This window comes from Sorex fumeus, unplaced genomic scaffold (genome assembly GCF_029834395.1).
Source record: "Sorex fumeus unplaced genomic scaffold, SorFum_2.1 ptg000042l, whole genome shotgun sequence".
Classification (NCBI taxonomy): domain Eukaryota; kingdom Metazoa; phylum Chordata; class Mammalia; order Eulipotyphla; family Soricidae; genus Sorex; species Sorex fumeus.
The window spans coordinates 7,543,332-7,830,872 of NW_026606099.1; the positions used below are offsets into that span (position 1 = coordinate 7,543,332).

At 48.5% G+C, this 287,541-nt stretch overlaps 3 protein-coding genes and 1 non-coding gene across 4 annotated transcripts; 2 read left to right on the forward strand and 2 right to left on the reverse strand.

Annotated features, from left to right (window-relative positions):
- The first annotated feature begins 13,169 nt into the window (after positions 1-13,169).
- On the forward strand, positions 13,170-13,275 carry LOC130029375 (U6 spliceosomal RNA). Its single transcript, XR_008793328.1, has one exon. It is a non-coding gene; the product is annotated as a U6 spliceosomal RNA (small nuclear RNA).
- Positions 13,276-57,338: 44,063 nt separating this feature from the next.
- SCN8A (sodium voltage-gated channel alpha subunit 8) lies at positions 57,339-210,115 on the forward strand. The gene is made up of 26 exons (XM_056120276.1): positions 57,339-57,661; positions 86,043-86,160; positions 88,845-88,935; positions 89,772-89,900; positions 91,716-91,807; positions 105,847-106,068; positions 107,814-107,877; positions 109,766-109,907; positions 116,584-116,790; positions 117,749-118,042; positions 129,240-129,602; positions 144,945-145,077; positions 154,287-154,525; positions 162,603-162,776; positions 167,402-167,758; positions 173,623-174,093; positions 175,023-175,140; positions 175,734-175,888; positions 177,868-178,041; positions 183,736-183,858; positions 189,558-189,842; positions 193,576-193,629; positions 195,431-195,568; positions 196,721-196,825; positions 203,905-204,175; positions 208,968-210,115. The coding sequence occupies exons 1-26, from the start codon at positions 57,386-57,388 to the stop codon at positions 210,113-210,115; spliced, it is 5,943 nt and encodes a 1,980-aa protein (XP_055976251.1). The 5' UTR covers positions 57,339-57,385.
- A 6,296-nt stretch (positions 210,116-216,411) lies between these two features.
- On the reverse strand, positions 216,412-217,654 carry TMDD1 (transmembrane and death domain 1). The gene is made up of 2 exons (XM_056119994.1): positions 217,624-217,654; positions 216,412-217,355 (listed from the first exon to the last, which is right to left on the reverse strand). The coding sequence occupies exons 1-2, from the start codon at positions 217,652-217,654 to the stop codon at positions 216,412-216,414; spliced, it is 975 nt and encodes a 324-aa protein (XP_055975969.1).
- A 4,774-nt stretch (positions 217,655-222,428) lies between these two features.
- Positions 222,429-249,646, reverse strand: FIGNL2 (fidgetin like 2). The gene is given in 3 exon segments (XM_056120216.1): positions 222,429-223,735; positions 223,737-224,313; positions 249,447-249,646. Coding segments are annotated over 2 exon segments (1,863 nt in total). The 5' UTR covers positions 224,303-224,313; positions 249,447-249,646; the 3' UTR covers positions 222,429-222,438.
- Positions 249,647-287,541: the final 37,895 nt, after the last annotated feature.

Sequence of the window (287,541 nt, forward strand, 5' to 3'; positions counted from 1 at the left end):
CCCCAGCACCAGGAGTGATCCCTGATTGCAGAGCCTTGAGCATTACCAGGTGTGGCCCCAAAAGTTTTTTCCTTCTAAAAGTTGTAGATATTTACATTTTAGATGAGATCTGTGATCAATTTGACTTATTTTTGTCTAAGGTATGAAAGTTTGAGAATTGGTAACAAGATCATTTTCCAATCAATATGATATATCTTCTTTTTGAGTTTGTTTTTTGGACTACAGTGGGCTGTGCTCAGGGCTTGCTCCCGGCTCTGTATTCAGGGACCACTCCTGGCAGGCTGGGGATCATATAGGGTGCTGGGGATTGAACCCAGCATCAGCCGCGTGCAAGGCAAGCCCCCTACCTGCTTTACACCCTACCCGCTTTGCACCAGCCCCTGAATTTTATTTATTTATTTATTTATTTATTTTTGCATTTTGGGTCACACCTGGCGATGCACAGGGATAACTCCTGGCTCTGCACTCAGGAGTTACTACTGGCGGTGCTCGGACCATATGGGATGCTGGGAATCGAACACCGGGTTGGCCGTGTGCAAGGCAAACGCCCTACCCGCTGTGCTCTCTCTCCAGCCCCTAGCCCCTGAATTTTAAAAAGTTACCCAAGCACTGTGATGTACAGTACTGTAATGATAGGATTTCATCCATCCTGCGTTCCAACACCACGTCCTCTGCCAGTGTCTGCTCCCTTCCCCCTGTTTGCTTTCCTGGTAAGCTCATTCTGTCGAAAAGACAATCTAGTTTTTTGAGGGGGGAGGTGTGGGCCACACCCAGCGGTGCTCAGGGTTCACTCCTAATTCTGTGCTCAGGGATCACTCCTGACAGGGCTTTAATCCATGTGGTGCTGTGGATTAAAGGTGGTTGACTGTGGAAGGCGAACATGTTACTACCTATTATACTCTCCAGCCCCTGATACATTTTTTAAAATGTTTTTTTGTTTTGTTTTGTTTTATTTATGTAGGAGTACCGCTGTTTATTCAGCCACTGATTAGCTGATTGAATTGGGCATGAACTCCACCTTACTCTTTTTTTTCATAATTTATTTAGTTTTTTTCTTCTTATATTTATTTATTGAATCACTGTAGGAAAAGTTACTAAGCTTTCAGGTTTAAGTCTCGGTCATACAATGATCAAACACCTTTCCCTTCACAGGTACTCATTTTCGTCCAAAAGTTAGGTATGTGGGAGACACACCCACAAACCACCTCCGGCTCAGCTATATAATTGGAGGCATGGCCTTTCCGGTTCCTGCTTGACAGCCGTGATCCCAGAGACTCAGAAACGAATCTCGGAACCCAAAGGCTTTTGGCAGAGGGGTTATATTGGGGTTTTTTAAAAATGTTTAAAGTTGTGTCTTATAACTTTGATAAGCTCACCTTTGAGTTTTAGGAGCATATCATAGGGTTGCTTGTTTGCTTCTAGACGTTTGTATGTGGACAATATGTCATCTTTGAAAAGTGATAGTTTTATTTTCTTCATTCTAAGCTAAATACATGCCAAATTTCTTCTTCTTCTCTATCTTCCTCTCGACTTGGAGTGGGATATTGAATGGGAGTGCCGAGAGTGACGGTCACGCTTCTTTTCGTGTTAAGGTGAAAACATTTAGGCTTCCACCATTAACTGTGATGGTGGCTGTTTGATCTCGTAGAGGTTTTGTCTCAGGCTGAGTAAGTTCCCTTCTATTCCTAGTTTGCTGAGATTTTTTAATCAGGAACGGATAATGAGTTTTGTGAAATTTTTTTTGTGTGTAACTGATATAAAATTAACTTTCTTTGGTTTGATAATATGTGTTACATGATTAGTTTTCAAATACTGGACCAACCTTGCATTCTTAAGATAAAGACCACTTACTTATAATGTTTATTTTAAATTGTTGAAAATCATTTGCTGTTATTTTTCCAGGAGTTTTGCGTCCACGTTCGTGAAGATTTTAGTCTTTGTTTTGGTTCTTTTTCTTGTGTTGTTCTTGACTACTCTTGTCACCAGAAAGATGATCTTAGAAGTTGAAGCATGACCTATCTGATTTCTTCTTTAGTGTTTGGTAGAGTCCTTCAGCAAACCCACCTGGGCCTAGTTTTTTGGTGACTGGTTTTTGTCTGTGAATTTTTTTTCTGCAAATTATATAATTTTTTGCTGAAAATTTTATGTACAATATAATTCCTTAATTATATAGTGTAATTCAGATTGTTCTTGTACTTTTTGCCTTTTTCTTTTTTGGGGGGGGGTCATATCCTGTGATGACACTGCGCTCAGGGGTCTCTTCATTTGTTTAGGTGCCAGGGACGGAACCCAGGTTGGCTGTGTGCAAAGCAAACACCCTACCAGCTGTAATATTGCTCCGGCTCTTCTTTCTTTTGTTTTTGCTCTATGCCAGCGATCCAATCCAGGCCCTCAAACATACAAGGCAGACACACTACCATCGAGTTACATCCCTGGCCCAGAATGTTTCTTATTATGTAAAATTGGTCCTCTTCATCCAAGGTGTTCAAGTTATGCATGTCTGTTTGTTCGTACCTTATTATCGTTTTTAAATCTCTGGGAGCTAGGAGGAACTGCAGGGGTGGAGGCACCTGCCTTTCGTAAGCGGACTCCGGCTTCATCCCTGGGTCTTTGCCCCCGGTGCCATGAGTTGCACCCCTCCCAGTCCCTGAGACCACTGACCTTGGCCTGGAGCCCCTAGCACTGCTGGGGCGGTCTGGGCAACCCCCCGCACCGCAGCAGCACTGCCGCATGCCTCTCTGATGGAACCACCTGCCAGATGGATGAGAATTGCTGGGAGGGGCCCTGGGCTCCTGAGCACTGCTTGGGGGGCCCCTCTCCACATCAGGGAAAATCAGGTCTGCAGGGCTATCGTGCTAACCCTTCTTCTGGCATCGATATTTTGTATATTTGTGCCTTTTCTCTTTGTTTGGCTAACTTACCGATTTTTTTTTCCCACCTTCTCCAAAGAACCCAGCTTTTGATTTTATTGACTTTCTAATTTTCCGTTTAATTGGCTTTATCATCTTCGTTTTCTTCTGTTTGAGTTAATTATTTTTCCCCTTTTTTCTTAAAGATAAGAAGATTCAGCCAGTTAGGTTCTCATATAAACCTTGAATATGACGTGTGAAGCCTTGAACTTGATCCCTGGCGCTGCTCCTCCCACTCCCTGCCCCCCAGCCCCCCAGAGAAAAGGCTTCCAGCGCTCCCGGTTCCTTCTAACCCCTGGCATAGTTGCAGCTCACACATTTTGGCATGTTGGCAACAGTATTTTTGAGGTCGCATTGGTTTCTAAGTATAATGGCTGATATTTTTTAGGGGGGCGCTTCCAAGCAGTCCTAGGGACGGGCCCCAGGGGCATCTTCTGCCCAACAGTGCCTGGTCTTTGCGATGATGGCCCGTGATGCGCTGCTCGTCTTCAGTGGTGCTTGCAGGGTACCGGGGCAGCTCTGGGAGGGCATCGTCCACATGGGACTGAGTCTGGGGTCTTGTGTGTGCACAGGAGATGCTCTGACCTCTCAGCTATGTCCCGGGCCCTTCAGTGCTTTTTCATTTCAGGAGGAGCGCTGACCAGCCAGCACCTCACCACAGTGCCCTTAGCCTCCACGCTGCCTGGAGGACCCTTTCCACCCGCTTCCCCCTGCCCACCCCGCCTCCGCCCTCTCCCCGCCCTGGCAGTTCTTCCTCAGTCTGAGCAGACAGGGTTTGCTTTCCCTGGACTTGGTCTGTTCCCTGCTTTATTTCCTTTGGGGGAGGGTGACTCCCACACAGTGCTCAGAGGTTCTGGGAGCCACTCCCGGCTCCCAGCTTTGTGGGCCCTGATGATTCGGTGCTTGGTCCTGATGACCCTGGAGTCGGGGAGGCATCGTGCTAGGCTCAAACCTTGGGACTCACACCTTGCACCTTTTGGCTCTGGCCCAAGCCCTGACTCAGCATCATGCCCTCTGGATCCATCCATGTTGTAATGAAATGCCAGATTTCTTCATTTCTTATAACTGAATAGCATTCTACCATTGTTTAAAAAAAAATTTTGAGCATTGCTGGGATATACCAAGAGCTGCTTTTTTCATTCATCTTTTGCTGGGTGCTTGGGTTGTTCCCAGATCTTGGCCGCTGTGAGGAGTGCTGCAGTGAACACACATAGGTGCATGAATGTCTTTTTTTTTTTTTAATTAAGTCTTTTTGTGTTCTTGGGGTAGATGCCTCAGACTGGAATTGCTGGATCATATGGAAGTTCCATTTCTAATGATTTGGGCTCTCTGGACTATTTCCCATAGAGGCTGAGCTGGTTTGCTTTCTGACCAGCAGTGAAAGAGGCCTCCTCTCTCCACACCCAGCACTCAGCATTCCGAACCTCATTGAAAGAGGCTGTCGTCACGGGTGTGAGGTGACTTCTCTTCAGTCCTTTTGTTTTTCATCTTCCTGAGTATCAGAGACAAGGACCATTTTTACAGGTGCCTCTTGGCCCAGAAGTGTTCTTTGGAGAAGAATCTGCTCAGCTCTTTGCTTTTTTTTTTTTTTGGATAAGTTTGTTTGTTGGTAAGTTTCTGTGAGTGCTTTTATATTTCTTGGATATTAGCTTTTTGTCAGAGGGGTGTGTGTGTGTGTGTGTGTGTGTGTGTGTGTGTGTGTGTGTGCGTGTGTTTATACATAGATGTATTTATCTTATTCAGTAGGATGTGTTTTTGTTCCAGTGATAGCATCTTTCCCATTGAGAAGCTTTTTGGTTTGATGTAGTCTCCTTTATTATTTTGGCTTTTGTTTTATTCGTCACTAGAGTTTTAGAGGTCTCTTTGCGGACACCTCTGAAGCCAGTGTCATGGATTGTTTTGCCAGTGGAAAAAATGTTTCTTTCTCCATTTTATGTTCTCAGCTCTTTTGTCTTTAACTCATAAATAAAACTGACAGATTTTTATATAAGTTTATAATTATATTTGTAAATATACATTTCAGGAGGGACACTGATCACCCAACACCCTCCACTAAAGTGCCCGTAGCCTCCACCACTGCCCTTATATATAACTATATTTATAAATATTTATATTTAAATAAAGCTCTTTATTTCCGAGACTCTCCTCCAGTACATTATTTAGAATTATATTATTTCAAATGTTCGGAGTGCCGGGGAAAAAATATCATCCTTTATTTGATTGATATCTTACTTCCATATGTCAGAGGACATTCTTTGCTTTAATTTTTGGGGTTTTTTTTTGTTTTTTGTTTCATTTTGGGTCACACCCGGCGATGCTCAGGGGTTCCTCCTGGCTCTGCACTCAGGAATTCCTCCTGGCAGTGCTCAGGGGACCATATGGGATGCTGGGAATCGAACCCGGGTCGGCCGCGTGCAAGGCAAAAGCCCCACCCGCTGTGCTATCGCTCCAGCCCTAACTTTTGTACTCTTAAATTTGTGAAGTTCTTTTTATTCTTTCCAGTGAGCCCAGAGTGGGCCTGTCTGGATCTCCTTGCTGTAGGTGATGGCTTTTGTGTGTTTGAAGAAGTGCGTTAGCCACAGCGCTGTGTTCCAAGGCCTTCTCCCTTGCCCGCCTTCCTCTGCTCCCCTTTTCTACCTTCTCTCCCTCCTTCCTCCTCTTTCTTCCTTTTCCTCCTCCTCTCTGTCCTCCTCCTTTATCTCCACCTCTTCTTCCTCCTCTTCCTGCTCCTCCTCCTCTTCCTGCTCCTCCTCCTCTTCCCCTTCTCCTCCTTCTCCTTTCTCCTCCTTTCTTTTTAATGACCAAGTATTATATAGTCTGTCTTGATGGATGTCCTTGTGCGCTTGAGAAGGATGTGTGATCTCAATGGACTAGTATTCAGCTACTAAAAAAGACTAGGTCAGGACTCTGTTGACGACCTGGGTGAACCTTGAGGTGATTCAGCTTGGCAGAATAAGTCAGGAAATGAAAGATAGCCATTGGATCGTTTCCCCCCTATGTGGAATATAAACAACGGAAGGGAAGGAAATTTCCAAAATGACAACAACAAAACCCAGAGACAAGAGTCTCATTCTGCAAACTCTGGAGGTTCTCGGAGGAAAGGGGGAGGGTGGTGGGAGGCGTGGGCAGAAGGGGCGTTTTCGGAGTGTGATGGCACTAGGACTGGGGGGATGCAGTGAATCTTCCACGCATACTGAGGTGTGAAGCTGGACTCCGGAAATTCAATCGCATTGTAGATCACTGTCCGGGCAATAAAATTGGACTCAAAAGCAACGAGGAAAGCATGTGTTTTCTGCAGCTCTTAGGTGGGATGTTTTTTAAGTGAGTTATATCCGGCTGTTAATAGTATTGCAGAGTTCCTCTAGGTCTTTGCTTTTCCCCTACTCTTGAGGGGGACAGGCTGCCAAACAGTGCCCCGGGTGCCAGGGAACCGCTTCTGAGATTCTCGGCCAGACGTGTGGCCCCCGCGGGTTCATGCTTGGACCTTGGCCGTGCGCTGCTTCTCAGATCCCGGAGTGCTGGCCGTGCTCAGGAGGCCACGCGGGGCTGCGGTTGAGTTTGAGGCCTCGCGCATGCCTGCGTTTCCTTCCCTTCCCACTCTTTGAGGTATCTCCTTTCCTTTCTTTGGAAAAAAGATAAATAATTATTTAGAGTATAAGTGAGTTGCAGTTTTTTTAATTTTCCATTTCCCCCCTTAGTTCTATTAATTTTTGCTTTATGTGTTCTGAGAGTCGTGCATTAAGCACATACATTTAGGGTGATTTTGTGTGTGTGCGTTCATGCATGCGTGTGTGTGTGTGTGTGAATTGACCTTGTTTTAATTGCTATTCTTGTTTTAATTATTATTGAGTATTCCTTTTTATTCCTGGTAATTTCTTATTTTAATGTCTACTCTGCTATTAATATAGCCACTATACTTTTCTTTGATTCTTATTTTCATGCTAGTGTATATCTTTCTTTCCTTACAAGCTTTTTTTCTGTTTTGAAATTATTTGAGACTCATTCACGAGAGTTGCAAAATAACGCAGTGTTCATACATGCCCTTCACCTTGCTTCCTTTCATATCACCATATAATATTATATAGCCACAGTACATTGATTAAAGCCAAGCAATTAACATTTGTCCAGTGAACTGTTAAATCAGGTACTGAATTTTCTTTGGATTTCACCAGATTTTCTGCTAATATTCTTTTCTATTCACGATTCAGTCTAAGCTGCCTTATTACATTTAGCATTCATTATTTTTAACCTATATCCACTGTTGTTTTCAGTGTGTTCATGGTGTTAAAATTTATGCCTGCTATTTTATTGTTTTCTTTTATTCCTTCTGTTTTCTGTTTCTTTGTTTCCCTTTGCTTTCTATGACTATTTGAATTTTTTAAAAAGTCAAAAAATTTTGGGTCTGGAGTGATAGCACAGCAGGTAGGGCATTTGCCTTGCACGCAGCCTACCCACGTTCAGTTCCCAGCATCCCATATGGTCCCCCGAGTACCGCCAGGAGTAATTCCTGAGTGCATGAGTCAGGAATAACGCTGGGTGTGACGCAAAACGCCCAAAAAAAAAAAGTTAAAAAATTCTCTTTTGGTTTTTTTATTTTACTGTTTGTTTTTGCAGTGCCATGGGTTGAACCCAGGGCCCACACACGAAGGGCGAATAATTGTTCTAATGATGAGCCACATCCCAGCCTGTCTGCTGGGTTTTCATAAACCTCGCTAGTATATATATGGACTATAGCATATATTATTAAATATTTAGTTAGAATTAATGTTTACCACTTCAAGTGGAATGTGAAAATTTGAGTAATGAAAGGTTACTTCCTTTTATGTGTTTTATTATGTGGCTAACATCAAAATATATTAAAAAGCTCATCAGATAATGTTGGTAAATTGTGCTTTCAGTCGTCATTCATATTTTAAAGAACTTAAGAGGCGCAAAGTAGGTCTGGAGCAGTTTCACAGTGGGTAATGAGCTTGCCTTGCGCATGACCAACCCAGGTTCGATCTCTGGCCCACCATGTGGTCCCCTGAGCCCAAAGTGACTCCTGAGCACAAAGTTGGGCGTAAGTCCTGAGCGCCACGAGACGCGTCCCACCCCCACGTGAGGAGGAAAATAGTCCCTGCATTAGCTCAGGTATTCATTATTTCTATTTTTCATTCTGCAAGTCTAAGCTTCCTTATAGAGTATTCTTTCAGCATTTCTTTTCCCATTCCTGCTAAGATGAATTATCTTGGCTTTCTTCCTCTGGAAATTTAGTTCATTGTTATTTTTGAGGATTTTTCCCTGGATATAGATTACTGGGTGGGTGTGTTTCCCAGCACTTAAAAATCCTGTTCCGCTGCCCCTTCTCTGGTGGTTTCTGGTGAGACAGCCAAAGGTATTGGATTATTGTTTCTCTGTAATTTTTTTCTGACTGCTTTTTTTTTTGTCTTCACTGAAAAAGGATTCAAGTTTCCTATTTACTGTGTTTCTTGAATCTGCAGTTTTTGTCCTTTATATAAATTTGAGTACTGTATAGGTATTCAGAATTTTTTCTATTCCATGTATTTTTCTTTCTTAATAGACCTTTGATGATATAGGTATTTGTATATTTTTGGTCTTGCTCAGTAGGTGCTTTAGACTCCTTTTTCTCTTTTTTTTTTCTCTTTGGGTCACACCCGGCGATGCACAGCGGTTCCTCCTGGCTCTGCACTCAGGAGTTACTCCTGGCGGTGCTCAGGGGACCACCTGGGATGCTGGGAATCGAACCTGGGTTGCCCGCATGCAAGGCAAACGCCCAACCCGCTGTGCTATCTCTCCAGCCCCTAGACTCCTTTTTCATGTGGAACTGTTTTCTCTTATTTAGCTTGGATAATTTTTGTGGATAGTTCTTGAGCTTCACTGACTCCGTTGATTCTTTTTTTTTCCTTTTTTTTGCTTTTTGGGTCACATCCGGCGATGCACAGGGGTTACTCCTGGCTCTGCACTCAAGGGACCATACGGGATGCTGGGAATTGAACCCGGGTCGGCTTCATGCAAGGCAGACGCCCTACCCACTGTGCTGTCGCTCCAGCCCCTCCATTGACTCTTGCTGTCTTTCATGCTCCTTTGCTGGTTTTGTTTGTTTGTTTTTGTTGTGGGGGTTCCCCCATGTGGTTCACTGAGGTCTGTTCTCTATCATATCCTTACTCATACAACCATGTACAATAAAGAGTGCCAGTCTTACTATCTGCTGTCTTAACAGTGGAACAAAACCCCTACAACTCCAATGATCCTTTCTTTATCTTTTTACCACCCCTAGATCAGCACTTACGATGTGAAAAAGTTGCATCTAAGAAATATTGATAGTGAGGTATTCGATGTTATGGAACTGTCATTTAGGGTTTTGGTGTGTGACTTATAGCATTTGAAATAAGGCTTTCTTAGAAAATCGGAGATGGATTGTCCTAATAACAGTTATTTTTTAAAAAAATTTTTTAAAAAAATTTTATTTTTTAATGAATCACCGTGAGATACAGTGACTTACAAGATACAGGTGACTTACAAGCTTTCATGCTCACATTTTAGTCATACAATGATCGAGTACCCATCCCTCCACCAGTGCCCGTTCTCCAACACCAATGATCCCAGTAGCCCTCCCACATCCCCCTCCCATTCCCCACCTCCCCCCACCTCTGTGGCAGGCAGATTCCCTTTTACTTGCTCTCTCCTTTAGGGTGTTGTGGTCTACAATGCAGGTATTAAGTGGTGATCATGTTCGGTCTGTAGTCTACTCTCAGTACACATCTCCCATCCTGAGTGGGTCCTCCAAGCATCCTTTACTTGGTGGTCCCTTTTTTTTTTTAACTGAACTGCCTTTTCTCCCAGCATGTAAGGCCGGTTTCCGGGCTGTGAATCAGTCCTCCTGGTACTCATCTCTACTATACTTGGGTGTAAATCTCCCATACTGTTACTTTATGTTCCACAAATGAGTCAATCTTCCTATGTCTGTCCCTTTCTTTCTGACTCATTTCACTTAGCATGATACTCTCCATGTTAATCCACTTACGTGCAAATTTTGTAACTTCCATCTTTTCTAACAGCTGCATAGTATTCCATTCTAATAACTGTTCCTGCGACATCAGAAACCAGAATCAGATCTGTGAACGGGCTAAAAAATTGTTCATATTTTCTTGGACTTGGTTGTATTAATGTTCGCTTTTACTAATTACAAATAAAGTTAGCTATAAAACTAATCTTTAAAAAAAGACTTTTAAAGGGAATAATTTGTTCTTTCCAAACAGGGACTTTATAATAGTAAGTTTAATGATGTAATAAAGTTAATTACTGATACTAAAACCAGCTTGGGTGATTTCAAATAGTCATCCTGTTCATTTTCTTGTGATTTAACCTTTTGTTATTTGAAAAAAATAGGATGCAGATATATTAATTTTTAAGAGAAACACAGTGTTGTAGAAAACACAAAACAAAGAACATTTGTCTTTGAAGGGTCACACCTGGAAGGAGGGAATGACTTAGCCTGGTGTCAGTGACGCAAACTTACTCGAAGATCCTGAGGATGCCCTCACGGTGCGCACTGGGTCTCTTCCCATCGGAGAGGAATGCAGTAAAGGAAAGATGGTCAGGACACCTTCAAGGCTTAAATTCTGCATTCTTTTTTCTCACCACAGATTTTTTGTGATTTAGCACAGAGGGTAGGGTGTTTGCCTTCCACACAGCCGACCTTGCCGACCCGGGTTCGATTCCTCCACCCCTCTCGGAGAGCCCGGCAAGCTACCGAGAGTATCTCGCCCGCATGGCAAAGCCTGGCAAGCTCCTCATGACGAATTTGATAATGCCAAACATAGTAACAACAAGTCTCAAAATGGAGACGTTACTGGGCCCACTCGAGCTAAACAGTGAGCAACGGGAGGACAGTGATAGTGACGGTTTAGCACATAAAGCAAATTAAATAAGTCTGACCCTTGCCAATCACAAACTTGACTTTTTTCGGTGAGTCTAGAAATTCCCTTTTGGGGAGTGCCCTGCCTCAGAGGCAGAGTGGGATGGGGGTGATGGGGGTTGGGAGGGATACTGGGATCAGTGGTGGTGGAGAATGGGCACTGGTGGAGGGATGGGTACTCGATCATTGTATACCTGAAACCCAAGCACAAAACCTTGTAAGTCCACAACTATACTTCATGGTGTTTCACTAATAAAAATTTAAAAAGGGAGAAAAAAGAAATTCCCTTTTGAATTTGAATTTCCTGAATTTCGAATTAGAGATCCAAGTTTATGTCATCAGTTATATACAGCTAATGCATTTTCAGAATTTCAAATCATTACCATAAAAAAGTGCAGTTTCTAAAATTTAGGACTACAAAGGGCGCTTTATTGAGCCCCAATGAGATAGTGAACTCTGAAAAAACACATAATAGTCTGGGCAGGTGCCCAGTATTGCTGATGCTCTCTCCTGTCCCGTCAGAGCCAGAGCAGGTCAGCGGTGCTATTACGCTATCAGTTCATGGACACAGAATCTTCTGGAATAATTCAGTGTGGACATAAAAATAGTGGGGGGTAATTCAGTCTTCTTGAGTCTGATGTCAGTGGCAATAATAAATAAGAAGGAAGGAGCAGGATTTCAGTCACAGCTCTACGTCTTTCAAAAGCAAGCCAGGATTCAGATCAGACAAAGGAAGGACCCCAAGAGAGACCAGAGCTGTGCTCGGCAGGCGCCAGGGCCAGGGCAGCCCAGTGCTCTCAGCTGGACACACAGAACAGTTTTCATCAAAAGTCAAACACCCGGGGCCAGAGAGATAGTACAGCAGGTAGGACATTTGCCTTGCATGCGGCTGACCTGGGTCTGAGCTCCAGCACCTGCCCTTCGGTCCACCAAGCACCACCAGGAGTGATCCCTGAAGTCAGAGCCAGGAGTAACTTACCTCTCAACGTCACTAGTTGTGGCAAAAAAAGAAAGGAAAAGGAAAAAGGAAAAATAAAATTGCTCCTATTGTGTGATTCATTTATATCATCGTGGACTACTTATTTATTTTACATTTCAGGTAAAAATGCCAAACCTTGCGCTTTATTTTGTTGCTTAAGTTGTTCCTGTTCTGGCTACTTTTCCACACTGACTTCTGTGTCCCTTTGAAGTTCTTTCATCCTTTTGCTATTTGAGCACTTCTTACTTTCTAGAACTCGATGATGTCCTGGCTCATCCTGTCCTGTCCCTGCCCTAGTTCTAGAATTAGCCATTTTCCTGAGGAGCCCTGGTTCTTTTCACGGAAGAAACCAAGATGTAGGCATTTGACCCAGCAGGTCAAGTTATCCGTGACTTTAATCCAGTATCAGAATCTCTTCGGTCTCTCACCTTGTACATGTACTTACTTATCTACGATTTTCTTACTGATAATGAGGAATTAGACTCTCCATCACACTAGGTGGTAGCTTTACCGATTTTTTCCAATCCTGAATATGTAAGCAGGCTCAGATATGTTCATCCAGGCATCAGGGATGTATGTCAGCAGTAGAGCACACATCTTGAATGTATGAGACCCTGGGTTCAAAAACACACAGATTTGTGCATGCGTGTGTACACACACATACACACAGTATTAGAGATAGAAGTATTAAGCTCTACTTTTGAGAGCAACACTTAAATGTAAATCCAACTCGAGTGTTAATATATAATGTTTTAGGTACAGTTCCTTGTCATTTAGCTTTTTAGTTTTCAGTCGAAGCATTTTCTAAGATTACGAAGGCCCCCTACCCTTTCAGTGAGTTTATTATGTCACATTCCTAATGATCCTTTGCCATAATTTGAATTTTATCTTGAGATCCCCTGACATCCTGTTAAAAGCTTTTTTTTTTTTCATTTTCATACACTGGGCAGGGAGATAGCTCAAAGAGCTGAAGCACATGCTTGCATGTGCAAAGTCCCTGATCCCCACCCCTGTTCTCCCACCCATCACCACTGGCGCTAGCAGTCCCACTTTCAGGACCCTGGCACCAAACTGCCAGTCCACATAGCCAGCCACAAGTATCTCTGTATCGCTGGGAAGGCACTGCTCCCCGTTTTTATGCATTCAAGTTCACTCTAGCGAGCCTTGGCTTTGAAAAACATGTAGTCATATTTCTGCCTCCTAGTAATATGTAAGACAGTTCACTTTCCCCCAGAATTCTCCTCTGCATCCCCCTGTAGTCAGCAGCCTTCTACTGCACTGTCTGTTCAATTTTCTGTACCTGTCATTTTGTCTTTTCCAGAGTGCTATGTGATTGGAATCAAAAGCAGACTTGCAGTTAAATATACTAAAATTCGGCAGCACATATACTAAAATTGAAACGATACAGAGAAGATTAGCATGGCCCCTGCACAGTTAAAAAAGTGCATTTAAAATTCAGCTAGATTGGGGCCAGAGAGATAGTATAGCCCAAGTCGCCTTGCGTGGAACCACTGACTTTGATCGCCAGCACCTCATATGGTTCCCCCAAGCATTGCAGGGGTGACCTTGGGCACTAGGAATAAACCCTGAACATAGTCCAGCGTGATTCCAAAATGAAACAAGCAAAAATTCAGTGATGTTACTGTGTATGCACCAAGAGTATGTTCCTTCTATGGCTATAGCACAATTTATCCGTTCACTCGTAGAAAGAAGGTGCCTGCTCCCAGTTGCTGCCTTAAATGCTTGTTTACAAGTTTTTGTGTGGACTTGGTTTTCAGATCCCTTGGGCGTGAGCTGAAAAAAGCTAGGAATGAATACCTTGGTAATGCCTAGGAGTATGCTTCCTGGGTTTTATAGTGTGGTTTGTATTTAACTTTTAGGAAATTGCCAAACTGTGAGGCATTGGGTGTCATCACCTGATTTCAGATTTTACAGATTTCAGATTTCAGATTTTACAGATTTCAGATTTCAGGTGCGTTTTAGGGGGTGTTTGTTTGTTTGTTTGTTTGTTTTTTGGTCCACACCCAGCGATGATCAGGGGTTATTCCGGCACTGGCACCGTGCTCAGGAATTCTGGCGGTGCTTGAGGGACCCTATGGGATGCCGGGGATCAAGCACAGTTTGGCTGCATGCAAGGCAAATGCCCTACCCAGTGTACTGTCGCTCTGGCCCTGTTTTGTTTTTTTTTTTAAGGGCCAGAGGGGGATAATTCACAACTGGATAGACTCAGACAAAATAAAAGTCAGTTTTTTTTATTGTTGTTTTTGCTCAGGGGTCACTCCTAGAGAAGGTCGGGGAATCACTTGTAATGTTGGGAATTGAACCCAGGTTGACTGCATGCAAGGCAAGTTGCCTTATCTCCAGTACTGTCTCTAACCCCAAAGTCAATAAATTATTTACTTAACTATGTAAAGTTCAGCTCACCTTTCACAGCTGTGTATATGGCATTGTTTTTGTTGTTGTTGAATCTTCATGAGCGAGAGCATCACTAAGTTGTTCCTGATTGCATTTCAGTCACACAATGCACCAACAACCATCCCTCCAGTTTCCTTCCCACCCCTTCAGGCCAGTATGAAACTAATATCCAAGGCCAGGGGAAATGGGCCGGGAAATTGTCAACCCTGCTGTCTTTCAATAGAGCTCTCTACCAGTTGACCAGTTCAGGGCATTGTCATCCAGTTCAGTTCAGTGGTTGGTCAATGTTATGGGAGATGGAGGGGACTTAAGATAGAGGAGGGTCCATTATGACAATATTAGTTGGAAATGATCACACTGGACAAGAACTGATGATAGCATTAAATTCGACAAGCAGGTGATATGAAAGAAGTGCTCATTTCAGCGTTGGAAGGAGTTCATCATCGAATGGGAAGGGAAGGTTTTGTAAGTAGTGGGGTAGGCCAGTATTTACGATTAGACGAGGTTTGGTTCCTGGCAAAATGGTAAGGGCACTTTGCAACTGGTTACTTCCAACAACTTTGATTTTTATTTTTTTTGTTTTTGCTTTTGGGTCACATCCAGTGATACTCAGGGGTTACTCCTGGCTCTGCACTCAGGAGTTACTCCTGGCAGTGTGTGGGGTATCATATGGAATGCCAGGGATTGAACCTGAGTTGGCCACATGCAAAGCAAACGCCCTACCCTCTGTACTATCGCTCCAGTTCCAGGGCCTGGATTTTTTAAAGTGACTTAGTGATAGCATAGGGAATTGAAGATTTTTTGCCATTAAAAGAAGAATTTTTAATTTCTGTTTCCTAAGAGAAGGGAACATCCCACACCACACAGGGCCACAAGGCCATTAAAAAGAGGAAATCAGGGGGGAAACAGTGATGCAGAGTCCCTGTTGGGTTTTGATTAGAAAAGGAAAGGAAGATAAGGAAAATCTGGTTTAAGGTTGACTGGTTTGGCCAGTTCTAGTGGGCTCTAGGGCAAAGAGACAGTTCTTCATAGTCTAGTACTTGACCTTGTATTAATTTAGATCAGGGGAAATATTGGCTTCTTGTGTGGTGAGATGAAGAAGGTGGTCCTGAGTGTGGGCCCTGGAGGGCAGGAGTGGTTAGTTTGGCCTTGTGATTAAAGGTATCAAACAGACAAGTGCCGAATCTGAGCAAACACAGAATGTCAACCCTACTGTCTTTCAATAGAGCTCTCCTGACCAGTTCAGTTCAGTGCATTGTCAACTGTTTTCTTTTGAAACTGAGCTTCAAAAGTCTATGAGATGTCCGTGCTGGAGAGTGGATGGGCACTTGCCTCGCATGTAGCGCCAGCCTGGATTCCATCTCCAGCATCTGTGTGGTCCCCTGAGCGTAGCTAGGACTGATCCCTGAGTGCAGAGCCAGGAGCCCTGAGCACCGCTGGACGTGGCCTCCAAACAAAAATCCTATGAGATGTCTTTGCCCCCGATAAGTTCATGACACATCAAGAGAAAGAAACCCGATTCATTCATTTTCTAGGCAGAGATTTATTCATATTGACCATATGCCAAGCTCGTGCTAGTCTCTGTAGATAACAGGGTTTAATCTAAGGCAGGAAGTTCACAGCCAAAGGAGTACGTCTCCCTCATAAATATTAATATTTAATACTGTTAGATGGGCTGGAGCTATAGCATAGCGTGTAGGACGTTTGCCTTGCACGCAGCCGACCCGGGTTCGATTCTTCCGCCCCCTCTCGGAGAGCCTGGCAAGCTACTGAGTGTATTCCGCCCGCACAGCAGAGCCTGGCAAGCTCCCCGTGACGTATTCGATATGCCAAAAACGGTAACAACAAGTCTCACAATGGACGTTACTGGTTCCTGCTCAAGCAAATCGATGAACAATGGGAGGACGGTGCTACAGTGCCGTGCTAATACTGTTAGCTAATAGAGGAGCGTAGATTATGGACTTGAATTCCCACAGGCTTGAAAAATATAGACCAAACTTGACAGCTTTTCTTGGAAGGATCCGGAACAGATTCTTCAAAAACTCAGAAAGCCTCCATTTAGGTAGTTGCCGACTATTTACCATTGTAAAGCAGTGTAGGGAGTGTACCAGGGTCTTGGTGTAGCTGAGGGAGTAGGGGCTGGGGGACTTGGGGTCTGGAGGAGAAAGGAGCCACTTGGGTGTAGGGTTGGGAGACTCGCTCTAGTCGGTGTTGGTTTGTTATCATGCCCCGCTAGGGCAGAGGGCTGTCTCTTTCTAAACCCAGCTTCCTCGTCTAGAGAATTAGGTTGAAGACCGCCCGCCTCATGCTGTTGTTAAGGATGGAATAAAATGATGAATGCAAGACTTGCAGAACAAAACAGATTAAGGTCTATGACAATGCTTTTCACATAAAAGCCTCGGAAAAAATACTAGGCTTACACATTTATCTTCTCTTTCCTCTTTGTTTTTGATGCTCATTCTATGAGAAGTGGGAGACACCTTGGTCTTATTTTTCTGAACGGTACTTATAATCTCTAGCTGTAATTCAGTCATTGTATGTTCTTATACTTAGTGATTTTCATGGATTAATTAATTAATTAATTGTAAAAAAAGGGCCCTCCCGTTGTTCATCGATTTGCTCGAGCGGGCCCAGTAACGTCTCCATTGGAGACTTTGTTGTTACTGTGTCTGGCATATCGAATACTCTCGGTAGCTTGCCGGGCTCTCCGAGAGGGGCGGAGGAATCGAACTCGGGTCGGCCATGTTGGCTACGTGCAAGGCAAACGCCCTACCCACTGTGCTATCGCTCTAGCCCTAATTAATTAATTAATTTTGCTTTTTGGGTCACACCCGGCAATGCTCAGGGGTTACTCCTGGCTCATGCACTCGGGAATTACTCCTGGCGGTGCTCGGGGGAACCTATGGGATGCTGGGAATCGAACCCGGGTCAGCCATGTTGGCTGTGTGCAAGGCAAACGCCCTACCCGCTGTGCTATCGCTCCAGCCCCTTCCTGGATTTATTTTTGGGCTATTCTTATTTCTGTGCTTGGGGGAACCAAACGTTGCCGGGGACTGAACCCGGGCCTCCCGCATGCAGAGCTTGTGCTCAGGCTGTTGAGCTGATTATTTAAAATAATCACCATATTCCGGCCCATAGTGATCATTTTAAATAAAATAGTCTTGGCATTTCAAGACAGTAGCTGAATGGCATACGTATTTTTTTCTCTTCTAAGAACCTGGGGCGCTTAAGTACATTTGAAGGACTTAATACTTGTTAATTGATATTTGCTGAATATTTAGTACGTGTGAACGAACCTTTGGGGACAGCTTAGTAGGCCTAATATCTGCAAGTGAGCGAGAAGTTGGTAAGCCGTGGACTAGAGTGAATAAAAAGGATGTGATAGAAAGTTGGGGAGATTCGGACATAGACTTGAACAGTACTGCATACTGTAGTTTCAGGTGTTTGGAAACAGAAGCAGAGCAGACCAGATGGAGGATTAGGTGCAGGAACAAGAACAGCATACGAGAAGGTGGAGGCGTTGTAGAGGCCAGGTCGGCGAGATTTCAGCAGTCATTCTTATACTGCTGCTATTTTCTGTGGCCGTCCAGTGTCAGTAGCAAGTGGCCTTCAAACTTGGTTCCGAAGTGAGTCCTTGGAATGGTTGACACTAGCTCTTCGGGGTTGGATTAATTCTTGCTTCTTTAGGGCCAGTCTCGTATCTCAAGCTGCCGATGTCATTATTAATGTAATCCAGGTAGAGGGTGGTGGTGGTTTTTCAAAAGCAGTTTTGTAGCCCAACTAGGTATAGAGGCCAGGAAGCAGCAGTGGCCTTTGCCTGAGATGCACCAGAGTGAGCAAACTTTCCTCCCGGAGGATGAAGGGTCTCCTCACTACGCGGGGACTTTGAAAGGCTACAGTGGCAGTGTGTGAGACTCCACACAGTGGAAGGAGTTGGGTATTAGGGTCAGTTGGCCTGTGTTTGTGGGGAAGAGAGGATGATTGATTCTACTTTAAAACTAGAGTACCCTGGGCCAGAGAGATAGTACACAGGGGGAGCGGGGTGGACACTTGCCTTCGATCCTTGGACCCCATATGGTACCCTGAGCCCTCAGGGAGTGTTCCTTAAGCACAGAGCCAGGAGCAGTAAGCCCTCAATGCTGCATGCTACTCTGTGTAACTCAAATATATATATATATATATCTTTTTGCTCAAGTGGGCCCAGTAACTCCCAAAGACAAAAACAAAAAGTCTCCATCGTGAGACTTGTTGTTACTGTGTTTGGCATATCGAATACGTCACTGGGCCTGCTTGAGCAAATCGATGAACAGTGGGAGGACAGTGCTACAGACAGTGTAGTGCTCCCTTTACCACTGTCACTGTCACTGTCCTCCCGTTGTTCATCAATTTGCTCGAGCGGGCCCAGTAACGTCTCCATTGTGAGACTTGTTGTTACTGAGTTTGGCATATTGAATACGTCACGGGTAGCTTGCCAGGCTTTGCCACGTGGGCGAGATACTTTCGGTAGCTTGCTGGGCTCTCTGAGAGGGGCAGAAGAATCGAACCCGGCTTGGCCAGGCTGGATGGGCGCAAGGCAAACGCCCTACCACTGGCTATTGCTCCTTTACCATATATATGTGTGTATATATATATATACATATATGTATTTTATATATATATATCACGATCACAACCATCCTGTTAATCGTCGATTGCCTCAAGCGGGCCCCAGTAACGTCTCCTTTGTCCTAGCCCTGAGATTTTTTAAAAAAATGCCATATTCAAGGCACTTTCAGAGTTAGGAGAATGAGACCCTTCATTGTTACTGGTATTTGGCATATTGGGTACGCCACGGGGAGTTTGCCAGACTCTGCCGTGTATATATGTGTGTGTATATATATATATACATATATATATATATATGGATACCTTTACTAGTCAGGAGGTAGAGAGAGCAAGTTGACATGTCCTTCATAATCTTCATTATCCTAGTAATATGTAAAGTACTAGTTGAATATTAAGTACTAATCTGGATGATATTTTTACTGATAAGGTGGGCAACACAATGTTAGGCTATTAAGTGCTCTTGAGAATTTCAGTGTAGGATCCGTAAATTCAGATAAATATAAAAGCACGTGACTACCTTCTAATTTGAAACACTGCCGTGCTGGGGCCTGAGCGATAGTACAGCGGGTAGGGCGTTTGCCTTGCATGCGACTGACCCGGGTTCAATCCCCGGCATCCCAGATGGTCTCCCCAGCACTGCCAGGAGTAATTCCTGAGTGCAGAGCCAGGAGTAACCCCTGAGCATCACTGGGTGTGACACAAAAACAAAGAAATAAAATAAAATACTTCCGTGTAGAACAGGGGATTGGATGCTGTTTGCCCTTGAGAACTAGCATAAAGGACCACTAGGTGAAAGTACAGAGGCCGTTTCTGACTGATTTGGGGATATCCTTGCTAGTGCCTGTGTCAGTGCGGTTCTCCATTGACCATGAACGAGGCCGTCAAGCTCATTGCCTCTGGGCGTGTGGAAAGGAAGTGCAGATGGTAGATGGGTGGCAGGGCCGGGAGGCCCCACTACTTGAAAGAGATCATTCTTGTGGAAATAAGCCATTTTGTGAGAATAATTTTGTTGTGTGCTGGGGAATGGAATGGTTTTAGCAGCATCCCAAGTCTGCCACTAGATGCCAGTAGTACTCCCCTCCCCCAAGTGGTGACCCTGAAAACTGTCTCCAGGCATTGCCAGATGTCCCCTAGGGCCAAAATTGTCCCAGCATAAAAATTCTATGCTACGGGATTTAAAAGAACTCTGGTCTTTTAAACTTTTAAAATTTCGTTTTGCAAGTAAATTTTGCAGGATCCTCCTCCTCCTCCTCCTCCTCCATCTCCTCCTCCTCCTCCTCCTCCTCCATCTCCTCCTCCTCCTCCTCCTCCTCCTCCTCCTCCTCCTCCCCCTCCTTTTCCTCCTCTTCCTCCTCCTCCCTCATCCTCCGGCTCCCTTTTGTCCTCCTTCCTTCTTCTTCCTTCTTCTTCCTCCTCCTTCCTTCCTTCTTTCTTCTTTGGTGGTAGTGTTCTGCTACCTTACAACTCAGGGAGACTTTCAGGGATTGGAGGTTTTCAGAATCTTTTGACGATGTTGGTGTGCCTGGCACATGCAGGACAGTCCCAGAAGAGGGCATCCACTTGGAAGAGGGCTTAGAGATGAAGATGAGAAGGTCCTACAGCACGCGGGGGGATGGTGCCTGGAATGAGGAGAGGGGCGATGTGCTTGCCTGACTTGCAGCTGACCCTGATGCCACCCCCAGCACCGCAAAGGGCTCCTCAAGTGAAGATCCAGGGGGAGCCCCTGAGCATCACCAGGTGATGGCCCTCCCCCATCTCCAAATAAAATAAAATAAAACTTGTGGTGAAATAGACAAAATAAAATTTACTCTTTTTCTATCCTCCATTTTGTAGACATCTGTGGCCTTCAGTTCACTCCACTGTTGTGTGATGTAGCCATGGTCCCTCTCCAGAGACTTGGTCACACTGAAACCCTGTAGCCTCTCTGCCTTACTGTGCCCCCCCCCCCCCCGCCCCGGTCCTTTGTGTGCCTCCTATGTGCAAGGGGTCTCTTTACCTCCACATGAACTACTTTCCAGGCCCTCCGCACACTTGAAACAACCACAGACTTTCCATCCTCTGCAATCAGCTGCTGGTAACTACTCTTCTGTTCTCGCTCTATGACTTTGACTAGTCTAGGAATCCGTTTTCTACCTTTGTAAGTATATTGCAGTTGGGTTCATTTCCTTCTTAAGGCTGAACAATGTTCCACTGTATGTAGATACCACATTTCGCTTTTCCATTTACTTTGAGGGGAAGCCTCCTAAGAGTTCAGGGAGCCCTGGGGACTCCTTCTGGTGGTGCTCAGCCAACCTGGACAGCAGTTCAGTGCAAGGTCCCTGAGGTGCCAGGAAGCGTGGGCTACCCCAGTGGTGCTGGAGGCCACCCAGGCTGCACCCACCGATGCCAGGGGACCTTATGGTGCCAGGGATCAGATCTGCCTTGGTGGCATGCAACGCGTTTGTCTTAACCCCTCCACTAACTCCCAGCCCTTGTTTTCCTGCCCACAAACACTTAGGTTGCTCCTACCATCTGGAGAGTGTAAATAATTGTATACCCTCCCTCCCTCCCTTTTAAATCTGGCAAAATAGAAGTGCTCAAGATCCCAGCTTACATCCTGGGAAAGGTCCTGAATTCACACAGAGATGGGGCGGTTACAGATGCTGCTTAACTAAAATGAACATGGTACAAACTCCCCATTCGACGAGCCGCCCATCACAAACCCTGGGCGCATCAGACTCCACACACTAGTGTCCCATTCAGACACCAGTCACTGGCGAGGCCTCAACTGGGAACTCCAAACGCATGATGTTCCTAAAATGAGACTTCCTCAAAAGATGTAAAAATAAAAAGCACCCAGAGCTGTAGCAGGCAGCTATTTCCGCCTTGGAATCCTCCACTACTTCCTCTCTGACCAGTGTAGCTTAAGAAACTTTCTTTACTAACTTTTTTTTTTACAGGTGTCCCGCTAAAAGGGAAACAGCCCTGACCTGCTAAAGCCTCAGGGTCTGGGCTTGAGGGATTTCCACTCTGCTTTCTTTGTAGGTCTCTAAACAGCCTGTGTCTGTCTCTGTCTCTATCATTGTCATATTCATCTATTTCTATGTGTGTATCTCTGTTTCTATCACTATCTCTGTATCTTTGTCTCTGTGTCTCTGTCTTAATCTTTGTCTCCAATGCCGTATTTCTAAGAGGCTTTGATAGGGGCATGTGACCTAATGATAAAGGGTGGTTTATTCCCTCACCCATTTTTTTTTTTTTTTACTATTTGTAGTTTAGGTGACAGGGTTCCAGTAGTATTACTATTTACGGTTTTTATGTGAAGTCACTGCTTCTCACTGCCACAGTGCCCAAACCTTCCACTACTGTCCACCACTGTCCTTGGGTCACTTAGTCCTCCTTTTCCCCCCTTAAAAAAAAATTCCCATTACTTCACTTTTGCTTCTTTGCTGTCTCTCTTCTAGTACTGGTTGTCAGACCAAAGCCAGGGCTAATAGATTTGTCCCCCCTGCCAATTAAAGTCCTTTCTAGGACTGAAAGTTTGCACTCAGTGTTCTCTAAACTATTTTTTGTTATTTCAAAACTAGTAACGCTTTGGAAATTGGGGTTGATTCTAAGATCGCCTGAAGATTTCAGGTTCTTTTGGAGGGCTCTGAAGAGCCCTTCACCCAATCTCTTTCCTTCATTTCCTAAGATAATTGGTTCCCAAACCTTGCCGTCCTTGACTTGTGCGTGGGGTCCCACAGTCCCTTCTTCAAGGGTTTGGATTCATTTGTCATTCAGAAAGACTATTGCTATCCTGAGGGCAAGCTTTAGATACACTTGGTGAATTTTATTGCTTTGTTCCTTTGACTCCTGCTTTTAAACACCCAGGCTCCCTCTCTCTGTGGGAAGGAGTATTTTTGGCTGGCCCTTTTCTGTCTGTGTGGTGCCATCTGTCACAGGGGTCATTGCTCAGAGGCTAGCTTCGTCCCTGCTGGGAGCAGGTGGTCAAAACCAACGACTATTGACGGGGTCAGGTTGGGGCAGCCTTCCAATATGCCCCCAAAGCTGCGTGCACCATTTACCCTTTAGCAGAATAAATGATGACGTGACTTTCCGGCACTAAGAGAGGTAGATGCAGAATTGTAATGAAATTGCTGGTTCCTGCAGCCCTGCCAGGTATTTTCCCTCTATCTCCCTCACCTGCTTCTGGACTACCTGAGTATTAACTGAAGCAACCCGCAGAGTACAAAGACAGCAACATCCATGGACATCATGAGCCGTCTTCATAAGTCAAATCGGAAATACGAGTGGCCAGACTGGAGCGACAGCACAGTGGGTAGGGCATTAGCCCTGCATACAGCCAACCGGGGTTCGATCCCCGGCATCCCGTATGGTCCCCCGAGCCCCAGCAGGAGTAATTCCTGAGTGCAGAGCCTGGACTAACCCCTGAGCAAGCCAAATGTAGTTCAAAAACGAGGAAAAAAAAAACCACCCCAAACCTGAGCATACTAGGGGTGACCTCCAGAACCTCGTAGGAACAGAACAACCCTTTTCATGATCTCAGGCGGTAAAGACCGTGGTGTTCATCTGATTGAAAGAGATGGTGCTTCCAGCCACTCCAGAGTGCGGGCCTGACTCACTGAGAGCTGGCCCAGTGCTGAGTCACCGAGCCGCTTCATTCATTGATCATGTGTTTATGCAGAGCTCGGCTGCAAGGTGGGAGCGAATTACTATTTTCAAACGTTCCTTCCTGAGGTAGCATGGTCCAGAAGTGAGCCGAGAGACAGGATGCTGGAGTTCTATTCTTGGCCCAGCTATGCACCTTCAGCAAGATCTACCCATCTCCTTGTGCCCGCTGCACTGTGTCAGTGTGGAAGGCTCGGCGAGAGGAGCGAGAGCCACCATACTGATCAGAGCAGAATGAAGGAGCTTTTCAAAATAGTTTTTTTTTTCCACCCAAGAGAGATTTTGAGGTAGGGGCCAGAGTGAGAGCACAGTGGAGAAGGCATTTGCCTTGTATGCAGCCAACCTGGGTTCGATCCCTGGCATCCCATATGGCCCCCTGAGCACCACCAGGAGTCATTCCTGAGCGCAGAGCCTGGAGTAACCCCTGAGCATCGCCGGGTGTGACCCAAAAAGTAAAGTAAAGTAAAAGTAAAGGCCCTCCCGTTGATCGTCGATTTGCTCGAGCGGGCCCAGTAACGTCTCCATTGGAGACTTTGTTGTTACTGTGTCTGGCATATCGAATACTCTCGGTAGCTTGCCGGGCTCTCCGAGAGGGGCGGAGGAATCGAACTCGGGTCGGCCATGTTGGCCGCTTGTAAGGCGAACGCCCTACCCGCTGTGCTATCGCTCCAGCCCTCTGTGCTATCGCTCCACCCAAAAAGTAAAAAGTAAAAAAAAAATCATAGATTTGAAGGTAATAGGGCCCCAAACCCTAATCTTCAGGTTTGCCAGGTTTTGTTGACTGACTTAGGTAACTGGGTATAGGTTCCCACTATACCAAGAGGAGTTTCTCCTCCAAAGACAAAGTAGGTATTCTTAGTCTTTCTTTTCTGCCTCTGCTTATTTTTTGTTTGTTTGTTTTTTACGTTTTTTTTCCCTTGGGTGGGGGGCACGCCCAGCTGTGCTCAGGGCTCACTCCTGGCTCTGCACTGACCAGTATCACTCCTGGTGGGCTCACAGGATCATACAGGGTTCTAGGGATTGAATCTGAGTTAGCCACATGCAAGTGCCCTCCCCGTCGTACTATCTCTCTGGACCCCGAGGTCTTGTTCTATTTCAGAACTGCGATGCCTCTTTCCCATGTACTCACTGCATGGTGCTTGGATGTATTCAGGTATCTCAGAGCAGGTAACTGTGTCTTAGTTCTGGGCTTATGCTCTTAGGAGACCATCGTCAGGTGGACTCAGTGATTTCTTTTGGAACCTCCAGAGCTCCTCTCTTGATGTGAGGTTTGCTTAGCTCCCTTTCCTCTTCCTGCTTTATGTCTAACCCTGGACCTAGACATTCACAGGCCTTTCACCTCTGATCTCTGAAGAATGAAGTTGTTGCTTAAAACCTGGGTCTCAGGTACCATCCAGACCTTGGCATCCCGATGTAAAACACCTTTAACTTTACCCACAGAATTATTTTATATCTAATAGGAAATAGTTCAGGAATACAGAGAACCATAGAGAATATTTGAGCATTCACTCAAAACCTTTCTCTTTTTTTCGAATGTAAGAAATCATCATGGGCTCATTCGGGGTCCCAAGGCGCCGGTTTGTGTTCATGCCCCTCCCCCTCCCCCAGCTCTTTTGAACAAACCCTTTTTGTCCGAGGCACATTGCAGAGTACTTAGCTTCCCAGTCGGAGGTCTGCCTTCCCTGACCTATATTCATCACACTCTGTTTCCTCAAGTGCTTTCACAATTCTCTCCTGCCCCTCACTGTGACCTTGGGCAAATTGCTTTCCCTCTCTGAGTGGTATATTTCGCATCTGGAAAATTAGAATAATAGCCGCACCTGCCTTCTCCAGGTTATTTCGAGATTCAAGTGCGGTTATGTATGTGGAAGTAGTTTGTAAAGTTCCTATTCTGTGTGGAACCCGTCATCTGTACAGAGAACCCACAGCGGCGTGTTCAGGCTTGTGAGAGGGTGCGTGGGATATTACCCAGGGAAGGGTGGGTCAGCGTCCCGGGAGCTTCTTCAGAGAAACTACGTATCAACCCTACACTTGTTTGCATATACACGTGTACATATATAGTACACACACACACATAGACACACATCAATTAAAAATTAGTTTTTAAGGAAGAAACTGCTAGGATTTTGATCTCTTTGGAGGGCAGTGTGGGCACATCCCATAGTGCCCAATAGCTGCTCTTGGTGCCATGCTGGGGGTCCCTCAGGGAAGTCTGCACTGTGAGGGTTTAGACCAGAGGCTCTTATATGCTAAGCATGCCCGGTCCGGTCCCTTACCCTTTTTTGTTGTTGTTGTTTGGTTTGTGGGCCACACCTGGCAGTGTTTAGGGCTTATGCTTGACTTTGTGCTCAGGGATCACTCCTGGCAGGGCTTGGGAGACCGAATGTGGTGCCAGGGACTGAACCCGGGTCAGCCACTTTCAAGACATACTGTCTCTCCAAGATCTTGTGTTTCTGTTGTGTCTTGGTTTTGCTTTTGTTTGTTTGTTTCTTTGTTTTGATTTTGGGTCACACCCGGCGATGCTCAGGGCTGACTCCTGGCTCTGCACTCAGCAATCACTCCTGGCGGTGCTCGGGGGACCATATGGGATGCTGGGAATCGAACCTGGGTCGGCCGCATGCAAGGCAAACGCCCTCCCCGCTGTGCTATTGCTCCAGCCCCTTGGTTTTGCTTTTTAACCCCCCCAAATAGCTTCTCTTTTCCCTTCCCTTCCATTTGTAATTGTTGTGGGGCTGCACCCACATTGGTTCCGGAGTCCTCATGTCCGGGTGTTCCTGTGTCCTGCCATGCTGCTCACTGGGGGCCGTGCACTTTTCCTGTGGCACTCACGCGTGTTCTGGTGGTAGTGGTCCCAGGCTGCACTCCTGACTGCGGGATGCACACACTTTAGTTTTGACCCACTCTGGGGGTCGCATAGTCCAGCCACAGTGCTCGCCCATACCCGCCTGGAGTCCTGGAGGTTGATGGGGATCCACTCTGCTCTCCTGCGATCTGGGCACATAAGGGACGGGGCCAGGGGCCTGACTTGCCGCCTCAGTACCCAGTATGACACTGCTTTGCCTCTGAGTCATCCGCAGGCTCCTAACTCTGCTACTGTTTTTTTTTCCAAGGGTGTGGAGGGGCATACCTGGTGGTGCACAGGGCTTACTCCTGCCTTTGTGCTCAGGGACCATCCAGGGTGCTGGGGTCAGCCTCGTGCAAGACAAGCACCTTGCCCGATCTACTATTGCTCCAGCCCCAGACTGCTAGTGATTTTGATACCAAAAGATGCTATTAATGGATGCACTCATGTTCAGGCAGATGATCAGCGATGGTTGGCAGCATGGACAACCAGTTCACTGCTTTTTTTTTCCCCCTTTTGGGTCACACCCGGCAATGCTCAGAGGTTGCTCCTGGCTCTGCACTCAGGAATTACTCCTGGCAGTGCTCGGCGGACCACATGGGATGCTGGGAGTCGAACCCGGGTCAGCCGCGTGCAAGGCAAACACCCTACCCGCTGTGCTATTGCTCCAGCCCCTCCCTACTTATTTAGAAAGAGATTCTCCTGAGCTTGGAGACAGGCTGGATCATATCGAGAAGAAATAAACTTAATTTAAGATTTTATTTTTCTTTCCTGTTCGTCTTGTTCCTAGGATTTTCCATCTTTCACACGTTCACAGGCCATACTTCCTCCTCAGCTAAGGAATCGCTTCTGCCGGAAGTGATTACCACCCCCTCCTGACCATAATTCCTGGCTGTGTGGACCCCCAGATCTCCTCATGCAGGCTGCCGTGCCCTCCTTTGTGGCTGGCAGTAATGTAACTCCAAAGGGTGGGACCACGGACTTTTTTTCTCATTCCTGAATCATTTACCCGAATCAGAGATCCTCAGGCCTTCTTCCTGTTCGAATCCCCAGGGCGCTTGTACAATCCCGTTGTCTTTCTTTTGGATCACACGATTGAGTGTCAGACCACAGCCAGGACTGTTACATCAGCGCATCTGAAGGTGTGACCCAGGCGTAGGCAGTTTTAAAGTCTTTTCTGCCGATTCCAGTGCGCTTACGCTTTTGAGAAGCCATAGGCTAGAGCGGTGTATTCCAAAGTGGGCAGTACTTCCGTTTGGGAGATTGATGGGAGGGGGCAGTAATAGCCATCCCCTACGGCACTTTCTGTTTTTTTCACTTAAAGAAGGTGGATTGGGGGTTTGGGGGAGAATTGAGTGATTTTCTTTTCTTTTCCTCAAATAAATATGCTCAGCCAAATAGTCTGGGAATCCCTGACTTAGATGTCTAATACATAATTCCTCCTCCACCTTCTTCCTTCTTCCTTTGGAAAAGGTAATTCTTGAATAGGGCTAGAGAGAGAGTACAGTAGGTAAAGGCACTTGCCTTGCACATGGCCAGAGCAAATTTGATGGCCTTCCCAAGCCCACCCCCCCCAGGAATGATCCTTGAACTTGAAGCCAGGGGTAAGCCCTGAGCACCGATGTTTGTGGCCCCCAAACCAATAATAATAATAATAATAATAATAACAACCCTTGGATGAACAGTGTCTGCAGAGGTCATGACTGAAGGGTATGTTCTGGAGACGGAGCCACTCATGGGAAACTTCAGGTTTCTTCTCAGAAGCCCCCGAGGGACAGTTAGGGGCAAGGTAGCCTCTGTAGGCCACCAGGAGCAAGTGCATTGCACACAGCAGCCCGATTCAATCTCCCACTGCAAGGGCCTCTGAGCAACATCAGGGGTGACCCCCGAACACTGAGCTGGAATAGCCCTCCGTGCATTGCCAAGTGTGAACCCAGAATCCCTGTAGCCGCAAGTGCCCCCCCTGGCCCCTCGTCAAAGAAGGCAGTTAAACTGAGTAATAGCAAGCCCCAAATTCCCCTTGGAACCTTAAAATGGAGAAATGAAAAATTGGAGTTTTGTTTATGTATTTGGGGGCTTGAGCCACGCCTGGTTGTGCTCAGGCTTACTGCCAGTTTTTTGGTGAAAGAATGGCCCCTGGTGGTGCTCAGGGGAACATAGACGGTGCCTCGAATTGGAACCAGGGTTGGTCTGATGCAAGGTAAGTGCTTAACCCCTGTACTATCTCACAGGCCCACTGTTGGTATTTTAATCAATACAGCTTTCATAGGCTGAGTTACAACCGGTCCTGCTTACGAGGAAATGTCAGACTGTTTGCCCAAACTGTTGATAGTTATCTTCCTGCCTAGATGCGGACGGAGCCCAGGGGCCAGAGGTCTTATGTCTTCCCTCCTGGGGGTGTGGGTGAAGGTGTGACAGTGTCAGCGTAAGGAGCACACTCCGTTACCTTGGCAGTAAATGTCAGTGACCCAATTACCACTCCCTTTTATCACAGAGATCTAAGGGTGTTTGGGAAGATAACGGAAGTTCACTTAAAAAGCTGAATCAAGCCCTGATTCTGTGCGTCTGGAACACCTGAAAACTGCAGGTGCATCGTTTAAGAGCTATTGGAGTCAGCTCCCCTGGATGGCCCCTTTCCTTTCTTACAGTAGAAAATGAGTGTCAGTCATTCACGCAACAGCTGTCCCATTGCTCAGCGTTCCTCCCTGGACAAAGCACACATTAGGCAAGGAAGGCATCCGGAGGCTGCAATGGTTAATTAGCCAGATATTTGCCTTAAGGTGCTTAGAATCAGAAAGGGAAAAGGAGACACAGAAACCTAACGTTATAACTTAGAGTAATATTTTAGCAGTGATATAAAATGATAAAGGAGGGCGGAAATTGCTTTTTTTCTTTGTTTTACGTGTGATGATTAAATGTATTTGGGAGGGCTGGAGCGATAGCACAGCGGGTAGGGCGTTTGCCTTGCACGTGGCCGACCCGGGTTTGATTCCCAGCATCCCATATGGTCCCCTGAGCACCGCCAGGAGCAAATCCTGAGTGCATGAGCCAGGAGTAACCCCTGCGCATTGCCGGGTGGGACCCAAAAAGGAAAAAAAAATGGAGGTTGGAGTGATAGCACTGCGTGTAGGGTATTTGCCTTGCATGCGGCCGATCCGGGTTCGATCCCCAGCATCCCATATGGTCCCCTGAGCACCGCCAGGAATAACTCCTGAGTGCAGAGCCAGGAGGAATCCCTGTGCATCGCCGGGTGTGACCCAAAAAGCAAAAGGAAAAAAAAAGTGTATTTGGGAGATAGGGTGAGGGGAGATGCAGGCGGCCCCCAGCCTGGGGCGCAGTGAGGCGAGAGATGCTCTGGACAGGAGTGGGGGGTATGAACAGCCACCCCAAGGGAGAGTGGGCGAGGCAGTGTGGGGGTGCAGGGGAATGCCCCCGCCCGTGTGGATTCCTCCCAGGCTGGCTGAGCAGTGAGAGCAGAGTGGGAGAGGCTGCTGGGAAGCTCCGTGCAGGGGAGTCGTGGCCATGATGGAGGGGGCAGTCTGGGCCAGGCAGAGCGCAGGTAAACCTGCAGCTGCAGGGTGAGTTGAGGGGAACCAGCCTGTGGAGAGAGGGGGAGCACTTCCCAGGACCTGGGGGGATGACGTCATCTGGACTGTTTTGAAAGGGGGAGTCTACAGCAAGACCTGTGCTCGGATGATACCCCCAACCCGCATGCTTTGTGGTACTCAGAGCGGGCGGTGACGGCTTTGTCGGGCTCGGTCCAGGCTAAAGCCCCGCGGCCTCGCTGGCCCCCGTTGCTCTCAGTTCTCTGCAGTACTCTGCACGCCGGTGCTGGTGGCCTAGAGGAGCCGAGCGCTGGGGATTGCAGGCGACCTGTTTGGAGCGTCTCCCGAAGCATTCGAGGCACCGGCAAAGGTGGAGGAATGGAAAAGTACAGTCGGAGCGAGGAGTGGTTATGAAGCAGAAGAGTCAAGCGGAGAGTGTCTATTAATAGGCCGGAAAGGGCCCCGAGTGCTCTTGAAGGATTTGAAATTTTAATCCAAAGCGCTGGAGAGGGCCAGAGAGAGAGCTCAAGTGGCGGGGAACCGGCTTTAACACGCCCCAGGTCCTGGGCTGAGCCCTTGTCACCGCGTGGCCTCCCGGAGCACTGCCGAGGGCAGCACCTCTGCTCTAGCTGCCCGTGTCCTCCGTCCGATGTGGCGCTGGTGTCTCCTGAGCGCCTGCAGCCCTGGGGTCCCTTAAACGCCTCGGTATAGCCCTGGTGTCCCCAAACACATTGGTTGTGGATGTAGCCCTGGCGGTACCTGAGCTCACACCGAATTGTGAGTCTACACCGTAAGAGCATTTTCACCCACAACACTCTTGGGGTCCCCCTGTAAAAAGCAGTCAAGAGTCTGCAGTTGTGGGTTTTTTTTTTTAATCAAAATAGGGGCCACTTGTGATGGTTCTTGGGCTCACCAGAGCAATGTTGGAGGACAGTATATAGTGCCTGGGGTTAAACCCAGGACCTCACGTACGCCAGGTGTGTGCCTGCCACTGAAGCCATCTCCCTGGTACACTTTTTTTTTTCTTTTTGGGTCACACCTGGTGATACACAGGGGGTTCCTCCTGGCTCTGCACTCAGGAATCACTCCTGGCGGTGCCCGGGGGACCATATGGGATGCTGGGAATCGAACCCGAGTCGACCGCATGCAAGGCAAACGCCCTCCCCGCTGTGCTATCGCTCCAGCCCCCAGTTTATTTTTTCAAACCTTTGTATTGAATCACTGTGTGATAGACCCTTACAAAGCTGTTCGTGATTGGATTTCAGTCATGCAGTATTCCACACCCACCCCTCCACCAGTGTACATTTCAGAGCATTCCTGCTACAGTTTGGATGGTTTTGAACAGAGGGAACCCAGGCCCTGGGACCTAAATTTTTATCCCATTTACCAATTCCAGCCCCCCGCCCCCCCAGTTCAGAATTACTTCACTCCCCTGAGATTGCATGGGTTGTGTGTTTTGAGGTTGTAGCCAATTCATTTGTCATCAGCGAAGTGGTTAAGAGTATTTAAGGCACTGTAATGTTGAACAGTTTTCTGCTTTAACTTCCCTACGGGGCCTTTTGCTAGCGTAAGATCAAGTAAAATTGTCTCATCCATATGTTAAAGGTGGGAAAGGTCTTCCATGTCTTCCTCGTCTTGTTTCCCATTGTAACATTGCTTTCCTGAATGAGAAATCATCGTATGGTACAAAAAGCATGCTGGCATAGCGCACAGAGCCAGTGCTTACGTCTTAGTGACCCCAGCAGGCCTCCAAACCTCCGAGCATGTCGCAGGGTGTCTGCTATCCGGCTGATGGGAGTTAGGAGCGCACTGCAAGCGTGTGCGGATGCGTGTTGCTGGCTTTCCCCGTGGAGATGTGCCATACAGTGCAGGCTTTGCCGGTGGTGTTTAGGGACTTTGCTGAAAGGCCTGTTCATAGTGCACCCCCAGTAGTTAGAGGCAGCGTGTTACCATAGACGCTGGGGTGAAAGCACAGACCGGGTCCCAGCTTATACCTGCCACTTGCAGAGCTTGATAGTTTGGTTTTCAGCTTCCCTGCTTCTGCCTCGTGGTACTATAAAAAGAAAACAGAACAGCCAAAGGAAAATTAAAATTTAATTGGGAAAGACTTGATGAGTGCTATAGGTTTTCACTGGAGGATTTCTTAAAGACATTAAGGAATGTTGTATATTATAGTTCTTCTCTCTTTCCTTTCTTTCTTAAAATTATTTATTTATATGATTAGTGAAAAAATAATTATTTTTAATTATTTATTTATATTATTAGTACAGTTATAGACTTACAAATTTTTGTGCTTGGGTTTCAGTTTTACAATGATCAAGTATCCATCCCTCCACCAGTGCCCATTTTCTACCACCACTGATCCCAGCATCCCTCCCACCCACCCCCATCCCACCCTGCCTCTGTGGCAGGGCATTCCCTTTTGTTCTCTCTCTCCTTTTGGGTCCTGTGGTTTGCAAAAGAGACATCGAGTGGCAATCATGTTTGGTCTATAGTCTACTTTCAGCATGCTTCTCCCATCCTGGGAGGATCCTCCCAACACCCTTTATTTGGTGCTCCCTTCTCTATCTGAGCTCCCTTTTCCCCTAGCGTGTGTGGCTGACCTCCAAGCCATGGAGCAAAATTCCTGGTACTAATCTCGGCCACTCTTGGGTGTTAGTCTCCTGTTTTGTTACTTATGTTCCCTTTCTTTCTTTCTTTCTTTCTTTCTTTCTTTCCTTCCTTCCTTCCTTTCTTTCTTTCTTTCTGTAGGGAGGTGTTGGGGCCACATCCAACAGTGTTCAGGGATCACACCTACTGGTGCTCAGGGGACCATGCGGTGTGAGGTTGAAATGGTTTTGCTGCGTGTAAAGCAAGCCCCATATCCCCTGTCCTGTCTCACTGACTCAGCACTGGATTTCTTTAAAACTAGGCTGCAGCCCCTCCATTAGAGCTGCCCTGTGCCCCCTCCCACCTTCTCCCTTGCTTCCTGTTTCTGAGCTCCCTAGCCTCACTGGCGTAACCGCCCTCTCCAGTTGCACTCACTTCCTCAAAGTTTTCCTTACTGGCAACCTTTTTTTTTTTTTTTTAAGTCAGCTCATGAATTTTTTTACCATTAAATACACGTGCGCACACCCACACCCACGCGTTATGTATATTACAGTGTAGGTGACAGTAGTGTTGAGTTTCTGGTATTAATGCACAAGGTGCTGCCCACTCCCACCACTAAAGTGCTCTTTCCCCGTCTCTCTGTCCACTCCGGCCCACCGGTCCTTCCCTGTCCCTCCTTGCCCCATCGTTAGTTAATCCACAGCTGTGGTTCTGGTGCGCACAGTTGCCGCCCTTAGCCCCACCAGGTGCCCGCACCTTCCACTTCTTTCCCCGGGTTAGTTCCTGGCAGCCTGTTTGCTCCCTGCCCCCCACCACACACAACCTAGCACAGTCAGAACACCGGTGTGCATTTATATCTCAGATTAATGTTTTCGTGTTTGGGGGTAGGCATCTGGAAGAAGGACAGCAGGGCCCAATGGGAGCTCCATTCCGACCTCTGAGAAATCTCCATGTTGTTCATGTTGGCATCTTTATGACTATATAAAGATTTTTTATATCATGATTGCCATTAAGATCTATTATTATTATTATTGTTTAGTTTGGGGCCACACCTGGCGATGCTCAGGAGTAACTCCTGGATCTGCACTGAGAAATCACTCCTGGCAATGCTCAAGGGACCAGAAGGGATGCCAGGGACCGAACTGAGGTTGGCTGCGTGTAAAGCAAATGCCCAGCAAAGGCCCTTCCCACTGTCCTATCACTCCAGCCCCCAAATCTTTTATTACTATTATCATTATGTGAAGAGTTTCCTCCTTTCTCGTCTTATCCATTATCCGACTGTCCCTCGGATGACAGCTGGTCTTAATAGCAATCACCTTTTCTCTGCTTCGGGCATGGATGGAGGGCCATTTAGTACTTGTCCGTGTGTCACTGGCTGTTGGATACAAACAAGCCAGTTAGCTTCTCACTCCTCATCCCTTTTATGTGAAATTGGATCTAGCAGTATTTGCTCCTCTAACCCCATGAGTGAGCATGCGATGAGGTAAAGGATGAGAAAATGTTCTGTAAATGTTAAAGCACTCGACAAATGTGAGGTAGCATTAATGTGTAGCCTCTGCAACCACTTGCGGTTTGTCACTCTGTTAGCTCAATTTCGGAAGATCCCTAACACGTCTGAAATCTTGTTCAGAAAAGACCTATCCGTGCTTCGAATCGTGGATTTTCATGCGAGAGTGTTGGCTGTCATCATTTCCCACCAGTTCAGAGCTAGGCTACAGTTTTATTTTATTTATATTTGCATAACACTCTATTTGCATAACGCATATATGCATAACACACCTGACAGTGCTTAAGGATCACTCCTGGTGTGGCTCATGGGACCATCTGGGGTACTGGAAATAGAACCCAGGTCGGCCTGTGCAAGGCAAACGCCCTACCCACTGTACTTTTCCCCTTCCCTTTCCACGTCTCCTTTTCCTTCCCGTTCTCTCCCGCTCTGTGCTCAGGGACCATACTGGGTGCCAGGAGTCAAACCCAGGTCAGCCACATTGCAAGGCAAGTTGCCCATAGCTGCTGTACCATCCCTGCCCATCCTTGTCCCACACTGTTGCTCCACCCCTGAACTTTTGAGCATTCTTGACAGATGTTCTCTCATCTGCTCTTTCTGATTTCTCTGAGCGAGATGATCCTACCCCCGGGGTAGAAGCTCTCCCTGAGCCCCCCTATCATTCTCGCTCCCCTGCTTGTGGTCACTTTGAGTGCCACAGAAAGTCCCACTTCTTTTCTTGCTTGTAAAATGGAGCTGCCAGTACATGCCTAGCTCCGTAGATTAAAGGTACTGTTTAGAACATGTCTGACAGTATTTTATCATAACCTTCATAGATGCCACAGTTTTGCAAACAGGCCCATAACCACTTTTATCTATTTCTGCATGTCCGTTTCACATGAATATTTGGGGCAGGGGGAGCAGGGCTAGGGTTTGGGCCACACCCTTCAGTGCTCAGGGCTCACTTCTGGCTCTGTGCTCAGGGCGGACTCGTGGAAGGCTCAGGGGACCACATGGGGAGCTGGGGATCCAGCCCTGGCTGGCCACATGCAAGGCGAGTGAGTTACTTGCAACTTGCAAACTGACATACAAACTGACATTACCTGCCCCGCTACTGCTCCAGCCTGCACATAAGCTTTTTAAAGCAAGCGGTGTGGCCTCTTAGTTGTAAACACTGGTACTGAGTTCTGAAGTTGGAAGATTGTCTGTTGTCACTCTGTATGATAGTTTCAGAGCCATCCTGACACTGCATAGAAATGTCTTCCAGAAAGCGACATGCGAGAATAACAGAATAAGACCAACTAGGTCAGTGAAATGTTTGTATTACATATTGACATTTCATATTTCATTGGGAACGACTCCCACTGATTGAAAATTAAAAGGTTAAAAATTGTAATCCAACTTCTAGCATTTGGTACAAGAATCTTTAACATAACTGATAAATAATGATGTAGAAGGATGTATTCTTGTACCTGTTTTCTAAATTCTGTACTTTCATAAACCATGCCTGGTATGTAGTATATAGTCATAGTATATAGTCAATATGTCTTTGTTGAATGAATGTTTACTTCGTCATGGTTTTGACAGAGGGCAACTGAATAGCACTGGAGGTTTTTTCTTTTTCAGTCTTTGTGTGCTCATTCTTTTATTTATTATGTAATTGACAGTAGGTATTAAGTCATACATTATTCTTATTTAAGCATTCTTATGACTTGAATCTTGGTAATTCTTTCAGAGATGCTAACTTTGCTTAGCCTGTCAGCGTCTAGGGCATGCAATGAACTTATTTTTTGTGGAATCATAAAGCTGGGAAGTATCTTAGTAGAAGTAGTGTGAAGGGGAAAACGTGCTGATATGTAGAATAGAGAAATGGTTAAGAGCAAACTGGAACCAAACAACTTGGATTTGAAGCCCACTTGTGTGGTTTTGGGCAAGTTGTTTAACCTTTTTGTATGGCAGTTTTCTCATCACGGTGTCATTGGAAGGAATACATAATTATGTATGAAAGCTCTTTCACCTGTGCTGTACATATTGTAAAAGATTATGTATGTTAACCATCATTATTGATAATATTTTGATCATCATTTATTGAGGTCGACTTCACATTGCCTCACCTTATTTAGCTTGCAAATGAGAAAATGGAGGGTCCGTGATCATTATGCAGTTTGCTGGTTGTAATTAACTATCTAGTAAATTGTAGAGCCAGTTCTATAAATTATTTTACTCGGGCCTCTTCTTTTATGAGTGAAACCAAAGGTTGGGTCAGTGAAGTGATTGATTAGCACCACACAATTGGTCAGTGGCAATATCTAAACTATAATAATATGAGTTTCTCAATCTTGAAAAGAATTGTTTGGGGCTAGAGTGATAGTACAGCGGGTAGGGCGTTTGCCTTGCACGCGGCCGACCCAGGTTCAATTCCCAGCATCCCATAGGGTCCTATGAGCACCGCCAGGAGTGACTCCTGAGTGCAGAGCCAGGAGTAACTCCTGTGCATCACTGGATGTGACCCAAAAAGAAAAAAGAAAAGAAAAGGATTGTTCTTCTCTGGGGGTTGTCCTGGAGATCTTGATCTGAATTTCAACTTAAAAATTCTCTAGCACAGGTAATATTAACTGTTCAGAACTAATACTTAGATTGGAAACTTGAACTTACAGAAGCACTCGGCAAGGAATTTACCAATCTTAGATAACCTCAAAAGCTTCATCATGGTCAAGTGCCATGTTTTGTGAAGACGGGAAAGGTAGGAACAGCTGTAAAATCTTGTGTCTTGTAAACTTTGTACGCTATGAGAAACGTATAGGTATGTGCAGACCAAAGCAATCTCACCTGTGATTCATCAGTGTTATCATAAATCATACTTTCCTCAGTTGTGAAAGATGTTATGAATCCAACAACTATTTTCACTAACTTTCTCTGGTAAGATTGAAATAATATCCAATCCTCAACTGAATTCGGCCAGCATGCCTCTGGCTGGATGTATTTTTTAATATAATAGAGAGTGCATCTTGTTCACATTTGTCTTTTCTATTCTTGGTATATTGATTTCTCTTTACTATATTCTATACAACATTTGGATTTTTTTGGTATCAACTGAAGAATGAATTTTTACAGATACTCTTCATTATCACTCCTGAATATGTCTAGGTACTATTAAAGTATTTCTAAGTATTTAGAAAGCCTACCAAGTATATCCGGGTATTATTTAATACCTGCTAAATATTTTTATAGTTTTCATTCAACAGGACATGAAATGATTTTCAGGAATTATTTTCAGTTTTCTTTTACTTTATGAAGATTGAATGTAATAGAAAAAATCAAACTGGTGATACGCTTGTTATTAAGAGCTTGTACACTCCCTATTATATTACCCTCTGGTGGACTGGAGCGTTAGCATAGCGTGTAGGATGTTTGCCTTGCACGCAGCCGACCCAGGATCGATTCCTCCATCCCTTTTGGAGAGTCCAGCAAGCTACCGAGAGTATCCCACCTGCACAGCAGAGCCTGGCAAGCTACCCGAGGTGTATTCGATATGCCAAAAACAGTGACAACAAGTCTCACAATGGAGACGTTACAGTGCCCGCTCGAGCAAATCGATGAACAACGGGAGGACAGTGCTACAGTGCATTACCCTCTGGTGGAAAACAAATTCTGTATTCATTGTCATGTAGGTGAGCCTCATCTGTAATACCATAGAACTACAGCTTAAAGTCTTTGGGGTTTTGGCCAATAGGAAAACACAAAATCATATATTCATTTAGTGAACCTAAGCTGATTAACTAAATCCAGTTGCAAAGGAAACGGGAAATATGAGACGTGTGGCTTTTTCCCTCAGGTATAATTAGGAGTTTTATAGTTTTTTTAGGGTGAGCAATTATCCCCTTTCTCCAGCTCCAACACTATTTCTTCAAATGCGGGATTTTCCCTATTCCTGCCATGCCCTATACATGCTTAGGGACGGACAGGGAATGGAAGTTGCTCATCCACACTCTAGATTCGGAGAGTCCTGTCCTGTGTACTTTTGCTAAACTAAAATCTTAAAAGCTTCCTAAACATCGTGGTCCTCCCAGGAGTATGAAATGTGTTAATTGACATTTCTTCTACACATGTTAAGCATATGCCCATAGTTTATTTCTCTGGAAAAGATAGAAGCAATTTTGTGGGAAAATAAGGCAGCGTGTGCTCTCCCCAGTCCAGAGTTTCTTCAACTTTTTCCACTTGTTGCCGGAAACAAAGGAATAGTATAGAAACAATCTTTTAACTCTATAATAATTTTATAAGGATTAGCTGGACGAGCAGAAGACACGGGTAAACCTAAGTAAAGCTCCCACGTGTTCCATAGTTTCGTTAACTTGTCTTAAATCTGGTAAGAGCCTCCATTTTCCTGATTTTTTCTTAATAACAAATATAGGCGAATTCCAAGGTGAAATGGAGGGTTCAGTGTGTCCTAATTGCAGCTTTTCCTGCACAGCTATTGGGCAGCGGCAATTTTTTCTTGTGGGAGGGGCTGTTGATCAACCCAGACAGGTGTATCAGAAAGCCAAACTCTTGGGTCTACTCACACGACAGTGACCGCGGGATAGGGGGGATGGATTCCAGGGAGGGTGCGGCCCAAACTGCACCCATTTAATTTCTTTGAGGTGAAGACTGTTCTGCACACGGTTTCCTTTTTTCCATGAGGGCACAACGCTGCCTGGCATGCACTGTTAGCGTTCTCTTAAGCCAGTGGTTTAACTATAGCTGCACGCTCATCAGGAACAACCCTACCCGCCGCTTCAAGAGGACGTGCTAAGAAATCCTGAACCGGCCCATCAGGATCCTGTCTGACTTTAGGTAATTCTTCTGATTTCCTGTTAGAGCAGGGCAGTTTCTTCCATGCTCTGGAAGCAGCCTCCGGTTCAAATTTTTCCTGATCTGAGGGAGCTAATTCTTCATCATCTGACTCCTCGCTTTCCTCCGTCAAGGCTGCCAACTCCATACGTAATGAGTGGTAGGGATTTTCTGGAGCAGTTGGCATTAGTGGCAATGATTCCTTACCACATCCCTCCTGGGAGGGCCCCAAACTGTCCTTTATGACTGACCAAAGTGAAATAGCAAAAATAGGCATTTTGCCAGGCCCCTGAGTTTCTAAATATCCCTGTAGCCTGTCCCCTGCCTGTTTCCATACTTCATAATCAATTGTTAGATATATAGGGAAGGCAGGATATAATACATGTAATTGCTTCGTACTAATTTTAATTCCTCTATCTCTCCAGATAGTTTTCAGCATCTGTACAAAAATTTGCTTACTTGAATGTTGCCCCAAAATTCCCCCCTACTCTCAACAATAACATTTATACATTTTTATAACCGTATCTTAAAATACATTTTTATTTTGTAAAATATACATTTTCATATTGTAAAATATAAATTCCTTACCTTAATCTGCAGCGCTGCCTTCTTTTCTGGCTCACACACCTCTGTACCTCAAGCCCCAGCATTTGGGCGCCACTTGCCGGATCAGCCGACAGTTGAACGGGTCGAGAGGGAAGGTGAGGGTCAAAGAAACTATATACAAGTGGTTGAGGGGGCTGAGTTCTCGTGGAACAGCAGCATTGATCTTTATTTCAGACAACCTCTTATCCATCTCTATCAGGAACTTGGCAGGTGAAATCATCCATTGTGACTGCGAAAATCATATTCCCAAGATCATACATTTCTTAGATCATAACAAGCAGAGGAAGCATAGTATAATGAAAACAATGTTACTTGGATCAGTAACAGGAAATAAAAACAAGGTAGAAATAATAACAGTATACTGAAGAACACTCGAACCCTTCCTGTGTACTTTTCATGATTTACCAAGGTGTTATTTCCTGCAGATGCCACAAAAATCACAATGCATCCATTTCTTCTTATTAACTTCTCTTGCAAAGTGAGGATGATGAAGTATTAACTTCTCTGTAGGTTTGAGTTAGCGACATAACGACTACTCCATGTATTAGAGGTGGCAGGACAGAGAGCTATGCCAAGTGCACTTGGCCCTCTGGGTGAGGCAGCTCCCAGGGCTACGTCCACTTAAGGACCCTGCATAAGCAGCCAGCTCCCTGCAACTTGTGATCCCTTTTCATCCAGATATATATCAATAGGTATGCGATAGGTATACTTACCATAGCACTGGAGCACTGTCCTCCCATTGTTCATCAATTTGCTCAAGCGGGCACCAGTAACGTCTCCATTGTGAGACTTGTTACTGTTTTTGGCATATTGAATACGTCGTGGGGAGCTTGCCAGGCGGAATAATCTGGGTAGCTTGCCAGGTTCCCCAAGAGGGGCAGAGGAATCGAACCCGAGTCAGCTGCATGCAAGGCAAACACCCTACCCGCTATGCTATTGCTTTAGCCCATACTTATAATAAATTTTTAAATACATTTTTATTAAATTTATATTAAAACAAACTTTTTGTGACTCTCACACTCCCTTATGCGACCCCAAGTGGGGTTGTGACCCACACACACTTTGAGGAGCTAGGTCCTAGGCCTGGAGAAATAGTACAGCAGATACTGTTGTCTTGCACGTAATTAGCTCAGGTTCAATCTTCATCACCGTATATGGTCCCTGGAGCCCCCTCAGAAGTGATCTTGAGCACACCCAAGTGTTTCCCAACCCTCTCCCCCCCACACACAAAAAAATAAATAAATGAAGTAGATAAAGGACCATTGTATTGAGGTTGGAGGAAGAGTCCAAGTGAGTGGAGAGGGCAGTCTTGATATTCATAGGAAATTAAAAGGGTAAGATTTAATGTGCAAATTCGGATTGAGGCAAAGAGTCAAGAATCATGCCACAAACTAAAACCCTTTAAATTTCCAAGTAGTGGGCAAGAAAAACCATTTGGATTGTAACTTGTCAGAAGACAAGTGAAGATAATGATAATAGAGGTAGGGCAGTAATCAGAGACTACAAAGGGTTTAATGAATAGGTAGGTTCCACTTTTGGGTAGGGGGAAATTTGGGTCACGTGTGGTGTTGCTCAGGGATTATTCCTGGCTTTGGTGCTCAGGCGTCATTTCTGTTGATGCTCAGGGGACCATATGCATTACCCAGAATCCAACTGGCTTCAGCCTCGTGCGAGGCAAATGTCTTAACTCCTGTTATCTCTCTAGCCTCTGATGAATAGGTAGAAAGAGAAGACTCTTCACCTTGACGAAGAAATGAAAGAAACATAAAACCAGTTAAAGTTAAGAACATTGGTGATAGAGAAAGGTGATAAAATAGAGGAAGAATTTGGACCCAGTGTCTGGAAGGCCAGGGAGGCAGAAGTCTAAGAACCTCTTGACTGGGTTTCTTGATTGAAAGCAGAGAAGGGAAGCCTTGATGGTTGGGGATATATGGACAGACATTTAAAAGCATCTTTCCAGGGGTCAGGGATGTGGCTCACTGGTAGCGTGCATGTCCCATATGTATGAGTCTCTGGGTTCCATACCCAGCTCCATCAAAAAAGGGAAAAAGCATATCCAAACATTCAACTTTGGAAAGTAGACATGGTCCACAAGAACCTCCTAATACTTATTTACTATGTACTGGGGGTTTATTTACCATAGTTAATCTTACCTTGCAGCTTAGATCAGGTCTCTTTGCTGTCCAAGGGTTTCTGCAGAAAAACAGGTGCAAATCAACCCAGAACGACTATCTCAAAAGGGTGAGGGAGACATGGCTTATTAAACATCTGGCAAATAGCTCCACTATGGGAAGCGTTGAAGGGGTCTGAGGCTTAGGAAGAACGAAGCTCAGCAGTGACCTCACAAGGTGGGAAGCCGGTGAGACGGAAACGGCCCCGACCAGGGCTCACCTCCACGGAGACCAGGAGGGGCGTGAAGATCTTGTGGGTGGGAGAGCCAGAATTTGATGTTCTCAGGAGAGGCTTCACACTGCAATTTTTTGTTTCAAATGAGTAAAATTAAATTTGACCAAACTGTTTTGATTTTAATTTCTGGAACTGTGAGATGATTTTCCAAAATGAAGTCTGTAAGTGACAAAGAGGAAAATTGGCAGCCTAGCATCTAGTTGTCACTGGAGGAAGGAGGGGCGCAGCGGGTGGGGACAGTGTAAACTCTCCATCTGGCTGCGTGTCTCTCTTCTCCCGTCATGAGCTGCTCCTCTGGCTAATTCCAAATGTGCTGTGTATCAGCATGCAGAGCTGAGTGACAGTCTTCCCGAATCTAGCCAGTTCTCTTTCTGTTCTTGTTCTTAAGTCTTTCCTTTGAACCTCAGAACCACACATCAAGTGTCTAGTCAGTGTCTCTGTTTGGTTGTCACTGTCACTGTCACTGTCCTCCCGTTGTTCATTGATTTGCTCGAGCAGGCCCAGTAACATTGTGAGGCTTGTTACTGTGTTTGGCATATCGAATACGTCACAGGGAGCTTGCCAGGCTTTGCTGTGCAGGCGAGATACTCTCGGTAGCTTGCCAGGCTCTCTGAGAGGGCAGAGGAATCGAACTTGGGTCAACTGGGTCAGCCTCATGCAAGGCAAAGGCCCTACTCGCTGTGCCATTGCTCCAGTCCCCATTCGGTTGCACCAAAGTGAATCAGACCCTGCATCATCTCAACCTCAGAGTTGCTCATGACACCTTGTTTCCTGTGTCAGTGAATTTTACTGCCTTGCAGCCATTCGCCCAGGAAAAGAGGATCTTCTCTGAGCTGGGCTTCCTTGATTTTTCTTCTACCAGGCCTCCCACTTTCAGTTAGTCGGTCTAGACTGCTACCTCCTCCCTACTGGTTTGGCCTGGTCATTGTTATCCATCTTTGTCTTGGTATTCCTCGTTCTTTCAGATCTTCTTCATCCTCATCTCCCCCGCTACACAAACACATTCAATGGAATAATCTTTCTAAAAAGTAACATTGTCACGTCCCATTTTATTAAAGCACCATGAGTTAGAGTTCCGTGCAGGCGAGATACTCTCGGTAGCTTGCCGGGCTCGGCAAAGCCTGGCAGGCTCCCTGTGACGTATTCAATATGCCAAAACACAGTAACAAGGGTCTCAATGGAGACGTTACTGGGCCCGCTCCAGCAAATCGATGAACAACAGGAGGATCGTGACTGTGACCGTGAGTTAGAGTTATTCATAGTTGGGTTTTTGACATACAATGTTCCATCACCTATCCTGCCACCACTTCCTTCCACCAATGTCCCCAGGTTCTCTCTCCTACCACCCCCCCAACACACACACACTGCCCGCCCCCCCCCACCAGCCCAGTGTGCCATCTTGAAAGTTTGGCTATTAAAGTTTGAGTCTCGTGATTTCCGTGTTGTTGACTCTGGTTTGGAGATTTAGCTCTGTCATTCCTTAACACCACCAATGAAATCACTTTCCACTTAAAAGTCTTAAGTATCTCCTTGTCTTCAGGATGAAATAAAACTTCCTTACCATGATAATTGGCCACCACCTCCCTGCCTGGTATCTGCCTGCCTGCTAAGTAATTTGATGACATCTACTTACATCGAACTGTTGGGTACCTGAGTGATTTGGTCTTTTTCCTGGGGTCTCCTGCAGATATAAGCTACTCTTCCTTCAAAGCTTGCCCGTTTTTCGGCCGTCTTCCATTCTGCCAGCCGTCCTGATGGCTTCGGCTGTCTGTGTCTCCCAGAACCTTGCATGATCTCTCCAAACTGGATTAGGTTCCTTATATGTGTAACTGTAAAAGTGTTATACTTTATTAGATTTTTCTTGCAGTAATTTGCTTGTTTACTTGTCTACCATCTCCAGAAGACTAAAAAGGCCCCAGAAGGGAAGATCTTAATCTGTCTTAGTCAACATTTTAGTTTCAGGAAATGATTTTTTTTTGGGGGGTTTGGTTTATATATGTGTATGTGGTAGCGGTGATGGTGGGGGTGGGGTGCACAGCCAGTGATGCCCAAGGGTTACTTCTGGCTCTGTGCTTAGGAATTACTCCTAGCAGTGCTCAGAGGCCATATGGGGTTCTAGGGATGGAACCCGGGTCAGCCAAGTGCAAGGCTAATGCACTTTTCCATGACTCTGGCCCCAGTATCAGTAAACGTTTTGTGTCCTTTAAAAAAACTGTTCAGTAAAATATGCAAAACATAAAATTTACTTTTTGATTTTTTTAAATATACAATTTAGTATTAAGTGCATTCACATTTTCATGCAACCATTACCACAGTTCCTCTCCAGAACCTTTTCAATATCCAAACTGAAGTTCTGTACCTATTAAACATGCCCCCCTCGCCCTCTGCACCCCTCACCGTTAGTGACCATTTTGCCCCGGACAAAAGTCGTATGCATTCGACTCTTCGAGGCATGTCATGTGAGTGGAATCATACAGTATTGGTTCTTTGGTGCCTGATTTATTTCATTTAGCAAAATGTCTTCAGAGTTCATTCATGTTGGAATGGGTGAGAGATTTTTGTTTTTTTTTTTAAATTCCTTTTGTTGCCGTGGTATCAGGGGTCACATACTTGGTTGCAGTGGTCATTGGGAGTCACACACTTAAAGTGCTCACTAATGTTACGTGGCAAAATGCCCAGGGTCACACTTGTCCCGTTGGGAAATTCGCTGCCAAGGATCACACTCAGTTGTGTGGTGTGAACTGACTCCAGGGATTGAGTCTCACGCATGCAAGGTCAGCGCTCTGCCACTATGCCGCATTATAGTACATTTTGCTCATCCTTGCATTGTGGGTAACACTCCGATGAATATGAATGTTCAAATACCTATTTGAGTTTCTACATCCGGTTCTTTGGATGTGTCTATGAAAGTAGAATTGCTGAATTATATGGCAATTCTCTGTTCAATTTTCGGGGGGAAATCTCTATACATAGCAGCACAAGGGCCCCTACTTCTCATTTTTGCCAACACTCATTTTCTGGTTTTGTTTTCTGAAAACCATCCTAATGAGTATAGAGTGTTATTGCATTTAATTTTGATTTAACATATCTATAGTGATTAGTGATACTAAGCATCTTTTATATGATTTTTGGTCATTTGTGTAGTTGGAAGGAATGGTTATGTAAATTCTTTCCACATTTACAATATCATCGTTTTTGAGTCGTATAAGTATTTTACATATTGAATACATGAGATACATGATTTTAAATATCTTCTTATATTCTGTGAGCTGACTTTTTCTCCCTGTTGAGAGTGCACTTTGATGCATAGATGTCCCAATTTTGATGAAATTGTATATATCTGTGTTTTGTATCTATGTTTTTGGTGCAATATGCAGAAAATTGTTGCCAAATTCAATGCCATGAAATTCGTCCTATTTTCTTAGAAGAGCTGGTGATTTTAGCTTTTATATTTAGATATTTGATTCATTTTTAATTTATTTTTATACCTACTAAAAAGGAACTTTTTAATAATTTTTTTTTTTTGCTTATAGAGATCCACTTTTCCCAGCTCCAAAGAGTTAACTGTCCTTTTTCCCCACTGAATGATACTGCTACTCTGTTTTTTTTATTATTGAATCACCTTGAGGTAGTTATAGACTTACAAACTTCCATGATTATGTTTCAGTCCCACAGTGATCGAGCACCCATCCCTCTACCAGTGCCCATTCTCCACCACTGGTGTTCCCAGTATCCCTCCCATCACCCCCACCCCTCCCCACCCCCTGCTTCTGTGGCAGGCACATTCCCTCTCCTTTTGGGTGTTAAGGTTTGCAGTACAGGTACTAAGAGGCCATCACGTTTGGTCCATAGTCTACTTTCAGCACGCATCTCCCATCCCGAGCAATCCCTCCAGCCATCATTTGCTTAGTGGTCCCTTCTCTATCCCAGCTGCCTTTTCCCCCAGCATGTGAGACCGGCTTCCAAGTCATTCTGTGTCTGTCTTTGTCTTTCTAATTTCACTTAGCATGATACTCTCCATGTCCATCCACTTATATGCAAATTTCGTGATTTCATATTTTCTAACTACATAGCATTCCATTTTGTAGATGTACCAAAGTTTCTTTTACCAGTCTATTCTCATGCACTCTGGTTTTTCCCAGATTCTGGTTGTTGTAAACAGTGCTGCAATGAACATATAAGTGCAGATGTCATTTCTACTGGTTTTTTGTTTTTGCATCTCTGGGATCTATTCCCCTAAGTGGTATTGCTGGGTCATATGGAAGCTCAATTTCTAGTTTTTGGAGAAATGTTCCTTTTGTTTTCCAAAAAGGGTGGACCAGTCGGCATTCCCACCAACAATGAATGAGAGTCCCTTTCTCCCCGCATCCGCACCAGCACTGGTTGCTCTTATTCTTTTTTGATGTGTGATATTGCTGCTCTTAATGGAATCACATAACCATAATTGTGAGGGCTATTTCTAAATTCTCTAACCTATTCATCAGTCTAAATGTCTATCTTTTCACAGTTTCCACGCTAGTTTAGTTATTGTATCATAAGAGTAAATTTACTATTAGAAGCTATATATCCCCAGTTTTTTGGTTTTCCAGTGGTGGGGTGGTGTCACACCTGGTGGTGCCCAGGGCTCTGGACCTTCTCCTGACTCTGTGCTGCCGTGTCACTGCAGGAGGTGCTCAGGGACCGTCTATGGTCCTGGCAGTTTAACTGGAGGCAACTGCTCTCAAGGCGAGCACTTTACCTACTGTATTATGTCTCTAGCCCAATTTGTTCGTTTTCTTTTTTTCGAAGTCTGAGACAAGTTTCTCCTATCATTTGCTATTTGACCTTCCTCGTAACATCTCTTCTCGGTGTCCTCGTCTGTGTGTTTCTGTTAACCCTTCCTCCTAGGTGATTTTCCATCCTTTCATCCCTATTGAAACCTGAGGCCAGTATCAGGTTTCTTTCCCTCTCCTAACTCTTGTCCCTCATTTTAGAGGCATCTTTAGTTGTCCGTGTCCAGGCCACAACTAGCGTCTCAAATCATCTCCTCTCCTAGATGACCAGGAGAAGCAACCCGACCACCCATCGCCCTTAGTCATCGAGTCCGGTTCAGTCTGTCGGAACTCCCAGGTCCGAAAGCTGCTTTTCTCACTCATTTATGTTCAGGGCCTGCTCCCCATTAGAGGGCTGCAGGAAGAGTGGTGGAGAGTTTGGGGCACTGGCTGTGAGTGAAGGTGCAGTTCTGTGAACGTATGAACACTATTGTAGCCTTGTTATCTGAAGTACACAAAAATATTTTTTTAGAACTCTTGGAAGAAGACGTCGAGTTCATAGTGGTGTGCTAAGTCAGGCATCTTTCCCAAGACTGTGGCATAGAGGGAAAGCATCTCATGTGGCAGTGGCAGCTGAGGAATGCGTGTCTCTGCTGCCGTCTTAGGCACACACACACACACACACACACACACACACACACACACACACCTGGATGTGGCACTCAGGAACAGATTCAAGGCCCGGCATCCCTGAGCGAGCCAGGGGGACTCTAGTCAACACCCTCTCTCTTACCTCACTAATAAGCCAGTGGAATGTACAAACGATGCTGGCTCCATACATGGAATACGGCGCAGCTCTAAAAAAAAAAAAATGAACTGCCACACACATGTAGAAGAGACGGATTCCCCGGCAATGACGTTGAGTGAAAGAAGCTGGACTCTCGCTTGTATTTGCATATAGGAAGTTGAAGAACATGGGGAACTAGTCTGTGGTGATAGACATCAGAGCACCTGCGGTGGAGTTGGGTGCTCAGGAGAATGCTCTGGGGTGCTGCAGTTCATCTGTTTCTTGATCTCTGTGGTTGCTAGACTGATGTGCACATATGCATAATATGACCGTTTCGTATGCTTAAGGTTTTTATGCTGTATTATAGTCTAGTCTTCGAAAAAAATAAAAAAAGACCTTGGGCTAGACAGTACAGTGGTTAAGGTGCCTAGGTTGAATCCCCAGCAGTGCACAGTGTCTCCCAGACACCACCAGGAGTCGCCCCTGAGCACAGAGTTAGCCAGGAGTAAGCCCTGAGCACTGCTTGGTGTGGCCCAACCCTGAGTCTTGGGGGGGTTGGGGGGAGGAAGCAAAACAAAACTAGAGTCCCCCTGGCTTGCTCAGGGATGTAGGGCCTTGAATCTGTTCCTGAGTACCACATCCAGGCTCTGTGTGTGTGTGTGTGTGTGTGTGTGTGTGTGTGTGTGTGTGTGATCCCCGGTCATGCAGCAGTGGCAGCAGCAGCAACACAAGACAAAGGGAAGCGAAGGGGGAAAACCTAGGAAATCAAAACAAAAAAAGTTCCAGTATATGGTTTTTACCGGGAAGCCATGGGAAAGAATGGAAACGCAGCAATGCACAGAGGCTTTGAATGTCCATTTCACGAATGGCAGAAGTTTGGACTCTGTCCTCTAGCTCTGATAGGGAGGAAAATGACATCATCGGAGCAGATTTCCAGGGAAATGCTTTGAGATGTGCCGCGTGGACCGAGAATTGGTCCGCGGGTGGGAGGTTGTTGCGGTCGGACGTGAATTGCAGAGACGTGGTTTTCCACGCTGAAGGCAGAAGAATCCACAAGGCTAGTGACTGCTTGCACAGGGACAACACAAGGTCATGAGGCAAAGATGACCGAGCTTCCACGCCGGTGACTGAAAACAAGTCAAAACCTGGTCCCAACAACAGCTAAAGAAAGCCAGGAGGAGGAATCAATTTTGGAAGTAAAATGATGGATGTTTTTAATGCTTGAATTTTAAAGTGCTGACAGGCACTTGTGGGGCTCAGAAGAGCAGTCGGGGCTGGTGAAATCTGAAAATCACCCACGTACAAATTATTTTGAGTACATGAGATCCTCAAAAAAAAAAAAAAGTATGGAAGAGATTGCAGAAGGCCAGTTCTTAGAGAAGAAAAACCGGGTAGAGGAAGGGGTTACAGATGTGGATGGAAACTTGGACCATTTCACATGATTCCTGAAGGAGGGCCAAAGATGTAAAAGGGAAGATAGAGAAAAGGGGAAGGAATGGGGCTGGAGTGATAGCACAACGGGGAGGGCACTTGCCTTGCACACCGCCAACCCAGGTTTAGTCCTGCGCCACATCTGGTTCCCTGATCCCTACCAGGAGTGATGCCCGAGCACAGAGCCAAGAGTAAGCCCCGAGCACCACCGGATGTGGCCCCTCAAAAGAACAAGCACAAGAATCACTTAATCACTTAACTTCCCGTTAGTCGTCGATTTGCTCGAGCGGGCGCCAGTAACGTCTCCATTTGTCCCTGTCGCGTGCTACTGTAGCCCAATGGCATCTGTTCGCTCCGGGAACATGAAGGGCCTCAAACCGATTGTTCATGATCTTGACGAAGAAGTTTGACCATCTGGTAGGTGGGCGGCCACACGGTCTTTTGACATCCCGTGGAATCCAATCAGTAACAGCTCTAGTCCAACGGTCGTCTTTGAATCTCATTACGTGACCAGCCCATCTGATTTTCGACACCTTGGCAAATGAGACAGCGTCCCTGATCCTTGATCGTCGACGGATGTCAGAACTCCGGATTCGTTCTCTCATTTGAGTGAAACGTGATATTCCAAGCATAGCTCTTTCTATTCTTCTTTGGGAGACCTGAATAGCGTTCTCCTCTTGTTTGCGTAGGGCCCAGGTCTCTGAGGCATATGTTAATGCAGGAAGAACAGTGGAATCAAAGAGATGTGCCCGGAGCCGGAGGTTCTTCGTCCTCTTAGCTATTTCTTCGACGTTCTTGAAGGCGTTCCAAGCCGCTCTCTTCCTCCTGCGCAGCTCGGGTGCCAGGTCATTTGTCATGTTGACCTCTCGACCTAGGTAGACATAGCTGTTGCATTCGGAGATGGTCGTTCCATTGAGAGCGAATGGGGCGTCAGGAACAAGGCTGTTTCTCATAAACATTGTCTTCGTAAGATTCAGCTGTAGTCCTACCTTTCCACACTCACGGTCAAAGTCGGCCAGCATTTGTGCCGCTTGGCTGATGTTTGGTGTTATTAAAACAATGTCATCAGCAAAGCGGAGGTGGTGTAGTTGCCGACCATCTATCTTCACTCCCATTCCTTCCCATTCCAGTCGTCGCATGATGTTCTCGAGGGTGGCACTGAAGAGTTTCGGTGAAATGGTATCACCCTGCCGCACCCCTCTCTTGACATCAACGATCACTTCTTTGTAGAATGGTGAGATCCTGGTAGTGAATCCGCAATACAGCTCACGGAGGATCCTGATGTATTGGGCTTGAATGCCCTGATTGGCTAGGGCTTCAATGACCGCTTCCGTCTCAACAGAATCAAAGGCCTTCTTTAAATCAATGAACGTTAAGCAGAGCGGCATCTTGAACTCCCGAGAAACCTCAATGAGCATGGTTATCGTGTGGATATGGTCGATGGTGCTGAATCCTTTGCGGAACCCTGCTTGCTCGCATGGTTGTCCTTCATCTAATGTTCTGCTAATCCTATTCAGGATGACTCGAGTGAACAACTTGTAGATGACAGACAATAGGCAGATCGGGCGATAGTTGCCAATGTCATGGATGTCTCCCTTCTTGAACAGTAGTACGGTCCTGCTGGTTTTCCATTGGGACGGAACCTTGCATTCAGACAGGTAGCGAGTGAAGAGCCGAGCCAGTGTATTGATGAGTACTGACGGCAGGTTCTTCAGGTGTTCAGGTCTGACCTTGTCTGGGCCGGGTGCTGTTTGTTTCTTTACCAACGAAATGGCGTGTCGGATTTCGGAGGGGAGAACGTTGGGAACAACATACCCATCCTGTGGAATTTGGTATGTTGGCAAGTGGACATGGCTATCGAAGAGATTTGAGTAGAAGTCATGGATAATCTTCTCCATTGCCGTTCTGGAGGATGTGATGGATCCATCAGGACGTCGGAGGGCAGTCATCTTGGTCTTATAGTTGGCGAAGGACAGGCGGGCCTTACGAATACTTTTCCCGGCTTCTGCCGCATCTACCAGTACTTCTGCTCTTCTCTCTTTGAGGTCTTCCTTGATCGCATCTCTGCACTGCTTTGCAAGCTCGGACGTTAGCTTGCGGTTGCCTGAGGCATGCGCCAAACCACGCTGGCGAATTAGCTCAAGAGTTTTCGAAGATAGGCGACTTTTTGTGGCTATCTCTCTCTTGGCGTTCCTCGCACATTCATGGAGGTGCTGAACCAGTCAATCGTATTCCTCGTCAATGTTGTCAACAATGGCATCCTCCCATGTTGCCGCAATAGTACCAAAGAGTTCCCAGTTGGTGGTCATTCTGGGAGTTCTCTTTTTGAACTTTGCAGCCCTTTCTCCCCGCTCTGTGAAGTAGAATTTTGCACGAAGGAGACGGTGGTCCGATCCCGTTCGAAATTTTGGGACAACAACGACATCAGTCAGGCAAAACCGTCGATTGAATATGATGTGGTCTATTTCGTTGTGGAATCATCCACCGGGAGACTCCCATGTCCATCGTTTAGATTCTGCCTTCTGGAACTGTGAGTTACCATGGATGGTCTTGGTCGACATGATGAACTCTGACAGTCTCTCACCCTGTTCGTTCCATTCTAGGCCATGGGTCCTGATGTGAAGTTCTTCAGCTGATCTTCTCGGTCCTATCTTGGCATTAAAATCACCCACAATGATCTTGTAGAAGGTGTGGTCTTCTTTATAGAACTTCTCTAGCTCCATGTAGAACTTCTCGATTTCTCTTTCATCATAATGAGGTGTTGGTGCGTAGACAACGAAGATAGAAACTGCAGGCAGTGAGCCACATCTATTCAAATGTAAACGTCCGATTCGGGTTGTTAGGCATTCGAATGAATCAATGCTCTTGGCCAAGTTTGTGTTGACAAGGACACCGACGCCTCCAACACCTCTTTTATTGCATGTTCCGAGGAACAATTCTTCTCCAGTGTCGAAAATGGCATGGTGAAATTCGTGCCTTCTTGTCTCGGTCAGACCAATGATGTCGTACTTGATCATTCGCGCTTGTACCATCAGGTCCTCGATGGATGCATCTGATGCTAGCGTACGTGCATTGAAAGTACAGACGATCATTTTTGTCTTCCTTCGTTGTGGCAGCCTAGGTCGGCCTTGAGATTTTGTCGGCCTCTCCTTTCTCATCCTTCTCAGTGCTGCCATGTCGGTGAAGCCTTCAGGGTCAGGTGAATGAGACCAGTTGTAGTTACTGGTTTTGGCATATCGAATACACAGCGGATAGCTTGCCAGGCTCTTCCGTGCGGGCGGAATACTCTCGGTAGCTTGCCAGTCTTTCCGAGAGGGATAGAGGCTTTTGGGGTGACCTCTAATCACCCTTGTAGGTGTTACCATATTTGAACCCTATCAAATATGGTATGACAATTCCAGAAGATGGGTGTTTAGTGTCTTATGATGTGTCGCGCGGCCGCTTGCGGCCACGCGGGTCCGGAAAGCGTCCTGGAGTGTGGCAACGGCTGGGTAGTGGAAGTAGTGTCGAGAGTGGAAGTCTGCCAGTGGGGTATTTATCTGGGTAGGGTGGGTCTCCTGTGCACAATTCGATCCCTGGGTGGTTGATGGAAGCAGACAGGGCAGGGTAGGGTGGGGCTCCTGATTAGAATCCCTTTGTCACCTGTGGTGGTGGGAGCAAGCAGAGAAGCTCTGTCCCTGGGTCCGCCGAGCCTGGAGTCCAAGGTCTCAGAGAGTTCCGCTTATCTTGTTCTGTGGGTCTTCAGTTGTGCGTGGGTCTCGGCCGGAGCTGCCGTGCGGGTCCGGAAAGCGTCCTGGAGTGTGGCAACGGCTGGGTAGTGGAAGAAGCACAAGAAATAGGGAGGAAATGTGTGGATTCAGCAGAAGCAAGGGTATTGAGGGACGTAGTCTTTGAATCATCGTGACAGAGTTCATGATTGGGTTTCAGCAGTATTCCAATACCCAACCCTTCACCAGAGCACATCTTCTGCCACTAATGTCCCGTTTTCCTCTCTTTCTCTCTCTCTCTCTCTCTCTCTCTCTCTCTCTCTCTCTCTCTCTCTCTCTCTCACACACACACACACACACACACACACACACACTTTCCTTTTAAGCACAGTGGTTTGCATACTGTTACTTAAAGGACTTGATGCCTATCATGCGGTAAAGCCTTTCAGGACTCACTTTGTGTCCAGAGTGATCATTTCCAACTACCGTTGTCATAGTAGTCTCTTCTCTGTCCTAACTGTACTTCACCTCCCCCTATGTGGCAAACTTCCTACCATGGACCAGTCCTCCTGGCCCTTATTTCTACTGTCTTCGGGTATTATTCACATGCCATTTTTTAATATATATTTAGCACAGAGGTAGGGCGTTTGCCTTGCACGCAGCCCACATGGCCAACCCGAGTTCGATTCCTCCGCCCCTCTCGGAGAGCCTGGCAAGCTACCTGTGACGTATTCGTATGCCAAACACAGTAACAACAAAGTCTCCAATGGAGATGTTACTGGGCCCACTTGAGCAAATCGATGAACAACGGGAGGACCGTGACCGTGACCGTGATTCTGCAAATGAGTGCAGTCATGCTGTCGTTCTCCCTCTGATTACTCTCCATGTTCATCCATGTACAAGCACATTTCATGGCTCCGTTTTTCCTGACAGCCGTGTAGTATTCCATTGTGTAGATGTACCATAGTTTCTTTATCCACTCATCTGTTCTCAGGCACTTGGGTTGTTTCCAGATTCTGATTATTGTGAATAGCCAGTGAACATAGGAATACAAATGGCTTTTCTGCATTGCGTGTTTGGGCCATTAGTGAATATTGCCAGGAGTGATATTGCTGGGTTGTATGGAAATTCAGTTTCTAGTCTTTTGAGGAAGGGGGACATAGTTTTGAAGAAGACAAGAGAAGTGGGGTCTAGACTCAGAGGTGGGGGGGTCACGTGTTCAGCTGTGGGTGGCTTTCTCTGCCTGGAACCCTCAGATCACGAGGACTCAACAGCATCTTCACTGACTTTTGTGCTGATCTTTATCCCCTGAGCAGGAACTGAGGGTGACCTGGGTTGAGAATGAATGTGGCTGTGAGAACCAAGGAGTCCGAGATGCTCAGGACTCTCTGTGGGTTCTAGATGATGGTTCTGCACTCAGTGAAAATGATACAGAGCCAAAGCACCAGTTGGGCCATCCCGGCACAGCACAGCTCAGCAAGGATTCCCTGTCCAGACAAGTGGAGCTTGAATGCTTTGGTTCATTTTTAAATTTTTAAACTCTCTTATTTTAGGCAGACTGGAGCGATAGCACAGTGGATAGGGCATTTGCCTTGCACACGGCCAACCAGGCCGACCCGGGTTCGATTCCTCCACCCCTCTCGGAGAGCACGGCAAGCTACCGAGAGTATCTTGCCCGCGCGGCAAAGCCTGGCAAGCTCCCCGTGACGTATTCGATATGCCAAACACAGTAACAACAAGTCTCACGATGGAGACGTTACTGGTCCCGCTCGAGCAAATGGATGAACAACGGGAGGATAGTGCTATAGTACAGTGCTATTTTAAGCAGCATGACTTCTTTCAGAAATAATTCCAGCACCAGAGTACCTGCTTCTCTCCCGTTGTCCCATTGTCCCACCCCCACCCCTCTTCCTCCCACTGACCAGTTCTCAGTTTCTGCTGCCTTGGGGAGTTTGTGATTTCCCTACTATGTTTCTTTATATGAGCATATGAGAGATCGTCCCGTGTCTGTCCCTCTAAGGGCTGACTTCACTCAGTACGATACTCTCCAGGTCGCATCCAGGTAGCAGGAGAATAGAATGATTTCATCTTTCCATATAGCTGAGTAGTATTCCATTGAATAAATGTATTTTAAAAATATTTGAATATAAACATATACAATGAACATATAGATCTCCAACCCTGCTTGGATCGAGGCTGAGCATCCTGCACCCAGATCCACCATCTTCAAATAGGCAGGGCTCACACTCACCAACTGCTCCCCCGGCGCCGTATAATCCCATTAACGGCCAAGACCCAGAGACTATAAAACCCAGCTCCCAGAATGTGGCCGCGCGACATCTTATTAACTCATTCTTTCTTTGGACACCCTGGCAGGCTACCGAATGTAACCTACCCACACGGCAGAGTCTGGCAAACTCCCCGTGGCATACCCAATATGCCAAATACCAGTAACAATGATGGGTCTCATTCTCCTAACCCTGAAAGAGCCTTGAATGTGGCACTTTCTAAAATCTCAGGGCTAGGACGAAGGAGACGTTACTGGTGCCTGCTCGAGGCAATCGACGAACAACAGGATGGTCGTGATATATATATATATATATATATATATATATATATATAGCAGTAGTTTCCCTTTATTCCGAAGTGTCACTAAAGTGTTTTGAATACTGACCATGTTATTTTCTAGGTCTGTAACTAGCTGCGTCAGTTCTCTGTACCTGTTTTCTCATCTGTTAAATGAAGAAACTAATTTTCCCACAATGCCCCAGATGCTGCTCTGGGAGTGACATGAGCTCTGAAAGGCAGGAAGTATGTAAGACATTCCCTGAGACCATGATAAAGCAGTTCTGTTCCCCAGGAGAGGAACTGGTAAAGGCTGGGTTTGCTGGAATGGCTCGCTGAAGAGGGCTGATTTACTGAAGACAGTTCAGAGGTAAACAGGAAGAAAGACAGGAAGGGAGGGGGATTCCAGGTAGGGGGAAGCCCCGTGGATGGCCCGAGATCAGAAAAGTCATTGATGTTTGCCTCTGCTTTTTTTCATGAGCCAGATCTTCTTTTGGGGGCTGGAGTGCGAGTTAGGGTCGGACAAAAAGATGAGGCAGTCGATAACTCGTTAACGTATGAGCTGGGGAGTCCAGGCTCTCTGCTTGTGATTTTTACTCCGACACCATGATGTTTGGCAAGCTGCCCAGTCTCTTCGGCCCCCAGTTTCCCCCTGCATGAGATGAAGTAGACTGGATGTATGAATTCCCTCGCAGCTCTTGAAGCTTTAGATTTCGTGTATGAAAAGGCTTTGCCCCCATTCTCCGTGGAACAGTTTCTCTGACACAGCATGAAGCCAGAGGCTTGGGGCACGCACACTTGGGTTCAGGCCTCTCTGGACCTCGCCGCCCCCACCCCCCGGGGAAACGGGATCTGGGGGGCTCAGCTGTGTACTTGAGAGGAGAGCCCCAGGGATTTCTCTCCCAAATTAGCGTCAACTCGACCGCGGTTCTCTGGAGAAGCCTCGGGTTTATGGATACTTGCCTTGAAGTGGACCCTGAGGACTAGCTAACTAGGAGGGAAACTAGTCTTCAGTCTTAAATTCTCAGATTATCTGGGTGGATCCAGAAGAATGAACGGGAGAAGAGCCCCAGCAGTGCTGGCCACGCTGCCTTTCCTGTTGAAGCACACTGCTGGGGTCCTGGCGTGGCAGTGCCCTGATCTCTTTTTTTGGGGTGGGGGTGGGGGTGGAGGGTGGTTTGGGCCACACCTAGTGATGCTCAGGGCTTACTCCTCGCCCTGCACTCAGGTTCCACTCCTGGCGGGCTCAGGAGACCACAGGGGGTGCCGGGGATCGAACCCGGGTTGGAGGCATGCAAGGCGCACACCCTACCCTTGTACTCACAGACACTCAGCCCCGACCAGCTTATTCTTTGCAGTAGCGATCCCTCCTTTTTCCAGGGTGTATTTAAACAACCCAGGGCTGTTAGATGGGGGCTTTCCATGCTTCCGAATCACAGGCTCCACTGTGGCATGGCTTTGTATTTCCCTTGGAGAAGGGACTCTGGCTTGGGAATCTGTCCTCCCTGCTCCGTCGGTTCCTGGGCTGAACCCCTCTCTGGGCAGTCCTCAGAGCAGGCGCCCTCAGACCCCCCTCCCACAAGGCTCCCTGTCGCCAAGGGGGAGCCATTCGAGCACAGTCTGCCCTCTGCGGAGAGGAAGGTGCCTTGCCTGTGACCTGGAAGGAGTTTGGCCATCAGAGAGAACACGTCGGGTCTTTTCTGCGTGGGAGGGGTTTTTGCAACAGGATGTGATTGGAAACCAGCTTGAAATGGAAAGCCCAAGCAGATGGAAGCTGTTTGACGTACGTGTGGTACCTCCAGAGTTTGGAAGAGTTTTGTCTCTCTAAAATGTAAAGTGTGGCAGTTTGTCCTTGTGTTGTCCTCGAAGGATGACCGTTTCCTTGGGAAGGAAGTTTCCGGGAAAGGCGGCAGCTTACTGGAGTGTGTTGAGTCCAAAGTTAACCTAGGCTCCTGGGCAATGTTCAATACTTCTTCTCCGTGTAGAATGAGGTTCTCTGGGGCCGTGATGTGTGTGTGTGTGTGTGTGTGTGTGTGTGTGTGTGTGTGTGTGTGTGTGTGGTGGTTTGCCAGCAGCGAGTTCAGCCAGGTAAGTGAGAAAGGGCGACTGCCACCTCGTGCCCTCCCGGGAGGGGTCCTTTGCTCCTGAGCATCACTGAGTCCATTCTCCTCACAGATCCACTGACATGAAAAGGAGCCGCACGGTGGGGGAAACTGTTGCAAAGGCCGCGGCTGGGTGGAGAGCGAGCTGGTCTGGTCTGGCCTCTTTCCGGGCAGCGATCGATTAACGCCGTGTCCCTCTTTCTCCCAAAGCTGACCTGTCCCGGCCGCAGCATCACTAACGAAGCTGCTGCAGGATGAGAAGATGGCAGCGCGGCTGCTCGCACCGCCAGGCCCTGATAGTTTCAAGCCTTTCACCCCCGAGTCACTGGCCAACATCGAGAGGCGCATCGCTGAGAGCAAGATCAAGAAGCCCCCGAAGGCCGACGGCAGCCATCGCGAAGACGATGAGGACAGCAAGCCCAAGCCGAACAGTGACTTGGAGGCAGGGAAGAGTTTGCCTTTCATCTACGGGGACATCCCACAAGGCCTGGTTGCGGTTCCCCTGGAGGACTTTGACCCGTACTATTTGACGCAGAAAGTGAGTTGGAGGCGGACGAGGCGGCGTCGAGAGAGCCGTTGAGGAGCTGGGGGCGAAAGAACCGTTGTCTCTTGGCCCAAGTTGGGCTCAGTCGTGCACTCTGTCTCGGGTCTGGTGTATGGGGGATCACTGTGCTCTTGAGTTGCTGCCAAGGGTCATCGTGTGTCTTGACAACTTTCCAACCCCGTGCATAGGACTTCCGAGTTTGGCTCTCAGCCAGCTCGGAAAGGGAACATATGGGTGGGATGAAACAGGTAGACTCCAGGAAAGATGCTGTGGTCAAAGAGGGTACCGCCCCGTAGACGCGCTCTCATCTAGACACATGCCCTCTCTCACATGCCCTAACTTTAAAAATAAAAATAAGAGGCCGGGGATGTGACTCAAGTGGTAGAGTGCATACAAATTTAGGGTTCCATACTGCCAGGAAGTCTCCCAAGTACTGCCAAGAGTGCCCCAGCTGTCCCAGATACCACTGGTGTGGCTTCTATAAAAACAAAAATGAAAATGACATTACATTAGAATATCAAGCGAGCCTACTATTGAACCAGTTAATCCTCCGATCCTGCTTCCCTTTATAGGGACACAAGTTTTGGGATCAAGGATCACACAAGGGGTCGGAGTAATGGTAAAGAGGGTAGGGCATTTGTCTTGTGTGTGACCAGCCCAGATCCAATCTCCAGCACCCCTGAGCACAGAAGTGATTCCTGAGTGCAGAGCCAGGAGTAAACCCCGAACACCACACCACCCAGAGTGGCCAAAAAAAAAGCCAAAAAGGAAAAAAAAGGAAAATAGAAAAGAAAAAGTTGGGGCCCGAGTGACAGTACAGCAGGTAGGACCTTGCACTTGGCAGGCCCTGGTATCCTTTGTGGTTCCCCGAGCTCCCACCAGGAGCGATTCCTCCTTGGTGTGACCCAGAATCCAAAAAGAATTTATGGAAGACAAGTGATTGAAACACCATTAATTCAGCAGTACTAGCTCTTTTGCAGAACTGTGTATCTGTGGGCCAGTGGCCAAAAATTATTCATAAGTAACAATATACTGGGAGTAAGAAGTGTTCACTACCATCATTTACCACATTTTGTCATTCATATTTTTATTGGAGTGATAGCACAGCGGTAGGGCATTTGCCTTGCGAGCAGCCAGTCTGGCCTAGCCGGGTTCGATTCTTCCGCCCCTCTTGGAGAGCCTGGTAAGCTACCCAGAGTATTCAACACGCCAAACACAGTAACAAGAAGTCTCACAATGGAGACGTTACTGGGCCCGCTCGAGCAAATCGATGAACAACAGGAGGACAGTGACAGTGACAGTGATCGCCTTTAAGCAAGTCATTTTGCTTTTCTGGGTCTAAATTTTCTCATCTGAAAATATAAATCAGGGCTGGAGAGATAGTACTGGGGTTAAGGCCCTTGCTTTGCACACAGCCTACCCAAGGTTTGATCTTTGGCATCACATATGGTTCTCTAAGAACCGCTGGTTATAGCTTAAAATATATATATATATGTATATATATATATATGTTTGTTTATTTATTTACTGCCTTTTGTCTGTTTCCTATCACTCAGGCCCCAACTTTTTCTTTTCTATTTTCCGTGTGTGTGTGTGTGTGTGTGTGTGTGTGTGTGTGTGTGTGTGTGCGCAAACAAACAAGCCTGAGAAGTTGGGCGGAATTTCTAAGTTTAAATATCAAGTTCTGGGACCAAGTAGTTTTCAACAGATTGTTACGGATTTGCCCATTTTCACTTATGTCTCTGAAATGCAACTTTCTAACCTGATCTTCGCTGAGTGAGGAGGGGGTGCGGGTTAGAGAGCGTTTCCTCCTGTTGCAGCCATGATCATAGTGGAGGTAAAAAAGAAATACAAGTCATGAATCTTAACGTGTGCCTATTTAGATAAGGTAGGCTAGTTGATAGAACTTTCCAGAAAATACCTTCTGCAAAGTATTATCACTGTATCACTGTCATCCCCTTATTCATCGATTTACTCGAGCGGGCACCAGTAACATCTCCATTCGTCTCAGCCCTGAGATTTTAGCAGCCTCTCCTTACTCATCCTTCCCAATGGTGCTGTATTGGAGGCTCTTCAGGGTCAGGGGAATGAGACCTGTTCATGTGACTGCTTTGGGCATATCGAGTATGCCAAATTCGATATGCCAAATAGGTTGCCAGGCTCTGCCGTGAGAAAAGTGTTATACGTATTCGTATTATACCTATTAGTAAAATAATAGTATTATACATATTAATAAAATTTAGGTTGTGTTACTGTTTACAATACTGGTGCAAAAAATTCCTGCACCTCACCCACTACCAATGTGTCTGTGACCCTTCACCAGGTCCCTATGTCTGTAAACTGGTGCCCCACCCCCACCCCATTTTTTGACTTCGGATCCTCACCCATGTACCAGCTATACTCCTACCTTATTCCTTAGGGGTTGCTCCTGGCAGTTCTCAGGGACCATCTGGTGCCAGGAATCAACCCGGTTCTCCTGCATACAGTGTATACACGTGGCCTATAGAGCTCTCTTGCCTGTCCTAAATTTCCTTTTCTTAGCCCTGACTTCATCACTGTCACTGTCCTGTTGTTCATCGATTTGCTCGAGCGGACCCCGTAACATTGTGAGACATGTTACTGTGTTGGCATATTGAATATGTCACGGGGAGCTTGCCAGGCTCTGCCATGCGGGCGAGATACTCTCGGTAGCTGGCCGGGCTCTCCGAGAAGGGCGGAGGAATTGAACTTGGGTCGGCCGTGTTGGCTGCGTGCAAGGCAAACGCCCTACCGCTGTGCTATCGCTCCAGCCCGACTTAATGTGAAAAATAAACAAATCAATAAAAATGTAGAGCTGTTTATCGTCCAAGCCCAATTTTCCTGGCGTGCTTTTTCCCTGGCTCCCGCCCTATAGAACTGTGGTCTTTGGCCACTGAGCAACAGACTAGGGCCAGCCCGCAGGTGTGAGAAGGTTGGAAACCTCTGGTGTCGGTCTTGGGTGTGTAACTGCCGGCCTACACGCCCAGTCCGTGGGCCGGTTTTCAGGACAGGTGCCCATCAACAGGTGTAAAAAGGCTGAGGTAGCCTCCTAGCAGTGGCCCTGGCTTGGGAGGGGCCCAAAGAAATTGTATTCCTGACCCTGATCTGAATTGCTCCCTGAGTGGACTGAATTTTCATGGTCAGGTGATTGTTTATGATAGAAAGGCTTTTGACCTCACCATAAGGGCAAATGGTTTGTGGAAAGACAGCTTAAAAGTCTGAACTATAAATGTAGAAAAGTTTGTGAAAGCATAGCTCAGCGATTAAACGAACAAACATCCGCAGCATAGATGCTACATTTCAAACGTGTTCATGGTAGTTTTAAGTGAAGGGATTTTCACCTGATTAAAAATAATATGCTTAGAGTTTTCTCACAGGTTTCCACTGGCATTACTGATAGTTCTAAGTAGGCCTTTCTCGAGGCCAAATTAGCAAGATCTCCCCTACAGGGAAGCACACTGGGATTTAACCTACAAATCAAAAAATCCTGAGAGAAGAAATGACTTGAAGAGGACATTCCCTACTATTTGTTTCTCAAAGGCTGCACTAATGATTCTTCTAAAATAGAACTGGTTCTCTTTGATAACTGGAGGTAATTCACTTAACCTCTTCAGATTCTTCTTAAAGGAAGATTATCTCCTGCCCCCCCCCCCCCGCCCCGCCCCACCCCCATTGTTCTAGCCTACCAGCAGGGTGGGATCAAGAAAAATACTCCGGAGAGTCATAAAACCTTCATTTAGATTTTACCTTTGCCCGAATCACTTGACTTTCCTGGAGCTCAATTTCTTTTCTTACAGTAGGTGCGACATAGCTTTTATGTTTTCATAAGTGCATTCGTGCTTATGCCCGTCACCTGTTCTATCTGTGGAAACTAGTTTGTTTCCCTGGTCCTCCATCCTCTGATCTCCATCCCCAGCATCGACAGTGTCTCTGACCTTCAGCATCACCTTTGAAGCTGTAGCTGCTCCTAAGTCCAACCCTGTGGCCTCGTACTTAAGAGTCTTCACTTGTTTCTCCTACACTGGAACTGATTCCTACAGTAGGTCTGAAGCTTAACATAGAATAAGTTATTGACCGGGCAACCTGTGCCCTTTTTATTTATTTTTTTCCCCCATTTTGGAGCCACACCTGGAGATGTTTAAGGGTTGCCCCTGGCTCTGCACTGAGTAGGCCTTTCTCGAGACCAATCACTACTGGCAGTGCTTGGGGACTGTGTGAGATGCTGGAGATTGAATCCGAGCAGCCACGTGCCAGGCAAGCACTGTACTCTCTCTCTAGCCCTACACAATATTTTTTTTACAATTTTATCCATACCTCACTTAAAATGCTTGCTCAAATGAAGAACTCTAAAAGCACATGCACACACACACACACACACACACACAATCTCTCTCTCTCTCTCTCTCTCTCTCTCTCTCTCTCTCTCTGTCAGAAAACTTGCTGAATCTGTTTTCAGGCACTTTCAACATGTGTGCAAAGTTGAGACAGGCTGTTAAAGGCAAGTTTAGGTTTACTGGGTGTGATTTGAAGTATAGCTAATGAGGTACTGCGTGGCCTGCCCATTACACGGAAGTTCAGGTGCTGCTTTCTGTTTTAAATAAAAGCTACATGTTTGAAAACTTTGTTTTGTTGTTAAAAAAAAAGACCCCCCCTTCTCAACAACATAAGAAAATAAAGCGATGTCTTCATTATTTTATTTATTTATTTTAAATGATTTATTTTGTTTTGGGGGCCACACCTGGAGGTGCCTGGGAGTTTCTCCTGGCTCTGCACTCCTGGTGGTGCTCAAGGACCACATACAATGCTGGGGTGAGGCTCAGACCTGGGTTGGCACATGCAAGGCAAGATAGCACCTGCTATACTATCTTTCTGGCCTCTGTTTTCCTTATTTTATTTGCCAGATTAAATGAAGTATATTCTTGCGAGCCAGTAGGAAGTAGATTATTGGCAGGGTGGTGTATTAGTGGTGTCTGGGAGTTCTTTCCATCCTCCAAATATCACCGTCTAGAGGGAAGGAGTTATTTTAAATTAAACGTTCCCAAGTCATGGTTCCCAACACGTTCCCAAGTCATGGTTCCCAGCAGACTCTGAGTTGGGAAATCTTATCTCTGCTTCTAACCACATTTATTACGCCACTTAACGATTCAGAGTCTCCGTTTCCACGTTGTAGAAAATGAAAATCATGCCAATAGTTAGTATTTCAAATATTTTACAGGGTTGTTGTCAAGATCCCTTTGACAACCCCAAATAAAACAAAGCAGCCTCTAGCTCCAACCCTGAGCACTTTCCCCTATAGAATGTAGTAAAACCTGGTATATGGTACTTTTGTTATTTTCTTTTTCATATTTCCTGGAAAGTACCTGCCCTCTATGTAGTAGGTACTCAATTAATATTTGTTGGATTAACTGATCATAAATGGTTTAAAAAAAATAAAAATTCTGGGCTGGAGAGATAGCACAGCGGGTAGGGCGTTTGCCTTGCATGCGGCCAACTCAGGTTCGATTGCCAGCATCCCATATGGATCCCTGAGCACCGCCAGGAGTAATTCCTGAGTGCAGAGCCAGGAGAAACTTATGTGAATCGCCAGGTATGACCCAAAAAGCAAAAAAATAAAATAAAAAATCTGTGCTTTAAGTGCTTTGAATAGGAAAGACGACATTATAGGCTTTCCCCTAATGAAAAAAAAAAAAATCCAGAATGAATTGAGGGAAAGAGACTGTTTACTAATGTGTGACTTTTGCTTTCCCAAGAATTAGTTTACTTTAGAGACTAAGTGAATCAGGAAATAAGCTTACTGATATTTTACATACATCTTTTTGCAGCATACAGGATACCTGTTATTGTCACAGTGTTTTTTGAGGGAACTGGTCAGCTTGGGGCCACACTGGGCATGCTCAGGGACTGCTCCTGGCTCTGTGCTCAGAGCCACATGCGGTGCCAGGCTCAAACCTGTATCAGCTGCATCAAAGCAAGCACTTGAACCCTTGTTTTATCTCTCCAGCCCCTATTGTCACCGATCTTGTAACTCCTTGTATAAACTTAGCTTCATGAGGGATTTCAGAAGAACATGCAACCTCTGCCTCGTGGTAGAATATCTCAGTTTATTGGGAGAGTGTCTAGAGGGTGTTTAACTGTCCTGTTGCTCTCTTGACTATGAGCTGTCTTATGCTCTTTGCATTAACCAGTTGCAAAGCCAGTGAGAAACAAGCATAGGATGTGTGCCAGTTTGGGCTGCTTCGTATAAAATTTGACACATATATTCAAAAAGTACACTTATTATTTCATTTTTGTGGTACTGGGATTAAATCCTGGACCTCACACATGCAAGGCAAGTGGTCTCCCACTGAGCTTCCCTCTTTTTGCCATTTTCGGGGAGGGTGGGGTGGGCTCGACCTAGTGGTGCCCAGTGATTATTCCTAGCTCTGTGCTCAGGAGTGACCCCTGACACCTGGCACTGTTTGGGGGACCAGATATGGTACCAGGGATCAGACACATTTAGCATATGCAAAGCAAAACACCTGACTTCTTTTATCACCTCTCCAATATACCTTAAAAAAAAGTCCTTTTAAAGAAAGAACTTTGTTGGGGCTGGAGTGATAGCACAGTGGGTAGGGTGCTTGCCTTGCACGTGGCCGACCCGGGTTCGATTCCCAGCATCCCATATGGTCCCCCGAGCACCGCCAGGAGTAATTCCTGAGTGCAGAGCCAGGAGTAACCCCTGAGCATCGCTGGGTGTGACCCAAAAAGAAAAAAAAAATAAATTAAAAAAATAAAGAACTTTGTATACAAGATTCTGCATTTTAGAAGTACGTTTTTTTGCCTCTCCAAAATATTGTTCTATCCCCATTGTCAGAATACTAGTATTCCTCCACCCTCTTGCATTGGACCCCCCCCCCTATTTTTTTTAAATTTTTATTAGTGAAACACCATAAGGTGTGCCAGTTGTAGACTTACAAATTTTTGTGCTTGGGTTTCAGTTATACAATGATCCAATACCCATCCCTCCACCAGTGCCCATTCTGCATCATTTACATTTTTTTAAATTTTTGTTAGTGAAACACCATGAGGTACAGTTGTTTGATCATTGTACAATTGAAACTCAACCGCCTCCCCTCTTTAATCCCCCTTGCCCTCTCTCTGGTAACCTCAGTTCTGCAGAATTGCAGGGTTTGATTTTGTTTGTATACTGTATATGGGCGAGGTCATCCAGTGCTCCACTAACTTACTTCACTTCACATGTGCCCCTCTCCGGTTTCATCCTTGTTCTTGCAAAGGGCAAGTTTCATCTCTTCTTACAGCTCACTGGTGTTCTACTACGTGGATAACCCACGTCTTCACTTATTTGCCATTGGACACTTGGGTTGCTTCCGTATCTTGCCTATTGTAAATAGTGCTGGGATGAGCATTGGGAACTGCATCTCTCCTTCCTCATTCATGGTTCTGTGTTCTTTGGAGAGATGCCTATGAGGACAGTTACTGGATTATACAGTAGATTTGTTTTTGTTGTTTGCTGGGGATGGGGACTCAATGAGCTGTGCCAGGCAGGAAGACAGAACCTGTACTCAGTAACTCTTGGGGATCGCAGAGTACCAGGAGTCACAGGACTTCACATTTACTCTACCATTGGGCCACATCCCTGACATCTTTCTCTTGTAGGCCATTCCCACTGAGGGCGTAGCATATAAGATTTGCGTCTCATTTTGACTTGCATTTCCTTATCATAAATAATAATGAGGTGTGTTTGTTTGTTTTTTTTTTCATGAACTTGGTAGCTATCTTTATGTCTTCTTTGGTTCTGTGTCTGTTCAGCATTCCTCTGTGTTCTTTGATGAAGTATTGAGTTCTTTAAGTTCCTTATATGTCCTGGATATTAGCCCTTTCTTCCCCTGCCCCCCCAGCAAATGATGCACACGAATATTTTCTCTAGTTCTATAAGATGTCTCTTCACTGTAATCTTTGTTTGTTTCACTGTGTGTAAGCTGTTAAATTTGGTACAGTTCCATTTGTTTATGTTTGCTTTTTTGCCCTTACTATAATCAAGTCAAATCCCCGACGATCTCTCTAAACCTAGGGTTATGGTGTTCTGACTATGTTTCTTCAACGTATTTTTTGGTTTCGAATCTAATAGTCAAGTCTTCAATTCGTTTTCATTTAACTTTTGTACATGGTAGGAGATAGTGATCCAGTTTCATTCTCTTGTACATGCTGTGTAGTTTGCTCAGCACCATTTAATCAACGCTTTTTATTTATTTATTTTTAAGGGTTTGTTTTTTTTTTAATACTTTGTATTTGTGAGTCACTGTGTTCTCTTATGGGAAACAAAGATTAATAAAGTTCATTCTTTACCCTTAAGTCGCTTTAATTTGGTAAAATGCTTTGGTGGTGGTATTTTTTATGGGGGCAGGGCCAGGGAAGAAAGGACTTTTACTTCATAGGAAGAATAGTCTTTGGATTATGCCTTGGGAATTGTTTTGGAGGAGAGTTGAATTGGGGGGCCATATCTGGTGATGCTCAGGGCTTCCTCCTGGCACTGTGCTCAGGGGATCACTCCCAGCAGTGCTCAGGAGTGATTCCCTCATGTGTGGTGCCAAGGATTCAGACGGGGGCTGGCTGGCCGTGTGCATGGCAAGCTCCTTAACTATCTCTCCAGTCCTTCGTATTTTTCAATTTTAGGGGATCCTCTAATGGTAGGGGTGGCCCAGGAGTCCCAGTGATACTCTACCCAGCAGTGAGGACCTGTCAGGTCAGTGCTTGGACAGGCTCATGCTTGGACCAGTGGTGCTGGGGGACACCAGGGCTATACCGGGAGGTGTGGGGAAGGAGGAGGATAGGAGCTGGGGATCCAGACTCAGAGCCTTCTGTGAGCCTGTCCTTTATGTGCTCTGTCTCTTTGAGCTAAATCCTCAGCCCATTTTAAGGGTCGAGATTTCTCCGTTTATTTTTTCCCTGTGTTGAGGTTACACACAGGTTGTACAGGATCAGACATGGGGTTGCGATGCTCTCCCAGTTTGTTGTGGCATAGAGACTGCACAGCAAAGCTGCTGGCCCTGTTCTTGGGTCCCTGGGACTAGCTCTGGGGATTGAACTCAGGGCTTCACCTGCCTCACGCTTTGTGCCGCTGAGCCAGTCTTGGCTCCCGGCCTCGGGTGTTAAGAGAAGAGGCACAGGTGAAAACATTCTAGAACAAACAGCGTGAACAAAGTCTCAGAGACAAAGGGCATAGGACGGTGTAAGAAAAAGCTGAGTATCCAGTGTGATTGAAATGTGAGGAAATGACTGTGGGGCACAGTGGGAGGCGAGTCTGGGCAAGGAGAATCGGAGCCAAGTCCTGGAGGACTTGCAGTGTCAGTCTCAGAAATTGGGATGTTCCTTGATAAACAGTAGAGAACTACTGGAGGTTCCGGGATGGCGGTCCGGGTAGGCAGTCACAACTAAGCTTCAGGAAGGTGAATTTCTCTGTGGATGGGTGTCAGGGAAAGAGGACTCGGACAGAATTCACTTGCCGCTATAAACTTGTCAGTGGTCGAGTGCACACTTTGCATGATGAGGCCGTGGGTCCATGACATAAAAAGATTGTGTATTGATTTTTCTGTGTCGAGCTAAAAGAAGTCCTTTTGGCTGGAGAATTGGGACAGGAGGCAGTGCATTTGTACATGAGCACCACCAGGAGTGATCCCTAAGCACAGAGCCAGGAGTTCAACGCTGAACACTGCTGGGGATGGCCCGTCTTCACCTCCAAAAGATAACTTTCTGTGAAGACCTTCTGTTAGTAATTCAGGTCTTAAGTATTTATTTGCTTCTCAAAGATTGTACTTTCAGAAGTTGAAGTTACTTGAAAAAACAATTGAAATTTGAAAAAACACGATGATAATGATAAATTCTTAATGATAAAATCTTACATGCTTCAGCGTCTTCAGAAATTGTTATGCTTGCACTTGGAGAGTCCAGATCCAAAGACTATATATATATATATATATATATATATATATATATATACTCAAATATTTGGATCTTAAATACACTTTTAGCAAGTATTAGTTACCTCTAAAAAGACCAATAATGCAGATACTCTGTGTTGTTTGTCATTCCGTTGAGAAAATTGCCAATTTTGGTTTTATTGTTTGTTTTTGTTTTTGAATCATACCTGGTACCCAAGGTTTACTTCTGGCACTGTGTTTGGGGAATCACTCCTGGTAGGAGTGATTCAGTGATTCAGAAGACCATGTGTGGTGCTGAGGATTTGAACCTGGGCTGGTCATGTGCAGTACAAGTACCTTAACCCCTGTACTATTTTTCTGGCTTCCCGGTTTTTGGTTTTTTTTATAGGCAGGAGTTGGATGCATTTTAGCATCAGTATGAGCTGCTTTGGCACCTTTGGGTAAATCCAGGATTTTGTCTAGAAAAGAGCCTTAGGGCTTCTTAAAAACAAAGTTGGGATTCCAAAGTTCAGAGTCATATAGGTTAGAAATGATAAATTTTTACCTGAAATTTAGAATGTGTGTTATTCACTAATTGCCTGAGCCATAAAATTCCCCTGGTTGGTTATTTTAGGAATTAGTCTCTAATGGTTTCACCAGGGTGTGGTTTATGAAATTTTATTCTAATGAAAGTTGATGTATGGAATGGATCTTAATAATGGCCCTTTAAATGTTGAAGAATGTCTCAGGATTGCAATGTATATAGATTGTCTCTTGGTAATAATTAACTATTTTTAGTTCTTTCCGAGTTGAGGAGAGAAAGACATCATTATGCAGAAGTTCCCTAAACTTCATCTACTGCCCCTTTTGCAGAAAAAAATCCTCAGGGCTGGAGTGATAGCACAGCGGGTAGGGCGTTTGCTTTGCACAGGGCCGACCTGGGTTCGATCCCTGGCATCCCATATGATCCCCCAAGCACCGCCAGGAGTAATTCCTGAGTGAGAGCCAGGAGTAACCCCTGAGCATTGCTGGGTGTGACCTCCCCGAAAAAAAAAGAAGAAAAAGGAAAAATCCTCAATGTCTCCTTGGAAATATATCTCTTTTTTTTAGCAAGCAAACTGGAAACACCCCCCAGTTGCACCTGAGGCTACTACCACATATAACCCCCACAATTTTCCCAACGTGCATACACACACACACACACACACACACACACACACACACACACACACCCTGGACAGAGATGGTATTGCCCACTCTCCAGAAACACTCAGGTAAATGAATACTTTTCTTATTAATTGTTTTCAGACTCAAGTTATAAATTCATCACACGTTGTTCTTTATAGATAACCCTGTTTGACACAGTTCAAGATTAGGATTTGCTGCCATTATTGTGATAGATTTTACCAGCCCTGGCTCTAGCAGCAGAATTTTTGCTTGCAGGCCCTGAAAAAGTGCTCCTGTTTCAGAGAATTGAGGCAACATAGTTCGTATTGATCAAGTTTGGATGATGGATTCTTCCAGTTTCAGGGGATGAAGTCTCCCTCCCCGAAACTTGAGCTCGGCCTTGTTGCCGTCTCTGGAAAGTCACTTCGTTATCTCCTTTTCTGTGCTTTCCCTCTTTCCCTCTCGTGTTGGTTCCGTCCCCTCTGCCTCCAAATTTATTCAGAGCCTTTTCCATCCTAATGAAATGTCGCTTGACCTCATAACCCCACTAGTATCCTCTTTCTTCACATGCCATTTTGACTTTTTTTCCCTCCCTTAAGCGTATCTATCGAGCTATCACAATTTATACTATTTTTTAAAAATTTTTATTAGTGAAACACCTTGAGGTACAGTTGTAGACTTACAAATTTTTGTGCTTGGGTTTCAGTTATACAATGATCAAGTACCCATCCCTCCAACAGTGCCCATTTTCCACCACCACGGATCCCAGTATCCCTCTCACCCCCATTTCCCCCCCCATCCCACCCTGCCTCTGTGGCAGGGCATTCCCTTTTGTTCTCCTCCAAACACCCTTTATTTGGTGCTCCCTTCTCTATCTGAGCTACCATTTCCACTAGAATGCCCGGCTGGCCTCTAAGCCATGGAGTAATCCTCCTGGTACTGATCTTGGCTGTTCTTGGGTATTAATCTCCTATTTTGTTACTTTATGTCCCCCAGATGAATGCCATCTTTCTATGTCTGTCCCTCTCTTTCTGACTCATTTCGCTTAGCATGATACTTTCCATGTAGTACCACTTGTATGTAAATTTCATGACTTCATCTTTTCTAACAGCTACATAGTACTCCACTGTGTAGACGTACCAAAGTTTCTTTAACCAGTCATCTGTTCTCGGGCACTCAGGTTTTTTCCAGATTCTGGCTATCTTAAACAGTGCTGCAATGAACAAACAAGTGCAGATGTCACTTCGACCATACATTTTTGCCTCTCTGGGATATATTCCCAGGATATACTACTCTTAATGATTCTTTCATGCATGCATTGTCCCAGTACCATATCCGCTGCCAAAGTGTCTGCATTTTAACCTTTAAGAATAGTCTTTACTCACCGTTACCTCCACCCACTTCTTACCTGGTCGTCTAGTCTTGCATCCTGCTTCTGCATCCTCATCTCTCTACCGAACTTCTCAGGACCGGATCCCCCAGGCTCTCATTTAACCAAACCGAATGAACGTGATTTTCTGTTCTTATCCTCATGACTTTCTGTTTTATGTTTCGATGATTCCTTTTTCTTTTCCTTCCCCTTTCTCTTAAGTGTTAAGACTCCCTGGGTTCATGTTAATTCTCCGTGTTTCTCTCATTTGGCCTCCTCTCCCTGAGTGATCTCAGGCACTCTCATGGTATTCTAGAATCTGTTTCTCCAGCCTAGAACATTCCTTAAATAGTCAACACCTTGCCAAACATCTCCGTCTGGATTTCCCGCAGGTGACTCTGTTCAAAGTTAAATACATTTTCTTCTTTCAAGCCTCTTTCATCTGCTATTTTAGTTGATGACACCACCCACATTCTAGATATCATTATTTTCTTCCCAATTTTCTGCAGTTCTTGAGACTTCGCAGTACTGGGGAGCTCTTGATATAATGTCATACATGTTTACAAGTAATAAGAAAATGTGGCTCAGAACTGTTTACTTACTCAGTTTCCCTCCGTGTAGAGCATGCTAAAGCTAGGTTTCACTCTGCTGAATGCTAAATCGAATCTGTTTAGATTTTGTATCCCTGGTCTTTTTGCCATACTGTTTCTGTCATGTTGTTTCCTTGGAAAAATATTTTTTGTTTTTATTTTCTACTATCATTCTGATAATATTCTTTCACTTTCATTACCTTGATATGAATTTGCTATTTTTTTTTTAAGTTTTAAGCTATATCATCCGTATGGAGTATAAGGAATAGGAAAGATGAAGACTTCAAATGTAATGAATTTTTATGTGGGGAAGAATGGAAAATATAATATGTTTTAATGAGGCACCTAGCATATAGTGGGGTATTTTTGTAAGTTAGTTGATTTCCTGCATTATTTCCTTATGCCTAAGATTTCAGGCTTTCAATATGAATCGTCCAGGTGAGCTTCCATTTTGGTTTTGAGGCCACGCCCAGTGATGCTCAAGGCTTACTGCTGGCTCTGTGCTCAGGGATCACTCCTGGAGGGGCCTGGGGGAGCATATGGGAGGCCAGGAATCGAACTGGGTTGGCTACGTGTAAAGCAAGTGCTTTCACATTGTTTCCAGATCCAGCTAGGTGTTATGTTTTGTACTAAGCCTGAGGACATTGTAGTGGTTAAAAAGATATGCTCCTACCTTTAAGGACCTCAGAGTGCAGGGGAAAATACTGATATTACAAAGAAATGACAAGGACTATATTCCCTGTTCTGTCAAAATAAGCACACAGTGATGTTATTACCCATTGTTAATTCCACAGTGGATCCTTGGATTGTGTCTGTGTAATGAGCAAGCAAGACTCCAACGTCTATGAAGTCACAGTTATTTAGCACATTTAAGAAGGTAGTTTTGGATTCCCTGGCGGACTGTGTCCGGGTCTCATGCCGGTTCCTGCTGGTTTCTGTGTATGTTGCCCTTGATCCTTGCTGTTACCTCACTGGCTCTGTCCCTTGATATCCACCACGGTCCTCCTGGCTGTCTCTGATGCTTTGGTCTGCCTCTGCTTGCTGGTACTTGTTTACTGTCCTTTAGCTGTCTGATTCTCCAGCACGTGCTTCTTTCCCGGCCATCTGTCTAGGTATGAGGAAAGGGTCTAGGAGATGCTGCAGTTCGGGTTGAAGAGAGGGTTTAAGAGGAGTTTCCCTTCCCTTTTCAATGTCATTATTCCCACCCCTTGCCCATTTCCGTTTCTAACTGGCTCTCCCTCATGCTGGGAAGTTTCCACGTGACCCATTAAATTAACTAGATGACCTGGCACCCCCCCCCCCACCACCACCACCACTGTTTTCACTGTAAGGACGACAGAAAGGAAGGATGATGGTGTTCAAGAGTTAAAACAGAGAAAAACTTAATATTTGAGCTCCTTAATATTTTGCCTCTCGGAGAACCATTGTTTCGTAACTGTGTTCAGCCATGTAGAACATGCAGAAGACTGTACTGAAGAGTAGAAAGGCATGAAAGAGCTGGAGCTGTTGACAGTGATGTGAGCAGATGTCACTGGAGCATGGGCAGGGGTTTGGTAAGTCGAGCAAAAGCTGGAGAGGCAGGTGGGATCCTGGTTCTCTGCACCTGGAACAGGTTCATTGTTCTCCTGCTTCTGGATTTCTCGGGTCTGAAGTAGCTTCCTTGGCGTGTTACGAGCCCCAGTAATCTTACATGTGTTTCTAGGGACTCTAGATTCTTAGTTAGGCTTCTGAAGAAGTGTGCTACTGGTTTTTATCAAATATTTGACTGTTAACTAACATGACTATCAGCCCTTCGAGTCTCCTAGACCCCCGTATGTTTGAACCCATAGAGCAGGAGGAACGGCAGCTGTCTGTCTGGGTGACATTTATTGAGTACATACTCTGTGCCAGGCACTGTGTTAGGAGTTTTCATTTTATCCTCATAAACGCCCGATGAAGGATGAAGCAGGCACAAGGCGTCGTTATTTCTGTTTCATCAATAAGAAAATTGAGCAGTAGCCACCGGAATAAGTTGCCTAAGATGATGATCCAGTAAGTAAGGGGACTTGATCTTGAATCCAAGTCTTTGTGGTCGCCAAGCATTGGGCCCCTGCTTCTCTGCTTCTTTTAAGAGAGAGGAAAGCGAAACTAGATTTTGAAATACAAATACAGTGATGACAGGAGCTAGTGGGCTTTATAGAATAACTCTGCACGTTGCTCTGTTCTGCGGCAGCTGCGTTCTGTAATGTGCACTGGTGAAGGGAAGGAGATTGAAGATAAACGCCTAGTGAAGGACAGAGAGTCGGAGCAGACCTTGGGTCAGAGCTGCCCTGCCCTGACCTGTGGAGCAGCGCCCTGCTGGCACACAGCCGGAGCAGGTGGGCGTGAGGAGTGTCAGCTCCCCCCAGTGAGGGGTGGAGGCCATGGCATTGCGAGGTCAGGCCAAATGGGGACACTCCGCAGAAGCGACTGGAAAATGAAGGCACGGTCAGAGGTTGGTGCTGGCTCATCTTCATCCCGCTGAACTTGGGGAAATAGCCACACTTGGTTGCTGTGGTCACTGAGATGCGTGCAGGGTCTTTACTAACGTCTCCATTGAAGACTTTGTTGTTACTGTGTCTGGCATATCGAATACGTCACGGGTAGCTTGCCAGGCTCTGCCGTGCGGGCGAGATACTCTCGGTAGCTTGCCGGGCTCTCCGAGAGGGGCGGAGGAATCGAACCCGAGTTGGCCATGTTGGCCGCGTGCAAGACAAATGCCCTACCACTGTGCTATTGCTCCAGCCCATGCAAATAGTGGCAAAATCTGCATCACATGAAAAGTGAGAATTTAGAATTAATAAATGGTTTGGATGCTTGTTTTTGAATTGTCCTAGAGTATGCAAGAGTGTAGACTTTGGATTGATTGATCGATTCTCATCTTCACCCTTTTTTGGTCCCTACCAAGCAGTACTCAAGGGCCTCCCAGTGATTCTCAACCAATCGGGCAGCAGTTCGGTGCTTATGGGTATGAGAAGGTGGTGCCATGGGGTCTTTGGTGCCAGGATTCACCACAGTCATCCTGCTCAAATGCCCCCAGAACCACACCCTGTGTGCTGGGGTGGTGCCAGGCAAGGACAAGGACCATGTGGTGCGGGGGATTGAATCTGGGTCTAGTGCCATGTAAGGTTAAGACCTGGCCCCTCATTTTCACCTCTTAAAAAAGCTTTGTGGTCTTGGGCAAATTTTTTCACCTTTGCCTTCATTCCATCACCTGTGAAATAGTATAGCCTCGTGGGATTGGTTGGTGAGAATTACTGCACGAAATATCTCAGGGCACCTCTCTGCTTAGTCAGTGCTGAATACTTGCTACATGTCTTCAAATACACTAGTACTCAGACTCATATTCACGGACTAAAAAGAAACTTAGAAATAAACACAGCATCTAGAGGTCTCCTAATTGAGGTGAGGAAAATAAAGATGCTTAGTCTTGGGGGCTGGAGCGATAGCACAGCGGGTAGGGCGTTTGCCTTGCACATGGCTGACCTGGGTTCAATTCCCAGCATCCCATATGGTTCTGTGAGCACCGCCAGGAGTGATTCCTGAGTGCAGAGCCAGGAGTCACCCCTGTGCATCGCTGGCTGTGACCCAAAAGGCAAAAAAAAAAGATGCTTAGTCTCTGATTTAAATAAAAGGCCAACCCCAAGTGAAAAAAATTCATTGCTGTGTCTTTAGTTTACACTCCTGTTCGGTTTTTCTAAAGGCAGCTAAGCACCGACACAGGGACTCTGGAAATCCAGGCGGGCTGTGCCTTTGCTGGAGCCCTTCCTGGGATGTATCTGGATCCAAATCTGTGATTTTACTTGAAGAACCACTGAGCAGACTCTCCCAAGGAAGCCTTCAGGGCTGTTTAGCACAATGAAATTGTTCTGACTGTGCATCGTTCAATTCTAAGCAACTTCCATGTCTGAAGTAGAATATGTTTATGTTCAGTATTACGTTTTCCTTTATTGGGGGCTGGAGCCATTGTATAGTGGGAAGGGCACTTGCCTTGAGCATGACTGACCCGGGTTCAACCCCTGGCATCCTCTATGGTCCTCCAAGCCAGCCAGGAGTAATTGCTGAGTGCAGAGCCAGGAGGAACCCCTGAATACCTCTAAGTATGACCCAACAACAACAACAACAAAACAAAACATTTTCCTTTATTAAAGCAGGAAAAATTGGAAAGGACTTTACTTCTGTGTTCCTAGCTGTTTAGTTACTTCCAAGCAAATGCTAAATTGTTGATTAGAGGACAACGAGTTACTGCTCTCTTTATTGCTGTAACTGTTCCTTGGATCAGCTACGTGTAGATATCATAAATGTATAGACAACTAGAGATATATAATTATGTTATTAGAATATATTTCCTTTTTTGGCTGCAGTGCAGTGGATCAGACCCAGAGACTCACATATCATACATATTTTTTTAATCTAAAAGATTGCTTCCCTGTGCATGCCTATTCTGAAACCATGAGGATTTTCCCTTATAGAAGTTACCAGAATTGGGGCTGGAGCGATAGCACAGCGGGTAGGGCGTTTGCCTTGCACACAGCTGACCCAGGTTTGATTCCCAGCATCCCATATGGTCCCCCGAGTACCACCAGGAGTAATTCCTGAGTGTAGAGCCAGGAGTAACCCCTGTGCATTGTCAGGTGTGATCCAAAAAGAAAAAAATAAAGTTTAAAAAAAATAAAGAAGATATGAGAATTAAAATTTTATAGTTAAATTGAAAAAGTGCTACTGACAGATACAAGTCTAATTGGCAGATTGCCTGAAGTAGAAACAGTATAAAGTTCTGGGTAAATAAGGTGTGTGTGTATGTATTATATAGGTTTAAGTTTCTCAGCAGACTGAATTTAAGGCCAAAGGAGTCAGCTGAAACAAGAGGCTCAGGCAGTTCTCTCAGTCAGGCAGTAAACATCTAGAGTCCAAATTCCAGGAGACTATTATAAATCAGTATCACAGTTAAAACCAGAAAGATTCAAAGGAAATTAGTTCCCAGCTGTCGTCTTACAGATTCGTTCGGTCTCTGAACCCCGAGGTGTTCATTGTAGCCAGACGGTCGTCAGATGGCAGGAGATGCCATTGCCCTAATTGAGGTGCTGACCTCTCAGGAGAGAGAACTCAGCTGCCTTGAGAGTTCTCCACAGCAGGAGAACATGGCATCCACAGCAGGTCAAGAGCTGCCTAGGAGTGCTTCTATCAGTCACCTTCTGTTCTGTCATATCATTCCCCCCTGCATTAAGGACTCTTTTGTAACGCCCTGCCATTTTTATATACCTTTTATTGTTTTATATTGCTTATTTGGTTAAGAAGGATCGAGGGGCTGAGCACATGCTTTGCTTGCAGGAATCCAGGGTTCAATCCCTGGCAATGCATGATTCCCCCAAGCATGGCCAGCCGGAGCCGCGAACTACTCTAGGGTCTGATCTGACCCAAAAACAAAAGAAAAATTAATGCAGTCTCAATTTGAAGTAAGAACGGGAAAATACTAGTAAATGGACTGCACTGAAGTACTGGTGTTACTGTGGGGTCATTGTGTGGATTTGCAGTACGCTGCAAGTTGTTTGACATATGTAGAGAGCCCGGCAAGCTACCGAGAGTATCCCACCCGCACGGCAGAGCCTGGCAAGCTACCGTGGTGTATTCGATATGCCAAAAACAGTAACAACAAGTCTCACCATGGAGACGTTACTGGTGCCTGCTTGAGCAAATGGATGAACAACGGGAGGACAGTGCTACCATGCTACGTACTTACACGTGGTCTTGAACAGTGCCCTTCTTACTGTATACCACCCTTCCGCTCCCCCACAAAGAGAAATTCTCCAAACCCAGAGATAGCAGAGTCCATAAATCTCCATCGTGTGCTCCAGGCTCCACAGCGCTAATTAGAAATGAAAAGGCAGTGCTTTTCCGAAGAGTCGTTTCATGCCGGTGTGACACACGTATTAGTCCTTCGTGGCATAATTCATTGAGAGCCTTTCCACGGCACTTAATGTGCTTTGTGCTGCCACACAGCCCGTGGCTGTTGTTAGACGCTGATATTTCCCCTTGAGCAGTAAACCACAATCCTGTTTCAATTTCCCTTTTAATTCATTTACTGCACAGACTTCTAATTTAAGGCAGATTAGGAAAAAACATTATTGGACTACACGGGCACCGCGTGGTCGTTGTTTAAGGAGTAGTCCTAAGAAGTCTTTAGTGTCTCACTGTCCCTAGGCTTTGAATGATCCGGTGTTGGAACGCAGTGTCGAACAAGAAGTAAATCTCCATTTCTGGATTTTTTACTCCAACAGTCTGGAAAACATTACTAAGACTTATTAAGCCATGTGTATGACTTTTAAATGCTTATGCATGTGTATGTATAGATTTGAAGGTCAGCCCATCACCATTCAACCCTATCCATTCTTGCTCTCGTATTCACTTTTTTTTTGGAGGGGGCAGAGAGGGAGTTGATTTGGGGGCCATACCTGACAGTGCTCAGGGCCAATTCCTGGCTCTGTGCTCAGAGATCACTCCTAGTAGTCCTCGGGGGACATATGGAGTACTGGGAATTGAATTCAGGTTGGCCGAGTGTAAGGCAAATGCCCTGCCCACTGTAGTCTCGCTCCAGCCCCTCGTGCTCACTCTTAAAAGCAGCAAAAAAGAGCATAAACACCAGAAGCCAGAGCAGTGCAAAATAGCCAGGGTTGCAGTTATGCCTCGGAGCTGCACGAGGCAGCACCTTGGACTGTCTCACAAGGGCACAGTGGTGGAGAGTTCTACAGGCTGTAATACAAGAGGATAAATAATCATAGGCTTTCTCTGCAAAAGTATGGTCTGTTGCTTCATCTTGGATGCCTCTGTTTCTTTTCTAAATTGTGAAATCATAGATGTCAGAGCAGGAAAGCCCCTGGACACACCCATTAGGCAGCCTTCTCTCTCTCACAGATGAGGAAAATGAGATCCAGAGAGATGCAGTGACTCACCCGAGCTGTACAACTAGTTAGAGGCTGGGGAAGCAAAATTTAAGTGCTTTTGGTTTGTTTTTTTTTGGAGGGGGGGCGCACCTGGTAGGGCTTGGGGATTACTCCCAGCAAGGTGCTAGGGGCACCAATAGTTCTAGGAGTTTGGTGGGCTGGAATATGAACGTTTGAATGAAAAAAAAATCTTCATTTCTGCTTGATAAAGGATGCGATTATTTTATAAAGTAATATGGAATGTTTTTAATTTTTGTGCAGTGTCCAGTACCCAGATTATTTATGAAACTTCGATATCACCCATAAAATGTTCATTCTTGGTGGGGACTTCCAAAGAATGCCCAGGGAATCTTGGTGCCGTTCCCTACAATATGCGACCAGCCAGGTCGGAGAGTTCAGTTCTAGGGCCCAGCGATGCAGTGTTCTTCAGGGCCAGTGGCTGTCCCTGGTGCTGTTTGGGAGATCATTTGATGCTGGGACTCTAACTCACAGTCTCGCAATGCAGGGTATGCACTCCAGCCCTTTGAGCAATTACCCTGCCATCAAAATGTTCTTAATAAAAGCTTTTATGCTAAGGAAATCAGGTTGGGTTGGGTTGGATTGGGTTGGGTTGGGTTGGGTTGGGTTGGGTTGGGGTCACACCCTGCAGTGCTGAGAGTTTACTTCAGTAATCACTGCAGGAGGTCTATGCAGGAGACTTATGCAGTGCAGAGGATCCAAGCTAGGTCTTCCACATGTGGGACAAGCACCTTGCCACCTGGATTATCTCTCCAGCGCCTAAAACTATAGGTTTTCAGTTCAGTAAAGATGCCTCATTTTCCTCGGTCTCATCTGTACTAATTCCAGAATCCTTGCTACCTTGTCATTTTTCTCCAATGAAGGCCTAAGAGTTTTGATTTCTTAATTTCTTCCTCTTCTTCTTCTTCCGTTTCTCTTCCCCACCTCAGACGCACAAGGATTAGTGTTTGTTCACCAATCCACCGTCATTGATTGGAAGCCAGCAGTCGCACCCTCTGTGGCAGTTCCCAAAGTGGGTCATCCTTCTCAGGAGCAATTGGAGGGCACTTTCCGTTTGTTCATTAAAGAAGCTCAATTTTTTTTCCAGGGAAGCACCAGTGGGTTTTGTTCTGGAGAGGTAGTAATAGGTTCAGTAAGTTTGGGGATCTTTGCGCTGGGCCTGTCTTTCCATCACGGCTAAATGAAAAGGCGAGAGAAATAGCGCAGAGTTCATTACTTTGAGAAATCCTCTGCCTGTCATCTTCCAAAGTAGGTAGGTGCCTTTCTGACTCCGTAGATTTTAGATTCCAGGACAGGGGCCAGTGCTTCTCTTGTTGCTGCCTGGGCTCTTTTTTTTTTCTTCTTCTTTTTTTTATTTTTATTAGACACCATGAGGTACAGTTGCAGACTTACACATTTTTGTGCTTGGGTTTCAGTCATACAATGATCCAGTACCCATCCCTCCACCAGTGCCCATTCATCCATCATTTACATTTTTTAAAAAATTTTTGTTAGTGAAACATCATAAGGTACAGTTGTAGATTTACAAATTTTTGTGCTTGGGTTTCAATTATACAATGATCAAATACCCATCCCTCCACCAGTGCCCATTTCCCACCACCACGGGTCCCAGTACCCCTCCCACCCCCCATCACCCCCATCCCCCCATCCCACCCTGCCTCTGTGGCAGGGCATTCCCTTTTGTTCTCTCTCTCTTATTGGGCTCTTTTTGTACCTACCCGAGGAGCTCAGACTTCTCATTCACCAGAAGACCCTTCCCCATGCCAGTTCCATTCTCTGCCATGCTGCCACTGGCTTACTTCTGTCAGGCAGAGTGGAAACTCTGAAGAGGGGCTGCACTTGGCGTGACACTCTGCTTTGGGCTGCATGACCTTTGATCCGTGATGTCCCTCCCACTCTGAAGCTTTTGTAAATGCGAAAAGGATAATAACCCCTCTTTACCGTATTTATCAGGAGTGACCCTTCTTTACTTCACGAAGCTGAGTGAGAAGGTCATTTTAAAAGACATGGCGTTTCAAGAGAAGGATTTGCTGTAGAATCACAGGATTCAAGTACTTTGGAGTGGGGCTTTCGGGGAGGGCCTGGACTGTTGTTTGGGAAGCCAAAAGACGGAAAAGGCAGAGAAACATGGAAGATCATGACTCAGGCCTTGACCTGAACCGCTTCCTCTTGATTTTAGGACTAGGCTTTCCCTACCAAAACAACATGTACCATACACAGCACAGTATCGAGCCCTGGGGTGGCATTTGGGGACATTTCCAGTATATGTGGCTTAATCCCCACACAGCTTTTTGTTGGTTGGTTTTCTTTTGGAGTCACACCCAGCTTTGCTCAGGCCTTACTCCTGACCCTGTGCTCAGGGGACCATCTGGGGTGCTGGTGCTCAAACCCAGACTGACTATGTACAAGGAAAGCACCCTACCTATTATACTCTCTTTCTTTGGGGAGACTGTGGCATGACTGCCACGTTATGAAAAGAGAGGAGAGTGTAAGAAGGAAGGAATTTTTAAAAAAAAAATTTTTTTTTTGGCTGGAGTGATAGCACAGTGGGTAGGGTGTTTGCCTTGCACGCAGCTGACCCAGGTGCGATTCCCAGCATCCCATATGGTCCCTCAAGCACCACCAGGAGTGATTCCTGAGTGCAGAGCCAGGAGGAGCCCCTGAGCATCACCGGGTGGGACCCAAAAACCAAAAAAATTATAAATAAAATCGGGTTTTGTTTAAAAAAAAAAAGACTACCACTATCAGCCAAGACTGTGTTGGCACCTGAGCTCTGCTGCTCGCTGCCCTCACAGAAGAGAACAGTGAAGGCACAAGCTCCGGGCACAATAAGGAGCTCAGAAAAGGGTTATAATCCATCATGCTAAAAAAGGAAACCAGGGCCCGAAAGATAGTACGGGGCGTAGGCACTTGCCTTGCATGCAGCCAACTCTGGTCTGATCCCTAGCACCACATGGGGTCCGTTGAGCACTGGCAGGCGTGATCCTTGAGTACAGGCCTAGGACGAAGTCCTGAGCACCACTGGGTGTGGCCCGACTCACCTCTGCCACCCCAGTACCCCCAGGTACCCCAATATGAAGTAAACCCGCTGAGATCGTGACTCAGTGGTAAAATACCTGCCTTGCCTTACATGTGTGATACCTGGATTGGATCCTCAGCACCTCCCAAAATAAAGTCGCATGATAGCACAGCCCTGCATATGGCCGACCCAAGTTCAAACCCCGGCACCCCTTACGGTCCTCCAGCACCACTGGGAGTGTTTCCTGAGCACACAGCCAGGAGTAACCCTTAAGAGCACTGTCCAAGTTTGTGAGTCTGTAACTATACTCCACGGTGATTCATTTTTTAAAAAAAAAAAAGAGCACTGTCAGTTGTGGCCCAAAAATGAAAGGAATGGAGGGAGGGAGAGATGGAAGGAAGGACCAGATTATAAAACTCAAAATAAACTTCCCTCTCTGGAAAGGAAGGGATGTGTTTGGAGAAGGGTACAGAGCAAGAATTGGCAAGGTGTCCGTTACTGCTTTGGCTGGATAGACAAATAGATGTTTGTGAGATCAGTTCTCCCTCTTTGTAAGTCATATTCTTCCAAGATCAGATGAAATTAGGAATGTTCAAAGTGATATGATCATAGTCAGAGCTCTTTCTCTTTTGGGTTTTGTTTAATTGAGATACAATTTTTTACTAGAAAACTCACCATTTAGACTTGCACAGTTCGTATAAGCGGAAACTCAATTTGATTCCAGTATGTGGAATTTCTGTTCACTGTATCACTGTCATCCCATTGTTCATCGGTTTTCTAGAGCAGGCACCAGTAACGTCTCCATTCGTCCTAGCCCTGAGATTTTAGCAAGTGCCACATTGGAGGCTCTTTCAGAGTCAGGGGAACGAGACCCATCATTGTTACTGGGTTTTGGCGTATCGAATACACCACGAGGAGCTTACCAGCCTGCTGTGGGGGCAGGATACTCTCGGTAGCCTGCTGGGTTCTCCAAGATTGAGGACTAGACACGAAGAGGTCGCGCAGCTGCAAATGCATCCACGTACTTCTGGGAGCTTGGTTTTATAGTCTCTGGGTCTTAGCCATTGATAGTATTACACGGAGCTGAGGGCAGTTGGTGGGTGTAACGCCTACCTACTGGAAGATGGGGGAGCTGAGTAGAGGAGCCCCAGTCCCGAACCAAGCAGTCTTGGAGATTTCAGCCCCAGGTCCCACACACCTGGGTTCCTCTGCTGGTTCCTTCATCCGTGAGGCTCGTCCAAGCATGTGGAGAGTGGCCTTGAGCTTGACTGTGGCTGGGTTTTGGAGATATTCAGCTGCCAGAGCTCTGCTTGGGGTGAGGAGGGGAACTCAACCCGCGCCCCCCTCCAAGGGGCCGCAGTGGGGACAGCCAGGCGCAGGGGCCGGAGACTCTGCGTTGTTCTCTTCTGGGAGCTTGGCCGTTGATGGGATTAAGTATGATATTAGCAGCGCATTTTCATATACGCTTTTATTAGGTTAAGAAAGTTTCCTTTTGGGGGCTGGAGAGATAGCACAGCGGGTAGGGCATTTGCCTTGCACGTGAACTGCCCGGGTTCGATTCCCAGCATCCCATATGGTCCCCTGAGCACTGCCAGGAGTAACCCCTGTGCATTGCCAGGTGTGACCCAAAAAGAAAAAATAAAAGAAAAAGTTTCCTTCTTCAGAGAGCTTTTCGGGAGTTGAGGTGCTTGCCATGCACACAGCAGATACAGGTTTAATCTCTAGGACCACATATGGTCCCCCAGGCACCTCCAGGCCCTGGGCACAGAACCAGGAGTAAGCCCTGAGCACCACCCATTGGGTGCGGGGAATAAAAAGAGTTCCCGTTTCCTATTTATTAGGTATTTTTGTTGTGAAAGAATGTTGAGTTTTTTCCAAATGCTTTTTCTGCATGTTGAGATTATTGGTTTTTGTCCTTTATTTTAATTTTGCTGTTGCAACATTGATTAATTTTTATATTTATATTTGGATTTCTGGGGTAATTCTGACTTGGTGATGATATATAATCCTTAGTAAAAACACCAGGCATTCTGAAGCTTTTTGTATCTATATTCTTAAGGAATACCAATCTAAAATTTTCTGTTTCTGTGTCGAAGTAAACTGACCTTACAGAAAGAATTGGGAAGTATGCTCTTGTGCTTTGTTTTGGGGAAGAGTTTGTGAAGAATTGATACTAATTTTTCCTTAAATAATTGGTAGGATTCATCAGTAAAACCATCAGGTCCTGGACTTTTCTTTCTGGAGATTCATATTTTTTCAATGTATATTACAGAAGTATTTATAATACAACCTCATTTGATAGCTTTTTAAAAAAACTCTGCTTATATTTTCACAGAAAATCTCTAAAATATATAAGTAGCAAAGAATGTCTTTGGATAATGAGTTGGAACTTTTAGTCTGTTTGGGTTTATTTTTTTAATTTTTTTTTTTTTGCAATATTATGGTTGGGGTCAGGAATGTGACTCAGGGAGGTGGTACAAGCCTAAAACTTTTGTGAGGTCCCGGGTTCAATCCCCAACATGAGGAACAAAATTATTAGCATGTGTCGCTTGATTTATGAAACAAACACACACCTACCCCTAAAATGGCCACCATTTGCCCATTTGCTCTTATATTGAGATGATAGGGCTACGTATCTACCTTTGATCTCTTGGGACCTCTTCTGCTCCTACGTCTCTCTCTGGTTCAAGGCATGCAGCTTCTTATCAGGTATAAAATTCTCATCAGCACTGAATTGCTTACCAGTTTTTTTTTTAACTGTTCCACAGTTACCTGTTACTGTGAGTTTGTACAGAGAATCTCTTTATCTCTTTATCAGAGATAAATGTCTCCTAACTTCTACTGACCCCATTAACTATTAATTCCTTTGTGACCACCCCATGCTCACTTGTCTCTTTCAGTCCCCACTGAAAGGCAAAATTATCCTGCTTCCTTCCCTGTATCATACTTGTTTTTGTTATTGAATTCATTATTTCTCTGCATTTTAATTACTAGCTTGTGGGTAAGGTACTCGTGTTGGTGGCTGAGAACCACCTCCCAGGCAGAGGAACAAGGAGTCTGGGGACTCACGGACAGATGGTGAGAATGGCCCGTTTATTTCAAAGTTGTTAGCATACTTATAGAACGTCTGAGGTGCAGAGGTGGGTCTAGGTATGGAACTGCACTTAGATGTGATTGATCATTTACAGAGGGAAAGCGTTTTGACAGAGGCAATTCTTTGGGGGGGGGCAGGGATTAACTGAAGGAGAGTTAAATTCTGTCTGAGACTATACTGAGAAATTCACTCAGGACGGCAGGGATCCATATTGTTTTTCTCTTTTCCTTGCTGCTAGTATATAAAGGCAATTAACTTTACTTCTTATTAAAATTTGCAGTTATTTGTCTAAACACAGTAAGAGATCTAGATTCCAAAACTTAGTTCTCTGAGCTCCAAGGGCAAGCAAGAGTTAAAAACCAGCTAGGTTTACTATAAATCCCAGACTAGGACCTCAGGATAGTTCAGCTATTCCTACCCCATAGGAATTTTAACTCTTGGGTCATCATGGCTTGTATCAAGACCTTGCTTTATGCTTTCTAGACTGTCCCATCAACATCAGAGTACTGTGCTGCTTGCCCTGGGTCCATCCAGAGGTCCGTTATCTACTCACAGCTTAGGACTGACTCTGTTCAAGTGTCATTTCTTTTTTTTTTTTTTTTTTTTTGCTTTTTGGGTCACACCCGGCGATGCTCAGGGGTTACTCCTGGCTCTGCACTCAGAAATTACTCCTGGTGGTGCTTAGGGGACCATATGGGATGCAGGGAATCGAACCTGGGTCAGCCGCATGCAAGGCAAATGCCCTACCCGCTGTGCTATCACTCCAGCCCTCAAGTGTCATTTCTCACGATACTCAAAGGACCGTTTTTGGTACTGTGAATCAAACAGGGGTTGACCCCATGCAGGGCAAGAGGCTTCACCTCTGTACTATCTTGTATTCAGCTCTACATTCCTGGAGCTTAGTACAATGCTTGCACAGAGTGAATGCTCAAAAGTATTCTTACTGAATTCAACTCATGAGATGCGAAAAAGTATTCTTGGCAGGAATGAGATGAGTGTAAGCAGAGACCAAGACTATGAATTATTATAATAATAATAAACTATTTTGCCAAAACAGAAAGCTTTGTGCTGGGAAAGACGGCTATGTGATTTTGGCAAGACTGATAATAGAGGGGCTGCAGAGATAGTCTTGCACGCAGCCGACCCAGGTTCGATTCCCAGCATCCCATATGGTCCCCTGAGCACTGCCAGGGGTGATTCCTGAGTGCAGAGCCAGGAGGAACCCCTGTGCATCGCAGGGTGTGATCCAGAAAGCAAAAAAAAAAAGACTGATAATAGAGACCCCTACGACCCTTACTTAGATTTGGTTGATAAACAGGAATAAAATGGAGAACCTTCTCGCTACTCCACTAAATTCTCTTCTCAGTCGACTTCCCTGGTCACCTGCTCTACCGAGCCCTGCCCATCCCGACTGCAGTATTTCCTCATCTCCCTTTCCCTGACCTTCTCCATTTTTTTTTTTCACAGAATTGAACACACTCTATCTAATTTACTTATTCGCTCTTTCTTATGTATTGCCTGTCTTCCCCTTCAAATAGGAACTTCCCAGACCAGGGTAGCTTTGTTCACGGATACTTTTTAAGTACTTAGAATACTACCTATCACGTGGTAGGCACTCAGTAAACATTTACTGATGAAATGAATCCTAAATTGCGCCCCAGGCATCTCAGGGTCCAGCTCTAGAGGTCCCCTGAGCATGAGTCAGTTTGACCATGGAGGCCCCCCAAAGACTTCTTAGAGGACCCCTGGGGCCCATGGAGCACCACATCCTCGGGTTCTTGCATTGAACCACAGGTCTAGTAGCTGGGAATTGCCGCAAGGTGCCCCTGGGCATCACTTGGAAGCATCCCCCAAAAGAAAAGAATCCTAAATGAGTAACTTCACTGTTTGGTTCAGATCTTGGCATAGATAATGTAGGCAAAGTTCTAATGGCTTATTTTTAAAATAAATGTTTATTCTTTAACACTGGTGAGTAGTACCAGCTATTTGTAATGCTATCCAGGGCAGGGTAATGAAGAGAGAGAGAGAGAGAGAGAGAGAGAGAGAGAGAGAGAGAGAGAGAGAGAGAGAGAGAGAGCTATTGCCGTAAGATTCCTTGCCTTGAAACCTAATTAGGAAATACAGATTATAAGTACATTTGAATTTGTTTGTTACCTAGAAAAATGTTGCTTCATGTGATGTTAATTCTCATGCTTTGATAACTTCTTTTTTTTTTCTTCCACAGACCTTTGTAGTATTAAACAGAGGGAAAACACTCTTCAGATTTAGTGCCACGCCTGCCTTGTACATTTTAAGTCCTTTTAACCTGATAAGAAGAATAGCTATTAAAATTTTGATACATTCATATCCTTTCCTGCAAATGTGGAGTGCCGTGCCATTGAGTGGCCACTGGAATGTGAGTCTGACTTTTGACAACCGAATTTTTCTTTTCACTTAGGACAGTTGAATTTTTATTAAGAGATTTACCAGCAGTGTTGTTGACTGTCCCACAAGTAAGATGATGTGCGAGTGAACTTTTGCCAAACTCTGAGGTAAACTCCAGCAAATACTTTTTCTTGACAGGAGGCCATCGAAGTGAGGAATTATGCTGGTGATGTTGAGAGGGACAAATTAAGATGGTAACCGTTAACTGAAATTTTATTTTTTAAAGCGTGCAGACGTTAGTAATTTTATCCTGAGGAAGATTATTCAGTCTAATACTAGAGTACTTTGAAAGCTACTTTCTTTAGTTTAAATTGTAGAGTGAATGCTTTCGAAGTCTAGTTTGAGATCTTAGTCCTAGACTCAGTTCCTCCGCGCATGGGGCATTTCTTTTCCTTTCTCTTCAACTTTTCAATGAACTTTTCCGTTTTCTTGAAAAAAAAAATGTCTTGAATATTTTTTTCCTTCAGTTTAGAAAGTATCTGAGATCATTGCACAGATTTAATGGCCTCCTTGTGTGTTGATCCGAATCTTCTGATACTTTTATTCCCCCTAGTGAAAATGAACTTATTCATAGATCTGGATTTTTACAGTTTATTCATATAGGACATAATATGACAGATTATGAAAACCCATGTGATGGATTTAATAACTTCTCATTACGACTGAACTTTCTTAGTTTAATATTTAGTGTTTAGTAATTTGGTTTGACAGTATTTAGTTTATGGGATTGTATTCTCTAAGTTGGATGGGGAAACTGACCATTGTTAACTTAGTAAATAAATCTGCTAAGTTTTGCTAAGATTTTATGATCTCTAAAACCACTGGCTCTGAAATCAGTCATTCACAGGAAACTTAGTTCTGAAATATGTGAGGGTTTATAAGGAATTGGTCAGGAGATGGAGTATTTTTTCTCTTCTGACCAGGCATGTTATTATTCCTTAAAGAAAAACTTAGTTACAGTGAAGGAAAATTAAGCCATGTTTGTTTTTGTTTTTGTTTGTTTTTTTTTTTTTCTGTTTAAAACTCCCCATGATTAGAAGCTGATGATGAATGCCACTAGCAAGGATGATTGAGTTAGCCATAAAAATAATGTCTGACCTCCATGCTTGTTAAAAACGAGAGCCTGAAATTGAATAACTCACCTTGACCTAAAGCAGTTTAATTTTTCTCAGTAGCAAAAAGATAAAGGACTAAGAAGGGCCCCGAATGGCAACATAAAGGTGTGTTATCCATGAACTTTCAGGGGCAACAAGGGAAAATGACTTTTTCCTAGTTCTTACAGGAGTAGCCAGTTCAAAGGCCCTTGAAATCCTCAACCAGCATGCAGACAAATACACCACACACCCACCCTCCACTGTTTTTGCCCCTATCAAGGACAATTCAGTCCGTTGGAGAACTAAGGGGGAAAGTGCACCATTCATTATCTGTAGATTTTAAATAACTTGCTGTAGCACTGTCCTCCCATTGTTCATCGATTTGCTCAAGCAAGCACCAGTAACGTCTCCATTGTGAGACTTGTTGTTACTGTTTTTGGCATATTGAATGCATCACGGGTAGCTTGCCAGGCTCTGCAGGCGGGATACTCTCGGTAGCTTGCTGGGCTCTCTGCGAGGGGCAGAGGAATCGAACCTGGGTCGGCCGCATGCATGGCAAATGCCCTGCCCGCTGTGCTATCACTCCAGCCCAAACAACTTACTATGCAATATAATTAAGAATAATGAGTACTGGAATTGTAGCAATAGTACAGTGGGTAGGGCCTGGCACAAAGCCAACCCAGGTTTGGTCCCTGTCACCACATACAAATCCCCTGAGCCTGCGAGGAATGTTCCCTGAGCACTACAGCTGCGTGGGCCCAAAAACAAAGTTAAAATTTAAAAGAATAGTAAAGATTTCTTTTCTCACTTTATGAGTTCAGACAATGTATTTAGGGGCTGGAGCGATAGCACAGCGGGTAGGGCGTTTGCCTTGCACACGGTTGACCCGGGTTAGATTCCCAGCATCCTATAGGGTCCCCTGAGCACCGCCAGGGGTAATTCCTGAGCACAGAGCCAGGAGTGACCCCTGTGCATTGCCAGGTGTGACCCAAAAAGCAAAAAAATAAAATGTATTTATGGAACTATTCCATAATGAGAGAGGTAAAAGTGGTGAGAGAGTAAAAAAATTTTTTTTGAAGTTGGAGAAAATGTATCCTCCCAGATTCTTTATTATCAGGATTCCTTGAGATGAAATTTGGCTTAGCCACTCAATTTTGAAAATTAATAATTGTGAAACTATATACAGAAATGCACACTTAAAATTTTGTGTGTGGTGAGAATACAACCCATGACCAACCTTATCCGGAGGAATGGAGCCGTAAGGGCCTTTGGGAACAGACTGACTGTCCTGCTCTGCGCGTGCCCAGAGCCCTCCCCACGTGTGGGCTGCCCACGGGTGTCCCGAACAGTCTTCTTGGTCTGCGCACCTTTTCTTCCCTGCCTGGGCTCCTTTTAGTTCAGGTTTAGGTCTCGCGATGCCCAGTGTGAAATGTGAACTGGGTGGGGGGTGCGGACAACAGCAGGGACACTGGCCAGATTTTGCGTGTTTTTCCCTTAACTCTTCTCCACAGTATTTAGCATGATCATCATGTGCACTATTTTGACCAACTGTGTATTCATGACTTTTAGTAACCCTCCTGAGTGGTCGAAGAATGTGGAGTAAGTAGCTCGTTTCTTTATTCCTTCCTTGTCCTCTTTTGTTCGAAAGCGTCCCAGTTGCTGAATTTTGCTTTGCCACCATTGTAAAAAAACATTATTAAAATATATATATATAAAAGACCAATTATCAAGAGACATAAAATACACAGAAACTGTATAAATCCTTAGATAGAAATATGTAGAAAAATAGAAGAATATCTGTTTTAATAATGGTTATTGCCAATTGGCTGTATTTTTGTCCTATTTTTCAAGCTTTTGTACAGTAAATTAAAATATCTTAAAATAAAACACATAACCAGAAAAAAAAAGCCATTATTGCCCACTCTTGATTTCCCAGAGAAGGCCGGGTGGCGGGGGTGGTGGTGGTATGTGAATTTAGGAAGCCCACTCTAGAGTCTCTGAGAATCAGTGCCCTCTACTTTTCTGTTCGGGCTACAACCATTAACCTCTGACCCCAATCGTATATCTGGGCCCTGAGGATGCTGCCTTCTCCAGCACCCCACCACCCCCTCCCCAACCTCCACTTTCCTTGTTTGTGTGTCAGAGAAGTGAAAAGTAGCTCTGTGCCCTCCTCCTGTGGCCCAGAATGTCTTCCAGCAGCTGCTGGTTGTGGCCTGCAAGACCCAGTCCATCTCCCCGAGTTCTTGGTGTGTTCATTTCAGTGAGTCTTGTAGAAAGCGCCCCGTCGTCCCTGTCACACCCTTTCTGCTGTGCTGCCACCCTCTCTGTTGTGTCTGTTGGTCGAAGCCAGACTGCAGGCCAGTGCTGTCTTCAAAAGATTTGTTCCAATTTCCCTCCGTTCAAAACTCGCTCCAAGTTTTCCCTCTCGTTGCCAGGTACACATTCACAGGGATTTATACATTTGAATCACTAGTGAAAATCATTGCAAGAGGCTTCTGCATAGATGGCTTCACCTTCTTACGGGATCCATGGAACTGGCTAGATTTCAGTGTCATCATGATGGCGTAAGTTCTCTGATTTATTTGATTGGGGTTGGAGGTGTGGTTATGTGTGTGTGTGTGTGTGTGTGTGTGTGTGTGTGTGTGTGTGCACGCTTATACTCCTTGGGTGGGTTTTTATCACAGTGTTTAGTAAGAGTTTGTGGGTACAGTGATAGGAGGAATTAGTGGGTAACGATGTGAGGCCAGATGGACTTAGGTCTCGGATTCCACAATGCCTCTTGGCTCGGACAGTGATGGCATCTGAAGAGAACGGGAGCAGAAGCTTACAGCTGGGAGATCAAGTAGGAAGCATTTTCCCATCATCATCATTTCATCATTTGTCCCGCTTGTAGCACTGACCAAGGTTTGCACACTTCGCATTAGGGGGCATCACTGAAGACAAACCTTTAGAGGTGTAAATCTTTGTGGAATATCTCCTTTCCGGATGTCACACGTGACTTTGATGAGTCTTTCCAAGTATTGCAGACTTGAAACACATTTTAGAACAGAGATACCCAAACTATACCCTGAGAAATCATTGATCTGTTTTTAGAGACCAGTGTCACTCCACATGTGTTAGCTACCGTTGGTTTTAATGGTATATCTCTCTGGGAAACTTAATTGAGGGTATAAAAATCAGAGAAGACTTTGTTATTTTTATTTCTAGTTGTATGAAATCAGTCTGGGTTTGGTGGGACCAGGATGTTGTGGGACATGTGTGAATGTGTGTGTGTATGCTCATGCATAAAAGTACATAAAAGATTTCATGCATACTTATGAATTTGGATTTAACTATCAGATATATTTCAGCTGTAAAATGTGATTGAATAATATGCGTTGAACATGAAACTGAAACTTTGGTGTTTATTATAAGAAGACAGTTTCTAAACTTTCCAGCGTTTTGAGTGTACATTGGTGTTCATTCAAAAGTTAAATTCCTTCACCAGGCACAGTGCTGATGATGAAATGGGCACATAGCACAGTATTTTTTTAATCCTATAATCTGGATTTTCCTCAGCCCTGCTTTTGTATGGCACTAGCTAAAACATCATCTCTAGGCATGACTGCAGTGATATACATACAATTCCTGGCTGAGCCATTTTTACCGACATTAAATAATTTTTTTTCCATTGTGAATTAGGAAGTAACTTTGATGAAGACTTGTTTTTATGGAATTTCTGCTTCAGAAATTTGTCTCCTTTCCTAAGAAATTATTTTCAGGCAAGGAATTGTCAGCCTTTGATACGTCATGACTTTCCTTCTTATTTTAAAAAGTAAATGCACTGAATATTCATTTAGGTTAGGGGTCAGCAGCATATGACCAACTGAATAAGAGAGTCATTTCCAGAACCACCTGGGTCTTTCAAATATGTTTTTAATTCTCCTGGACCAGTTGGGGGGAAAATGTGTTTCTTAAATATTACTAATCTTAAACCTTTTTTCAAGGACGACAGTAGATCATAGTTTGTATATAAGACCCTTTCTGTCCCCCGTTCTCAACCCCTCGCCCGGTGGTACCATTACAAGTTAACTTTGGTTTGATTCTGCAGGTATATAACAGAGTTTGTAAACCTAGGCAATGTTTCAGCTCTACGCACTTTCAGGGTACTGAGGGCTTTGAAAACTATTTCGGTAATCCCAGGTAAGATGGCCCGGGGTTGGTGTCAGGTGTTGGGTCAGGGCCCTGAGGTGACGTATTGTACTTTTTATTTTGTTGTGGGTTTTTTGTGTGTGGTTTTTTTTTTTTGGTTCTTTTTCTTTTCTTCTTTTTCTTTTTTGGTGTTCGTGTTTGTGTTTGTGTTTGTCATTTGTGTCTGTGTGTGACCTCCCTTACTACAGATATGTGACAGAGTTTGTGGACCTGGGGAATGTCTCAGCGCTGAGAACATTCAGGGTTCTCCGAGCTTTGAAAACTATCTCTGTAATTCCAGGTGAGAAAATTTAAGCATAAGACCAACTTTTTCATCTCCATACATTCCGCCCCCCACTACCACGGTCAACACAGCTGATATGGCCTCGCAGTTGCATGTGCTTCCCCGCGAGATGTTCTCTGGCCTGGTTCCTTGATGCTTGGGCACTTCGTCTGATAGTGCTTGCCAGGCATGCCGCCCCATTCCATCCATGCTTTGGAAAAGGCACGTGCTTCAGAGTCACTTGGATCTAATAATATCTGAAGAAAATTGTCACCGAGTTCTCTCCTTTTGTCTAAATCATTCGCTTCTGCCTCATGGAATTACAGTAACTGTTAACATTCACCATCATCCCATGGTTTGTGATTTCCAGGTGTTCTATCGCATGACCTGCTGGGGGGATAATGTTCAAAGAATTGTACTTTTACTCTTGCTGAGTTCATGAAATTATTTAATCACAGAACAGACCCATCCACTTAACTAGTTGAGCATTATAGATGGTTTAAGCATTGGAGTTAGACACCTGAATTTTAATGATCACAGTCTATCACATTCTTTTGCTGTCTCTCTCACTGGAGTAAAAGCCAGTAGGCATCTTCTGTAGATACGTTCAGAGACCATTATGTTTATTCTCAAACATAAAGCAATGAAAGTGTTTCAGGTGCTGGTAAAAAGGAAAAACCAAAGGTAAGATAAGATAAAATACATCTAAAAGTATGGGTAAAACTGGGCTGGAGACATAGTATAGCAGGTAGGGCATTTGTGTTGCACACAACTTGACCCAGTTTGATGCCCGACGCCCCCTATAGTCCCCCAGCCCTCTGGGAGTGATTCCTGAGCACGGAGCCCAGACCAAGTCCTGAGCACCACCACGTGTGAGCCCAAAACAAAACCCCCCCAAAATATGGGCAGAACAAAAGGACGGGAACTTGAGAAGGAAAAAAAGGGCAGGGTGAGTGGATGGTTTGAGAAGTAGTTAGTTAACAGTCTATAAATTTTTGCCCTTTTCTTTTTATTCTGGGTTAAGCTAGCATAGTGGTCCTTAATCTTCTGAAGATATTATATCCTTGTGAAAATCAAATGAAAGTTTATATATCCCCCTAAATAAAATCCCCTCTTACTAAAATTTATTTATTTATTTATCACCTAGTTTGCAACAACTTTTCTAAAGTCTAGTCTTGGAATTTTAGTCTGATGGCAAATAGGACTTACTAACTATTGTGGGATTCACTAACTGTTGTGAGGGAGAAGTCAAGTCTCCATTGTTGATGAGCTTTGTTTTCAGGGCTTTTCAGGGAAGACTCCCACAAAGACCAGACTTTGCAGAAGAAACCCTGTACCTGGCCACACCTGGGTGACTCAGAAATAGACCTTTCCCCCCTTTTCAGCATTATCTAAATCAGATTTAGGGAGAAAGACTCACAAAGGTAGAATCCTGGAGAGAGCAGACGAAGAATATGCCTTCCTTGAGGCCCAGAGATGATAACACCCCAGTTTTGGGTATGAGGTGGCCTATAAATTAGGTCCCTATTCAAAATATATGTTGGTATTTTTTAGCAATGATAGCCTATTCCTAATTAAGCAGTAACTGGGTGCCAATTGGAGTTTATCCTTCTTGGCCAAAAATAGAACCCTGGGCCGGAGAGTTTTATAGGAGTTAAGAGGCCTTGCATTCTGCCAACCCTGGTTCAGATCTCCAGCACTACGTATTATCATGATAGCAAGCACTGCCAGGGATCACTCCTGAACACAGAACCAGGAATAGCCCTTGAGAGCCACTGGGTGCGCTCCCTCATGGTCCCTCCCCTGCCAGACAATATGGCCCTGACTTACCAAGGTTCGGTAGGCAGCCGTTTAACAGAAAGCCCGTCTCGTTTTCCCATTGCAGCTCCTCCGTGATGCCCTAATCGTTAGGCAGGCCTTGTCTTATTTCTTCACGTTTCTAAAGCGGCAGATTTTTTCCTTTCATTTTTTCCCCTTTGGTCCCTCCTCCTCTGGCCTCTTTTAAATAGGATCCCATGTTTTCTGTTCACTTCCCCCAGTGTATTCCGCAAGGCATCTGCCTCTTTATGTTCTTGTGATCTCCAAACTTCTCTTCCAGAATAAAATTGCAAAGCTGCATTCTGTTCACTAACTAGGGCAGCAGATGCTCTCCCTGGCCTGGCTCTTGGAGTCTGTCTGTGCTCTGTGGGTAACTTCTGACCGCAGTGGTCCTGCAAGATCATCCTTGACTGACACCACGTTATTTCTCCTTAGGACTTCAACGCCCTGTATTATTTTTCTGTACAAACACACACACACACACACACACACACACACACACACACACTTACACACACACACACACAGTACCTTTCACATAGTAATGCTTCATAAATTTGGAACATTCATTTTCAAGGAGAAACCTAAATTCCCCACCCCTCCAAAAAAGGATTTTTTTAAAAAATCTTAATGTAGGAATACTGCTACTTATTCAGATATTGATTAAGTTGGGTTGAATTGGGCATGAGCTCCACTAAAAAAGGATTTTGTATCAGTAATTAGACATCAGGCCTCGCTTATATTTAAGGCACTGTGATTTACAAAGTTTTTAATAACAGAGTTTCAGGGATTCAGTGTTCCCACTCCAAACCCACCAGTCCGGGTTGCTCCACCAGTGACCCAAGGTTTCCTCCTTCTCCCTACCGCTCTGCCTCTTTAGAAAACTAACTTTTTTTTAACTTATTAAAGTCTGGGTCACGTATCAAGCTTCATATTTTGAAGTAGATGTCTGAAATTCTATTTCCAGGGCATCCCCGGTGGACCTGGCTTTAGGAGGTTAACTGGGGACAATAGAACCAAAAATAAGTGTGAGTGGTATAAATTGATACTTGAATTAATTCAAGTGTGGCTTTTAACCCCACGTCCTTTTTTTCATTCCCCGTTCTACTCACAGCGAGCTCTAGCCCTGCCCCTGCCTCCCTGTCAGCCAGGTCTCCATCCAGGGCCGGAGCGTCAGGATGGGGGCTAATAGGCCTGAGATTGTCTCTTGCTTAGAAATCTTTGTCATTTTTTTTAACCAACATTTTTTTTTGTTAGTGGAACACCATGAGGTACAGTTATAGACTTACAGATTTTTGTGCTTGGGTTTCAGTTATACAATGATCAAGTACCCATCCCTCCACCAGTGCCCATCCTCCACCACCACGGGTCCCAGCATCCCTCCCCCCCCCATCTTTGTCATTTTTACCCCAACACTGTGGAGCTAGTCTACCATTCTCTCTTAGCAAAAAACGTTTTTACAAACCAAGTTTCCTCATAGATTATTTGAAATTGTGGAATTGTTCTCTTGGCCGTCTCTGGTTCCGTTTGATTATAGGTTTGTCTGCTGACGCTGCCTCACACAGAACTGAGCCCCAGCACAGAGCGGACATAGAACCAGCAAGGTGGTTTATGGTCTAAGTCTCAGCCCCCCGGTGAAAGACTGTCCTGCTCTTTTCCTGGCGTCTTGGTGGCGGAGATTCTGAATATGTCCTGGCTGCCAGGAATTTCAAGAAAATTTAGCTTAGGGGGAAACAGAATCCACATTCTGACACTTTTTTTTTTAATTTTTATTAGTGAGACACTTGAGGTACAGTTGTATACTTACAGATTTTGTGCTTGGGTTTCAATTATACAACGATCAAATACCCATCCCTCCACCAGTGCCCATTTCCCACTCTATACTGGATGTGTATTATTCATAGTTTTTCTTTTGCATCAGAGGTGTCAACCTGAAGAACAATACTTGCAACTTGCTGGAGAGGCCAGCTGTAGAAGACTACATTTTCTTTGCCAGAATTTGCCAGACTCAACTTGACATCGACAGGTTTTTCATAGAGAAATTCATATGTCTTATGACTTTGCTTTCCCTTTATTTTACTTGTCCGAGTACAAGTAAAAAAAACTTTTTAGTGACTTTTTCAGAAGTTTCCTCTCTTGCTTTGACCATGTGTTCAACGATAGAACAGAAATCTCAAGGCAGGTGTCTCAGGCTTTTCTTAGAGTAAGCATCTACTGATACAAAAAATAAAGCCAGTCAGGAGGGCCTGGTTTGCCAGTTTTTCATCATTTAAATGACTCTTCCCCAGAGCACTCCTCATCAGCATTGATTTAATATCATTTTGCTCTTTTGATATTGGTTGTGATATTTTGATTATTTGTTTCATATTAAAAAAAAAAAGGGAGGGCTGAAGCGACAGCACAGTGGGTAGGGCATTTGCCTTGCACACGGTCGACCCAGGTTCAATTCCCAGCATCCCATATGTTCCCCCGAGCACTTCCAGGAGTGATTCCTGAGTGCATGAGCCAGGAGTAATTCCTGAGCATTGCCGGGTGTGACCCAAACAGCAAAAAAAAAGAAAAAAAGAAAAAAAAGGAAGTCTTCCCTTTCCTTTTGTATTTCTCCTCCCCCATCCCCCACTTGTTTTTTGGGCCACACCCAGCTGTTCTCAAGACTTTCTCCTGACTCTCTACTCATGAATTTCTCCACGTAGACTCAGATGTGCCAGGGATCCAACCCTGGTTGTCCCCGTGCAAGACAAGCAGCCTACCTACCGTGCGATCTCTCCTGCCTTGTTTATTGTACTTGGCAACTACCACAGTCACACACACTGGGTTGTGGTACTTTTATGTATATGTGAGTCCATCTTGCTCACAGAGGAATCCCACGGTTGGTTGAAATCTTGGATTCTTTCATTTTTCTGAATTTGTTTGTGATGCTTTTTTCTCTTTACCTACACTATTAGAGGAGAAGCAGGGGGGAATGGTGCCTCCTTCTTCTTCCTGCCCCAGTATTCACAGAGAAAACACTCTAGCGCTGTAGCACTGTCCCCCCGTTGTTCATCAATTTGCTCGAGCGGGCACCAGTAATGTCTCACAACAAATTGTGAGACTTGTTGTTACTGTTTTGGGCATATCGAATACCTCACGGGTAGCTTCCCAGGCTTTGCCGTGAGGGCGGGATACTCTCGGTAGCTTGTCTGGCTCTCCGAGAGGGACAGAGGAATCGAACCCGAGTCGGCCGCGTGCAAGGCAAATGCCCTACCCACTGTGCTGTCGCTCCAGCCCACAGAGAAAGCAGTTTCTTTAAATATAAACATTATGAATATGGCCATTTCTTCTGTGTGGTGAAAGGAGACAAGTGTCTAAAACTCCTTTTCGGAGAATGTTTCTTTTTGATGTGCTAATTACCAATCCAATGATTTTATATTTCTCCTTTTTTTCCACATGACATCTTAGGAAGACGAGTTAACTTGGTGTTCCTAAGTTGGGACGCACTGAGGCTCAGGATTCCACTGGCCCTGTGGAAACAGAGCTACTTCGATTCTGCTTCAACTTTGAGATGTAAATCTGGTTTTGAGCGTCTAAATCTGTGGCTCAGAGCCTTTCTCAAATTGCTCTTGGTCTGAAGGTCTGTCAGACCTGTTGTAGTGAGGATCTGCAGCAGGAAGGTTGACCTGATGTGACTTTCCCCCAAGGGACTAGTCTGGGCGCACACCAGGCTTCGGAAATGGGGAAACTGTTCTTTCCCGCGGGTGAGAACTGCCTGTTACTGCTCTTGAGGCCTATTCCAGTGTTCGTTTTGTAGGAGAATTAGCTGACATTTCAAACCAGAGAGATTTTTCAACCCGAGCGAGTCACAGACTTGGAAATACAAATTTACTCTATAAACTGACCATCACCAGGGCATAGATTTTGATCCCAGTATGCATGGCTGATTTCTCTAGACTTAGCACATTAAAAGGCTTTGTTCGTTTGTGCAAGGGCTTGCTGGCCGTCATGAAAGGTGTTAGGAGGTTCAGAGGTGCCTTTGGACAGTGAGGAGTAGAATTCTGGGGCAGTGGCGTCATGTGCTACAAACAGGAGTCAGACAATTAAGTCTGGCCCCTGTCTGGTAGCTGACCTTTTTGTGCATTGGGTCCAGTTGTCTTTTCTAGCTTTGGGTAAGTGTATTAGCTGCTTCTGCTCAGACCCATCCCAAAGCTGGCTAATGTCAGCCTTTTCCAAGAGTTCTTGCTGCCTGATTTGCCCCCACGTGGCTTCTGTTGCACACTCTGTTGTGTAGGAGTCGTGGAAGGAGCATTCTGCTCTGTTTGGGATAACGGGTTTTCAGTCAGTATCTTCCTTGTTCTGGTATGTGGTGGTGTTGAGTCAATAGGAGAAACAAGACTGTGTCTCTGCACTACCTTTGTACTCATTCTTGCACGCATCAAGCCAGGAATTCTGCCAGCACCTTCCCTGTTTCTTTCTTTGTATGATTGATTTCGTTGTGCAGGGATTCAGTGACCGGGGATTGAACCCAGGGCCTCTTATGAACAGGCTTGTACTTTACCTCTGAGCTATATCCCCAGCCTTCTTGCATTCATTGAGCCGTGTCTCTGGTAACAAGGAACACTTGTGTGGTTACATAGGACAGTCACTGTTGGCAAGACTTCAGAGTTTGAGCTTAAGCAGTATACTGGTGATTGGCAGAGGCTGTCACTCAGGAGGCAAAGCGTGTGTCTTGTGAGGCCCTGGGTTTGATCCCCAGCACCACATTTCCCCTTTGCATCGCTGGATCTTACCCCTGTCCCCATCACTGCAGATGTGGCCCCCATAAACACCAATAATGATGGTCACTGTCTCCCATTGTTCATCAGTTTTTTCGAGCGGTCCCAGTAATGTCTCCATCGTGAGACTTTGTTGTTACTGTGTTTTGGCATATTGAATACATCACAGGCGGCTTGCCAGGCTTCACTGTGCGGGCGAAATACCCTTGGTAGCTTGCCGGACTTTCCGAGAGGGGTGGAGGAATCGAACTCGGGTCACCCATGTTGGCTGCATACAAGGCAAACGCCTTACCCGCTGTGCTATCGCTCCAGCCCACCAATAATGATAACAGCAGCAAAAAAAGAAATACATTGATGGTGGATGTCATCTCCATAAATTGGCATTGATGTCTAAAAATATGATTATTCACAGAGAAGAAAGAAATCTTGGTTATGGCCAGTGTATAATGCAATTTTTTTTTGCATTTCCTCACTTATGATCTTTATGTTATCAGAATTCTGATCACTACTAGCCATAAAGGTTTACTTCTCAAGGGGAGTTAATAACTATCATATTCCTTATGATACAGTTTAAATTTAACATTTCTGTGTAGTTTTGTTCCTGTCTTTACCTACATATATTAGCCATCTCACTGTTCTCCTAATTTTCTGCTTAGAAACCAAATGTAAATCTTATAGAGTATACTTTTTCAGATGGCCGTAGTTATTTATTTAATGATAATTTTTGCTTAATTAAGATTTGGTTTTCTGAATCTCTTGAAGTACTAGCAAATAAATATAATTTCTAACTTTGAATTTCTCAAAAACTAGAAGAACTCTTTGCAAAAATTTTATTGAAGTATCAAGCGTCCGATCAGAATCATTGAAGAAAAACATTTTAGGTCTCTGGATTCATATTTGCCAGAATTCCCTACTTCCCAGGAAGTACTTTGTCTTCATCACTTTTCTTTAATATGTTTATTTTTCTTTTTTTTATCCCTAGCATACTACCTTTATTCTTCGATATCTTCCCAATATAAAGACAAAACATAGCTATCACTTAGCTCCCAAGTTTACCGTTCATGTGAAAACATAACCTTTAAAAGGTTAATTTGCTGAAGTACTGTGAACTACAAAGTTATGCGTGATTGAGTTTCAGGGTACAATGTTTCAGCACTAATCCCTTCACAGGTGTCCCATTGTCCCTCCACCATTGTCCCCTCTGCCAGCCTACTTCTCAGGCAGACACTTTTTCCTTTTTCCTTTTGGACACTGTGGTTTGCAGTACTGTCACTGAAAAGGCATCGTGCATGTCACTTTCACTCCTTCCAGCACCCACCCAGTCCTCTTCCAGAGTGACCACTGCCCTCTCTCTGTGTCTTAGCTGCCCCTTCACTGTCCTAACCCCAACCCCCTACTGCCCCTATTGTGGCAAGCTTCCTACTAAGAACTTATTCTCCTGCCCTGCTTCTATGGTCTTTGGGCGTTAGTTATTTCCCGACGATGTTTCTTTGTATCCCACAAACGAGTGGTTTCATTCTGAATCCGACCCACTCCCGCTGACTCACTTCACTCAGGATGATGCTCTCCAGTTCCCTCCATCTATCAGCAAGTTGCATTCCTGCGTCTTCTCTTGTGACTGAGTAGTATTCCATTGTGTATACGCACAGTAGCTTCTTTATCCAGTCATCTGTTCTTGGGCACTCCGTTTTGACTATTTGACTCCAGATTTTGACTAGTGTGGACAGTGCTGCGATGAACCTAGGAGTGCAGATGTCTTTTCTGGATTGTGTTTTGGGTCCCTCATTCCCGGGAGTGGGATAACTGAGTTGTAGGGAAGCTCAACTTACAGTTTTTTGAGGACCTTCCATATTGTCTTCAGGAAGGCTGGACCAGTTGACATTCCCACTAGCAGTGAATGAGGGTCTCTTTATCCCCCACTCCCTGCATCCATGCCAGCACTGGTTGTTGTTGTTTATGACAAGTGCCAGTCTCTTTGGTGTGAGGTGATACCCCATTGTTGTTCTAATTTGCATTTCCCTGATAATGAGTGTTAGAGAGAATTTTTTCACGTGGCTTGGTCATTTGATTTGTATTTGTTTTTTGAGGAAGTTAATTTTCTCTTCTCCCCACTTGTAAAGTTCTACCAGTGCTTTTTATATCTTGCATATTAACCCTTTATCAAATGCGTTGTGGGTGCACAGTTTCTCCCAAGTCTGTGGGCTGTCTTTGTATTCTGGTCTTCCTTTCCTTTGAGGTGAAGAAACTACTTAATTTAATGTCGTCCCATTTGTTCATCTTTGCCTACACTTGCTTGGTTAATAGCATTTCATCCTTAAAGATGCCTCTAGATTCAATGCCATGGATAATTCTACCCACATTTTCCTCTGTGTGCATTATAGATTCAGGTTTGATATTGAGCTTTTTAATCCATTTTGATTTAACTTTTATGCATGGCATTAGAAAGAGTCTAAGTTCATTTTTTTTCCATGCATCTGACCGGTCTTTCCAGTACCACTTGTTGCTCTATTTCATATTTTTTGCTCCTTTATCGAAGATGAATTGACCATATACCTGATAATCTGTCTCTGTATTATCAATTTTATTCTATTGATCTGAAGGTCTATCTTTATTTTAGTACTATGCTGTGTAATCAAAAAATAAATACAAAGTGTGCAGTGGCTCTCTTACCGCCTGCGTTCGGTGGTCTCACGCCGCTTCCCCCACCCCGGGGTGGCTGATGGGGACGAGCAGATGAAGGAGGAAATGAGGGCCAGGCTGATTGGTCTCAATCACAGTTTAATCTCATCTCCATTCTCCTCTGATTCTCCTCCAGATCTTTCCCTTCCCCGATCCCCCTCATCCTCCTCTTGGATCCTTCTTCTTCATTCTTCTCTTTCCTGCTTCTGCCTCCCCCTACCCACTCTTACAGCCTTAGTGAAATCCCAAATCATGAAAAGTTGGGGTAACAGTTACACAGAGGTGTCATCAGACAATCAACAGATGTCAGGTCCTTTCCTCAGGGGAAGCGTCTTCCAGGGCAGATTCTCATCCAGCAAGATGACTGCCTAAGGGCAAAATATGGATGTGTTTCTCCTCTCCTTGGTCCAACAAACATAATAACATTCCTAGTACTAGTCATTTTATATGGACACAGTAAGAGATACATTAAGGCTTATAGGATTGATCTCCTGGGGCCATCTCGCTATAGATCTCAGACTAAAGTGCTCGGGCCAGATTAGTCTTTCCTAACTCTAGCAGGGTCCCAATTCAGTTGTTCCTCTTTGGATCATGACAGAATTTGCCCGTGACCATGCTCTTAACTTAAATAGTTAAGTATTATGGCGCTTTAGCCTGGCCCATTTTGATGCCAGGGTAGTTCACAGCTTGCCCTGGGTCCATCCAGTCCCTTGTCGGGACACTGCTTTGGGGATGCTAGGAACTAAGGGCAACTGAGGCCTAAATCGAGAGAGCAGATGCCCGGGACTGAAAATTGTTTGGAGTCAGTTAACTCCCAAGTTACAAAAGCATAATATTAACTGTCTTCCTGTGTCTGTACAAAAAAGAAAGACATTGCTTCAAAGTAAACTATGCAAAAGGACATAAGAGAAGGGGGAAAGCAACATTTCGTTCACAAATATGAAATCATAGATTTCTGAAGAATCTGACCTTACGAGTTAACAGAGTCTGATGAGGGTAAAAAGGTGATAGAGTCTGATGAGGGTAAAAAGGGGAAGAGAGCACAGAGAAGAGTTTACAGAGAAACACGGAGGGAAGGAAGACCCTCAGGAGCACTGTGATAAACCTAAGCTCCCTGTGGCAAGGGAAACAGGACATGCCAATGTTGCCCTAAAATATTTAGAGCGATATTCCAGTAAACACAGAGGAATGGAGGTGCTCCGGAGCATTGTGATGGGTATTACTCAGTAAACCTAAACTCCTGTGGCAGAGGAGAAAGCACAAACCAGTGTTATCCTACACTATGTTGTTTTATTTACTACCATTTTGTAATGCAGTTTGAAGTTGATGAAAGTGATCCCTCCTATCTTCTTTTTCCCTAGAATTTCTTTGGGTGTTCGGGGAAGTTTATTGTTCCATATGAATTTCATAGGTGTCTGATCTATTTCTTTGAAAAATGTTGTGATTATCGTTGTAGGGACTGCATTGAGTCTGTGCAATGCCTTGGGGAGCATTGACATTTTGATTATGTTAATCCTTCTAGTTCATGATCAGGGGATGCATTTCCATTTCCTCCTGTTCTCTTTTATTTCTTTAATATTTACTTGATATTTCAAAGTTTTCTTTGTGTAGGTCTTTCACCTCTTTAGCTAAGCTGATTCCTAGATACTTGATGTTCTGAGGCACAGTTGTGAATGGGATTGCATTTTTAATATAGCTCTCTTTCACTATTTGAATATAGGAAAGCCATGGACTTTCATGGGTTAATTTTATAGCCTACTACTCTACTATACAAATCTGTTGTTTCTAGGAGATTTATTGTTGTGTCTTTAGGGTTTTCTGAATATAGTATGTCATCCACAAGTAGTGAGACCTTGATTTCTTCGTTTCCTATCTGGATTCCCTTAATATCTTTTTCTTGCCTAATTGCTATGGCAAGTACTTCCAGTACTCTGTTGCATAGAAGTGGTGAGAGTGGGCAACCTTGTCTTAGGCCTAATTTTAGAGGGGAGACTTTTAGTGTTTCCCCATTGAATGTAAGGTTTGCTGTTCACTTTTAGTAAATGGCTTTTACTGTGTTGAGGAAATTTCCTTCAGTTCTCATTTCGTTGAGAGAATTTATCATGATGGGTGCTAGTCACTTGTAGACCTATTCTTTTTCTTATTCACTCTGACTTAGAAAACAATAGAACTCTGTATGTTCAGGAGCTTAGAATTACATTATTAACCCAACAAAGACCTGCCCTAAGCCAGCCAAGTGCAGTGAAGGACCCTGTTGTTCCTCAGCAGTTTACAAAAATAAATTCCATAACACTGAAACAATAAGTTGTATAACACGGAAACATGACACTTGAAACATCTTTGTGGCTACTTCTCTTTTTTTATTACCAATACCTTCTTACCTAGCTGTGTGATTATGATACAATTTCCCAGAGCCTTAAGAATAGAAGATTGATGGGTCTGAACCTGAGCCAGGTATGGAGGTGCCTTGCATAAGGCCAACCGGATTCAATTTGCAGCACCCTCTGTGTCCCTCAAGCCTCTCCTGGAGTGATCCCTGAGCACAGATAGGCCCTGAGCACTGCTAGGTGGGGCCCAAAATCTAAATTAAAGTAAAAGATTGAGATGTCAGCCACCTAATCTCAAATAAGTATCTCTACCCTAGTTTTAAAGATTTCTAGATGAGCTTTCTGCCTTTCTACCCCTGCCCTGTTTACTCCTGTGTCTCTTCATATTCTGTAGATGAGAAAATGAAACTGAGAGGTGCCCTTCAATTCATCCCAAAACCCAGTAGCTCATGTGTCTTCGCCAGGCCAGAACCAGAATTTCTGCTTTTCTGATTCTCTGGCATTATTTTCTCTGCAGCCTAGTGAGGAGAAAAGGAATCAAGTTAGAAATGATTAAATTTCTTTCAGGATATATAGGTGAGAGGGGGAAAGTTTCCATTAATTTACTCTTTTATTAAAAACATATGAGACACCTCCTTTCTGCCAGGTCCTATGCTAGGCGCGTCATCCATTTCCACTAGGAAATTCTATTGAACTGAACTTTGAAAATCCAAGATAAAAGAAGATTCTTGTTTGTAGCACCATCCTACGAGCTGAACCATGCAGTGTCATGATCCTCATCATAGAAGGGCAACTGTGTCTAATAGGAATAGCAGAGAGTGGTTAGTGACAGCCACTGTACTCAGGTATTCAGCATTCAGTATCAGTGAGATTGCTCTTACCGATACTGAACTTTCTCCCTTGCACAAGGCTGACCCGGTGTCCCACGTGATCCCAGACCTCCTCCAGGAGTGAGTCCTGGGCCCAGAGCCAGGAGTAAGCCTTGAGCACTGCTGGGTGCTATCTCTTCTTATATATCCCTTTATATCTCTTTTTATATCTTGTGATAGATGAATCAAAGTGGAAAACAAAAACAAAACATTTTTATGTGGAACATCAGACCCAAATAGTTGAACATTTAAGTAACATTTATGGCATACCAGAGGGGCTGTGATAAGTACTTTATGTAAACTATGCTTTAAAACCAACCAGCCAACCCTGAGATTTCAAGAGACTTGATGTATTATTGTTCAGTCACACAAATGAGTGGTGTGAGGGGGTTAAAATGAGATTATCTACCCAACCTCACACTCCAGGGTTGGGATTGCCTTTGAGTTCCAGTCTGGAGTTTGTGCTTGCAAAGTGGATCAGAGATGAGGCCTGCTCTTCCTGGTGCACCGGCACCCCTCCTCTGTGCTTGGTGCTTTTTGGGGTAGTGAGGGGCATTTCCTGTGGAAGCATGCCAGGACATGCCATATGTAAAGTAAGCTATGAAACAAATATAATGAACCCATAGCCATGTTTTTCTCTCATTTATCAATCACTATATTCACCCCATGCAATTAAGAAATCTACCTGCAGATTTAAATTTGAACCTGTGACTTGTATCGCACTTAATGGGTCAGACTTTTTTTTAATTTTCTTTTAAAGCTAGGACTAGGGAAAAAGATCACTTAATGAGAGCAAGACAGTATGTATGTATGCAGACATATATATGTATGCTTTTAATTTTGGCTTTTAAAATTCTCAGTTATCTTTCCAACTGGAAAAGCTCCTAAATCCCAGATTTTACTGTTTCCTTATTGAAGTATTTACTGCTTCTGGTGAGCTAGGCAGAGTAGATACAGTTGTGAACAACAGGTTTTATAAATAATTCATTGTAACTATGATAAATCCTATAGAACAGGGCTTCTCAAACTTATTCCACTCACAACCCCTTTTCACCTAAGAAATTTTTGTGCATTATCCTCTATGTGAATAAAATATGATGACAAATCATAAAAAAAAAATTTTAAGCTATCTGATATGAGGGCCATGATCTTAGACTATAGAGGCAAGTACACGATACTATTGAAATATGAATAATAAAAGGGGGAGAAGAGTGTGAAGTCAGGTGAGACTTTCTGGAGGAATTGATATTTGGGTCTGGAAGGATGATTAAGAGTTAAGAAGGTAGAACCAAGAACTAGACCATTCCAGGCAGAGGAAACAAGCATGTCTGAAGGTCCTGAGGCAAGCTAGAGTTGGTCTCATCTGGGGAATAGAGATGGGAATCCCCAGGACGAAAGGGGTCACAGGCGAGAGAAGGAACCTTCTTAGCAGCGGGTTAGCCCTGGAAACAATTGGTCCTATCAATGCCTTGTTAATCTAGAAGTGTAACTCATAGCGGGGCCACATGTCAAGGGCGGTACCTGTGGGGGGAGCAGAGTCCAGTGGCTGAGAGGGAGGCTGGGGTGGTGGGGGAAGGCTGTAGGATGACTCTGATCCGGGGGTTTTATCTCCTCAGGCCTGAAGACCATTGTGGGGGCCCTGATCCAGTCGGTGAAGAAGCTGTCGGACGTGATGATCCTGACGGTGTTCTGCCTGAGTGTCTTTGCCTTGATCGGGCTGCAGCTCTTTATGGGCAATCTGCGGAACAAGTGTGTGGTGTGGCCCATAAACTTCAATGAGAGCTATCTGGAAAACGGCACCAAAGGCTTTGATTGGGACGAGTATATCAACAATAAAAGTAGGTGGCTTTCCTTGCCCCGCTTCACATCTCTTGCCCCCTTACCAAAGATTAGATGATCATATGCTTGTGGGGAGTTGGGGGTGGGAGGGATACTGGGACCCACAGTGGTGGAGGATGGGCGCTGGTGGCGGGATGGGTACTCGATCATTGTATAAGTGAAACCCAAGCACCAAAACTTGTAAGTCTACAACTGTACCTCATGGTGTTTCACTAAGAAAAATTTAAAAAAAAAAAAGTAGGTAGCCCCTTTTCTACAAGAGGGAAGTAAAGTCTGTAGTATACACAGTTGGAAGCCACCTCTGGGCTATAAAAAGTAGTTGGAGGGGCCAGAGAGATCATCCAGCAGGTAAGGCTCTTGCCTTGCACACGGTCGATCGACCCAGGTTCGATCCCTGGAATCCCATAATCTGAACAAAAAAAAAAAAGTAGTTGAGGCCAGAAAGGAAGGAAAGCGATCCTGCAAGTAGACGTGTTAGGTTGATCCCTCCCTTCCAGGTAGGATGGTATGCAAAAGCTCTCAAACCTCAGCAATCTCTCCCATCTCTAGTTTTTCGCCCCTTACATTTTAATTTTATTTATTTTGGCTTTGGGGGCCACACCTGGCTCTAGTTGGGACTAACTCCTGGTTCTTTGCTCAGGGATCACTCCTGGCAGTATTCAGGGGACCGTATGGGATGCCAGAGACCAAACCAGGTCCATTGCATGCAGGGCAGCCCCCAAACCATCATGTACTATCGTTCTGGCCCCTTCTCTTGCTTTAAAACCACAAACTTTATAGCTTTCTTATATGTACCCCTAAACTTTTGCTTTGACGATCAGGCTCAGAGACTTGATGAAAATCTTATGTCCAGAATATATATGTTCAGTTCTCGTAGTGCTGCAAAGACTTTAGTGATGTGTCAGGTATAGGGAGGCATCTTTTAATCCTTATGCATTTTTAATAGCTTCACTTTTTTTTATTGAGTCTTGATTAAGCTACATTGAATATCATAGAACTTGTGTAAAATAATTGGGATAAGTTCACAATATTACCAATAGAGAGCAAAAGGGAATGCCCTGCCACAGAGGCAGGGTGGGGTGGGGGGGATGGGGGTGGGAGGGATACTGGGATCCGTGGTGGTGGAGAATGGGCACTGGTGGAGGGATGGGTACTCGATCATTGTATAAGTGAAACTCAAGCACGAAAGTTTGTAAGTCTGCAACTGCACCTCATGGTGTTTCACTAATAAAAAAAAATGTTTTTTTAAAAAGTGTCAATAGTCACTCTTTAGGAAATAAAGGCAGTTAAACCAAATAATAAAACATTGCAAAGATAATTTCAGGGACACATGTAGGAAGCATGCCTTCTAAGTGAAAGCAGGACAAGGTAAATAGCTATCAGTGAGGGTTTCTCATTTATTTTCAGAGAAGTTATGTGGGTATAAAAATGGAGTTTAAAGGGGTAAAGAAGTTAGAATACTCATCTAAACATCTTTGATGCAATCATCAGGACTTGACATATAGATTTGAAGTATAAATGAAAGCAGGTATTCACAAAAAAAAAAGGTTGCATTAAAGGGCCTTATCAGAGTGCTTTCAATTTTTAAATATATATGTATCAAAATAATAGAAAAGAACAGATGTCACTGCTCAGAAAAGATATGGGCTGAAATCAGTAACTTGCTGCTGGGAATACTACAACCTTATTCTCTCCTCTATTTAAATCTGCCCTTTTTTTACTTCCTGCTTCTTCTAACTTCTAGCGAATTTTTACACGGTTCCTGGCATGCTGGAACCTTTACTTTGTGGAAACAGCTCTGATGCTGGGTAAGTAGCTCACCTAATTTTATTTCCTTTGGTGATACTGCATTTCATTCCCATGTTACAGATACTAACTGAGCCTGACTTGCTGGTGAACTTAGATTTTTCTTTCTGTTTGACGAGAAAGTTGAAATTTCCCTAGTAGGTGAATGTTCCTATAGTTCCCAGCCAAAACCCTTGATAGGAAAGGCAAGGATTCGAATCCGTGCCATAAGGTATCTTTCTTGCCTCTTTTGTAGACATCCCTGGTTCCATTTTAATAAACACATGGACACCAGCATGTGTCACAGCGGCTCGCTCTTAAATGTGGTTTAATTAACATGGATTGTAGCACAATTCATAAAATACAGAGAGTAAAGGCACTGGGTCAGCCGAGGGTGACCCAAATAGTCCATTCCCGACAGCACTGGGGGCCAACATATTTTTCCCATTTTGTTTTTTACTGAGGTAAAAATACTTATAACATAAGATTGACTTTCTTTGCTCTATTTAAGAATCCAGTTCAGTAGTAACACACTCACTTTATTGTACAACATTCACTACTATCTGTCTCCAGAATTCCATCTTCCCAAGATTCCCCATCCTGCCCAATACTACTTACTATCAATTCCCATCCTACTTTCTACCTTACAATTTTAACTGCTTGTGGTACTCATTTAAGGAGACTTAGTTAGTCGTTGTCTTTATGTAACTGGCTTGTTTCATTTGAGTTAATGTCTTCAAGGTTTTGCTGTTTTTACCATATGTCTTAACTTAGTTAACTTTTCAGGTCAGAATAATATTCCATTGTATGTACATACCACATTTTATGCATACATTGTCTCTCCGAGGACAGACAGCTGGGGGCATTATTAGCTGTTGTGAAAATGTCACTTTGAGTAAAGGGATAAGAGAAAGAGAGTAAGAGAGAGAGAGAGAGAGAGAGAGAGAGAGAATATAAAACTGGAAGACATTGGCGGTGGGAAATGTACACTGGTGAAGGGATAAGTGGCAAAATAATCTAGAAAATAGATTAAAAAGTTGTGTTCTGTCTCAAAGAATTCATGTATAGATATAATTAGGTAACATACATGAAAGTACTTTGCAATAGAAAGCTATAAAAACATAGGATTCACTGTGTTCTGAAAATTAGTGTTTTAAAATGACCAATATAAGTAGAAGTCCATTTAACTTTGGTATTGAAGTCGATATCACAATTACCTTGATATAATTATCAGGTGAATCACTTAAAAGTAGAACTGTTTTAATCCTGGTTACTGAATGCACGGTTGTTTATTTTATTGCTACAGCGTTAAGAGAACAGAAATGAATAAGAGGGACTTCTAGCCTGTTTTCACCAGGAATAATAGCTATGTTGTTTATATTGTCCATTGGTATGACTCTACGACAGTAAATTCTCAGATTCATCTTTCTTCAGAATCACTTGGCAAACCTACTCAAAATGTGGATTCAAGGATCCCATTTATAAATAGGTCATAGGTAGGGCCGAGGAATCACCATTTTCATAAGAGCAGCACCCAACTGTGCTCAGAGCCAGTTGTGCCTGGGGCCACCAGAGGTACGTCTGCAGTACTGGGGGTGGGAACACACCCTGGCAGGGCGCACAGGACTCGTCCATGCTTGGCCCTGAGTTCTCTCCCTGACCCAGGAGGTAGCACTTGAAGCAGTATTCCTGTTATTCTGAACCTAGACTGCCCCAACAGAGCGCATTTCTTTTAAACATTGGTCTTGTGATTTTTTTATGTATTTCTTCTTTTCCTTCGTTTTTTTTGAACATTTCGTTTTGTTAGACTGACTCTGTATAGTTATTTTTTTTTTAATTTTCAAGATCATGGAGGTGACTCACCACTGATGATTGGGTGGAATTCACTGAAAATTCCCTTTCTCTTTTCAGGCACTGCCCAGAGGGATACCAGTGTATGAAAGCAGGGAGGAACCCCAACTATGGGTACACGAGCTTTGACACTTTCAGCTGGGCTTTCTTGGCACTGTTCCGCCTTATGACCCAGGACTATTGGGAGAACTTGTATCAGTTGGTAAGTAATGCCTTCATTTTGGGTGCTTCCTCTTTTTCTTTGGTGAAGGAATTTGCAAGAAAATATCTGATTTCAGGGATATTGTGTGAAAGTCCTCTTGTCCTCTCGTGAAAACATTTTGCAGGATCTGAAGTGGCCGCTCTAAGAGTGAGTTGGTTTAAGTGAATTCATTTAGCTCTTGTCTCTGGCACAACTGGGTAGGGGTGAAGGGGGGGAGTACCCAGGGATTCACTCATGTGAAACATATGCTCTGTGCACTTTTTGTTGAAGAGGCTTTCCTTGCTCCACGTCATGCACCTAACTACTTTGTCATAAATTAATTGTACATATATTTGAATACCTCTGGGCTCTCATTCTGCTCTATCGGTCTGAAAGTCTGTCTGCCTTTATTCCAGTACCATACAGTTCTGATGATTTTAGTTTTATAGGAAAATTTGAAGACAGGAAAAGTAATGCCCTGAACTTTTTTCTCAGGATTTCTTTGGCTAGTAGTGGAGTTTTAGTACGCCAATATAAATTCTAACAGTATTCTGGTAGTCTTCCGATCTGTCAACATGGACTATGTTTCCACTTCTCTGTATCTTATTTCTTTTAATGATGATTTATTTATATTTTTCAGTAAGTAAGTCAACTCTTCTTTATGATTCCTATATACTTAATTTTGGGACACAATTGTGTGTGTGTGTGTGTGTGTGTGTGTGTAAATTTTTTTTAGTTCTTTTTTAAAAACCAGCATGTAAAAATGCAGCTAATTTTTATAAATTGATTCTTTCCGCCTGCCACATTTTGGTATAGATTTATCTGTAGAAGTGTTTTTTTTTTTTTGTGGAGCGTGTAGGGTTTTCTATATATAATATGTCATATGCAGACAGTGATAGTTTGACTTCTTTTCAAAATACAATCCCCTTAATTTCTTTTTCTAGTTTAATTGCTGTGGTTTGGACTTCCAAGCTATGGGAAATAATAATACAGTGAACATTTCTTGTCATGTGCTTAACTTAGAAGGCTTTCCGATTTTTCTTTTGTTAATATATGGCCTTTGATATATTGAGATAAATTCTCTTCCAACTGAGAATTTTTATTCAGACATAGTATTGAATCTTGTCAAACTTTCTCTGAATCTGTTGATATGATTTTTGTTTTGTTTGGGGTCACACCCAGCTGTGCTCAGGGCTTACTTCTTACTTTGTACTCGGGGATCACTCCTGGTGGGCTCTGGGATCCATATGGGCTGCTGGGAATTGAACCCAGTCGGCCATGTACAAGGCAAACTGTTTTATCACTCTGGCCCCTGTTGATGGAATTTTTATTTTTCCTTTTATTGATGTCATATATCTCATTAATTGATTTGTGTCTGTTGAATCATCCATGCATCCCTAAAATAATTCCCACTTGATTATGCTGTGTGACCTTTTTAATTTATTATTGAGCTCAGGTCTCTAATATTTTGTTGAGTATTTTTGAATCTGTGTTCATCAGGGATATTAACCTATAATTTTCCTAGTTAGTAATGTCTCTGCCTGCTTTTGTACCAGGTAATGGTACAAAATGGCATTATGGAAACTGGAAGAATTCCTGCTGCTTTGACTTTCTCAAAGAGCTTCGGAAAGATGGGTAGTAGGTTCTTGTTGAAGGTTTGAACTCACTGTGAAGTTGGATGATCTGTTCATCCAGTTGCGATTTTCTTTTGATTGCTATTAAGACCAAGCTGTCTTAGTAATAGGTCTGTTCATGTTTTCTACTTCCTCCTGATTCTTGAGTATTGTAAGGTTTTAAAACTTTTATTTTTGTTGTTGTTGTTATTGAGCACGGCACTGCCAGCAGTGCTGAGTTTACTCCTGGCTGTGCACTTGAAGATCACTCCTGATGATCCTCAGGGTTCGAGGGCCCATTTTGGGTGCTGGGGGTCGAACCCAGGTTGGCTGCGTGCGAGGCAAACACCTTGTCTCCTAGCACCCCTTTGGTGTGAATGTTATTCCATTGGATGCTGTCCCATAGATCTCTTGTTTCCTTTGTCTTAATTTCTGTTTCTTTCTTCTCTTCTTTTTTAATGATTTCATGACTTTATCTTTAAGCACACCCATCTGTCCTTCAGCTTTTGTTATTCTATTCCTGAATTCTGTTGTTTTTGCCCTGTTGAGCTCCTTGTTGTCTTTTGTATTTGGCCACAGCAAGTGGCGCTTGGGGTCTACTCCAAGGCTGCTTGGGAGCCCATAAGTTGCCAGAAATCAAACCAGTATCCCGCATGCAAAACATCCACACCTACCCTTTGAATTCCCTCTCCAAACCCCTTGTTTCTATTGCGTTTCTTAGATCAACTACTTTATCCTTCATTTCAGTGACTTCTGATTGAAGTTTTTCGATACTGTATTTTGCCTTGTTGGAGCTGTTTTCTTTTGATTTCCTCAATTCAGTGATCATCCTTATCATTGTCACTTCGAAGACTGCGTCAGGGAGTTTTGCGAACTCTTGTGTAAAACTCTTATGTAATTGGAGTCCTTTCCTGGTTTGTCTCTCTCTCTCTCTCTTTCTCTCTCTCTCTCTCTCTTTCTCTTTCTCTCTTTCTCTTATTGAATCGCTGTGAGATACACAGTTACAAACTTGTTCATGGTTAAGTCTCTGTCATACAGTGTTCCAACACCTATCCCTTCATAAGTGCACATTTCCCACTACTGGGGTCCCCAGTTTCCCTGCCACCCTACCCCTGCAGCCTGCTCTGTCTTTGTCCTCTGCTTCTTCATTATTTCTTGTGCAAGGTGATGCCTGTAGGTGAGGACCCAGTTTTGTGCTTACCTGGGTGTTTAAGGTTCATAGGCACTGATGCCAACTGGAGACTGTGGGTCTGTTTGTGTTGCTCTGGACCATTGCTGGATGTTTTTGGGCAAAAAGGAAGGATCGGGAGAAGAGAGAGAGAGACAGGAGAGAGATGGAAAGAGAGGAGAAAGCACCAGAGGTAGAGGCCCGTGGGGGATTGGGGATGATGGGAGGGAACTGAGGGACACTGGTGCTGAGAAATGTACTTTGGTGTTAGAACACTGTCTGATTGAAATCTAGTCATGAACAGCTTTGTAAGGGTCTGTCTCACAGGGATTCATAAAAAAATATTTTTTAAAGAATTTTGCGGGTATAAACTTCCTGCTTCAGCTGTATCCTTGAGGGCAAGTTGACCAACACTCGATCTCAGAGTTTAGAGTTGCTAGTTCCTGATCGTGGTGTGGTGTTGGTCCCACCAGTGTGAGCTGCAAAAGGCACCTTGTGGCCAGGAACACCCAGGAGCACCTGTAAGTCCCAGTAGACCTGTGACCTACTGCGTCTTTGCATTGGCCAGGATCTGACCGTCTCTGACTTGCCAGGCTCGGACAGACACGACAGTACCCAATGGCCCCGACCCTGAAGTTGGCCAGGCCTGGACTCCAACTGGTTATTCCATGAAGGGCCGAGCATGGGCAGAGCAGGCGGTGGGGCTGCTGCCTTTAGACACTGGATGCCCTTTCTGACTCTCTACATTCAGGCCTTTATTCCTGGGCCTCAGTCAGCTGTGGAGTGAGAGGATGCTGGTTTTGTTTCTTCTGAAACAAGCAGATGTCATTGCTCCTTCCTCAGCTTGGGATGGCTGCAATTTGCTCTCGGGCTATCTTCCTTTTAAAGATGATTCGGAACTTTGTGTCCTGGCTGATTTTTAGGATGTGTGCCTGCAGTCGGGCTTGCTCTGAATTGTGCCAGCCCTGGGTATGTTGCCGGCTTCTGTTCTTGCATCCATATCAGCTTTGTAAGAGAGGTTTTAGGTTCAAGGTTTTGGTTCATCCCTCCCTTAACTGAGGGCAAAGTTCTGAGTCTTAGCAGTTTCTACTCTGCCACACCTGTGTGTGTGTGTGTGTGTGTGTGTGTGTGTGTGTGTGTGTGTGTGTGTTGGATGGGGAGCAGGGAGGAGGCTTCATAGCTTTCAAGTGAGCCTCTGCTTCTTTTTTTTTAAGTGAATCACCATGAGGTGCACTTACAAACTTACTAACTTTCATGTTTCAGTCATACAATAATCATTTACCCATCCCTCCACCGGTGCCCATTCTCCTCCATCGATGTTCCCAATATCCTTACCACCACCCCCACCTCATATCCCCCCCCACCACCCCTGCCTCTGTGGCAGGGCATTGCCTCTGGTTCTCTGTCCTTTTGGGTGTTGTAGTTTGCAATAGACGTGTTGAGTGGCCATCGTGTTTGGTCTATAGTCTACTTTCGGCACGCATCTTTCAACCCGAATGGGTCCTCCCAACATCCTTTACTTGGTGTTCCCTTTTCTGTCTGAGCTGCCTTTTCCCCCAGCATGTGAGGCCGGTTTCCAAGCCGTGCAGCAGACCTCCTGGTCCTTATCTCTACTACCCCTGGGAGTTAATCTCCCATTCTGTTATGAATGATCTCTTGGGTGTGTGGCTGGGCTCTCCATGAGGCCTCCATATGGGATTCTGTGTTTAATTCTAGCTTTGATGTGATCTTGGTGATGTACTCACACCAGGCCAGTCTTCCTCCAAATTGCCCTCCCCCCCACCCCCCCCACCCCCCCCCACCCCCGTCCATTACTTTAGCACTCATTCATATATAATTGCAGAGTCTCACAGCCCTGACAGTCTGCCTGGACTGAGAATTTGTTCCCTATATCTGCTACCTGTTATTTTATTTCCTATTGTTTTTGAGTTGAGGACTTTTTTTTTAAGAAATAGATTAAACACACTATGTTTATATGTCTGTACTATATAGCACTGTAGCACTGTCCTCCCATTGTTCATTGATTTGCTCGCGCGGGCCTAGTAATGTCTCCTTTGTGACACTTGTTACTGTGTTTGGCATATAGAATACGGCACAGGGAGCTTGCCAGGCTTTGCCGTGCAGGCGAGATACTCTCAGTAGCTTGCTGGGCTCTTCGAGAGTGGCGGAGGAATTGAGTCCAGGTCATTCGGGTCAGTCGCATGCAAGGCAAATGCCCTACCCGCTATGCTATCGCTCCAGCCCTACACTATATATTCTAAAGAATTTTTTTATTGTTGGTTGGTTGGTTGGTTTTTGGGCTAGATCCACCTGTGGTCTGAACTTTCCTGGCTCTGTGCTCAGGGATCCCTCCTGGAGGGGACCTTTTGAGATGCCAGTGATCAAATCTAGGTTGGCCATGTGCAGGGCAAGCACCCTACCCACTAAACTCTCTCTCTGGCCCCATAAAGATAGATATCTATCCCAGGTGAGCTTGGACTCTAAATTATCGGCATTTTTCAGATTTGAAACTCATGTGGACTTATTCTGACAGGTTGTGGCTGGTAGAATAACAAGGCTAGTACCATTCCCTTGGGCTGTGTCAGTGACTCTGAGCAAGTCATTTTGTTTTGCTAGTGGTGATAGAGAAGTTCGGGTTGGTGATTGTCAAACATTGGCCGGCCCACCAGACACTGCTTCTGAGTATAAAAAGGCTGAAAAAACTTGTTTAAGTGATGAGTCTTCCCACTTAAAAATTTTATGATAATATTTTGTTTTCTCTTAACCTTGGCATTTGATGATGTCCTTTCATTTTAGACGGGAAAACATGTCCCATTCACGTCTGAAAAAAACCTCTTTAAGGCTAACATCTAACTCAAATCCCCTAGTGAATTCTTAAATTTCTGTTGAACCCTAGAGTTGCCAGTTTGAATATTTCTAATGAAATATTTCTCACTAAAGTAAAAGGCCCTCCCGTTGTTCGTCGATTTGCTCGAGCGGGCCCAATAACGTTTCCATTGGAGACTTTGTTGTTACTGTGTCTGGCATATCGAATACTCTCGGTAGCTTGCTGGGCTCTCCGAGAGGGGCGGAGGAATCGAACTCGGGTCAGCCATGTTGGCTGCGTGCAAGGCAAACAGCCTACAGCTGTGCTATTGCTTTGTGTTAAACAATGTGGTTGAAAGAATAAAAATGAGAATTAAGTAATAGTAGGTCACATTATATAACCCAGACACCCAATGATATTTGTTTGCTTATTGTTAATAAGTAATCTTAGGATCTTTCTTTTGCTTTTCTCCCCAATATCGTCATATATCCTTCTTATCAAACATCCTATTGCAAAAGGATAAGGAAAGGGGTTATCACTCAGGATGGCAACTTCCTGTGACTTGGACCTTATCCAAAGATTGAATTTTTCCGTTAATGCTCTTTGAGAACCAAAATGAAAATAGCTGAAGGTCTTATATTCTTGTTTTAGAATGAACTGACACCCCAGCACTGGCAGGTGTGATCCAACCCCCACCTCCAAAAAATAGAATGAAAAAAGTCAAATATAATTCTTAGCCCCAACATTATTTCTCCTCCTCCTCCTCCTCTTCCTCCTCCTCCTCCTCCTCCTCCTCCTCCTCCTCCTCCTCCTTCCTTCTTCTTCTTTTTCCTCCTTCTTCTTCCTATGAAAAGAGTATCTGGGAATATGTGTAGATAGAAGGGGACATTTTAATTCAAATGAATGGCTGTCACCATTGCCATTTTCTTCTCTTGAGTTGAGATTGGAAAGACCTTTCAGACCTTTCAGTGTTCTGCAGTGGAAGGGGCAGCTCAAGACAGGAGATCCTGTCTTGGTCCAAGGAGAGCCATGCCTCCACAGAGGAAAATTTGCCACCACTTGATTTCATTTGATGCTGATGACTCCGATATTTTTTTTTTGTCTTTACAGACTTTGCGGGCAGCTGGGAAAACATACATGATCTTCTTTGTCTTGGTCATCTTCGTGGGCTCTTTCTATCTGGTGAACTTGATCTTGGCTGTGGTGGCCATGGCCTATGAAGAGCAGAATCAGGCAACCCTGGAGGAGGCAGAGCAGAAGGAAGCTGAGTTCAAAGCCATGTTGGAGCAACTGAAGAAGCAACAAGAAGAGGCACAGGTTGGTGATGCGATCTCTGCAGTGTGCCTTCCTGCCAGACTGCCGTGACTCAGACCCCATCTGATCACCATTCCGTTTGATCTTTTCTGGACACACTGTGAAATCGAAGCCATTAGTATGATTAAAATAATCCAAATAACAACTGCAGATGGTTGATCCAATTATTGCATTTGTCTTACTGGCCGAATTTTTGTCTAAATAATCTTTGGCAGATTTTCTTACCTGTCAAGTGTTCAGTTACTGTGATGTAAGACAGAAGTGGCCAGAGCAATTTATATAGCCTCGCTTTTTGGTTTGAGAAGAAAGCCTCGGATATTCTTTGTGATAACACAAAGCATTGATCACAATTGAAAAGAAGAGAAACATAAATTACTAAAGTAAAAAAAAATTTTTTTTTTGCTTTTTGGTTCACACCCGGCAATGCACAGGGGTTACTCCTGGCTCTGCACTCAGGAATTACCCCTGGCGGTGCTCGGGGGACCATATGGGATGCTGGGGATCGAACCCGGGTCGGCCACGTGCAAGGCAAACTCCCTACTCGCTGTGCTATTGCTCCAGCCCCACTAAAGTAAAATTTGAAGACCAAAACTTACGATTGCACCACACTTTATTGATCCAAAACTTGATTTCCTTATGAAACACACATGTCGTTTTTGTTGTTGAGACCATAGTGTATTATTCTGTTCCTTAGCATTCATTTTGAGTTTCTCTTACAAGGCAATCAAGTTCTCATCTAAGATTCTCAAGAAAATAAATCCCAAAGTCCTCACCACTGGGCTGTTCTGTGCTGCTCACTTAGGGCTGAGCCTGTCCAGGCCCTGGACACCATCTCTCTGGACGATTCAGTTTTTCTTCCTTCTCTTCTCCCAGCTTTCTAAGAGAAAGAACAGAATCTGCACTCACTGCTTGGCCGAGAGTGACTCCAGCTAACTGCTTCTGCTCTGTGTCCCTTCCCTAGGCAGCGGCCATGGCCACCTCCGCAGGAACCGTCTCGGAAGATGCCATCGAGGAAGAAGGTGAAGATGGGGTTGGCTCTCCTCGGAGCTCCTCCGAGCTTTCCAAACTCAGCTCCAAGAGTGCCAAGGAAAGACGCAACCGGAGGAAAAAGAAGAAGCAAAAGGAACTCTCTGAAGGGGAGGAGAAGGGCGATCCCGAGAAGGTGTTCAAGTCTGAGTCGGAGGATGGCATGAGGAGGAAAGGCTTTCGCCTCCCGGACAACAGGATAGGAAGGAAGTTTTCCATCATGAACCAGGTAAGCTTCTTTGCACTGGATCGAATCAGCCTGAGCCGTGTGAGCTTCCTGATCTCTCTGGTGCTCACGTTCCCCTTTGGCGTGACACTCTTCCGTGCTGTGTCCTGCTCAGAGAAAGCGTCATCAGACTCTGAGGATGCCTCAGGCTGCCCTGGCTCCTAGCTTGCAGCCAGGCTAGGGCTGTGCGAGGGCTTGTTGTCGCCCTTGGCACATGGACTTCAGCAATAAAATCTGTGAAGCAGCCCAGAGGAGTTTTCTCCTCTTAGTCCCTAAACACCGGAATTTAGCTAAAGCACCTCTGTTTGAGAATTGTGTTTAATTATAGATTTTTTTAAATTTCTGACATTCTTTAGGACTCCTGTTTTGAGTATAGCAAGTCCTGGTTATTAATTACTTTAAATATAAGATGTTACGCTGATAGCTAGCCTGTGGTAGATTAATTTTACCCCAACTTTGCTTTGAATTTCACCCGACTTGGGGGGGATTTGTCTTTTTCTTTGGGGACCACATCGAGCAGTGCGCAGTGCTGACTCATGGGTCTGTGCTCAGGGATCACACCTGGCAGGGCTCCGGGGGCCATGTGAGATGCCAGGATCAAACCTGGGTAGGCCGTGTGCAAATCAAGTGCCCCTCATGCCATACTATTGCTCTTGCCCCTAATTTCACCCAACTTTAATAAAGAGGGAAATCAAGAAAGAAGGGACGATGACTTACGAATAAACTACCAAGCATTCTGTTACTCAGAATATCACATAATCGATTTTTTGGATTTAAAAGCAAATACCACCAAGTTCCAATTCTTATGCCATTTAATTTCCTCTTTTTGAAAAATACCAGAAGGTTCTCAGAGTTAGAGCAGATTCATTACTGGCTATTGTAGTCTCTCACGTTTCTTCTCTTACCCTTCAGAGATGATTCATTGTCCCCTTCATGCACAAGAACATCCCCATTTGTTCTTGTGCTAGTCCTTCACATTTTATCACAGCAAAATCACTCATTTTCATCTCCATTTTTCTACCCTTGTGTAACCTTAGATCTGACTTATCTATTATTTTAAGAATGACGTCTAAATCACTACCGTCTCATTCCCTCTGGTCTTTCACCGTCTGTCTGATTTTCTGTGATCTGTCAATAGATCACTGTGGAATATACCTCTTCTTACTTAACCTCCAGTAGTTGTAGGGTGCCAGTCAGCCTCAGGGTGCAGGATGCTCAGTCCTGAAAGACAACCAATCATCCAGGGTGCTTACAATATTGTGAAGCAGGCAGATACATTTAAAAATTGTTTATATTTATATAATAACAATCATATTGTTTCATAATTGAGATATTCTGGAGCTTTGGAGGGCAAGATCTTTCCCAGCCTGGAGTCACTGAACGGAGATTTTGGATAAAGTTAATTTATGAACGGAGGCAATTAGCAGGAAGTAGTCAGGTAATGACTGGTAACATTGGGTACATAGGGAAAGTTGCAGTGAGTCAGAAGAAAGGATATTCCGGGGCTGGAGCCATAGCACAGCAGGTAGGGCGTTTGCCTTGCATGCGACCAACCCAGGTTCGATTCCCAGCATCCCATATAGTCCCCCGAGCACCGCCAGGAGTGATTCCTGAGTCCATGAGCTAGGAGTAACCCCTGTGCATTGCTGGGTGTCATCAAAAAAAAAAAAGAAAGGGTATTCCAGGTTTGGAAGAAAAATATATTCCAATTCGAATGATTTGTTGACTGACCCATCTTTTAGACACCCGGGAAGTCTTTTGATTGAACAGGGAGGAGATCATGAGTGGAGAGGTGGTGACTGAACCCCTGAGTCTTGAGGTGTCATTTCATTTCATTTCATTTCATCATCCTGTTATTCGTCGATTGCCTCGAGCAGGCCCCAGTAACGTCTCTTTCATCCTAGCCCTGAGATTATATTCAAGGCTATTTAGGAGAATGAGAACCATCATTGTTACTGGTATTTGGCATATTTGGTACGCCACGGGGAGTTTGCCAGACTCTGCCCTGTGGGCAGGCTACATTCGATAGCCTGCAAGTTTGTCCAAAGTAGTAATGAGACAATAAGATGTCATAAAAAAAAAAGTCCTGATAAGATGTCACTCGGCTGCAAATGCGGCCACGCGGTTCCGGGATCTGGATTTTATAGTCTCTGAGTCTTGGCCGCTGATGGGATTACACGGCGCCAGGGGGCCAGGTGGTGAGTGTGACCCCCGCCTACTGGAATTTGGCGGATCTGGGTGGAAGATGCTCGACTCCAATTCGAGTAGGCTTGGAGGCCTCGGCCCCGGAACCCGCGTGGCTTTGTCCCTCTGCCAGTACCTTCATGTGTGCGGAGAGTGGTCTCAGCATGGTGGTGGCTGGTCCTGGAGGTCTTCGGCTGCCGGAGCCCTGGTCGGGGCGGGGAGGAAAGCTCAACCCGCTCCCCTCCAAGGGGCTCCGGGAAGGAACACCCAGGCGCGGGGGCAGAAGACTGAGGTGTCAAGCAAAAGATATGGCCATTGGGATGCGTGTACATTAAAAGAACGAAAGGAAGAGAATGGCCATTGGAGGTGCTTAGAGAACCGAGGGTTTAATGAAGCCAGGGGAGCAAAAAGGTTAGAAAGGTCAGGGCAATAATTATTGAAATTCAACAGAAATGCTTCAGAATGTAAGTGCTCATTATAGTTGGCACTATTAAGTCAGTAAGGACTTTAAAGACCCCTTTCAGTACAGGGAATATTGAGCGGGGAGAGCGAGAGAAAGAGATGAGTGTGGACTTCTCATTCAAGAGCACATAAAGACCTTGGGTAAGAATCAGCACTGTTGTGGCTGGCCAAGATAGGACAAGAGTCAAGGCGTTTGCTTTGCATGCAGCCGTGCCCAGATTGATTCCCTGGCACTGCCAGGAGTGACCTCTGATCACAGAGCCAGAAGTCAGTCCTGAGCACAGCCAAGTGTGGACCAAAACCCTGCTCCCTCCCAAATCAGCACTGTGGTAATACAGGGTAGAGTGGAAGTAGAAAGTGGAAAAAGGAATAAAACAGAACCTAGTCTTGAACGTTGTGAAAACAGAGATGGTCTCTAGCAGGATTGTGGCACCATGTCCCTTGCCCTAAATGACAGGAAAGTTGGGGGGCACGGAAATGTTGGATAAGTTTATAAATCTAAGGGTAGGAAGTTGAAGAAGTAACATCTCACAGTCACCAGTTTTTAGTAACGTAGGAAATAAATATTAGCACTGTAGCACTGTCCTCCCGTTGTTCATCTATTTGCTCGAACGGGCACCAGTAAAGTCTCTATTGTGAGACATGTTGTTACTGTCCTCACCGGGGCCCCTTGGAGGGGGGCGGGTTGAGTTTCCCTCCCCGCCCCAAGCAGAGCTCCAGCAGCCAAAGGCCTCCAGAACCACCCACCACCATGCTGAGACCACTCTCCACACGCATGAAGGTACCGGCAGAGGAACAAAGGCATGCGGGTCCCAGGGCTGAGATCTCCAAGCCTGCTCAGATCGGGGCTGAACATCCTCCACCTAGATCCTCCAAATTCCAGTAGACAGGGGTCACACCCACCAACTGGCCCCCTTTTGCCGTGTAATCCCATCAACGGCCAAGACCCAGAGACTATAAAACCCAGCTCCCAGAAGCACACAGCCACATTTGCGGCCACACAACATCTTATTATCTCATTCTTACTTTGGACAACCTGGCAGGTTACCAAATGTAGCCTGCCCACACAGCAGAGTCTGGCAAACTCCCCGTGGCATACCCAATATGCCAAATACCAGTAACAATGATGGGTCTCATTCTTCTAACCCTGAAAGGGCCTTGAATATGGCACTTTTTAAAATCTCAGGACTAAAGACTAAGGAGACGTTACTGGGGCCTGCTCGAGGCAATCGATGAACAACAGGATGATCATGATCGTTGTTACTGTGTTTGGCATATCGAATACGCCATGGGGAGCTTGGCAGGCTCTGCTGTGTGGGCGGGATACTCTAGGTAGCTTGCCGGGCTCTCCGAGAGGGATGGAGAAATCAAACCTGGGTCAGCCGCGTCCAAGGCAAACACCCTACCCGCAGTGCTATCACTCCAGCCCAGGAAATAAATATGATTGAAGGTAATTAGAAGTTGAATAGGAAGTTCAAGAAAATGGTTAAGCAGACTGGGAGAGGGAATTCTCCTTTGCAAGAGTGGGTCACTATCCTTCGCTTTCCGTCCCTAGTCAGTCTGCCCCATCCAAGCACCCTGTGCTTTAACGATGGTGAACTATTGGATATTTCTCTCTCTCTGTTGTTTTTTTTGTTACTGTTTTTATTGTTATTACTGCTTGTAGCCACACCTGGCAGTGCACAGGGTTTGCTCCTGGCTCTGTGCTCAGAGATCACTCCTGGCAGTACTGGGGACCCTATGTAGTGCTTGGCGAATCAAGCCTGGGTTGGCCATGGGCAAGGCAAGGACTTTAACCCACGTACTATCTCTCTGACCCCAGATGCTTCCCGTATGTGGTGTTTTCTACTTTCTGGTTTGCTCTAAAAGTCCCTCTCCAAGGTGACCTACTTTCTCATCTTTGAATATATACATAGCACTGTAGCACAGTGCTGTTGTTCATCGATTTGCTCGAGCGGGCACCAATGACGTCTCCATTGTGAGACTTGTTGTTACTGTTTTCGGCATAACGCCACGGGGAGCTTGCCAGGCTCTGCCATGTGGGCAGGATATTCTTGGTAGCTTGCCGGGCCCTCCGAGAGGGACGAAGGAATCGAACCCGGGCCGTGTGCAAGGCAAACACCCTACCCACTGTGCTATCGCTCCAGCCCAAATATATACATATCACACTTACTCTTCCCATCCTTCTCTCAAGAGATCTTCCTGGGCTCACCCATTCCATACCCAATTAGAAGTTATCGTCTCATCTTTCCACTATTTTTTTATGTACCTCTTGGTACTTGTGGTCTCTTATCTTGTCCTCTCGCAGATAAAATTCCAAGAATCAGGGCCTCTTTTGCACAGGGCTAAACATTCAGATGTTAATTGGATAAATAAATAGATTTCTCTAACTCTGATTTAACCCTTTCTGGAACTTCTTTATGGCCTGAACCATGGCTCACCTTCCCTTCACCTTTCTCCTACTCAGCCTCTCTTGTGGAAAAAAATGTGATTGTAGCCTTATCATAACCTGGCCTGTGTCTTGAGCTATAACTGATCTCTTTAATGAATATCTCAGCACTGTTGTCACTGTTCTCCTGAATGGCCTCTGATTAACCTGTCGGCCTTAGTACCGAGGTCCACTGTTCGCTCCTAGCCTCAAAAAATAAAACTGGGCTTATGAAATGCCCCGACGCTCATGAAAATGTTCCCTTTCTCTAATTTCCCCGTCTGAAAAGGAAGTGTCGATTCCTAGAGGTCGTGACATGTTTAGAAGCCCCACACCGAGGCGTAGGCTCGGTCCCGGGTCTTTCCTGCACTTTTTTTCTGATTTGACTAAGGAAACTGAAGCCCAGAGCAGGTAACTCACTAGCCACGGTTATATAACTAGTAGGTATTGCCGTCAGAATGTGAAGCTTGTAACTGAAGAGCTTGTGTTCCCAAACACTCCAGTGTCTATCTACCTTTTCCCACGCGACCTGCACACACGCGGGAATCTCTGCCATCAGCTTTCAGATGAATGATCCGTCGTTTCCTCACAGCGGAGTCAGGTCTACTCAGTTGCCGGCTGCCGGTCTTCTGAGATCATCCGATAGCTCCTGCCCAGCCCTTCCTATGCATGTTTCTCAAATTACGACCGTGTTTTTAGGAATTTGGATATTTTAAATTTTTGATAAAGTTTATCTTATGAAGTATCTAATTCTTTTTCACGTTTTTTTTTTCTTCAATTCCACCACCATTGCACCTTCACACCACCGCCCCATTCTGCCCCTTAGGCAGACACTAGTTTATTGAGCTTATATAGCTGAGCAGAAGTGGTTTGTGGGCGTGACTCCCACATACCTAACTTTTTGCCATTTAATTTCTCGGGAAACTTGGTCCCAAGTTGACGGGGTCCAGCCAGGGGCACAGCGGCAATTTGGGGGTATCAGGAGGCCCGAAGGCACCATCAGACTGCTGATGCACTCACATTGCAGGTACAGGTTGACCTGCTAGGCAGCACTGTATCCCTGTTTTTAAAAAATTTTTGGGTTTTGGGCCACACCCGATAGTGCTCAGGATTTACTCTGTCTCTGTGCTCAGGGATCACTCCTGGCAGAGCTTGGGGGATCATATGGGATACCAGGGATCAAACCTGGGTAAGCCAGGGGCTGGAATGATAGTACAGTGGGTGGGATACTTGCCTTGTACATGACCAGTTCAGGTTCAATGCCCAGCATCCCATATGGTCCCCTGATTCCCACCAGCAATGATCTTTGAGCACAGAGCCAAGAGTAAGCCTTGAGCACTGCCAAGTATGGCCCCAAAATTAATTAATTATTTTTTAATAAGACCTGGATAGACCACATGAGGCAGTGCCCTATCGGTTGGACTATCTCTCCAGTATATTTAATTTTTCTGTGGTAGTAGTTATCAAAGTTTTGAGACTTAGGATGCCTTTATATCCTTAAAAGTTGTCAAGGGGGCTGGAGCAATAGCACAGCAGGTAGAGCGTTTGCCTTGCACGCAGCCAACCCAGGTTCAATTCCCAGCATCCCATATGGTCCCCTGAGCACCTCCAGGGGTAATTCCTGAGTGCAGAGCCAGGAGTAACCCATGTGCTTTGCCAGGTGTGATCCAAAAAGCAAAAAAAAAAAAAAAAAAAAGTTAAGGACATTTTAAGATGTTTATAAACATTCAAAATATATTTACTAATTTATCTTTAAGTAATAGTGATACAGATGTTTAAGCTTCTGCATAAACTTGAAGTAGACAGCAAAGTGGTACCAAAAATTATGTAGATAATACTGATAATCCCCTTATATATTTAATAAGTTATATAGATAAACTATTTTCCAAACCAAAAAATACACATATAAGTAGGAAAAGTGGCATTGTTCACATTTCTCAAATCTCTTTAATTTGATTAGCATACTTGCTCTTACATTCAATTTATTGCAGTTTTTTTTGGTTGAAATATTTGAAGAAAATCTAGTTTAATATAGGAGTCGGAAAACGTATTTCATATTAATGTGAATATTCTTTGATGCTACCCTAAAACTCAACAGTGGTATTTTTTTAATGACTACTTGCAGTAAATCTGAAACTGAAAAAAATTCAGAAATGAGGCAGAGGCCAGCAAAAGAGTACAGTGGGTACAGCACTTACTTTGCATGCGGCCAGCCTGGACTCAGTCCCCAGCACACTGTGTGGTGCCCTGAGCCCCACCAGGCGTGATCCCTAACACAGGGCCAAGAGTAAGCTCCGAGCACTGGAGTGTGTAGCAAACCTCCCTAACCCCTACAAAAAAGACTCATACTTACTGAAAACAGACACACACAGAAAAGCAGGATTGGAGCAGGTAATTCAAGACTTAGAAAACTTTGTATTGGGGGCTGGAGTGATAGGACAGCGGGTAGGGCGTTTGCCTTGCACACGGCCAACCCGGGTTTGATTCCCAGCATCCCATATGGTCCCCCCAAGTACCGCCAGGAGTAATTCCTGAGTGCATGAGCCAGAAGTAACCCCTGTGCATTGCCAGGTGTGACCCAAAAAGCAAAAAAAAAAAAAAAAACCAACTTTGTATTAAGAACCCTGAACTACAGCAGTGTTAATAAAAAACATTGACCTTCAATCTCCACCATTAGTTGAACTAACTACCCATCTCCTTCAGCACTTAACCGGTTGCCTGTGCTCTGTGTGGGGTGACAGGCTTCCTTTTAGACGTCTTTTGGGGAGCCTTCCTTTCCAACTGGAGACCATTTTCATTGAAAATAAACTCACACACCAAGCTAATGATTTCCCTGCCTTAAGTCACTCTAGGGCTAGGTACTGAACAACTAAGTATCACCCCTTTATCCAAGAAACTACCCTAAATTATCCAAATTGTCCGATTCTAAACTTGTCCAAATGTGTCTTCTTACCCCAACACACTCTCTTGCAAAGAAATCAAAATAAAAGCCTCAGGTCATATTTTTTCACCTCTGTCACTTCACCAGTTCCTTTCTATGAGGCCCCACCTAGAGGATGTGCCTTGTGTCCCCCACCACGCCCCTACCTCATTGGGGTAGCAATAAAAATCTTCTTTCCAAAGTAGTCATTTCTATGTGTCACCGGATCCTACCTGACCAAAGCAGAACCACAGGTACACTTCAAGACTCTTCTTAACTACCTCCTGGCCAGCTGCATTATTTTGAGTACTTCTCAAATTATCTGTGGCATAAGTAGAGACCAGAGCTAGTACAGCCAGTAACTGCAGCCAGCCTGGGTTCGATCCCCACCCGGAGCGATCCTGGAATGCAGAGCCTGGGGCATCGCCAAAGGCGGAAACCAAAACAAAAACATCTGTGGCAAAAGGATAGTTTATATTTTCCACAACTGATCATCAACTGATGGTGATGCTAATAATAATAGAAAGTATCATCATAAATTTCTAGAAAAACCATTGCATTCTTAGGTGCTGTAGTTAAGTATAATTGCATGAAAATGTCAGCACCCCCCTTTGGAGTGCCCAGAGCTCCTCCACGCTAGCTGTGCAGCCCTTCCCTTTACCTTACGAGACACTGTGTTCCAGTGTTGTCTGCACACCCCAGCTCTGGACACGTCATTCCTTTACTTCATGGGGTTCACTGTTCTCACTCATATTTCCTAAATAAAAGTCTCGATTTCTATTAGAAAAAAATAAGACTCAGGTAAGACTCAGTGCCCAGGGCAAACATGAGACAATCAACTCAATGCCTGGTGCCACGACATACTAACCCAAATATTGGGACTTTGTATATTATAGGAGGAAACCAGAACCAGAAAGAAGTATTTTGAGTCTAGAACAGAACTGGAGTTCTGGGCAAGAAAAATACACAAATCTGTAAGAAGAGTCAGAGCAGTAGTACATGGATCCCCGGCATCCCATATGGTCCCAGCACTGCCAGGAGTGATCCCTGAGTGCAGAGTCAGGAGTAAGCCCAAAGAACTGCGGGATGTGATTTCCAAAACTTTTTTTTTAAATAAAAAGAAAGCAATTAGTAAGATCCCTGCTCTTACTAATTTGTTTGATCAAACATACTATTTTTAAAAGTTTATTTAGCACTTACAGTGTATGGGCTTTATTGGCCAAGTTCAAGCCCACAAACGTCTTTCACAGTGGAATCATTTTACAGGTAGTTTAAAATCTAAATTTGAAGGCAAGCGATAGCACAGCAGTAGGGCGTTTGCCTTGCATGTGGCCAGCCTGGCTCACTTGGGTTCAATTCCTCCTTCCCTCTCAGAGAGCCTGGCAAGCTGCCGAGAGTATCTCGCCCGCAAAGCCTGGCAAGCTCCCCATGACGTATTCGATATGCCAAACACAGTAACAACAAGTCTCACAATGGAGACATTACTGGGCCCGCTCAAACTTAAAATAATTTTCAATTATTAGAATAATTACTAAATAACTGTTAATTAAAATTATTTGGGGGGGTCAGAGAGATAATACAAGGGGCTAAGGTTTTATATGGCTGACCTGGATTTGGTCCCCAGTGGTCCGTATGGTTCCTTGAGTACCACCAGGAAAGGTTTCAAAACCCCCAAAAAAAACTTTCTATGAATGTTTTGTTTTGATGCTGTATCAAGGATCGAACCCAAACCTGGTACTGCAAGACATGCTCTTTACAACTAAATCACATCCCTGAAATTTTGTATGAGGTCACAGTTGGATAAAAATAAATATTTAAGGTAGCAGGGAGGATTGACTGAGGTCACTATTTTTTCTCATAGAGCAGTTACCCTTAAAATGGGGCACTCAGATGTTTATAGCCAATCTTCTCCCACTTTACAAAAGGAATATTTGGGGTGCCAAAGAACAGAACAACTGAGAATATTAGTATATTCAAGATTTTTTAATGAGACTTAGATGCAGTGTAAAACTTTTTGATTTAATGAGCTAACTTTGTGGTTTCAAAGTTTTAGCAAAGATATATTTAAAGCATGTGATAAATTTAAATCATTTTCATTAAACTAATGTTGGCAATAATGTTTAGAAATTAATGGTATTTTTATTATTTCAACCATTTCTACTGGGTTCAATAATATTGCTTTAAATAATATAGTGGGTAGGGCTTGCTTTGCATGCAATGGACCTCAGTGGTATCCCCAGCATTCTATATGGTCCCTCCAGCCCTAGGAGTGATCCTTGAGCACAGAGCCAGGGTACTGTGTACCGCCAGGTATGACTCCAAAACAAAAATAAATAAATCATAAATAAAAGTAATTTCTGGAACTGGAGAGAGAGTTCAGTAGGTCTGTGTTTGTCTTGCGCATGGCCAACCCGAGTTCAGTCCCGGGCACTCCTTATGGTCCCTTGTGACCCGCAATGAGTGATCCCTGAGCACAGAGCCAGGAGTCAGCCCTGAGCACAGCTCAGTGTGGCCCAAAATCCCCCCTAAAATTAATTCTTATTAGAATAACCCACATAATTATTAGTACATAATAAAGATTTTTATATCCTCAGAAATTTTTAAAAGTGGAATGCTTAGAGCAGCCTCCCATGTGGCCCCCAGAGCACACTCAAGAGTCAGCCCTGAGCACTTGCAGGGTGATCCCCAAAAAGCCAAGAAAGGGAGGGAGGTGGGGAGGAGAAAAGAAAGAAGAGGGGCTGGAGCGAGAGCACAGCGGGGAGGGCGTTTGCCTTGCACGCGTCCGACCCAGGTTCGATTCCCAGCATCCCAGATGGTCCCCCAAGCACCGCCAGGAGTGATTGCTGAGTGCAGAACCAGGAGTCAGCCCCGAGCATCGTCGGGTGTGACCCAAAAAGCAAAAAAAAAAAAAAAAAGAGAAAGAAGAAAGGGAGGAAGGGAGAAAGGAAGGGAGGGCCCAAACTTGAATCACCAAACTTAAAAGGGGCCTGTCTAGGCATGGATGGAGGCGGGTGGTCGGGCAGAGGACCTGGGAGCACGGGGGGAGGACGGAGTGGATGGGGGAAGCAGGTGGTCCTGGGTGTCGCGGGGTGGGATCTCGGGTGGCCGCAGGGGCGGGGCGTGGGGAGGCCCACCTGGCGGAGCGCACCTGCCTTCTCACGCCTCTCTCTCTCCTTCTCTCCCCCCCGCCCCGCCCGCCGCCGCAGTCCCTGCTGAGCATCCCGGGCTCCCCGTTCCTGTCCCGCCACAACAGCCGGAGCAGCATCTTCAGCTTCCGCGGGCCGGGCCGGTTCCGGGACCCGGGCTCGGAGAACGAGTTCGCCGACGACGAGCACAGCACGGTGGAGGAGAGCGAGGGCCGCCGCGACTCGCTCTTCCTCCCGGCCCGCGCCCGCGAGCGCCGCAGCAGCTACAGCGGCTACAGCGGCTACAGCCAGGGCAGCCGCTCCTCGCGCATCTTCCCCAGCCTGCGCCGCAGCGTCAAGCGCAACAGCACCGTGGACTGCAACGGCGTCGTGTCGCTCATCGGAGGCCCCGGCGCGCACATCGGCGGGCGGCTCCTGCCAGAGGTGAAAATAGATAAGGCAGCTCCTGGCCACAGTGTAAGGAGGAGAGGCCCCCCCCCCCGCCCCCGCCCCCGCCCGGACCCGGCGAGGCATGCAGGCGCCCCCCTCCCGGCCCTCGCGCGCTCCGCCCGCTCCCACCCCGCTCTGAGCTCTTCCTTCCTTTCCCCCCCCCCCCATCTTCCCGAGCTCTCGGGGCTCCTCTCTCCTCGCCGATTCTTTCCTTTAAGAAGAAAAACGCCTTGGGAGCGGTAGCCCAGCGGGGAGGGCGTTTGCCTGGCACGCGGCCGACCCGGGTTCGGTTCCGGGCATCCCATAGGGTCCCCCGAGCACCGCCGGGAGTCACTCCTGAGTGCAGAGCCAGGAGGAGCCCCTGAGCATCGCTGGGTGGGACCCAAAAAGGGGGAAAAAAGCCAGAGAGAGGGGCCAGAGTGAGTATGCTGTATAGAGCACGCTGTCGACTGGGGTTCGATTCCGGGCATCCCATAGGGTCCCCCGAGCACCGCCGGGAGTGATTCCTGAGTGCAGAGCCAGGAGGAACCCCTGAGCATCGCTGGGTGGGACCCAAAAAGGAAAAAAAAGCCAGAGGGGCCAGAGTGAGTATGCTGTATAGAGCACACCGTCGACTGGGGTTCGATTCCCAGCATCCCATAGGGTCCCCCGAGCACCGCCAGGAGTGATTCCTGAGTGCAGAGCCAGGAGGAACCCCTGAGCATCGCTGGGTGGGACCCAAAAAGAAAAAAAAAAACAGAGAGAGGGGCCAGAGTGAGTATGCTGTATAGAGCACGCCATCGATTCCAGCATCCTATATGGTCCCCCAAGCAATGCCAGGAGTGATTCCTGAGTGCAAAGCCAGGAGTAACCCCTGAGCATCGCCGGGTGTGACCCCCCAAAAAAAAGAAAAAAGAAAAAAAAACACCTTTCTCTTTCCTTCTGTCTCTGCGAGTCTCTGCCTCTCTCTTGCCCTGTCCCACCCCACCTGCTTGGACTGAATGCCTCTGGCCAGCGGACCCTGCACCCATAGAATGAGAATGGAATCCTGCCACCACCAATAAGAGTCTGAGCGGGTTTGAAACCACCAATCGCTTCTCCCTTTCCTCCCCCTGGGTCTCCTCCCTACCAGCAAAACAGCTTGGAATTTAAACTCTCTCCCATTAAGTAAAAGGATCCGTTGCTTTGGGATCAGTTGGTTTTTTGTTTTTTTTTTTTTTTAAGTCTCCTCTTCAGAGGATGAGATGGGAGTTTTCCAAAGAGGCCAGTGCCTCCCGCGATGTTGAGGAAGGGACGCTCCGAGGAGAGCCAGGCTAAAGGAACCAGGACGGAATGGGAGCTAGACTTCAGGCGGGCTGGAAACGCAAAGAAATGGAAGGAAGCAGGGGAAAGTAGGAGGTTGGGGCAAGAACACATGGTATCTGGGGGAGGAAGGAGAGGGGATGCGAAAGATGAATTTTAAGTGTAATCAAATGTCAGGCTCTGGAGGAGTTGCATTTAATAGCTTCATAAAATCACTTGAGTAGGGGTTTGGATAATGGTTCCCCTCTTTGTGAAAAAGCCATCTCTGAGCATTTCTTTAAGTTCTAAGCTGTTTATGCCCTTTTTCCTTGGCTTCGTGTTCCTAAAGCCTCAACGACCCTAAGCCTTACTCTCTCCGATTCTTTCACTTTCCTCAGCCCCTCCTTGGCTGGTCTGAACTCCTTGAGAGAGCATGTCGGTCCGCCTCATTCTAACACTTCGGTTCTTTCTAACACAGCACCAGGAAAGCCAACCCTTTGATTAGCATGATGCATGTGTGGGGGAAAACCGGACAACCGAGGATGAAATGATTCAGATGTCATAGGATAGATGTGAATTATGTAGGCAGTTAGGATGTGTTTGAGATCTTTTGTTTTCCCCTGCCGTTTTATTTCAAAGAGGACTTTCCACCAGTATGCGTGTATAACTCTTGGCATGTTCCAAATTACTTTCACACGCATTGTTTATATTCTGGATAAAAATTTCTTAGAGTAGACAAAATGGAGATTATTATTCCTGTTTTTGAGATGGGGGCCAGTCTCAATTTGAGCTGCTTGAAGTCCCAGCTTATCCGTGGTAGATACAAAGTCCTAGATTTTCCAGAAATGTCCATCTTCTGGGTTTTGGCCAACTTTAACATCTTCTCCACATAGTCACCTGTTAATTGCTCTTCTAAAGAATCTTTTACTAATTTTTTTTTATGTTTTCTGGTGTCAAGGATCAAAACCAGGGCTTCAAGCATCTGAGGCATATATTCTACCACTCGGCCATATCCCGAGCTCAGTGAATTGTTTAAGATCAACCACAATAGGAACCACTGTAATAACAAGCTGTTTCTCTAGTTAACCCAAAAACATGAGAGTTGGTCAGAATAAACGTTACATGGTTTTATATTTTCCATTTAATTTTTATTTGATTTTTCTTAAATCAGTTCTGTGTCTGGAGATGATTTTTGGCCTCTACAATGAGATAATTATTTGATAATTACAAAAATGTTGAAAACTTAAATTTTGGTATCTTGGCAGTTTAAAAAAAATTTTAAGCCAAAAAAAAAATACTGTGTTCTTTTTTTATTTTTTTTTGAAGAGAGGGTATTGGAAAAGATGCCCAGGAAGAAGAAGCTTGAACTTCAGCATAAGGCCGATGAGCAGGTTCAAGATTCTGTTTTTGTTTTTAAGCAGCTTCAGTTGTACTGAGTGGGAGAGAGATTTGAGAGGCAGTTGAGCAGATGGTTGTGGAATCTAAGTCTTGGCACCACCTTCTTCTGGCCTGCAGAGTACTGGGGATATGGCCACCCAGTAGCCTGTGGGCACTTAGGAAATGCTTCACAGTGATCCCAAACTGATGTTTAGGACCGATGAGGAGTCCCCAGAGCAGGTAACCAGATTCCAAAGTGACAGTAATCTGAAGTAGGCAGGTATCTGTCATTGCCAGGGGCTCCGTACCTGGGGAAAACCACTTTGTTCGAAATTATGAAGAGTGCTTTCTTATTAATCATTGTGTGAAACATCTGGGTTACATGAATAGGCCAAAAGACACAACAAAACCAAACTAAATGTACATGGTCTGTGTGGCATAATATCATATTTATATACAGACAGTCTGCATATGGGGCGGAGGGGAATGAAGATGTCTGGCTAAAACATAACTTTGGAAAAGGAAATTGTTGGTGACATTGATTTCATCCTACTCCTATCAGATTAGACTCAGGGAGAGAGTCCATGACTTGTGAAATGGAGATTGCACCAAGGTCTCCCTGAGGTCAAGATGTCTTAATATTAGTAGCTAAGTAGCACTGTAGCACTGTCCTCCCGTTGTTCATCGATTTGCTCAAGCGGGCACCAGTAACGTCTTCATTGTGAGACTTGTTACTGTGTTTGGCATATTGAATGTGCCACAGGGAGCTTGCCAGGCTCTGCCGTGCGGGCAGGAGACCCTGGGTAGCTTGCCGGGCTCTCTGAGAGGGATGGAGGAATCGAACCCGGGTCGGCCGCGTGCAAGGCAAACGCCCTACCCACTGTGCTATAGCCTTTTCTTAGCTACTTATTTATCTTTACTTATCTTTTTTTATACTTATGCTTTATACTTATACTTTTATTTATCTTTATTTATACTTACTATTTATCTAAGATTTATCTTAGCAGGATACACACATTCATAATAATATATGCAGCTCAGGCCAGATGAGTGATTCCTTTGGGGGCTAGTTGTTGTTGTTAGAACATTTTGGACATGTCTTCAGCAATTTGTCTTCACCTGAACTATGAGACGACTTCCACCTATCTCTGTGTTCACGCTTTTTGCAGTGGTGTGAGAACTTCTGCTGATCCATAAACTGATGTTACACAATATTAATGATTAGACTATACCACAACTGTATTTTTCCTCTAGGCTTAAATATAAAGTCATAATATGCCCTAAGACAAGAAAACATTCGGACATTCCTTCTGTCACTGTCACTGTCCTCCCGTTGTTCATTGATTGGCTCGAGTGGGCCCAGTAACATCTCCATTTTGAGACTTGTTGTTACTGTGTTTGGCATAGCGAATACGTCACGGTAGCTTGCCAGGCTATGCCGTGCGGGCGAGAATTTTGTGTTGGTACACAAAATGTTGTGTTGCTACTCTTGGTAGTTGCTGGGCTCTCCGAGAGGAGCAGAGGAATTGAACCCGGCTCAGCCAGGCTGGTTGTGCACAAGGCAAACGTCCTACCGCTGTGCTATCGCTCCAGCCCAAGACATTCCTTCACTAGGATATTTTTCATTTGGGGGGGGGGGGGTGCACACCCGGTGATGCTCAGGAATTAGTCCTGATGGTATTTGGGGGATCATATGGGATGCCTGAGATCAAACCCTGGTCGGCGCGTGCAAGGCAAACACTTTACTTGCTGTACCATCTCTCCAACCCCCCTCATTGGAATCTTGTCAAAAGATCTTTCACTTCTTTATGAATTCCTAAGTTCTGACTTGAGTGGTGATTACTTGGATAGTTTGGGAATTTTCACTTTTACTTTGTTTTAAAGGCAGAGATTAAAGGGACTTTCTCATCTTTGAACCAGAAAAGTGAGAAACATTATCTTCACACATAAAGGAAGCAGGTGCTACTGACAACACAAAATTCACAGATAATTTAGAAATTGTGTTCACAAATGTAGAAGTATTATCTCATTTTGGGTTTGTTTTTTTTTTAAGCATGATGTCATTTAATGCTCACAAGCCCCTATTGGACTGATTCCACTGAGGAAAAAGCTAGTGTTAGATTAGAAATAAAGCAACTTCTCTAAAACTATACAGTGAGTAAGAGATTTATGGTTTGAATTCAGGCACTCTAACTCCAAGAGCATTAGCCAGATGCTGTTTTAACAAAAGCCCAGATCTTTATTCTCACATGTGATCCTGGGAGATTGATTCAATCCTTTTCATCCTATTTCCTTATATACAGTTTGTTTTTTAAAGTCCTTTGCGATCAGGATTTTGTGAACATTAAATATATATATAATATATAAATAATAACATATGACATTAAATATATATTAAATATATATAATAACATATAAAATGTGAAGCATATTATATCACTCTTTCCTGGCATTAGAAAGCCAGTTTGAGGGCCAATGATAGTACAACAGGTAGGGCATCTGCCTTGCACGCAACCAACCCACGTTTGGTTCCCAGCATCCCATATAGTCCTCTGAGTATCACCGGGTGTGGCCTACCCTCCTCCCCACACTGTCATCCTGTTGTTCATCGATTGCCTCGAGCAGGCCCCAGTAACATCTCCTTCGTCCTAGCCCGGATATTTTAAAAAGTGCCACATTCGGGGCTCTTTCAGGGTCAGGAGAATGAGACCCGTCTTTGTTACTGGTTTTTGGCATATTGAATATGTCACGGGGAGTTTGCCAGACTCTGTCGTGTGGGCAGGATACTTTTGGTAGCCTGCCAGGTTCTCCAGACTAAGAACCAGATAAGATGTCACGAGGCCACAAATGTGGCCGTGCGCTTCTGGGAGCAGGGTTTTATAGTCTCTGGGTCTTGGCCGTTGATGGGATTACACAGTCGGGCAGTTGGTGGGTGTTAATCTAGGAGATTAAGTCAAGGACAAAATCTCATTTGAGTAATCTCCAGATTACTAGGAGATCCACTCAAGGGCAGGATTCCATCTAGGGTGTATTGCTCTCTCCTTTCCTCAGCTAGTAATTAATTTAAACAATCGTAGTAAATTTACTTCTTATTAATATTTCTAGTCATTTTGAATGAACACAGTAAGAGATATATTGAGCTTAAAGGTTGGCTCTTTCTGGGGACACATCTCGCTATATATCCCAGACTATAGTCCTTAGACCAAGTTAGTCTTTCCTAACCCCATAAGAGTCCTTTATTCAGTTACTTCTTTTGGAGTCATGACAGAGTTTGTTCCATGACCATGCTCTTATTATATTTATGGTGCTTAGCTTGTCCCCTGCCCTTTTGATGCCAGGGTAGCTTACCGTTTGCCCTGGGTCCATCCAGTTCCTTCATTGGGACCCTCCCTTTGGGGGTGTTAGGCAGTAAAGGCAACTAAGGCGTAAGTCAAGTAAATATGATGGATGCCCAGGAGTAAATATTACTTGGAGTCAGTTAACTCCCACATTAAAAAAGTATAGCACCAACTGTCTTCCTCTGTCTATACAAAGAGGACATTGCTAAACCATGAAAATGACATAAAGGAAAGAGAAGAGTAATATAGGATTATTAGTGCTTGATGGAATTGGGTATGCCTCAAGGAGCACTGTTGTGGGAGAAACTCAATAAACCTAAGCTCCCTCCGGGAGGAGCACAGACAACCCATTGTTATCCAACACTGTACCTCTAGCCCCTAAATCTCTTGTTGAACAAAACAGAAAACACCCTTCGGTTGCACCTACTGTGCCCAGGGGACCACACGCAATGCCAGGGATCCAACCCAGGTCAGCCACGTGCAAAGCAAGCAAACACCCTGCCCGCTGTACCATTGTTCCAGCCCATTTTAATTTTTAAATAAAGAATATAATTAAGAAAACTCGTGCCCAACTGAAAAATGGGAAAAACAGAAGTTCCCAAGCTTATTTGACATACCACCCACTTGGCTTTGGCAGTGGGTGGTGGGGGTGGACAAAACTCACTATCTTGGAAATCCACCCTCTTGGATGTTTGGTTTTTCAGCCACGCCCAGCGGTGCCTTACTCCTGGCTTTGCACTCAGGGATCACTCCTGGCAGAGCTCAGGACTATTTGTGGTGTCAAGGATATGTTGAAAGCCGCAACATCAGACATTTTTAAGTGTTTTACAGGGTGAATTTTTTGTTATGTTCATTTTAACCTCAAAAAATTTCAGTGGAGGGGCTGGAGAGAGAGCACAGCGAGTAGGGCGTTTGCCGTGCACACAGCTGACCCAGGTTCGATTCCCAGTGTCCCATAGGGTCCCCCGAGCACCACCAGGAGTAACTCCTGAGTGCAGAGTCAGGAGTAACCCCTGTGCATCGCCAGGTGTGACCCAAAAAAAAAAGCAAAAAAAAATTTTCAGTGGAAAATAAAGAAATGATATCCAAGAATCTACTTTCAGTCCCAACTCTCAAAACCTCCCTTAGAGAGGGACTCACCTCTCTCGATATTCCGTTTACTCCAATTTTAACAGATTAGATTTTCTTCCCAGCCCAGATTTATTTTTCTCTAGTTACTGTCATAGCTCCCAGGTAATCTTACCACTTTTAAATAATACTCTTACCATGTGCAGTTTTACTTTGTCATTGTAGACATTTAACAGTAATCAATATATACTTAGTTTTTGTCCCTTAACCCATTTGATCTCATGAGTACTGAGAGACAGCCTGCGAATACAGTGACCAGACCATATATGAAAACAGAAATTCACTCACAACTTTCCCAGGGAAACAAATAACAGTAAATAACAAGGGGATACAATGTACTGTAAATCCAACTTGCAAGAAACCAAATAACTATCTCTAGGAATAGTCAAGGAAACCAAACAGTAACTTTCTGTAACAGGGGCCAGAGCGGTGGTAGAGTGAATAGGGTGTTTGCCTTGATGTAGTGGATATGGTGTTTGCCTTGTACATGGCCAACACCGGTTCAATCCCCAGCATCCCATCGGGTCCCCCGAGCTCATCAGGAGTGATTCCTGAGGGCAGAGTCAGGAATCACTCCTGAGCACCGCTGGGTGTGGACCCCCACCCCCAGAAAAATTTAAAACTTCTGTAATAGTTGCTATTGCCTCAGACTGGCCAAAACTTAATGAAAAACTGACAGCTTCCCCAATTGTTCTTCACTTCCACCTAGCACCAAGCAGGTACAGAGAAATACCTAATCACGGAGGGTATTAATTATCCCAGTGGTTTGCCTGTTTAATGCCAGTGTCTGGCTCTCTCGCGCCCTTTGCTTTTCTGATTTTGTTGATCTTTATGTCCACAAGACAGACAACATTTTTACCTCTTTACACATTCGGCATTGCATAATTAGCATAGGAAATCCAGGGCCTAGTCAGTCTTGCAGTCGTTTTTTTTTTTTCCTAGTAGGTTAAAGGTAAAGGGGTGAGTTTTGTGTTGCATAAGTCACATACCACCCCACCCCTCATCTAAAAGTTACCAAATTGTGCGTGAAAAGGAGATAGGGATGAACCTGTGGAGTGTTGCAAAGGGCTGGCACACATGCTTTTCGGATTGGAGTCTTGCCCTTGATTCCCAGCACCTCTGAGCTCCGAGCACCACGCGGTGTGCTAGACCCCCGTGAAGGAGGATTGGCACCGGGCCCCCTCTCTGCCACAGGCTCTCCTCGAAAGTACCTCTGTACCTTTTCAAGTCAGCCCGAAGTCTTCCTCCAGCAGGCAGTGTTTTCTCCTCGGACCACCACAGATTCTTCCCTTATTGTGAACTCATACAATAGGTAGTTTTTATTTGTTTTTTTTTTTAACAAGATGTTTCAGGTATTCCTATGTTTTGCGTGTCGGTGGCTCTTCCCGTATTATTGATAAGTGAGTGGTGTTTTGTTATAGAAATACACCCCCATTTGCTGATCCATATTTCCCTTGATGGACATTTAAAATTTACCTTTCCCATTTGCAACCTGCCAGGAATGAACTTGCTCACAGCATTCTTGTATGACTTTATAGTGGAATATTTTATTTTATATTAGATTAAAACCTCAGTGAAATTCCTGGGCCTTATGGTAAGTAGACTTTTAAATTTTTAAGAAACTGCCAAGTGGTTCTCCAAAAGAGTCTCACCATTTTTTTTCACCATTTTTTTTTGAACTCCTACGAATAGTGCTTCATAGTTCATTGCTTCACATCCTAACCAACATTTGGTGTTGTTACTCTTGATTTTAACATTTCAGTAGGTATAAAATGTTATGTTTTTAATTTGCATTTCATTATTTAATGATGAGCTTCTTAAATATCTTTTCGTGTGCTCGTTAAATATCTTCTGGAAATTGCTTAATTCAAATCTACCCATTTTGGGGCTGGAGCGATAGCACAGTGGGTAGGGCTTTTGCCTTCCACGCAGCCAACCCAGGTTCAATTCCTCCGCCCCTCTCGGAGAACCCGGCAAGCTACCGAGAGTATCTCACCTGCACGGCAAAACCTGGCAAGCTACCCGTGATGTATTTGATATACCAAAAATAGTAACAAGTCTCACAATTTGTTGTGAGATGTTACTGGTGCCTGCTCGAGCAAATTGATGAACAGCGGGAGGACAGTGCAGTGCAGTGCTACCCATTTTTAACAAAGCTGTTAATCTTTTAATATTAATTTTGTTATGAATACAAGCCCATTATCAGATATAGAATCTTTTTATTTCTATGAAGTGCAATGCAATATATTTTTTTTTCACAATGAGTTTTATATTCTGTCCAAGGAATTTTGGCTGATTCCCAATATTCTGAAGGTATTCACCTATAAGATTTATAGTTTGGCAGGCATAGGATAGCACAGTGGGTAGGGTACCTGTCTTGCACACAGCCAACCTGAGTTCAATCCCCAACATCCCATATGGTCCCCCAGTCCCATCAGGAGTGATCTCTGAGTAAAAAGTCAGGAATAAGCCTAAACAAAGCACTGCTGGATGTGTCCCCCCCAAAAAAAAAATTTATAAGGTCTCTTTTCAACTCACATTAACTTTTGTGTATTTAGATAGCCATCAACCTAGATGGCTATCAAGTTTTTCAATCCTAGTAAGAGACTTTCATTTCTTTGTTAAGTTGACTTGATGTATTGGTCAAAAATCAGTTGATATGAACATGTGAATTTATTTCTAGATTGTCTTAGCACAGAATCTGTTCTTGATTCTATCTGTTGCTTTGATCTGTTTGTTTATGTCAATACTGCATTCAAATTTTATAGCATTAAAAGTCTTGAAATGAAATCATTGAAATTCTTAAAACAATATTTTTTAAATATCTAAATTGTTTTAAATATCTAAATATTAAATCTTTCATAGGTTGTTTTGCAATTATAGATCTTTCTTAAATATTGTTTACCAAGTCCGGCTCCTCTATAAATTTTAGAATAATCTTATCATTTATCATTTAGATCTTTATCATTTAAATCTCATCATAAAAAAACCTAGAATAGGGGCTAGAGCAATAGTGCAGTGGGTAGGCTGCTGGCCCTGCGCTCAGCTGACCCAAATTCTATTCCCATCACTCCATATTGCCCCTCGATCCTGCCAGGATTGACCCCAGAGTGCAGAGCCAGGAGTAAGCCCTGAGCACTACCAGGTGCGGCCCAAAAAACAAACAAACAAAAAATAAAGAAAAAAAATCACAGAAAAAAGCCTAGCATTATGGTGATGACGGACTCTATCAGTTGAGGGGAATGGACAGATTAATTAAGTTACATTGAATGTTCCATACTGTGAAATGATTTAGTTATTTTCTTTTCGAGGGGGCTGGTTTTAACGCCATACCTGGTGGTGCTCAGGGGTTACTCCTGGCTCTGCACTCAGGGATTACTTGTGACAGTGCTCAGGGGATCATACAGGATGTCAGGGATCGAACCCAGGTCGGCTGTGTGCAAAACAAATGCCCTACCCTCTGTACTATGGCTCCGCCCCCTGAAGTGATTACTTCTTCATTTAATTTGTCTTCTTAATCTCTTCTCAAAAATATTGTATACTGTGTGCTGCACATAGTTTACTGGGCTTTCTTTAGATATTTTTTTTTGATACTGTTATGAAAGGGGCTGGAGCGATAGCACAGCAGGTAGGGCGTTTGCCTTGCACGCAGCCAACCTGGGATCGATTCCTCCGCCCCTCTCAGAGAACCCGGCAGGCTACCGAGAGTATGTCACCCACACAGCAAAGCCTGGCAAGCTCCCCGTGACGTATTTGATATGCCAAAAACAGTAACAAGTCTCACAATTTGTTATGAGACATTACTGGTGCCCGCTCGAGCAAATCGATGAACGGGAGGACGGTGCTACTGTTATGAAAGATGTACTTTCCGAGTTTTTATTTTCAATTATTTATGCTAGAATGTAGAAATAACTTTCGATATTTTCTGTTGATCTTATATTTCATCTTGATTTTTCTGGTTGGTTTAGTTTCTTTCTTTTGGGGCCACACCTGACAGTGCTCAGAGCTTACTTCTGACTCTATGCTTAGGGATCACTCCTGGCAGGGCTCAGGGGAATATATGGGTGCTGGGGGTCAAGCCCAAGTCTGCCACATGCAAGGCAAACACCCTGCCCACTGAACTCCCTCTCTAGCCCTCTCTTGACAGCTTAATATTTGGGGTTGATTAGGCATATTTCGAGTTTGGCTGGGGTTGCTTGCCTTTATTTTTGTTTTTGTGTATTTGGGGCCTGAGGGAGGGTACCAAGGGCTATTTCCAGTTAAGTCACTTGGGAGCTCTCTGAGGGTGCTCAAGGAATTGTAGGATGCTGGGGTAAGACCCAGGTCTCTTGTATGTTGGCCATATTCACAATGTCTATGAGACATTTCCCTGGTCCTGTTGTAAATTTTCCGTGCAAAATGGTATTCTTGTGATTAATACCGTAGTCCTTGTACCTTTTATTTATTTTTCTTGTTTTATTGTGCTCTCTAGTACAAAATTGAATAGAAGTGATAAAAGCAAACATTCTTCTTTGCTTCGAGTATTAGAGGAAACGAATTTAGTATTTTACCCAGAAATATGATGCCGCTCTAGGTTGTCATAGATGTTCTTTATCAGACTGAAACTGCTACAGTCTATTCCTGGCCTGCCGAGAAATTTTATTATGCAGAGATGTTGAATTCTGTTAAATGTTCTTTTTCTGCATCTGTGCAGTGATCATATGGTTCGTCTTCTTTATTTTGCTGATGTGATGAATGACACTTTATTCCTAATTTAAAGTAATCTTGCTCTCCCAGGATGAACCATATTGGTCACGATGTATTATCCTTTCTGTTTCTTTCTGAATTCTGTTTGGTCAGATTTTATTAACGATTTTCATCTTTGTAGTACAAAGATATTATTTGCACACAGCACACTTGCACGTTGCATGCTTCTACAGGCTGACCCGGGTTCAATCCCCGGCACCCTATTTGGTGCCCTGAGCACAGCTCGGTGTGGCACAAAATAAGCCAAAATAAATGTATGGAAATAAAAATTTTTTAAATAAAGATTTCGCATCTTTTAATGAGACATACTTGCCCTTTTATTTTTTTTATAATGTTCCATCATATAGAGTATCAGTTACATTAGCTTTATAAGACAAATGGAGAAGTAGAATTCTTGTAAGATTGGTATTATTGTTTTTGTAAATATTTGACAGAAATCGCATGTGAAGCCATCTGGGCCAAGAGCTATCTTGGAAGTCAAGTATTTTTTATTATAATTTTCTTCATTTGGGCTATTTAGATTTTTTATTTCTTCCTCTTTCTCTTTTTTGGCATTTGGGCCACACTTAGTGGTACCTGGAGTCTATAGCTTGGTGCTCAGGAGTCTGAGTATGTGGTTTGAGGGATTATAGCCTGGCCTGCCCCATGCCAAGCATGTTTTCCGGCCCTTTGAGCTCTCTCCTGGCTTTTCCTGTTTCTTCTTTTATCAGTTATGTTTTGATAAGTTTATTCATTGCTTTCCAAATAAAGTGATGAAAAATTATTAACTATGTTCTTATTGTGCAAATAATGTCTATAAGAGTTATAATCATGGTCCCTTTTTCACTCCTAAAGATTTTAGCCTGCGTTTTCTCTTTTTTTCTTGATCACACTTGCCAGGGCAATTATCAGTTTTATTGATCTCTTTAAAGAACTAACATTTTTTATTCTTTATTATTGGTTCACTTATTGATTTATTGGTCTCCACTTGTTATTATTCCTTGCATCTGTCTTACCTAGAGTTTAATTTTTTTTTAATTTTTCTGAAACACCATGAGGTACAGTTGTAGACTTACAAATTTTGGTGCTTGGGTTTCAGTTATACAATGATCGAGTACCCATCCCTCCACAGTGCCCATTCTCCACCACCACTAATCCCAGTATCCCTCCCACCCCCCATCCCCCCCATCCCATCCAGCCTCTGTGGCAGGGCATTCCCCTTTTGTTCTCTCTCTCCTTTTGGGTGCTGTGGTTTGCAAAAGAGGAATTGAGTGGCAATCATGTTCGGTCTATAGTCTACTTTCTACTATCTCCCATCCTGGGCGGATCTTCCCAACACCCTTTATTTGGTGTTCCCTTCACCTAGAGTTTAATTTGAACTTTTTCTAGTTTCTGTAGAAGAAAGAATAGAGCTTTGATTTCATATGTTTCCATTTATTAAATACAAGTATTTTAAAGCTCATAATTTTATCTAATCATTTATCTACATCCTCCAATATTAATGTATTATGTTTTTATTATCATGAAAATACTTTCTATTTTTCTTTGTGATCTTTTAATCAGTAGAATTTTAGAAATCTCATTTGATTTTCAAAGATGTGAGGGCTTTTCTGGATATCTTATTATTACTAATAGGCTTTTTGATAGAACAAGTTATTTTGATCTGTTCTGAATATTTTTACCTGTGTAAAAAAGGTAATATATCCCTAGGGGCCTGAGCGATAGTACAGTTGGGTAGAGAATTTACCTTACATGTGGTTAAGTTAGGTTTGATGCCCAGCATCCCATGTTGTCCCCCAAACCTTACCAGGAATAGTTCATGAACAAAAAGCCAAGAAGCCCTAAGCACCACCAAGTACAGCCCAAAAATTAAAAAAAAAAAAAGAAAAAACAGGAAAAAAATAAGTTAATCATAATCCCAGCTGTTACTTACTTTCATCTTAATTAGAAAGTTTATGGAGGAATTTATCTATTTTCTAGAAATATTAGAAAGTATAAATATTTATGAACTGTTATATATCAGATCATTAAAGAAATTATTAGACATGTTCAAATACTTCTAAATTATTTTTGCAATTTTTTTATTCAAGATAGAAGTTATTTTAGGCCAGAGAGATGACTCAAAGGGATGGAGTGCCTGCTTTGCATGTGGAAGCCCTGAATTCAGTCCTCGGCACTCTGCAACCCACATCAGCACTGCTTAAAGCCATCCTGAGCACCAGTGGATGTTGCCCAAAAACCCAAAAAAAATGTATTTTAGCTTTAGAATAGGTATCACTAAATGATAATCACATGGTTTCATTAGGTATTTTAGACCTCATTTTCATTTATTTTTTAAGATTTTTAAAGTCTAAAAAGTTTAGATCTGATACATCCAGTTTGTCAGAAAATGGTATCCTCTAGTTTAAAACCCTATTAAATGTACTTTCATCCCTTTTTTTTGATGAATCAGTTAATTTGCTCTTCATAAACCCTGTTAGACATTGTGAAAACTATCTACCGGGTATAGTAATAGACTTGCAGAACAGCAACTCAGTAAAAATGTAAGATCATTAAGTAACCAGAAACTTTGTTGTGTGAGTCCTTTCTGTGTGTGTGTTTTTTAAGATGATTTCCATTTTTTAGAATGTGGTCATTTAACCTGATTCATGACCATCAAGCAGGAAATAACCTGATTCATGACCATCAAGCAGGAATTAATAATAAAAAATGCTTCTCAAAGAAATATTCTGCTGACCTGAGGCAATGGTTTTCATTCATTCTTAGATATGCAGATGTTTGTGTAGTAATTCATCCAAGAAATCAGCAGTCCTTTTTCTTTTCCTTTTCTTCTCTAGCTTTGCCAAAGAAACAAAATAAACAAAACCCTAAGGTATACCAGATACCTGAATCAGTGGAACAGTTTGTTGACAACACTGATCAGATAAATACAGAATTCTCTTCTGCACTTAATTCATTGATCCAAACATGGTTAGGGTCCGAAAGACTTTCTCAGACATCACTTTCTTGTCAAGCTAGCTGGGATCATTCTAGTGCTGGTCAAATTGGTGATCCTCCAGGTCTCTTTCCTGAACACTGAGGGATAGGGACTGTGACCTCTTACCTTCACCGTGGAAGCAGCAGCGGGATTTACGTGGATGACACCTTCCCTGTGGAGGGATGCTTTCCTAGGATTCTTGATTTGACGCCACTCCACTAAACCTGATCCGACACCGATGCTTAGTTACACAGAATACAAACGAGGGACAGTAATAACCCTGTTGCAGTTATGCTAGGCCAATAGTGTGCATGGAGTGAAGCATGTCAAAAATATTTTGTATAATAGTCTGATGATATTTTATTTGGTTAGGAATTTGAAAATTGTCAGTTCATTCAAAAAAAGTCAAAATTGTCAAGAAGAGCTAGACATATGATTTATGTGTTTAATTAGATAACAGAACCATACCATACTACTATCTTATAATGGCTTGGAAGAGACTAACTCCGTTTGCCTTTTTTTTTCCTTCAGACCACCACTGAAGTGGAAATTAAGAAGAAAGGCCCTGGATCTCTCCTCGTATCCATGGACCAGCTGGCCTCCTATGGGCGGAAGGACAGGATCAACAGTATATTAAGCGTTGTTACAAATACTCTAGTAGAAGGTACGTACCCAGTGATGTTGGTCCAAATGCTGAGATATCAACATGTGATGCGTAGAAGTGTATCCCTCAGCCCTTCATCTGCCTTTTGCAAAACTTGTCTCGGAGCTGTAGAAGTACTTGTCTGCCAGTTATCAAAACCAGCGTTCCCCAGTTCTTTCCCAAACTGGAATACTGACGAACGGGCCTTTCAGTACTGCTCTCAGACTTGTACATCGTAGGTCGGTAAGAAACATGCATGGAACAAATTTGAGCTCCAATAGCATTTCTCTCCCGGAGTCCATATGACCTTCTAGGTGTCTTCAGGATATCCCAAGGGGGCCCTGTCATGAGACTAGGGGACTGACCATAGGACAGGGCACTGCATGGAGGAAGTAAGGTCAGCAGGGAGCCGCAGTGGAAGACAGATTGAGAAACACTGAGAGTCTCATGGATTCTCTCTAAGGAGTCAGTGGAGTCACTGCAAATCATGAAGAAATATGAGCTGGACTGTAGCGCTAGCACAGCGGGTAGGGTGTTTTCCTTGCACACGGCCAACCCGGGTTCGATCCCCAGCATCCCATGGAGGTCCCCTAAGCACCGCCAGGAGTCATTCCTGAGTGCAGAGCCAGGAGTAAGCCCTGTGCATCTCTGGGTGTGGCCCAAAAAGAAAAAAAAATATGAACTGGGGCCAGGGGGTGTACTTTCCATCAGTGGAGTACTTGCCCAAAATGTGTGAAAGGCCCTGACTTCAGTCCCTGGCACCACAAAGGAAAAAGAAAAACCACAAGGGAAAAAAGAAAGGAATGTAGACAGAAGAACCGGAAGAACCGTTAAGCTAGAAAGGCATGGCTTCTGCCTGGGAACATACCTTCGTCTCCCTTTGGAGCTTCTTCTTCCGCGTTTGGTTTTCCCTGGCAGACAGATGTGTCGTGCATTTCGGTCACACCTCTTGTGCCTCTCTTCAGACACCCCCACGTAGCCATAAATACATTTGACGTGCGAGAGGTAAGCTGAAACCTCTCTTCCTTGGGCACTCTGTGCCGCAAGGAAAGAGCAGCCGCTGTTGAGTCCTGGCTTGTCTGAAGCAGTGTCACCCCCTACCCTCCGTCTCAAGGGGCCCCTCAGGCCACAGCCTAGCTGGCAAAGGGTACCTGAGGGCTGCCCGCCTCACGGTGATTCCTCAAGCAGTTTCCGCTTTCTGCCCAGTGTGGTTTGAACTGCACACTCTTTGAGCTCACTTTGGAGATAAATTCCAGTGAAGAGTGTGTTATTTTTCTCCGAAGATTCTGTACGCATAAGTCTTCATCTGACTCGTGTCAGGGTAGCCGAGTCGTCTCATTATAGACCCAGCTCAGGTTGCTCTCAAGCGGAGAAAATCAAGTCCCTGAGATAGACCAGGAGACTCAGAATGATTCTAGTGTCCTGAGGGCTGTTACTTCTTTGGATCACTTAAGTTCGTGTTACTACTCGCGCTGTGTGTGCTTGAGTGGGTTTGGGGCAAGGGTATCAGTGGTGAAGGAAGACTCCCTGGAAAGAAGCTTTTTTGCAGTATTTCCATTCTTACCTGCGGGCGCGGAGTTAGACCATACCTGCACTTAACATGAGAATGTCAACTGTGAAAGAATATTGAACATTCTGCTTTTCAGCTTCCTGAACAATTTCATTTAGCCAGTGTCTTCCTTGTCTTCCCAGTCTGATTTGGCCCACTACCCCCTTTTCAGAAAATAAATAAATAAATAAATAAAGATTGAGCACCTTCTTGAAAATCTGTCTTTAAGCAAGCTAACAGAAGGTGACCCCCTTCCCCAGTGACATCCCTGAATTTCAGGTCCAGCACCCCGTGGAGGTGATATCCTGTTGCATCCCTTTGGAAATGGTAGTCCTATAGAATATCTCTCAACCTGGTGGCTGATGTTTTGAGATTACAGAGATGTAACTGCCAGCATAAGAATTCCAGGCCAAGAATACCTGCTTAAGAAATATGACTGAGGGCTGGAGCAATAGCGCAGCGGGTAGGGCGTTTGCCTTGCACGCGGCCAAGCCAGGTTCTATTCCCAGCATCCCATATAGTCCCCTGAGCATCACCGGGTGTGACCCAAAAAAAAAAAATAAGAAATGTGACTAAGGGTCCAGGAGCCTCGAGGAGGTCTGGATCCCATCCCTGCCCAACACAGTTCCATGAGCTACCCCCAAGTACTGAACTCCTGAACCCCACTGGGTGTGGGCCAGAAAGAAAAGGAGAGTGAGATTTGGCTGATTTTATTTTTTTTCTTTTTTTTATAATTTTATTTCTTGAATCACCGTGAGAGTAGTTACAAAGCTTTTGGGTTTAAGTCTCGGTCATACAATGAAACACTGTCCCTTCACCAGTGCTCATTTTCCACCACCAGAAACCCCAGTATACCCCCCATCCCACACCCTCCCTCCTACCTGTGGGGCAGATGATTTCCACGTTACTCTCTACTTTGATTACATTCAGTATTTCGACACCAGACCCACCATTATTATTTCGGATTCTACCCCAACACTCAGATCTGCCGAAAAGGTAACAGTAGACAATTTGTGTTCTATTGCTGCTCATGAATAACATATGATGTCACATGGCTGCAGTAGTGGCCGCACGATTTTGAAATTCTGAAATTTTAACACTTAAATCTGGAGGGATTTCTGCTAAAACCTGCTGGGTTCCGAGATGTGTTCCTGAGTCTCTTGGCCATTGAGCAGCTTGATCAGGAGCCAGAGAGGCCGTTCCTGAGCGGCGACTGGGATCTGGTTGGAACAGGGAGAAAAGGGCTGGCTCCACCCCCATCCCGTGAGGGCCCACGTGTCTCCTCACTGCAGACCCAAACCTGACCGTCCAGTGGCCTCTGGAGGATGGCAGCCACTGAGCCACCAGGGGGAACAGAGCAAGGCACGAAACCTACTCCCACCTGGGGTGGCCCAGTGCCTGTAACCTACTGCAGGGACTGGATGCAATTTTTCCAAAAGCCGTTGGGTTTCAAGATTTGTCTCGGAGTCTCTGGGATCATGGCCGTTAAGCAGTTCGATCAGGAACCAAAGAGGCCTTGCCTCCAATTATATAGCTGAGCCAGAGGTGGTTTGTGGGTGTGTCTCCCACATACCTAACTTTTGGCCATTTACTTTCTTGGTAAACTTTGCCCCAGGATTTTAGGGTCTGGCCAAAGGCACAGCAGCAATTTTGGGGTATCTGGAAGTCTGAAGGCGCCATCAGGCTGCTGATGCACTCGCCTCACAGGTACAGATTGACCTGCTGACAGCACCATACCCTCTCTGATTTTATTTTTCACTGGCAGACCAAGACAGAATTTCTCTATGTAGTACTTGGGAAAAACCTGTTCCAGCAGGCATACTTTATCACTGGCAAAGACTTCAGAACACGAGCTGTCGGAGCAATGCAGCACCGAGCACCGAGGCCTGCAGCACCCGGTAGGGTCTGTGCACGGTGGCAGGGCTGAGCCTCACTGGGCTGCTGCTGGGCCCTCTGGAGGCTATTCCAACCTCTGCTGAGTTGCCTGTGGACCACTGGAGTGCTAGTTTTCCCTTTCTTTCCTGTCCTCTTCTTTCTCTTTCTGTCCAGCTATACTCATTCTCCATCCTCTGCCTGCCAGCACAAAGATTTATAAATAAATAAACACAAGGGTAGTTTAGGAGAGAGATGCAGTCAGGTGCAGTTATGTTCCTGAGTGCAGAGCCATTCCAGTTTTTACCCTCTGCATCTAAGTCCCAGTGTTCATAAAGTCGGTGCAATTACTGCTTTTTCCTGCTCAGACATTTCTTTTATCTCTGAACTAGTGTTTGACTCTTTTTGTTATAAAGCGATGAGAAACAAGTCCTATAAGCAAAGCACTGAATGGCTAAAACTGAAGAATATGAGAGCTTTAAAGGACATTAAGAAAGATTCATTCTTGGGGCCGAAGTGATAGTACAGTGGGTAGAGTGCCTAGCACATGGCCAACCCGGGTTTGATTCCCAGCATCCCGTATGGTCCCCGGGGCCCGCCAGGAGTGATTCCTGAGTGCAAGGCCAGGAGTAACCCCTGAGCATTGCTGGGTGTGACCCAAAAAGAAAAAAAGAAAAAGATTTGTCCTTATTTAATCATTGGTTTTTATAGTTCTGAAAGCTAGCATTGAATAAATAATTAGTCCTGCTTCCCAGGAAATTGACATTATTTTAATTATTTATACCAGAGAAGTAGGCTCTTATCTACCTAATGGTTTAGAAACCACAGTGGGGAATTCCTAATTCTGCAAAGAAAAATCCTGTCTCTGCCTCATCCTATCCTACTGCAAACAGGCTCCCCAGGATCCAATAAGCACAGTAGAATTCAGAGTCAGTAGAGCCATAAGCTTTGAGGCTGTTTCAGAGGACTTGGGTGGGATGTAGGTAGAGAGTCGTTAAAAGTCTTACTTTTCCGGGGCTGGAGAGATAGCACAGTGGGTAGGGCGTTTGCCTTGCACATGGCCGACCCAGGTTCGATTCCCAGCATCCCATATGGTCCTCTGAGCACCACCAGGAGTAATTCCTGAGTGCAGAGCCAGGAGTAACCCCTGTGCATCGCTGGGTGTGACCCAAAAAAGAAAAAAAAAAGTCTTACTTTTCCTCAAAGCTGGTAAAGCTGTAAGACAAAAGAAGAAAGCTGGCGGAGTAAGAATGAGGACGAAGGGGCCAGAGAGATAGTACAGTAGGTAGGACGTATCCTGTATGGACCCCGGAATCCCGTATGTTGCCCTGAGCACTGCCAGAGTGATTTCTGAGTGCAGAGCCAGGAGTAACCCCTGAGCATCACCAGGTGTGACCCCACACACACACACAACCCACAAAAAACAGAAACGAGGAAGAGGCTGAAAAGAGCTCGGGATGCTGGGCACATGCATGCCAGAGCCCCAGGTTTGATCCCTGGCATGACCTGCTTCCCCGAACAGCAAGAGTCGCCCAGAAGTAGCCCCGCTCATGCCCCCCTGGCCCACACACACCTCCATGGGAAGTACTAGCGGTATTCTGCATTACTGGTTCGCAGGTAAGACAGTGTCAGGAACTGGCCTCTAGATGAACTAGCTGGATCCATCGTTGCCAAGAGTTCAAACCCAAGGCTATGTGATGTGAGCTCCATGCCTCATTCATTCTGTTGTTCAGCTCACAAGCATCACTCAACAGTCTGGCTATTTTTCACGGTGTCTGCCATTTCTGTGTGACTAAAAGCCCTGGGGGTAGGGACCCTTATTCGTCAACATTTTCCATACTAACCTAGATGCTTAAAGTTTCTGAATTGGAAAGGGCCCCTGTCTTCAGGAACTTCATCACCTCCTTGTGCCACCATGGTGGTGAACTTCTAAGGCCTTCTCTGACATTCCCGAGTCCTCTGATCACCAAGACCTACAGCATCTCCTCAAGAAATGACCAGAAACAAAATCAGAGGAACCCCGTAACCCTTTGGACAGCTCACACCCATATGTTAAACTGTTCCCCTAGATCAAATATTCAGGGGTTCCAGGAATGTGGGGTCAGCAACAGTGTTCCTAGTTGATAAGTTGCTTTATTTTATTTTTTTTTTAATTTTTATTAGTGAAACAACATGAGAAACAGTTGTAGACTTACAAATTTTTGTGCTTGGGTTTCAGTTATACAATGATCAAATATCCATCCCTCCACCAGTGCCCATTCTCCACCACCATGGATCCCAGTATCCCTCCCACCCCCTAAGCCCCCCTCCCACCCTGCCTCTGTGGCAAGGTATTCCCTTTTGTCCTCTCTCTCCTTTCGGGTGCTGTGGTTTGCAAAAGAGGCATTGAGTGGCAGTCATATTCGGTCTAGAGTCTACTTTCAGCATGCATCTCCCATCCTGGGAGGAACCTCCCAACACCCTTTATTTGGTGCTCCCTTCTCTATCAGGGCTGCCTTTTCCCCTACCATGTGCGGCTGGCCTCCACGCCATGGAGTAAACCTCCTGGTACTTATCTCTGCTATTCTTGGGTGCTAATCTCCTATTTTGTTACTTTATGTTCCCCAGATGAATGCAATCTTTCTGTGTCTATCCCTCTCTTTGTGACTCATTTCGCTTAGCATGATACTTTCCATGTAGTACCACTTGTATGTCAATTTCGTGACTTCATCTTTTCTAACAGCTACATAGTACTCCATTGTGTAGATGTACCAAAGTTTCTTTAACCAGCCCTGTTCTCCGGCACTCAGGTTTTTTCCAGATTCTAATAAGTTGCTTTATGATCATCTTATGTGCTTGATTGAGCTGTTCTAGATCCCAAAGCTTTGCGTTGGCTTCTTTTTTATGGAACTGAGAAATACAGGTGAGGAAGATCTAGTGTCCCTTTAGGAATCTCCCAGTGATGGGGGGGTAGGAGTACCCCTTTTCCATGTCTGGGGAAGACTTGGAGCCTGTTCTTTGTAAAACGTTACAATTGTGTCAACTGTCAGAAATGTGAACAGTTTTCTCCTCAACCTCCATGCGCCCGCCCGGTGAGCCGCAGACATTTGGAGAAGAGAGGAGATAAAAAAAGGAACGGAACCAAATTTCCAAATATGTACGATAAGAATTTATGGAAATAAGAGAACCTTTTCGTTTTCTTTTTTGGGGAGGAAAACTAAATTTACCTTGGGAAGGGAGGGAGTTCTGTGTGGAAGAAGCCAAAGCAAATTTTCTTCACAGACTTCCTTTCCCACACAGACTCCCACGTGGCGCTTACTGTGGCCCTTAAATCTGAAAAACCAAGGCAACCATTTTCTTAGCAACCAGGGAGCCAATCAGAAGCCCAGACGAAGCACCCCATCTAAAATAAAGCCATCACCATGGCCACCATCCAGCCGGTTGGGAAAAAAGGGATAGAGATCAATGTGAGGCAGCCATCTTGTTCTGGGTTGGGAAGGTTCTGGGGTTCCCCCCTCTGGTTGATTTGATTTGATTTGATTATTTGATTTGATTTGTCAGCTGCGAGTAGGGGTGGAGTGGGGAATATGATTATGTTCAGCCCCGTAGCACCAATGCCTTGCTTCTAAGGATTATCATGCTGGTGAGTCTACAGTTATCCTTCATAACAGAGCATCCTTCTAGAAGTCGTCCTTATACTTGTCATTCTAGCTTCAGTATTTGGTACATAATTTGAGGAGAATTTTGCTACCCAGGGCCTCATGCCTAGGTTGTTGACTCCCAGCTGAACAGCTCTTGACTTTCAGTTACTTTAAGCATCCTTTAACTTGGTTTAGTAAGCACTCAGAGATAGTTTAGTGATTTCCCCTGTACATCTCGGGAGGTGTATCAGGGAAGAGTTGATTGGATATGCTCCTAATTCATCCCTAGGGGCTTTGAACAGAGCAGTTTCTGTCTTATCTGTCTCACATATTGAGGATCACATAAACATCTTGTTGGGGAAAAAAACAAGGTTCTCTTTAGAAAGTTCCACTTCTAAAGAGAGTGACAAGGACCAGAGATGTAGATCAGTGGTAAAGCACATGTCCTCACATGTGTGAAGACCTGGATTTGAACTCTAGCCACCATAAATAAATTAAAAGAGAGTGACAGACTAAAGAGACAGAGGATAAGACAAGAAGACAGAGAGAGAAGGAAAGAAAGAGGGAAGAGACTGGAACTAGAGATTTAATTCAGTGGGCTGGAGCAGATGTTTTTGCACACAGGAGGCCTGGGTTTGGTCCCTGGCATCTCACAGTCTCTGAGCACTGCCGTGGGTGAGCCCCAAGCTTGAGCCCGGAGTAGCTTCTGCCCTCTGGCTCTGGCGTGAAAAGGAGGAGATAGAAACAGAGAGGAAGAAAACAGGAACGGATGAACGAGAGAGGGAAAGGACGAAATAGGAGGGAGAGGAGAGAGAGCGGAAGGAAAGGAGTGACTGGGGAAAGGAGATAACTTGTGTTCCTAACAGCTGTCTCCGTTCTTTGACTTGCACTTCTTTGGGATCATGAGATATGTTCCGCATGATGGTTTGGTTGAAGATGTATATTCTTCTGGGAAAGATTATGATACATTGTGTATCACTGTATATGTTTAATATATAACATCTATTAAAAATTTACCTACGTGGGGCTGGAGCATTAGCACAGCTGGTAGGGCGTTTGCCTTGCACGCGGCCGACCCGGGTTCAATTCCCAGCATCCCATATGATGGGCAAGCACCGCCAGGAGTGATTCCTGATTGCAGAGCCAGGAGGAACCCCTGAGCATCGACTGGGTATGACCCAGAAAGCAAAAAAAAAAAAAAATTAACTACATGGGGGCTGGAGTGATAGCACAGCAGATAGGGCGTTTGCTTTGCACGCGGCCAACCAGGGTTCGATTCCCAGCATCCCATATGGTCCCCTGAGCACTGCGAGGAGTAATTCCTGAGTGCAGAGTCAGGAGTAACTCCTGTGCATCGCCGGGTATGACCCAAAAAGCAAAAAAAAAAAAAATTTAACTACATGGGGGCGATAGGATGGTGAGTAGGGTGCTTGCCTTGCCTGCGCCAACCTGGGTTTGATCCCCAGCACCCAATGTAGTCCCCCAAGCATGCTAGGAGTAACCCCTCAGTGCAGAGCCAGGAGTAAGCCCTGAGCACCACCAGATATGGCCCCAAAACAACAATAACAAAAAGAATTTAGCTTATGACAGGCTCTGTGCTGTCTGTATAAATCAATTTATTTACTCTATAACCAGTGCATGAGGATTAAGAACCCCACAAGTCCTTTAATCGGTAAGGTAAAATCCAGTTGAAAGATAAATTATAGGAACTGGAGTGATTGTACAGTGGGTAGGGCCCTTACCCACTGCTGACCTGTGTCCAATCCCCAGCATCCCATATGGTCCCCTGAGCCCTCCAGGAGTAAGCATAAAGTATAGCTGAGACGTAGAGGAGTCAAACTTCTCCTGAGATCAGCTTGGGAGAGTTGAAGCCAGTTGAAGCCATCATCAGACCCCAAAGGCCTCGCTCCTAACCGTTATGTTCAGATTCCCCAGGTGACTGGATTGAGTTTTGCCTATAACTTCCTCATTATTAACAGGAAAGTGACCTGGTGGTGCTGACCCAACCTCCTCTCCCCCTTCATGAGATCAGGAAACGGAGAGAAACACTCAAGAAACAGAGACCTCTGGCAACCTTTCCACTCATGTAATATATTGAGAGTGATAGTGAGCCGGAGAGGATTAGCAGCGATTTCTGTCCTTTTTTTCACTGCAATTGAGAGGCTGTCCTTGTTGTCTATCCACTGCAGAGCTGGAAGAGTCCCAGAGAAAGTGTCCACCGTGCTGGTATAAATTTGCCAACACTTTCCTCATCTGGGAGTGTCACCCCTACTGGATAAAACTGAAAGAGATCGTGAACTTGATTGTTATGGATCCGTTCGTGGACTTGGCCATCACCATCTGCATCGTCCTCAACACCCTGTTCATGGCGATGGAGCACCATCCTATGACACCACAGTTCGAACATGTCTTGGCTGTGGGAAATCTGGTAAGAGGGGACCCTCGCCCCTGATTTTATGATGTGAACACGTTTGGCCCGTGGGACATCTCTTTTCTGATCCTGAAAGCTGGAGTTCCGTTGAAAAGAAAGTCGTAGCTCATTGGAAGACAAATGTTTCTGCAGATGCTGCGGCAAACAGCCGCTTCTGCTCACTATGGTGATCCCTTGGCTGTTTTCTCTCTCTGCAGAATTTTGAAGACGTCATTTAGGAGCTCTTGGCAGAAAATCAACCCTGGTGACAGAATGGGTGGCATGGTACAGTGGGTTGGTGTCAGCAGCCTGAGCCAAGGACTTCTGGAATTTTTTCTCATTCTCTGTCTCCCATTGATTTCTGCACTGCTCCAGCAAACCACTTCCCCTGTCACCTTCAGTAGTGACCTCAACAAAATCGGGGTGCTCTGTAGTGCCTTAAATGTCACAGTAAATCTCCCTTCACTGTCCTTTTTAGTATCAGCTGAGAACCCTCTGTGGGAAGTTTTTTGTTCTAGACTTTTCTCTCTCAGTCCAACTTCTGGGCTATCATCCAGTTTCTGCCATTAGTTGATCTGGGCCAAATTTATAATCAGGTTAGCTTAAGTCATATGTTTAGTTGGTTATATGACTTAGAAGATGAATATACAGTTTTCATAATAAGTTGTACGGTATATTCTGAAGTCAAGTAGTTGTGAGGCGGGGATTATTTTTACTTCAGTCCGAAAGTCTACTTCAGTCCGAAAGTCAGGAATTAGACACATATTGATAGTAAAGGATTCTTTGGAAAGAACCTTCTAGGCCATCTGGGCCTCCTTATTCCCTCAGAGCGTCACTGTGAGCTAGTGGTTCCCATTTAATGTGAACATCATCTCTGCTCAGTGGTTTTTTCCACTCCCACACCTTCCCCACTTTTTCTCTTGCACACACATGCAGGCATATACGCAGAGTTTCTACCTAATACATTATTTAAGTGTTACAATATCTTGAGTTCTGATTCTGAAAACACTTGGCAAAAGAGATTTTTTTAGTTTTTCCTTATAGACTCTTGTAGAAAATTCAAGATATTCTATAGTCCTTCCGGGCTCCCAGCTGCAGTATAAATTCCCATATGTAGGGCTGAGTACGCATGAGAGGTTGGCTACAAAGGCAGCATCACCTGCTTTGCAGGCTGGAGCCCAAAACTTGGTCCCTGGCACTGCATTGTCCCTTGTGTACCAAGCTGGGGGTTAGCATGGATCACCACTGCTGTGGCAAAAAAAAAAAAAAATTCCTCATGTGTAGCCAAAAACATATCCATGGTTTTGAAGTTAGTTATTCCCATAAGTTTTCCAGCAAATCTCCTGGCAGGCTTGAGATGTGCCTGAGGGTAGGCTTTCCATGTGACTGACTGGTCCGGAGGTTGGCCAGCAAGCATTATTTTGATATAAATGTATATAATACATCAGAGATTCCATCAAAACACTATTTTATGAGCCACGAATTAAATAATGAGAAATAATAGATTTTATATTTCTTAAAGCTTTGCTTTGATTTTTGTAGAATGAGTCCTTGAATTCCAAGGGATAGTGAGAGACCATTTCACCTACTACTACCAGCATAATTGTCCTCAGACCAAGACAGAAAATGATGTTGTTTTTCTCTTTCTTTGAAATCTGCAAGCCTGGGGTAGAGATCAGCAGTAGATCATTTACCCTGATGTGTGAGGCCCTAGGTTCAATAACTACCACTGCAACACACACACACACACACACACACACACACACACACACACACACACACACACACATGCACAGACTTAAAAGCATAGAAATCTGCAGAGATTTAATCATTCCTAAATTATCTTTGTGAGCAGTTTGACAGTTGCTCAGAACCATCCACTGGTAGTAAGAGGAAAAAAGAGAGAGCAGGTTAGCAGGACTCTCTTAGAAAAAATAAGCAGAGCCACATTCTAAAATAAGAAAGAATTCTGGGGGCAAGAGTTTTCAAGACGGAGTAAATAAATAGTGATGAGGTGGGCCAGTAGACTGGATGTGAACGTGAAGAGAAAGAAATCAGATTGGTGCCTAGGGACAGGGAGACAGCTCAAAGACTGGAGCCTATGTTTGGTTGGATGTGGGAGACCTAGGTTCTGTGTCTAGTACCACATTGTCTCCCAGCAGCTCAGAGGGTAACCCCTGAGCACCAAATCCAGAGTAGCCAAAAAGAAAGGAGCAGAGTACACCGGAGTGCGAGTTTAGTAACTAAGGTAGGGATGATTGAAGAAGTCTTTATTTTGAAGTCCAAACTAAAATAAAGAGTTTCATGTTGAACAGAGTGTCAGCCGTCACTGATGGACTTCAAAATAAAGTTTTGGACTTTATTTGGACTTCAAAATAAAGAGTTTCATGTTGAACACAGTGTCAGCCCTCACTGATGGAAGAGGCCAAATGAGAGGCTGGATATGTGCTAGGAAACTCACATCCCAAGTGCCTTCACAATACCAGATTGCCCAGAACTCAAAGATGCATTTTGTTGCCAGTCTACGCAAGGCTGAGTTAGGCCAAGAGAGCGCCGAACTAGACTAAGTCAGGCAATGTAGCTCTTGGTTCCGGTTTGAGATAGCTTAACTTTGCCAAGCCAGCAGATGTCCAGAAATATTCTATATCTGTAAAATGAGGATAATAGCATATCACCAGGGATTGGGAGGAGAAATTGAAAAGCTGTTTGGAATAGTCAAAGTACAAGTACAAGGGCTGGAGCGATAGCACAGCAGATAGGGCGTTTGCTTTGCACGTGGCCAACCCGGGTTCGATTCCCAGCATCCCTGATGGTCCCCCAAGCACCGCCAGGAGTTATTCCTGAGTGCACGAGCCAGGAATAACCCCTGTGCATCGCCAGATGTGACCCAAAAAGCAAAAAAAAAAAAAAAAAAAAAAAAAAAAAACCCAAAGTACAAGTACAAGTTTTTTGAATAGTAAAAAGTACTCCAGAAGAGCAGTGCTAATGTAATTCAGGATTTTCAAAAGACTTGAGATTTGGATAATGCCTTTGAGTGAACCTTTGAGCAAAAAGAGAATGGAGCGAGGGGGGGGTGACTGACTGGTGTGTAGAGTGTGACCTTGGTTTGAAAGCCAAGCTTTCCCCACAGCCAGACAGTGCAGGGTGTGTTTATCCACATAGAGGCAGAGAGATTTATTTGAGGGGAGATGAGAAGTGCTCCATAAATTTAAGACCCTTTGTCTTCCTCTTCTCCCTTAGGGGAAAAAATGTTAATAATGTAAGAAACCTTAAAGAGGGGCTGGAGAGGTAATACAGTGGGTCAGGCATGTACCTGGCAGCTGGTCTAGCTTCAATATCCAGCACTCCAAAACATAAAAAAAAGGAACCTCTTTTTAATTAGATCATTAAAAATGATCTAATTAAGTTTTTTCACCTTAATGAAGGGGTAGTTCAATTAATCCACCTACCCATGCCCTTGTTTATAGAGAAGCACAGGTAGACTACCTGATTTACTCGACTTTCTGTTTTATTTTGTGGGGAGGCCACACAGCTCTGCTCAGGGATCACTCCTGGCAGATTCAGGGGAGCTGATGGGGTTCCAGGGATCAAACCAGATTCGGCATGTACAAGGCAAACACCTTACCCACTGTACTAGTGCTCTGACCCTTTATACAACTTTTATCATATCACTGCATAAATCAATCTAGTCATTCTCTTCTTTTTTTTCCTTTTGCAACAATTTTAACACAACAATGGATTTATAAGATGGTTTTTGAAACAATGTCAGTCATACAGAAAAGTTTTGACTATAGTTTTTTTATAATTTTGGTTTTTGAGTGACTCCTGGCAGGGTTCAGGGAACAATATTGGGTGCTAGGGATTGAACCCAGGTCAGCCATGTGCAAACCAAGCACCCTACCCACTGTACTGTCACGAGTCCTTCCTCTACAGTATTTTTTAAACTTCTATTTTAAGAGTAAGTTGCTGATGCAGCCTGTCCCCCAAATACATTAGTGTATTTTTTTATGAACAAACCCATTTTGTCAGGATCATACTCTGAAAAGCAGCAAATTGCCATGGTTACATTACAGAAATCTCGTTCTCACACCCATTGAGGTTTCATTCGTAATCCCAATAATGTCCTTTGTAAAAAAAGGAAAATAGTTCTCGCTTGACTATTGCGTTCTGTTACCTCTCTTTAATTTTCTTTGGTCTGGAAGATCTGTTCCTTGATCTTTTTTTTTTTTCTCCTTAATGACCATACCACTTTTGCAGACTAGTATTATCAATTCTGTTACAAAACACAGTTCAAGAGGTATCTGTCAGATTAGTCCCCTGTGAAATTACTTTTTCATTTATATGGGAAATTTTCCCATTATGTTCTAGCAAGTGATATTGATAAGTTAATAGTAAGTAATGAGTGTTTTCAAGAAGGAAGATGCCCTGCTTCTAAGGTGAAATACCCAACTTTCTGATTTCTTATTTAGCTTTTTATTTATTCCTTTACTTATGGCTTTTAGTTTTTTCCAGTAGGTTATACTCTAGTAACTGTCATTTATGTCAATGTTTAAGCCATTTTTAATTCAGCCAATAGGTATCTCTTCAAGCTGGCTTCTGTGTCTTTTTGACATATTGATATTAGTTGTTGCCTGTTATAACAGAATAATAGGATAATTTATGCTTTTACTTTGAGGCCTGAAATCAGTCATTTCTCAAGGGAACCTGTTGCAGGAGAAAATAATGTTTAAAAGTTCAGATCCACTGGAATGCATGTTGAAGTGTTCTAACCCCCGGTCTAGCTCTATGCATTAGCTCACTGAAGAGTCCAATTTATGTGGGCTTTCTTTCTTTTTTTTTTCCCCTTGCTTTTTCTTTGGGTCACACCTGGCAATGCAAAGGGGTTACTCCTGGTTCTCTACTCAGGAATTACTTCCTGGCAGAGCTCAGGGGACCCTATGGGATGCTGGGAATCGAACCTGGGTCGGCCATGTGCAAGGCGAACGCCCTACCTGCTGTGCTATAGTTCCAACCCCGGGCTTTCTTTCTTTTTCTCTTACTGAGTCTAGCTAATTTATTCTTTTAAATAAAAGAATAAATTTATTTTACTCTATCACACAGTGGCAGGGCATTTGTCTTGCATGCAGCCGACTTGGCTGACCTGGGTTCAATTCCTCCTTCCCTCCCAGAGAGCCTGGCAAGCTACTGAGAGTATCTCGCCCGCAGGGCAAAGCCTGGCAAGCTACCATGACATATTCAATATGCCAAACACAGTAACAACAAGTCTCACAATGGAGACATTACTGGGCCCACTCGAGCAAATCGATGAACAACGGGAGGACAGTGCTACAGTGCTATCTTATTTATTCTTTAAAAAAAAAAAACTAGCTCCATGGGTTGCAGTGATAGTATAGCGGGGAAGATGCTTGCCTTGTATGAACATAGCCAACCCGGGTTCAATTCCCAGCATCCCATATGGTTCCCCTGAGCACCACCAGGAGTAATTCTTGATTGAAGAGCCAGGAGTAACATTGTTACTCCTGTACATTGCCGGGTGTGACCCAAAATAAAAACAAACTAACTCCTGTAGCAATAGTACAGCAGATAAGTTCTTGCCTGGTGGCCAACCTGGGTTCAATCCCTGGCACCCCCATATGGCCCCTGAGCCCCACCAGGAGTGACCCTGAGCAACTGCCAGATGTGGCTCCCAAATTTTATTTTTTATTTTTTAATATGTTAAAAAAAAGAAAAAACAACTAGCCCCCAGGATGGAGCAGTAGAACAACAGGTAGGGCAATTGCCTTGCACACAGCCAGCCCAGGTTCAATCCCCGTCACCCCATATGGTCCCCTGAGCCTCCCTGGAATGATCCCTGAGTTCGGGGCCAGGAGTAACCCCTGAACACTATCGAATGTGACCTCAAGACCAAGAAGAAGAAAAAAACTAGTTCCTTGTGCTAGTTTCTGCTTTGGAGTTTATTTGTTGTTTGTTTGTTTGTTTTTCAGTTTCTCAAGCTGTGAGATCAGGTTATTTGAGCTCTTTTGTTTGCTTCCTGGCATGAACATGAGTGCTATGAAGTTTCCCCTTAATGCAACTTCTGCTGTATTCCATAGGTTCTGATAGTTTGTGTCTTCAACTGACTGGTCCTAATTTGCCCAGACTGCCCAAACTGGAAATTGAGGTCACATATGCACAGATAAGTGGTACCTCCTGGTGGCTTGCATTTCTCAGAAACTTACATTTCATTATCACGTGTTTGTTTGTTCGTTTGTTTGTTTTTTCTTGATGTCTCCACTGGGGAAAATATCACAAGATCTGATGCTACTTGTTCCTCCCTCCTCAAGGAGCATCTCACAGTGCAAACTAAAATGGTAATATAGGAATGACATTAAATTTTCTCTTTTCCAAGTTTGAAAAAGAATGTCTTTACACAAGCAATAGTGACAAATTTATTTTTACCCAAATGTCAAATGAGGGCAGCAGCATTCTTTTATTTTCTCCTGGATTTTTTGCTTAGTTTTGAGGGCATACCCGGCAATGCGAAGGGCTCACTCCCACTTCTGCACTCAGGAATCCCTCCTGGTGACACCTGGGTGGCCATATGGGGTTCCGGGAATCAAACCCACATCGGCCACATGCAAGGCAGGCACCTTATCCGCTGTTCTATCTCTCTTGCCCAACAACGTTCCTTTGAAACGCTTGGTTGCAGACCTCTGTCTTAGGCGTTCAGACCGGGCATCTGGAGACTTCATTCCATTGTTGAAAGGCAACACCACAGAACTGTGTCATTGTTGATTTTCTCTTAGTAACCAGAGTTCCTATAGTATAAATATTCCCTGGTCTGTAAATCAGTGCTTATTATTGAACGCTTCCTCTACGCCCACTAAAAATCAATGAGATAGCAGACTCAGTGTCTGCTTTGCATTAAGCAATCATTTCTTGTAAATAATCTTTGATGAGCTTATGCAAGGGTGAAATGTGTGTTAGGAAACGAGTACTTTTCCTGTTTCCCTGACCTTACTTAGAAAGTCGTTCCATCTGTGTAGAGGCTGTTTACTTTGTGATATTAGATTTTGCTTAACTGGATCTCATCAGGGAATATTTTCTTTCAATTGTAGACATCATTAGGAAACAAATGACTCTGTCAAACAGAAAAGTAAGAAACGGGTAACATGAAGAAATGTTATTAAACTCCACATCTAAAGCAGTTACTATATCAGTGATCATATTGGAGAGAAAATCAGAAGGACGCTTCTAACAGAAAGAAAACTGTTTGAGTATATACGTACCAAATAGAATTTTACATGAGCAATAAATAAAAATAGAAATTAGGAAGACTTGTAGACCTAAGCAGAATTGAAATAAATGAAAAAGAAGATACTATATGTGTTCCTTGATTTTATGACTCTATTCCATCTAAGCATTTGAAAAATTTCAGAAATGTAGTATATAAATGTGACTGTGGTTGTCTTTTCCTTTCTATTACATATTTTTAACAAAGTTCCCTGGTTTTTATGACTTAATTTAGAAGCCAGCTGTATGTGTCTAACTTTAATGCATGCATAATATCAAATCTGGAATAGATTTTTGTAGTATAATTATAACACAGTGAGTTTTTTTTTTAATTTTAGACAAGCAGACATTCAAATGATTTCTTATCCTTTATAAATCACCTGCATGGTATTCCTTATTTTTTTTTACATTGTTGGGCCACACCTGGTGATGCTCACAGATTACTCCTAGCTCTGAGCTAAGGAATCACTCCTGGCTGGTGCTCAGAGGACCATATGGAATGTGGGGACCAATCCTAGGTCAGCTGTGTGCAAGGCAAATGCCCTACCCTCTATACTGTCACTCTAACACCTTGTATTCTTAGAAATTTTTTAATTGGTTTTTGTCCCAATGTGAACTCTGGTTCAGGAAACTAAAATGGGAGTATCAGTACATCATACAAGAAGAAATAAGATTTTTCTGCATTGTATGAAGTGGGTATGGGACATTCATGAGATCTTTTAAGCTAATTAGGCTAAGACTGGTTCTGGGAGATGTTGTATTTAATGATAACGATAAAGGCATTCTCTATTATTTCTTTTTCTCTTACTCCCTTCTTCTCTAGGTTTTCACTGGAATTTTCACAGCAGAAATGTTTTTGAAGCTCATAGCCATGGATCCCTACTATTATTTCCAAGAAGGTTGGAACATTTTTGACGGATTTATAGTCTCCCTCAGTTTAATGGAACTGGGTCTAGCAGACGTGGAGGGGCTCTCGGTGCTGCGATCTTTCCGATTGGTATTCCAAATTTCTCCAATTTCTTTTTTTATGTTTTCTATCTTGAAGGAGTCTCGTATAAGTTAGTCTAATAGTTTTTCAAAATTCTTAGCTATCTATCCCCAATTCCAGTTGACTGTTTATTGACTTAGTTGCTAAAATCTGAAAACTTTTCTTTGCATATTAAATACCTCATACAGAAGTTAGTTTCAAAAATAAATCAGCAAATCAATTTTAGGACATCCTGTAAATAAGTAATGGTTAACCACTGAGGAATTCCCATGAGCCATTCTGAGCTGGAACACAGACTGGCTTGTCGCCTGTTTCCTCATCTGCGCATGTCCCGGAAACGGCAAGGACTTCTCCAGGTGCAAGGATGACTTTCTTCATTTCTTCTGTTTTAATGACAGCCCCCTTCCATAAAAATGGAATAAAATAATGTTTCTATAAATTATATGGAAGTTAGTTGTTTAATACTGGCCTTTGTTTTCCAAATTATAAGCTAGGAAGGTTTATTTTCATTAATGAGTTTGAAGATACTAATCTTTAACATTGCTAAAATGACTGAAAGAATACCTAATGATAATTTTCCATACGCATAGGCACAAGTGAGATCCTGATTAAGTCCCTAGAGAAATTGTTTCCTTTCAGTATCCTTAAATGAAGCATCAACTGACTCAGCTGTCTCTTCTCTTGGGAAAAACCTAAAGCCCTTATAACTGAAAGAAGATTTTCAAGATTTTTTTCAACAGGATACTCAGCATATCTAAGAAAGAAAATTAGAATAGGGCATAACTATTTGCGAATAGAAATCTCACTCAATCCGTGTCACTTTCCTTAGGATCCAGCCTGCTATAATCCTTAGGAAAATCACCATCTGGAAGATGAGAGGAGCTATTAAGAGATAGAAGCCACACAATACAAAATTTTTAGATAATAGGAAAACATTTTCTCATAATTTAAGGGCTGTTAAATTTTTATTTGTGTAGTGATAGATAATATATGTACTGTTATTCTTTGGAGAAAATAAAAAGATGCCGGCTTCGCATGAAAATTATTTTTGTGTTGGGGCTGGAGAGATAGCACAGCGGGGAAGGCGCTTGCCTTGCACGCGGCCGACCCGGGTTCGATTCCCAGCATCCCATATGGTCCCCTGAGCACCTCCAGGAGTGATTCCTGAGTGCAGAGCCAGGAGTAACCCCTGTGCATCGTCGGGTGTGACCCAAAAAGCCAAAAAAATATATATTATTTTTGTGTTTTGCTTTTTTGTTTTTGAACCATACCCAGCAAAGTGCTCAAGGCTTACTCCTGGCTCTGTACTCAGGAATCACTCCCATCGGTGCTCAGGGTTGTATCTGGTGCCAGGGATTGAATCCCAACTCATGTGCAAGGCAAGCGCATTATCCACTGTACTGTCTCATCAGCCTGAGTTTTGGGACTTTGAATTAATTTTGGGAGTTTGGAGCCGTACCTGGTGGTGCTCAGAGGTTGCTCCCAGCAGTACTTGGGGAACCAAGTAATGGTGCTGGGGACTGAACCTGCCTCCTGTATGCAAACCAGGCGCTCCAGCCCACTAAGATACTTCTCCCGTCTTTAAAATCTTTTGAGGTGGACTCATATATTATTTTTAATATATTTTTTTAATGTTTTGTGTCACACCTGGCTTGCTAGGGCCTCTACTCCTAGCTCAGTGCTCAGAGATCACTCCTGGCAGGACTTGGAGAACTACAATGAATTGCCAGGGATAAAATCTCTCCTTTCCTGAAATTCTGGGGGGTTTTTTGTTTATGTTTTTGTTTTTTTGCTTTTTGAGTCACACCTGGCAATGCACAGGGGTTCCTCCTGGCTCTGCACTCAGGAGTTACTCCTGGCGGTGCTCAGGGGACCCTATGGGATGCTGGGAATCGAACCCGGGGTGCAAGGCAAACGCCCTACCCGCTGTGCTATCTCTCCAGCCCCTCCTGAAATTCTTAATAAATGAAAAGTCAGTCAGAAAGAGAAAAAAACGCAAGTAACCAAGATATTGCAAACAATACCTAGCAAATCTTGAATGTTCAGATAAAACTTAAGTTTTTATGAGAGAGAAAAGTGTTCAAACTTAGTGCTGTTTTTTAAATTTTTCATTGAATCACTGTGAATTACAAAGTTTTTCATGATTGAGTTTCAGACGTACAATGTTCCAACAGCCACCCCGTCACCAGTGTCCATTTCCCTCTGCCAGTGTCCTGGTGCCATCCCTGCTGCCACCCACCCCCACCTGTGTCTGGCAGGCACTTTCTCTCTTAGGCTCTTTGTTTACAACACTGATACTGATAGGCTACCGTGCATATCTCTTAGATCTCCCCTCAGTGCCCTGTTCTCCAAGGTGTCCACGTCCCCCTCCCATTGTCGTAGTTTCCTGACCTCACCTCCTCCCCCGAATGGTGAGTGTCCTACTGAAAATCAATTCTCATGGGGCTATTTTTCACTAGATTTCCTGTTTTATTATGTGTTAGTTCACAATCACGATCATCCTGTTGTTCGTCCATTGCCTCGAGCAGGCCCCAGTAACATCTCCTTCGTCCTACCCTGAGATTTTAAAAAGTGCCACATTCAAGGCTCTTTTAGGGTTAGGAGAATGAGACCCATCATTGCTACTGGTATTTGGCATATTGGGTACGCCACGGGGAGTTTGCCAGACTCTGCCGTGTAGGCACGTTACATTCGGTAGCCTGCCAGGTTGTCCAAAGTAAGAATGAGATAATAAGATGTCATGCGGCCGCAAATGCGGCCACGCACTTCCAAGAGCTGGGTTTTGTAGTCTCTGGGTCTTGGCCGTTGATGGGATTACACTGTGCCAGGGGTCAGTTGGTGGGTGTGACCCCTGCCTACTGGAAGATGTGTTAGTTACTAACTTAAAATGTGTGATTATTATTTTTTTATTCATGAGCTTTACATTGTAATTAGCCAAGACCTTATGATCATTCAGTAAAAAGTGTAGAAATATTGATAGTACTTCTCTGTGGGAGGGGGAATGTGGGGGCCTGGAGGGGGGACGCCTTTGGCATTGGGCTACACCCAACAGTGCTGAGGGCTTACTCCTGCCTCTGCACTCAGGGATCACTTCTGGCGGGCTCCAGGTCACCACATGCAAGGCAAGCACCGACCCGCTGGACTGTTTCTCCAGCCCATAGTATCAGTACAGTCACTTAAGAAACCTGGGGGCCAGAGAGAGTAGTACAGCAGGTAGACCTCTTGCCTGACACATGGTAGACCTTTGTTCAGTCCCCAACACCCTCAAGGTCCCCTGAGCCTGCCAGGAATGACCCCTGAGTGCAGAGCCAGGAGTAATCCCTGACCACTGCTGCGGGTAGCCCCAAAACAAAAACAAAATGAGAAGTCAAGGGAGCATGCCATAGGTAGTACCGTGCGTAGGGTGGTTAGGGTTTGATCCTGGAACCCCATAACAGTACCCTGAGCCCTCTAGGAGTGATCCCTGAATCAGAAGTCAGGTGTAAGCCCTGAACACCAACAGGTATGGCACTGCAGCACTGTCCTACCATTGTTCATCAATTTGCTTGAGCGGGTCCAGTAACATCTCCATTATGAGACTTGTTGTTACAGTGTTTGGCATATCGAATACATCACGGGGAACTTGCCAGGCTCTGCCGTGCGGGCGAGATACTCTCGGTAGCTTGCCGGGCTCTCCGAGAGGGGCGGAGGAATCAAACCCGAGTCAGCTGGGCTGGCCTCATGCAAGGCAAACGCCCTACCACTGTGCTATATATAGCAGGTATAATCCAAAAAAAAAAATTGTTTTAAGTTAATGACCCAGGTTCAATCCCCAGCATCCCATAGGATCTCCTGAACCTGCCAAGAGTGATCCCTGAGCACTGAGCCAGGAGTAAGACCTGGTAGGACAGTGCTGCAGTGCCATACCTGCTGGGTGACGCCTACCCCTCACCCCAAAAAAACGCTAAGGGTGGTCTCAGAGACACAGTACAGGAAATTAAGGCACTTGTGACAGCTGTGACCCTGATTCAATCCCTGGCATCACCTATGGTCCTCCTGAGCATTGCCAGAGATCACTCCCGAGCACAGAGCCAGGAATTAGCCTCTGAACACTGCAGGGTGTGACTCAGAAACCGAAAATAAATAAATAAGTTGGGGAGGGCGGAGTGATCACTCAGTTGGCTAAACTCTTTGCTTGGGGAAGCTCCAGATTTGGTGAGCACTGGATGAGCACCACCAGGAGCAGCTCCAAAGCACAAAGCCAGGAATAGCCCCTGAGGATAAGTAGGTGTGCCCCCATACAGCCCCCCTGAAAAAAAAGAAGAAGAACAAAGAAAACCTCAAGGGAAAATCAGTAGGAGAGGCCATGTTTATATGTGACTTCTTAAAAAGTAGATCGATTCGAAGACCAATATCGGGGAGTTAACTCAGTACTCTTCGTTCCTGGTTCCAAATGTTTTGCTTGCTTGGAAAGCAGTCCTTTTTCCTTCGTAACTCCTCCATTCCTAGAAAGTCCTGAGAATTTCCCAGTGGTAACCGAGAAATTGAGTTTGATCTTACTCATTTTATTTTAGCTGCATAGTGAAAAAATGGATTGTGTGTGATTTGGTTTTTGTTTAGACTTTTTTTTTTCCCTCCCCCCTCCCCCTCCCCAGCTCCGAGTCTTCAAATTGGCAAAATCCTGGCCTACCCTGAACATGCTGATCAAGATTATCGGAAACTCAGTGGGTGCCCTGGGCAACCTCACCCTGGTGCTGGCCATCATCGTCTTCATCTTTGCCGTGGTGGGGATGCAGCTTTTCGGCAAGAGCTACAAGGAGTGCGTCTGCAAGATCAACCAGGACTGCGTGCTTCCGCGCTGGCACATGAATGACTTTTTCCATTCCTTCCTCATTGTCTTCCGAGTGTTGTGCGGGGAGTGGATCGAGACCATGTGGGACTGCATGGAGGTCGCCGGCCAGGCCATGTGCCTCATTGTCTTCATGATGGTCATGGTCATTGGCAACTTGGTGGTGAGTTCTGACTCACAGATCTTTCTGTTCTCTGCCCTGAACATCTGTTCCTTGGCCCAAATCCTTGTCTGTGTTGGATTTGATTCTTTCTTGGTGTAAGAACTTTAAGTCATAAATTAAGAAGGGGCTGTTTCCAGAGACCTCCTGGACTGGAAGCCCCACAACCTGCCAATCCTTTTGTCATAGTTCAGGACGTCAAATCCTGAAAAGTTAATGACTTATGCCCAAGAGACATCGCCGGTGATGCCAGGGCTCTTACTAGACTTGACATCTGTGCTCTTCATGTTGCTTTTATTTTATTTCTTTTTGTCATGGTCACGGTCCTCCCGTTGTTCATCGATTTGCTCAAGCGGGCCCAGTAACGTCTCCATCATGAGACTTGTTGTTACTGTGTTTGGCATATCGAATACGTCACGGGGAGCTTGCCAGGCTCTGCCGTGCGGGCGCGATACTCTCGGTAGCTTGCCGGGCCCTCCGAGAGGGGCGGAGGAATCGAACTCGGGTTGGCCATGTTGGCCGCTTGTAAGGCAAACTCCGTACCACTGTGCTATCGCTCCAGCCCCATTTCCTTTTGTAGAGATATAAAACTTTTAATTAGTAGTATGAATAATTCTCTAATACATTAAAATTTTTACATGAAATAGATCAATTCGACACACATGTGATTGAGCTAGAGTGAGGAGAGGAGAAAGAACTTTAAAAGTTTAAAGGAGGGCTGGAGAGATAGCACAGCGGGTAGGGCGTTTGCCTTGCACGCGGCTGACCCGGGTTCGACTCCCAGCATCCCATATGGTCCTCTGAGCACCGCCAGGAGTAACTCCTGAGTGCAGAGCCAGGAGTAATCCCTGTGCATCGCCAGGTGTGACCCAAAAAGCCAAAAAAAAAAAAAAAAAAGTTTAAAGGAAAACACAAATAAGCCCATAAAGGTACAATGGTGTGTTTTATCTTCAAAAGGGAATGTTGGTTTTGTGTTAGAAACTATCACTGGTATTAGGATGAGGCCCTTCATTTTACCATTTTCCTTTGAATTTTCAGGGGTGGTTTGGCAGAACAAGAACGCTGTAGCATTAACAAATTGAATAAAAATTAAATACGTGGAAAAATATATAACAATGCTTAAGTATCTGCATTTAATAAGTAAAGGAAAAATCTCTGTTGATGAAAAAAATCACTTGAGTAGACATAGTGCATTCAAAATAAATGAGACGTTAATTCATTATTTACAGAGTATAAAACCCTTAGCAAGCTAGGAAAACAAATCTTTCTTAATCTAAGACAACCATAGGCACCATGAACAAATACCGTGCTTAATGGTAAAGTATCGAGAAGTTTGCCTTGTCTTTTAAAGAAGCTCCTCTAATGGTTCTTGTAAAACTGCCTCAGCTGTGATCTACCTCAGCTGTTGCTCGTCCAGGGAACGCCTTCATTTCTACAAATCTGAACAATAATCTAGCTGGATAGCGTATTCTTGGTGAAGTGTTCATTTTATTGAGGTTTTTCTTCCTCTGTCCCTTCATTCGCTTCTGGCCTGTAGAGACTCCTTTGATAGGACTGCTGAAATTCTTATGTGAGTTCAGTTGTCTGTAAGTCCCTTCTTTGATCTTGTGCTTTCAGTGTTCACTCTCTGTCTTTGACTTTTGTGATTCTGATTACATTGTGTCTTGGAGGTTTCCATTTGGTTCTCTTTTGACTGGCCTCTTGGATCTGGAATCTGGGTGCAAGCATTCCTTAACTCTGGGAAATTCCTGTGATTTCTCTGATTAGTGGTTTATTATCGAATTTGCCTTCCTTTTCCACAAGGACTCCGATGATTCTTATATCACTTCTCTTGATCACACTCCATAGTTCTCTAGCAGGCCGTTCAATTCTTTCCAGGCTTTTCCCGCCCCCCATTTTGTGTTGTTGTCTCGAGGATTTCCTGCTTCTCTTCTTGGAGCTCACTGCACCTTCCCTCAGCTGCGGGTATCTGTGGTGTGATATTGAGTTTTTTGTTGAATCATTTTTTTTTAATTTCACCAACTATGGTACTACTATGGTACTACTCGTCAGTTGTCTCACTCTAGCTGTAATTTTCTCATTTCCACTCTTTCACTTTCCCATGCTTTATTACTTGTGCCATCATTTCTCTGAGCATTAAACATCCTCCTTACGGTGTCTTTATAGTCATTATCTGAGAGGTTAGAGTTGGTTGGTCCTGGTAAGAGACTCCCCTCCGTGCTGTTATCCTCACTCACTGAGCTCCGTGGGCCTCTGTTGATTCCCGCACTGTTTCTGCTGTGCTCTGAGGGAGAATCTTTCTAGTTCCACCTCAAGGAAGCTCTCTGAGGGATTCACCTGGGGATTGTCTTTCCCTTCCCTACTGGCTCTCATCCAGTGATAGGAGTTATACGTGTGCACAGTGGGAGGTGTGATGAGTTGACCTGTCACAAGGCCACCATGGTCCAGGGTTCAAGCAGCAGCAAGTGGAGTAGGGAGCACGGGGGATTGAATGTGTGTCAAGAAAGTCGAATGAACAAGCAGAGGGTCTAAGATGTAGATGGAGCCTGCAGAGGTGGCAGAGGTTGGGTGTGGAGGAGAGGGGACCCAGGTGAAAGAAAGGGCAAGCCGCATCCTGTTCCAAGTGGCCCCAGACACAACAGTCAAGAGGTTAACCTCACCTCAGAGGTTGAATGAGCAGGCAGAGGGTTTGTGCTGTGCATGTGGGCCTGTAGAGGGGCAGAGATCCGATCACATTTTATTTCTTCATCCATTGATGAACACTTAGGTTGTTTCTGTGACCCAGTTATTATACATAATGCTACAATGAAGAGGGGTGTATATGTACTTTTGGATTGTATTCTTGTTTTCTGTTTTGTTTGTTTGTTTTTTTGTTTTAGAACCACACCCAGCAGTACTCAGGGGTTGTTCCTGGCACCATATGTGCATGGGGGGGTGGGGGGGGGGGCAGGGGTTAGGAAATGCCGTGCCAGGATCAAGCCCAGGCCTCTGTCTGCAAAGCACATGCTCAGACCCTTGAGCCATCTCTCTGGCTCGTGTCTTTGTCTTCTATAGATAAATGCCCAGAGTGGAATTGCTGGATCCTTGTTAGTTGCCTTTTTAAATTTTTAGGAGTCTTTGTACTATTTTCTGTAGTGCCTGTGTCAATTCACATCCCCACCTATAGTATCTGAGGGTTCTCTTTTCTCTGACCCTGGCCTCCAGCTATTATTTCTGGTCTTTTTGATAGTAGTTATTCTGACAGGTTTGAGATGATCTCTCATTGTGATTTTTTGTTTGCATTTCCTTGATGGCTGGCAGTAGTGGGTATCTTTTCATTTATCTATATGTCTGGGAGAAATTTTCCATTCATATTCTGTTCTCTCTCTCTCTCTCTCCTTCCCTCTCTCCTCTCTCCCCCCGCCCCAGTACTAATTAAATAGGAAAGGCAAGAGGGAGTGGGTAACCTTGTCTTGTTCCTGATCTTAGAGAAAAGACTATTAGTTTTTCCCCATTGAGGATAATGTTTGCTGTGGGCTTGTAGATTGCTTTGACAATATTGAGGAAAGTTCCTTCAACTCCTATTTTGTTGAGAGTTTCTATTATGAATGTGTGCTGGATCTTGTCAAATGTTTTCTCTGCAATATTGATATGATTATATGGTTTCTATCTTTTCTTTTATTGAGGCAGTGTATTATGTTGATTAACTTGTGAATGTTAAGCCATCCTTGCATGCCCAGAGTGAATCCCACTTGGTTGTGGTGTATGATCTTTTTGATGAGTTGTTGGATTCCATTTTCTAGTATTTTACTGAGCATCTTCGCATCTGTGCTCATCAGGGATGTCAACATGTAGTCTTCTTTTTTGTGGTGTCTCTACTTTTGGTATCAGGATGATGTTCGCCTTCTAGAAACTTAAAGTGTTTCTGTTTCTTCATTCTCCTGGAAAAGCTTCAAGAGGATTGGCAGTAGGTCCTCTTTATAGGTTTGTAAGAATTCTCTAGTGAATTCACCTGGGAGGGGCTTTTGTTTGGGGGGATATTTTTTATTACTGTTCCAATTTCCTCAATAGATTCAGTCCCCAGCATCCCATATGGTCCTCTGAGCATTGCCAGGAGTAATTCCTGTGTGCCGAGCCAGGAGTAACCCCTAAGCATTGCTGGGTATGACCTCAAAAAGCCCTCCTCCCCTGCCCACAAAGTAAATAAATAAATAAATAAAAGAACACTCAAGAGTGTATTAGAGGGGTGGCTCTAGTGTACACCAAAGTTTAATGCCCCGTTTTCAAATTCCACTTAGAGTTGTAGAGCAAGTTGCAGGCAAACTCCAGTGATCCCTGCCAAGCTCATTGATATTAGCAACACTCCCGTCTTCTACCAGACGGAGCCATGCCAGCAGAGGGTTCCTACTCTCCAGCCTCAGAACCACCAAGACCAAACTATTTCCTGTGATTATGAAAATAGATACTGAATTCTTCCTTGAATGCATTCTCCGCCATCCTAAACCCTCTAGTCTTCTCAGTCCTTCCGTGAAGACAACTTCCACCTATGGTGTGTGGTGTGACCAGCATTTTTCAGCCCCGACCTTGCTGCTGCTTCGGTCTCTTATTCTGAGATACCTGGAACCTAATGCTGCCTCTTAGACAACTAATACCAATAATAACCTCCCAGCTCCCAGTCTGCCTTTCACACGTAAGCTAGTAGGAGGGACTTTCTCAAAACACATCATCTGTGACCCAATCCGCAGTGCATCCACGTGAGTAGAATTCAAGTCACTCTCCCTGCCTTTCTCAGCTATAGTATTCTCATTCATCCCCTCTTAATGATCGTAGCCTTTTTCATGATGAAATGATCCACATAGTCTAAATGCATCCGGTTCATTTATCGTTTTCTTTCCTCCCACTCTGTCCATACCATTATAGCCACCTAAATTGTGTGCCATGCTCTTTTTCAGAAGTGTAGCAAAGTAAGGGCCAAGTGTAAAGCAAGAAATGAACACCTCTCCCACTTTTCAGAAGTTTCAATATGAATCATGCCTAATGCTCAGTGTGGTAAAATAGGAAATTTAAATAGGAAGTAATGCTGGCAGACTTGATATCCAAGTGTTTGCATGGCTTAACACTTGACTATATATTACAGAACACAAAAATCCCTGGCACTGTCTTGGTAAGATCATGATCACAACCATCCTGTTGTTCGTCGATTGCCTCGAGCAGGCCCCAGTAACGTCTCCTTCGTCCTAGCCCTGAGATTTTAAAAAGTGCCATATTCAAGGCTCTTTCAGAGTTAGGAGAATGAGACCCATCATTGCTATTGGTATTTGGCATATTGGGTACGCCATGGGGAGTTTGCCAGACTCTACCGTGTGGGCAGGCTACATTCGGTAGCCCGCCAGGTTGTCCAAAGCAAGATATTTTGTTAAAATGTTAGAGAAACTCATTATTAAAAGAAGATGCCATGGAATTATTTCAGTTCTGCCTTCATGATTTGTTGTTTGGAAGTCTGGCTCTCTGGCCTACTTCTTTCCAACACAGTTCCTCCAAGACATTTGCTCGTGCTCTCTGCACTCTTCGATCCTCCCAGTACAGCTTTGCTGATTTCTGATTTTGAACAGTGTGTTTGGGGATATGCATCGATGAGTAGGTAAATCTACGAAAGACCTCAAAAAAAGGTTTTAACTCCCCATCTTAGAACCCAAACTAAACCAAACAGAGTACCCACTTGGTGACACAAGCACATAAAACACCCTGTGGGCCTCACAACACACAGAAGAAATTCTGAAAATGATCATTGAGGCCGGTGGGCTTCTAGCTTGGAACCCTGGGTTGTGGATAATTTGACCTAATGCCATCTTGCATTCACTTTCCTTTGTCTCCCGCGACTGGTACAGGTCCTGAACCTATTTCTGGCCTTGCTTCTGAGCTCCTTCAGTGCAGACAACCTGGCAGCCACAGACGATGATGGGGAGATGAACAACCTGCAGATTTCAGTGATCCGTATCAAGAAGGGTGTAGCTTGGATCAAGCTGAAAGTGCGTGCCTTCATGCAGGCCCACTTCAAGCAGCGCGAAGCCGATGAAGTGAAGCCTTTGGATGAACTCTATGAGAAGAAAGCCAACTGCATTGCCAACCACACTGGCGCAGACATCCACCGAAATGGGGATTTCCAGAAGAATGGCAACGGCACCACCAGCGGCATTGGTAGCAGCGTGGAGAAGTACATCATTGACGAGGACCATATGTCCTTCATCAATAATCCCAATCTGACTGTGCGGGTGCCCATTGCCGTCGGCGAGTCTGACTTTGAGAATGTCAACACTGAAGATGTTACCAGCGAATCAGATCCTGACGGCAGCAAAGATGTAAGGTTCCGGCCTAGAAACCAGCCTTGAGGCAGTGCGAGAGCAAATAGGGCTCTGTCAGTTGGGGTAGCTGTTTGGCCTGTGCGCCTGGCGCACAGATTCTGGAAGGTCCCGACCACTTTGAGAATCAACTTTATCCCATTCTCCTTCATTCGAAGTCTTTCCTAGATGATCTAGAGTTAAGAGATATTCTGGGGGGGCTGGAGAGATAGCACAGCGGGTAGGGCATTTGCCTTGCACGCGGCCGACCCAGGTTCTATTCCCAGCATGCCATATGGTCCCCTGAGCACCACCAGGAGTATCTCCTGAGTGCAGAGCCAGGAGTAACCCCTGTTCATTGACGGGTGTGACCCAAAAAGCAAAAAAAAAAAGAGAGAGAGATTCTGGGATGGATCACTGTTGTTTCTGAATCAGCCAGGTCAGAGGCTGGAATAACTCTTAAGTCCCTGGCCTGCCGTTAATCTGCCTGGCCTCTACTCGGTAACCAGTCTATAGCCCCATTTTATTTAGGGTGACTGTGAATTGTTCTGTTGGAGGAGGGGGCTTCTGATAGTTTACTCAGAAGCTAGTAAAAGCTATTCCCAGCTCAGCCTTTGGGGACACTTCCAGTTGGTGCTCAAGTGAACAAAACAATAACTGGGACTGAGCCTTGTGGTCCTGTGCGCGAAGCCTGGGCTCCAAGTCATTGGACCATCTCCCGGGGCCTACGAGTGAGTTTTTCATAGTGTTCCCCATTCTGACACCACCTCTGAGGGCCCTGTGGTGATTGCTTCCTCATGATGAACTGCTTATGAGTTGGATCGTGGAAGGTCTTCCGAAGGAGAATTGCAGCAGAATTGCAGGTCTTCCATATCAAAATCAGGGCCCTTGATGCAGAATGGATCTGTAGCTTCAGAGTCGCTGAGTCTTTCTGTTGCTTCTCTTTCTAGAAACTAGATGATACTAGCTCCTCTGAAGGGAGTACCATCGATATCAAACCAGAAGTCGAGGAAGTCCCCGTGGAGCAGCCCGAGGAGTACTTGGACCCAGATGCCTGCTTCACCGAAGGTGAAAAGGGGCAGAACGGGACGGGGCCTGGTTGCTGGCCGTGCTCACAGACAGATTTCTGCCAGGGTTGGTGGATAGGGAAGAGGGAACGACTCAGCAACAAGCTTCAAGGACTAGTTTTTGAGATGCCAAAGAGATCACTGCACGGTACTTGCGTTGCACGTGGCCAACCCAGGTTCAATTCCCCAGCACTCCAGTTGGTTTCCTGTGCCCTGCCAGGAGTGATCTCTGAGCACAAAGCTAGGAATAAGCCCTGAGGACTGCTGTGCGTGGCAAAAAAAAAAAATCAGTTCTTGTTTTCAAATTTGTGTTTGCTATCTCTTGGCATCAGCCTAGAAGCTTCCCTTAGAAAGGCCTGTCCTCTCCTAACTGTGCCTACCTCCTGACCGCCCCTCTCGCCTCCCTCCCATGCTTCTTTCTAGAACATCTTCCCGACTCCAGAGGGCCTTGCGGGCAGCGTAGCTTCTGCCCTGCCACCTTCTCCTTCCAGCATGCGGTGGGGCAGCAGCGGGTGGAGCCTGGGGGATGGAGGAGAGGGCAGCTCTGGGGTGGGGGCGTGCTCCCAGTCTGACCTGCCTCTCCCACGGTGCCAGGTTGTGTCCAGCGGTTCAAATGCTGCCAGGTCAACATTGAAGAAGGTCTAGGCAAGTCCTGGTGGATCTTGCGGAAAACCTGCTTCCTCATCGTAGAACACAATTGGTTCGAGACCTTCATCATCTTCATGATTCTTCTCAGCAGCGGTGCCCTGGTGAGATCCGGGGGAGAGTGTGATGAGGGGTTGAGTGGAGAGAGGCTTAGGAGACCTGGTGGGAAGGACTGGATATAAGCCCGGCAGATTCTTGAATAACACAGATGAGCTGTGCATGCAGAGGAAAAGGCCTACGGATGTGCTTTGGGAAGGTATTTTGAGCGTTTGGGATTAAAGTTCACACTTTTCCACAGTGTTACCAGCATCACAACAAATGTGGGAATCCTTTTTATTAGCATGAGAAAACAAATCGCCAGATGCCTCCATTGCATGGTCTGACCCTTTCTAAGCACCTTCCTAAAATGAGCTTCCCTTTCTTGCCCAAAAGCCCAAGTCTCTTATTTACTTTCCATTTGCCCAAGTTAGAAGGAAGGTGGTAATTTCTCCACCCACTCTCCCCTCACATCCTGCCTGAGCATAATTAGAAAATTCGATCTTGGATGCAGAGGTTATTCACGGCCACATGATAACAGATACATACCACTGGTCAGTGAGGCATCAGGGTAGTCCAGCTTTGACATTCCTTCTGCAGCTCTTCAGAACTTAGTCCTTTCAATGCGTGACAAGTGACTTTTCTCCCATTTCCAGCCTTCTTCATGCTTGAGGAATTCTCTCCTCTTGGCACTTGAATATCCGATTTTGCACATCCGAGTGCTCCCAACCCATAGTTCCTCTCAATGAAGAGAGGAGGACCAAGATTTTCTTCACCACCAGGATAGAGAGAAAGTATAGTGGGTAGGGCGTTTGCCTTCCACACTGCCAACCCAGGTTCAATCCCCAGCACCCAGTATGTTCCCCTGAGCATCCCCAGGAGTGATCCCTGAGTGCAGAGCCAGGAGTAACCCCTGAGCATCGCCAGGTATGACCCCAAAACAAACAACAGCAACAGAAAAGATTTTCTTCACCTAATTCTCTCCCATCCTTCTGAGCCTCTGTTCCTTTCTGTCTCGGGGACTGAAAGGAACAAGGATTTTGTCATATAAACATATATCTCTATATATAGCTTTGGCAAGGATGTGAAAAAATTGGAATCCTCATCTACTGCTGATGGGGACATAAAATGGAACAGCCACTTTGGAAAAGAGTTTGGCAGTTCCTAAAAAAATGCTAAGTATAGAATTACCATATGATCCTGGGTGTATACCCTAGAGAAGTGAAGACTTATACACAAGTGTTTGTGGCAGCTTTGTTCACGGCGACCAAAAAAGTAGAAACAACATCAATGTCCATCACCTGGTGACTTGTAAACAGAATTTAGCATAGACACATGAAAAAACATATATGTGTGTCTATATATCCATAAAATATTGATATGTGAGTATTCGTGTAAAGAAATGAAGTGCTAATGTATGTTTTGACATGGGTGAACCTTGAAACTATTATGCTAAGTTAAGCCAGGGCACAAAGGGCACAGAATACGAAATTTCTAGAATGATCGAATCTTTGGAGATAGAAAGTAGGTCAGTGGTTGTGTGGCACAAGGAGAGGGCTGGCGGTTGATCATGAGAGGGTGCGGGTTTATCTGAGGGAGTGGAAATCCTTCCATGGCCATGGGGAATGCACTATTCTGAATATGCTGAAATCTATTGTTTAAATGGGCACATTGGGTGGTGTATGGGCGGGATCTCAGGAAAATAGTTTTAAAAGCCATGTGTATAATTGCCACTCAATGCCTTTTTTGCAAACCAAAAGGAGAGAGAGAACCAAAGGGAATGCCCTGCCACAGAGGCAGAGTGGGATGGGGGGTTGGGGGTTGTCAGGGATACTGGGATCAGTGGTGGTAGAGAATGGGCACTGGTGGAGGATGGGTAGTCGATCATTGTATAACTGAAACCCAAGCACAAAAATTTGTAAGTCTACCAAAAAAATAAACAAAAGCCATGTGTAATGGGCCTAGAATGTCAGAGACAGGACCCCGAGTGTCGCCAGCCTCAGCGTGTCTGCCACAGTCACCACATGCCCTGCGGCCTCTCTCATAGGCCTTCGAGGACATCTACATCGAGCAGAGAAAGACCATCCGAACCATCCTGGAGTACGCTGACAAGGTCTTCACCTACATCTTCATCCTGGAGATGCTACTCAAGTGGACGGCCTATGGCTTCGTCAAGTTCTTCACCAATGCCTGGTGCTGGCTGGACTTCCTCATTGTCGCTGTACGTTTCCTGATTTCTCCTTCCCACCCTGCCTCGCAGGAAAGCCAAAACGGGGATTCTCCTTTCCCTGAGAGTTGGAGTTCCCCCGGGGCCAGCAGGTGGGAGATGTAAGATATAGATGTAGGTGCGGGGAAAGCGCCCAGACCCTGACTTTGGGACGAGGGCACCCAAGGCCCTGCATGTGCTCCAGCCAGTCAGCTCTTGTGCTCTGGATCTGACGGAGGAGATCCCGGGATTGGGCCTGGGAAATGGACTCCCTGGGGCCAGCGCCCCTACATGGGCCCAGATGTAGGCAGGTTTGGATCCCAGCCCAGAGGCTGGCCCCCATTCTGCCAGGAGAAGGGTGAGGGAAGAGGTGGCATCGCCAGGCCAGGGGAGTGCTTCACGTCTTGCACCGGACTCAGCTGGACAAACGGGAAAGAGGCGGCTCACACCGAGACACAGCCCCGCCCTCCCACACAATGCCGTTCCCACGGTCAGGATCAAACGTTCGAAAATCTTTTTCTCTTCAGGTTCCAAGAGCGTCTCGAGGGCTTGCCAGCCATTCCTTCCTGTGCCCTGCTCTCCTCAGGCCGGATGCTCTGCCTTCCTCCTCTCACTGCTCCTCACCCCCCCACCCCCTCCCCAAGCACTCGGTCTTGGTTGGCTCTTCTAACCATGCTAATTGTTTCTCCTGCTGTGAAATGCCTAAAGCTTTCTTTTCTTCCAGGAAAAATCAGCATGTAAAGGAAGGGGTGAACAGAGATATGCAGGACCAGGACCTTTGGAGAACTTGCTTCCTGCTGAGGGTTGAGAGGCGTCAAGGAAGTAGTGTTCTGAGGCTGGGTTGGTACATTGAGAATTACAGGTTCCTTTGGCCCTGTGGCACGCGACCTCTAAGAATACCCTTGGGAGCAGCCTGGGAATCTCTCTCTCCGCCCACAGGAACCCTGCGCTGACCAGCAGTGACACGCTCCTTCCCCACACACTGTCTGCAACCCCCATAATTCACGATTGCTTCCTAGAATTCTCCCTAGGCTCCTCACTCCATTTTGAAAAGCCAGCGCTGGGGACAAGACCTCGAGGAGAAGAGAGGGAGGTCGCCCACCGCACTGGGGCAGGGACAAGCCGGCGTGCAGCCTCCAGGTCACACAGTACAGCGTGACGGCTGCACCTGCCAGCCACAGCTGGGCAACTCGAACTCCAGGAGTTCAAGAATGCAGGTGGTCAGGGCTAGAGCAATAGCACAGCGGGTAGGGCGCTTGCCTTGCACGCGGCCGACCCGGGTTCGAATCCTAGCATCCCATATGGTCCCCTGAGCACCGCCAGGGGTAATTCCTGAGCGCAGAGCCAGGAGTTACCCCTGTGCATTGCCAGGCGTGATCCAAAAAGCAAAAAATAAAAACCAAAAAAAAAAAAAGAATGCAGGTGGGGTGAGGCATTGAGGACTCCAGCCTCTCTGCCAAAGCGAGGATCCTCAGAGCCAGAAGGGACACCTTCAGGGGTCCCAGGAGCTCGTCCTCATCTGCACCTCCCAAGAACTCAGAGACAAGCACTCAGCTCCCCAGGAAGCTGTGCTTTGGCGACTCGTCCCCACCAGGATGTTGCCTTCCACTGTCCACTGTTACCTGGGCCACTCTCCTTTTTTCTCTGGAGTGAGCAACCTCATCATTCTAGACTATTGATTACACCACATTTTCCCAGACCCCGGATAAGCTATAAGAAGCTTTCGTAATCCTGCACGTTGACTTCGCAAGCATTTGTCACTTTTTCGGCTAGGTGGCAGAAAAATAAAAAGCACGAGGCAAGCAATAACTCATAAGTTCCTCTAGCTTCGGGGGTCGCTTGATTCTTTCATTGCTGTGACTCCGAAATGCCAGTAATTTGGAAATAGATCACAGTCCAGTACCGTTCTCTGTGTAGAATTGATGCAGAAGCCCAGCCCCGGTGGAGCTCACGCTAGCCAACAGCCTTCCGGGCTGGTGACCGTGCAGCGTCTGGGAACAGACTCGCCCAGGGGCTGCCCTTCTGTTGCCTTTTTCTTGGGCAGATGGTACATTCTCTCTTCACACATCAAGTGTTTATTGAGCACCCATAAACACGCAGAGGCTCCTGCCAGGTGCTCCGGGGTCCAGGGTAGAGAAGACACAGACCCTTGTCTGGAAGCTTCTGAAGAAATGAGCAATCGGCACAGTCCGCCCTGTTTGAAGCAGTGTGCCAAGTGGAGGCAGCCCCCATCTGTGCCCTGGCAGAACTCAGATGCCACTTTCGAGCTGTGGATGGTGAATAAAGCGTAGGCTAACACCTGCACGGCTGTAACTACCTGTTTTCAGTATCTGTTTGGTGCCCTGAATGTTGTAGATTGCACGGAAGCCATAAATTCGGGTCCTCATTCAGCATTATCACGGGCACTCTCCCCTTCTTATCCCCTGGTGGCATCATGTCTGATCTGTCAATCACCATCCTGTTTGTTTCCCTGGTAACAATGGATGTTCACTTGTGTCCTCCCCACCCCACCCCTAAGCTGCTAAGGCTATTTTTAGAATCATGAGGGTTAATCCAGACGACTCCCACATTCAGCGCTCTCTATTTGTAAGCCATCTAAGTTCATCAGTAGTGACGACTTTCGTTTTGCACACGTCCTCGGCTTGACCTGTAAATGAATTTCGTCATCTTTTCCCCAAGGAAATATGCTCGTCATGGTCAGCTTTTCCGTTCCAGGGATGGGAACTCTCAGAGACCCTCACCTCATCATCCGTTTCAAAATGTTCAGCTTGGTTTTTAAAAGTCACCCAGTACCTCGCCCTTTATTTCGAAGCCTCCAGCCATAGATGGACACTGGATTCTGACTTCTCAACTCCTTTTCCCTTTTCAGGTTTGGTTCTTTCCACGGTGTATACTTTAAGCCTTGTTCTGATTGTGTCCAGAGAGAGCTGAACGCGGCGTCTCAGGGGTCGATGAGAGTCCTCAGTCATTCCTGACTCGGTCAGACAGAACCCTGTCCCGAGACCTTGGCCAGAGCCAGCCGTGAGCAGTGCATTTTCTCAGCAGTGTCTAGAGCTGAACTCTCTGCCCTTCTCCCTGCCTGAGGTCTCTTTGTTAACTGATAAATTACAGTCTGAAAAACTGCAGTCTTCTTGGCCTAGACTGATACTACTGCATTCTTTACTTAGCAGAGTTTCAGAAGCTGAAGCTGACCCAGGGGTATTTTTGAACGCAGGTTGGCATGGGATAGCTTATGTGAGGTAGAGGTCTCACAAAGAATTTAGCATTGTTTGAATATTTGGGGTTAAGAGCTGGCTGCGTTTGGTCATAACTGCAGGCAAAAGATACCTCATTTATGGTTTTGGTTTTGGGCCATGCTCAAGGGTTACTCCTGGTTTTGCACTCGGAAATCACTCTTGGCAGTGCACGGGGGACTATGTGGGATGCCAGGGATCAAACTCAAGTCAGCTGCATGCAGGTCCGACACCCTGCCCGCTGTACTATCTCTCCAGCCCTAAAGACAGCTCCTTATAGATTCTTATTAATCATTATGAAATGGGGGAGGGAAATTATTAATTCGTGCAACTGTATTCTAAATAAGATATCTGAGGCCCTTGTTTTAAACAGGAATTCCTGTATGAGCCATCTTACCCTTGATAGAACATGGGAAACCTAATCGGGCAGTGTTTAGACCCAAATTTGCTTTAGACACCGCCTCGAACCATAGGGAAGATACCCCATGCTGATGGGTTTTGAGTACGTGCATCAGTAAAGGTTCGCACCTCCTTTCAAAATGAAAACATTAGGCCTGCTCTCGGTCATCCTGTTTCTCCCCCTTCCAGTCCTCCTATGTAATTATAAGTGTCTTCATTTTTTAAAAGTTCGCTGCCGTTTAGAAATCCTGAATCAAATAGCAAGAGTTAAGAAATAGAGCTGAGAATGCCAAATGCAGGCTGGAGAGAAGCCAAGAGCCAGCAGGCCCAGGCTCGATCTCTGGCCCTGAGTACCACCTGGAGAGATCGCCGAGCTAGAACGGGCTGTAGCCCCCTCCCACTAGTACTGCCAGCTCCTAAAATACTAACAAGAATAAAACTTAAGATTACAAATTGCTGTTTTCCCCTGTAAGCAGGCTTTAATATATTATCCATTTGGGGGGACGGGGGGCAAGGATGGAACTCACTTGGTAAACACGCACCTTACGTGCCTGAACCTTTGGATTTTATCCCCAGCACAATTGCCCCCCAGCCACCGGTCTGGCCATAGTGGGCCTAGGTAACCACCGGGTCTGACTCCCCTACAGCTGTCTATACGTATCTGTTAACTACCTCTTTCCAGTAGGGGAAAATCCAAGAATTCTTGATGGGAACAACTTAACCTAGCTCAGAATCTATGAGGCAATATAAAAGAAAGGCCACTCTAAGAAACTCAGAACCCAAATATTTGAGGAGTTCATCAACTGAAAGCCTTTTTGGGTCCAGGGTCCCTTTCTTCTCTTTAGGCAGGCGCAGACAGTCCTGGGTGCAGTTGGTATCAGCCTTAAGGGTTCAGTCCGCAGAGTTTGCCTTTGGGAGAGCAGGAAAGCATTTAACTGCAACTTTAGTCCTACACATCTGCAGGCTCTCTCCTAGCCTGGCAGTATCTATTCCTCTCGATTACTGGGTACTGAATCTTTGAGGCTGTTGTTTTCTAAGCTGCCCAGGGAGGTGCTGAGTGTTCTGATTCTGGCCAGAAGCACAGGCCTTTCATCACAGACCAGTGTGATGACATTGGGCAAGTTCTTGTGTCTAGGTCCGTGTCATCCGCTCGGAAATCAAAATATTCTTCCAAAATTCCTTCCAGCTCTTAGTCTGGTCATGAAAGTACCAGAAGACTATTCTGGAAATTGACAGACTGAGGCCAATTCACTTAAATGTTCTGGAGAAGAGTGGAGCTTCTAAGGAAAATCATTTATTCAGTAGTCCAGACCCAGCCAAGTTCTCAGACCCATGAAGAAGTCCTCGTTAGAGTCGAAAGTGAAAGGAGAATTGCTCAAGCGAGTTCTCCTGGGACCAAAATTCTGTCCAGAAGTGTTCTCTTTGGGTTCTTTTCTCCTTGGAAACTGCAGTCAGCTACGGCACTTACTAAACTCGTTTCCTTTGCTACCGTAGTAGCTCATCGAGTTCTCAAGCAGATGGTTTCTTGTCAACCAGGAGTAAGAGAGCTTGTCCCTGTTGGAAAGCCGTGGTGAATGGAGGAGGGGGACACTGGTCTGGAGTGTATGTATTTATCTGTATTCCTTCTCCATAGGTACCATTAAATTTGTCTGGCTTAATTTAATGGCAACTTCTGGGACCTGCAGAGACTATAAAGGGCAAGGGTAAGGTTTTTGTCATCTGTTCGGGCGCCTTCCAAAGGAGCTGCCTCATCCTCTCCCTCTCCCGCTCAGCCTCTTCCCTCTCCGGTTGTGTGTACGTCCCACTGCCTTCTTCCCTGTGTCTTATTCTTCCCGCCTCTCTCAACCACCTTTCCTTCCAGGTCGTTTGAGTCCAGGTTGAAGTAGGCAGCTGGTGTTACCCACTTTTTCTACCCGGGTTGGCGGGGGTCCCCACTCTGTATGCTCAGTGCTAGGGGCTTTATTCTAACACTCTGGAACCTCTGTTTCTTTTCTTTTTTTCTTCTTTTGTTTTTTTGTTTTAATTTTTTTTTTTGTTTTGTTTTGTTTTGTTTTGTTTCTCTTCTGTTTCCGTGTAGGTCTCTTTAGTCAGCCTTATAGCTAATGCCCTGGGCTACTCGGAACTAGGTGCCATAAAGTCCCTTAGGACCCTAAGAGCTTTGAGACCCTTAAGAGCCTTATCACGATTTGAAGGGATGAGGGTAAGATACTAAGAGCAGCTGATCCTTCTGCATGCCAGTGGAAACTGTTGAAGCATGCTAGAACTGATCACCTGGTGGGAAGATCATTCGGACACGAACGCTGTGATGCAGCTGCTGACTTGATCCTCCACTGTCCCCCTGCACCCGCTCAGTGCAGCGGGGAGTCGCATTAAAAAGCTGCCTCCCACGTTAATAGCGGCCCCGCGCCCAACAGTGTGCCGTCGCGGGACATGTGGACATTAGCGCTCCTCATTTGGCCTGGCTTACTGTAGCACTGGGGGCAGCTTTCTGGGCTGTTGACTTAATAGGGAGAATCACCAGGTGCAAAGAAGGGGAATTGCCGCCCCCAGACCCTCAGAAATGTCTAGGCTGCTGGAGGGAGAGTGCTGTGCGCAGGTGTCGGCCTGGCCAGGGCTGTGGCCTTGGAGTCCCCGGGAAGGGGCTTGAAGACAAGGAGGCCCGGAATGGGGGATCGGAGCAGAATTCGGCATAACCCCGGGAGAAGAAATGTTTTTTTTTTGTCCTTGCAGATTCCTCTTTTTTGCACCTTGTTGTTCTCAGCCCAGTCCCGTAAGGACTGGCAGCCTCTGTCTGATAGCAAAGCTTTCCTCCTCACCCCATCCCTCTGCCCACGCTCTGTGGCCCCTAGCCTCACACCGTCAAAGTAACAGCCCGGCTCAATACTAAACGGCTATCAATTAGTTCTGAAATTTCGAGACACCGGCCATTCCTGCTCTGGTGATATTCCACCCAGATCCAAACCGTGCACGGTCTCGCACCCTGCCACCGTAGAAATGAAGCCCCCCCCTTGGGGTGCCTTTTTGCCACCTCTCTTGGTTTCAGTAATGGTGGGTGTGCGTGGGCACGGGTGTGGACACGCACACACACTAGAAAGTCAACTCCCTAAGTCTGTGGACAACAGGCTTTGGTCATTGTGGTTGTCCGGTGGTGATCAGAGAGCTCTGTTATACTTAACCAGACCAAAACAACTCCTTTCTATTCAGATGTTGAATACATGCAGGAGAGCAAACCAGAGGATGTGGTTTTAAATGTGCTGCACATGTCAGAATTCAGGAGTGAAAATTAACCCATCACACTCCACCTGAAGCAGAGTCTGACTGGAGAAACCAGGTTCCTGGACAGTGCTGCTTCACTGGTTCTTCCTCTGTGAGCCCCGGGCACGGGTCTGGAAAGCTCCCACGGTTAGACAGGAAGACAGAAATCTCATTGGGGCCTCGGGGATTTTATCTGAGTTTATCCAGACAAATACTTTTCACACCCATTTGTGTCTCTTCTGTAGCACAGTCATAGTTTGGTTTGCTAAAGGCAGCTTTTTGCAGCCCACCTGTCGCCATCTGGAAAGTCCGCTCCCCGGCAACATACATTGATTTTCATTTTTTAAAAAATAGCAAAATTCGGTCCACAGACAGAGAGACTTCAGAATGTGTGTGGTAAGGCCCTTGTTAGGCTGGGGCTGAGTCTACAGAGAGAAGAAGAGAGGCTCGCCGAGCAATCAGGGCTGTAGGTGGCGTGGGTTGTTGAGAATTTCTGATTGAAAATGCTCTTCTCAAACAGGAGAGACAGTATAGTGGCTAAGGCTCTTGCCTTGCAAGACGAAGACCAAGAAACTTGGACTGACCCAAGTTTCTTCCCCAGCACCTGCCAGAGGTGATCCTGACTCCAAAACCAGGACTAAGCAAGCCCTGAGTCCCACTCAGCATGGCCAAACACAAGGGAGATAAAAAATCAGAAAATGAAACCTCTACATCAGGATTTTGTAAATGCAAAACTTGCACATCTAGAAACAAAGCCAGAATTTCTAAGAGTCAGCTTTCTAGAAAGGACGCTTTGGTAGAGGACTATTTGGCATCAAAGTGTCACTGCACTTGGCTGACTCCAGTCCGCCAACACTGTTGACCGTGGCTGGTTGCAGGAACCCCTCAGCTCGGGCCCCGTTCCCGCCCTGCCATTTCCTAGCTTTTCTGTGGAAGGCCAGCTGCAAGAACAAAACCGACTGAATCTGCCTAAACTCAGAGTAAGCTGCCCCATAATAAGCAGCCTTAGGCACATCTATTTGATCGTTATTTTTCTATGTAGGCATCTGTTTTTCATTCCTTGGTTTTGATTCTTCTGTATCCCAACAATTGAGATATTCCCCTTGGAAGATTTTCAATAAAAATTTGATAAAAAGTGAACACCATCACTGCAGATGGGCTCAACTGTCACTGGGCTGCTCCAGTCAGAGGCGTAGACCTTGTCTTGAGAGAGAGGAAGGGGACATCCGACCCTAGCCTGTCCTGGGACACTGACTTCAGTCTCTTTCTCTCTTCTTCCTCAAACCAAAGACCAGAAAATTGAAACACTCATGCTATTGGCAAAGGAATATTTTTAATGTAGTTCTTTGCTTTTCTCTCCTCCATAGTAATCTTCATTTATATATTTTGCTGTGCTATTAAGTTCCTGAGGGTATATATAGTAATGCTATGAAACGTGCATGCGTTTTTTGTTGGTCGTCAGTCACAAGTTGTCCATTAAAGCCATGTTCCCTCTGCCAGATATTAAAAGCTATTTGACAGATTTCATAGTATTTGATGAGCAGCAAATATGTTCTAGGTGTTACAGAATAAGGGCTGAAAGAATCAGCATCCTTTGGAATCGGTATAAAACTTCCATTGGGGAAAAAAAGTAACTTTTGGCAGATTTCTGGATTCTAGCTTTGAGTATTCCTAGACATCGTTTTAGCAACAGGAATTCATTTCATCATAATAAATGGCAATGTAGAATAGCTTGAGAATTATTCAGGAACATAAAAATCCAATTTACTAAAGGCTAGCCATGGAAACCCGAATTATCATTTATATGTAGTATGAGAGTTCAGAAATAGCATTTATTTCTTGCTCTTTGGTTGCTGAGAGTATCATCCCAATGACAGCTATATATAGTGTTCAGTTAAACAATTCTTGCTTAATACAGCTTATCAGCTAATATTGACAGCGAGGAAGAACTGTTAGTAAATTTATTTAACTCTTGTTTATAGTTTTATTCATAAAATTAAGGTAAGACGTTTTAGGAGTTGATGATTAACAACTAAAAGTACATTTATATCTCAATCAAGAGATAATACAGTGGGTAGAACACTTGGCATGCACACGACTGACTCGGGTTCAATCCCCAGCAGTCCATATGGTTGCCTGAGCACTGCCAGGAATGATATTTGAGCACAGAGTCAGGAGTAAGCCCTGAGCACTGTGAAATGTGGTCCAGAAACCAAAATAAATGTATGTTTATATTTTAAAGGTACATTGATTTTAGTAGATTTTTTTTATTATACACTTCAGAGAATGAGGCCTGGTAAATATTTTTGTATATATCTTTCTGCTAGCAAGATCTGCACATAAAAGTGTGAAGGGGAAGCTGGAGGAATAGCACAGCGGGTAGGGCCGACCCGGGTTCGATTCCCAGCATCCCATATGGTCCCCTGAGCACCGCCAGGAATAACTCCTGAGTGCAGAGCCAGGAGGAACCCCTGTGCATTGCCAGGTGTGACCCAAACAGAAAAAAAAAAAAGTGTGGAGGAATCACTTCATTGATTCTTCCCTGCTATAAATATCAGGCTGTGACCCAGAGATGCTGCAGGACAGGTTAGACTATATAAAAGACAGAAGAATTCTGAGGACATAAGTGCTGAATTGAAATAAAAAGCAACATTTCTAAGTGTCAAGAGTTGGGAGACCTACTTCCGTCTTGCACGTATGTGCTACCCTGGAGGAAGGTCCTAGTCTCATCTAAACTCTGTCCCCTGGACTTGGGCTCGTGAGCCTCCACATATTCGACCTCCTGCCGTTTAAGAAATGATCACTCCATTTGTAGATCTTGCTCCCTCTGCCTATTTCACACATCCCATTGCTTTCTGGTGTTCCCACCCTATGGCAGGCAACTCTCAGAAAAAGGAGATTCAATTCCAATCTAATCACCTGAAATGCTTGATAGCTTTATGAAATAAAAGATCATTCTCCAAGAGATCCTTGGAGATTTTTTCCAATTCCGGATGTTGAGGCTTTCCTTCATCAAATCAATGAAAACTCGAGTTATTTTGTACTAAAGGGCAAGGGTGTTGGATCTCAGGGAGATCTCTTGGTCTGAGAATTAAGAAATAACTGCCTCTCGATCTCCATGTGAATTGGAGAGACGTGAAACTCAGTTTTTAAACTGAGGAAGAGGGACTCCTTCACAGAGTAGCATTGCTTTCTAGCCAACACAGAAGAAAGACACGGGCCTCCTGTTCCAGTGCTCCAGTGAGTGAGATTGCAGTCGAAGGCAGACACAGACGATAAATCCCGAACCCACGTGGGGGTCAGGGTAGAGCCCAGAGCTGTCCCCTGCTGTCCTGCAGTAGTAACCGTGTCCACCCCTTCTGAGCTGTGCTAGGTGGCAGCCAGCCAGTCCAGTACAAGGTGATAGTTGTCACCTCCTTCTAGCAAAGCATTTGGAAATGATGTATGTCCATACCCGTGATGTATTCATATGCCAAACACAGTAGCAACAAGTCTTACAATGTTACGAGCAAATCAATGAACAAAGGGAGGACAGTTACAGTGACAGGATATCCAATGTCTTTCATTTCACGAATCCTCTTGGGCTCCTAGGAAAAGGGGAAAAACGAACTTCCTATCCTGCGGCTGCCTGTTCTGGGCCTCAGCAGCCCTGCTTGAGGTGACGGCCAGGGAGTGAGACTCAAGGCAGAAATGATCAGCAGCCTTGTTTCCGGTCCCACCCCTGAAACTGCGGCAGCCGTGTTGGTCGACGCTCACCACTAGGGTGAGCAGAATCCAAAGTTGAGAGCCCCCCTCCCCGAAACTTCCAAACCTGAGTGGGGGTCCTCAACTGCTGAGCTTGCCGTAGTGAATGATGTTGTAACAGATGTCATTTGGGGGTGTCAGCGGCAGTGATCTGACCCAGAGCTCTCTCCAAACAGAAGCTGTTCCTATTGCACGTGCGCTGTGAAGACTAGGCTCAGGCCCCAGCTGTAAGCTGTAAGGCAGGGGACACTCACTCTTACTCTCACAGTGTGTCAGAGTCAGAGCAAAGGGCTGAAGACTGATGATAGAAAAACACATCTGTCCAGATTTTATTGTATACCGTTTGGTAGAGGGAATATAGCTTTTTTTTTTTCCTTGAGCCTGCAAAGTATGCATGCTCAGCTATTGCCTGAAATAAGATAACCGGCCTTGCATAGTCATGAAAGAGACCTATGTACCATTAACCAATTCACTGCTAACTCCAAAGAGTAGCTCTTGGTGACTTTGAATGCTCATACCTTGTTTTGCAGAGGGGGAATGTACGTTGAAAGGCAAATAGTGAGCTTGAAATCTTTAGATTTTTCCCACGGGGGGCTGTTTTATGAATTGGCAAAGGAAGGAGATTGGACTAAGGGGATCCAGATTAGTGCCTGAGTTAACTTATTGGGCAGGGGAATTGGTGTTCTCTGAAAGAAAAACATTAGTATTCATCAAAATATATTTCACGGATTTAGAAAATGTTGGTCCTCCTTGTGGATCTGTGCATTGACTGATTCCAGGGAACTTAATGTTTCCGGGGTCAGAACAAGCCACGTCTGCCGTATTCCCCTCCTGGAAATCAAAAGCAGTGTGCTGTTCTTCCTTCCTCCCGACATTCAGCAACCTCCCCTTCCAATGCAGGTGGTGGTGAATGCCTTGGTGGGCGCTATCCCCTCCATCATGAATGTGCTGCTGGTGTGTCTCATCTTCTGGCTGATTTTCAGCATCATGGGAGTTAACCTGTTTGCGGGAAAGTACCACTACTGCTTTAACGAGACTTCTGAAATCCGGTTTGAGATTGAGGATGTCAACAATAAAACTGACTGTGAAAAGCTCATGGAAGAGAACAGCACAGAAATCAGATGGAAGAACGTGAAGATCAACTTCGACAACGTTGGGGCCGGATACCTGGCACTGCTCCAAGTGGCACGTATTGTCCTATTTCCAGTTCCTGTGAAATGCAGACAGCAGAAACGTCATGGGATTCCTTCTTCAGAAGGCAGATTCCTTCTTCAGAAGGCAGATTCCTTCTGCCTCCAGAATCACTACTGATCTTTCGTTGTTGTTGTTGTTGGGGGGGGGGGGAGGTGAGGGCAGGGGGTTGGGTTTTGTTTGGGGACCATCCTGGGGATGCTCAGGACTTATTCCAGGCTTTGTGCCCAAGGATCACTCCTGGTGGGCTTGGGGAACTATATGGGATGCCGGGGCTTGAACCCAAGTCAGCCATGTGCAAGGCAAGCGTCCTATTCATTCAACCATCGCACCAGCCTCATTATTGCTCTTTAAGTGCCAAAGAGGACAGTACATTGCCCTAAACATTCCAGGGCAATGCCCCTCCTGATTTTTTTTCTTTTTTGGGGGGGGGCGTCACACTCAGCGATGCTCAGGGGTTACTCCTGGCTCTGCACTCAGGAGTTACTCCTGGCGGTGCTCAGGGGACCATATGGGATGCTGGGAATCGAACCTGGGTTGGCCGCGTGCAAGGCAGACGCCCTACCTGTTGTGCTGTTGCTCCAGCCCCCTGATTTTTCGATTTCTGATTTCTCCAAGACATTGCTCAAGTGACACCTCTCTCTTTCTCTCTGCTCAGAGATGCAGCTTAGCGATAGAGCCCTGAAGCATAATCAGGTGGAAGATAATCATGTCTTTTTCCCAAATATTGCATTCTACTAAGGAGGAAGAGAAAAGGTGTAGGTTCCCCCTTCTCCCCAGAATAGCAGTGTTGTGGCTGAGAAGAGTCGTGCGTGACATGGGTTAACGGCAGAGACATGGTGGGCTGCAGTGCTGCCGCTCACATCATCTCAAGCCCAGAGAAAGGATTCGAGTCCGTTTATCATAAAAATTACTTTAGCTCTACAGTCTTCAAAAATGTCTGGTTTTCCTCTTACTGAGTTTTTGTAATGTTTGGCCAGACAATAAAAAGCTACAAAAACTCGGCGCCTATGCTGCCCAAGCCCAAGTGTGCTTGTGCCCACGCGGCTGAGCACATGTGTCGCCCGCATCTCCCCACTTGAGATGTGAACTTTTATGCTTTCATGTCTAATGCTGGAATGTGTGTAGAGGCTCTCTCCGCCCTTGGAGTATGTTTCTCTCTCTCTCTCTCTCTCTCTCTCTCTCTCTCTCTCTCTCTCTCTCTCTTTCTCTCTCTCTCCCTCTCCCTCTCTCTCTCTCTCCCCTGCCCCTCCATACCTTGAAAAACCCTCCAAATAAAATCTATTTATTTCAAAAAAGAAAGCTACAAAAACTCTAGATTTAGATCTAACTTTGAGCCATACTGATATCTATTGCATAACTAACCTTGGGCCCAAGTGCTCAACCTCTCTGAATAGAGTTCATTATCTGATAAATACAGATAATACCTTGTGTGGTTGTTAGGAGAAGTGTTCTTCGGCCTTTTTACATCAGTAGACCAGCACCAATCCATGGACTGGTAGTTGAAGACGACTGGTTAAGAGAACTCGTGATCCGGAGCTGCGCCCCCAAGTCCCCACTTCTCAGCCTTCATCACCCCCATCCCACTCCCACCACAATCAGTTCTGCCTCTTAACCGAAAAGGAGCAAGAGAGAAGAAAAAAAAAAACTTGTGATAACATTTAAATGTCTTAGTACAGTGTGTAGCCCTGGTTGTGCTTACTGCTTTTTCCCATACTTATGTTGTTACTATAACTGTGTCTACATCATACGGTTGCTGGGACTGTTAAGTAAGATGAGCCATGCAGCTGTTTCAGCCAACACTACATCAGGGCCAGTGAGCGAGTTCAGCAGATAAGGTGCTTACCTTGTGCATGGCCAACCTGGGTTTGATCCCCCAGCACCACATATGGTCCCCCAAGGACCACCAGGAGTGATCTCTGAGCACAATCGAGTGTGACTGACTTTTTTTTTAAATCTCAAATTTTTTTAACTTTTTAATTATAAATATAGATAGATAGATGATAGATAGATAGATAGATAGAGAGAGAGAGAGAGAGAGAGAGAGAGAGAGAGAGATGCGGGCTGGAGCAATAGCACAGCGGGTAGGGCGTTTGCCTTGCACGCAGCCAACATGGCCGACCCAAGTTCGATTCCTCCGCCCCTCTCGGAGAGCCCGGCAAGCTACCGAGAGTATTCGATATGCCAGACACAGTAACAACAAAGTCTCCAGTGGAGACGTTACTGGGCCCGCTCGAGCAAATCGATGATCAACGGGAGGGCCTTTACCTTTATATATATATATATATATATATATATATATATACATATATATATGCAAAGTCATTACTATTTGTTGGTAATAGAAGGCAAAGATAGTTGGTCGGTTAATTGAAAATACAAAAAAAAAAAAAAGAAAACTTCAAAGTTCTTTTTCTATTTGTTTTATCCCAGCTTAGTGAGATACATAAATCTGAATTGGGATAAAAGGCCCTCCCGTTGATCGTCGATTTGCTCGAGCGGGCCCAGTAACGTCTCCATTGGAGACTTTGTTGTTACTGTGTCTGGCATATCGAATACTCTCGGTAGCTTGCCGGGCTCTCCGAGAGGGGCAGAGGAATCGAACTCGGGTCGGCCATGTTGGCTGCGTGCAAGGCAGACGCCCTACCCACTGTGCTATCGCTCCAGCCCTGAATTGGGATAACTAAAATAAAATTTTTAAAAGCTGCATAGCATCCGGCTAGTCAGACACCATATCTTCAGAGTTCCTGCGCTCCTGGGGCATCGGCTGGGTCAAAACTGCCTGTGGCCAGATGCTAAGCATGTGTATGAGTAGGAGGAAACATGTAGTTTTTTTTTTTTAATTTTCAGATAGAATTGACTGTTTAATACCTTCCCTTCCTTTAATCTCTCCTCCATGATGTCTTTTACAAAAACCTTCTCTTTGAAAGCAGACACTGTGGTGGAGGGTGGTGTGTTGTACTATGATGTACAATATTGCTAGTGACCGGGTTTCATGCACACAACCCAGTCACTAGCAATATTGTACATCACAGTGCTTCAATTAAAGTTAAAATGTAAAGTAAGGGCTGGAGCGATAGCACAGCAGGGAGGGCGTTTGCCTTGCACACGGCCGACCCAGGTTCGATCCCTAGCATTCCATAAGGTCCCCTGAGCACCGCCAGAAGTGAGTCCTGAGTGCATTAGCCAGGAGTGACCCCTGTGCATTGCCAGGTGTGACCCAAAAAGCAAATAAAATAAATAAAAATAAAATGTAAATACAAACTTTAACAAATTCTTAATTTGCCTACTGAGATCAGGGTTGTTTTTTTTTTAAGTCCCCAGAATCAAAGGGATGAAAGGCTTTGATAACATAACAGTAGATTGGTGTTTGCCACTTAATAAATGCCTTTTGATTAAATGGGGTTGGGGGAAAATTACTCCTTGATAGAGAATGCACTTCCAAGGACCCTCATTAAATTCCTGCCACTCGTTCGTGCAGACAGGTTTGCCCTCGCATCAGGTAGCCTTCTTGGGCCGCTTTTAAGACCCTTTATAATAGAGTATTGATCCAATCAACCTTTCTTGGCATGACTCTACCAGACTCAGGTGTCATTTTCAGGAACTTAAAAAAACCTGCTTTGGAACTTATATTAACCAATAAAAAATATATGTGACCCCCCCAAGCCTGAGCCCAGCCCCAGCCACCCCCTGCTAGGCACAGCCTAATGACCAACTCTGTTTGCAGGCAACCTTCAAAGGCTGGATGGACATCATGTACGCAGCAGTCGACTCCCGCAAGGTAAGACTGTACCTGTGAACCCACAACCTTCTTAGGTGGTTGGAAAGCAAGCAGCTGGAGGGCGAAGGGGGCAGGGAAGCTTCAATGGGGGAGTACTCGTTCCTGCGTAGAACCGTTGCTGCTCATTTCATTGTGAATCACTCGGCTCCTCTTGGTAAGGCATCACTCTTTTAAGACCGTCTCCAGGTGATTTAAAATAAGTATGGGTCGGCCAGGTGGGAAAAGGTGCCATCCCTCCACTGGTTCCCCCTGGCGGCTCAGTGGCCACCATTTTCCAGAGGCCAGTGGACAGTCAGGTAGGGGCCCGCAGTGATGAGACACGCAGGGCCTCACAGGATCGGGGTGGAGCCGGCCCTTTCCTCCCCTGCCCCAACGAGACCCCGACTCACCACCACAAAAGAGCCCTCCGGCTACTGATCAAGCTGCTTCAGTCATGATCCCAGAGACTCAGAAACAAATCTCAGAACCCAGCGGCTTTTGGCAGAAATCCCTCCAGATTAAATTATTAAAATTCCAGAATTCCAAAATCATAAGTATATAATAACATCATATGCTATATGATCAGCAATAGAAAACAAATTGTCCAATGTTGCCATTTTGGCAGATCCAAGTGTTGGGGTAAAATCCCAAATAATAATGGTGAGTCTGGTGTCGAAATATTGAATATAATCAAAGTAGAGAGAGAGTAATGTGGAAATCATCTACCACACAGGCAGGGGGAGGGTGTGGGATGGGGGCATACTGGGGTTTTTGGTGGTGGAGAATGGGCATTGGTGAAGGGACGGGTGTTTTATCGTTGTATGACTGAGACTTGAACCCGAAAGCTTTGTGACTGCTCTCAAGGTGATTCAATAAATAAATTTATTTAAAAATTAAATAAGTATGGGTTGGGCCAGGAAGAAAGTGCAGGGGCTTAGGGCCGCCGGCCTTGCCAGCATAAGGTTACACCTTCAAATCCCCAGTTCCCCCAAATGCATGAGTGTGATCCCCAGCAATGCATATAGCTTCTGGCTGCACCCTGACGAGGTGTATATAAGCGCCACAAGAAAGTGGGGGAGGTTCGAGCTACGATTGTACAAGCACTCGCTCAGTGTACAGACTTGGGTAGCACTGAGGCTGACTGCATGAGCACTTCAGCATGATGTCCCCAGAGAGCACCACAGCCAGCTGTGTGTGTGACCCCAGTGAAAGGAAGGGACATAAAAAAAATTTTAATTTGGGGCTGGAGCGATAGCACAGCGAGTAGGGCGTTTGCCTTGCACACAGCTGACCCGGGTTTGATTCCCAGCATCCCATATCGTCCCCCGAGCACCGCCAGGAGTAATTCCTGAGTGCAGAGCTAGGAGTAACCCCTGTGCATCGCCGGGTATGACCCAAAAAAGCAAAAAAATTAAAATTAGTTGGGTCCAGAGAAATAGTGCAGAGAGTAAGGTGCTTGCCTTGCATGCAGCTGACTGGCTTTGACCCCCAGTACCCCGAATGGTTCTCCAAACCCTCCAGAAATGACCTCTGTGTACAGAGCCCTTAGCATACCAGGTGTGCCACCTTCTCCCCCCAAAATTTAAGCATGGCTGCATCCCTCTTGTCCCGTGATTTGCATTTTCTCCACAGAGGTCATGGCAGAAATAGAACCTTCCCATAGCAGGATCTGCCAGTGTGGCGGGGACAGGCCTAGGGAGGTCCCCTTCCCATTGTCCCGCAGCTCAGCAGTCACTCAGGGCCGATGCCTTGGCGTGTCAGAATCGCCCCTTTACTCCCGAGGTAGGAGCTGACTCTTCCTTCTCTTCCCTCCCTTTGACAGCCTGATGAGCAGCCCAAGTATGAGGACAACATCTACATGTACATCTACTTTGTCATCTTCATCATCTTCGGCTCCTTCTTCACCCTGAACTTGTTCATTGGTGTCATCATTGATAACTTCAATCAACAAAAGAAAAAGATAGGTCTCCCCCCGCTCATTGCTAGTGACCAGAGGTCACCCCAGACGTGAACAGACTCTCTGTCTCTCAAGGAAAACACCCCTCTTTCTCCAGCCACACATTGGCCCCTGCCAGCTCTTCCTCGGGGGCCGGATTTTAGTGTGTGGTACACCACATTCACGGTCAGCCTTTTCCCCAGACTTGTTGTTACTAGTGTTGGCCTTCCCAGGGGAAGAGAGTGCCGGAGAGCTGCCTCAAGTGATGGAAGAAAAGGAGGAAAGCCAGTGAATAGCTGTAGTGAGGAATACAAATCATCTAGATTTGTCATGGTCCATGTTAATCGCTGGGCACCACCAGTAAATTTGAACTGGTGACAACATCCTTGGAAATGGAGTGTTCGCTTTCTCGATTACCCCAGATGGCCAACAATTTTTCTTAAATAAACATTAATGGGGCCAGAATATTAATAGCGCAGCAAGTTAGACACTTGTCGTGCACCCAGCCAACCCAGAGTATAATCCCTGGCACTACATACCCAGAGTATAATCCCCTGAGCACCACCAGAAATAATCTCTGAGAGCAGAACCAGGAAATTTTGCAAATCAAGCCCTGCAAACTCGTAGGAACTCCCTCAATTGTTTTCCTTGCAGAAGGATTTCTGAACTTCTTGTTTTTGTGTGTTTGTTGATAATATTTTCGCAGTGCCAGAGATCAAACCGAGGTTTCTCACACTCAGGAGGGCAGGCGCTCTCCTGACAAGCCCAGCCCTATAAATTTCTAAACGTCTTTTCTGTCTTGGAAATCCTTTTATTCTGAAATTGTGCCTTTCTTAAAAAATTCCCGAGGAAAGCAGGCAAACATAAATGTCTGAGCCAAAGAGAAGTGCGTGCCTTCAGAATCCTTTCCGGGTCCTTCCTTCCCTGCGGGTCTGTGAGCAGCTCCTCTGCCTCACAATAGCAGAGCTCAGAATTCCCTGCTGGAAATAAAGCCCGGTATCTCTTTGAAGTCGAGTAAGAGCCCTGGTCTTACCTCTGTTTGTCGCTTAGCTGAACTGACCTCTGGAAAGAAAGGGGAATAACTTTGCCCCGGTGCTCAGGGCCCACCCTTAGATCCCAGGTCCTTGGTGCGGGAGAGCTGGTTTTAACAGCTGTTCTCTTTGTTCCCTCCTTTACTTTGGAGGTCAAGACATCTTCATGACTGAAGAACAGAAGAAGTACTACAATGCCATGAAAAAGCTGGGCTCAAAGAAACCACAGAAACCCATTCCCCGCCCTTTGGTGAGTTCGTGGTGAGGGCCGAAGGCAGAGTGAGACCCCACGTGGCCGATGCCTCGGTGGGGTCACAGGTAAGGCAGGAGGGCAAGGGAGGGCTGGCTGCTCTCCAGACCTCCAGCCCAGCCTCCAAAAGATGTGAGGGAAGCAGAGCATCCGGGCTTGCATGACTGACTTCCGTTCGTATGTGACTATTTGAACCTTCCTTGGGCCGCAAGCGAAGTCTAGTCCTCCTTCAGAGCTGTTTTGAGCGGATACAGAAAATTAACTAGTTCTGGGTTCTCTCCCCAGTATGTAAGTCTTTGCAGCCATGTGTCTGGAAGCTCAAATAATGTTTCTGGGTTGCTTGTGGAGCAATATAGTTCAGTAAGGGACCAAAGAGAGGACAGGGGCAGAAGGGCATTTGCCTTCCATGAAGCTAACCCGGGTTCGATCCCTGGCATCCCATGTGTTCCCCCAAGCACCACCAGCAGTGATCTCTGAGAGCAGTGCCAGGAGTATCCTATGAACATCGCCAGGTGTGGCACATACACACACACACACACACACACACACACACACACACACACACACACTCACACACACGAATTGAGGTAAAACCAGAAGAATAGAACTAGAAGAGCGGAGGAGTCGGCCCTGTGGAACTGAGCCCTTGGTAAAACAGATTTGGGGGTGGGGGTTCTGCTTTGGTTTTGTCCTTTGGCTTCAGAGGAAGTGCTCTGGTCCTAAAACCCAGCCATTTACCTATAAAACCCAAAAGCAACCTTTATTTGAATTGTATATCTTTTATTTAAAGTAATCTGTTGGGGCTGGAGTGATAGCACAGCAGGTAGGACGTTTGCCTCGCACGCAGCCGACCTGGGTTCGATTCCCAGCATCCCATATGGGCCCCCGAGCACTGCCAGGAGTGATTCCTGAGTGCAGAGCCAGGAGTAACCCCTGTGCATTGCTAAATAAATAAATAACCTGTTATTTGAAAGCTGACAAAAGCTTTAAAAAAAAAAAAAGAAAGAAAGCTTGAGAGCTGGAGTGATAGCACAGCGGGTAGGGCATTTGCCTTGCACACGGCCCGGCCCGGGTTCGATTCCCAGCATCCCATATGGTCCCCCAAGCACGGCCAGGAGTAATTCCTGAGTGCATGAGCCAGGAGTAACCCCTATGCAACGCTGGGTGTGACTCAAAAAGCAAAAAAAAAAAAGAAAGCTTACCTAAAAATCTAATTTGTAAAAATAAAAATAGAGGGTCAGAGAAGAATAAAGGGATCATCTGCCTTAATCTTGCATATGGCCAACCCTGGGTTCAGTCCCTGGTCCCCTGCGCACAGAACCAGGGGTTGACCCTGCACACAATTGGAGGTGGCCAAGCCTCCCTCCCACACCTCTTTAGAACAGAGTAGAGTTACTCTGCTCCCAGCATAGCAGCCTCTCGAACTTCAAAGGGGAAGAAAACCCAGAGCTTCCACAATAGGTTTAGGACTTTGGAAATAAACACCAAGTGAGATATAGATATAGATATATATAGATCACTTGATACCCCGTTACTCATCGATTTACTCGAGCGGGTGCCAGTAACGTCTCCATTCATCCCTGTTGCGTGCTAGCGTAGCCCAATGGCATCTGCTCGTTCTAGGAACATGCAGAGCCTCAAACTGATCATTCAGGGTCTTGACGAAGAAGTCTGACCATCTTATAGGTGGGCGTCCATGCGATCTTTTGACGTCCCGTGGAATCCAGTCAGTAATAGCTCTAGTCCAGCGGTCATCTGTAAACCTCATTACGTGTCCAGCCCATCTGATTTTTGATGCCTTGGCAAATCAGACAGCGTCCCTGATTCTTGAGCGTTGACGGAGATCGGAACTCCGGATTCTCTCATTTGAGTGAAATGTGATATTCCAAGCATGAGACCTAAATATATATATATATATATGTATATATATGTGTAAAGGTAAGGTAAAGGCCCTCCCGTTGATCGTCGATTTGCTCGAGCGGGCCCAGTAACGTCTCCATTGGAGACTTTGTTGTTACTGTGTCTGGCATCTCGAATACTCTCGGTAGCTTGCCGGGCTCTCCGAGAGGGGCGGAGGAATCGAACTCGGGTCGGCCATGTTGGCCGCTTGTAAGGCGAACGCCCTACCGCTGTGCTATCACTCCAGCCCATATATATGTGTGTATATATATATATATACACATATATATATATATATATATAGGAATACCCTTGAGCTAAAAGAAAAGGTGACATTCTGCAGTTCCCTGCATCTTGGATGGTGCTGGCAGGGGATCATGCAGAGTACAGTGAAGCCAAGGGAGAGGCACAGAGACAAAACTCTCTCACTCGTGTGTTGAGTCAGGGAATGGAAGATCGATGGTAAGAGATCCTGGGAATCCTCTGTGGAAATGCGTTTTGGGGTGGGGATGATTGATGAAGGCCAGGGGCCAGTGCAGGAGGGTGCAGTGCGGGGACACCATGTTCCTATTATAAATCACAGTGCCTAAATTTAAAGAGAAATCGGTTGCTGGAGAATAAGATTGAGGAAAAGGTTTTCTGATGGGGGTCAGAGTTGATGGTCCAGTGGCTAGAGCACTTGGCTTGCACACAGACGGCCACGCTCAGTCCCCGGCATCCCATAGGGTTCCCTGAGCATCACCAGGTACGGCCCAAAAGAGGCCTTATGGTGGCATAATAAATTTTTCCTTTTTCCTTTTCTTTGATGCACCATAATTTATAATACTATTCATGATAGGGTTTCATGCGACACCCTGACCCCTCGCCTTCTACCAAGGTATCCACCTCCCTTCACCATTATTTCAGCATCTCCCCCTTTGACCCCCCTCCACCAGGGTAAGCTCAGTTTTATAGACCTCTTAGTATACGCTTTTATTTATTTACTTATTTATTTTTTGGTTTTGGGATAGCACCCAGCAGTGCTCAGGACTCCGGAATCACTCCTGGCAGGCTAGGGGACTATATCCCATGGCGGGGATCTAACCCAGGTTGGCTGGATGCAAGGCAAACATCCTACCTCTGGCCCCCAGATACGTGCTTTTTTAATAAATGTGTAAGTAGATTTTAAGCAATAAGATCATGTAAAACTCTGAGTAAAAGTAACACTGATGGGGCTGGAGCAATAGTTCAGCAGGTAGGGCGCTTGCCTTGCACACGGCCGGCCAGGGTTTGATCCCCGGCATTCTATGTGGACCCCCCAAGCACTGCCAGGAGTGATCAAGAGTGCAGAGCCAGGAGTAACCCCCGAGCATCTCTGGTGTAATCAGAAAACCCAAAGGAAAAAAATATCCTGTAAATAAGCAACAGTCCGAGTGTTCTTCTAGGTACCTTTCTTGTTTGTTTTGTTTTGAGGGGAGAGTCTTCCAAGCAGTGCTCTTCAGGCTGGAGACTCCTCCCAGCAGTGCTCAGCCAACAGGGTCAAGGACCAGTTGCTGCTGGGACCCTCCAGTGGTGCTCCAGGGGCCATATCTGGCACTGCCAGGGGGCCACACCCAACAAGGTGGGGAGACCATCTGGTGCCAGGTATCCAACCAGGATTGGCCGCATACGAGGCATGAGCCATACTTAAACCCAATACCATCTTTTAGGCACCCTAGGAATTTTTTTTTTTTTTGCTTTTTGGGTCACACCCGGCAATGCACAGGGGTTCCTCCTGGCTCTGCACTCAGGAGTTACTCCTGGCGGTGCTCAGGGGACCATATGGGATGCCGGGAATCGAACCTGGGTCGGCTGCGTGCAAGGCAAACGCCCTACCCGCTGTGCTATCGCTCCAGCCCCTCCCCTAGGAATTTTTTAAAACAAAAATCAGGACGATCTTAAGCAAGTGGATGATATTTGTACTTTGATGTTGGAATGTCCATTTTGATAGAAATGGAACTAAAAGAGTTGAGAGGTTTAGCGAAATTCTGTTCAGTACTTTGCAAGTGGAACTCCAAGCGTTGTTTTCTTCCACATGAAAATGTACCACAGTCAGGAGCACTGGTAAAGGGAAATGAGAGACTGGAAAGAAGGTACAGTGGACAGGGCGCTTGCCTTGCCTTGCATGCAGCCAACCCGGGTTCGATCCCTAGCATCTCATATGGTCCCCCAAGCACCACCAGGAGTGACCCCTGAGCGCAGAGCCAGGCGTGACCCCTGAGCAGGTCCAGGTGTGGTCCACCAGCAAAAGAGGAAATTAGACAGATTGGACAGGTACTGATAGGTAGCTGCACTTAGACCTGAGTGATGGCATCGCATCACATCGACAGAGCTTAAAAGGCGTGGGGGGCAGATCAGCACTGAGTCAGCAAGCCGGGAAAGTCCCTGTGGTAGGTGCTGATGAGGAGGGGATAAGAGAGGAGCAGGTTCAGCTATCAGAGGCTTTTTTAAAAGTAGGGACTTCCCCCTAGTGCTGAGGGGTGCACCCGGAGTCACCCCTAGCATTCCTCTGCCTACCAGAGTCGTCCCAGGGGTCCAAGCTCAAGTGTAGCGACATCTGCTGCTGAGGCCGGTGGCAGTGCAGGGCCAGGGTGCCAGGTGATGCCAGGGTTCTTGGGATCGAACTCATGCATACAGGCATGTACTTGGGACTCATGCCTGTGGGCATGTACCCCAATCCTCTGAGCTACTACCTACCCTAGGAACGACTTGGTGTTCGTTTGGCTTTGATTTGAAGCCTCACTCAGCAGTGCTCAGAGATATGCCTAGCTCAGTGCTCAGGGAACCATACGCAGTGCCAGGAAGTGAACCGAGGTTGCCTGGCAAGGAAATCACCTCGCTCTCTGTATACTGTGTCTTCAGCCCCTGAAAGGCATTTCTAGGCCAGATTAACAGGGATTTTGTTGCAAGGCCCAAGTAGAAATGACTGAAAGGTAATTCGATTTGATTTTCAGGTTTGGTTGGGTTTGGTTTTGAGTTTGGGTTGGGTTTGAGAGGGCTACACCAACGATGCTCAAGGCTTGCTTTTGATGCTGAGCTCAGGTATCACTCCTGACAGTGCTCAGGAATCGAACCTGGGCCGGCTGTGTGCACGCCATGCACCTTACCCGCTGTCTTATGTCTCCGACTTCTGAAATTTTCAAAAGAGGAATGTGACCCACTTATGTTTATGTTTGTAAATCATCACCGTGGCTACTCTGTGGAGACTGCATTGAATAAAGGTGGAGAAGAAAGAAGGGAGAGAGACGAGTTAGGCAGACATAAGTTCAGTTTTGTTTTTTCCTAAGTGGACAGGGGCTGGGGATGTGGCCTTAATGGTAGACCACATGCTGTAGCATGAGTAAGGCTCAGGGCTAATCTCTGGCATTGCATGCACCCCAATACTTCTCGGTCCCCAAGCATCACCAGGTCTGAGCCCCACCAGGCATGGCGCATACAAGAAAACGGGGGGTGGGGGAAGGTGCTGGGATAGTTAACGCACTCCTGGCAGTGCTCAGGAGGCCACATGTGATACCAGACATCAGCCACAGGTTGGCCCTTCCTACTGTATTACCTCTCTGGCTCCACCCACAGCAATTATTAAAAGAGTTATAGTAGAGGTTCGATTTCTGAGCACTGTAAATGAGAATGTGGAAACAATAAATGTCCAAGAAGAAGAAAAAGCCCAGGGGGCAGAGAGTTCATACAGAAGGTGAAGCAGTTGTTTTGCCTGCAGCTGACCCCAGTTCAACCCTTTCGCACCACACAAGAACCTGAAAACAAAACAAAATCAAGAAATCCAAATACAAGATAATACAGGTTAGGTTATAGAGTAGGACCAATAGAAATGGAGTAAAATGGATAAATCCAAGCTGTATTTGGAGGGAAGAATCAACAGGAGGGACTGGAGAGATAGCACAGCGGGTAGGGTGTTGGCCTTGCACACGGCCGACCCGGGTTCGATTCCCAGCATCCCATAGGGTCCCCCCAGCACCGCCAGGAGTGCAGAGCCAGGAGTAACCCCTGTGCATCACCAAATGTGACCCTAAAGCAAAAAAAAAAAAAAAAAAAGAATGAACAGGAGCTCAGGTGTGTTTTTCAGGGGAAGAGCAAATGAGCTATGATGATCCTTCAAGACTGGAGGAATAATTGAGATGAGGGAAGAGCAGTTTGCTGGTAGGGGCAAGGGCCAACTTCTGCTTTTGAGACGTGTGTCATCAGTAGAGATGTCAAGTAAGCGATGCAGGGATGGAGTCAGAGGATAGAAACTGGAGGAGAAAAAAATATGAGAAATTTAGGTACCAGAGAGATAGTACAGCAGGTAAGGCACTTGCCTTGCATGCAGCCGACCCAGGTTCAATCCCCAGCATCCCATCTGGTCTCCTAAACCCTACCAGGAGTGATCCCTGAGCATTGACAGGTGTGCCCCCACCCAAAAAAAGAAAAGAAAAAAGAGCATGAGAAATATAAGAACTTAGACCTTATGTAAGCTATAAAATAGATAAATTCTTCTAGGGAGAAAAGAGGTGGAAAGAAGAGATGAAGAAATTACAGGTAAAAAAAAACTAAAAAGAAGAGCAGGAACGAGAATTTGGTGCAAGTAGGGCATATGCCAACCATATCGCTACTCCTGTTCAATCCCCAGCACCTCATATGGTCCCCAAGCACCACCAGCGGTGAGCTCTGAGCACAGAGCCAGGAGGAAGCCCTGAGTACAAACCTTTCCCCCAAAAGAAAGGAAGGGAACATGAAGTAAGAAGACATCAAGAGGGCTGGAACTATAGCACAGCGGGTAGGGCTTTTGCCTTGAAGCCTGGTCACAGCCAACCAGGGTTTGATCCCCGGCATCCCATATGGTCCCCCCAGCATTGCCAGGAGTAATTTCTGAGTGCAGAGCCAGGAGTAACCCCTGAGCATTGCTGGGTGTAACCCAAAAAGCAAAAAAAAAAAAAAAAAAAAAAAAAGGAAGACATCAAGAGTGTGTGTTGGATGTCACAAATATGAAAGAGAAAGTGACTTTGGAGAGGTGGCGTGGATGCTGGTCTCCGCCGTGCCGTGCTCCCCTGATGAGAGCAGCCAGTGGCGCAGGCCAGTGGTCCAGGGACAAAAGCGCCGAGCACCGCGGCGGCTCCCAGTGGACCTGCCAAGACTCATGAGTCCTACTGTATGTTTCCTGCTTCCAGAACAAAATCCAAGGCATCGTCTTTGATTTTGTCACCCAACAAGCCTTCGACATTGTCATCATGATGCTCATCTGCCTTAACATGGTGACGATGATGGTGGAGACGGACACTCAGAGCAAGCAGATGGAGAACATCCTTTACTGGATCAACTTCGTCTTCGTCATCTTCTTCACCTGCGAGTGCGTGCTCAAGATGTTCGCCTTGAGGCACTACTACTTCACCATTGGCTGGAACATCTTCGACTTCGTGGTCGTCATCCTCTCCATTGTGGGTGAGTGTGGCGGGCGAGGGGGGCGGGGGGGGGGAAGGCGGGGGCGACAGGGGGACCCTCCCTTGCCCTGGAAGGGCAGCACCTCACCCAAGTCTGAAATGCAGGCAGTCCGGTCGTCTGGACCTGCCCGGAACATCAGGTGGTCAGTGAAGTGTCCAGTCAACATTCATGGTCATCTTGGGTTATAAATTTTGTGTTTGTGAGGTGTGTGCGTCTGGGGGGGGGTGGGGGGAAGGAGAAAACAGAGGTGACATTTGGTTCTTGCTCTCCTGGAACTTAACAGGGAAAATAAATCAGAAGTATGGTTATACTCACGGTATAAAATGGAACTGGGGTTTCAGGAAGAGACTGTTGCATGGGATATTAATGAAATAGTATAAGAAAGTCCAGCTGCCTCTGCCGGCAGTCCTCATTGACAGAGTCGCCCACACGCCACATACAGTTTGACAATTTCTTCATTTTTTTTATTCTTTTTTTTTTTTTTGGATGGAAGGTTGGGAGTTGGGACCATACCCAGCAACGCTCAGGGCTGACTCCTAGCTCTGCTCAGGGGTCACTCCTGGCAGGGTTCTGGGGCCAAACAGGGGTTCAGGGATCAAACTCGGGTCATCCGTGTACAAGGCCCGCGCCCTCCCCGCTGTCGTTCTGCAATTCTTCTGGCAGCCCCGGAAGCAGCTATTTCACTGCCTTCACTGGGTAACTCTCTCCACTCAACCGAGTGGTGGCTGAGGCAGAATGCAGGTTATTCATTTGCTTGTTCTCTTGGTTTTTGGGTCACACGTGGCTGTACTCGGGGTTCGTTCCTGACTTTGGGCTCAGGGGCCACTCCTGGTGGGACTCACTGGGGCCGTTCGTGGTGCCGGGGATTGAACCTGGGTCAGCCACGTGCAAGGCAAGTGTCTGACCTGCTGCACTATCGCTCTGGTCCCACAGGTTTGTTTTCAATAAAGACCAAGTGTTCATTTTGCTTCACCCTCCACTTGAGAAAAGGGTGATGTCCTGGCAGGCAGAGGAAATGCGGACCCACCCTTTGCCCTCCCAGAACTTTCCCTTGACTTCCTAAAAGACAGTGTCTCGAATGATGGGACGCTGCCTTGACCCCAGGTAGGATCAAGGATAAGTCAGTCAACCGACTTACACCTAGAGGGAGAGAGTATCTGAGTCCTGCGGACCCGGCCCCAGGAGTCTGGTGACCAGTTGTAGTAACCCAGGTGATGACTGTGGGCACCACGGGCTGCTGGCCTGTGCCATTCTCCAGTTCTGTCCCCCTAAGCAGCATGACCAAAAGTATACGGATGCAAGGAACACTAACCCCTGTCCTCTCCCCAAGACAGGAGTCCCAGGATGAAATGACTGTGAACAGTATTGTCCGATCCCTGTTCAGCACCACGGTGCTTGTGAGCCTCTAGCAGTCTCTAGGTAGTCCTGTGGGAAACAGTTATGCCTAACCTCCATGCACCATCATACCTTTGTTGGACCACAACATCATTTTTCAAGTAACAATAATGATGTGTCCGATTTCCTGAAACAGATTCTATGTCATCGCTGTTCTAAGCACTTTGCCTGCCTTTATGTAATCCTGAACTCCTCGTAACCACCTTCTGAGTACCTCGGGTATGAAGGTACAGAGAGGTAACTGAGTCATGAGCTGGGAAGTGAGCAGGCATGGCTTCAAACCCAGCCCAGGACACAAGACCAGGTTCCTAAACTCCCACAAAATGCACCTACAGGGCTAGATAAGTCAAGGATAAGTCAGCCAACTGACTTATACCTAGAGGGGGAGAGTGTCTGGGTCCTGTGAAAGAAAGACAGACAGACAGACAGACAGACAGACAGACAGACAGACAGAAAGAAAGAAAGAAAGAAAGAAAGAAAGAAAGAAAGAAAGAAAGAAAGAGAAGGGAGGGAGGGAGGAAGGAAGGAAGGAAGGAAGGAAGGAAGGAAGGAAGGAAGGAAGGAAGGAAGGAAGGATACAAGGATACACTTCGAACATGTCTGGCATTATTCACTGATCTGGAATTTTTTCTGCCCATCAACTGTCATTGAGTGGGATGGAAAATCCAAAAGACTAAAACATTCTCTCTATTCTCAGAGGATACTCAAACATTAAAGAGGACAAATTGGGTTATTATTGGTAACTTAATCTTTCTTACATTTCATTTTTTGTTCATAAGTATGTAGGGCGAAAAGCTTTTTTGGTTTTGTCAGTGCTCACCCAAGTAGTGTTCAGGGTTTGTTACTGGCTCTGCACTCAGGATTCACTCCGAGCTGAGTTCAGGAGGACTTATATGGGGTGCTGGAGATTGAACCCGGTTCAGCTATGTGCAAGGCAAGCGCCTTATCCCCTTACCCTCTCCAGCCTTGAAAATATACTTTTTTTTTTGCTTTTTGGGTCATACCCAGTGATGAACAGGGGTTACCTCCTGGCTTTGCACTCAGAAATTACTCCTGGAGGTGCTCAGGGGACCATATGGGATGCTGGGAATCGAACCCGGGTTGGCTGCGTGCAAGGCAAACGCCATACCCACTGTACTATTGCTCCAGCCCCTATACATTTTTAATTAAGAGGATTTGTGGTAAAAAAAAAAAACCTAGAACCTCCTAGAGGACCCCTTAAATGGCATTTCTATAGCCTGAATGTCTGTCTGTTCTGTCTCCCCATCTTCCTGAGGGAACAGTGGAGAGGGTGTTTGCCTTGCACGATGCCATTCTCCAGCATCTCTTATGGTCCCCTGTTCCCCACCAGAAATGATCCCTGGGCTCAGAGCCAGGAGTCAACCCAGGAGCACCTCAGGGTATGGACCAAAACAACAACAACAGAAATCATCCAGGGGCTTGGAGCGATAGTACCAGGGGTTAAGGTGTTTGCCTGGCATGCAGTCTGTCCCAGTTCAATTTCCATCACTACATATGATCCCTCAAGCATAAGAAGAAGTGATGTGGCCTGTTTCTGATCTTTCTGCATCTTTCCCCATCCTGAAAATTAAGGTTCTTTCAGATAAGATTAGCTTTCTGCAAATCATTGTCTCAGTGCATAGAAATCCTTGGAAGACTTTTTGTTTTGCCGTGCTCAGGAATCACTCCTGGTAGGCTCAGGGGGTCCATCTGGTATGCTGGGGCTCAAACCCGGGTTGGCCACGTTCAAAGCAAACACCCTACCTGCTATACTGTCACTCCAGCCCCCATTTTCTTATTTTCTCGAGGGCTTTCCCCCGCCTTAGAAGACCCTGAGGGAAGAAAGTACATCCGTGCCTCATTGTTCTGTGGTTTTTAGGTACTGGTTTTCTGGGTGAGCAGATATCTGGGTGAAAACAAAAAAAAAGACCCACTGATTTATACATTTTCACCTTCTATTTTATGTGCCACAAAATGCCTTGGCTCTGTGTGTGTGTGTGTGTGTGTGTGTGTGTGTGTGTGTGTGTGGTTGGTTGGTTGGTTGGTTGGTTGGTTTTGTGGGTTTGGGTCACATGCAGCGGTGCTCTGGACTTACTTCTGGCTCTCTATTCAGGGGTCACTCCTGGCAGTGCTGGAGAATCATATTGGTGCTGGGGATCGAACCCAGGCCAGCTTTCCTGTCTGTCCAGCCTGATGTCTTAACTACTGATACTAGTTTCTCATTTTGGGCTTTAAAATCTAAATCTAGGCACTCTTGACTTAAAAGCGGCTTTTGCATGGTCCCTGTAGTTCTCTAGGCTGCTTTGAGAGGGTAGGAGCAAGAAACCAGAGATAACTCTTCTAAGCTAGGAAGAAGATACTATGAAAATTAGAAACATTGTGGGATAATTAAGACTTCATCCCAAAGGATGAGATGGTGAATGAGTCAGAGGGTGGCTATGAAATTTTATAGCATTTTGGAAGGAATTGATACACCTTAGAAGAAAAAATAAATATATATATATATATATATATATATATGGACAAAGCATTTTTTAAGGTTTTTTAAGGTTGTCCTGTCAAATGAAAATGTGTTCTTAAAATGGATTATTACCATCCAGCTTTGTGTGTGTGTGTGTTTGGCTGGAGCCTCCCAAGCAGTGCTCCAGGAGGGCTGTCTGTACCCTGGGTCATACAGGCTCAGATGCATGCAAGATACCTTCCCTGATCCCTGTACTTTCTCTCTGACCCCCGTCCAAACTGTCAAAACAAATAATCCAAAGTGAATTTCCACATAGCAAAATTATGAAGACTCCCTAATGTTTGTATCATCTCAGGATTATGGTTGCTTCTGGGGATGAACAGAGGAAGTAAATTTAGTAAGATACTAGTGTTTGTTGGGCTGGAGCGATAGCACAGCGGGTAGGGCGTTTGCCTTGCACGTGGCCAACCTGGGTTCGATTCCTCCGCCCCTCTCGGAGAGCCCGGCAAGCTACCGAGAGTATCTCGCCCACACAGCAAAGCCTGGCAAGCTCCCCGTGGCGTATTTGATATGCCAAAAACAGTAGCAGCAAGTCTCACAATTTGTTGTGAGACGTTACTGGCGCCTGCTTGAGCAACTCGATGAACAACAGGAGGACAGTGCTACAGTGGTACTAGCTTTTGGTCCACAGGTATCTTACGGTTCTCTCTGCTTTTTCACATGCTGGAAACACGGAGGTTTTCTTTTGGGGGGGGTTGGGCTCTGTTTGTTTCTTAGGTTGTTGGTTTGTTGCGGTGGTGGTGGTTGTTGTTTTCATTATGAGAGCTTACTTGGGATAGCAAATGCATTAAGAGTTCCTTGGTGCTGGATGCCAGAGGTAAAGAGAGAAAGGGCATTTCGCAGTCCCACGACATCACCTTCTCTTCTTTCCGTTAGGAATGTTCCTGGCTGATCTGATTGAGAAATACTTTGTTTCCCCAACCCTGTTCCGCGTCATCCGATTGGCCCGAATCGGGCGCATCCTGCGTCTGATCAAAGGTGCCAAAGGGATTCGTACCCTGCTCTTTGCCTTAATGATGTCCTTGCCTGCTCTTTTCAACATCGGCCTTCTGCTCTTCCTGGTCATGTTCATCTTCTCCATCTTCGGCATGTCCAACTTCGCGTACGTGAAGCACGAGGCCGGCATCGACGACATGTTCAACTTCGAGACGTTCGGCAACAGCATGATCTGCCTCTTCCAGATCACCACCTCGGCGGGCTGGGACGGCCTGCTGCTGCCCATCCTCAACCGGCCCCCTGACTGCAGTCTGGATAAGGAGCACCCGGGGAGTGGCTTTAAGGGGGACTGCGGGAACCCCTCGGTGGGCATCTTCTTCTTCGTGAGCTACATCATCATCTCCTTCCTGATTGTGGTGAACATGTACATCGCCATCATCCTGGAGAACTTCAGCGTGGCCACAGAGGAGAGCGCAGATCCTCTGAGTGAGGACGACTTTGAGACCTTCTACGAGATCTGGGAGAAGTTTGACCCCGACGCCACGCAGTTCATCGAGTATTGCAAGCTGGCCGACTTCGCTGATGCCTTGGAACATCCTCTCCGAGTGCCCAAACCCAACACCATCGAGCTCATTGCCATGGACCTACCAATGGTCAGCGGCGACCGCATCCACTGCTTGGACATCCTTTTTGCCTTCACCAAGCGGGTCCTGGGAGACAGTGGGGAGTTGGACATCCTTCGGCAGCAGATGGAGGAGCGGTTCGTGGCATCCAACCCTTCCAAAGTGTCTTACGAGCCAATCACGACCACGTTGCGGCGCAAGCAGGAAGAAGTGTCTGCCGTGGTCCTGCAGCGCGCCTACCGGGGACACTTGGCACGGCGGGGCTTCATTTGCAAAAAGATCACTTCCAAGAAGCTCGAGAACGGAGGCACACACCGGGAGAAGAAAGAGAGCACGCCCTCCACCGCCTCCCTGCCCTCCTACGACAGCGTGACGAAGCCCGAGAAGGAGAAGCAGCAGCGGGCGGAGGAGGGCAAGAGGGAGCGAGCCAAGCGACAGAAAGAGGTGAGAGAGTCCAAGTGTTAGAGGGGAGACCGTGTCGAGGTAAGGCCTGGAAGCGAAAGATTGTTTACAAACTTCCTGACTATTCTCAATGCAGAAGAGTGCGGACCCTGTAACCTGAAGACCTAATACCAAACGTAGGCCGCTTCCCGTGTCACACGGCTGCATCTTGGGCAGTGACCTGCCCAGGGCAGAGGACCCTGCTCCCTGGACACACAGGTTTCCTAATGCTTGGGCAGGTGGTAACTGCATGTTCCACATCAGTCAATGCAACTTAGGACAAAACCAAACAGGATACAAACACAGTGGAGAGGCTGCTGGGACCAGCGTATTTCCGTTGCAGCCAAACGGATTTTATTTATTTATTGATTGATTTTGGTTTCGTTGATTCTCAGACGCAGAAAGCATCACTTAAAAAAAAAAAGTTTGTTTGTTCATGCAAACTGTATTTGCATTCTTACATTAGTTAAGCTAAGCAGCAAAAGGAACACACACACACACACCACACGCACACACGCACACACGCACACACGCGCACACACATTTAGCCCATGTCATTCAGTTGTCAGTTTCTTTGACATAAGCCGCATCTTCTCCACATGGGCTTCGCGTGGTTTGGAGATGGGTGGGGGAGAACAGGCAGGTTTCTTCAGGCTGAGGAGGACTTGCTCAGGCTGATTCCAAACATTGTGCTCGTTCACTGCGTAGAAACGATTTGCATGATGGCATGCTGTGATCAGAAGACATGCATGAGATCCATACACCACAGGACACTAATCCTGTCCCCTGCGCTGGCCAGCCTCTCGACAGGACCCAGCCCTGCACCCTTCACTGTATTTGGAGAAAAAAAACAAAATGGTGAGAGTTCCGTATCTGCTGCGATTCTTTCTGAATTCTTAGAAGTCTTTCATACACCTCCTGGGTAGGGAAACATAACCAACCAATTGAGCGCCACCAACCGCAACAAAAACGACCCCAATCCGACAAGCAGCTGGATCCGTTGTGTGTCTTTGTTTAACAGACATCTCTGACAGACCGTCATCATTGCACATTTTTGAAAGATGAACTATTCAGTGCTGCTCTGTGTCCCGTACGCAGGGAAGCTTCGATTTCGAATGGCTTGTATTAAATAATGTTCACTGTAAAACCAAATCCTAGGGCTAAAAGCAAAAAACAAAAACGACAAAAAAAAAAAAAGTTCATTTGTATCTTGCAATATTTATGATGATTGTTTAGCCTTCATACTAACACTTATTTGGAGTAGAGACAAAATGCTATTCCAAGTAGCATGTTATCTCCGGGGGTAACTTGGGGAACTTACACCTTTCGTTGGGGTTAAAGGGGTGCTGACTTTATTTCGTGTCACGTCGTTCTGCATCATGGCTTTCTCCGGGTGTGGGTCTCTGTGGAGAGGGGTTCAGCTGTTTGGAACTGCCCCCTCTCTCCTCCGGGGAGGCTGTCTCAAGTTCACACACTCCGCGGCTCCCTCCCCTTGCCTGTCACATTTCTCCTCCCAGCAGGCTTGCCCTGCCTCCAGGGCGGGTGAGGCCCGCAGCACTGAGGCTGGGGCTGTGATTTCCTCCGATTCTTAGTAGGCTCGGCACTGCAGGGGTGGGACCTGCCGTCGAACCCGACTCGCCTCTGAGCCAGGCCTGCCTGGTTTCTTGACGGCGCAGGTTCCCACGAGGAGGCGGCCGACTCCCGCGAGGTTCCAGCCCTACCTGACCTCCGCCCCAGCGCCCTCCCTGTCACCGGTTTTGCTGTCTGCTTAGCGATGCCCATTGTCATCCGAGGGTGGCTCGAGGGGCAGTGTCACATCTTCCATTCCTTCTGCTCTAGGGAAGGGTCTCGAGCCCCGGGTTTTCTCACCCGCTGGCTGGATTTCAGAGCCAGGATGCTGCAGTTGAAGTCTGTACCGAGAACGAGGAGAGACTTGACTTGAGCATGTGAACCAAATCCAAGTAAATTCTCCCTCAGTCATACAGTAGAGGGGAAAACAGGTCCCCCCCGCCCCCACCCCCCGATAATCCAACACACCAATCTGCCTTGTAGTAGAAGCACTTGGATGCCCTTCCACAGTCCTCCTGACTAGTTTTGCGTAGAACCGACCACAGCAAGCCAGTGAGCCGAGCTTTCTGTCTTGTCGGACCCTGAGAAGCCGCTTGTCCCGCTCTCGAGAGGCTGCTTCTGCGGGACCACCGTAGAACTTGTGCCCTCTCGCCAGTGCCAGGCCGGGGAGGCATCTCTTTTGCTGACCCCGCTAACTGCTAGGATGAATGTATAATAACATGTACAGGCTACATCGTAAACAGCACAAAACAGAAGCTGATGTGTGTGGTTAGTCTTTTTAAGAGAATTATAAATACTGTAAGATATCATTTTCTTTTATCGGCATGCCTTTTGTAAATACAAATTATTGACTTATTAAATAGGAAATGGCTTCTGGCTTATGCCATTGTCATGTTTATTTTTATTTTTATACTTTCCTTTCTTCTTAGAACTTAGATGCTGTCAGCCAATGTATATCTCCCAACCAGACAGACAGACAAAAAATTTTTTATTGCTAACGGTCTTTTCCAAATCAACAAAAAAAAAATGATAATATATTTTTGTTCCAATGTGCAATAAATTCTAACCACTTCTATGCAAGATTTGGCTAAACTTCATAATTGTTCTTAGGCCTTGAGATGGGCCGCAGAGCTCGCTGTAAGACACCCCTCCGTCCCCCTCCGTGCTCGTGCTAGTGATGTCATCACGCTACTAAAGCAGAATAATCAGATTTTTCTGAGACCCCCCTCCTCCCCCAGCCCCAGCCCCAGCCCAGCAGGCCTCTCCTCAGTACCACACACACACACACACATGCACACGCACACACACGCACACACGCGCGCGTGCACACACGCACACACACCTTGGAATCCGACGCCTCCGCCTGCGTTGTAGAGAAGCCCCCCACGTCCACACCGTCTGCAGTTTTGCGCTGTTCTTTTCACTTCTCCCACCGCCTCCTCCCTCACCCGCCCACCCCGCTCCACACGTCTTTGGTAGTTCCTGACACCATCACCAGCAGTTTACAACCCGCGGTTAACAGGCATTGAACTGAAAACCCAGTGAGGAACACTTCCGGACCTCTTCACTGAGTGGGTAAGTGGCAACGCTTTGCCAAATATTAACGAAGCCAATCCAAAAGCAGCAGCAGCCACAGTATCACTGCACATATATATATAGATATTATAAATATAATATAAATATTTATTTTTTTGTAGCCAGGTCCTCGGTGCAGTATTTATACTCCACGATCCACCTTTAAAAAAAAAAATACAAACAGAAAAAAAAAAAACAAAGGACAAAGCAAAAAGGTGTGCAATGCTGTTTCTTCCCAATACAGAGCCAAAGCCGCTGCGCAGTAGCTGACTCAGTCGTTGGTTTGTGTGGAAACACACCCCCTCTTCTTTCCCAAGCCGCCTGGTGGCTTTGGGTGCCGAGATCCCGTTACCGAAAGCAGAGGGTGAGAGCGAGGGAAACGCACCCCGTCCACCGGAACTGCCCCCCTCCTCTGCAGGAGCCACTGGGGGCGTCCGGTGGGCTGGGGTGGGAGGAGAAACTGACTCCCGCCAGAGCCCCCGCAAGACAGTGCCCAGAGTTCTTTTATTTTTTTTCGCCACAACCAGTGTGAGCCTGTACCGACTCGTCGTGAAGGTCAGTGTCGGAGCAAGTGCACGGTGGCCCCGCGGCTCTCCGCGGCGAGCGGCCCGCGCGCCACTGCTCTCAGCCAACAGGAAACAATAAAAACCACCCTTTTCTCCACCCTGCAAGGGAAGCCTGTCTTGGTGTGTGTTTGTCGCTTGGTGACCCCTATCCTTGAGTCCTGGGAAGGGGCTGGGAATTGGGGTCTTTCGCACGCCGGAGGACAGGAGGGGACCGGAGGCAGAGAAGGCCGAGGGTCGCTTGGCAAGTTCTGGCTGTGAAGTAGAGATCAGAAGGGAAAGTAGGTCCTGACCCCTCCCCACCCACCACTGCATGTGGCATCTCCCCGCTCCAGGCCGAATTAGTTCCTCCACAGCCTCCTGGCAGAGCCCTTGGGGATGGTGTCAGCCAACCCTGGCAGCGTGTTATGAAAATAAACCACCCCAGCGCCCCAAAGCTTGGGCCAGCACAGTGCCCCGCCAGCCTCCGCCCTGCTAGCCAAGGCTGGAGCCTGGCAGCGTCCCCCTGCCAGCTCGGGCTGGCTTCATTCCCGTTCATGCTGGGGAGAGCGGCACCCTGCCTTGCCCTCCCCCTCCCACCTCGGGGACCCCCCGCCCCGCCCCAGGCCCTGTCTCCCAGTCCAGGAAAAATCTCAGGAGGATTTTGAAGTGCCCGCTCTGGTCCGCTCCAGGAGCTCCACCCTGGAGAAAGGTGGCTGGTAGGTCAGTGCCCTCCTCCCGGCCCCAGCCTCCAGGCCTGCTGAGGAGGTGGGTCGCCATGGTTACGACTTTGAGACTTGAGTCCTGGGCATCTTCTGCAACGATGCCTCTTTCTTTTCTCAGATGTTGCCCAAAGTTTTGCAAAAAGCTTCGTTCATTTTCAGGTACCCCCACCCCCTAGAGAATCGGCTGCAACTAGCCAGCCAGGGGGCACATCAGGAGAGTAGAGGAAGTCGGGTCCGGGACGGGCCCAGCGTTCGCATGGGGCTTCGCTCTGTGCCGCCCTGGGTCTCCTCCTCAAGATTTCCTCCCTTTAAGTGCTCCTGAAGCACCCGCCTGCCCCCGCCCCCCACTGCTGTTTGCTGTACATAGAGGCTAAGTGGGGTGGGGTGGGCGGGTGTGCATGTGTGGTGTGTGTGTGCGTGTGTGTGAAGAATGTACATAGGTAAAGGGGAGCGTGGCCCAGTGGTTCCAGAAAAGGGACAGAACTCCTGCGTTCCATCCCCAGCTCGACCGCTGGCTCGCTATGTGGCCTTGGGCAAGTCACTTAACCTCTCTGTGCCTCAGTTTCCCCGTCTGTAAAATGGGGATAATAATACTGACCTACCTCACAGGGGTGTTGTGAGGCTTTAACTACATGTTTTGTAAACTGTTTTGAGATACAGAGGCAAAGGCACTAGGGAAGGGCAAAGTACCATTTGGACTTCAGGAAGAGGAAATGGAACCATAAGTGCTGCTATTCTGAGAGCCATTTGAATCTGCACTGCTCCACCCACCCCCGCTTCTCATCACCAGGACAGCAGGTCGAGAAACCGTCTTTCCTTTCACTTGCTTCTGGGGTTTGTGATGATTCTAGACACTTCCTTTCCTTCCCTTGCTGTTGTATCTCCTTCCCTCGCCCCCTCGACTTGTTCCCTGTTCCGTTGATGCGGAAATGGCAGAAACGCTTGAGAACTGAGAATGTATCCGTGGATTGGAAGTTTCTAGTCTGAAGTTTCAATTTTACTTTGTACTGTACATCTTTTTACTTTAGAATTTGCAATAAAGGGTTACGTCAATCTTGTTTTCAATCTCCTCTTGGACTGGCCTGTCATTCTTCATTGCTTACACCCGACTGAGGCTGGGGTGGGGTGGGGGTGGGGCGGGGATAAGAATCCCACGCTCCTACCCACCTCTGTCCCCTGAAGCAAAGGGGGTGTGAGATCTCCGGCTCGGGGGCCCAGAGCGGCCAGCAGTACCCGCCACCTAGGTGGAGGGGAACGTTAGGGACTCCAGCGGGACCCTGCGGAGGCCTGGCCTGAGTGGGGAGGGCGGCTTGCAAGCACAGTGCCAGGTGGGGGCAGTCCTCTCTAAATGCTGCATCCCACCCCCGGGTCCAAGAGAGCTCCTTGGCCTAGAAAAGCTTCGGGTCCCCATCACGTTTCTCAGCTCATTCCCTCGACTTCGGCCAGCTCTGACCACCTCTGGTCACCACCGGCCCTGAAGCCTCTTGGGTGAAGAGAGGAACCTTCCAGCTGGGTTTTGAAGATAACAGTGAATGTCACTGCTTAGCCCAGAGCGCTCGGCGCCCAGAAACCGGTGCTGTTAGTTAAGGACTCACTGGAGCGCAGGAGTTCCAGTTGGCGAAGGGAGAAGGGGGCGCCCCCCACCCCCAAAAGGTGGGCTCAGAGGACTACGAGGCTCGCGGACGACGATGCTACACCTGTCTCCGCTGTTAGTTTTATTTTGGCTAAGTTCAGGTGTAGTGTCTGTTCTCATCAGTTTATCCCCAAGATGTGGATTTTTTTTCCCTCCCTCGTAGTCCCAGAGAATGGGGAACTGTTCCTGCAAATACATATTTACTTTTTCAGAGTCGAAAACATTTTTTTTTTAAGAGGCAGTCCCAGGTGCGCCCTCCGGCAGGCAGCCGCTGGTTCAGGCGGCGGCGCAGTGCCAGCGCGCTGGCCCCCGCGCGTCCGTCGCGCGGCCCCGACGGCACGCGTCGCTGCGCTCCCGGACGGGGCGCGGTGGGCCGGCGGCGTCCAGGCCGGGGCAGGGCGGCGGCGTCCAGGCCGGGGCTGTCCCCGCGAGCCCGAGCGTGAGCAGGACGAGCAGCGCCGCGGTGCCCAGCGCGCCCAGGAAGCCGGCCAGGAGGCCGAGCGCCAGTGGCCGGGCCCAGCCCAGGGGGCTGCGCGCGTAGGGCGCCTGCGGCCGCCGCTCGATGACCAGCTCCAGCGCGTCCCAGCCCAGCTCGAGGTCCGGGGCGGCGGCGCGGCGGGGCCGGGGGGCCGGGGGCGCGGCGGGGGCGCCCGGGCCGGGCAGGTAGCGCTGCCCGTCGTGGCGCAGCCGCAGCGTCGCCTGCTGGTGCAGGCCCTTGCCCAGCTCCCGGGCCACGTCGGGGCGGCCGCTGCGCCGCAGGGCGCGGGCCACGCGGTCCCACGACAGCGACGGGGCCGCGGCCGCCAGCCACGCGGCCAGCGCCTCCCGGCAACCCGCCGCCGCCTCGGTCGCCGCCGCCCGCCGTCGCCGTCGCCGTCGCCGCCGCCCGGGCCGCTCGGACGCGCGTCCCCGGGAGCGCCACCCGGGCCCCGGCGTTGGGGCGCGGGCCAGGTGGTCCTCGGAAAGCCGGGCCAGCTCGGCCTCCACGTCCGGGTCCGGCGCCTTCAGCAGCGACTGGAAGTGGTCGCACTCCTCCGGGGTCAGCAGCTCGGCCACACGGACGGCCTGGTGGGAGCCCACGGCGTCCACGGCCCTCGCGGGCGCCAGCGCGCAGCCCCACAGCCCCAGCGCCAGGGCCGCGGCCAGCGCCCGAGCCATCGCCAGCGCGCCCAGCGACGCCCCGCGCCGGGCCTGTGGGGGAGGGGTCCGAACGCTCTCGGCTGGGGGAGGGGCGGGCCCCCCTTGACTGGTGGACGGGGAGTAGGACCGCCCAAGACTCACACACCTGGAGGGGTGGAGGGGGTCCCCGTACCACCCAGGAATTGCAGCGGGAGAGCTTCCTAGTAGCCCAGATGGGTGGGACTTAATCCCCCCAAAAAGGAAGACCCTAGACCCTCATTCTGGAAGTCCCGGCTCTCCTGGCCAGGTCACTATCGCTCCAAGGTTCTGGCACCAAGGTTCTGGTTCTTAACTACAGTTAACCCTTACCAGGCGCCGTGGAACACCTGTCCATCATCATCGTCCCCCTTGGCCAAATCCTCCGTTCTCTCACCGACTACCTCCTAAATAGATGTTCACGTGCCTTGGAGCAATAGGGACAGGATTTGGGCCCAAAACCGAAAAAGTGTTGAATTGATACTGCTTTGGGTTTGGAGATCATACCCTCAAGGTTCCCCATGCACATTCAGGGTTTCCCGTGCAAAACACATGCTCAGCCCCTTAAGCCTTGCTCCAAACCAAACTGGGGTATCTTGCTGGTTTCTGTCCATAAGTCTTCTTGCACGCCCAACACACACACACACACTCATCAGGAACACGGACCTCAAACTGCAGCTTCTGCTCCTCCAGGGACTAAGGATATGTTCTCGGTGTGTTTGTTAACGTTTTTTGTTTGCGTGAGGGGCCACACCCAGCCATACTCAGGACTTACTCCTGCCCCCGTGCTCAGGGATCACTCCTAGCCAGCTCCGAGGACCATTGTCGGGTGCCGGGGATCGAACCCAGACCAGCTGTGTGCAAGGTAGGCACCTTACCCTCTGTATTAATCACTTCTGCCCCAAAAGTTTGTTGTCTATTTTTAAATGTTTTGATTTGGGGTGAGAGAGCCCCCCACCCCCATGAGCTGGAGTGATAGCACAGTGATAGGGCATTTGCCTTGCACGTGGCTGGCCCGGCCGAGCCGGGTTCGATTCCTTCGCCCCTCTTGGAGACTCCGGCAAGCCACCGAGAGTATCTCGTCCGCACAGCAAAGCCTGGCAAGCTACCCGTGGCATATTTGATATGCCAAACCCAGTAACAGAAGTCTCACAATGGAGACGTTACTGGGCCCACTCGAGCTAATCGATGAACAACGGGAGGACAGTGCTACAGTGCTTGATTTGGGGTGACACCCAGCAGTGCTTGGGCTCTGTTCCAGGGGAGTCACTTCCAAAGATGCTCAGGGAACCAGGAGGCACCAGGACCAAGCACAGACCAAACAGAACATGCACAGCACATATGTTCTCAAGCCCCCTGAGCCTTCTCCCTGGTCCAGTGTTTTGACGGGTCTTTCATCCTCCATCAGGTTATTTATATAGAAAGGAATGAATTAAAATATTTAACATTGTCATCAATATACCAAATATCATTCTAGGTGTAGCACTGTCCACTGTCCTCCCATTGTTCATCGATCTGCTCAAGCAGGCACCAGTAACGTCTCCATCGTGAGACTTGTTGTTACTGTGTTTGGCATATCGAATACGCCACGGGGAGCTTGCCAGGCTCTGCCATGCAGGTGGGATATTCTCAGTAGCTTGCTGGGCTCTCCAAGAGGGACGAAGGAATTGAACCCGGGTCGGCCGCATGCAAGGCAAACGCTCTACCTGCTGTGCTATCACTCCAGCCCATTCTAAGTGTGACGATATAAAATGCTAAGATATGCCCACCCGCAAGTAGCTTTTATCCAGAGCTGTTTCTGAGCTTTCTCTTCCGTCCACTGTGGGCTCGGCCAGTGCCATCTCTGCACTGCTGCCTCCAGACCAGGTATGAGGTGCCATCTGGCCGTCCACATGAGAGCTGGGGTCACTGAACCCCAGGTAACGCTCAGAAGTCCACACCCACAGAGGGCAATCTACAGGGTCCTGACTTCACTTGCTCTGCCCCACCCCTAGGAGCCTACTGGATGAAGCCTAGGTACAGTGCTCATCCCTGGAACCCTGGGGCACAGGCACAGAGAATTCAAGCCCCTCCTAAATCCACGGTTCTAAAGTCCTCGCTAGTATCCGCTCACAGTTTTTCCAACCAGATATTTCTTCCGAGTTTCTGATGAACTGTCAGAGTGAGCTCAGAGACTGACAGATGGGGGGGAAAATCCCAAGTTAGCATTAAAAGCCTGAAGTTTGGGGCTGATGACTAATACAGGGGGGTTAAGGCACTTGCCTAGTAGACAGCAGATCCCCTGGTTCAATCCCCAGCACTGTCCATGGCCCCCTGCACACCACCAGAGCTCATTCCTGAGCACAGAGCGTGAGTAGTTTCCTGAGTACTGCCAGGTGTGGACCCCAAAAACCGAGGGAGAGGGGCTGGAGAGATAGCACAGCGGGGAGGGCGTTTGCCTTGCACGCGGCCGACCCGGGTTCGATTCCCAGCATCCCATGTGGTCCCCTGAGCACCGCCAGGAGTAACTCCTGAATGCAGAGCCAGGAGTAACCCCTGAGCATCGCCGGGTGTGACCCAAAAAGAAAAAAAATACCGAGGGAGAAAAAAAAACCCTGGAGCTATCTTCACCCCAAAATAGAATACAAGCACCAGCCTAGCTCTAAGACTGCTGTCCAGATGCTGGGCGAATCTGCCCCTCCCACCTCCCCTTCCTCCATTCATTCCTTCATTTGGTCCACTCCTCTCTCCCAACTGACTTCCAGGCTGTGGAAATAAATAATGAAGTTAATGAGTGAGTCAGCTCCATTCTTTGAGCCCAGGAGTGCAAGGGAATTCTCTGTCCAGGGATTCCCAAAGAGGTTCCTCATCCTGTTCCCTCCACGGCAAACCCAGCGAGCAGTGGCTGTGTGGAAGGACCCAAGTCCCACAGTGTTGTTGTTTTTTTTTGGCTCGAGTAATAGAGACCCTTCCCAATCCACACCCATGGCACGCCGAGACCCCGGGAGACACCCCACATTGTGATCCCCCCCAAGAAATCCTCCGGAAAGCACACGTCATTGCTTTAATACTGTGTAATACTTTTTCTTAAAATACAGTCTCTTCTGAGGTAGACAGACCACACGGCAGAGCATCACAAACAGGAGATAAATACGTCCATGTACAACACACAGCAAAATGAGGTAGAAATGGTTACAGCTGGAGAGGACCCCAACCCCAACCTGGCTAGAGGGAGGAGGGGGCCAGCTTATTGAGTCTACCCTCCCCCAATCCCTGCCCCTGGATTCTTTGGTATGCCCCCCCACACACATTGCCAGAGCTGGACCTGCCCTGTCCCTCCCGCCCAGTGCCCATGAGGTAGGTGCTGACAGACTGGGGCAGTCTTCTTGTGCAAGTGCCCCAAGGCCAGTAGAGAAGGTGGTGAGGGCCCTAGGTCTCCATCAGTAAGCGCCCCCCCAAACCCCCAGAGCTGCCTACCTCACGAAGGGAAGACTGGAATCCCAACCCCACTTCCACACCCCCCCAAAAAACAAAAAAAAACATTTCACACCTGAGAGAACCTCCTGGCCCAGGGCCTTTTGCCCACTAGAGCGCTGCCATGAGCCAGCCCCGTGGGGAGGAGCACCCCACAGAGACAGAGGGGGAGGACAGCAGCTTCCGGTGAGGCCCACACACCTTGGCACTGAAATGTTCCCAGAGACTCCCTTCCAGCGGGCAGGGGAGGTGGCAGAGAGCAGGAGCTCCCTGGGGGGACAGGAGGGACAGGAAAGAGGCTGGGAGAGGGCGGAGGAGGGCGAAGGGCCCGCCCCAACCTGCACCCTGACACCTGACCGACAGGTGTGAGGAGAAAACTTCTGAGAAGGAAGGAGCACCGGGCGGGCATCACTGAGCAACCGCCCAGAAGTCAGGGAGCGCTGCCCGCCCCTGCGGACCTAGGGCCTGGAAAATGGAAGGCAGCGCCCCCCAGAAGCTGCCCTGGGACCAGGGTCCCCTCCCAGCAGCCGAGAGCTAAGGTCTCGGTCAGTCTGTGCCCTCCGGGCCCTGGGGTTACACTGTCCCCCTCCTCAGGGACCTCTTGAGATGACCCCTCTTCTGTAGAACCACCTTCTCCCCAGAGCCCTCGGCCTATGTCCTGTTTCTGGGGCAGGAAGGGGAGAGAGAGCTTCACACTCATAAGCAGGGGTGGAGGCCGGGGGGGCGGAGGGACCAAGCCCCAGCCCTCTGCAAGGAAGCTGCAAGGAAGGGGGTTACATTCTGCCTCTCCCCCGGGCGGGGCAAGGGGCCTCCCTCTCCCCATCGCTGCCAGCTCCCGGGGGTCCAGGGTCTTGGGGCGGAAGTGCCGGGAGGGGTGGGGCGGGGAGGGCACAGGAGAGCAGCCAAAGTCGAACATTCTTTCTGAGGTCAGTTTCTTCCTGAGTCGTCAAAAGAAAAAAGGAAAATGGCAAATCCTACACATCTTACAAAAATAAGAGGCCTACCATATTCAACAAGCTCTATTTCTGGGATTTTTCCCTAAAAAAAGAACACAAACAATAAACTTTCTTTGGGCGTTGGTGTTGTTTTTTTTTTTTTTGTTCTTGGTTTTTTTCTTGATTTCCCCCCTCGCCCCAGATCCAATGTTTCAGCTGAGCGGGGGAGGGGGAGGTGGAGGGGACTCCCTATCCCGGTCCCTGAGCCCCCAGCTCACCTGCAAAGGGGCAGACAGTCGTGGAAGGGAGGGGCAGAAGGCAGAGGGGTGCCAGGAGCACGGGGCGGGGGTGAATTGGAGGAGAGGGAGGTGTGGGGCGGGGCGGGGCGGGGCGGCCTGGGGGTGGACAGCGACAAAACCAAGGGACAGCGAATTGGCTGGAGGAGGGGGGCATTCCGCGGCGAGGAGACCAAAGGATTGTGGCGAGAGCGCAGGGAGGAAGGAGTTCCTCTGGCCCCGGGGCGCAAGCCCGTCCCGTCCGTCCGTCCCGGTCTGCCCGTCGGTCCGTCCCGTCGGGGCGGAGGCCGAGGAGGCCGGTTCCCGCCCGCAATAAATAGGAGAAACCTGAGTACACGGCGCATTTGGCATCTCTCTGCCTAGCAGGAGCACTTCCCTTCCCCGAAGGGAGAACCACCGGCAGCCCCTCCCCTCCCCTCCCCGCCCCCCGGGGTCCGAGTCCGTGGGCCCCGCGGGCCGCGGCGTCAGTGTCCGGAGCCGTACATCTTGTCCCACTCCACCAGGGAGTCCAGGTCCTTGGCGGAGGCCCTGGGGCCCACCTGGGCCAGCGCCGCCTCCAGGTCCTTGTAGGCCAGGGGCCGCTGCAGCCGCGGGAGGCCCGCGCCGGCCGCCGCCTGCTGGCACAGCTGCCCCAGCTGCGCCCCGGACAGGCCCTGGGTGCCCTGCACCAGCGCCGCCAGCTCCCGCTCGCTCAGCGCGCAGCCCTGCTGGGCCAGCGCCCGCTGCAGGATCTGGCCGCGCGCGGGGCCGTCGGGCAGGGCCACGTAGAAGCGGAGCGCGAAGCGCCGGCGGGTGGCCTCGTCCAGCGCGGCGGGCCGCGAGGTGGTGCCCACCACCAGCACGCCGTCGGGCCCCGCGCCGCCGCCGCCGCCGCCGTCCAGGCAGGCCAGCAGCGGCGCCTGCAGCACGGCCGCCGCGCCGTCGTCGCGGGCCGCGGGGAAGAGCGCGTCCAGCTCGCTGAGCAGGAGCACGGCGGGCGGGCGGCAGCGCGCGGCGGCGAAGGCGGCCTGGAGCAGGCGCGCGCCCTCGACGGCGCCCGGCGCGGCCAGCGCGGCCCCGCGGAGCCGCAGCAGCGTGGCGCCCAGCTGCGTGGCCAGGCAGCGGCCCAGCAGCGCCTTGCCGGCGCCCCGCGGGCCGAAGAAGAGCACGGCGCGCGGGGGGCGCGGGCCGCCGGGGTAGGCGGGCGGCCGCAGGAGGGGCCACACCAGCTCCTCCTCCAGGGCCGCCTTGAGCGCGCCCTGGCCCGCCACGTCCGCCCACTGCACGGGGGGCCCGCAGTCCAGCATGCGGCTGGCCACCAGCTCCAGGGCGCCCGGGTCCGCCGCGCCCTTGGGCGGCTCCCCCGCCGCGGGCCCCGCGAAGCCCGTCGGGGCGCGCTCGGGGAACTTGTCGAAGGGCTCGAGCGGCGGCGCGCCGCAGGCGGGGGCGCCCAGGCCCTTGAACTTGGCCGCCGGCTCGTCCTTGGGGCCGCCGGGGCCCGGCTCGTAGGCGCACTTGCGGCGGCGGCCGTCGGCGCCCTCGTCGGCCGCCTTGCGCTTCAGCGACGCGCCCGCGGCCTCGGGCAGGCCGTAGGGCGCGGGCGCGGGCGCGGGCGCGGGCAGGGGCGTGGGCGCCGCCAGCCCCGACGGCAGGTAGGGCGCGGGCGGCGCGGCGGGGGCCGGCGGCAGCGCCCCGTAGCCGGGCTGCGCGCCGTAGCCCCCCGCCGGGTAGTTGTAGAGGGGCGCGGGGGCCCCGTAGCCCGGCGGCGGCGGCGGGGGGCGGCGGCGGCGGCGGCGGGGGCGGCAGGAGCGCGGCGCCCGTCTGCGCGCAGTACCCGGGGGTCAGGTACCCGCCGCCGTAGCCCGCCGCGTACTCGGGCGCCGCCGCCGCCGACGGGCCCCCGCACGCATTGCCCGCGTAGAGGGGCTCAGGCAGGCCGCCCGCCAACGCCGGGGAGCCCCCGAGGCCCCCCGAGCCGGCCCCGCTCGTGGGCTTGCTGCCCGGGAGGCCCTCGTGCAGCGCGGCCAGCGGGTAGGGCGGCTCGGGCCCGGGCCACGGCTCGGGGTCCCCCTTGGCGCCGTTGAGGAAGGCCGCGTCGCCGTAGCCGCCCAGGGCAGGGCGCTCGTAGGGCGAGTCCAGGACCCCCGAGTACTTCTCCGCGTAGCGCTTGAGCAGGTTGGAGGCCGTGAGCGCGGAGATGTCGTCGTGGGCCCAAGCGTAGTGGCAGCGCTGGCGGCCCCCGGGGGGCAGCTCCAACTTGTGGGCCGGCGACGGGGTAGTGGAGGAGACGTCCAGGTGCTGCTCTGGCCACTGGCTGAGGGGCTGGGCGTGTTCCGGTGTCCAGTGCATCTTCAACAGAGCTGCGGGCGAGAGGAGAGGCCGGCGTGAGGTCCTGGGGCCTAGGGACCGAGTGACCACCCGCCCGACAGCGCGGACCGGCTGTTTTCCCGGCTCGCTAGGACTGCCCTGGCATCCGGCACTCGCTGTTCGTCCCTGCGACCCGGCTCTCAGAGTTACCTGAAAATACTTTCCTCGGAGGAGTCTGGAAAACGCAGAAGCAACGGCCAAGATGTTCGTCCTGGCCACAACAGCCCTGCCCCCGGGACACCCGACCAAACCCAATGTATCGAAGGGCCAGGCAGGCCTGGGAATGGTCGAGATCAGTGAGGCTTATTCAGCCTGCGGGTCCTGTACACACGGGCTGACCAGTGGGGAGGCTGCCCAGAGGCCTGGCCCTGGGCCCAGCAGCGGGTCCTGGATGCTCTGTTCGGCTCAGCCTTGCCCAGATCAAAGAGCTGCTCAGAGCCTGAGGTCAGAATGCTCCATCGCCCCTAGCACTGGCCGCAAAGAATTCCTTTCCTTGATGCTTGATACCCGTTAGACTCTCTCCAATGACGGCAGCATCCCTGGCTACATCCCTGGCTGCCCCCTTGCTCGGGACAGCTGTGTCCCATGGCAGGTGCTGCCACTTGCCGCCTTCTCAAACTGACACAAGATGCTTTAGGCTGATATGATACCCAGAACACTGGGGAAATTATCGAAGAGGGGCGCCGGAGTGATTGTATAGCGAGATAGTATAGCTTTGCACATGGCCAACCGAGTTTGATCCCCAGCATCCCATCTACTCCCGTGAGCACTGCCAGGAGTAATTCCTGAGTACAGAGACAGGAATAACCCTGGAGCCTCGCTGGGTGTGACTCAAAAAGCCAAAAAAAAAAAAAAAGTATCAAAGAGAGTCACTGTCACTGTCCTCCCATTGTTCATTGATTTGCTCGAGCAGGCCCAATAACGTCTCCATTGTGACACTTGTTACTGTGTTTGGCGTATCAAATACATCACAGCTAGCTTGCCAGGCTTTGCCGTATGGGTGAGATACTCTTGGTAGCTCACTGGGCTCTCCAAGAGGGGCAGAGGAATCGAACCTGGGTCGGCCAGGTCGGCCACGTGTAAGGCAAACGCTCTACCCACTGTGCTATTGCTCCAACCCATCAAAGAGAGTAGGTCACTAATTTGTCTCTGAGCTTCCTAGTAATCAGGCATGAGAAAGAAAAAAAGAAAAGATTTGATCAGGGTAATAGCAGGTAGAGCCTTGCACATGATTGACCCAGGTTTGATTCCAAGCACCCCCTACGGTCTCCAGCACTGGCCAGAAATGATTCCCTGAGCACAGAGCCAAGAGTAAGTCCTGAGCACCACCAGTGTGACTCAAAAACAAAACGCAAGCAAACAAACAAAAGGGCGTTCGCCTTACAAGTGGCCAACATGGCCGACCCGAGTTCGATTCCTCCGCCCCTCTCGGAGAGCCCAGCAAGCTACCGAGAGTATTGGATATGCCAGACACAGTAACAACAAAGTCTCCAATGGAGACGTTACTGGGCCCGCTCGAGCAAATCGACGATCAACGGGAGGGCCTTTACCTTTTACCTTTTAAAGTGAAAGGAAGCAAAATGTCCCTGGCATAGAGATCATGGGATCTGTTCTCGTGGACCTCTGGAAAAGAGTACCAAGAACTGTCATAAACAAGGTTCTCTGAGATATCCAGAAACACATCAGAATCATTCTCTGCTGTTTCTGACACTGTCCCTGGGCAGCAGCGAAGGCTTGAGCCAGTCTGGACAAGGACCTCGTGGGCTCAGGGGCCTGAGAACAGCAGCATCCTGGCGCTCTGACCCAGCGGGTTGGCCAGGAACAGGTGAGATGGCTCCGAGGCCTGAAATGTTTGCTTCACAAGCGTAAGACCCTGAGTTCCATCCCCAGGCCCACATGTCCTCATCACCATCACCACCAGGTGGCGCCTTGGAGACCTTTTACCACTGGTATGGTGATAGTGGCCCAAGCATTGAACCCTCAGGCCCAGGCGCCCAGAGTGCCCAGAATGGCCACTAGACACCTAATTGCTGCTGGGAGACCTTTGAAAAATGAACGAACAGGGGCTGGAGAGATAGCACAGCGGGTAGGGCGTTTGCCTTGCACGCGGCCGACCCGGGTTCGATTCCCAGCATCCCATATGGTCCCCTGAGCACCGCCAGGAGTAACTCCTGAGTGCAGAGCCAGGACTAACCCCTGTGCATCTCTGGGTGTGACCCAAAAAGAAAAAAATAAAATAATTTTTAAAAATAAAAGTGAACGAACAAACAAAAAGGTTAACACAAAGCAAAAAAATCTCAGACTAGGGGCTGGAGAGATAGCACAGCGGGGAGGGCGTTTGCCTTGCACACGGCCGACCCAGGTTCGATTCCCAGCATCCCATATGGTCCCCTGAGCACCGCCAGGAGTAACTCCTGAATGCAGAGCCAGGAGGAACCCCTGTGCATCGCCAGGTGTGACCCAAAAAGCAAAAAAAATAAAAAATCTTAGACTAGGGGGCTGAGGCGCTCCTTGGGTGTTCATGTTTGGAGCACCATCAGGAGCACTCCCAAGGGTAGCTCCTAAGCTCTGCCAAGTATGGTCCCCACCCCCACCCCCAAAAATCTCAGGCCAAATAGTCCCATACATATAGGAGTTTTTGCTGACGATCATTTCTCAAACCTCAACTTTTCATGACAGGCTCACTTTACAGTTTCAATCTTTTTGTTGTTGTTGTTCAATAAATGATGACTGAGCAAATACTAAGTGCTGCTATATTTGGCATGGAGGCTGAAGGATGACTTTAATGTTCAGCCGGGTACTGGGGACAGGCAGGTAACATTCTTTTTTGAAGTAGGGGAGTAGAGATCTGTGTCAGGATTCCGGGCCTAGGCTGAGTGCCATCTCTGGTTAAGAAGACCTCTCCAGGGGCTGGAGCGATAGCACAGTGGGTAGGGGGATTGCCTTGCATGCGGCCGACCCGGGTTCGATTCCCAGCATCCCATATGGTCCCCCGAGCACCGCCAGGAGTGATTCCTGAGTGCAGAGCCAGGAGTAACCCCTGAGCATCGCCAGGTGTGACCCAAAAAGAAAAAAAAAAAAACAAGACGACTTCTCCAGGGGCTGAAGCGATAGCACAGCACGTAGGGCGTTTGCCTTGCATGCGGCCAACTCGGGTTCAATTCCCAGCATCCCAGCATCCCATATGGTCCCCCGAGCACCGCCAGGAGTAATTCCTGAGTACATGAGCCAGGAGTTACCCCTGTGCAACGCCAGGTGTGATCCCTCTCCTCCCCCCACCCAAAAAAAAGACCTCTCAGCGAAGTGGTATCTTCAGTGGTCCTGAAGGGCAAAAAAACAAATCTACCCGACTGACCCAAGCCTTTCCAGAATCTTCACTTTCAGGAAGTCAGCACACAGGCCCTGCTCCTGCCTTCAAGGCGCTTGACTGCCACCTTCTGGAAAACTGTCCTAATGACCACCCATAAATTTCCCACAGGGCTGCTGTGGATTGGCCCTTTGGAAAGGCGAGGGAAGTCCTTACACGGTGTCCTCACTTGCGTGTTCACAGCACTCCCTCTGCTGACCTTACTACCTCCAGTCTCTGAAATAAAGCCACTCACACCCACACTGCCCTAGGAAGGCATCAGCCACAGAAAAAAAGAGAATGCAGGGGGTGGAATGACAGCACAGCAGGTAGGGCGTTTGTCTTGCACGCGGCCCAACCCGGGTTCGATTCCCATCATCCCATATGGTCCCTTGAGCACAGCCAGGAGTAATTCCTGAGTGCATGAACCAGGAGTAAACCCTGTGCATCACTGGGTGTGACCCAAAAAGCAAAAAAAAAAAGAGAGAGAGAGAGAGAGAACACAGAATTCCTTTTTTGGGGGGTGGGGGTGCACTTGGGAGCAGTTCTGGGAATATTCCTGGCCCTAGTGCTCAGGAGTGACCCTGGAGATATTCAGGATACTCAGATACTCAGGAGTCACAGCAAAGGTCTGCTGGGACCTGCAGTTGTAGAAGGAGGCTTGCCTCTCACACTGGAGGGAGACATGGAGGAGGCTGTGTGGGCCACACTGCAGGCAGCCGAGAGCCCGACTGGGGGCGGGCTCACCCCACTGAAACACTCAGCGCAACCAGCCGACCCGGCTTCAATCCCCGGCACTCTACTTGGACCCCTGAGCACTGCCAGGAGTAACTCCTGAGTGCAGAGCCAGGAGTTATATCCCTGAGCCTCACCAGGTGTGGCCCCCCAAAATAAAAACCTAAAAACATTGTGGGAAAGCACGGTCCAGTGGAGGCAGTGTGGAACAGTCAGCAGTGCAGTGAAGAGCCAAGGGGTCCGGGGCCAGAGTGACTGACGGAAGAGTGGATAGAATACTTGCTTTACACACGGCTGGCCCAGCACCCCATGTGGTCCCCCAAGAAGCTGCAGGAGCGATCCCTGAGCGCAGAGCCAACAGTAAGTCTGAGCATCACTGGGTGTGGCCCCAAACTAAAACCAAAGAACCAGGGGCCTAGGGATGGCTGGAAAGGCTGCACACATGCAGGGGGCCAGGCTACAGTTCCTGAAACCACACAGTTCCCCAATCATCACCAGGAGCGACCCCCACCTAGTGCCGGCCACGTGACCCCAAAACCAAACCAGAGCAGGGTGCCAGGAGATAGTTCAAAGAGCACCTGTCCCTTGGTCCAGACACCCACCGGCCCTAGTGGCCTCCAGCTCTGCTGGGCTAGGGTCACACCAGACAGGCCTCAGGCCTCCTGAGCACAGCTTTGGAGATCCCCAAAATAACCACCAAAAACCCAAGCTCAGGGCTGGAGAGAGTACAGTGGACAGGGTGCTTGTCTTCCATGCGACGGACGTGGGGCCAATCCCTGGCCCTCGAGCCCACCAGGAGTAAACGCTGACCACTGCCAGGTGTGTCTCCCTCCCCCACCAAAAGAAAAAAAAAAAGCAGGGGCCCAGACTTGCAGAGAGACTCACAACACGTCATTTCATCCTTGCGCAGGGACAGGGGACCACTGTTCTTTGAAAGATTCCTCCAGCACTGACAGGACCCCCTGATCTTCATCCCATGCCCCAGCACCCTGCAGGGGGCAGAGCTCACAGCAGGCCTAGAGCTGTATCAGGGCTCCATCCTGCTGCACAGATGATGCCCCGGCCACTCATTCGACATCAGAGATGCCACCGAGGGCAGGAGACAGCTCAAAGGGCTGAGCACGCGCTTGCATACAGGATCGGTCCCCAGCCCCGCAGGGTCCACAAGCACCACCAGGTGGGGCCCTTTCTCCTCCCTATCCCACGGTGGAGTGATAGCACAGTGGTAGGGCATTTGCCTTGTGCGCTGCCAGTCTGGCCGAGCCAGGTTCGATTCCTCCGCCCCTCTCAGAGAGCCTGGCAAGCTACTGAGAGTATTCAACATGCCAAACCTAGTAACAACAAGTTTCACAATGGAGATGTTACTGGGCCTGCTCGAGCAAATCGATGAACAACGGGAGGACATGTATTTGACATGTATTTGACCCAGAGCCCGGCAAGCTACCGAGAGTATCTCGCCCGCGCGGCAGAGCCTGGCAAGCTCCCCGTGACGTATTCGAGATGCCAAACACAGTAACAACAAAGTCTTCAATGGAGACGTTACTGGGCCCGCTCGAGCAAATCGACAAACAACGGGAGGGCCTTTACCTTTTACCTTTTTGACCCCATAGTGGGGTAAAAAACGATGAAAAGACTGAGGTGTAGAGAGCGAATACAGGCCCCGTTTACGCAGCAGAACAGGATTCAAACCCCGGCAGGGTGGCTACAGCCACTGCCTTCAGGACAGTGGTGCTCAGGGCTCCTTCCTGGCTCTGCGCTAGGGACCACTGTTGATGGTGCCGGGGTTTGAACCTGGGTAGGCTGCGTGTAAAGTAAGCGTCCGACCTATCATCTTTCTCCGTTCCCTCCCAAGCCAGAGAAGAGACTGAGGCTGCGGCCAGCCTTTACCCACTCTTTCTCTCAAGCCTGTGTGTCCCCTTCAATCTGCAGCTGGATCCCAAGTCGCCCACAGTCCCAGGCCAGAGAATGTTGGTCTCTCACCACCAAACAGTCACACCCCGGCTTCCCTTTCCTGCCAACCTGCCCTCGGACAAGCACCTACACCCCAGGCTGGGCCCTTTTGGGGGAGCAAGGTCAGACTTGCTCTATGAGCTCGAAAGACCACATGGGGTACCTGGAATCGAACCCAGGTCGGCAAAGCAAGCATCCTCCCTGGGCCGTTTTGGGGGAGCAAGGTCAGACTTCCAAGCTGCTCTTCCTCAGTAGACCCCAAGGGCCACGTGGCTCTGCACACAGAGAATACAGACTTCAGACTCCCGGTCATCTGGGAAGGGGCTAGGGCTGGTTCCTGGAGACGAGGAACCCTTCAAGCCCTCCCCTCATGAGGTCCGCCAGGATTAACAGGGAACAGAGGGCAGGGGCAGCCTTTGCATGGGCTGAAATTCAGGGCACAACTTCAATCCTGAACACTGTGCCCAGCACACTGGGCCCTCTTGGAGGCCAGATACTGGGATTGGCAACAAGAAACTTGCATGTGGAGCCCTTAGACACTGTTTCTGGCTTACAGCCCCCCAAACCCTTGAAATTCCCTATAAGAGAATTGCAGGCATCTTTTTTTTTCTTTTTGGTTCACGCCCGGTGATGCACAGGGGTTCCTCCTGGCTCTGCACTCAGGAATCACTCCTGGCAGTGCTTGGGGGACTATATGGGATGCTGGGAATCGAACCCGGGTTGGCCACCTGCAAAGCAAACACCCTATCCTCTGTGCTGTCGCTCCAGCACCAAGAATTGGAAACGGGGCTGGAGCGATAGCACAGCGGGTAGGGCGTTTGCCTTGCACGCGGCCGACCCGGGTTCGATTCCCAGCATCCCATATGGTCCCCTGAGCACCGCCAGAGGCAATTCCTGAGTGCAGAGCCAGGAGGAACCCCTGTGCATCACCGGGTGTGACCCAAAAAGAAAGAAAAAAAAGGTATAGTGGGAATCTTGGGGTTCGTACCAAGTCCCTTTCCTGCACACCTGAGTATAAGTTATTATGAGTGTCCTGGGAGGTCCCTGGAGATGGGGGGGTTCTGAGAAAGTACCCAAGATGTGGAGGTAGGACAGTTGGCACCCCCTTCCCCATTCCATGGGAGAGGAAGAGATTGAAAATGGTGTTGGTTAGGATGAGGCAAGAAACTACGTGGTGGATGGAAGCTTCCACAAAACCCCGGAAGGAGGAAAGTTTCTGAGCTACTCAGCACACAGGGTGTGGGGGTTCAGCGCACCTGGAGAGAGTATGGAGCCCTGCACCCCTTCCGACTGCTCCTGATCCAGGTCAGCTACATTCCTGAGAACAGTGACAAGGGCAGCGAGCAAAGGGACCACTGAGGAAGGTCCCAGCTCCAAGGGTCTATCCGCTGCCCTGCTGATCGACTTGCCTGGCCACTGGCACTTGAGTGGGCAGGGGATCAAGGTCTCGCCCTGTGAGTCTCACACTGCAGGATCGATCAGATGCTACGTCCAGGAGAGTGTGGAGTGGAACCATATGACATGCTACGAGTGTCAGGCACCTACACCCCATCCAGCATCAGAGGAGAGGCAGTGCAGGGGAGGTACAGAGGACAGGCCGCAGACCCCAGGCCACCTCAGCCTGCAGCTACAGTGTGACCACAGTTCCTGCTTCAAGGCCCAGGGGACAGTGGGTGGGGACGAGCCTCAAAGAGCGTCTTGTCTCTCGCTGGGCCTGTTACTGACTTTGACGCAGGCAGTGTCCAGGCCTCCCTCTCGACCCCTAAGTGGACCCTACGGTTCTGTAACCCAGAATCCTGCTGCCAGTGCAGAGCTGGGGGTAAGGAGGCTAGGATAGGGGGCTCCAGGCTGCAGTGGAGAAGGGGGTACCACCCCCCTGGGCAAGCACCTCACTCCTCAGGGCTCCATTTTCTTGGCCTGGGACAAAAGGGTCCGGAGTGGAGAACCCCATTGTCGGCAGGATGGAAATCTCATTAATCTATTCACCCAGGCTCACACAGGCCTTTTGTCCTGGGCTTTTTGTCCACTGCTCACAACGGGTGCCCCAGGGGGCTCTGGCAGCCTGGAAGAGCTTCCAGGACTGTCCCCCCCACACACACCACCACCACCACCACCGCGCCCTGCCCCCAGGCCAGTTCCACCACCCCACGAGAGGAGAAAGGGGTCTTGGGAGGACCAGCCACCCCCTTCAGCCCCTGCTGGACCCCTTGAGTCCTGCCTAGAGGGACTCAGGGAGGCCTCAGGAAGTGTTCAGGGAATGGACACCAAAGAGTCACGAGGGGCTGGAGCCATAGCACAGCGGGTAGGGCGTTTGCCTGCAGGCGGCCCGACCCGGGTTCGATTCCCAACATCCCATAGGGTCCCCCGAGCACCGCCAGGAGTGATTCCTGAATGCATGAACCAGGAGGAACCCCTGTGCATCGCCGGGTGTGACCCAAAAAAGCCAATAAATAAATCAAATATTTAAAAAAAAAAAAGAAATAGCACAATGAGTAGGGCATTTGCCTCACACACAGCCGGCCTGGGCTCCATCCCTGGCATTCCACACGTCCCCCGAGACCCAAAACCAGAGGCAACGCCTGAAGCACACTGGGTGTGGCAAAACAACAAAAACCACACAGAAGGTTGGAGAAGGAAGTACGTGGGGGAGTGTGTGTGTGAGTGCGTGTGTGTGAGTGTGTACGTGTGAGTGTGTGTATGTGTGAGTGTGCATGTGTGTGAGTGAGAGTGAATGTACGTGTGTATGTGTACAAGTGTGTGTGAGTGTATGTGTGTGTGTTTGAGTGTGTGTATTTGTGTATAAGTGTATATTGGCGAGTGAATATGTGTATAAGTGTGTATGTGTGAGTGTGTGAGTGTACGTGTGAGTGTGTGAGTGTGTGTGTATTTGTGTATAAGTATATTGGTGAGTGAATAGGTGTATAAGTGTGTATGTGTGAGTGTGTATGTGAGTGTGTGAGAGTGTGTGTGTTTGGGTGTGTGTATTTGTGTATAAGTGTATATTGGTGAGTGAATGTGTATAAGTGTATATGTGTGAGTGTGTGTGAGTGTATGTGTGAGTGTGTGTGTGAGTGTATTTGTGTATAAGTGTATATTGGTGAGTGAATACGTGTGTAAGTGTGTATGTGTGAGTGTGTGTGAGTGTGTGTGTGTGTGCATGTGTCAGAGAGAAGGGCAAGAGGAAGGAAGAATGAGTTCCGGAAGTTCAGCGAGAGCTGAGGCGTGGGGGTGGGGAGGCGGTGTCAGCACAGCACCTAAAATGGGCGTCTGGACGGAGAGCACTGGGATACTGAGAGCGTGAGCCGGAGGTCCTTGAGAAAAAAAGAGAGGGGGGTGGAAGGGAGCAGGCGCGCAGCCCATCCCTGTCACCACTCAGTCGCAGCCCGCTGGCCCCACAGACAGTAACATGAGCCCGGGGGGGGGGGGGGGTGGCCTCCTTCTGTCCAGTGTCCTTCCCACCTTCCCAGGTGGCAATTCGGAGCTGGGGGCCGTGGGCTGGACAGGGGCGGGGTCCTGGCTTTGTGGGAGAGGGGGACTGGGAATGGGGCGCGGGCCTAGGGCCTAGGGCAGGAATGGTGGGTGCCGCCTGCCTTCCTTGGCTGAGCGGTGTACAGACCCGCTGGTAACTGTGAACATCGCAGGCCCGTTGGTGTGTGAGCCCAAGGGGATCGGGGAAGGGACCAGAGAGAGTCTAGCAGGCAGGTGCCTGCCTCGCATGTGGCCAACCCAGGTTCAGTCCCCGGCATCCCATAGGTTTCCCCCAAGCCCCTGCAGCAGTGACCCCTGAGCATGCCCTGAGCATACTGGGTGTGGCCCAAAAAAAAGAGGAGGGGAGGGGAGGGGAGGGGAGAAAAGGAGGAAGAGGAGGGAGACGCAGGCAGCAGCCTGCCCTTACGGGCACAGCGCAGGGCCCCATCCTGGCCTGCACTAGCAGAAAAGACGCAGCCCAGGGTCATCGGCACAGCCTCCAACTACATCCAACTGGTCCCCGTTCTTTCCTTTTTTTTTCTTTTTGGCTTTTTGGGTCACACCCGGCGATGCCCAAGGGTTCCTCCTGGCTCTGCACTCAGGGATTACCCCTGGCGGTGCTCAGGGGACCCTATGGGATGCTCGAACCCGGGTCGGCCGTGTGCATGGCAAACGCCCTACCCGCTGTGCTATCGCTCCAGCCCCTGTCCCTGTTCTTTTCACCAGAACAAAACTCACGAGCAGTTTAAATATCATTTCTGGGGCTTGGGGGCCTCACCCACAGGTGCTCAGGGCTTACTCCTGGCTCTGCACTCGGGGTCCCTCCTGGCCAGACTAGGGGCACCATCGGGAACCAGGTTTGCAAATCAAGCACACAAAGACACCTGATTTAAGAGTTACCTAGAGAGGGCCCAGGGGAGTGGGATTCAATCCCGAACACCACATCGTCCCCCAAGAGCCACCCGAAGTCCCCTCTGAACACAGAGCCGAGACTAGCCCCTGAGCACTGCCCAGTGTGACTCAGAAACAAAACCAACAAAAACCCTGCCTGGACCTTCCCTGACTCCTCCCCTACCAGCCCTGCCCGGCTCCCGTGATTGGCTGGGGGACCCGGTATGAGGGATCCGTGTACGGGGCACCGCCCCTCCCAGCCACCAATCCTCCGCCTGCACTGCCCATTCCTGGAGTCCATGGACCCTCATCCTCCTTCCTCCTCGGCCTCTTTCCCGCTATCTCTCTTCTCTCTTCATGCTAATTCCCTGCCACCCAGCTTGACCCGGACCCCGGAACCACCAACACACACATCGCGGGCTCTACATCAAACTGTGCTTCCCTGGGGCTGGAGCGCTAGCATAGCGGGTAGGGCGTTTGCCTAGCACGCGGCCGACCCGGGTTCGATTCCCAGCATCCCATAGGGTCCCCTGAGCACCGCCAGGAGTCATTCCTGAGTGCATGAGCCAGGAGGAACCCCTGTGCATCGCCGGGTGTGACCCCAAAAGTAAGGCCCTCCCGTTGATCGTCGATTTGCTCGAGCGGGCCCAGTAACGTCTCCATTGGAGACTTTGTTGTTACTGTGTCTGGCATATCGAATACTCAAATAAACTGTGCTCCCCACAAAATGTCCCCACCTCCCACCCTAGCTGGCCTCACCTGCTTCTGACACCTCTGACACTTCCGGTCCAGTACCTGGTTGTCGTAAGTAGCATCCCCAATCAGATGGCCTGACTTCCCACCCCACCAGCCCCTCAAGCTCCAGGGGCCATTTCTGACATCCCTTTCACGCCCCCCCCTCACCCCCCACCCCCAGAGAGCAAGTCGGGCTGGTCCACAATCAAAATCTCTCCAGTGAAGCCTCCCACCCGGGGACTGCAGCAGACACCCACCGCGCCCGGTTTCTGCCTTGTCCCCCATCCTCTGTGCAGCATGGTGGCGACCCTTGAAAGCGGGTCCGATCACAGAATTCCAGAAGCTCTCAACTCACTGGGGTAACAGCCAGCAGCCTCCATCTCTGACTGAGGGACTGTCGCCCCTCCACCCCTGACTTCCCCTGCGGCCACCCTGGTCTCCCTGCTGTCCCCCCAGCCCTCGCCCGGCTGTGCTCTGTGCCCGCCTTTAAAGCACGCCCTCTTGGGCCCTCTCAAGACCTCCCGACACCTCCCAACATGGCCCTGTCTGTGCCTTGACTGTCTCGTACCAGCAGAAAGTTCCAAAGGTCCCTCCCGCCAGAGCCCCAGCCACTGGGACAGCGCCCTCACGGACTCTGCGCAGGCCCTTCAAGGGGCTGGCGTGGGTTAAGGGCTAGAATCAGGCTCAGCACACGCAGGGCCCAGATCTGACCCCCAGCTAGGTGTAGTCCTGGCGGCCCTCCTGGCACGCTGGCTCTCCTTAGCACCACCAGGAGTCATTTCTGAACGCAGAACCCGGAGTAACCCAGAGTAACCCCTGAGCATTGCTGGGTGTGGCCCAAAACCAAACAAAACAAAGGATGCAGATGCGAAGATCTTGTGTGCAAATAAAGAAAAATCCCAGGTGGACAAAACCTCAGCACACAGGAGCCAGCAGGTGGCAAGAGAGGCCGCAGGGCGGGGCGGAGAGGCCGGGAGAGCTTGGAGATGCCAGCCTGGCCGGCACCCACCCCAGCCCCGGGGCCCCACCTGGCCTTCTTTATTTTTCTAATCTCCCCCTCCCTTCCCCTGCAGTCGGGCCTCTCTGGGAGAGGACAAACGGGGATGGAATTCCCATCAAAGGGCAAGACACATGGGGAAGAGATCAGGGCCCTTGGGAGCCGCCTTCTCAAGGTAGCCGGCCTCCCCCCCACTCCGATCCGAGGGTGGGGGTGGGGGACGGCAGGGGGTGCCCTGGCCCTGGGCTCCTCATATGTCAAATGCCAAACAGCAGGAGGTCAGGCTGTCCAGGCGGCCCCCAGCTGGGCTGTGCGCAGGCGCTGGGGGGGAGGGGAGCCTGCAGAGGTCCCTGCTGGACGGCGGTCAGGGCCACAGACAAGCCGGCCATCTGCTGTGGCCTGAGACACCGGCCGGGGCCCAGCACCCTCCGCAAAGAACCTTCCCAGCGCCCACTGCTGCCCGCCCAGCTTGCTGTCAGAGAAGCGGGCACTGGGAAGCCGGGGTGGCCAACACAGGGGTCTCACGGCCCGCCCACCTCTTTCTCTTCCAGACTGGCACCCCCAAGGGCATCCCAAGGGTGCCTCCGAGTGAGAGCTCCGTGATCTGCTCCTCAGATCCCACGCCCGCCGCCCCCTTGCTACACACAGACCCCGACACCTGACCAGGAGAGGGAGGCCCACCGCAGAGACCACCAAGGCCTTCCCTGGCCCGGGAAGCTATTGCGATCTACACCGCTTCAAACCCATGGTGCAAATGGTAAGTTATTTAAAATAAGAAATCAAAGCACGGGAGTGGGGCTGGAGTGATAGCACAGCGGGGAGGGCTTTTGCCTTGCACGCGGCCGACCCGGGTGCAATTCCCAGCATCCCATTTGATCCCCCGAGCACGGCCAGGAGTCATTCCTGAGTGCATGAACCAGGAGGATCCCTGTGCATCGCTGGGTGTGACCCACAAAAAAAGAAAAAAAAAGCACAGGAGTAACATGAAATCCAATAGAGGTTTCTCTTCCTTTTCGGTTGTTTGGGGGCCACAGCCGGCGATGCTCAGGGATCACTCCTGGCAGTGCTCCAATGACCGTTTGGGATGCCGGGGATTGAACCTGGGTTGGCCGCATGCAAGGCAAGTGCCCTCCCCGCTGCCCTGGCGCTCCGGCCCCTCAGTCTTTTCTCTCTCCTGACCACACTGAGGTCTCTGCTGTCCCCAGGACCTTCTCAGAGGCTACAGCTCTGGCCCCACCAGCACCCGCCCCCCCTCCAAATCTGGGCCTCGCACCTTCCTTCCGTTTCCTCCCGGGCCTGGGGTCCCAGGGAGACTCGGCCTACACTGCTCTCCTCAGGCCCCTCCCATCCCCCTCCCTGCCGCTGATCTGCTGATCTGTCACCTGGTCTTTGGGCCGAGCTTCCTCATCCTCAATCCCAAGGACAGATGGAGGCCCAGTGGGAGAGAATCAGGACACAGCGTGTCCTCTCCTGTGCTGACAGACCCCAGGGGTCACAGCTGTGTCCCCTGAGGCCCGGCTGCTTCCTCGTGTCCAGCCTTGTGTCAGCTTAGCCTGGGTTACAAACGGAGAGGGGAGACTGAGCAGGGATCCGGGGGTGCTGCCTTGTTCCAGCCAACACCCCATCAGCACCCCACCCAGTTTCCTCCCTGGGTGCCACGCGGTCTCCCTGCAGGACTAGAAAAAGCCCTGGCGGTCCCTGAGCACTTGGAGGGGGTTCCAGAGATCCTGGCACCACTGGGTCCCAGCTGTCCCACACTCACGCCTTGCTTGCTGAAGCCCACCAGTGGGGGGGCCCTGTGCGCCACGTGGGCACACCCTGCCCCAAAGCAGCCTCTCAGGTGGGCAGGCCTGCGCCCACCCGTTGGGACACACGCTGAGTTAGCTGATCCCCACAGATGGGACACGAGGGTGTGAGGACAGACAGGGACCCAGGCAGGCAGGGACCCGACCTGTTCTGAGTAAGGGCAGTTCTGAAGGAAGATTCAGTTTCTGCCCAGGGGCCTGAGCCAACGGACACCCCCCAGGACCCTCCTGACTCTCTCTGTCTCTGTCTCTGACTATCTCTGATCCGTCTCTGTCTGTCTGTCTCTCTCTCTCTCTCACACACACACACACACACACACACACACACACACACTCACACTCACACACTCACTCCCAGCTGCTGCCCTGAGCCCCGCCCCTGGTCTCCCCAGCCAATCGCAGTTTCAAAGGGCAAGTCCCACCGCCTGCAGCCCCCAGGGAGTGTATTAGCACATTTGAGCTGCTCGGCCTGCCCCGACAAAGCCTCAGGCCTTGGGAAGAGATTGGGGGGAGGGGGGAAGAGAGGGGGGGAAGGGGGGCGTCCTCCCTCCTCATTCCCGGGGAAAAGCTCTGGCCTAGTTTAAGCATTCTGGGGCACAGAGGAATTTGGGACACCCACCCCCCACCCCCTCCAGCAGTGAAGAAGCGATCCATAAAATCCCCATTTACACACTCACTGATCAAACGGCCCATCAACCTTCCCGGCTCCCAGCCCTCCCCCAACTCTCGCGGGTCTAGGGGAGCCTAGAGCTCAAGCCAGGGCACAGGGTCTCTGTGGATTCTGTTTGTGGACTCGGGCCTGGCTCCCTGCCCCAGAGGGGGCAGCCGCGTCCGTCGTCCGTCGTCCTGTGATGGGATGCCCGGGGGTCCCCGGCGGCTGGGAGGACACCTTTGTCTGCAGCCTCAACCTCTCCCTCCTGCCCGGCCCTGGACTCCAGCCTCCTCCGAGCTGCTAATCACTTTCCCAGCCGCAGCCTCCTCTCCTCCCCACCCCCCTTCCTTTCAGCAGCCCCTTCGGACCCCTGGGAGCCCCCGAACCTCGTCTTCACCCCCACTCTCACCCCCCAGGAGCAAGGGCTGTGTTTCTGCCAGCCTGGAACTCCCCAAGAAAACCCTTTGTCCTCCCCGGTGAGATTCTGTTTGCCACACGTGGGGGGGTGGGGGGGGCCGAGGTCCAGCCCCAGAAAGCCGTTCTGCTCAGCAATCCCGCTCTGGGACGCCAGCAGGACCGGCTCAGTGCCGGCATGCAGCGGCCAGGCTGGGCCTGTCCCTGCCGGCTGCCTGCCAGGGCCCAGGGGCGCAGTCCCGTCGCTGCCAAGGAAGGACTCAGTGCTCCCGGCCTGAGTTGCAGACAGACAGACACGCGGCAAGTCCCGGGCCTGGGGACCAGCAGGAAGGAGGAAGAGTCACTGGGTGGCCACTCTCCAGGGAGCTCCGGGCAGGCCACTCCCCCAGCGGCCACTGCTCGTGAGTCTCCTTCCTTCCACTCCGCGGGACACGCGCCTTCTTCCTGCCTGCCTGCCTGGACATTTGAGGCACGTGGGTTCGACAGGAGTCTGCAGTCCAGGCTGGGCCAGGCCCGGGGGTGCCCATCTGCCGGTCGCAGTGACCCCTGCTGGCTCCCGTGGCTCGGGGACCGCCTGGGTGATGGGTAGCTTCCCTGAGCAGGCTGGGGAGTAGGTCGGCAGGGAATGGGGAGCCTTTCCGAGAGCAGCTAAAGGGGGGCCAGGCCTTGGGACTGGACCCCAGAGAGACCCTCAGGTAGATCAGGTCCAGGAAGGGGTGGGCTTGAACCGACAGGCTCCAAGGAGAGACAGGGCGGCCCGCAACAGCTGTGGGGGTGGCTGGCCTTCCCCGATCCCCAGGCCACCCAAGCTGGCCCAGGCTCCCTAACCAGCCCACCGGACTCTGCCACTGAGCAGCTGACCACGTGGCCCTGAGGTCCTCTCAGCCCACCAGCCGGGCCCAGCGTCCACTTAGCCAGTGTCCACCCTGCGCACCCAGCCTGGCCCAGGGGTCTCTGCTCTGTCCCCTCCCTGCAGGGCCTCTGGCTCTCCCGGGCTCCCACCCATCCATCCAGTGGGTCACTGAGTGCCCACGGCACCCTCAAGTGGCCTCGGCTCTCACACCTCCAACCCCTGCTGGACCCACAACACCACTCCTAGTCTCTGCCCTCCTAAGTCTGGTGCTTGGGCCCTTCGCTCCAGCCCCCACTGGTTGGCCTGGCCCCAGAGGTGGGTCAGTGGTTCTTTCTTTTTTTTTTTTTGTTGGCTTTTTGGGTCACACCCAGCGATGCGCAGGGGTTCCTCCTGGCTTTGCACTCAGGAATGACTCCTGGCAGTGCTTGGGGGACCCTATGGGATGCCGGGGATCAAATCCGGGTCGGCCGCGTGCAAGGCAAACGCCCTACCTGCTGTGCTATCGCTCCAGCCCCTCTTCTACCCCTTCTTGCAGGGGGGTTATACCCAGCGGTGCTGACTGGGGCCAAGGGGATCTACTTACTCCTGGCCAGGCACTCGAGGGATACTCCCAGCAGTGCTCAGGGAAGATTCCAATGCTGGGGATCAAGCCTGCCCCCCTCCAACGCATGCAGACCCTGCATCAGCCCCCCGGGTCTTCCAGTTGGGATCCCAGCCAGCCCAGCCCCACCCACCGCCGCTCTACCACCTCAGCCCACCCTCCGGGTCATACATTCTCCCACTCGAACCCTTCTCCCAGTTTGCAGCCAGGGTGCTCCCAGCCTCCCAGTGCTCCCGTGCAGGTGCTCCGCGGCATGCAGGACATGGGGCTTGCCACTCCCTGCCCTGCTCAGAGAGCCCGGCCTGGACCCTTGGGCCAGCAGGTGCCCCTTCTGCTCCCCTTCCAAACTCGCCAAGTCTCAGCTTTCAGAAAACCACCCCTGGACCAAGTGTCACAGCACAATAATCAGTTCAGGGCCTCTGCGGGGCTGCCAGGTTCCAGGCCTCGGCGATCGCTTCTTTCTTCTTGTTGCTCTATTAGTTTGTTTGTTGGGGAGGGGGGCACACCCAGCTGTGCTCAGAGATTCACCCGGCTCTGTGCTCTGGGACTCACTCCCGGCGGGGCTCAGGGAACCATATGGGGTGACGGGGATCGAACCCGGGTCAGCCACATGCTTTGGCAAGCGCCCTGCCCTCTCTCTCTCTCTCTTTCTCTCTCTCTCTCTCTCTCTCTCTCTCTCTCTCTCTCTCTCTCTCTCTCCCCGGCCCTGTGATTACATCCTCTGAGGATTTTCTCCTCTCTTCTTCTTCCCCGGTTGCTGGGAGCGCCAGAGGAAGCCTGGGCCTCACACACAAGGCAAGTGCTCTACCGTGCCAGCCACACCGTGATCCGGTAATTCCTCTTTTAGAGGAAGTAGGGGCTGTTGGGGACCTTGCCCAAAGTCGTCTATTCATTGCTCAGGGGTCGCTCCAGGTGGCAGTGGGGGTGTCATGCACCCCGAAGAGTGCCGGAGAATCCACCCCGAGGCTCCCACATGCCAGGCAAGTGCTCAGCCTCTTTAGGCTAGGAATTCTTCCTCCTGATGAGTCACTGCCACAAGGTGACCGCAGGTGAGCCCCGCCCTGTGCCCAGCTAGAGCCAATCCTTCGCAGGGACACTCAGCCTCTCCAGGTCCGGGATGGCCTGGCGGAGGAGGCCGTGGCTACTGGCCAGCCCGGGCTCCCTCCTGCAGAGCCCATCTCCACCCTGGCTTTCCTGAGGAAGCCTCTGTCCTGGGCACCGGGCCACACCGCTGAGGGAAGGAAGATGAGGCGGGCTGGCACCGAGTTTCCGGCCTGGGCGCCTCTGGCAGGAGCAAACCTGGACTTGTTCTCCGAAACGCATGATCGGAGTACAGGGGGCCTCTGTGTCACCTACTCTCAGCTGGGAAGAAGGGGACGCGGCTCAACAGGGGAGCAAGTGCCTCACGTGTGTGGGGTCCACGCACCACACACACACACACACACACACCCCAATCCAGGGGCTGGAGCGATCGTTTTGCGGGTAGGGCTTGCACACGGCCGATCCGGATTCGATCCCCGGCATCCTATCTGGTCCCCCCTACGCAGGAGTAATTCCTGAGTGCAGCACCAGGAACAAAACCTGAGCAGAGCCCCCGGTGTGATTCAAAAAAAAAAAAAGCAAATAAATAAATAAACCCGGACTGAACCCCGATCACGAACAACTTTGTGTATCTCACAGCGATTCCATTTCAAAATAAATAAATAAATAAAACTTCCCCAGGGCTCAGGGAGTGCTCCATGGCTCGCTGGCAAAAATGCCCAACTTGAAGGCAGGAGTCAGTCCACCCCCACCCCTCAGGCCTGAGAGCCCCCCCACCCCGGCACCGCTGTGGTTTGGCTGCCCCGACCCCATCACCAAGTGTGTGTTCGCGTCCCCACAAACATGTGCGAGCATCATCGAGTGTGCGGCTCCCGGCACGTACCACAACCACAAAAATACAAGAGCACCCCAATTCAAAGAGCCGGTCCTCGAAACCACAGCCCCAACCACAGGGAACTAAACACACACGCAGGGGGCTGGAGCGATAGCACAGCGGGTAGGACGCTTGCCTTGTATGCTGCCGACCCAGGTTCGAATCCCAGCATCCCATATGGTCCCCCGAGCACCACCAGGGGTAATTCCTGAGTGTAGAGCCAGGAGTAACCCCTGAGCATTGCTGCGTGTGACCCAAAAAGAAAAGAAAAAAAAACCACACACAGGGCAGCTCCCTACGCAGAACCCAGTTCTCTCCCAGGCCCTAAAGTCACAGGCCTCAGCCAATTGGGAGGAGGAGTCGCGGGCTCTACCCACTTCCTTACCCAAGGTGGACCTGAGTCGGCATGGGGGGCATGGGACCCCCAAGAAGTTTAAGCTTGAGACTGGAGCAATAGTCTAGCAGGTGGGGCACTTGTCTTGCACACAGCCAACCCGGGTTCGATCCCTGGCCCTCCAGACGGTTCCCCAAGCACTGCCAGGAATGATCCCTGAGCACAGAGCCAGGAGTCAGTGCTGAGCTCAGCCAGAAATGGCTCAAAAACAAACCAAAAAAGCAAAACACAAAGAACTTAGGTTTTACAGTGTGGGTGCTCCCGGCCCCAAACATGCCCTATGCATGAGGCGGGTGAGAGAACCCCCCAAAGATGGCCCCTCCTGTACATGGGGTGAAAGAGAAACAGACCCCTGCAGGGCCAGGCCTGAGCAGAGGCAAGGAGCACGTCCAGACAGCCCCCTGGGCTGCCCCCCACACCCCGCGCCCCTGCCCAGCCCCAGGGGTGCTGAGCTGAGTAACTCCAGTTATGCGGCCTGGCCGGTCTACCCGGGCGGGAGTGGGCAGGGCCGTCCTCCAGGGGTGGCCCCACACCTGCAGGCCCACGGGAGAGAGGCGCTTCGGGGAAATGAGAGGCAAAGACTGAAGAGGCACCAAAATTCCTCCCTGTCCGCTCAGAGGCAGGGCCCGTGTGCCAGACCCGATGGTTCCTCTCCTCCTCAGGAGGCAGGCGACCGAGGGGGAAACTGAGGCACAGCCAACTTGTCCAGGCCATCAACTGAAGTGCTCCGCCAAGGGAAGTCAGCCTCCAGATGCTTCTTTCTGGCTCTCACGCAAGATCAATGGGTCAAGACCCGGGGCATCCCCTCTGGTTCCCTGAGCCCCACCAGGAATATATTCCTGGATGCAGAGCCAGGAGGAATCCCTGAGCACTGCCAATGTGGCCCCCACACAAAAACAAACAACGATCCGAGGCTCACGCGCCCCCTCACACCCTCACCACCACCCCTCCCACGCCTCTGTCCTCAATCCTGTCCCCGACTTAGCCACAAACCCCAGAATTCACACATTTCCAAGCACCTCTGAGCCTCCCTCCCCGGCCAGGGGCACGGCCAGGCTGTCAGCAGGCCCGTGAGGTGGGCAGCGGGCAGCCTGGAGCCAGGAAGTTTGTTTGTTTTGTTTGCTTTTGCTTTTTGGGTCACACCCGGCAATGCACAGGGGTTCCTCCTGGCTCTGCACTCAGGAGTCACTCCTGGCGGTGCTCAGGGGACCATATGGGATGCTGGGAATCGAACCCGGGTCGGCCGCGTGCAAGGCAAACGCCCTACCTGCTGTGCTATGGCTCCAGCCCCAACCTGCAGCCAGTAGGGGGGTGCAAAGTCCCCCTTCCTTTCTGCTGCCTGAGTCACACGCTGTCCCTGGGTGAAGCGCTCCTCATCAGCCAGGCCCCAGTCCCAGGTGCTGGCTGGCCCGGGAGGGGCACTCTGCGGTTTTCTGGGGCCACCCCCAACCTGTACTTCCAAAAAGGCACCAGGCTGAACTTCCGGACTGGAGCGCATTCCTGCCAGGTGGGCACCCCAAGCTCCATTGCAGGGTCCCCTGGCACTGCACAGCCCATCCAAGCATCTCAGGGAGTGGCCCTCTGAACCCCCAACTGGGAGAATCCCCCCAATTCCCAGGAAAGTCTGTAGCCAGTGAGTGTGAGGGGGTCCCAAGGCCCAGGAATCCCTAAGCTGGCAGGCACTCTAGGGCGAGAGGTACCGGCACACTGCTGGTGCTCGGTGCTCGGTGCTCGGTGCAGTGTCAGCAGCAGGAGGAACGGGAGGGGCTGGACAGAGAACTCAGAGGAACAGGGTGCTTGCCTGGCATGCTGCCAATGCGGGTTTGATCCCTGGCAACCCATACGGTTCCCTGAGCACTGCCAGGAGTGATCCCAGAGCAAAGAACCAGGAATAGTCTCTGAGCACTGTCGTGTGTGACCCAAATAACAAAAAGTAAAATAAATGCACACTGGGGGCCCAGTGAAGACTCGGTCGCAGAGGACCTGTGTGACGCCCCAAGTTCAAGCCTCGGTACAGCCCCAGAAGCCAAGCCGAGTGTCTTGATGGCACCACAACTGGAATCAAGAATGTATGAACACCACAGATAAAGCGTGAGGAACCCCCAGTCACTGACACAAAGGGGAAAAAAGGGGGGGACATATTAACACACCCACAAATCTAACAGAAAAAGAGAATGCAAGTCCATCCACATGCATGAACCCAGCACCAGGCTGGACTGTGGGGCGAGGAGGGCAGGGCAGGGGACAGGAGAGGCAGGCGTGCTTGAAGGAGAGCCAGTGCACCCTCCCATCACCCCAGGATTCTGGACGGATAGTCTTATATATTTTTCTTTTTTTTTGCTTTTTGGGTCACACCCGGCATTGCACAGGGGTTACTCCTGGCTCATGCACTCAGGAATCACTCCTGGCGGTGCTCGGGGGACCCTATGGGATGCTGGGAATCGAACCCGGGTCGGCTACGTGCAAGGCAAATGCCCTACCCACTGTGCTATCACCTCAGCCCCGGGATGTTCTTATATTCTTATCCCCCATTTGGAAACTGAGGCCCAAACAGTGACTCATCCAATGTGATTCGACATAATTAGTGATTGCAATGTGGCGTGAAGGTGGTGGTCCATGACTGGTGGGCAAAAAGGTGAATGGGGATGGGGGGATTCTGGATCAATAGCACAGCGGGTAGGGCATTTGCCTTGCATGCGGTGACCCGGGTTCGATTCCCAGCATCCCATAGGGTCCCCCGAGCACCAGGAGTAATTTCTGAGTGCACGAGCCAGGAGTAACCCCTGTGCGTCGCCGGGTATGATGCAAAAAGCAAAAAAAAAAAAAAAAAAAAAGGTGAATGGGCACTAACTGCCCAACGGAGACTGGTCCCTTGCACACGGCCCAGCTCTGCCTCTCATTGAAAACCCACCCCGTCCACACCAGAGATGAACAGCCAAGGCTGCCCGTTGGTGGGGACAGGCCAGGGTCCTGAGCTGGGACAGTTGGGGGGAGTCAGCAGAGCCGTGACAGCCTGGCCAAGCCTTCCCAAGCCCCAAACTCTTCCAGACAGTTCAGCTGTCCCAGATCTGGTCCTGCCTCACAGACACCATGCACAGAGCTGGTCCACAGCTGAGGCTTGGAGTTGGGCGAGTCCTGCCTGAAGGTTAGCTATGGTCCATCACATGCTGCGAAGAGCTCTGCTCTCTTGCCACTCCTGGTTCCCGGGGACAAGCAAAACGGCCCTGACCACTGGTCTAGAAGGCCAGACTAACATGGAGTCAGCACGGAGTGGGGGGAAGAGGGGGAGTCCCTTGACTGCACCACCCAGCTGGCTGGTGGGGCTGGCTGCCACGTAGGCATCTGGCTGCGAGGTCCCCTGGGCTTCAAGAGTCCTAGAACCCTCCAAGCAGCATGCAAGTTCCAGTGTCGCTTGAAGGATATACACTTTTCTGGGGGTGGCTTTCATCCTTCCCTCTGAGGGGTCTGAAAACCCAAAACAGAAAGTACTTATGCCCCCAAAATGAGTGGTCTCAAAAATTGCATCTATCCCTAGCATTCCTGGGCCGCTTACAGCTCATCTCAAACTCCAGCCCGCAGTCTTCAAGGCCCCCTGGTCCTGCACTTCTGGCTTCTTCCCAGTGCCAGGCTGGGCCCGAGTGCAGCTGCCCAGCGGGCCTCTTGGCTTTCTCCACCCCTCTCCAGGCCAGGGCAGAACTCTTAGCCAGTCAGATTTGTGTCTCCTTCCCGGGCCCAGGAACCTCTCGGAGTCACGCTCCTGCGCGGAATGTGGTTTTCATTAAACCGGGTAAAGGAGCCGTTGCCGGCCAGCCAAAGGCTCAGAAGCAAAGTTGTGCTAGAAGACAGAGAGGGTGCGGGACTGTCCACGGCCCTCCCAGCTGACCCTTAGCGGGGAAGGGGACGGCACAGGGGCTCCTAAGGGTCCTGCCTCTGTAGCAGTTAGGGGCTGGGGGTGGGGGGAGGGCAGTCTTGACCCAGATAATAAGCAATTGTTAATGTGATCCATATGGGTCCTGACTGGCCTCTCTGTTTAACAGGATGATAATGGCAGGGAAAGAATGCCGGTCTGTGGCGAAAGGAAGGGGCAAAGTCCTCCCGGACTTGGGGTGGGGGGGAGGGTCAGCCCCAGGGGAGGAGGAGACCCACCCAGGGGTCTCCACCCACCAGGCACACGCCCACCGTGTTATTTGCCCCGGAGTGGCCAGACTCTGTGTTCTGTGGGCTGTCCTGACAAAACCCCTTTTATTCAGCCAACAAATATTTACCAGACACCCAGAGGTGCCAAGCCCTGTACCAGGCCCTGGGGGTGGGGTGCAAGGAAGTCTGTGCTAGCTTCTGCCCTCCAGGAGGTAAAGCTTCTTGGGGGACAAGCCACAAAGGCCGGGTAACCACCCCAGGCCCCCCCATACACACACACACACACACACAGGTGCAGGCCCAACCCAGCGGGAGAGGCTGCTGCGTCAGCCAGGCTTCAGGCAAACGCGGAGGAAGTGTGGCATCCGAGTCAGGCCTTGAAGAATGAGAAGGTTGTGGAAAGACAGGGACAATGGGGGAGGGCACTGGGCTGAGGGGACAGCCGGCGCGAAGGCAGAGAGGCGTGAAATTGCGTGGAGAGGCTGAGATCTCAGCTACAGGGCGGCGGCAGCCGGGCAGGGCAGGGGAGGGGAGGGCGGAGATTCGTCCTGGACACGGATGAGCGCGAGGAAGGCAGGAAAGGGCCGGGGACGCCGGCAGGCGCTCTGGGGCGCCCGCCCCTGCCCCCTCCAATTGTCCACTACTGGAATTGTCCACTACTCCCGGGGTCCGGGGACCCAGCCCACCTTCAGGACGCCACAGCCGGAATGTCCAAACTCCGGCCCCCTACTCCTGAGCAGACGGGGGTGGGGTGGGTCCACCCCCCCCCCGGAGGAACGAGGGCTCCCTGGCCCGGGGGCCACTCCGCTGCCCCCAGACCCAAATCCCCTGCGGCCCCGAGGGCTCCCCTGGGCGGGGAGCGCAGGGAGGGCACGAGGTCACTCCTCCCAGGGCCAGCGGCTGCCGCACCGAGGGAACCGAGTGGAAATCAACGCAAGGGTGTTAAATACGGGCAGGGGGATTTACGAGGCCTGTCACCCGCGCCGGCGCCGCCGGCCCGCGGCCCCGCCCCTTTCGCGCCCACCCCAGGGGGCCCCGCCCCGCCCCCGACCCCCGGCCCCGGCGCGGGGCGTCCCGCGCGCCCGACGGGGAGACGCGCCTGTTCCCGACTCCGGCTCCGCGGCGCGCCACTCGGGAGGAGGGAGCGCGAGTTGGAGCGGCGCGGGGGGCTTCTGGCTGGAGTCCGAGCTCTCGCGCCGCGCCGGACACTCCGGGGAGGCTCCGGCAGCGGCCACCGAGAGGCGCCCCCTCCCCCCCGTCGGGGCGCGAGCGTGCTGGACGCGGACGCCCCGGCCGGGCAGGCGCGCGCCCAGCAGCCCGGGACCGTGCGGACCAGGGCACCGGCATTCTTGCGTGCCCGATTCCCCCCACCCCGAATCAGTCTCCATGGAGACGGGGCCAGGCAGCCTGACAGCCCCCCGGCCTACGCCTGATTTAGTGACTGTCCCTTTAACAGCCCACCCACCCGTCCGCCGACCCCCGCGCTCCGGGCCGCTCCGGCCGCCTCCGCCACCAAATCGGCCTCGGCTGACCACCTACTGGGTGCCCTCCCCGCCGCCCCGGCGCCTCCGCCGAGCGGTGCCCCCACTCGGGGGTCTCGGAGCTCGAGAGAAAGCCCCGAGGAGCGCGCAAGTTGAAGGGGCGCTCCGGGGGGCGGGGGCGAAGGTGAGCGCGTCCTCCCGCGACACCCCGACCCTCGGAGGGGGCTCGGGGCCCTGGGGCGGGCGACGGGGCGGGAGGAGGGTGGGCGTCCGGGGCGCCGGCCCGAGGCGGCCCGGGTGCGCTGTCACCGTCCCGCGGCCAGGCCGGGCGTCTCGGGGCCGGGCACCCCACCCCCACCCCTCCCACCCGCACAGGGGCCGCCGGACAAAGACCTGACGGAGTGGGAGGGGCCAGCGGGCCGGCCCTCGGGCTCCGGACACTGGATCCTCGGGGGACCCGAACCCGCAGCGCCGGCCGCCCGCCCCCGCGACCCCGCAGGCTCCCCCCAGAGCCCGCGGCTGGCCACTGCGGCGGCCCGAGGGCCGGGGCGGGCGGCGGACCCCCGGGCAGTGACCCTGGGCTCCCACGCAGCCGCCCGGGTCTCCGCCGCCCCGGCCCCGGCCCCGGCCCCGCGGCCCCCGCCCGCCGCGACCCCCGGCCGCCCCGCGCCCCGAGCGGACAAAGCTGCCCGCGCCCGACCCCGCGGCCCCCGCCCCCGGCCCCGGCCCGCGCCCGGCCGCGGCCCGCGTACCTCGGCATCCCGCCGGGTCCTAGCTGAGCGTGCGCGGCCTGGGGGGGCGTCCGGCCCCGGGGCCCGGGCGCGGGCCGGGGGCTGCTGGCCGGGGCTGGGGGGCAGCGGCGCTCACCATGCTGGAGCCGCCGCTGCTGCTGCTGCGGCTGTTGCGGCCGCCGCGGCCGGGAGCGGGACTGGCCAGTGGGGGTGGCTGGACAAGGGGCCGCCCCGGCTCCCCCGGCAGCAGGACCCCCACCCCGCCCCCGCCCCGCGCCCTCCCTCCGGCCTCCCTCCCCTCGCGACGCGCCTCCCCCGTCCCCGCCCCGCTGTCCACTCCCGCCCCTCGGCCGGCCCCGGCCACCCCGCGCCGCCCCGCCCCGCCCCCACCTCCCCCGGGCCGGCCCCTCCTCCCGCCCCCGGCCCGGCCCGCCCCTCGCCCTCCCGGGCTCGAAAATAAATTAGCCGCAGAGGGGGAGAAAAAGAGCAAATGACCCTCGCCGTGGACTGGCCTTGCGCCGCGCGGCCCGCCCGCCCCCTTCCCCGGGCGTCCGAGCGGGAAGTCGGGGCGGGGCGGAGGCCGAGCGTCCCGGGGGTGGGGGCGGGGGTGGACGGACGGACGGAGCGGCCGGCCGGGTCCGGCCGCTGGGCGGGAGCGGCTTCCCGGGCCGAAGGGCAGAGGGGACCGCGGCCGCCCGGCCAGCCCGGCCTGCTGGATGCCCGCGCCCGGGTCCGCCGGCCTTCGCCGGGCCCCCGCTTGCATCCCTCCCCGCCCACCCGCGCCCCCGGGTAAACTGAGCACCCACCGGGCCCCAGGCTCCACTGAGCCAGCCAGGGCCAGGCCTGGGACTGCGAGTGACCCGGCTGGTGTGGGCAGGAGGGCCAGCCCGGCAGGGCCAGGCCGCGCGGGTGGAGCGTGAAGTCTAACCAGATGAGCGAGCGGCTTGCCCTCGAGGGTGGTGTTCTCACGGCGCCGGGTCCCGTGCTAGGCCTCGGGGATCCGGAGTGTCCTTGAGGTTCCCAGGCGGACAGAATTCCATCAGGCACCCAAAAGGAAGACCCTCCGCAGCCCCCGGCGGTGGGGAGCAGTCTGACCAAAGCCATGGGAGAGGACCCCCTCCAGCTGGAGGGCCGCCAGCTCCCCTGAACATCCCAGAAGGACCAACTATGTTTTGGGCCTTTCTCCCTAGGGAGCTACGGGGCCTCTCTGAGTGCCCCGGGGACAAGGTTGCCCCATGCATCCGCTGGCCCAGTCTGCAGGGGCTGCTCAGACCTTTGCTCCCCGATGGAGGCCGGAGTTCAGCCCGGGTGGCCATGGGGAAGACCCGCCGGGCTCCCATGATCTTCTGACCCACCCCTGGATATGGGGCGCAGGCTGGGAGCTGAGAGTGTCAGGGCCTTTCTGCCCCACCCCCCACCTGCCCAGGGCCACACTCTGGCCCAGAGGAGGCCTGTGTCCAGGCGGCCCTGGCTTGGACTGAGGAGGCCAAAGGAAGATAAAGTAACCAGGGCCTCAAATCAAGTCTTTATTGATGGGGCATCTGAGTGGAGATGCCGTCGGGGCCACGGCCCAAAGCCGACCCACGGCCCGCCTGTCAGGCTCTCTCCAGCAGCGGAGCAGGCGGCCAGGGAGCCCCTGGCCGGCATCCACTGTCACTGAGTGACCTCAGCCAGCGGCAGGAGCCGCAGGAGGCCAAGGGTGGCCTTGTCAGGGCGTTGCGACGGCTGACGTTGGGGGCTGTACTTGATCAGGCTGGAGAGGAGGGGTGTGTGAGGGGACTAGGCTGAAGGAAAAATCTGATCTCGTGCTCCCTGGAGTAGGGATGCTATTCTCTTCCACTCCCTGGAAGCCTGGCTGGGGGGGTGGGGTGCTGGCTTTAGGGGAAGGGGGAAGATGTTCCCAGTGAGAGCAGGAGGGACCAGCACATTGGCTGGACAGACCTTTGCTGACCTCCATGAGGGCAAGTCGGAGGCTCTGACCGTTTCTAGGTGCAAACTGGATCACCTTATGGCGGTTAGTGGCGCGCAGGGATGAGCCAGGTCTCCCCCGCCCCCACCCCACCCCAACCCCACACCAGTGCTCAGGCGCTGAAACCGGCCCCTCTCCCTGCTCATTAAAGTCCTGTTAATACATCATCGGCCTCCGGGCTGACAAACGCTGCGTCCTGGCAAATGGCCCTTCATCTGGCTGCCGGCCGCTCCCTCCTGGCCGGGCCCTGGGGATCTGTTCTCCGAGGACTCTCTGCTGACCCCTCTCCTGCCTGTCAAGGGGTCTGTGCCCTGAGAGCCCCCTGCTGAGGACAGGCTGATCAGGCGGGGCTTGTGATGGCTTCTGGGCAGGTCAAGTGCCCGGCAATGGATTGGATAATAATAACATAGCGCTCGCTTGGAAGGTGAGAGGCTGCTCTGGTCCCCGCCTCTGTCCCGGGCCTTGCCTGGAGAATCCCAGGCCCTGGCCACTGCTGGACACGGAGCACTGTGCTGGGTGCCGCTGAGCACCCCCTGTGCACGCATGCACGATGCAGGTGTCTATGTGCAGAGTGGGTGTCTGTGACCCCGCCAGGTCCAGAACCCAGCAACAGATCATTCTGGAAACCCAATATATATATATATATATATATATATATATATATATAACCCAAGGGACAGAGGGTTGAAGGACCTGCTTGGAGTGCGGGAGGTTCACCCCTCAGCACCATGCGGTTCCCTCAACCCCCACCAGGAGCACCACCAACCTAGCTCGGGGCTGGGGATAGGCCCCGAGCATCACTGGGTGGGCCACAAAAATCAAAAAAAAAAAAACTCAGCTGGCTCTCGGACAGTCAGCGTTCCAGAGTCTGGAAGGGAGAGAGAAGAAGGAAGACGTGGAGGCCAGAGAGAGGGAGGGAGGAGCAGGTGGGGGAAGGAGGAAGGAAGGAAAAGAACCCAGGGAAAGACAGGGGTGGGGGAGGGAGAGAGACGGAAGAGAGGAAGAGGAAAGGGCGGAGAGACGCCTCCGTGGCCCTCTGAAGGGGAGAGGAAGGAGATTGGGGTGCCTGCCAAGCTGGAGGGCACATCCTGAGCTGGCAGCTACTCCCCACGGCCCCTCAGTCCTCCCCCACCAACTCGGGCTGCTCCCCTCCAAAGCCCCAAGCCCCGTGCTCTCCTGCCCGGGTTTCCAGGGCCGCGCCCTGCCTGCCACTTGGCTCTGGCCTCAGTGGCCCACGGTCTTACCTTCCCGGGGCAGGGCAGGGCCAGACCCCAAGGGAATCAGAAAACAGGGCATCTTCCCGCTTTGTGGACGCTCAGAGGCCGCGGAGGAGGGGCAGAGCTGGCCTTCCAAAGGGGTGGACACTTTGCCAACAGAACCCCCGTGTCTCTCCCCTTCCAAAAGTCTCTCCTACGTGCCATCTGAGCTCTGAGCTCTGCCCTCTGGGCACTGAGGGGAAGCTGCTCCCATTCTGCACACAGCTTCAGGGCTGGCCCTGCCCGCCCCCCGGGACTGTCATCACATGGGGGTGCTCTGTGATTGAGCCCCCACACTTCGGTAGGCTCGTCCAACTGAGGCATGCCCCTCCCCCCCATGGCCAACTCACTTCAGCCTTCCCCAGCCCCGCCCCCATTCCCAGAAGAGCGCCCAGAACTCTGCTTCCTGGAGGAAGCCGCCCTTCCTGGACAGACACCCCCAGCTCATTCTCACCCACTCTGGGACCCCACCCCCATCCCATTTTCTCACCTACTCTGGACTGTCCCAACCCCCCCCCCACAATGGTAAACTGGGAATCTAGTGCTCCCCGGGGCCACCCCACCCCGATGACGCTGCCCTACTGGGCTGGGCCTGTCAGGAGGTCCTCAGCACATCTGGTTGTACTTAAATCATCCAGCGCCCAACTGCCTGGGCATGTTCCCTGCCTTCCCTTCTGCCTGCCTCGGCTCTCTCTAAACCAGCCCCCTAAGTTTCCTCCAGGACGCCTTCCCTGATGGGGCTCCCCCCTAACCCAAGCTCCAGCCTCCTCTGCGCTCCCCGGTCTGAGAGGTTGTGTCCTCAGCGAGGCTCAGTGTGCAGAAGCCCCTCCTTGTGAAGTGTTGATCTGTTATAGAAAACACACACATGCACGCACGCACACACACACACACACACACACGCACGCACGCATGCACGCACTCACACACGCAAGCACGAAGGCACTGCAGACAAGAGACTAACCAAGGACCTTCCTTCTGCCCCCTTTGTGTGGGGGCTGGGCTGCCTCCAGTTACCCAGTTCTTGGTGTGTCTAGTGGGGAGGGGTTGGCCCAGGTTTGACAGACCCAGAGAGCTGTTCCCGGGACCTTTCTTGCTGTCAATCATTTGCCAAAAGGCTTTGCTGGTATTAAAGAATGAAAGAGAAATAAACGGATCGGAGAGATAGTTCAGCGGGTATTTGTCTTGCAGCAGCTGACCCAGGTTCGATTCCTGGCACCCCGTATGGTTCCCCAGGCCAGCCTGATCCCCGAGTGTAAAGTCAGGAGTAAACCCTGAGCGCTGCCTGGTGTGGCAGGAAGGGAAAGAAGGAAGGAAAGACAGAAGAGAGAAGGAAAAGAGAAAGAAAGAAAGAAAGAAAGAAAGAAAGAAAGAAAGAAAGAAAGAAAGAGAAAGAAAGCAGGCAAGATGTAGAAAATATAGCAAGTATAGCAAGTTCAAAAATACAGGCCTGGGGCTGGAGCGATAGCACAGTGGGTAGGGCGTTTGCCTTGCACGCGGCTGACCTGGGTTCGATTCCCAGCATCCCATATGGTCCCCTGAGCACTGCCAGGAGTAATTCCTGAGTGCAGAGCCAGGAGTAACCCCTGTGCCTTGCCGGGTGTGACCCAAAAGCAAAAAAAAAAAAAAAAAATAGGTAGGCCTGTGAGAGTTGGCTCAGTAGCAAAAAACAATATGCCTTGCAAGGGTGAGGCCAAACTTTTCAGCCAGGTTCTTTCCACATGTGCCAGGCTGCAGGCCATGCAGCAATGCTGCTTGGGACCCTGGTGCTGTACCTGAGTCTATTTCTGCTGCCTGAGACCATGACCAGGAATGCACGTGTGTGAGCCCTGCAATGACCCTCCAGCAAGCACTTTAAGCACAACTGAAGAGTGTGATGCCCAGAGAGTATGGAACATCATATCCAGATGTGTAACCCATGGAGAACCACAACCAAGTGTGGATGTGAGCTCTGTCACTGCGACAACCCCAAAGGAAAGGGGAAAATAGAATAGATTTGGAACTCTACCATGGCCTGCTTCATGGTTTTCTCCTTTTTTCCTCCTCTCCTTCATTCACTCCTTCCTTCCCTCCCTCCATTCTCCCTCCCTCCTTCCACCTTCCCCCCTCCCTCCTTCCTTTCTTCCCGCTTTTCGTCCCTTCTACCTTTCCTCCCTTATTCCTTTCCTTCACCCTTCCAAACTCCCTCCCTCCTCCCTCCCTCCCTCCTTCCTTCCTTCCCTCCTTCCTCCTCTCCTTCCTTCTATCCCTTCTTCCTTCCTTCCCTACTTTTCACTTTCCTTTCTTCCTTCTGTGTACCCTTCCTTTTCTCCTTCCTCTCCTCCTCCCTCACTCCTTTCCTCCCTCTCTTCATAGCATGGCTAAGTGTCCTCAGTTCTGAAAACAGAGACTTGAATGAGGTCCCAGTGATTTCTAGATAGACTCCTGGTGGTGGACAGAGACCAGAAGGTAGACAAAAACAAATGCAGGGTGCTAGGATGAGGGGCGGGGGTATGGCTCTGTGAGCTGGGTGCATGCGTTAGCCTATGGGAGATCTGGTTTGAAGCTGACACTGCAGAATCCCCTGAGCACTGCAGGGTATGACCCACAACCCCCCAAAGAGAAAAGAAATTAGATCAACACACACAAAACATTTACAAATCAAATGCACTCGCGGCCAGAGAGACAGCTCACAGGCTGAGCCCGTGCCATGCTCTGCTACAAGAGGCCTGGGTTCAATTCCCCAGCAGCCCTGCCACGAGGCCAGAGCACAGAGCTGGGAGTAGCTTTTAATTCCTGCTGGGTGTGACCTCAAAGCCAACATAAATAAATAAATGAAAATTTAGAAATCAAAACACCTTTAACCACAAGAGACAATGACTGGTAAAACTTGAGTTTAGGAATTATTCTAGAAACCAGAGTTCAACAGACTGAACACATACTTTGCCCAGGTTTGATTCCAGCATCGTATGTCCTTAGGTCCAACAGAAGTGACCCCCCAAGAGCAGGAAGTAGCCCCTGAACCTCACTGGGTGTGGTTCTCCCCAAAAGAAAGAACTCAACACAGAGAGCTCCAGAGCAATCACACAGTAGGTAGGATGTTTTCCTCGACCTCAGCCAAGCCAGGTTTGATCCCGCGACTCCATGCAGTGATCCCTGAGTGCAGAACCAGGAGCAATGAGCTCTGAGCAGTGCTGGGTGTGGACCAAACCCTGCCCTCCCTCCAGAAGAAATCAACAGAGAGATCTTCCTCCACACCAGGAGATGCACAGGGTGACTTCAGGCTCGCTTGCCACCTCAAGTCTCCCCTCACCCTTGCAGTTCTTGGGACAACTTGCTTCCGGGGATCAACCAGGCTCTCCCACTTTCTCTATCACTGGACTCACATCTCCTGGCCCCTTTGGAATCTTTTCTCAGCAGAAAAGTACTTTTGGTTTTCTTTCTTTTTTTTTCTTTTTGGGTCACACTCAGCGATGCTCAGGGGTTACTCCTGGCTCTGCACTCAGAAGTCACTCCTGGTGGTGCTCGGGGGACCATATAGGATTCTGGGAATCGAACCCGGGTCGGCCACGTGCAAGGCAAATACCCTACCCGTTGTGCTATCGCTCCAGCACCTCAACTAGGGGTTTCTTTTTTTGAGGGGGGTCACACTCAGCGATGCTCAGGGGTTACTCCTGGCTCTGCACTCAGGAATCACTCCTGGCGGTGCTCAGGGGACCATATGGGATGCTGGGAATCGAACCCGGGTTGGCCGCGTGCAAGGCAAATACCCTACCCGCTGTGCTATCGCTCCAGCCCCATCTCCACTCCTTTACTTGTGGCACTCACACATGTGCTCCTGGCAGTTGTGCTTCTGGCCAAGGTGCTTGCCCACACCTGGCTATGGTACACTAGAAAATTCCCCGTGGCTCCTGGGCCCAGTGACAGTCGAGCTGCCAGGATGGCACTTGGCACATGCAGCAACACCACATTGGCAAGGCAGGTGTTTTAGACACTGACCCATCTTCCAGCCCCTAATACCACATAATTATTATGTTCTTTGAGAGGGAGGCACATCTGACAGTGCTCAGGAGTCACTTCCAGGGGTGCTGGGATACTCTCTGGTACCGGGGATCGACCCAGTAGTCCTAGCCAAGCATGTGTGATGTGATTGTCGTTGTTTGGTTTTGTTTGGGGCCACACCCGGCCCTGCTCAGTGTTTGCTCCATGTTCTCACTCAGGATCTCTCCTGCATCCTGACAGTGCTCAGGAGACCATATGGGAAGCCAGAGACCGAACCCGGGTTGGCCATGTGCAAGGCAAGTGCCCTGCCAGCCCCTCCACGTAATTCTGGGGGAGACAAGACTCAGCAATGCTCAGGGGTCACCCCTGACTCTGCACTCAGGGGTCTCTCCTGAAGGTCCTTGGGGGACCATACAGGGTTCCAGGGCTTGAACCCGGGTCAGCTCTATGCAAGGCAAACGCCCTATTCGCTGTGCTATCGCTCTAGCTTCCCTTCCACATAAAAAATAATTTTTTTTTCTTTTTTGGGTCACACCCAGCGATGCACAGGAGTTACTCCTGGTTCATGCACTCAGGAATCACTCCTGACAGTGCTCGGGGGACCATACGAGATGCTGGGAATCGAACCTGGGTCGTCTGTGTTCAAGGCAAATGGCCAACCCACTGTGCTATCGCTCCAGCCGCACCTCCACATAAAATTTAAGGCACGGTGTGGACATATTCATTTATTTTGTCAATTTCCCCACCATTAATAAAAGCTTGAAAACCTGCTAATGCCCACCTTGGTGCAGTGGTCTGATTAGGATAATTTCCTCCAAACAGGAGGCAGGGAAGGCATCTTGTTAGATTTGAAGAGTCCCTGGCTGAGGGTAGCGTTCTCACATCTCCTCCAGGCAGCCCTCCCAGACTGGCCTTCCAGGGCTGGGTGCAACTCCCAAGGCCTTTGCAAATAACCATCCTTGGCCACTAGATCCAGCAACCCTGGCAAGTCCTCAGAAGGCCTGGCCGGTGAAGGCCAGCAGGGGTCCTGGACGGAGAGCACAAAGCAGGCTTGTCCGGCAGGAAAGAAGCCCCGCCCCTCCGGGCACATTCCTCCCTGGACAATGGCTGCCTCGGAATCCGGAGAATGAGGGAGGCCGGTGGCTTCTCCAGAGCACCCTCTTATCCCCACCTCGCTGGATCGAGTCCTTTGCACAGGGTCAGAGAGTGGGGGTGCAGGGAGCCAGCGGCCCCAAGCCCTGCTCTTACCAAAGGCCCCCCCCACCCCCGACGTGTGCCTGCCAGGCCAGCCATGTGCATGGGGACAGCGCGAATCTCTGAAGGCCCTGCCTGGTCAGCTCAGGGCAGGGCTGCAGCTCCGCCATCTCCCCGCTGTTCCCCACCCATCTGACACACACATAGGCTGTTGCAGTTACATCTGACACACACACAGGCTGTTGCAGTTACATCTGACACACACACACACACACACACACACACAGGCTGTTGCTGTTACATCTGACACACACACACACACACGGGCTGTTGCAGTTACATCTGACACACACACACACAGGCTGTTGCAGTTACATCTGACACACACGCACACACACACACGGGCTGTTGCAGTTACATCTGACACACACGCACACACACACACGGGCTGTTGCAGTTACATCTGACACACACGCACACACACACACGGGCTGTTGCAGTTACATCTGACACACACGCACACATACACACGGGCTGTTGCAGTTACATCTGACACACACACACACACACGGGCTGTTGCAGTTACATCTGACACACACACACACACACACACACACACACACACACACACACAGGCTGTTGCAGTTACATGTCTGAGTTCAATCCTTGCCGGTCCCTTACTCTGCGAACTCAATTTCCCTGTCAGCAAAGTGAGCTGGTGACTCGTGTCCACTCTCTCTCGGAGGCTGTCCTCTAGAAGGACAGGGACAAGTGACTAATTCCTGAAAGCCCTGGTGATTCCCTTCCCACGTGGAAGCTAGTGGGTTCCCAGCCCCGACTGCCCCTTCCCACCCCCCACTCCTCCCCTCCTCCACCCGCCCCCTTCTCCAAGTCCAACTCAGATGCATCCCTGGACCCAACAATTGAGGCCTTGTGGCGCTAATGCAAGACCAGTGCCCGGAGGAATCATTCCTCCTGCGTGATTCCATAGACCCTTGTATTAGCCAGAAAGCTGTAAAACTATAAAATTTTGGTGGGGGGTGAGAAGTAAGATGTCAAGGGTCAAAGTGGTATTTGAGCACTAGAGCACCTGCCTCCTGTGTGGGAGGTTCTGTGTTTGCTCCCACGCCCCGCAAAAATGCATCCAGTAAAATTGAAACTATAGGATGGCTGCATGCAGGATACACTTCCTCCAGCTGTTGGGGAAGTGTGGGCATCTCTGATGGGGTAGCAACGGCTGGGCACCCTGGATGGCAGAGATGCCAGGCTCACAGCCCATCATAGGATCAGTCTTAGTTGACAACCTGGCTTTCCTATAACCATTTTCCAGCCATTTGACACCAACATCTGCCCCACCGCCTCCCACGAGACCTCTTGTCCCTTCTTCTCTCCACCTCAATCCTACTCCTCTGCTCCCCCGAATTCAATTTTTTTTTTTTTGCTGCTGCAAGTATCAGAAAAACTCCCCTTCCAATGGCTTGTACAATCAGGAGAATGCATTCTCATATTTCACCCAGTTTCGATGCCGCTGATGCTAAGAGGCACTTTCTGTGCCATTAGAGGGGGAAATACTGCCAATTTTACACTAATGCCACGGAATGTTGTCTTCAGATCTTTATTTCATACTTATTGAAAAGACGATTTAGACTTAAATGGGAAATATTTTCACACGTGAGCAAGGGAAACGGAGCTGAAATACATTGCTTATGGCTTTCTTTGAACTTGGCCATGTTCAGAGTCTGTGTCTTAGAATAAGCTCCAGAGTCATCAACTTGGGGCTGTCCAGGTATGTGGTTTTTTTTTTTCCCCCACCAAGAATCACTTTCTGGGCCATCAGGGGTGATGGTGACACAGCATTTTTTTCCTTTTCACTTCAGGAGTGGCAGGCCACATCCGGCAGGGCTCAGGGATTACTCCTGGCTCTGTGCTCAGAGATCACTCCTGGAAGTGCTCCAAAGACCACATGCTGTGCCAAGGCTGGAATTGGGCTCAGCTGGGTGCAAGGCCGGAGCCTCACTTGCCGAACTCCAGCCCAGCACAGCTTTTTGTTTCGTCTCGGGGGCCACATTCAGCTGTGCTCAGTACAGTTCCTGGCTCTGTGTTCAGGGATCATTTTTGGCGAGGTTCGGGGTACCACAGGGAGTCCCAGGGATCAAACCCAGGTCAACTATATCTAAGTCAAGCACCCTACTTGCTGTACTATTTCTTTGGCCCCCAATAACAGTATCTCTTAAAAGACAACCCCACCGAGTTAAACATCTACTGTCATATTTTAAAATACTCCCAAATTCAGCAGCTTAGGGTACAAATATTTACTACCTCCTGGTTTCTCTGGGTCAGGCTTCTGGGAGCGCTTTTAGCCAGGTCTGTGAGAGCCAACCCGGACAAGGGTGGGCCTGTTGGCCGACCTCGGGTCCAGCTAGTTCTGGTTGGCACTGAGGTTCTTCACGTGGGTCCCTCCAGTGGCTCAGGACCTCTGGACCTGGCACTAGGCCTCTCCAACACCAATGGAGCGATAGCACAGCGGTAGGGCGTTCGCCTTACAAGCGGCCAACATGGCCGACCCGAGTTCGATTCCTCCGCCCCTCTCGGAGAGCCCGGCAAGCTACCGAGAGTATTCGATATGCCAGACACAGTAACAACAAAGTCTCCAATGGAGACGTTACTGGGCCCGCTCGAGCAAATCGACGATCAACGGGAGGGGAGAGAACACATACACAAATATTCAAGACAGCCACGCTGGTTTAACACCTTAAGACTGGAAGTGGTACATTATGATTTCCTCCCTCTGCAGTTGATCCCAGATAGGAAGAGGCTGTACAGGGGCATGGAACCGAGAGGCAAGGCCTGTCGGGGGCCATTCTGTGGGCTGCTTAATACATCCACCATTACCTTTGGCCTTCTAAGTTGCCGACATCTGCTCTAGCTTGATGCTGGCAGACAGTCATAGTGAACTTTCCATAAGGGCTTCTGGGTACCAGGCAGGACTCAGGCTCCTTGCATGTCTGCAACCCCAGAACTCATACGGTTGTAGTTGTCAGGCCAAGACATCAGGAAGCCACCAGGTCTGCACGTGTGCAGAAAGAATGGCTAAGCACTCCTGAATTCCTGGAACTGGTCCTCAGCCAGTGTCATATCTTTTTTTCAACATGTAATATTATTCTGGCCTAGGAAGTATGAGGGGATGGTATTTGGGAACTTTTTTTTGTTTGTTTTTTTTTACTTTTTGGGTCACACCCAGTGATGCTCAGGGGTATTCCTGGCTTTGCACTCAGGAATTTCTCCTGGTGGTGCTTGGGGGACTATATGGGATTCCAGGGATCGAACCCAGGTCGGCCGCGTGCAAGGCAAACGCCCTACCCGCTGTGCTATTGCTCTGGTATTTGGGAACTTCTAAGAGATTTGTTTATAGAAGGTGATGGACAAGCAACTTTTCTTTTCCCGAGAACAATGCTGTTTACATGTGATGGCTGGAATGGCAGCAGACATTAAGTGAATTAAGGAGAAGTCGGTGTGTAGGGACAAAATCTAAGATAAGAAGCAGGACAGAGAGCAGGAAAGATGACAGTTCGGGAGTTAAGGCACTTGTCTTGCAGGCAGCTGACCCCAGCTTGATTGCCGGCACCCATTATGATCCCTGAGCACTTCCAAGGTCACTCCTAACCACAGAACCAGGAATAGCCTCGGAGCACTGCCACTCACCCACCAAAGAAGATGGGCAGAGAAAATGAGAAAGAAAGAGGGTGAGATTTTCATAGAATTGAATTCTCTCAACAATAAAAGTGAGCTAGCCAATAAAAGTGAACACAACCAAATGAATGGATTTTAAACAAAAGATCCATGGGGGCTGGAGAAATACCACGGCGGGTAAGGCATTTACCCTGACATGCCTGACATGACCTGACATGCGCCGACGACCTGGGTCCTATCCCTGTCACCTCACATGGTTCCCTGAGCAGTGACCCTGAGGTGCAGGGCCAGGATAAGCCCTGAACACCACCAGGTATAGCCACAAAACAACAACAAAACAAGGGGCTGGAGAGATAGCACAGCGGGGAGGGCGTTTGCCTTGCACGCGGCCGACCCAGGTTCGATTCCCAGCATCCCATATGGATTCCTGAGCACTGCCAGGAGTAACTCCCGAGTGCAGAGCCAGGAGTAACCCCTGTGCATTGCTGGGTGTGACCCAAAAAGCAAAACAAACAAACAAACAAACAAAACAAACAAAAAAAAACACACACACACAACAACAACAACAAAAAACCAAAAAAAAGCAAGACACAAAAGAATTAGACACCAAATGCTTCAATTCATAAGGAAGATCTCTTCCAGCCCTCGCAAAACGGCTCTGTGGAAGCGGAAGTCAGATGGTGATGCCTTACGTATGGGGAGGAGGAGTAAAGGCAGAGCTGATCGCACACTTGGGTTGGCAAACTGGCCTGATGTCAGTGATCTGGAACTTGACTGGAACCGGGGCTACCAGGGATACATTTAAAACTCATCGGGGCGGGGGGGGGGGGGCCTGGAGAGATAGCACAGGGGGTAGGGTGTTTGCCTTGCACACGGCCGACCAGGGTTCAATTCCCAGCATCCCATATGGTCCCCTGAGCACCACCAGGAGTAGTTCTTGAGTGCAGAGCCAGGAGCAACCCCTGTGCATCGCCAGGTATGACCCAAAAAGCAAAAAAAAAAAAAAAAAAAAAACTGAAAACCTGTGCAAGGGCAGAATGGAAGTACAGGGGTGAAGTGTTTGCCTTGCACGCGGCCAGCACGGGGTTTGATCCCTGCACTGCATGTGGTCTCCTGAGCACTATCAGGGGTCACCCTTGAGCACAGGGTCAGGAGTGAGCCCTGAGCACTGCCGAGTGTGGCTCCCCCCCAAATAAAATGAAAACAAAACAAAATACAATAAAAACCAAACCCTGTGCATTCTTTGCAAAGAAACACATTTCCATAAAGTTGATGAAAACAGAAAAGAAGAAATGCAGAAAGAAGGAAGATTACACTGTTTCGTCACTGAACTAACCAGCAGGCCCCACCTTAGGAATCCTTTTGCGACATAATAAGCAAACCTCCTTCCTGCCGGAGCCCTTTTTAAGCCTGAGTCTCTGGGTCTTGAGTCCAAAGTACCCTGGCGACATAATCCCTGGTCAAGGGATCCAACCCAGGAATCTGGGTTTCAGGCAAAAGCTGGCGGAGAAAAGCCCGCCGCCAAAGGTCATGGTCCGATCCGGAGCGCTGTACTCTCCAGCCTGCCCCTGGTCCCCTGCGTCTGGGGGTTCCGTCCACTTCTCCCATCTCTAAAATGGAGACCCCCCAAAAAATAAATAACTAAAATAAAATAAAATGGAGACCCCACCACTCTGAGGATACTCTAGTGAAAGAAGGGTGAAAAAACATAGGCTGGCTCTTGGCACCATGCCTGGCATCTGGTACTGGCCTGCTGTTCCTGCTGAGGGTGGCCGGGCTGGAACCAGCAGAGACAGGCATAGAGGGAGCACTGCACGGGGCTGTCTGCGAGCACCGGTCCCCAGAACTGCGGCTTGGAAACAATGCAGACAAGGCTGCTGCTCAGGCTTGTAGCAAAGACAGTTCTAGAATGTTCTTTTTTTTTTTTTTTGTCATCAGGTTAAGAGAGACAAACATGAGGGGAGGAGCAGATGTTGAGAGTGGAGAGTGAGTTTGGGTTTGAATTGCAACAGGGGATAAGAGTTGAGGGCTCTGCCAGCCAGTAGTGAAGCGACCTTAGGCAAGTCACGCCTCTTTGGGGCTGCTCCCATCTGCGTACTGGGAACGCAGTAGGTCGCTGCAAGGATCAGATGGGGCTATGGTCCCCAAACCATAAAAACTAAATCAATAAAATTAATGAAACAATAGCACACAGTTGCATGGGTTTTCCTTATTATTATGATTTATTATTATTTTCCCTTTTTTTTTTTTTTTTTTTTTGCTTTTTGGGTCACACCTTGCGATGCACAGGGGTTACTCCTGGCTCTGCACTCATGAGTTACTCCTGGCGGCGCTCAGGGGACCATATGGGATACTGGGAATCGAATCCGGGTCGGCCGCGTGCAAGGCAAATGCCCTACCCGCTGTGCTATCTCTCCAGCCCCATTATTTTCCCTTTTGGCCAAGTGGCACCGCCCAGGAGTTACTCCTGGCTCTGCACTCAGGAATTACTCCTGGTAGTGCCTGAGGGAGCACCTGGGATGCCAGGGATCAAACCTGGGTTGGCCGCATGCAAGGCAGACGCCCTGCCCGCTGAGCTGTCTCTCAGGCCCCTCACAGTGATGGTTTTTTTTTTTTTTTGGCCCTTCATCGCTGTGGACTCTGAGTCCTTCCCAGGAGGAAGCCCTAACCCTAGCTCGCCTGTGCTGACCAATGGGGACTCGCAGCTCTCCTTCTGCCTCAGACAGGATGTTCCCTTACAGAGGATTTCCTCTCCTTTTCTTTTTCTATGACCCTGTCCCTCCCTTCCTTCCAGTCTCTACCCTGCCCTCCCTCTTCCAGGAAGCCTTCCTTGACTAACACCTCCCCCCCTCCACCAACCTGGCCCAGGTCTGGAGATGCAGGGATGTATCCCCACACTCCTCCCCCCTTCCCCCCAGCCCAGTGCTCCATCCAGCCTGTGCCCAGCTGATCACTGGGGCCGGACCTAGGGGAAGCTCGCGGGGCTCGGAGGCCTGCTGCTGGCCTTGGCGGAGAAGGCTCAGGAGGGGTGGGGGGCCTGCGCGGAGGCGGCCACCTGCCAGAGTGGCAGCAGACAGGCCAGCTAAATCCTTGACCTCCGGTTTAAGGGGTCGGGCATGGTTCAATAGAGCACTCCAGGCTGAGTCCCAGCTCATTCACACAGGTCAGGGGCAGCAGGCCGGGAGGGGAGGCGGGCCCTGTCCCCCAGAGCCTCTTGGATTCCTTCCCAGCGCTCCCAGGCCTCCTCCAGCACCCTGCAAACGCGTGACCCCCCTCCCCAGAAGGGCAGAAGCCCCTGTGAGAGGCGGGGTGGGAGGGCTGAGGGGACGCAGGCGGCGCAGAGGCAGGAATCCCGTGGCTGTAGAGGGGCCCGCGGAGCCGGGTTTGAGGTCCACAGACACAGCAGCTTTACCGGGAGCTCCAGTTCCTGTTGCCTCTCCTCCACCCTGGGAAGCCCCTTTATCCCTGTACACCCCTCTCCCCCTCAAAAAAACCCTTAGTCCTGTTTTTTAATTTCTATTTATTTATTTATTTTGCTTTTTGGGTCACATCCGGCAGTGCTCAGGGCTTACTCCTGGCTCTGCGCTCAGGAATCACTCCTGGCAGTACTCAGGGGACCCTATGGGATGCTGGGGATCGAACCCGGGTCGGCCGCGTGCAAGGCAAACGCCCTACCCTCTGGGCTATCGCTCCAGCCCCCATAGTCCTGCTTTTTTTTTTTAATTTAAATTCTTTATTGAATCACAGCGAGACACACAGTTACAAAGTTGTTCATGATTTTCAGTCATAGAATGTTCCAACTGTATCCCTTCACCTCTGCACACTTCCCACCACAAATATCCCCAGTCCCGCCCCCACACACACACCTCCCAGCCTCCCTCTGTAGCAGGCACCTCTGTCTGTCTGTCTGTCTGTCTGTCTCTCTCTCTCTCTCTCTCTCTCTCTTTCTCTCTTTCTTCCCCTTTAGCTTTTTAGATCCTGTGGCTTGCAATTCTGTTACTGATCTTGTATGTCACTTTACCTACTTTCGTTTTTTTTTTTTTTTGTTTGTTTGTGGTTTTTTTTTTTTTTTTTGCTTTTTGGGTCACACCCGGCAATGCGCAATGCACAGGGGTCACTCCTGGCTCTGCGCTCAGGAATTACCCCTGGCGGTGCTCAGGGCACCCTATGGGATGCTGGGAATCGAACCCGGGTCGGCCGCGTGCAAGGCAAACGCCCTACCCGCTCTGCTATCGCTCCAGCCCACTTTCCCTACTTTCAAGCACCCACTTCTTGTCCAAAGGGATCACTTCCAACTTGTTCTCACAGTGGTCCCTTCTCTGCCCTAACTCCTCCCCAACCCCCACTTGTGGCAAGCATCCTGAAACTGAGTCCTTTTTCGGATGAGAGACGTGTGGCAGACAGAGGTCAAGGGGCTAAACCATGTGGCCCCCAGGACCCCGCTGTGGCCCCCAAACCAAACTCTAATAGCAAACGAGGAGAACCCTCGGGCTGATGGGCGTGTTTTATAGCATCACATCTGCGGGTCTTCAGCACCACGAGGATAATGAGCTCTGATGAGACGCCGGGGATTGGACCCAAGCCAATCCTTTGGACCATCTCTCCGCCTTCGAGCTCAGGCTGAAGGCGCGATCGGACCGAACCCCACGTGCCAAACGGCACCTGCCCCCGCCTGGTCCCCGGGGCCACTGTCGCCGGCGGGGTCCCGGGTGCGCCGCCCGGGTTTGCCCCCCGAGCACGCTGCGGGGGGACTGCAGAGCGGGTCGGCGGCGGCGGCGGCGCGGGAGCCCGGCCCGGCCCGCCCCGTCGGGCCGCAGCGCCGGCTCCCCGCGCCCGGGCCGGCCGGTCCCGCCCATAAATCAGCTCCGCCAGCGTTAATGGGTCCTGACTAATTGCCTCGACTCGGCTCCGGGCTCGGGTCGCCCGCATTAAAATTCAATCAGGCCCCGCGCTGGGCTATTAAATATTCATCGGGAGCGCTTCCCGAAACTGGGCTGGGGGAGGGGGCGCTGGGGGTGGGGTGGGGACTACCCGGACCCGCCAACTGCGGCTGGGCCAGATTTCTCTCCCGCAAAACCCCAGACTCCTTCTAGAGACTTCTGCGAGGCTGAGCCGCCCTGCGGGGGAGCGGGACGCCCCTTCTCCTCCTGGGCATCCCCCAGCGCCTCCCCCGCGCGCGCGCGCGCCCGTGCGCCCAGGCCCCTCGGGGTGCCTTCTCGCTCCCTGCAGCCACACAGGTACCGACGTTTTCGGTCCAGGCCTCTGCATCCCTGACCGGTGCCTTTACCAAGGCTGGCCCCTCTTCTGCATGCTGGGGGAGCTTCAGCGTGGGGTCTGCGCTGGAAGGAAGGAGCCAGCTCTGCTCGGACCCCCTCTCCCCTTCCCCAGGAATGCAGCCCCCTCCCCACCTCCCGGGCCCTGCCTGATGCTGGACAGGCTGCCTGCAAGTTCTCAAGGTGGGCACCGAGAGAAAGGGGGCGGGGTCTGCAGGCTGAGGGGGACACAGGAAGTGTCCCCCCCCTTAAAGGAGGGAGTGTGTCCCCACCCGCGGAAGCTGGAGGCCGAGAGGGTGTGCAAGACTCCCTCGCGTGCAAGGTCTGGGGTTGGCCACTCAGATAAGATGCGGTGGCTCCGCACACACGCGGGACAAAGCTCCAATCTGGAGGTGCTCGGGTTAAGGGGAGCAGGTGGGGGACACTCTGCCCTCGGCTGCCTTTTACAGTGGTGCCCCCCCCCCCCCCCGGAGTGAACCACCTCCAAACGGACTCTTCTCTGCTCTTACCTTCAGGACCCCAAGAAATGGAGTGCAGGGAAGTTTGTGCAGTGCCAAGAGCCCCCTGCAGAGTTCTGGCGGACACCGGAGCCCAGGCAGGGAGGTTCCAACATGGGTGTGAAGTGAAAGGAATCACTTGGGGTGCGGGCCTGAAAAAGACTTCTGCTAGTTCTGAGCAAGTCACCCCTTGACTCTTCGGGAAGCTTAGCATTCCTGCCTGACACTCCCACTCCCCTGGGACTTAGGAAGGGTGGGGGAGGGCAGGGGGGGCGGGAGGGGCACTCTGTCCTCAGGCCGCCAAGCTGGGTGCAGGGCACCGTGTGCCTGGCAGCGATTAGGAAGGGGCTGGAGTGAGGAGCCCTCAGACTCCAGCGGGGCAGGGGTGACCCGAGGCGAGTGTCCGATTCCAAAGCCAAACGTCACAGGCGAGGCCGGCCACAGGGCTGCCCATGTGTGGTTCCCATTAGGGCCGGCCGGGGTCTTCCTGAGGGCCCTCGGATTCCTGAGCCCTTCCCCCAGCACGCCCATCCCCTGGCTGGCCAGCCGGCCGTGGTTTGGAATGTCTTCCCCAAGGCTTCCCGTGCCTGTCCAACGCGGGGCTTTGGAGGAGCGTCCACTCCCTGAGATGATGTCCTTGTACCCCCTTAAAGGAGACAAACATAGGAGAATTAGCCCCATAACCCTGCCCCCCTCCCCAGCTAATCCCTGGAGACCCCTACTCAGTACCCAGAGCCAAGTCCAGGCCATCCCCTTTGTTCAGGGTTCAACTGCCCCAGCCTGGACTGCTGTGCCCATCTGTGCTGACCTGGCCCCTCTCTGCTGCCCTGGAGGGGCCGCCTGAAACCCAGCTCCATCCCTTTCTCTGCACAAGTCCAACCGTCCAGCAATTCTTTCGTAGTCACTGCCTGTGACTCTGGATATGTTTGTCACACACACACACACACACACACACACACACACACTTGTAAAGTTGTAAAACAATGGTTGCTGGTATTGCCCAGGTGCGAAAAGCACCTGTTCTGTTTGTGTGAAGCTCAGAGTTCACATGTTTGACCCCCGTTGTCACCGTCGTTTGGAATTCCAGGGGCCTTAAGCAAGTGTGTACAATCTCCAGTGCATTGCAACTGAGGGTTTGTGTGCATTGAAGCCCAGTGACACAGGCAAGCATGGAGATGAGCCCTCAAACTGGAAAGATGTGTGAGGCCAGAGTGATAGGATGCTCACCTTGCAGGCAGCTGACCCAGGTTGGATCCCTGGCACCCCAGATGGTTCCCTGAGCCCTCCAGGAGCGATCCCTGAGCACAGAGGAGCCAGGAGTAACCCCTGAGCATCGCTGGGTGTGCCCCCCAAAAATATGTGTGAGCACAACAACATAAGAGTGACCCCCCCCCACTGTGAGACTCAATAAATGTGCTAGCCCCACAATCAAAGGCGTGCGACACCCATCATTGCCAACAACAAAAAGGAAGGAAAGGGAAATTAAAAAAAAAAAATGGTTGGTAACGTTTAAAATCCAGGAGGCAGGCTGGACACCCCAGGTATATGCCCCTGACCACTACTTGGTCTCTCTGGCCCCATCATTTCTCAGTCTTCTTGAAAATTAACATCATGGAGCTTACTGTCCTGCCTGGTAACAACTGGCTGAAGCTCAATTAGCCATAGTCTTTGGAAGGACTCATGGGGCATACACAGTACCGCAGTCCCCACCAGTACCTGTCGTCAGTCCTCAGATGCCAGATGATGTCTTTGAATGGTCTTTGGTTAAAAAGATACCTGGGGATGGGTGTATCCCTGGATAGATAATGCAATGATACAGCAGGAGGTAGGGCACTCGCCTTGCACACAGTCGACCCAGGCGGCACCCATGTACTGCCAGGAGTAATTCCTGAGTACAGAGACAGGCGTAAACCATGAGCATTGCCAGCTGTGGCCCCAAATACAAAACAACGATAATACAGCATACAGATAGTACAGCAGTGACCTTGCCTTGCCTTGCATGTGGTCAACCCAGGTTTGATCCCTGGTATCCTGTATAGTCCCCTGAGCCCTTCAAGAATGATCCCTGAGGCAGAGCCAGGTGTAAGCCCCGAGCACTGCTGGGCGTAACCCCCAAACCAAACAAATATACATGTATATATATGTATATGTGTGTATATATATATATATATATATATATATATATATATATTCAGCCCTGTAGCACTGTCCTCCCATTGTTCATCGATTTGCTCGAGCGGGCACCAGTAACATCTCACAACAAATTGTGAGACTTGTTGTTACTGTGTTTGGCATATCGAATACGTCAGGGGTAGCTTGCCAGGCTTTGCCATGTGGGCGAGATACTCTCCGAGAGGGGCAGAGAAATCGAACTCAGGTAGGCCATGTTGACTGCGTGCAAGGCAAACACCCTACCCACTGTGCTAACGCTCCAGTCCATATATATATTTACATAGGTTTATGTAATATACCTTTGTAAGGATGCAGGGATCAAACCCAGGCCTCACATAGGCAAGGCTAGTACGGGGTGGGGATGGGGTGGGCTGCTGTGTCTGCCTCTCTGCTCGGGGGTCACTCCCGGCAGTGCTCGGGTGACCATGTGGTACTGGAGAGCAAACTCGGGACCCAAACTCACGGTCAGTCCCGGGACTCCCGCACGCCAAGCGTGCACTGTCACCTCTGGGACTGACCGTGTTCTTCCTTCTGGTGGTCCTCGCTAATTCCTTGGTCCTCTCTGTTCCTGTCTGCCCCTCCCTGTGAGACACTTCAGTGCGCGCCCCCACTGAGGAAGAAACTGAGGCTGCTGTGTGTGTATGTGTGTGTGTGTGTGTGTGTGTGTGTGTGTGTGTGTGTGTGTGCCCTTTCAGCCTTCACATTCTTGCCTCCCTATCCCAGAAATAAACTTGCTCCACCCCACTAGTTTGCCCCTCCTACACGCCTGCTCCCAGACATCAAACTTCCTCCTTTCCTGTTTTTGTGGGCTGGGATGGTGTGAGCCCAGGTCTCCTGCAGACGGGTCATGGACCTTCCACGGAACCAGTTCCCTGGCTGGATTCTCTCCCCACACTCCAGTTCCTACTGGTGCTTCTGCACCTCCAGAGTTGTTTGTTTTGTTTTGTTTTGTTTTTGCTTTTTGGGTCACACCTGGCCATGCACAGCGGGGCCTCCTGACTCTGCACTCAGGAGTTACTCCTGGCGGTGCTCGGGGGACCATATGGGATGCTGGAATCGAACCCGGGTCGACCACGTGCAAGGCAAATGCCCTACCCGCTGTGCTGTATCTCCAGCCCACACCTCCAGAGTTTTAGTCATTCTGGAGGCGGGTGAAGATGCCCAGGGCCCGTGCAGCAGGGTGCCGGGGTACTCCCCTTTGTCAAACAGACACCCAAGGCCGGCATGGACAAACCTCCCCACCTCCTAAAGCCGATGAAGATTCCCTGGACCTCCCTTAAGTGCCCTGCTCTGGCCTTGGAGACCCCAACTCTCCTGCCACAGGGCCCGTCAACCCCCAGCCCTCCTTGTGCCCTAGGAACTCCCCACAGCCAGGCATAGGTCTGATGCCAGGGTCCCCCGAGAACTGCCAATTCACCCAAATAGGACACCCTACTTTACAGAGGAGGACGTGGGACTCGGCCTGAGGTCCCAGGAGGTGAGTGATGCTGAGGAGGGGAATTCCAGCCCTGCCAAGGCTCCCTGCGGCCTCGGGCTGCTGCCCCACCCCGCCCTGGCCTCCTGGTCACCTGGGGCCTCTGCACCAGGCAGCAAGCGTTAATAACTAGTGGCTGGGGAGGGGGGCTCGGAGGACCACCTGGGGTGCCGAGGATCTAGCGGGACGGGTCGCGCGCCAGGCGAGCAAGCGCCCTCGCGCCCCGGGCCCCACATTCTTGGCAGGTCGGGGAGTCCCACTCCGCGGGGAGCAGGAGGCGCCGACGACGCTGCGCTCGGGCCCCCCGGAGGCGGCGGGGTCTGCACCGAGGCGCGGCTCCGCTGGGGGTCGCGCGGCCCCTCCCCCCGGCCGGCAGCGGCAGATGGCAGCAATTACGCGCGACACTCCGCGCCCGTAGCCCCGGGCCGGAAGGTCGGCTCCGAGCGCCTCCAGATGGGGCGGTGCGGGCCGCGGGGGGCTTCCCGCCTCCTCCAGGGGGGGCTCCGCCGGGAGCCCGCGGGCCGGTGCTGGGCGCGCGCCCCTCGGGGCCGAGCGCGGGCAGCCACCCAAGGCCGGGCCTGGCAGGTGCTGGCTCGCCCTGGACAAAGGCCAGGGGCCCCTTCTCACGGGGGTCCCCGGATGAGCAGGCCTGGCGTGACCCTGATCTGGAGAGCAAAGGGTCCGGGGTGGTCGCTGGCAGCAGCAGCGCCGACGAGGGATGGGACGGAGATCCCTAGGCCATTGGGCTCCCCGGACCACATTCCACACCGCTGTCCCTGCGTCCAGTCCGCCCCACCGTCCCCAGTCCACCCCACCGACCCCCTCCACTGTCCGAGCGCTCTTCCGGGAACCCTAGGAAAGCCGGTCTCCTCCCACCGCAGGGACCTTCCAAAAGGCAGGTCCACGCAAAGGGCTGGGGAACACACTTCGCAGGCAGTAACCCCGAGTGTGATCCCTGCTACCACATGCTTTGTCTGTCCCCCCCACACACACACACCCCCAAGCAAAAGGGAAAAAAATCAAGTCAGCCAAAAAATGAAAATCAGAGCACTTCACTCCCTGCTCACTAAGCTTCCCCGGAAGGAACCCCCACTTCTTCTCTCGCCCTGACTGAGCTGACCTCCTGCCCACTCACTGCCGCCTTTCTGCCTTCTGAAGTGGCAGGCTTCATCTCTTCCCTTCCTGGCCCCTGGGTGTGGCCCTCTCTGCCCGGACCCTTGAGCCATGCCACCTTCCTACCAGCCAGCGGCCCATCAGCCCGGCCCATCAGGTCTCCCTCCATCTGCCCCGCCGTGTTCCATCACCGGCTTCTTGGTCCTTGTGACATGTGGGGTGCTGCCTGTTCCCGAGGGCTCTCCCTCCCTGCTAGCACAATGCCCAGCCCAAGCCTGGAGGTCCACCCGCTAGCCCATCATTTGAGGAATGGAGGAGTCCTTGGAGGCAGGCTGGACACCAGCCCATCTGGGCACTGCTACTGCAGTCTCCCAGAAGAGAAGGGCTCCTTCCCGGAAAAGCCCAAACGCTTGCGCTCCCGTCTGACCGGTCCACCCTGCAGTTGGCAGGAGTGGCTGTGTACCAGGGGAGCACAGGGCAGTCAACGCATCTGCAGGAAGGCGAGCTGAACAGAGCCAGGTAACAGGGAGAGGTGGAGGTGTGGGGGTCAGGACTAAGGGGGACCCAGAGGCAGAAGAGGAATGTGTGGGCCGGAGTCTGCTGGGCGTTCCGAGAAACAGCTCTGATGCCGCGGGAAAGGCCTGGTTCCTGGCACTCTGCCACTCACCAGAGGGGTGATCATAGACAATTGGTCCCTCTTGGGGTCCCACTGGCAAAATGCCCAACTCCAGGCTGGGGTCAGGATTCTGCTGAAAACTGTACCAGAGTGCTGCCTCAGCTAGGGGTACCTGTGACCTGGGGACCGGGAGAGGGCACAGGTTGGATGTTTATAAGCTGGGGTGATGATGCTGCTGTTCTGGCCCCTCTTGAATCACAGCCACCCCCTGCCTCCCCCCACTCACCACTCTCCCACCGCCAGCCCCACTGTACTCAGTAGGTGTTTGTTGAACGAAGACATGGCTTTAGGAGTGAATGCTTGAGTGAGGGAGTGATCAGGAAATGAGTTAGAGAAGGATTCAAAGCTGGAAGAAAGATGGGGGGGGGAAGGGAGTCAGAGTCAGGGTTCATCACCTCTGGGTCTCATTTCTCCATCTGTAAAAGTCAGAGCTTGGTCGGGCGTGCTGCCCGGTGCTGGAGTGAATGGACTGTAGCCGGCCGTAGGGAACGCTCCCGCAGACACACATGGGGCGGCAGGGCCCCCGTCCTCCCCCACGTCTCTGTCCCCTGGAATTTATAGAGTCCTCATTGTCTGCACAAAGGCCTCCTTGGGTGGAGGCAGGGTGGGCACCGAGGCTGGGGATTCAGAAGTCAGAGGCTGAGGAACAGTCACACCCCAGACCCCATAAATCTGCCGGGGTTCCCAGGACGAGGGCCTCACTTGGGCCTCATGCACGCCAGCTGCGTGGACCCTCTCGCTGTCGGGGTGCTCCGGGGCCTCACCGAGGTAGAGGCGTGGGCATGGGGGCAGGCACCCACCAAGAGCGGGGATTATCTAATCCCCCGCTTCAGGGGGTGCCCCTCCATCCCTCCCTGAGCCCATGTCCCCCAAGTTCTAGGCACTGCTGTGGGTGCAGAAAAATAAATTCTGAGTCCTGAAGTGGGGGTTTCAGAGTCCAGGGGGATAAAAAAAAAAACAACCTTCTCCCCACTCTAGCCCCTGGGGGTGAGGGTGGGTCAGGAGTGGCCTTGGCAGATGGCGTTGTGTTAACAGATGACCGGAAGACAGACTCACTCACTGCTCTGCACCCCCCTGGCCTTGGGGGGTGGGGGGGCTGCCCTACCAACTAGGAAGGGACAATGCTGTTCCCAGGAGGTGCAGGAGGGGACAGAAGGGCGCTCCAGGGCAGAGAGTGCAAAGCAGCTGCAGACACGTGGTGGGAACCCCGCTACGGCAGGCCTTGGGGGACAGGCTGGGTACCAGACCTGGAATCAGACCTGGGATCGGACCGGAAGCCGGGCTGCAGACGGTGCTGGGGTCAGGCTGGGCATGAGGCTGGCCCTTGCCAAGGGGATGCGCCAGGCAGTGCCATCCTGTGTCCGCAAGAAGCCTGACTTTACCTTCTCATGGACTGATGCAAAAAAAAAAATGTGTACTTTTATACTTATTAAATGGTCTTTGCAACATGTGAAGATGAGAAAACATAAGAGGTTGCAATATAGTTTAAGTGCTCGTCCATTAGTTGTTTGTGACAATCCTTTTGTTGTTGGTAGAACCTTATTTTATCGTTGACCTGTACAACCATCTTATACCGATTAGTACATACCAAATACACATACACACACGAAAGATTTCTGAAATGCTTGAAATAAGATTGCCTCATTGTTTTTCAAAGTTGTAAAGTCATTTTTTCGGGGAAGGGGCTCAGAGGCCTCAGGGCCCCTCCCAGCACTGCTCAGCCACACGGGCTGGTGGATGAGGCCCAAGGAAGTGGCACTGCCAGGGATTACTCAGGCTGCCCTGACGGTTTTCAGGGGATGCTCTGATCTTGGGCAAATGAATCCAGGATCCTGGACTATCTTCCTGGCCCATGTAAAATAACTTTTGTTGTCGTTTGGGCCACATCTGGCTATGTTCAGGACTCATTCCTGACTTTCTACTCAGGCATCACTCCTGGCAGTGCTCAGGGGGACCATATAGGGTACTGGAGATCCAACCTGGGTCAACTGCGTGCAATGCAAATGCCCTCGCTGCTGTGCCATCTCTCCAGCCCCTTGTAAAAAAAAAAAAATATATATATATATATATATATTTTCTGGTTTTAGATCACACCCACCAGCGCTCATGTTTTATTCCTGGCTGATCACTCCTGTGGTACCAGGGTTTGAACCCAGGTTGGCTGCATGCAAGGCGAGTACCCTAACTACTGTACTGTTGCTCCAGTCCTAAAATAATTTGGAAGCATTTTTCCTGCTGCCAGGATTGAGAAGTCAGCAGTGGCGTGACATGCTTGGGAAAGCTTGATTTCCGCGACTGTGCGTTCGTGTCTCACCACGCATCCTGGGCTGAGGGAGAGACATCTCCCGAGTGTGTTTGAATCCTCCAACCGGAAGAAATCCTTTTTTGCCCCATAGGTGCCACCGCTGGCAGTGCTCAGGCCCCCCGACCACGCAGGCTGGGGCCAGGGGCTGCGGTGCTGGGGTGGGCGCTCCCGCCTTGATGGGCTCTGCAAACGTGCGCTGTCCCCAGCCCCCGGGGAACGCTGAGGTGAGATCTGCAGCTGGGAAGAAGGCATGGGAGATGACAGCAGGCAGAAGCGTTCCCGGAGGGCCTGGATGGTCCAGTGCGTAGGACACTTCCTACATGCAGCCCATCAGGGTTTGATCTCTGGCACCCCCATTTGATCTCCCAAGAACCGTGAGGAGGAGTAATTCCTCTGTTCAGAGCCAGGAGTAACCCCTGAGCAGTGCTCAGTTTGCTCCCCCACTGGACCCTTCACCAAAAGAAATGTTCCTGTGAAGACAGTGGGCTATGCGGTGCCAGGATGGGTGAGCGGGCTAAGGCGGGGGGGATGGGCTGGTGACCCCAGGGGCTTCCTCAAGGCCTGACCTGACTGCCTGAATGGGGACAAACTGATTCTCTGCTTCTGGCTGAACCCCAAGGACACGGGCCCTGGATGCCTCCCAGGCCGTGGACAAGGACCCTTGCCAGGGGCCTGAGCGGAGTTAGAGCTGCCAGTGAGAACCACGAAGCCCCCTACTGAAAGATTGGCAACAGGTATGATGGAGTGGGGGCCAGGACCCCGGCCTGAACTTCACCCATGACCCTCATCCCAGCCCTCACCCGGGCCACTGGTCAGTGCCAGAGAGCTGGTCAGATGGAGCCCTAAATCCATCCCAGACTTCCAGGCCCTGCTGAGTTATGAGCTTGGGTTTTGTGATGTAGATCATGGTTGGGGAGGCGGGGGCATGACCTATATGGCAGGTCACACGGGACCCCCAGAAGGGGCCAGAGTCAGGGTCAAAGGCCACCTCCTCCAATCCCAGCTCCACCCCCTGAGTCCCATCGCACACCCAGCCCTCGGGCAGGTGGACAGGAGCCTTTTCCCCTACTAACCAGGCCAGGGGATTTCCCAGGCCACTAGGTCAGAGCTAGCAAGGGCAGGAGGTAGGTGGCTGGTGCTGGGAGAACATTCTGGAAGGAAAGGGGAGGATGACCTGAAAGTCCGTGTGGCTTCCTAAAGACGCCTGCTTTGTCTGCAGAGCAGATTCAAGAGGTTGCTAAGCTCTTCGTGTCTTTTAATCATTGCGGGGGGCCACACCCAGTGGTCTCAGGGGCCCCTGGGACCCGGCTGTGAAAACTCGGACCTCCCACATGCAAAACACGCGCTCCGCTGCTTGTGGTCTCTTTCTCTTTAAATACACCTCCACACTCTTCCCCAAACCTCCCTTTCTTTGATGGAGTCCCATAAATTACGACTCCTGTCAAACCCAGCCCAGAGGATCAGGCGACTGCGGTGTGGGTGAGCCCCCGCAAGCCAGGCAGATCAGCCGGCCAGCGCTCAGGGCTGAGAGACAAGACTAGAGGGATGGGGAAATCCAGGGCCAGCAAGATCAGTGGGCAGAGCACAGGCTTTGAAAGAAAGAGGCCTGATGGGGCCGACCCAGGTTCGAGTCCCAGCATCCCAAATGGCCCCCTGAGCACGGCCAGGAGTCATTCCTGAGTGCAGAGCCAGGAGTATTCCCTGTGCATTGCTGGGTGTGACCCCAAAAAGCAAAAAAAAGAAAAAGAAAAAAAGAAAGAGGCCTGGTTTGATCCCTCACAACACATGGTCCTGAGCACTGACAGGAGGGTCCCCTGAGCACTTCATTGGGCACCGAGCCCCCAGCACCACAGGGTGTGACCCAATACTTTATTTATTTATTTATTTATTTTAATTCTTTTTTTGCTTTTTGGGTCACACCCGGTGATGCTGAGGTGTTGCTCGTGGCTCTGCACTCAGGAATTATTTCTGGTGGTGCTCGGGGACCATATGGGATTCTGGGAATTGAACCTGGGTCGGTAGCATTCAAGGCAAATGCCCTACCTGCTGTGCTATCGCTCCAGCACCCCCCCATACTTTTTTGGGTCACACCAAGCGATGCTCAGGGGTTATTCCTGGCTCTGCACTCAGGAATTACTCCTGGTGGTGCTTGGGGGACCATATGGGATGTCAGGGATCGAACCCAGGTCAGCCGCATGCAAGGCAAACACCCTACCCGCTGTGTTATCACTCCGGCCCCCTCATACTTTTTTTTTAAAGAGGAAAAAGAAAGATTTTAAAAAATCCCAAGAGTGAGATAAGAAAAACCAGTGGTGAAGAAGTCAGACAGACAGGCCGGAGCAAGCATGAAGGGACTTAGAGCAGGAAGGAATCCCCCCAGACCCCAGAGCTGAGGGAGCAGAGGACGCCTGCTTCCTCCTGTGGGTGCTGAGGGCTGGGTGGGACCAAAGAGGATCCCACGGATGTGAATAGTGGCACCAGGATGTTGCTGGTATCTCTCACATATCTCCACTGCCCCAGTCACCTCTGCCACTCTGCAGGACAGACCCTGGAGAGCACGAGTACAGAAGTGCCACCTCAGGCTGGGGAGATGGTGTCCACTTGCTGTGAGGCCCTGAGTTCGATCCCTGTACCACATGGCCCCTGGTGCTCTGGGGTGTACGTTGGTAGCCCCAAGAGCCACTGAGTAACCCCATAGCAACTCCCTATGAGTTTACCTTGAGTCCGAAATACTAGTACAGCAGGTTGGGCGCTTGCCTTGCACGTGGCAGACCTGGGTTCCATCCCCGGGACCCCATACGGTCCCCTGAGCACTTCCAGGAGTCAGCCCCGATCATAGAGCCAGGAGTAAGCCTCGAGCACCATCAGGTGTGGCCCCCAAACAAAGCGGAACCAAAGCGTCTGCCTTGAAAGGCTGAGCTTGGTTGAGGGCATGTGCTCTCAACCTGGCTGAGAGAATATCCCCAGCACTGCCCCCACGTGTCCAAGGGTGATCCCAAGCCGGGCCATGACAAAGTGGGGAACTTCCCAAGCATCGCTCCTCTCTTTTCCAGCACATCCTGGGTACCAAGGTCCCTGCCCTGAGCTCCACCTGAACCCAGTTCCCTGCTAGTCTCAGCGCTGACACTAGCTTGATGCTGCCCCAATGCCTGCCCAGCGCTGCCACCTGCTGGCTGAAAGTCGCCTTGCAGAAACAGGATCCTTAGCGGGTCAGGGACCAGAGGTGCCTTCTCCAGGCTGTTGGAAAGAGTTTGCAAAGCAAGAGGTGAAGTGTTTTTCTGCAGGTTCTCTTGTGGGTGAGGCTCGTCCAAGCCTGTGGAGAGCGGCCTTGAGCATGGCTGCAGTTGAGTACTGGAGGTTTGCAGCTGCCGGGGTTCTGCTGGGGCAGGGAGGGAAACTCAACCCACCTCCCCTCCCCCCCCAAGTTGCCCTGGTGAAGACAGCCTGGCGCAGGGTCAGACGTTCTATTTGTAGTTTTCTTATTTCTGCTCTCATTTCCTCCTGTGTTTGATTGGGTGTCCATTCCTCCGTTTCTTTGAGCTCATCAAACATTCTCACCATTTCCCAAGAACAGATGACTGGTTAAGGAAACTTTGGTACATCTACGCAATGGAATACTGTGCAGCTGTTAGAAAAGATCACGATCACGATCACGACCATCCTGTTGTTCGTCGATTGCCTCGAGCAGGCACCAGTAACGTCTCCTTCGTCCTAGCCCTGAGATTTTTAAAAAGTGCCATATTCAAGGCTGTTTCAGGCTTAGGAGAATGAGACCCATCATTGTTACTGATATTTGGCATATTGGGTATGCCACGGGGAGTTTGCCAGACTCTGCCGTGTGGGCAGGCTACATTCGGTAGCCTGCCAGGTTGTCCAAAGTAAGAATGAGATAATAAGATGTCACGTGGCTGCAAATGCAGCCGCGTGCTTCCGGGAGCTGGGTTTTATAGTCTCTGGGTCTTGTCCGTTGATGGGATTACACGGCGCCAGGGGGCCAGTTGGTGGGTGTGACCCCTGCCTACTGGAAGGTGGAGGATCTGGGTGGAGGATGCTCAGCCCCGATCCGAGCAGGCTTGGAGATCTCAGCCCCAGGACCTGCATGCCTTTGTTCCTCTGCCGGTACCTTCATGCGTGTCGAGAGTGGTCTCAGCATGGTTGTGGTTGGTTCTGGAGGTCTTCGGCTGTCGGGGCTCTGCTCGGGGCGGGGAGGGAAACTCAACCCACCCCTCTCCAAGGGGCCCCGGTGAGGACAGCCAGGCGCGGGGGCAGGAGACTGCGTTGTTCTCTTCTGGGAGCTGGGTGCTATAGTCTCTGGGTCTTTTGCATCTGCACGACATTCTATGATCTCATTCTTACTTTGGACAAACTCGCAGGCTACCAAATGTCGCCTACCCACACGGCAGAGTCTGGCAAACTCCCCGTGGCATACCCAATATGCCAAATACCAGTAACAATGATGGGTCTCATTCTTCTAACCCTGAAAGAGCCTCGAATGTGGCACTTTTTAAAATCTCAGGGCTAGGGTGAAGGAGACGTCACCGGTGCCTGCTCGAGGCAATCGACGAACAACAGGATGATGGTGGTCGTGATCATGAACACTCTTGGGAGGGTGTCCTTGCACTGGGCTTCTGCACTGACCACAAGGGAAGGGGTTCTTCTTGTTGTTTGTGTGTCTGTTTGTTTGTTTATGCCACATCCTTGGTGCTCAGGGGGTACTCTGAGCTCTGTCCAGGGTGCAGGCGGGTCACTCCCAGTGGTGCCGAGGGGACTGTGCCACACTGGGGATGGAACCCAAGCCTCCCCCCGTGCAAAGCACATTCTCACCCTGTCGCGTTCTCTCCCTGGTCCTCATGGGGCAAGTTTTAAACGCTGCTGCCAGTTTTGTGGGCTGGACTGATCATTCCAGAATCTCTGGGGTGGGTTTCAGAGATCACTATTTATTTATTTATTTATTTATTTATTTTGCATATATTCATTGTGGTTTGGGGACCACATCCCGCAGAGCTTGGGAGCGTCTCCCAGAGTGGTGCTCAGGGCTCGCTCCTGGGGGTGCCTCCTGGAAGTCCTCATGATGCTTGGGCTCCACCCAGTCCCCAGCCACGCCACGTGCATGCACAGTCTGTGCCCGACCCTTTGAGACAGCTTTCAGGCCCATTGCTACTTTTGTTGTAAATGTCTCCAAGCCGGGTTCGATTCCTCCGCCCCTCTCGGAGAGCTCCGCAAGCTACTGAGAGTATCTCGCCCGCATGGCAGAGCCTGGCAAGCTCCCCGTGACGTATTCGATATGCCAGACACAGTAACAACAAAGTCTCCAATGGAGACGTTACTGGGCCCGCTCGAGCAAATCAATGAACAACGGGAGGACAGTGACAGTGTCTCCAAGTCATTACACCATGCAGCTGAAGTGGAGAACTACTGTCTTGCCCCTTTCTTTGCATTGACACACGTACAAGCGGCCACTGACACATACCTCCCATACACCAGCAGTGCTCAGGGTTTATTATTCCTGGCCCTGTGCTCCTGGTAGGACTTGTGTGATGCCAAGGACCAAACCCAGGTCACCTGCATGCAAGGCAAGTGCCCTACCCACTGGACTATGCCTGTAGCCCAATCCTTCTACGCTACCTCCTCCTCTTTTCACTTCCTCCTCTTCCTTTTGGTTTGAGGACCACATATGACAGTGCTCAGGCGGCAGTGCTCACTGCACTGGGAGCAAGCCCATGCTGCCACGGCATGCAAACACGTGTTCCAGTCAGCTGAGCCCCTAGTCTAAGTCCCCTTAATATAAGTCCTTATTCTATTTCTTGCATTTTTTTTTTGCTTTTTGGGTCACACCCGGCAATGCACAGGGGTTACTCCTTACTCCTGGTTCATGCACTCAAGAATTACTCCTGGGTGGTGCTTGGGGGGGCCATATGGGATGCTGGTAATCGAACCCAGGGCATTCACATGCAAGGCAAATGCCCTACCAGCTGTGCTATCACTCCAGCCCCTAAGTCCTTATTCTACTGATGGATGTTTAAGTTGTTTCTAAGTATTTTATCATTGCAACAATGTTGCAAAGTGTATATGTATAATATATTTTTGTTCACATATGCAAGTACTGTTTGAGGAAAGATTTCTAAGAGCAAAATTTTGGGGCTGGAGCAATAGCACAGCGTTAGGGCGTTTGCCTTGCACGTGGCTGACCCGGGTTCGATTTCCAGCATCCCATATGGTCCCCTGAGCACTGCTAGGGGTGATTCCTGAGTACAGAACCAGGAGTGACCCCTGTGCCTCGCTGAGTGTGACCCAAAAATAAATAAGGTAAAGGTAAAGGCCCTCCCGTTGATCGTCGATTTGCTCGAGCGGGCCCAGTAACGTCTCCATTGGAGACTTTGTTGTTACTGTGTCTGGCATATCGAATATTCTCGGTAGCTTGCCGGGCTCTCCGAGAGGGGCGGAGGAATCGAACTCGGATCGGCCATGTTGGCCGCTTGTAAGGTGAACGCCCTACCCTAAATAAATAAATAAATAAATAAAAACAGAATTTCTATCGTGTAGGTATATTCCTTATTTTGATAGATACTGTCACTTTCCCAAAATTCTTCACTAATTTACATTCCTCCAACAGTTCAAGCAATTAATATAACTGTTTAATATTTGCTACACTGATGGCCCAGAAATATTTAATTGCTTTAATATGCTCTTTCCTGCTGACTTGTAAGATGAAGTTTATTTTTTCAGATTTTACTGGCCTTTGTATTTCTTTTATGAATTAATTGCATCTCTTCCTTCTTTTTTTTTTTCGTTAGAATTGGGCTGAAGAAATGGTACAGGACATGGCTGCTGATGCTGCAACCCTAGTCCTCATCCTGAGCCCCACATGTGACCCCTGGAGCACTGTCATGGGTCACTCCTGAGCACAGAACCTGAAATAGACCCTGAGCACGACCGGGTGTGTCCCCCCCAAAAAAGAGTGCACGTGGAGCCATAGCACAGCAGGTAGGGCGTTTGCCTTGCACGCGGCCGACCCGGCCAACCCGAGTTCGATTCCTCCGCCCCTCTCGGAGAGCCCAGCAAGCTACCGAGAGTATCTCGCCCGCACGGCAGAGCCTGGCAAGTTCCCCGTGACAATATATTCGATATGCCAAACACAGTAACATCAACTGCTGTCTTGCCCCTTTCTTTGCATTGACACACGTACAAGCGGCCACTGACACATACATCCCCATACACCAGCAGTGCTCAGGGCTTGTGGACCTTCTGTGATGCCAAGGACCAAACCCCCCCAGCCACAGTGCTTGCTGGGGAGTACCTAGTTTAATTGGGATTCTTACACGAATGTTCACTGGGGATCCCACTCACTGAGTTGTGGTGCATGTGCACATTCTGTCTGTAGTTCTCTGCAGGGGTCCCCGACTACAGAGGTGGCAGAACTCTTCCAGAGCATCAGGGATCAAACTCCGGGCCTTACACTGGCAAGGCATTCCTCAGTTCCAACATCGACTTTGCCCACTTATTGTCACTGGGCACTTATTGTCACTTATTGTCACTGGGTTATTTCCAAATCCACCCAACTGTCACTGGGCACTTGGGTTGGTCCAGAGACGGTACTAGTTCATATTCCTAGCAGGAGTTTTTGAGGGTTCCTATCTCTGTTCACTCCAATCCGTACTTACTGTTTCAGCACTGTTTTATTACAGGCCATTCTCATAAGTGTGAATAAGCTCTCATTGTCCTTTTAATCTGCATTTTTCTGATAATTAGTGATAATGAGCATTTAAAATGCACCTGTTGGTAACTGAAACCCAAGCACAAAAATTTGTAAGTCTACAACTGTACCTCATGGTGTTTCACTAATAAAACTTAAAAAAAAAATAAAATGCAACTGTTAGGACCAGAGGGATAGTACAGTGGGTAGGGTGCTTGCTTTGCATGTAGCCAAATTGGGTTCGATCCTTGGCCTCCCATAAGGTCCCCTGAGCACCATCAGGAGTGATTCCTGAGTGGTGCAGATCCAGGAGTAAATCGTGAGTATGGCTGGGTGTGGCCCCAAACAAAATAATAATAATCACTGTCACTGTCCTCCCGTTGTTCATTGATTTGTTCTAGCGGGCCCAGTAACGTCTCCATCGTGAGACTTGTTGTTACTGTGTTTGGCATATCGAATACGTCACAGGGAGCTTGCCAGGCTTTGCCACGCGGGCGAGATACTCTCGGTAGCTTGCTGGGCTCTCCGAGAGGGGCGGAAGAACTGAACCCGGCTCAGCTGGGTGTGTGCAAGGCAAATGCCCTACTGCTATGCTATAGCTCCAGCCCAATAATAATAATACTAACAATAATACTAATAATACTAATAATAATAATGATAACCTGCCTACAGCCATCTCTTGTCTTCTTTGGAGAAATGTCTGTTCAGCTCATGTCCCCATTTTTTGATGAGATTTCTGGTTTTGTTGTTGAATTTGGTTTTTTGGGGGGCGGTTGGGGGCAGTGCTGGATGAGTGAGCATAAGGCAAGTGCCCTGCCTGACATACTATCGCTCGGGCTCTTGGTTCAGTTTTATGAGTTCTTTATATACCTAATGTGTATATTAGTCCTTTTTCAGATATAGGCTGGATAAATGTTTTCTCCCACTCAGTCTTTTATTTTTTAAATTAAAAAATAATTTTTGGGGGGTGAGGCTACCCCTGGTGATGCTCAGCCATTACTCTTGGCTCTGTGCTCAGGAATTACTCTAGGTAGTACTCAAGAGAGCATATGGGGTGCCGGGAAGCTGAGAATCGAACCCGGATCTACTATGTGTAAGACAAACACCTTACCCGCTGTACTATCTATCACTCTGGCCTTTTATTTTTATTTATTTATTTATTTATTTATTTTTTGCTTTTTTGGGTCATACCTGGCGACGCACAGGGGTTACTCCTGGCTCTGCACTCAAGAATTACCCCTGGCGGTGCTCAGGGGACCCTATGGGATGCTGGGAATGGAACCCGGGTCGGCCGCGTGCAAGGCAAACGCCCTACCGGCTGTGCTATTGCTCCAGCCCCGCACTCTGGCCTTTTAAATGATAGTTTCTTTAGATGTGTAGAAGCTTTTCATTTCCTATAACCCTATTAGATTGTATTTCGAAGGAGAATTGATTTGAGCCACACCTGGTGATGCTCAGGGATTGCTCCCAGTTCTGTGCTCAGGGGCCACTCCTGGAGATGCCCAGGGGACTCTCTGGGGTGCTGGAATTGAACCCGGGTTGACTATGTGCAGGGCAAACTCCCTACCAATGGTTCTATGTCCAATCCCTATTTGTTAATTTCTTGCTTTGTTTCTCTTGTCAAATTCCTGATGTTTCCATGGAAGCCAAGATCATAATGTTTTGCCTATTTTTTTTTTACAATGTCTTTTATGGTTTGGGTTTTTTTTATTCATTTGTTGTTAATTATCGGGACCAGTAGGTGACTCCAAGGGCTGGCATACATGTTTTGCATGCAGGAGGCCCAGGGTTAATCCCAAGCATGGCACTGTCATCTGAGCACTGATGGAAGTGGTCCCAGAAGCTCCAGGAGTCACCTTCAAAAACATTATTTTGAGGGCCAGAGAGAAAGTACGAATAGCCAGAGAGAGGTTAAAGTGTATAGCGGAGCTGGAGTGATAGCACTGCGGGTAGGGTGTTTGCCTTGCACGCGGTCAACCCGGGTTCGATTCCCAGCATCCCATATGGTCCCCTGAGCACTGCCAGGAGTGATTCCTGAGTTCAATGCCAGGAGTAACCCCTGAGAATTGCCAGGTGTGACCCAAAAAGCAAAAAATAAATAAATAAAAATAAAGTGTATAGCGTGCATGAACCTGGTTCCATCCTCTGCACAGCATTTTTTTTTTTCCTTTTGGATCTTTCAGCCGATGTTCAGGAATTACTTCTTGCAGTGCTAGGGAACTGTATGTGATGCCCAGAATTGAACCCGGGGCAGGCCATACACAAGGCAAAGGTCCTATCCATGGTACTATTGCTACACTGTTTTTATACCACCTTGGGTGTTCCAAAACTCTCCTAGCCAGGAATGGGAAGTATACCATTCATGACTGGTTGTACCTCTAAGTTCTCTAGAAACAAATTCCACATTCTCTGAAAGAAACCCCACACCCCATTCTCAGCCTCGAGGAATTTTCAGCAGCATTTTCCAAGTGGAAAATAGAGAGCTTTTCAGTGGGGGTAGGAGATGGTTCTGTGGCTAAGGTGCCCGCCTGGCAAATGTGAGGGAGAGAGTTTGATCCTGGGGTTCCTGCCATGTCCTGACTTTGCTCCCGGAAGCTCTGCTGTCTGACCGCAAACGATTTCTGGCTTCAGCACAGCCAGGAGTGTGTGAGCAGAGCAACGAAAGAGCGAGAACCTGGCAAGGGCTGCAGCTAAGGGTGAGGGGCCTGGAAGAACAGCACGCACAAAGCGCTGGTCTTGCGGGCATATGGTCATGAGCCCAAACACCAGCGTTACCACCTGCGCCAAGCATGATCTTGGCAGCTGTGCTGTCTGTGGTCTCTAACGATTGATTTCTGGCTACACGTCAGGCAGGTACGAAGCACCACGTGAAGGGTGTAGGGCTGGGGAGATAATACAGGGGTTAAGGTGTTTGCCTCCGCGTGATTGACCCCAGTTCAATCCGCAGCACCACAAATGGTCCCCAGGAGTCATTCCTCTGAACAAACTCAGAAGAGCCCCTGAGCACTGCACAGTGAGCCTCAACCCCCCCACTCCAAATGAATAACTAAAAGGGATGTAAGGGGTATAAGGCAGGGGGAGAAGCAGAAGTAGTATTCTAGAAATGCCATGAAAAAGGGAGTGTGACCTATCTGGGCACCACAACCATTTATTTTATTTTATTTTATTTTGGGCTGGAGCAGTAGCACAGCGATAAAGTGTTTACCTTGCGTGTGGCCAACATGGCCAACCTGAGTTCGATTGCTCCGCCCCTCTCGGAGAGCCCGGCAAGCTACCGAGAGTATTCGATATGCCAGACACAGTAACAACAAAGTCTCCAATGGAGACGTTACTGGGCCCTCTCGAGCAAATTGATGAACGACGGGAGGACAGTGCTCTATATAATTTGGACAGTACAGTGCTCTTATTTTGACTTAAGGTAAAGGTAAAGGCCCTCCCGTTGTTCATCGATTTGCTCGAGCGGGCCCAGTAACATCTCCATTGTGAGACTTGTTGTTACTGTGTCTGGCATATCGAATACTCTCGGTAGCTTGCCGGGCTCTCCGAGAGGGGCGGAGGAATCGAACTTGGATTGGCCATGTTGGCCGCTTGTAAGGCGAACGCCCTACCTCTGTGCTATCGCTCCAGTGATAAAGGTAAAGGTATTTTGTCTTATTTTATTTTATTGCTTTCTGGGTCACACTCAGTGGTGCTCAGAAGTTATTGTTACTCCTGGCTCTGCACTCAGAAATTACTCCTGGCAGTGCTCAGGGACCATATGGGAAGCCAAGGATTGAACCCTGGTGGCTGTACAATCGCACCCTGCCTGCTGGACTATAGCTCCAGCCTTCAACCATAAATCTGGGCCTCAGCTGAGAGTGTGGGTCCGTCCCAGTGAGCGAGTATATGACCCTGCAACTAAGGAGAGAAAAGCCAGGGGCACAGCAGCCTCAGCTGTGAGATACGTGTGAGTACCATCGCCTTGCACACAGTCAACCCAGGTTCGATTCCCAGCATCCCATATGGTCCTCTGAGCTCGCCAGGACTAATTTCTAAGTGCAGAGCCGGGAATAAGAGTGTTGAGTGTGGGCCCAAAACCAAAAATAAATGAATGAATAATCACGATCACGTTCACGATCATCCTGTTGTTCGTCGATTGCCTCGAGCGGGCACCAATAACGTCTCCTTCGTCCTATCCCTGAGATTCTAAAAAGTGCCACATTCAAGGCTCTTTCAGATTAGGAGAATGAGACCCATCATTGTTACTGGTGTTTGGCATATTGGGTACGCCACGGGGAGTTTGCCAGACTCTGCCGTGCGGGCAGGTTGCACTCGGTAGCCTGCCAAGTGAATAAATAATAATATAAAGGCCCTCCCGTTGATCGTCGATTTGCTCGAGCGGGCCCAGTAACGTCTCCATTGGAGACTTTGTTGTTACTGTGTCTGGCATATCCAATACTCTCGGTAGCTTGCCGGGCTCTCCGAGAGGGGCGGAGGAATCGAACTCGGGTCGGCCATATAAATAAAATAAAAATATAATATATTATAAATCCCCTCGATGGTTCACCACCTCATCATGGCAGAAGGTGGCAATGTTGCCAACTGGAGAAGAGTGAACCAATAGGTGCTTCCCAGAGACCCAGGTAGGTGCATGTTTGTCAGCCTGCATATCGTTACAACATGCCAGTCAACCAAAAACTTGCATTTAGTAGACCGGGAGCACCTGTAAGGGCGATTAGAAGCTGCACTAAAAGCCTCCATCCCTCTCAGAGAGTCTGGCAACCTACCAAAGGTACCCCCCCTCATGGCAGAGCCTGGCAAGCTACCCGTGGAGTATTCAATATGCC

Coding starts and splice junctions, on each gene's coding strand:
- TMDD1 (XM_056119994.1), bottom strand. CDS start 217,654: ATGATGATGGACAGGTGTTCCACGGCGCCTG. Junction 217,356..217,623: donor CAGGTGTTCCACGGCGCCTG/GTAAGGGTTAAC, acceptor CCCCTCCCCCAG/CCGAGAGCGTTCGGACCCCT.
- SCN8A (XM_056120276.1), top strand. CDS start 57,386: ATGGCAGCGCGGCTGCTCGCACCGCCAGGCCCTGATAGTTTCAAGCCT. Junction 57,662..86,042: donor CGTACTATTTGACGCAGAAA/GTGAGTTGGAGG, acceptor TTTCTTCCACAG/ACCTTTGTAGTATTAAACAG. Junction 195,569..196,720: donor TCAATCAACAAAAGAAAAAG/ATAGGTCTCCCC, acceptor TCCCTCCTTTAC/TTTGGAGGTCAAGACATCTT.